Source organism: Lissotriton vulgaris, unplaced genomic scaffold (genome assembly GCF_964263255.1).
Source record: "Lissotriton vulgaris unplaced genomic scaffold, aLisVul1.2 SCAFFOLD_2237, whole genome shotgun sequence".
In the NCBI taxonomy this organism is placed as follows: domain Eukaryota; kingdom Metazoa; phylum Chordata; class Amphibia; order Caudata; family Salamandridae; genus Lissotriton; species Lissotriton vulgaris.
The window spans coordinates 161,515-415,149 of record NW_028247956.1 but is presented as its reverse complement, the minus strand read 5'-3'; the positions used below and the strand labels follow the sequence as shown (position 1 = coordinate 415,149).

General features: G+C 45.3%; 1 protein-coding gene and 1 long non-coding RNA gene across 2 annotated transcripts; both read left to right on the top strand.

The window, feature by feature from the left end:
• The first annotated feature begins 10,825 nt into the window (after nucleotides 1-10,825).
• LOC147664967 (uncharacterized) lies at nucleotides 10,826-113,797 on the top strand. Its single transcript, XR_015305075.1, has 3 exons — nucleotides 10,826-10,942; nucleotides 61,195-61,291; nucleotides 113,707-113,797. It is a non-coding gene; the product is annotated as an uncharacterized LOC147664967 (long non-coding RNA).
• Nucleotides 113,798-114,898: 1,101 nt separating this feature from the next.
• On the top strand, nucleotides 114,899-161,601 carry LOC147664966 (uncharacterized). Its single transcript, XM_086949854.1, has 2 exons — nucleotides 114,899-116,390; nucleotides 161,384-161,601. The coding sequence occupies exons 1-2, from the start codon at nucleotides 114,899-114,901 to the stop codon at nucleotides 161,599-161,601; spliced, it is 1,710 nt and encodes a 569-aa protein (XP_086805980.1).
• The last annotated feature ends 92,034 nt before the right edge of the window (nucleotides 161,602-253,635 follow it).

The following is a 253,635-nucleotide window of genomic DNA, read 5'->3' as shown; positions in this document are numbered from 1 at the left end:
ACCAGAGGCCATGGCCTGCAAGCACAAAGTGCAGGAATTAGAATTAGTGGTCCAAGAAGGCATCTAGTGCTCCAGGCTCAGATAGGGCTGCTGGCCTACAGGGGGATTTACGACAGATTCGGGTGCAAAGTACTTAGACTATTGAGAACAAGCAGCAGATGCCCAGCAGGGCAATAGCAGATGGTCGATGGCAGCAAGGCCCAGGCGAGACTGAAAGGGAGTGACACCTCTGGCCCTCACCATCATGCAACAGTGTATTGGAGCTCAGCGGGAGGACAAAACCCGATGACAGCCACCCACTGGGGCTGGGACCCCCACAACAAGGCAGGCCGGTCTGGTGATGTGGTAAGAGGTATAGCAGCCATGTCCTCAGAGAGAAGCAAGAAGGATCAGAATCTAAAAAATATGCTGACCAAGCTCCTGATGACCGGCAGAGGAGAAGGGAGGATCTCCCCAATGACACAAATTAGCCAAGATGCAGACACCTCTGAAGCCCCAGTTACCTGCACCTTTTTAGAGTAGCTATTTGGTGCATTACGAGGCGACTTGCAGATGCTGAAAAGGAACATAGCGGGGGAGATGAAGGAGATAACCGATGGAGGCCACACGTTACCAAACGGCATCAACGTCCCGCCTTATGATAAGACGGGACGTCGATGCCATTGGGGACCGCGTGGCCTCCATTGAGGATCAGGAGCAAGCCCGGGAAGAGGAGATGGAGCATCTACAGCAAGAGACACTCGGGCTCAAGGCTCAACATAGCGATCTCCAGGCACACACAGAAGACCTGAAGAATCTGTCTTGGCGAAACAACATCCGCGTTAAGGGAGTTCCCCCTAAAGAAGAAGGGCCAGACATCACACAATACCTCTAGGGTCTCTTCAGGAGCATACTGGGTGCCCCCACCGGATATGTTGGCTTACATTCCAGACTTTCAACTAAAAGAGTGAATACTACGTGTTGCCAGGGACAAGCAACACTAAGATATTAGGCCGACTCCATAGCTTTGTACCAGGACCTGGCTCTAATACCCCTTCAAAAGTGTTGGGTGTTCCGAGTGGCAACCACGCGTCTTCGAAATCAAGGAATACCGTATTCTTTGGGTCACCCTTTCCGGCTGATTTTCATATGGCAGGGCAAACTCCTCCAGCTCAGATCCATGCAGGACACTTGCCAGGTGCTGGGCATCGAGAATCCAATCCAGGAGGAGACAGAGGGCCCACAGACCAAAACTCTTCGAGAAAGATGGCATAAGCTCTACAGGAGGCGTAGCACAGAGCGAGCGATGAGACCGGACCCCAAGACCATGGCACAAGAAAGACTGGTAGTGCTGGAGACATTGTCGAAGGAGACATTCTCTCATGATGACACTGTGAACGACTGAGGGATAGATAAGTGACATTTGTAAGGCAGGGTGGGCGGCGAAGAAGTCTGCGGGGAGCGTAGAGACACGGGGAGTGTAGAGACACGGGGAACTGGCCACACACGTTCCCAACTATTCCGACTTCCAAGGACGCACACGCATGAAAGGCGGGCCCTGGACAATTTGAGGTTAATGGGTTTCTAAGTTGGGGTTAGGGAGGGGAGGGTGGAGAACGGGTATGCAGGTTAAAGGCATTGAAGAGAGGATCAAAGTGCAATGAAGGCCAGGCAGACGTTGGGAGCTCAGGGGGAAGAGGGATCACAGGGACCCAAATACTGGCCAAAGCTAGTGCACTCACTATGATACGCTATTTCCCAGCCCACATTGAAAATTCTCACTCTCAATGCTAGAGGTCTCAACAATCCCAATAAAAGGAGGTCCATCCTTTCCTACCTGGATAACATGGAGGCAGATGTGTGCCTCCTCCAGGAGACACAGCTCCTCTCCAAAGATTGGCACAGGAACTATCTTGCTGGTTCTGGGAATTGGCTGAACCACAAGAGTCAAAAAGAGGAACTATCTTGTGTAAAACAGAGACCATCTGCTCTCTGGCTTGCAGTCAAGGACAAGTGGATGAGAGCAGCAGATCAGCACAGGAGAAGAGAACAGGGAGTTAGAGAAGGAGTTGGGTGGAAGAGAGCAGCAGATCAGCACAGCAGAAGAGAACAGGTAATTAAAGGAGGAGGTGGGGTGGAAGAGAGCAGCAGATTAGCACAGGAGAAGAGAACAGGGGGTTAAAGAAGGAGGTGGGGTGGAAGAGAGCAGCAGAACAGCACAGGAGAAGAGAACAGGGAGGCAGAGAAGGAGGCGGGTTGAAGAGAGCAGCAGATCAGCTCTGGAGAAGAGAAGTGAACAGGGAGTTTGAGATGGAGGTGGGTGGAAGAGAGCAGCATAACAGCACAGCAGAAGAGAACATGTAGTTAAAGAAGGAGGCGGGTGGAAGAGAGCAGCAGATCAGCATAGGAGAAGAGAACAGGGAGTTAGAGAAAGAGGCAGTGGAAGAGAACAGCAGATTAGCGCAGGAGAAGAAAACAGGGAGTTAAAGAAGGAGGCGTGGTGGAAGAGAGCAGCAGATCAGCACAGGCGAAGAGAAGAGAACAGGGAGTTAGAGAAGGAGGCAGGGTGGAAGAGAGCAGCGGAGGGCATGAGGGTGGTAGAGTGGTAGAGTGAGGGCGGTAGAGTGAGGGTGGTAGAGTGAGGGCGGTAGAGTGTGGGCGGTAGAGTGGTAGAGAGGGCGTGAGGGCGGTAGAGTGGTAGAGTGAGGGCGGTAGAGTGGTAAAGTGAGGACGGTAGAGTGGTAAAGTGAGGGCGGTAGAGTGGTAGAGTGAGGGCAGTAGAGTGAGGGCGTGAGGGTGGTAGAGTGGTAGAGCGAGGGCGGTATAGTGAGGGCAGAGTGAAGGCCGTAGAGTGGTAGAGAGGGTGGTAGAGTGAGGGCGGTAGAGTGGTAGAGTGAGGGCGGTAGAGTGAGGGTGGTAGAGTGGTAGAGTGAGGGCGGTAGAGGGGTAGAGTGAGGGCGGTAGAGGGGTAGAGTGAGGGCAGTAGAGTGAGGGTGGTAGAGTGAGGTCAGTAGAGTGGTAGAGTGAGGGCAGTAGAGTGAGGGTGGAAGAGTGAGGGCGGTAGAGTGGTAGAGTGAGGGTGGTAGTGTGAGGGCGGTAGAGTGGTACAGTGAGGGTGGTAGTGTGAGGGCGGTAGAGGGGTAGAGTGAGGGCGGTAGAGGGGTAGAGTGAGGGCAGTAGAGTGAGGGTGGTAGAGTGAGGTCAGTAGAGTGGTAGAGTGAGGGCAGTAGAGTGAGGGTGGAAGAGTGAGGGCGGTAGAGTGGGAGAGTGAGGGTGGTAGTGTGAGGGCGGTAGAGTGGTAGAGTGAGGGCGGTAGAGTGAAGGCGGTAGAGTGAGAGTAGTAGAGTGGTAGAGTGAGGGCGGTAGAGTGGTAGAGTAACCGCGGTTGAGTGAGGGCGGTAGAGTGGTAGAGTGAGGGCGGTAGAGTGAGGGCGGTAGAGTGAGGGCAGTAGAGTGGTAGAGTGAGGGCAGTAGAGTGAAGGCGGTAGAGTGAGGGTAGTAGAGTGGTAGAGTGAGGGCGGTAGAGTGGTAGTGAGGGCGGTTGAGTGAGGGCGGTAGAGTGGTAGAGTGAGGGTGGTAGAGTGAAGGCGGTAGAGTGAGGGCAGTGGAGTGGTAGAGTGAGGGCGGTATAGTGGTAGAGTGAGGGCAGTAGAGTGGTATAGTGAGGGCAGTAGAGAGGTAGTGTGAGGGCGGTAGAGTGGTAGAGTGAGGGCGGTAGAGTGGTAGAGTGAGGGCAGTAGAGTGGTAGAGTGAGGGCGGTAGAGTGGTAGAGTGAGGGCAGTAGAGTGGTAGAGTGAGGGCGGTAGAGTGAGGGCAGAAGATTGGTAGAGTCAGAGGTGTTGGTAGGGGTACCTGTCAGACAGTGCTTTATGAGTTGAATATGCGCTGAGATGGTTTCTTGAGGTGGGAAAGCTGGTATGTGTAAAGCAGTGTCCCCAGAGGTGGTAATGGGGCACGTGCAAAGCAAAGCTTCCAGAGTGACATTTGTGATTAAGTTGTCCCCTTCTTCACATTACATAGTGCTTCGCTTAACATTTTTGTCTCTTGTGGTACAGGATGAATTCATGAAAAGAAATCGTGAATTGGAGCACCTCCATCGTAGCAAAATGTCAAAAATAAAACTCAGGAGATTAACAACATCCACGAAACCAACAGAGTCCTGAGAGGTTGGAGAAGTTTTTGAAAAGAAATGAAATGTGAATAAACAAGGAAGGGTTAGTAGTGTGTTGACGAAGGAGAAGAGAAGTGGGGGCAGAGCGTTGAGTAGGGCTAGCAGCAGTGCGAGGAGGAAGGGGAGCAGTAGCACATGGAGGAAAGGGGAAAAGCATTGCCACTAGGTGTTGGAGAGCAACAAAGGAGACGGTGGGGGGAACAATGGTTAGTCGGCAGGTGAGGGAGCAACCGAGGTGCTTGAGACTGACCAGCTGCACGAAGAGGAAGAAGGTATTCGCAGAACTTTAAAAACCGTAACATGTTCCTTGGAAAATGCATTTACAGTGAAGAAATTTGTGAACGTGTTTGGGTTAAGTTTTAAGTGAATTTTACGTTACCCTACAGTGAAGTTACTGACCTTGTAGAATATAAGAGAGCCAGACTGCAGAAAGAAATAAAACAAACAAGTGGGGGGCTGCTGGTGGACACTCATGGAGTGCTTAAACAACAAAAAAAAGTGCTTGGCTCGGCGCAGCCTGCAGTGGCCCGGAGAGGACAAGTAGTTCACGCAATCTGAACACATACAATATTAAATGTACAAAAGCAGCATGTGTCAGTGTTCATACAACAAAAAAAGTGCTTGGCGCGGCGCATCCTGCAGTGGCCTACAGTGGCCCGGAGAGGACAAGTAGTTAACGCAATCTGAACACATACAATATTAAATGTACAAAAGCAGCATGTGTCAGTGTTCATACAGCGTGCTCAGCTGGCTACTGCATGCAAATGAGATATGCGTCACTGTTTCCCTTAACAGATCAAGAACATCGCCGAAAGAAAAAACAAGAAAGGCCAGAGCTGCACAAAAAAGCGAGTCTAACAGAGGGCAGAAGGGCAGAAAAACGGGAAAAAACAAGTCTAATAGGGGCAGAAAGGCACAAAAAGCTAGACTAACAGGGGCAGAAAAACGCAAAATGAAAGCCTTTGATGCAGCAGGGGGCGGAGCGGATCCCTTTGAAGTGAAGCTGCTGGCGGCACCACGCTGGGGAAGCAACAGATGGCTGGCTTTGATGTGGTGATGCCAGGCAGGCAGGCAGGCGGATAGAAGCGCGTGCACTGGACGCATGCACTTCTGGAAAGCCGCATTTTTGAGAGCTTAGTTTAGCTCTTAGTTTAGCCCCAATAGTCTCTTCCTATTCATTCCTTGCGGAATGGAATAGGACGAGACCTAAAAAACATTTGTTTAAAAAAGCTTTACATTTAAAATGCGATTGTCTTAGAAGCATTCAGAGTAATTTTAAAAGCGATACATTCAATCGTTCAAAATACTCTGGCTTAAAAAGACTGTGCAAACAAGCAAGTTCTCAGTTAGTATTCTCTGGTACCGTGGGTCTGACCTGTGTCAGTTTCTCTGATTCTTCCTGTTTCTCTTGTTAAGCCATGGCAGCTTCTTGAGCTGTGCAGGGTGTGGGCATCTTGAAGGGCAGCCCCAGCTCTACCCCTCCCAATCCCCCCAATGAACGCGCTACGGCTTAGCAAGAGAAACAGGAAGAATCTGATCTGAGCCTCTTGTCACCATACATTAGGAATAAACAGACTTGCTGAATAAATGTTGAAAAAATTTAACAGACTCACTCAGTAACTCGAATGACTCAGCGAGTCTGTCTGCTCTGACACTTCTGGAAAGTTAGGGAAGGATTAGCAGAATGAGCAGCTTCTACTCCCATGGGACCACCGAGAGCAAAGGAGATACAGTGGCCCCGGCTCAACCCCGACCCCTTTTTGAAGAATATTGAAATACACATGTAGCTGGGGCGGTTGACAGGGAGGATCTAGATCAGTGATACTCAAAGAACGGCCGGGGGCCGCATAAGGCCCTCCCTGTCTTTACATGCGGCGCCTGGGCAGCACCAGCACTGGGCTGCCGTTTACTCGACTCAGCACTAACATGAAAAAAAAAACGTATGTATACAGCAAACACTTCTTTAAAGGTTAATTGCAGTTAGGAAAAGGAGGTAACTAGGCCTTTAACTTTAGGAACACCTTCATTCTGGCATCAGTGCGGGCCTCGGTCACACCATAGACCAAACTTTGAGGCCCCCGGGAAAATGTTTGTGAGTACCCGTGACCTAGATCATCAAAAGGCGGGAGTAGTTAGACAGGAGGACAAAACAGAAGCATGCATCTCTAAAAGGCACAAACAGGAACCAATGAAAACAAGCATTGTCATAGCCAATAGGTTGCACCTTTGGGACCTTATAATTGTTTAGCCATGCAACAGTTGATGTTGTTTCACCAAGGATATTGTGCTGGATAACTAAACACTTATAAGGTCCCAGAGGCGAGACCTACTGGCTATGCCAATGCTTGTTTACCTGATGGGCATTGGCTGACCGCTACCTGGTTACTGAGGCCCTAGTGAGGTTGAGGCATATTAGGGGGAGTTTTAGCCACATCAGATGATGCTGTGCAGGCCCAGGCCCAGGTACAATGAGGCGCAGTCGCTGCTGCCTGGAAGTGTGTTCTTTCACTTTCAATTGACGGGGCTGCCCCCCTTTACTCTGGTGAAAGCCAAAAACGGAATTCAAGTCGATCTTCTCCAGTCCTGTCAAGTATCACGCATCACATGTGACAATCACGCATTTCAGAGTGGTGTTCCGCAACACCGCACTGAAATCATTGTCACGCATTTACAGCTCGCCAGCTGTGTGCCACCGGCGGCGCCTGTGGACGCACCTGTGCGCCGGCTCTGCTTCTCTGAGGGAGGTGGTGCCAGCCAGCAGCTGCTTGCTGGGCTCTGAGTCAGAGTTCATAAATAGTTAAAGAAGATCCACTGACTGCTCTCAGCTCTGGGGCAGCTGCGAGCGCCACAATGTATCTGCCCAGGCAGCTTGTGCAGTCTCGTGCCTGGCTCCAGGCAGGCTGCATTGTAATTATCTCCTGCGGCGCCCCGCGGCTAAACTGACACACAGTGCGCTGCCAATTACCGGGGGCGGGGCCTACCCTCAGCAGTCGTTGCTCCTGGCTGTCAATCACACTGCGGCACTGTGGGGGGTGGCCGGGATAATTATCCAGATGTGACCGCCGTAGTCCCAGTGGTTGCTCCTGCTGTGGAATATCCAGATGTGACATGCTCTCTGCCTCGGCTCCCTCACGTCCTGGGACACAGGAGGAAGGAAGTGAGGTTGGTCAGAAGTGGCAGGGGACTCGAATCTGAGTGAATCCTGCAGTGTCTGCGCATATTTGTTTGCAATGGTAGGTGACCGTAGAGCCTGAGGAAGAATGGACTCGAATCTGAGTCGAGTGAATCCTGTAGGGTCTGCGCATATTTGTTTGCAATGGTAGGGGACCGTAGAGCCTGAGGAGGAATGGACTTGAATCTGAGGCGAGTGAATCCTGCAGGGTCTGCGCATCTTTGTTTGCAATGGTAGGTGACCGTACAGCCTGAGGAGGAATGGACTTGAATCTGAGTCGAGTGAATCCTGCAGCGTCTGTGCATATTTGTTTGCAATGGTAGGTGACCGTAGAGCCTGAGGAGGAATGGACTCGAATCTGAGGCGAGTTAATCCTGCAGGGTCTGCGCATATTTGTTTGCAATGGTAGGGGACCGTAGAGCCTGAGGAGGAATGGACTCGAATCTGAGTCGAGTGAATCCTGCAGCGTCTGGGCATATTTGTTTGCAATGGTAGGTGACCGTAGAGCCTGAGGAGGAATGGACTCAAATCTGAGTCGAGTGAATCCTTCAGTGTCTGCGCATATTTGTTTGCAATGGTAGGGGACCGTAGAGCCTGAGGAGGAATGGACTCGAATCTGAGGCGAGTGAATCCTGCAGGGTCTGCGCATTTTTGTTTGCAATGGTAGGGGACTGTAGAGCCTGAGGAGGAATGGACTCGAATCTGAGGCGAGTGAATCCTGCAGTGTCTGTGCATATTTGTTTGCAATGGTAGGTGACCGTAGAGCCTGAGGAGGAATGGACTCGAATCTGAGTCGAGTGAATCCTGCAGTGTCTGTGCATATTTGTTTGCAATGGTAGGTGACCGTAGAGCCTGAGGAGGAATAGACTCGAATCTGAGTCGAGTGAATCCTGCAGCGTCTGAGCATATTTGTTTGCAATGGTAGGGGACCGTAGAGCCTGAGGAGGAATGGACTTGAATCTGAGTCGAGTGAATCCTGCAGTGTCTGCGCATATTTGTTTGCAATGGTAGGTGACCGTAGAGCCTGAGGAGGAATGTACCGTTTTTTTTGGGCCGGTGGCTGTATTACATTCAAAATAAGGTTGACTTGTTCTAACAGCTTGTAAGTGAACGCAGTGCATGGTCTCGTACGTTTTTTGCAAACTGCATTAGGACTAAGCATGGCAGTTATTGTGTGTTTTTTTGCAGGTGTAGAAATTATTGTTGCTTTTTATATTTGTATGTTACGGCGTTGTGATCGGTTGCACGTTGTTGGTAGTGTCTCACAGAGAGCAGTTAATAAAAGCAGATTCGCTGCGTTTACCTAATAGGCTTTGACCATATTTAATTGCACTTACACGTCTATCAGTTAGCCTCAAAGATCCCCGTTTTTTTCGTTGCATTCTTTCTCTTCTCGGAACTAATGAGCATCACCGGGCTCTAGATGGGAGAGGGAGCTGATGTGGCTCATTTGCTGCCACATTCACAGTGGTAGTTGTTGACCCAAGCTCTGGCTTTGGTCAACCACCGCAGCTGTTCAATGTGGCTGCTTAGAAAATAAACACACTGCACCCAAATACCTTAACTGTAAAGTAGTGTTTAAGACGTTTTTCATCTGTGACGAACACTTGCTCTAATATATATGATTACGAATTCAGCTTTAAGAGTTTACCCACAGGTGTGTATGTATGATTGTGTGTATATCTATCTCCTACTGGCGGTCGCAAATAAGTTAACTGTGTAGCTTCGGTGAGCCGGACCATTACACTGTGGCTGCTCACTTTACTGGTGTGACATTTTAAAGTAATACTGCCTGCCGTGCTGTGATCGCTGTGTGTGTCGCAGCCTCTTCTGAGGCTTGCCCAGAAATCAGGCTTCCATGCCACTACTGACTGCGTCGGCCAGAGTCCTAAAGTCAGCTGACTAATTAATTTATGGTAGAGGCCCGACGCAGCTGAGCTCTGTGTTAAGGCCTCTCACATCCTGTTGTATAGTCCTGTGATTCGGCCGTCTAAACACAAGTCCTTGCTCTTGTTTGCTGGTAATTCTTAGCGGAGCCATGTGAGTCCTGCTTTCTAGATGTCCGCATTTTATTGTTTTCTAGTGGTGATGTCTGAGGCTGGTATTAGTAGTTACTTCACAAGCCTTACATTAATCCTGCTTACAGCATTCGCCTATGAATAAGGTTGCCCCTGCAGTGGCAGCCTTACTACCTCTGTTCTTCACCCCACTCCAAGTGACCTATCATGTACAACAAACACCACCCCATAAAAGTGTTTTGTTTTATACTCCTTGTTTCACCATGCTCCTTATCTTTTATTTTGGCATTTTTCAGCCTTTTTATCCTTATTCGCCTTATGTGCCATCCAAAATTCACAAGTTTATTATATGATCAGCATTGTACAAGAGAAGAATTAAATAGCAATACAATAAAACACATACTTCCTATCACTTTTATGAAATATGTAAGTAAAGAAGACTCGGTGTCAAGAACAGGAGAATGGTCACGGTCTTCAATGCTATGTCATGTGAAGTGATGCCCGCCCTCTTTCATAGCAGCCAATCTTATGTGTGACATTTTGATAATTTCATTATAATTATGAGTTACCCACGCAGGCCTTTCTTTCTCATTGCTCAAATAGGTCTAATTTCTGATATGTATACGTTTCCCTCGTCCTCATTGCTTGATTTTTTTGCTCGCAAGAAAGAGTCACTCATAGTTGTTGAAATGTCACTCATAATTATCCTGAAGTTATGAAAATGTCACACATAGCAGTCTGAAACATTGGCAGCTCTGCTCCTCATCACAGGCTTTTCAGGCGAAACAAATGTCAACGTTTGCTGAGGCCTTCAAAAGAGTGACCCAACTCCAGCAGTGAGGGCCAATAAGCATTGTTGATACAAAATAATCATCGATCGATGCAACAACAAAAACAGATGAACCCCGGAGAGCAGGCTCGAGACCCTCCAGCAGCAGACAATCTTTGTATCTCTTGACCTCACCTGGGGTTTCCTATGGGGCCTGTTGTGCTCCCTGTTGAGACTGAGGCCAGGACTGGACCATGAGCGCAGGGTTAAAAGGGGCCTGATCATGGACAACTGCGCATGCGCTGGGGATAGACACTGCTTCCCACCGTGCAGATTAAAGAGATTTTGGATTAACTGCGCATGCGCCGAGAACGGATAGCATGTAAGAAAGATTTCTTTCGTTCGTTCACAGCACAGTAAAGGGCGACAGCTCAGCGCCAGCTCAGGCCTGCGCGGGGGCACAATGAATGAGAGGCAACAACTGCCTCCGGCCACGGAGCACGAGGCGCCTCGCGCCACAGCACGCGCTGAGATGTATTTCTGTGCAAATCTCCTCGGTTCGGCTCCTCTATGTGGGGGGTAGTGTCTTTGCTCTGCGCAGGCGCAGTGAGACTGAGTATCCTCTGTCCAGGGCTGTTCACAGTCTGTTCCCCGTGCAAGGACCGAACTCGGCGCCCGGAGGTAGTGTCTTCGCTTCGCACATGCGCAGCTGTGACGCGCGGTCCTGGTGTGATGGATGTTTACTTCGCGCGTGCGATGGTGGCTCGTGGGGAATAACACACCGGGCCCCACACACTCCTCACAGGCATTCGGGCCCCCGGTGCCGGACTCAGGTAGGCTGCCCCCCTTCCCCAGGCCCTGCAGCCCCACGGAGCGGTGCTCAAGCAGAGGTGAGGGAGGCCTCTGACCCCGCGCGCTGCATGTCACATCCAATGTCCAGACGTTGAATGAAGAGCATCAATGCAGCTGCACCAGCAGGGGGAGCTGCACTGAGGGCGGTGGAAGCTGAAGGGGATCCCTGCATGGGGTCTGTGTGTGACCTCGAGGATGCATTGGAGATCAGGAGCATGGATTGAAGCGCTGTGAAGTCCTGGCCTCTGCAGCACTATGAGCATGCATGGCACTATTTCAAATAGTATCACACAGAGTGTAAGAGAGGCCACCATAAGAATGAGCACAAATAACCAGGGACTATAACAGCACCCTCCCTACCCACAGAGTGTAAGAGAGGCGACGATTGAAATGTGCACAAATAACCAGGGACTATAACAACACCCTCCCCACCCATAGAGTGTAAGAGAGGCGACCATAAGAATGAGCACAAATAACCAGGGACTATAACAGTACCTCCCCGACCACAGAGTGGAAGAGAGGCGACCCCCCACCCACAAAGTGGAAGAGAGGCGGCCACAGAAATGTGCACAAATAACCAGGGACTATTACAGCACCCTCCTACCCACAGCAGAGAGGCGACCATAAGAATGAGCACAAATAACCAGGGACTATTTAGGATTTGGCAAGGGTATAACAACACCCTCCCTACCAACAAAGTGGAATGGGCCCCTTGGGTCCCAGCCCTGAAAGTGCCACCGTAGCAAATGTATGCATGTGAGATGGTGTCTGCTGTGTAAATGTATGCATGTGGGATGGTGTCTGCTGTGTCAAATGTATGCATGTGGGATGTGTCTGCTGTGTTAAATGTATGCATGTGGGATGGTGTCTGCTGTGTAAATGTATGCATGTGGGATGGTGTCTGCTGTGTTAAATGTATGCATGTGGGATGATGTCTGCTGTGTTAAATGTATGCATGTGGGATGGTGTCTGCTGTGTAAATGTATGCATGTGGGATGTGTCTGCTGTGTTAAATGTATGCATGTGGGATGGTGTCTGCTGTGTAAATGTATGCATGTGGGATGATGTCTGCTGTGTTAAATGTATGCATGTGGGATGGTGTCTGCTGTGTCAAATGTATGCATGTGGGATGGTGTCTGCTGTTTAAATGTATGCATGTGGGATGGTGTCTGCTGTGTTAAATGTATGCATGTGGGATGGTGTCTGCTGTGTCAAATGTATGCAATGTATGCATGTGGGATGGTGTCTGCTGTGTTAAATGTATGCATGTGGGATGGTGTCTGCTGTGTCAAATGTATGCATGTGGGATGGTGTCTTCTGTGTTAAATGTATGCATGTGGGATGGTGTCTGCTGTGTCAAATATATGCATGTGGGATGGTGTCTGCTGTGTTAAATGTATGCATGTGGGATGGTGTCTGCTGTGTTAAATGTATGCATGTGGGATGGTGTCTGCTGTGTTAAATGTATGCATGTGGGATGGTGTCTGCTGTGTCAAATGTATGCATGTGGGATGGTGTCTGCTGTGTCAAATGTATGCATGTGGGATGGTGTCTGCTGTGTTAAATGTATGCATGTGGGATGGTATCTGCTGTGTTAAATGTTCAGCATGTTCTTTAGTCAGTCCTCGAACAGAAATGAAAAACAAAGTTAGTTTGACATTCAGTTTGGCCGGTCTCGGAGAGGCCTGATTTATGGTATAATCTCCAAATTGCACTTGCTATGCTATGAACTTTGTTTTTTAGGCTAGCGTGCTGTCATGAATAATCAAATCAGTTAGATCTTCTGATCAGCTGCAGTGCCGGCTTGCCTTATGTTACTGAGAGCTGCAGTCACGCAGTCTGTCTCTGGTTAGTGCCCTTCCATTTATGCTGCTTTGTAGTAGTTTACAGATCTTTTTAGAGGTTCCTATTACTCAAATGAGTGTCATTTCTGATTTTTATACGTTTCCCTCATCTTTATCGCATGATTTTGCTCATGGTAAAGTGTCACTCATAGATGTTCAAATGTCACTCATAATTACAATGAACTTACTACTTGTCCTGGTAGAGCCTAACTGCATGTCTGCATGTGTGTTATACCAGGGTCTCCACATTTTCAATAGTTAGAGCTACTTCTGATCGAAGAGAATCAGATCGAAGAGAATCATCCTAATCCACTGCCTATAATATGTGGCTTCGCTAAGGGTAGATAAATGCCAAGCAACTTAATTTCTGCCCTAGAGCGCCCAGTCCTGCTGCAGTAAGTACATAGCATTTGTAGGACAGGGTTAGGAAAGGTTTACCTGTAGGCCCCTAAGCCTTTGCAGCTCTGTTAGGAACCTGTGGGTTCCTCAGAAGTCACAAACAGGTGACATCTGGTTACACGTAACACTTTTTATAATAATAAGGGCGTAAACACAGCATAAACAAAGTGTAGATTAAACCGCAGGGTATAAATACACCTACACACACACACCCACCAAGTTTTAACCTGTACTAAACACACAATCCTCAATAACAGGTAGATAATACAAAGACTGATGGGCATAATTAAGCAGATCTAAAAATACATGCATAGCACGGACAAGATGAAGGTCTTGATTTAAAGTTTGGTGAGCAGGGTACTCCTTCACAAGCGTGGTGGAGTATCCTGTCCAACAAATGGATGGTCTACCTGACCTAGTGCAAGTCAGGTGGATTGTTTTACACCCAGCCTGACTTGAGTGCCGTCACTGTAAATACATCAGACGGCCCTTCCTCTCTAGATCAGGCTGCCTGTATTTTTCTCTTATTCAGGACCACCAGGGAAAACGTGGCGGTCATGAACAGAAAAACTCTAAAATGAACACCACTCCCTGGCAGAAAATGTCAGGGGTGGGAGGGTGAGTAGTTATTTGTTTTTAAAAACAAACACCCACTTTGAGAGCGTGTTTAAAAAAAATACCTGTGTACAATGGACAAGGAAGGAACAAGGAGACTCAGTTTGATTTTCATATGTGCTCAAGGCATCATTTTTATCAGCATTTCAAGACTTCCCAGCAAGATATTAGGCGCCCTTCTCTCAGTGGTTTTCGAAAAATGGAAAACATAAATTGAATTGTTTGTCAACCACTCTGCTTTTACTCACTGTATATAATTATTCACCAATACACTTTGCGCCGTCCACGCTGCTCTCACTGTCACTTGTGTCGCCGTAGTGCCACTCACTTTTTGCACTCGTGCACCTTGTACAACTTTGGGCTGTCACTTGTTATTTATAAATTGCAGTGCTGATACTAACTGTAATTATCTTTGCCCTACATTCCGTGAAATGCTGATAAAAATGATGCCTTGAGAACATATGAAAATCAAACTGAGTCTCCTTGTTCCTTCATGGATAATACTGTATAGATATCCTTTATATTTGTCTACAAATAATACCAGTTGGGATATTGTCCATTGTACACAATTGTTCACCCCAATCCCAACAAGGTTGATGGGTTTTTACTCCTGTTTCTTATCCACAATAAAAAAAATACCAGCGTTGGTGAGTGGCCACCTGAAACACGGCAGCCGCTCACCAATCTTTCCATGCCTTCAGAGAAACCACAGTGGCTCCTCTGAATGGACGGAGTGCCCCCAGGGCCAGCGGGAATCTCTACACAAGACAGGCGGCCCGTTGGACCTAAAATCAGGTCCAGAGTATTGATCACTGGCAAATAGAAGAGTAGAGAAAAGAAAAAGATAATAAGAAAGCTGTCTGTATGTGATTTACTGAATACGAATGAGTAAATGACAAGACACTGCTGTGTCTCTTGCCACAGCTTGACAAACCCAAGCAAGGGATTTTCTTTCCAGCCTCTATGTTCAGTCCAGTTCAGGTGGCACGGTGTAGGCAGGGGCTACTGGGTTGAGGTCATTTTCCTTTGATGTCCCGAGGCCTATCCCAGAATGACTGTGCAAACTGGGCTCAGTAAATCCTTTTTGTACTTGACTCTCAAGGTAGCGAGGGCGAGCAGTTACAGATTTCCCAGCTTGGTAATGTTGGCTGCTTGAACTCAGCGCTAAGCAATAAATCTAGAGTCTTAATAAAATGAATGACCGGCACACTGCTTATCTTGCCAAAAAAAAGTACTTTACTCTCTCAGTTGCACCCAATACTACATACTACATAATCAAAAACAAGCCAATATCTCTAGCCTCTAAGTTGGCAGGTGCTGCTGTCCCTCATGGCTATCCCTCTCCTCCCTAGAGGCATGAATATAGTACAGGTGCAGTTCATTCAACCTCATACAGAAGGGCTCTGTTAGACCTGGCGCCATTGGCATGGGTCTCCCTTCCATTTTTTGCTGTTGCCTCCTGTATTTTTGCTATGTTTTTGCTGGTCTAGATGCTTTGGGCACTTTGCCACTGCTATTCAGTGCCAAAGTGCAGGTGCTCCCTCTTGTAAATTGTTGCAATGGATTAGTGACTCCATGATTGGCTTCTTTGATTTACTTGTCAGACCCTAGTACAGTGCACCATGTGTGCCCAGGGCCTGTAAATCAAATGCTGCTGGTGGGCTTACAGCACTGGTTGTGCCACCCACAGAAGCAGCTTGTAAAGTGTGACTCAGGCCTACCATTGCAGAGCCTGTGTACAGCCTGGGGCTGCCATGTTGTCTCGGCAAGTGAACCCACTTGCCAGTCCCTAAACCTTCCCTTTTCTACAAATTAGTCACCCCTAAGGTAGGTCCAAGGTACCCCCATGGGCAGGGTGCATTGTATGTAAAAAGTAGGACATGCCCTAATATGTGTGGCATGTCCTGATAGTGAATTACAGCCAATATCGTTTTTCACTGTTGCAAGGCTACCTGCTCCCATAGGCCAGAATGGGTAGTTTGATTATAACATTTTAAAATCCGAACTGACCCAGGGAACTAGATAGAAATTCGAGTTTAGTATGCCTGAACTCAGAATGATAAAATACATCTTTTAGTGAAAGTGGTTTTAACATTCTTTGTTTGAAAGTACCACTTTTACAAAGTAGGTATTTTCTTGTCTAACCATCCAGCCTGCCTCTGCTAGTTTGTGTATTCTGTGAGAAGTTAGCCTGGCATATGATGTCCGCTAGTTCTAGTGGGCACCTTGCATCAGTCTAATCAACCCTTATTGATGATGGTTGTAAAGTCAACCTTATAGAAAGCTATCCTAGTGGTAGCATGGGCCAGCAGTCATCAGCCTAAGACTTCTGTAGGCGAGTTAAGCGAGTTGTTTTACCATTAATAATCTCTTGAGTACCAAATGAAAGTACATCACACAAGGTATATATCAAATATATATGTATTTATTCTAAACACAACCCCTCTGCACTCTTTATGAGGTCAGAGGTCAAAGTACATTACAAGAATCTCAATCAGCATACGATAAGTTGCACAAATACAGTTATGCCCTAGGGGCCTCACTAACCATATACTAAAATAGTGGTATAAGAACCCCGTTAGGATTAGAAAGCAGGCCTGAGGCCTTTGGAATCGCTGGGGCTACTCTAAACAACCAGAGGTTAGGAAGTAGGAGGCCCACGGGAGACACGTGCAGTGTCTAAACACAGACACGGGTTACCATTGACTTTCTATGGGAAACAAAGAAGTTAGAAATATACAATTTAAGGACACTTCCGGATGGACTTGGATGGAACCCTTTTAAACTAGGACTCTTCGAGAGTCAAGACCCACGGGAGCACCGGAGTACTCGTGTTACCTCACCCAGGGAAGTCAGGTGCATAGGTGCCTTGTCGTTGGGGTTTCGTCGTCGTTTTCTATGGAGACCTGTAAAGAAGTGCTGCAGGCAACCAAAGGAAAAGTGTCCGGGTGGATCCAAGGGTGTATCGAAGATCTGTAGAATCTGAAAGCAGAGGGGACAGAGTATGGGTCACTAGCCAGTGACCAGGAAGGTACCAGGAAGGAACCAGGCGATGTCGGGTGCTTTCGAAGTGAAGAAGGTGAGCTTGTTTCTTCATCCACGTGGTCCAGGAGGCATTGACGATGACCAGTCGCTGGATTCGAGCTGTCCCATGAAGGATCTAGTTGACTGCGGTGTCGGTATCCAGATTGGACCCAACAAGCCTTGGTAACCGCAACCCATGCAGGAAGTTGAGATGAGCTCCGTTGCAGACCAGCAAGGTCTGAGGCGCTTCTCCTTAGTAGGGAAGCTGGAGCAAGCCTGGAGCGACCAGGAAAGCAAGTTAGTTGTTAAAGGAAGTCTTCCAGGGGCTCACTAGCCAACGGACTAGGAACCGGAAGGACGCATCGAGCAGAAATGCAAAGCGGGGCCCACGGGACACTCGTGGAGTGTGCGGGTTGAGCTTCGGTGCAAATGGCGTTCGGGGCTACGGCTTCAAGTACCGCAATGCACAACCTCGAGTTACCTCAGGAGTCGATGCAGTGAGCAAAATGCAGGATGTCCAGGAGTTCCGGTCCCACGTCTCTCGTGTCCACCACGGGTCTCAGCTTTGCTGGGATCGAAGGTCGGGGTCAGAGAAGTCTGGAAGTCTGTGTCCTGTGTCGCATTCTCTTTAGGATCCGTCGGGAGCCTTGAAACTGCAGACCGGCAAAGTTGCTTGTGGTGCCTGTTTGAACAGGCTGGTCACTCCTTGACCACAAGGGAGATGTCCTCAGTCTTCCAGTTAGAATGGAATGTCAAAGTTCCGGGATTTCAGCATCAAAGTGTCGTCCAGGTGAATCTAAAGTCCTAGGGACACAGCGCCTATACTTATACTGAGTTAGGGGGCTGGACTACCTGCTAGGTCCCTCCTATGGGTGGACCAGGGGAGGTGGTGGTTACACCCCCTTCCCTTTGTCCAGTTTCGCGCCAGAGCTGGGGCTATAGGCCCCAGCAACCAGTTTGAACTGGGCTATGCATGGAGCACCTTGTGTGCCCCAGGCAGTGTCTGGAAAAGCATTCCCTGAATGCAACCCTCCCTGCCCCAATACACTACAGGCTGTCTGGAGAGGTGCTGGTACCTCCCCTGATAGGAAACCTATTGTCCAGGCCTCCCCTGCCGGAGTTTCCTCCAGCAGCAGGAGGGCAGACTTGTGTCTGTGGCAGCAGCATCCATTTTGTGATGCCAGGGCTCTGTTTAACTTTAACCGGGTAAACCAGTAACTACATGTCTTCTCCCTGTAGAAGGGTGGAATGCTACCCCCGCCGCCAGGACTAGGGGGCGGGGGGGGGTAGTATTCCAAAGTGTTTGACACCTTACACCACATGTTTTGATAAAGCCAAACTAAGCAAGCAGCTAGTGTAAAAAAAAAAGATGTTATTCACAAAAGGAAATGCCTTGCCAGATCAGCTTATGCACGTAAAAAGGCCAAAATTGCGAGGTCCCAATTTTTTAATAACCGTCGACCTCTGGTCTTAAATGGGGCAGGAACTGATGTTCCTGAGGCTAATACTAGCACACTGGGCGAGGAAATTGGTACTAACTTAGACAGCGTTGTGTTAGATAAAACAATGGGGGATACCCTTTTAAACACTGCTGAGGGGGTAATTGAGGGACGGTTGAGTGAGTCAGAGAAACATCAGGGGGGTGATGAAGAATTCCTCAAAATTGTCTGGGTTACGTTAAAACAGCTTTTAACTCCCTTGGAAATTAGGCTCACTCGTATTGAAAACAGCCTACTAGAAATGGATAAGACTATCGTAACTTTAGCTAGTCTTAGCCTAAAACAAATGGAAGCTAACATCTCCAAGGGTGATGAGCGTACCTCTCAGGCCCCGGTGTTAGATGCATCGGCCCGCCTCCCCTAAATCCTAAACCTATACCCAAACCCCGCACAAAGGTCTGCACCCCTACAGTTACTATCCCACAAACTACTGTCCCAACCCATCGCCCCCCACAAGGCATAGTATTTATTTATTTATTTATTTTTAGCATTTGTTAAGCGCGAACAATTGCCCGCAGGCGTCTCGGCGCTGTACATTTGTTTGCTCTCCTGTGTGGTCTTATGAAATTTTAGAGGTTAAATAACCATGTTTTCAGTTTCTTCCTGAAGGACATAAGATTTGGGCTGGATCTTATGGATTGCGGGAGTGTGTTCCATAGTTTTGGGGCGGCAACCAGGAAACGTCTGTCTCCCCAGTTAACCAACTTAGTCCGTGGTACTACCAAATCGTTCTGTTTTGCTGAACGGAGTGTCCGAGAGGGAATGTATGGAACAAGATGGTCTCTCAAAAATTGAGGTGCTTGATGATGTAGCGATTTGTAAACAATGCACAATGTTTTAAAGTTAATTCTGTTCCTAACAGGGAGCCAATGAAAACTTCTTAAGGTCTCAGCTATGGGCTTAAATTTGGGAGTATCTGAAAGAAGTCTGGCTGCTGCATTTTGGATTGTCTGCATTTTCCGAATAACCCTGACTTGTGCATTGGCAAACAAGCCATTGCAGTAGTCCAATGCTGATAGGACAAGAGCGCTGAACAATGTCTTGCCTACATTTTTGGGAAGAAAAGGAAGAATCTTCCTGACCAGGCGTAGTTTGTAGAACGCTGTGGTGGCCGTCTGATTGGCATGAGCCATGAAATTTAAATTGTCATCAAAGATGACGCCCAGATTTCTCACCTTTGTGGCAGGTTTGGGCAAGGCTCCGAAGGATGATGGCCACCATATTGGGGACCAGTTAGGACTGAGATGGCCAAAAGTGACCACCTCAGTTTTATCGGAGTTTAGTTTCAAACAGTTTGCTGACATCCATTGTCCGATGGCCAGCATGCCTGCTTTGAAACTCTCCACTACTGTTTCCCCATCATTTCTGACGGCCAGAATCAGCTGGGTATCGTCTGCATATGAGGTAAGGTTCATCCCATGCGCTTTGATGGTTTTTGCGAGGTCCGACACATAGATATTAAAAAGTGTCGGACTAAGGGATGAACCTTGAGGTACCCCACATGGCAGTGATAGCTCTGTAGATTCGAATTGACCCAGGATAACTGCCTGGGATCTCTCCGTCAGAAAAGATGCCAGTAGATTTTTTGCTAGGCCTTGCACGCCCATCTTTTCGACACGGTCGACTAAGATCTTATGGTCAACCGTGTCGAAGGCGGCCGATAGATCTAGAAGCACCAATAGTGCAGCGCCACCTTGGTCTCTGATTAGTCGGATGTCATCCGCCGCTTTAATGAGCGCTGTTTCAGTTCCATGAAACTTGCGGAATCCAAATTGTGTTTCATCGAGCAGATGGTATTGCTCGACGAATTCCGCAAGTTGGATGTTCATGGCTTTCTCAACTATTTTGGCAAGAAACGGTAGGTTAGCTATGGGCCTGTAATTTTTCAGTTCAGTTTTATCTAGGCCGGGTTTTTTCAAAAGAGGTTTTAGTAAGGTCTTTTTTAAGTGGTTAGGAAAGATGCCTGTACGAAACATTAGGTTGCATATTTGAGTTATGACTGGAATCACAGTGTCCATTAATGAGCGGAGGGTGTTCAGGGGACAGGGGTCTAAAGCCGATCCAGATTTAATGGTTTTAATAATGTCCTGAATTTGGTTTTCTGTGACTTCTGCAAAGAAAGACAGATTGTTGCTTATGAATGGAGTAGTTATCTTTTCAGTGCTTTGATTATCAAGGTTGAATGCTGAGAAAATATCATTCACTTTGGTGAAAAAGAAGGATGCCAATGAGTCACAAAAACTTTGCGAGCAGGGGGATTCAGGTCTGGGACACATCCCGCCAGCTGTTTGGTTATTTCGTAGAGCTTTTTATTTGAGTTTTTAGCACTTTCGATTTGCTCAGTGTAGTACTTTTTTTTAGTCTCTGTGATCAAGAGTTTATATTAGGTTAAAAATTCTTTATACGTCTTTCTATTTTCACTATCATAATTTTTCCTCCAATGTCTTTCTTTATTTCTGCATTGCTGTTTGAGTTTTTTAAGCTCCTCGGTATACCATGGTGCTGAGGGGGAACTTCTATTCCTAGACATCCTTTTTACTGGTACTAATTTATTGGCAGCCTGGTCCAACCATGCTTGGTATTGCTCAGTAGCAGTTTCTGGGTCATTAGACAGAGTGGGTTTTGAGATATCTAATGCGTCCTTAAGGTTGGGAATATTAATGTCTTTCCATACCTTAAACGATTCTCGTTTGGGGAATGGAGTTGTTGCGATAGCTGTATTGCTAATTTGTATCGTGGCCTGTACCAGGTGGTGGTCGGTCCAAGTCATTGGCAGGACGTCGGTCACTAGCAGATTCTCAAGATTGGTGAATATTCCGTCTAGGGTGTGTCCTGCATTATGGGTAGGTCCTTTCACCAATTGTGATAGACCGAAAACCTCCATTTCTAAACAGAGGTCTCAGGTTATAGTCCAACAACCTAATAAGCCTGTGAACATGCGTACATATCCCCAGCGACCTAGTCGACCTAATTTTCGTGGGGGATTCATAGATTTACCACCAGATGCCAGGCCATATGTCATAGTGTTAGCTGGTGTGCCTGTCCTGGAGCCACAATCTCAAGAGAATCATTGGTCACTAAAAAACAAGGTTATATACTGGCTTAATGTAAATAGACAGCTGCCAAACCATCAAAGAAGTAACATACTAATGGTACGTAGAGTACCTTGGGTAGGTCCCACGCCTAAGTCCATTGCTGGTGACTGTATAGTGGTTTCCTTTGCAGATCCCTGTACGGCTCAACATCTATGTTCATGGCCTGTACGAGGCGACAATTCAACCATCGTTGTCAGACCTCTTACCTTCTTTTACCCCCCACGGCTGAACGTCAATCAAGGGGGGAACTGGTTAACAGTTAAAAATACCATGCGGAGTGGGCGAAGGGATGGTTGGCAAGGTCAAAATGGTTGGTGGGAAGGGGCTCCTACTTCCAATATGTTTGGTTGTTTGGACGAGGTCGATTGACTTGGGGGGGTTGACGTTTCAGTTCATAACATCGAACCTACTCCCACCCAGGGGTTTCTTCCCCCTACCCCCCTAGAAGCATGTGTAGACTGTCTTGCTCCCTCTGAAGGTTCGTGTCCAGTCCCTAGTCATGTAACTAGACATACTGAGATCAGGGTGGAAGATTTAAGCTTACCAGAGGTAATTCCGACTAGTAACCCAGTGAGATCACTCAAGGTGGTTTCCTGGAACATAGCAGGGCTAAGGGGTTGTTTGGACAACGATGATTGGGTCGACTTTATCGACACTGATGTTATTGTCGTTTTCCAGGAAACCTGGGCAACCGGTCCCTTATTTAGAGCAGGTTACCTGAACCATTATAAGCCCGCCGTTCAGGGCCCAAAGGGTAGGGCCTTCGGAGGCCTGGTGGTATGGATCAGAGATTCCCTGGGATTCCAATCTAAGGAAATCATGGTAGATAATGCTGACCTTCTATGCATCAACCTTAGTAAGGGTAATAATGAGGGCTTTGTACTAATTAACATCTATGCCCGAGGAAGCCAGGGCGGCCATAAACAATCGGTTTTGAACGACCTAGATTGCCTCCTGAAGAAGTTTAGCGGCGATCGTCTTATCCTAGTGGCAGGAGATTTGAACTGTTCATTTGAACCTATTCTTAGTCTGGCTGAAGATGTGGGAACTGACGAGGACACTGCTTGGAACATCCCCCCCCTAACTATTGGTAAGGGTGTTAAGGGAACTGAGGCGGCCCTACACTGGTTGGGATTTTGTCTGGAGTGGGGGCTACGGGCAGTGAACGGCCGCACTTTGTCCGATAAATTCGGCAAACCAACCTTTGATAATGGGACCAGTGTGAGTCGTATCGACTACATACTGGTCAAAGTAGATTTCTGGCCATCCGTGATAGATATGGAGGTAGAGACTAGGCCAGAGAGTGACCACAATCCTCTCTCCTTGGGTCTTAGGGTCCCCGGATTGGGTGTTGGATCCTTGGTAACAACATGCCCAACGTCTGACATAATTTTGTGTAACAGCAGAAGACGGGTTAAATGGCCTAGGGTCATAGCTGATCCTGAGCTCATTAAAGAAATAGAGGAGGTGGTTTTAGGAACAAGGGGTAAGATGATGGACCTATCCCCCTCTAGTGGGGTCGACTCTCTAATTATCAACCTGCATGAGAAGTGTTTCACGGAACTCAAAAGTCTGCTCACTAAGCCATCGAACAATAAGGCTGTTAAAGCCCGCAAAAGATGGTACAACAAGAGTTGTAGGGAAGCACATAGCAAATTAATAGCAGCAGTTAAATCGAGGATCTCCAATGATATCAAGAATGCTAGGCTAATCTATAAACAGGTCTTATGGACAGCCAAGAGGGAATGGGACGATTCATATTGGTCGGAACTACTCTTGGCGTGTAAATCGTCTAACCAAGTGAAGTTCTGGGAGACTGTTAGGTGGGGCAGGGACCCGGATTCTCAAACGCCGGTCAATTTTGTCTCTGCTTTGGATTGGGTGGGTTTTTTCACCGCCCAATTTAAAGATCTGAGTGCCGTGCCCGATTTAGTAATCAAGCCCATACTGGGAGTACCGCTCATTAATTCTGGGGCTTCACTCACTTTCTCCTCCTCAGACACGGTGCATGCCCTTGGTTCTGTTCAGTCAGGAAAAGCTCCTGGACTAGATGCTATCCCTGCAGACCTTTTTAAATCGAACCCTGATGTATGGGTCCCGTACATTACTATGTTGGCCAATGCCATTGCAGCAGGGGCCAGGATTCCGCAATCCTGGAAAGGGGCAGAGATCTTGCCAATATTTAAAAAAGGGGATCGATCATTGCCAAACAACTATCACCCCATAAGCCTGATCGATTCACTCCAAAAAATAGTTTCAAGAATGGTTCTTGTAAGAATTCAGGGATGGATAGAGCAGAATAATATACTTTCCCCTGTTAGACCTGGCACCTTGGCGTGAGTCTCCCTTCCACTTTTTGCTGATGTGCCTCCGATGTTTTGCTGGTTTACCGATACTCAGGGCACTGCGCCACAGCTGATCCGTGCCGCAGTGCAAGTGCTCCCTACTGTAAAACTGTATATGCGATTGGTATCCATGATTGGTGCATTGGATCTACTGTCAGTCCCTAGTAAAGCGCACGAGAGAGTGCCGGGGCTTGTAGATGCCAATACTGCTGGTGGGCCTGCAGCGCTGGTTGCGCCACCCACCGAAGCAGCCGTAAAGATGTGTCTGGGAACTGCGACCGCAGAACCCGCGTGCAGTCCTGTACTGTCACGCCAGCTGGGCAGGTGCCCCCACTTGCCAGCACCGACCCTTCCCTTGACTACATGCTAGCCACCCCTATGGTAGGCCTACGGGCAGGGTGCATTATAGGTGCAAGGTAGGACAGGCCCTGATGTGTGTGGCATATCCTAGTAGTGACTTACAACCGAGACCGTATTTCACTATTGAAGGCTACCTGCTCCATTAGGCCAGACTGAGCGGCTGGAATTATTACACCATATAATTCCCGCAGGCTCAAGGAGCATGGTAGCGAGTCATGTTTAGTATGCCTGAGCTCAGGATGATGAGATATTTCTTGTAGTCAAGTTTATTTTAGTATCCTGGGTTTGCAAATGCTACTTTTAGAAAGTTAGCATTTGCTTGCTTAACCATCTCAGCCCGCCTCTGCTGGTATGTGTATCTGACTGTCTGGGATGTGTGAGTGACAGGGCTGGAGGGATGACAGGTGGTGAATGCGCAGATTACACCTTAGTGGGAGGTAGGAGTGCCTCTTGACTCAAACTGTCACTGTGCTCGGCCACCACAATGCTGGCTCCACCCTCCTGGGGAGCGGCGGATGACTCTGCCGGCACCTGGCCCAGGAAGGGCGAAGCCCCCATCAACAAGGTACTCTGGCCGCCCCTGTCCGCACAATGCTGGCTCCACCCCCTGTGGGGCGTCTGATGCGCCTGCCCCTCACACTGAAAGCAGAAGCCGGAGTACACCCGCCGGGGTACTCCAGAACTGAGAGTGGCTATGCAAAGGCCCCCCTGGCCTGCGAGAACAAAAGAATTGGCCTATAAAAGAAGGAGCCCTGCTCCTTGAGAATTAGATCCGGTTTGGGCCACAGAAGGACTCTGCCCGACGAGAAGGACCGTGAGAGACAAGGAAGGGTGCTGACTCTTGCCTGTGTCTGGTGCCTTGCTGCTGAAGGAGAGATAAGAGAAAAGACTACGAGAAGACTTTTGCTTTACTTTGTGCCAAACTCTGCTGAAGAGATCTCCAAGGGCTTGCAACTGAACTTGCCCCCTGACCAGCGTCCCAGGACCAGTGGACGCTACCCCCTTGGAAGAAAGCGACTGCGGGTGCTGACCATCGCCGCAGTATCGACAGAGGAATCTCCTCTAAGGCATCAACATCCTCCCGACCACCGTGACCGGGGCCCAAAGCAACAGCGAGAACAAAGTAAGGACCAGCCGCCGCTGGCCCGAACACCGTGACCGCAACTGCACCGGGAGCCCGAGAGCAAAGTGAAGGAGGACCCGTCCGGTCCGAGCTCTCGAGGTGACTGCATAGCGAGCAGTCCCTCACCTGCAAAGACGGGCAGTTGCCCTACGAGAATCCGCAAGGTCGGTAGCCTGCCCGACAGCCCAGCTGTGAGCCCACAGCTGCACCGACATTTGGCTGGGTACGTCCTGCACTTGGGGACCGTACTGCCACTTGTCACCGCCGCACAGCCGCCGTCTCCAGGGTCGGAGCGGACGACGAGGAGAGGACCCTGCCGCCACAGAACACCGCTGCCCCGGATGACCAGTGACCTGCTCGGCTGAAGAGCCACAACGATCAGCGATCACGGGAAGGCAACGCGACGTGGGACAGATCCCCTGGAAGCCGCCGGCTCCACAAAGAACTTTGGTTAACACCGGCCTACGGGCCTCAAGAGAACTGCATAAGAACTGTGGTAACCCGAATTAAGTAATCTGCAACCGTTTCATAAAGTGTATTGACTGTATTCACAAGCCTGCTTAAAATCTATATAAAGATATATATTTTTACAGAATACAGTCTGGTCTCGTTGTGTGGTGGGTTGGTTGTAAAGGTGTACTATTGCAAGTGTTTAACCTATATGCCCCAAAGATTAGCCTGCGACTGCTTAAGCCACACTACCTAGAGGGTAAGCAGAGGTTGTCTGGAAGGTAACCCTCAGCCCTGACGAGGAAAAGGAGAGTCCCTGCTTGTCGCTAGTGTTGCACTGCGCCAACTAGAGACTCCCCCTTCCTACATTGGACGCAGCGGTGAGGATTTTCGAATTTACACTTGCGATATCTATACCTGAGCTTCCGACCACTACACAAGGATTACGGTCCAGTTACTAGCCACAGACTTCACTTTGTGAACTTTGCTGAAAGAAGATTCCGAGTGCAGAAGCCATGCCGGGCACAAAGAGCCTGGATGGAGCGGAGTCCACGACCTCCGAGGTGTTGGAGGTGGAGTGGGACGCCGCAAAGCTGGACAAATACTCAAAGACGGAGCTGAAGTTTTTCTGTAGGAAACTCAAAGTTCCGCACGCTGGCTGCAAAAACAAGCCGGAGCTCTACAAGGCCCTGAAAGCCTGGGTGGAGTCCAGAAAGACCCCGGAGGAGCAAGACGTCCTCGCCGAGCAGAATGCAACGGAGGAGCAGAATGCGCTTGGGGATCTGATCGATCTCGAGAGGCAAGACAGCGAGCACAGCTTTGGTAAAGGCCTGTCGCCAGAGGAGCTGGCGGACAGGAAGGAAACCCGGAATCACGAAAGAAAGTTGGCAGAATTGAAAATCCAGCTGGAGCTTGAAACGAAAAGAATGGCGCTGGAAGAGCGAAAGCACCAGATGGATTATGAGGTGAAAATGAGGGAGATAAGTCTCAAGGAGAGAGGCTTGGATCGTCCTCCCTCTGGTGGCAGCACATCGCCAGTGCAGGTAGAGTCAAGAGTGCACATCCCAAAGGACGTAGTTAAGGAGTTCTTTAAGGGGGATGACATAGGACAGTGGTTTAGGGCATACGAGGTAGCCATGTCCTCCCACCGGGTCCCTGACAAGGATTGGGGAGCGGGGTTGTAGGGAAGGTTCCTTAGCGAAGGGAGAGATACCTTGCTAGATTTGCCCGTTGAGAATCAGAGATCCTATGCCCACATGAAAGAAGCTTTAATGAACAGGTACGGGCTTACCCGTGAAATGTATAGACAGAAGTTTAGGGGATGTACTAAGCGGCCTGGGAATACGTATGTGGAGTATGTGACTTACTTTTGCAGAGCACTGGATGGTTGGGTGAAAGGTAACAAAGTTAATGATTTTCAAGGTCTCTTTGATTTAATTGCATGGGAGCACTTGTCTGATCACTGTTTTCCTGAGTTACGCCAACACCTGATCGATAGCAAGCTGTCCAACCCGAGGAAGCTTGCTGAGGAGGCGGACCGCTGGCTCAGCACCAGGGTCCACAAGGGTCCCGTGGGAGACTCCGCCAAAAGTGGGCAGGGTCCCCAGCAGAAAAGTGGGCAGGGTCCCCAGCAGAAGAGTGGGGGGGACAAGGGGGGAAAACAGAAAGGGTTCCAAAAAGGCCCCCAAAGTAGTTCCCAAGGGAATCCGCAGCAGGGTTCTCAGCCTCCCCCACCCCCGAAGCAGAATGGGGCCCCCGACAGGTAAACCTGTTCCAAAGGGGCCCTTCAATTGTTTCAAATGTGGCGAGCCTGGGCACATATCCAGTGACCCCAAGTGTCGCCTATTTGGAAAACCCGCACCCACTGGTGCTCCGCCCCGACAGGTGACTAGCGTTCACCTGGGAGAAGAAATGATGGTCCCAGGGGGTGGAGATCCCGTTCACATGACCCTGGTCTCGTTAGGAGACAGCGAGATGATCCCTACGAACTACCTGCCCTCTAACACTAAAAAATATGGGCAGGTGGTGATCATCAATGGTAAGGAAGCCGAGGCTCTTAGAGACACAGGAGCCAGTGTGACTGCAGTGAGGCAGCACCTGGTGTCTCAGGAGCAGGTTGTACCCCATGCCTACTGTAGGGTTATCAACGCTGATAATTCTGAGAGTCAGTGTCCGATGGCTCAAGTTCCCTTTGAGTGGGGGGGGGGTCTCTGGTACTCTGCAGGTCTGTGTGAGAAAAACCATGCCTGTTGACTGTTTGCTAGGGAACGACTTGGAGCACTCCCCTTGGGAAAAGGTGGAGAAGACGACTCACCTGCGGATGGTGGGTCTGCCTGACTGGGCATGCGTGACCACCCGGTCGATGGCAGCCAGTAGGGGTGATCGAGAGGTCCTGGGGCCTGATGGAGAGGCCCAGGAACCGGCCTTAGGGAGAAGGCGCGGGAAACCGGCCCCTGAAGTTCCTACGGTCCAGGAGGAGGCAGACCTTGAGGGGGATGCCCTGGAGCCTACAGGGGAACAGATCGCCGAACTGGGGGACCTGCCTGAGCTGACCCATTGGCAGCAAGAAGGAGGACCCTCCAGGGAGGAATTCTGCAAGGAGCAGAAAGAATGCCCTTCTCTCGTGGGTATGCGGCAGCAGGCTGCAGACCAGGCCAATGGTGTTCAGGCCAAAACACATTACGTGTACTGGGAGAACGACCTCCTGTATTCGGAGCCTAAGGCTGCTGAACCTGGGTCAGCCCGTGTGCTGGTGGTACCCCAGAAGTTCAGAGCCTTCCTACTGGGTCTGGCTCATGATGTGCCTTTAGCAGGACATTTGGGGATGGACAAGACCTATGACAGGCTTGTCACCCACTTTTACTGGCCCCAAATGCATAAGAGTTCAGATGCTTATTGCAGAACCTGTCCAACTTGCCAGGCAGGTGGGAAGACGGGAGGGAAGAACAAGGCTCCCCTCCAACCCTTCCCTGTGGTCGGTACGCCATTCCAGCGAGTGGGTATTGACATCGTTGGGCCTCTGGACCCCAAGACAGCCATGGGCAACAGGTTCATCCTGGTCTTGGTGGACCATGCCACCCGGTACCCTGAAGCCATCCCGCTGAGGACAGTGACGGCTCCCGTGGTGGGGCGTGCACTGATGGGAATTTTCTCACGAGTAGGATTCCCTCTAGAGGTGGTGAGCGACAGGGGGACCAATTTCATATCGAAATATATGAAGTCCCTTTGGCAGGAGTGTGGCGTAACGTACAAGTTCACCACACCCTACCATCCCCAAGGTAACGGGTTGGTTGAAAGATTCAACCGAACCCTCAAAGGCATGATCATGGGCCTGGAAGGTCCGATGAGGCGTAAGTGGGACGTCCTCTTGCCATGCCTGCTTTTTGCATATCGCGAGGTGCCACAGAAGTCCCTAGGGTTCAGCCCCTTTGAACTGCTGTACGGCCACCCCGTGAGAGGACCGCTGAGTTTGGTAAAGGAAGGCTGGGAGCAATCTCCCAGGAAACCTCCCCAGAATGTATATAGCTACATGCTGGCCTTCAGAAACCAGACCAGACGCTTCAGACAACTTGCCGAGGCAAATCTGGAAGCGAGCCAGGAGGAAATGAAGCGGTGGTACGATCAGAATGCCACTCTGGTCGAGCTTCATCCTGGACAGGAGGTGTATGTCTTGGCCCCAGTGGAGCCCTGTGCCCTTCAGGATAAGTGGACAGGACCATTTGAGGTTGTGGAGCGCAAGAGCCCCGTGACATACTTGGTGGACATGAAGACGCCCAGGAACCCTTTGCGGGTCCTACATGTCAACCGCCTCAAGCCCCACTTGCGAAGGTCCGAAGTGGGCATGCTGTTGGCAACCGATGACGGAATGGAGGAGGAGTCGGAGCCTCTTCCTGACCTCTTGGTGGCCTGTGAGAAGGACGGGTCAGTGGATGGAGTTAACCTCTCACCCACCCTGACCGCCGAACAACAGAGGACTGCCGCCAGTTGCTGGGGCAGTTTCCAGACCTGTTCTCCCTGGTTCCGAGTGTCACAGATTGGTGCGTCCATGATGTGGACACTGGAGACAGCTTACCTGTGAAGCATAAGGCTTACAGGGTAACTGACAGGGTGCGGGCCTGCATCAAGGAGGAGGTCTCCAAGATGCTTGCCCTCGGGGTGGTTGAGTCTTCCAGCAGTCCTTGGTCCAGCCCCGTGGTCTTGGTTCCGAAGGCTGCTGCGCCGGGAGCCACACCCGAACTCCGGTTCTGTGTGGACTACAGAGGACTCAATTCAGTCACGAAGACTGACGCGCACCCCATCCCCAGAGCTGACGAGCTCATTGATCGGCTAGGGGCTGCCCGGTTTCTCAGCACGTTTGATTTAACGTCTGGGTACTGGCAGATCGCCTTGACCGATGGGGCAAAGGAGAGGTCGGCATTCTCAACACCAGATGGGCATTTCCAGTTCCGGGTTATGCCATTTGGGATGAAGAATGCCCCTGCCACCTTTCAGAGATTGGTCAACCAGGTGTTGGCTGGACTGGACGGGTTCAGTGCCGCCTACCTGGATGACATCGCAGTGTTCAGCGGTACCTGGCCCGAACACCTGCGACACCTCTGGGAAGTGTTGATGGCCTTGCGCGGAGCAGGCCTCACAATCAAGGCAAGCAAGTGCCAGATTGGGCAGGGTTCCGTGGTGTACTTGGGACACCAGGTTGGGAGTGGCAAGGTAGCCCCCTTGCAGCCCAAAATCGAGACCATCCTGGCTTGGGAACCCCCCAAGACCCAGACTGCAGTGAGAGCCTTCCTGGGGCTCACTGGGTATTACAGGAGGTTTGTCAAGGGCTATGGCACGATCGTGACCCCCTTGACAGAGCTGACTTCGAAGAAGCAGCCCAGGAATGTGATTTGGACTGACGCCTGTCAGAAGGCTTTCGACACCCTGAAGACTGCCATGTGCACGGCGCCCGTGCTCCTGGCCCCCGATTTCTCCAAGGAGTTCATTGTGCAAACAGACGCTTCAGAGCATGGTGTAGGGGCTGTTCTTTCACAGATGACTGAGGAGGGCTTTGACCAACCCGTAGCCTTCATAAGTAGGAGGTTACTTCCACGGGAAAGTAGGTGGAGTGCAATAGAGCGTGAAGCATTTGCTGTGGTCTGGGCACTGAAGAAGCTAAGACCCTACTTGTTTGGGTCTCACTTCCGAGTTCAGACGGACCACAGGCTCCTCAGATGGTTGATGCAAATGAGGGGTGAGAACCCGAAACTGTTGAGGTGGTCCATTTCTCTACAGAGTATGGACTTTACGGTGGAACACCGCCCTGGCACCGATCACGCCAACGCTGACGGTCTGTCCAGATTTTTCCGCCTTAGTGATGTGGAACTCCCTGGAGAAGGGTAGTTCCCCCCACATTTCAGCTGGAGGGGACACATGTTAGACCTGGCACCTTGGCGTGAGTCTCCCTTCCACTTTTTGCTGATGTGCCTCCGATGTTTTGCTGGTTTTCCGATACTCAGGGCACTGCGCCACAGCTGATCCGTGCCGCAGTGCAAGTGCTCCCTACTGTAAAACTGTATATGCGATTGGTATCCATGATTGGTGCATTGGATCTACTGTCAGTCCCTAGTAAAGCGCACGAGAGAGTGCCGGGGCTTGTAGATGCCAATACTGCTGGTGGGCCTGCAGCGCTGGTTGCGCCACCCACCGAAGCAGCCGTAAAGATGTGTCTGGGAACTGCGACCGCAGAACCCGCGTGCAGTCCCGTACTGTCACGCCAGCTGGGCAGGTGCCCCCACTTGCCAGCACCGACCCTTCCCTTGACTACATGCTAGCCACCCCTATGGTAGGCCTACGGGCAGGGTGCATTGTAGGTGCAAGGTAGGACAGGCCCTGATGTGTGTGGCATGTCCTAGTAGTGACTTACAACCGAGACCGCATTTCACTATTGAAGGCTACCTGCTCCATTAGGCCAGACTGAGCGGCTGGAATTATTACACCATATAATTCCCGAGTCATGTTTAGTATGCCTGAACTCAGGATGATGAGATATTTCTTGTAGTCAAGTTTATTTTAGTATCCTGGGTTTGCAAATGCTACTTTTAGAAAGTTAGCATTTGCTTGCTTAACCATCTCAGCCCGCCTCTGCTGGTATGTGTATCTGACTGTCTGGGATGTGTGAGTGACAGGGCTGAAGGGATGACAGGTGGTGAATGCGCAGATTACACCTTAGTGGGAGGTAGGAGTGCCTCTTGACTCAAACTGTCACTGTGCTCGGCCACCACAATGCTGGCTCCACCCTCCTGGGGAGCGGCGGATGACTCTGCCGGCACCTGGCCCAGGAAGGGCGAAGCCCCCATCAACAAGGTACTCTGGCCGCCCCTGTCCGCACAATGCTGGCTCCACCCCCTGTGGGGCGTCTGATGCGCCTGCCCCTCACACTGAAAGCAGAAGCCGGAGTACACCCGCCGGGGTACTCCAGAACTGAGAGTGGCTATGCAAAGGCCCCCCTGGCCTGCGAGAACAAAAGAATTGGCCTATAAAAGAAGGAGCCCTGCTCCTTGAGAATTAGATCCGGTTTGGGCCACAGAAGGACTCTGCCCGACGAGAAGGACCGTGAGAGACAAGGAAGGGTGCTGACTCTTGCCTGTGTCTGGTGCCTTGCTGCTGAAGGAGAGATAAGAGAAAAGACTACGAGAAGACTTTTGCTTTACTTTGTGCCAAACTCTGCGGAAGAGATCTCCAAGGGCTTGCAACTGAACTTGCCCCCTGACCAGCGTCCCAGGACCAGTGGACGCTACCCCCTTGGAAGAAAGCGACTGCGGGTGCTGACCATCGCCGCAGTATCGACAGAGGAATCTCCTCTAAGGCATCAACATCCTCCCGACCACCGTGACCGGGGCCCAAAGCAACAGCGAGAACAAAGTAAGGACCAGCCGCCGCTGGCCCGAACACCGTGACCGCAACTGCACCGGGAGCCCGAGAGCAAAGTGAAGGAGGACCCGTCCGGTCCGAGCTCTCGAGGTGACTGCATAGCGAGCAGTCCCTCACCTGCAAAGACGGGCAGTTGCCCTACGAGAATCCGCAAGGTCGGTAGCCTGCCCGACAGCCCAGCTGTGAGCCCACAGCTGCACTGACATTTGGCTGGGTACGTCCTGCACTTGGGGACCGTACTGCCACTTGTCACCGCCGCACAGCCGCCGTCTCCAGGGTCGGAGCGGACGACGAGGAGAGGACCCTGCCGCCACAGAACACCGCTGCCCCGGATGACCAGTGACCTGCTCGGCTGAAGAGCCACAACGATCAGCGATCCCGGGAAGGCAACGCGACGTGGGACAGATCCCCTGGAAGCCGCCGGCTCCACAAAGAACTTTGGTTAACACCGGCCTACGGGCCTCAAGAGAACTGCATAAGAACTGTGGTAACCCGAATTAAGTAATCTGCAACTGTTTCATAAAGTATATTGACTGTATTCACAAGCCTGCTTAAAATCTATATAAAGATATATATTTTTACAGAATACAGTCTGGTCTCGTTGTGTGGTGGGTTGGTTGTAAAGGTGTACTATTGCAAGTGTTTAACCTATATGCCCCAAAGATTAGCCTGCGACTGCTTAAGCCACACTACCTAGAGGGTAAGCAGAGGTTGTCTGGAAGGTAACCCTCAGCCCTGACGAGGAAAAGGAGAGTCCCTGCTTGTCGCTAGTGTTGCACTGCGCCAACTAGAGACTCCCCCTTCCTACATCCCCCATGCAAGCCGGGTTTAGACTGGGCACCAGTACTATAGACCAGGTGTTCAGACTCACTATGCTTTATTGGAAGGTTTTTTTTTTTGGGTGGAGGGGTTATCTATGCCGCATTTGTGGACCTCAAGTCGGCCTTCGACTTGGTTCCAAAAGCGAAACTATGGGAAGCACTAAGATTCATGGGCCTTCCTGTCAAAATCTTGGAATTAGTCATGAGATTACATGTGGATAACTTTGCCCGAGTGAGGTGGGGCAAGCAGGGTCAGGTGACCAGCAGCTTCCCGATTCAACGTGGGGTGCGCCAGGGATGCGTGCTGGCCCCCACCCTGTTTCTCCTCTTCTTCAATCAGGTTGTCGAATTTTTTACTAATACTCAGACTGATGCACCATCACTGGGCGGGTCAAAATATCCGATGTTAATCTTTGCCGACGACACCCTGCTCCTTTCTAAAACCCGGAGCGGGTTGCAGATAGCCTTAAATAGGTTTGCTGAGTTCTGTAGGATAAATGATCTACAGATTAACGTAGATAAAACCAAATTTATGGTCTTTAGTAATAAAACTCCGATTAAAAGCTCTGTTAGTCTGAACGGTGTTTCGATCGAACAGGTGAAAGCTATGACTTATTTGGGTGTGACCCTCGATTACCAACTCATTTGGAAACCCCAGATCGAGGCACTAAATCTTAAATTTGTTCGCCTTACGGGTTGTTTGTTGCAGGAACAGAAGAAATCCCTGACTAAACGTATTACCCCAGTTCTAAAAATATATGAAGCTAAGATCAATGCAGCTACCCTGTATGGGGCTGACATATGGGGCTACAAGGATTTGTCTGTTCTGACTACAGCCCAGAACAGGTTCTTGCGGAATCTGGTAGGGCTACCCCAGTCCACACCCACCAAGCCACTGCTGTTAGACCTAGGCTGTAAACCCCTAGATGAGATGGCTCAGTTTTGTTTGGTGGCACTTTGGCGACGGCTTTGGACGACCTCAGAGCTTAGCCTCTTTGCCCATGAGTTGGAGGAGGTTAAATCATTGTGGGGTGCCCATAGAATCCCCTGGCTCAGGGAAGTCAAACATGTTTTGTATGCAATGGGCCTTCCCGAGCTGTGGATAAATCCGGGGTGTTCCATCTTCCCTTTAAAACAAGATTTTAAAGACCAATTTTGGGCATCGGTTAAATCTACTGCAGTTACTCATTCTTCAGACACTAACCTAACAGGGCATTTCTTAACACATAAATTATCACCTTCCCTCGAGCCTTACTGGGACTTGATTTGTAAAACCTTGGATCGGAAACTGTATCATCAGTTTCGAGTAGGGACACTCCCCAATAATACCTTTACTGTAAAGTGGGCGGGGAATTTATCAAATAAGTTTCCCTGGTGTCCGGATCATGTGGAAAGTATTGGCCATTTGTTTTTCGCCTGCCCTGCTTATCAAGCCCCACGATCTAAATGGCTGAAACCTTTATGTTGTAGATTGGATTGTGGGGGCCACCTTGAAGCCCTGCGGAAGTTCCATAATATTAGATCTGAGTTTGTTGTGGTTTCTGTGGCCAAGTTTTTGGGAAGGGCGTGGTTGATTCGTGTTAAGAAACTGAACATTTATTCAACTTGAATGACAAAGTATGAAGTCCCTGCTGTATGTTCACAACTTTTTAAATATTACGGGTTATGACCGTTGTTTTTATCACATTTTATGTATTGTATGTTGTCTTTTATGAATCTTATTTCGAAATAAAGACAAAATGAACTGAACTGATAAAGCCAAACCAAAGTTAGCATTAACCGCGAGGATTATAATGCACTTAAGAGTATATGGTATGGCTATATCATAGAACAGCTATCAGGAGATGGTTCCGAAAGCTGCAGAGGGGCTCAGCTCATGCTAGAGCACCCTCTCACATAAAACCAAGCACTCTGCCTCCAGGATTGTCGAGGCCTGCCATAGGAGTGACTTATAGGAGCATATGTGTCTATATGTAAAGGTGGGTATAGGTATACTATATCCCTGTAAGGGATGATTACACCACCTTACCCAGGCTGAGTGAACTGACCTGTGGTGTCAGTTTGGTGGGCCGGCCAGGGGTGGCACAATACATGTTGCAGCCCCTGGTAGGCCTTGGATGCACCTATGCCCTGGGTACCTATGGTACACTATACAGGGGCTCACAAAGGTGACCCAATACCCAATCTGGTATGTACCTAAAGTACATGGTAACAATTTAAAGAGAGTACAGCTAGGCTGTGGTCCTGATTAGCAGGGCCACAGGCAGTCTAGAGTCGAAAAACCAGTGAAGCACAGCAAAAAGTGGGGGTAACCATAGTAAGCAGACCGTTCTCTCCTACATATGCCATGTCTGGTTTGTGAGTGACAGGGGCTGGGGTGGCTCCAGGAGGCAGGGTGAGTCAGCACTAGGCTGAATAGACCTATCTGCGTTTGGAGTGGTGGGAAGAGTAGCACCTGGGCCTGAATAGGGCTGTGCCTGCCTTCCACAATGCTGGCTCCACCTCCTGTGGTGCCTCTGATGACCCTGGCCCACACTGCCAAAGGAAGAAGTTGTGCACTGGCAGAGTGCACCCAGAACTGGTTTTGGCTGGACACAGGAACCCTCTGCCTTCAGAGGACAAAGGATTTTGCAGTATAAATATTAGGGCCCAGACCCCAGAACTTTGGATCACTTCTGGGAATCAAGACGAACCTTTGCCAAGGAGAAGAACCAAGGAAGCTGATGGAGAAGTGTTGTTGGGGTTGGCCTGCAGTGGTTACTTTATTGCAAAGGAAAGGAGACTCAAAGACTTCGCCACCAGCTCCCCTTGAATTTCCTTGCTGGGAATTCTACTTGCCGAGAGGTACCTACTGTTGTTTGGGCCCTCTGAGAAGACTGTGTGTCGCTTGAAGCTGGAAGCGCGACGCAACAAGTAGAATCGTGTCGCCCCCACAGCAGTTGCCGTCGCATCGCCGAAGAAAAATGCGTCCACCGCAGCTGTTCGCCGTCACATCACAGACGAAGCTTGTCGCATCACCGGAGAAGCGTTTTGTCACCATCGAATCACCGGAGAAGCGTGTTACAGGGCCTGTCGCTGGTCAGAAGTTACTGAGTTCGCCGTCGGGCGTGCACGCATCGCATCCAACGTTGTCGCATCACATGAAGGATGCCATTTTATTGCACCGGATTGTCGCGTCGCATCGTCACCGGGCTGCAGTAAGAAACGACGCATCAACTCCCCACATAGTGAGGAAGCGAACTCCCCTGCTCAGTAGTAAGGAACCAACGCATCCACCCCCCTGAGTGTAAGGAACGGTGCATTATCTTCCCTACGATCCTTTTGCTTGTTTTGCGTGACGCATCTAAGGTACTTCGAGAGTAAAGTGTTGCAGTTACCATCTACATTGAATTAAGCTATTTCTACCATTTTAAAGTCTATTTTTTATTACAGTATTGTGGATTTTTGTTGTTTGGTCTTTAAATCTAATAAGTCTATTAAAGGTTACTTATTTTTCCTTACTGGTGTGGTGTCCATTTGTTGTGTTTTCACTGTATATCCTGTATGTGTTTACACATGCTTTACACACTGCCTCTGAGATAAGCCTGTCTGCTCGTGCCAAGCTACCAAGGGGTTTAGCAGAGGTAATGTTAGAAGTGTAGCCCCTTACCCTGACTAGAAACAAGGGTCCCTATTTGGTCAAAGGTACCTACCTCTGCCAACTAGAGATCCCCATTTCTAACATTGGTGGTCAGCGCTGAGGATTTGGACTTGCATTTGTGACCCATATACAGTGATTGATGTACACTACTAGTGAGTGCAGACCATGACACAACCACATACTTTTTGGTAGAATTTTCCTTGGAACTTCTTTTTGAGAACTACCAACTGTTTTTCACCATGAGCACAGCAGCATCCATTGCATCTTTTGACATTGATTTTGAAGACATGCCTTACCTCAAAGCTGCTTGCTGGAAATTTAAAGTCTCTATGAAAGGCCTCACCAAGAAAGAGGTATACCAGAAGGCGCTGAAGGCCTGGGTAAAATGTAGGAATGCCACAGAGACTCCTGAAGAGCCTAGGGAGGAGGTAGAGAATTTATATGGGCAGCTAGAGGGCCCAGTGGGCCTGGATGGGAGGAAAGTGCCTCCTAGAGCAGGCAGCAGTGTTTCTTCAAAGGACCTGTCTCCAAGAGAGTTGGAGGACAAGGAGAGAGATAGAGTGCATAAGATGGGTGGAGAAGTGTGGCTCAGGGGTTAGAGGCGGCAGACCCGGAAGCTGAGATCGGTCCTGGACCAGGGTTCAATTCCCCGCCTCGGCGGGTCTTGGGATCAAAAATTCCACAGACTCGATAATTCTCGTTTCGGTGCCTACTCGACTCACGGGTTCACACTCTGCGACTCTGGGCAATAGCTTGCTTAATCTCCACCACGGCCCCTCGCGGCGGGATGCCTGGCTTTCACCTTGTGGATACCCTGCTGGGGTTATCTCACAGGGGAATACCAGGACGGGTTCCCAAGGCAAGCGCCTTGATGCCTTCGGGTGATATGTGCGCTATATAAATCGCAATACATGGAGGTGGACAAGCTCAAAATAGACAGGCAGATGGAGTTGGAGAATAAGAAATTGGCCTTGGAGGAGGAACAAAGAATGCATTTGGAGCATGCGAGAATGTTGAGGGAATTGGAATTGAAAGCTAAGACTTTAGAAATTTCTCCCTTTGGTGGCAGCGCACCGTCCATGCCTGTAGAAACGAGTGTTTATTCCCAAGGACGTCATTAAGGAGTTTCATAAGAATGAAGAAATTGGGCAATGGTTTAAGGCCTATGAGGTAGCTATGACATCCTGAGAAGGATTGGGGAGCGTTGTTGTGGGGGCGGTTTCTCAGTGATGGGCGGGATACCTTATTGGATTTGCCTTCTGAAGATCAGACTTCTTATGTGAACATAAAAGAAGCCTTAATATCCAGGTATGGTTTGACCCCGGAGCTTTATAGACAAAGGTTTAGGAATTGTAAGAAACTGGAGTTTAGCACTTGGGTAGAATATGTTTCTTTCTTTGGCAGAGCATTGGATTGTTTGGTGAAGGGTAGCAAAGTGAATGTTTTTTAAGCGCTCTATAATTTGATTGCATGGGAGCACGTGTCCAATAATTGTTTTTCAGAGCTACGCCAGCACCTTATTGATAGCAAGCTGACTAACCCTCGGAAGCTTGCTAAGGAAGCGGATTGCTGGTTGAATACCCGGGTTATGTGGGAGATTTCGCCAAAGGTGGGCAGGGTCCCCAGCAGAATCAATCAATCAATCAATCAATCATTTGTAAAGCGCACTACATACCCGTGAGGGTCTCAAGGCGCTGGAGGGGGCTGCTACTGATCGAACAGCCAGGCCTTGAGTATCCTCCTGAAGGTCAGCAGGTCTTGGGTCTGTCGTAGGCTCAGTGGGAGGGTGTTCCATGTCTTGGCAGTGAGGTGGGAGAAGGATCTCCCACCGGTGGTTGTTCTTCAGATTCGCGGGACATTGGCGAGTGAGAGGTCGGCAGAGCATAGCTGGCGGTTGGGGATGTAGAAGGAGAGCCGTCTGTTGAGGTAGGCTGGGCTGGTCTTGTGCAGTGCCTTATGTGCGTGGGTAAGGAGCTTGAAGGATATCCTCTTGTTGACGGGGAGCCAGTGCAGGTTTCTCAGGTGGAGGGTGATGTGGCCGTGGCATGGTACGTCGAGGATCAGTCATGCGGAGGCATTTTGGATGCATTGTAGTCGTTTGATGAGCTTGGTTGGGGCTCCCGCGTAGAGGACGTTTCCGTAGTCGAGTCTGCTGCTGACGAGGGCCTGGGTGACAGTCTTTCTTGTACTCGTCGGGATCCATCAGTAGATCTTGCGAAGCATGCGGAGGGTGTTGAAGCAGGAGGAGGAGACGGCGTTGACTTGCTTAGTCATGAGAGCTTGAGTCGAGAATGATCCCCAGGTTGCGTGCGTGGTCGGTGGGTGTCGGGGCAGCCCCCAGTGCCGTCGGCCACCAGGAGTCGTCCCGCACTGAAGGGTTGGAGCCCGAGGACGAGGACCTCCGTCTTGTCCGAGTTCAGCTTCAGGCGGCTTTTCTTCATCCACTCGACGACGGCCTTCATTCCTTCTTGGAGGTTGGCATTGGCGGTGGCGGGGTCCTTGGTGAGGGAGAGGATCAGATAAGTGTTGTCGGTGTAGGAGATTATGTTGCGGTCAGGCTACGTAAATGTTGAACAGCATCGGGCTGAGGGAGGATCCCTGGGGTACGCCGCACATGATCTAGGAGGCTTTGGAACGGAATGGGGGGAGGCGGACGCTCTGGGTTCTACCGGAGAGGAAGGAGGTGGTCCAATCCAGAGCCTTGTCTCGGATCCCTGGGGCGTGGAGGCGTTCGTGTAGTGTGCAGTGACAGATGGTGTCAGAAGAGTGTGGGGGACAAGGGTAAACTGAGGAAGTTCCAGAAAGGGCCCCAAAGTAATACCCAAGAGAACCAAGGGATGGGTGCTCAGCCTCCCCCTGAGAAGAAGTCAGGGGCCTGACAGGTAAACATGTTCATAGGGGACCCCTTAAATGTATTAAGTGTGGTGAAGAGGGCCACCGTTTCTATGATCCCCAGTGCCCACAGAGAGATAAGAAAGCGCCCACTGGTGCACCGCCCCTGCAGATGGCTAGTGTAGCCCTGGGTGAAGAGATGGGGGCCCAAGGTGGGTGGGGTGCCGCAGAGATGTTCCCAGTCTCTTTAGGAGACTGTGAGGTGGTCCCCAGGACCCAGTTGCCTGATAACACAGGCAGTGGTTGACCATCAATGGCCATAGAGTGGAGGCTCTTAGAGACACCGGAGCCAGTGTGACAGCTGTCAGTTGTCGGCTGGCTTCAGGGGACCTGCTTGAGCTGATCCATTGGCAGCAGGAAGGGGGACCCTCCAGGGAAGAGTTCTGTGAGGAGCATAAAAAGTGCCCTTCTCTTGCAGGTTTGCGGCAAGAAGCTGCAAACCAGGCAGTGTCGCGTTCTAATCTAGGACCCTGATCGATACTGTGACCTTATGCCCCTATACGGCTATAAATCCATTTATTCCCTATATTGGCATAACCGATCAAATGCAATATTCAGAAACTCGTCTCTGGCCTCACACGAACAGAGCCACATTTCAGAATCGCTTCCTCTGCAACTTCCTTTGCAGCTCATTAGTGCAAATGACACAGCAGAAGCCACTATCTAAGATTCCTAGATTACACTCCGAGTTCTTCAACAAGATAAAACTCAGCAACCTGGGAAATCCCCGCTTGCTATGTTTTGATTAGTAATAGAACTCTAATGAGCACTGAGATACGATCACTTCCTAGTGACATCTTTATTGACGTCTTATGTCCAAAAACGTACGTCAAACCAGGCACCTTACAGGTATAAATATTACCAACGTTGCCTTAAGCAAACGCTGATACCATTGCTGATGATACCATCGCTGATGCAGCTGATGCTACCGCTGCCTCAATGCTCTCGCTGCTGATACATCACTGAAGCTGATGATACTATTATCGCTGCTACTATCGCTGTGAATGAGCGAACGATGGTGCGGTGAACACAGGAGCTGAACAGCCGTCCCCTGCAAGAGCCCAGCAGATGCAAGCTGCCCGCGGACGCTGCCCCTCCTCCTCTTCCTCGACGCGCTGAGAGAGACGCTGTCTTTTCTCCTGCAGAGAAATCCAGCTCTGGCGTTTCCAGCCTACTCTTGCGAGTGACTGGGATATCGAGTCCCCTGAAGGAGATACCAGACATCCAACATTCTATTCCAGAGGTATGGTGTTGACTAAACCCTTAGAGAGAATTCTTGAAGCAAACCTTGGCAAAACCAACTTAACTAAAACTGCTACTTCCTTACTCCCTCCCAAGTATTAGGCTTAGGTCAGGTACACTGGGGTAGGCGTAGTTAGAAGCACCAGTTGAGTACGTTAGCTAATGTATATATGAATGTATATATGTTTTATTCATTTTAAACCATTGTATGGCTAAGAAACCATATCAATGCTTTTACAGTATTATTTCGCAATACTCATTTTACTGTACGTACTTTTTATAATAACAAGTCTTGCAATTGTGGCAATTCATTTCTCTTGTATGAGAAGAAAGACTGTTCAATAAATAACACTTTTATTGGAAACGCCCGTCTCTCTATTCTCTACATATTGTGAAAGTAATCTGCACAACAACTGACTGAATAAAATAACTGTCTATTGTTTCACACGACTCTAGAGATTGACTCTTATCTGAGGAGCAAAGTCGTCATGTTTGCACGGTTGTTGGAAAACTGAATCCCTTCTTGTCTGTACCAGGGAAGCTGATCACTTCCTATTCAGTCAAGAAAGTTTCCAGTGACCTCTGAGCTAGTTGGTAACAAACCCAATTAAGTTTAGCATAGTCAGTAGAGACCTGGAAGATCCGCACTTCTACGTCGATACTACTGTTTATGTTATTCCATTGCGCAGGGCCTATTGGGAAAATAGGAACTACACTACATGGCGCCCAAACGTTTGGTAAGGTGATAAACTAACGCAAGACGTTAGAGTAACTCTGTTGTGCATTTTTCACACAGACCCCTTTCTCCCGTAAATACTCCAATAGACGTCTGGAGTGGGTAAAAGGTTAAAATCCGCCCGACCTTAGTAGGAAGAGATTCCTATGTAGAGCTCTGATTTATTCAACGTTGAAGGATACAGTGTTCCAAAATATTGTGCACCTAATCTTTGTCTCCTTGGAGATCTGCTCTGCAAAAACTTTCTGACAATAAAATGTCAGATTTAGAAAACAACGGAACCGCTGCACCCGCAGTAAATGCGACTCAGCAGGTTCCCGATAATACTACTGAACCGGGTGCGACAATCATCCCGGCACATTTAAGAAAATCTATAACGTCAAAACGGACTGACCACACAAGGTGGCATAGTCGTCTTCGTGATAGAGGCACATGAATATCGGCAGACAGAGGTATTCTATTCAAGGATAAAATTTCCAGCGGCAAACGCTGCAACACACGAGTTCCACTACTACGTAGTAGGAGTTCCACCGGATGAATACGCTCCTTTCGAGGAGATTGAAATCCCATTAAAATTCCAAGAGCACCTGCTCTGGTTTAAAGGCGCCCTAAAACATAATGATCACATTACCAGGCTCGGTCCACTAGGTAGACCAGGAGCAACGTGGCCGGTTCTAGCCAGCTACACACCACATCCGGACATTGATAAAATGTCAAGTGAAAAACTCTTAGTTAAAATAAGAGAATTAACAAAGGCATATAGAGAGTTAGTAAAATGATTTATTAAAAATAATTCAAACACTCCTAAAAAGAGCTGGGATGGAAATAAACAATCCACTCCCAAGGAAAAAGTTTTCCAGTCCAGAGGAAGGTCTCCTCGGCGGAGGTAAAGAACTCCGTCTCGAGAACACCAGTCTCCCCAGAGGGAGCCCTCTGAGAAAAGATATAACCTTAGAAATAGGGATAATTTGAAGAAGCCTGATAGATATCAAAGTATTGATGCACGTCCCTCTCGAACTTTTTCATAGAAATAGGAAAGAAGAGGACGGTCAGACCCAGGAGAGCACACCAAGTCCAAAGACAAGGAACCTGCTCAAAGTAAAAAGTTACAATTTCCAAAAAAGAAGGTAGCCAGTATTAGAGTAATCGAACATACCGAGAATACCGAGGACACAATTGAAAAACGGGGAGTGGGCACAGACAATGTTAGACAGTGCAGCAGAAATCAGTATAGCCCGCAAGATCTTGATGAGTCATCTGGAGACAGTGGACACGAATGAATACATTCAGGTTGAAACTGCCGACACCAGAGTTAGCGAGCCCCATAAGATATACGAAATAACATTGCGTAAAGAGGGTGATAAGACTAGGAAAATAAGGGGTCTATTTTGGGATAAACTCTCAAAAGGCTATGATATCCTGTTAACTGAAAAATATTGGCCCCCAGAGTTTGTCAGGGAGTGTTCTTGTGGCGAAGAAATGATTATGCCTGCCTTCTCGAATCACATTCCGATTCACAAAAAATATACTTATGCAAGGAAATGGGCAGTAGCCCAGGCACCGGCATTATATAAAAATCATGTTGGATGGGATGAGGACTCTCCTCCTCACAAAATCCAATTAAAAAGTCAACTGACTGCACAAAGGCAGTATCCCATTAAGCAAGAAGCTAAAAAACAAGTCAGGGAGATTTTAGATCAACTTGAATACCAGGGGGTGATTGAAACATGCACCTCTCAAATGAACAATCCTTTGTTTCCTGTCTCCAAACCAGACAATTCATATCGTCTAGTTTTGGACTACAGACACCTTAATGCATGTTGCAAAACTTTTGCAGTACAAAATTCGCATAGTGCTGCACTAATGAATAACATAGTTAGGAAAAAATATAAAACGACAGTAGGCATATCTAATGGTTTCTTTTGTCAAAACATTGCACCAGAAAGCAGATACTTGACCGCTTTCTCAGTAATGGAGTCTCAGAAAAATTTCTGTAGGCTCCCACAGGGGTTCAAGAACAGCCCAGGACTATTCTCAGCTAGAGTAACAGAGTTACTACAAATATATGATGATGAGGCATTATCTTACGTAGATGATATCTATCTCACAGACGACGACTTGGAGACTCACTTGAAAAGAGTGAACACCATTATACTTGGGTTCGCAGCAGAGGGTTACAAATTCAACTTTAAAAAATCTCGAATTGCCCATCTGACAGTATTATTTTTAGGATACGAATTATCAAGTGAAGGGAAAAGCCTAGCGGACAACTTCTTAGAGAAGTGCGCTGTACTCCAAGCACCGAAAACGCTGAAGAACTTACAATCGATTCTAGGCTTTCTGAATTTCGGTAGAACATACATTCTAAATTATGCGGAGAGGGTTAAACCTCTCTACGAACTAATTAAACCTGATTTTAAACCAATCACCTGGACTCAAAAACACACAGAAATTTTGAGATCATTGCAAACAGACATGTTAGCAAAAACAAAATTAGATACACGTGACAACACACGCAATCTTGTAATCCGAGTCATCCCAGGAAGATGCGGATTCACGTACCTGACCTCTAATGAGGGAGAAAAGGTACCAATTTCAATTAAATCTCACTTGTACACACAAGCAGAAAAAACATTCAGTCTCACAGAAAATACTGTGAAAGCAATAGAAATTGCATTAGTGAATGAACGAGAACTAGCACACGGCAAAAGGATTAATATCCTCACAGCGGAATCCGCCTTCGAGGCGCTATTCAGCCCAGTAAACCTGCCTACAGTGTCACTGGATCCGAAATGGATACAGTGTGTAAATTCTCTTGGAGCGGAAGATGTGAAATACTATTTCGCCCCGCAATTCGAAAAACTGAATGATTTGACTTATGAAGAAGAATATCCTCTGCCAATCGAACTTCTGCCTCTCCCACAGTACGCCTGTACAATCTATACAGATAGATTTGTACAGCATTTCAACGTAGAGAGCAAATCCTACGATGCAGCCTACGCGATTGTTAAAGGTCGCTGGCTGAGCGGTAAATTCAGACCGAAAATGACAAAAACTGAATCAGTGAAGTACTGTTCGGCTCAGAGAGCTGAAATCAGATCTCTAAAGATGGCGCTCGAAAATGCAGAACGTGAATTCCCGACACTAATCGTGTGTGATTCTCATTTATGCGTCAACTCTTACAATAATAAGTTGCAGAGCTGGATTGAAAACGATTACAAAGATGACACAGGTGCCACAATAAAGCATAAATTGCTTTGGACACAGGTAGCTCTTTTACAGAAAGAACTACAAAAGACTCACGTGATACACACTCTGAGTCAACAACGTGATGGCGTTCAAGTTGCAGGGAATTCATTGGCTAATACAGCCACAGCGGAAGCAACTAAACCGGCTTCCGTAGCCACAAAAAAGCGTGCAGAAAAATACATAGACAGGGAAACAATGTTGGCAGTCAAAACGTCCGTAAAAGGCGACTGTGCAGCACTACCTGTGAACTATCCACTCAATTATGCATACGTAATCGATGCAAACTCGGTTCCTTTTGCTCGAATCCCTGGAGTGGGGGATAGGATAATTCCAAACATGAACCGGAGAAAGTTATTAATAGCAGACGCACACATGGGTGAAGGTCCAAGACACAATCAGATGAAGGAATCTCTGACTGAATTACAATCAGTGTACTGGTGGCCAGGAATGAGCCTATACCACTACAAATATGTAAAGAACTGCCCGGACTGCGACAGAGATCGCAGCAATGAGTCAAGCGCATTAATGCCGTGGTAGGCATAATGCTGTCTACCTGCCATCCAGCGTCCTATTAATCATTAAGGCTAAACACACTTAAAAAATGTGGCCCCAGCGCTCGGCTGACGCCAGAACGGTTATAAAAGATCTGCGAGTCTTTATCGGCACATACGCAATTGCTATGTTCCATTCTGACCAGGGTCCTGCTTTCAGCTCTCGAGCTTATAAGGAGGCCATGGCCAGCATGTGATTTGGGTTGCGGTATTCTTGTCCGTCACACCCCGAAGGGAAGAGTGTGGTAGAAAGAAAAAAACGGGACATAAAGCAATCTATAACAGCGAAGGTATTAGGTTCAGGCGCTGGGTGGGTCAAACATTTAATAAGTGTCCAGATCAGTCTTAATAATTTGCCAAGAAATTCTCTAAAAGGTTTCAGCCCATACGAACTATTGTTCGGAACTAGAATGCGAATTCAGGACTTAGATAGTCAGGTATCAGTGGTACAAGATAAAAAAACAGACTTTGACATCAAAGAACGTTTGGCTGTTTTACAGGACTTGAATGAAACAAGAAAATCCTTAAGCAACATAAAGTTAAAGCAACAGCCACCTACCACTGACGAGGCACCACCAGCCCCAGCAAGGCCTGTCTGGATTCCAAAGATTGGGGATCTAGTCAGAGAAAAAATAGCGGTGAAGAAGGAATTTTGGCCTTCTTACAGAAAAGCAGTACCTGTCTTAGCAGTCAGTCAGTCAGTCAGTCAGAATATCTTTATTCGACTTATTACAAGTCATACAAAGAACAAAAATAAGAAAAACAATTACTTTACAATACAATGCATACTGTACATCTATTTACATTTCCCAAAAAGAAGATCCAGTAAAACAAAGAAGGAATTTTTTTTAAACATGGCTGAAATAATTCTATACAAATCTAGCACAAAAACAACCTAAAACGACTAGAAATTTTAAGATAAAATTTGGCTGACAGATTTCGCCCGCATTGCAGCTACCAAAAAGTTTGCCATGCAGAAAGTAATATGTGTGTTAGGTAGAAGTTGTAGAAAGAGCAAGGCTGGTCTTACTTGGACAAAACCAGCTTTTTTCAAAATAGGCAACAAATATTTCTTTCTCTGCTCGTGGTATATACTACAAAACATAACAAAGTGCAGAGTATCCTGCACCGAAAAATTATCACAGCAGCACGGTGGGGCCTGCTCCGGCTTCTGCCAACTCTTAAAAGAACCTAAATAGAAATGTATCAAATTAAATCGAAACTTTGTTAATAAAAACCTGTGATATGGGAATGTGACAAAGTTCAAGTAGGGGGCGAGTGAGGATGTACAAACCAGAAGGTTATGGGCCCTTACCACAGGTTTCAGCAATTCGAGTTCCTCCCTCCGTGCTTCCTGCCTATCCCTAAATAACTTTTTGATGATTACTATATCCTGTCTCCTAATATTTTGCGGAGATGAAAAAAGTTCTGGGCGACCCAGATCTGCAAAGGTTTTCGCTACGTAAGCCAGCCATCTGATGCTGGTGTGTTTATCCAAGGATAAGACATCGTGCAAAATCTTGTGGTTCAGAGGTAGATCATCATTTGTCCACATTTTCAGCCACAAAGTTAGCGGTGCAAGGCTCAGGGTATCAGACAGATAAGGCAAACCCACCTCTTTATGGATAGAATACGTTGGGGTGGATTGCGGAACTGAGAGCAGAGATCTAATGAATCTATTTTCTGCTCTCTGAATTGGATCAAGATTTACATATCCCCACAGCTGGGAACCATAAGCCGCTATGGCCACTGGTTTACTCTTGTAGATTTTCAGGAGAGCTTGCATAGGCCTAGCCCCTAGCTTCCCAGCAAAGCCCAATACCGCTGAGGAAGATCTTATTACAGCCAATCTTTTTGCTCTTATCTGAGGGCCCCAAGTTCCTTTCTGGTCAAACATTACCCCCAGATATGGAAATGTGGATACGTTGGAGACAGGGACTCCCCTACAAAAAAATGTTTTATGTCTTTTTTTGTTACACTCACGCCCCATTACCATCGTGTGTGATTTAGAGGCGTTGACCTTTAGGTCCAGAGTCTCCATAAAACTACCAAAAGCGTCCAGGAGATGCTGTAGGCCTACCCCAGTACGGGCTATCAACACTGCATCGTCCGCATACAGGAGTGCTGGGATTTTGACGCCTCCTGCATGTGGAACGTCGGCTGCCTGTCCCCGCAGGTTACTGCCCAACCCATTAATGTAAATGGTGAATAATACAGGGGCTAGAATGCAGCCTTGCCGCACCCCCTTTAGGGATTTAAACAGGGGGGTGCGTCTACCATCGTTTGTAACTCGGACAGCTGCAAAAAGCTCCTGGTGCAGTTTAGCCATAAACACAACCAAAGACTCATCGATGCCCATCTCCAACAGTAACTGCCACAATTTCGTCCTATTCACCAGATCAAAGGCAGAGGAGAGGTCCATAAATGCAAGAAACATGGAACTCCCCTTTGCCACTGTATATTTAGAGATTAATAGATGTAAATTTATACATTGTTCGATTGTCCCCTTTCTTTCTCTGAATCCAGATTGTAATTCAGACAGCCCTCCACGGCTCTCAACGTTGTCATTAAGTCTAGCTAGAAGGACTCTGCCTAGTATTTTTACGGTTGAGTCCAAAAGAGATATGGGCCTATAGGAGGCGGGATCATCTCGCTGGCCTTTATTTTTATAAATAGGAACTATGGTGGATGTGGACCAGGAACTAGGTGCATGATTATTGGCTGCATTAAACACTTTCGACAAAACCTCCGCCCACAATTTAGGAGAGTACATAAAGAAGTCAGCGGGAACGCCGTCAGGGCCAGGAGCTTTATGTCTTGTTGTGGCCATCAAGGCTTTTTCCACTTCTTCGGGGTTAAAAACCATAGGATGTGCCGCTATAGCAGGCACTGAGGCATCTACAGTTCCTTTGGCCCCACCCTCATAGACATTTTTGAAGTGGTTTAGCCATTTATCGTCAGTGATCACACAGTCCATAGGAGCATTATTGTCATCAGAAAATAAAGGTTGTCTAATGATCTCCCAAAATCTCCTACTGTCCTTCAGTACTGCAGCTGAGAGGAGATTTTCCCACGATTCGCGTTTAATGGATTGTTTGCGATTCTTAATGGCAACCTTGTAGCATTTCCTTAGTCTGACAATGTCATCCCCAACCCTGGGAGAGGTTTTTAACGCTGTCAACAATGCTCTGTGGGCTTTTGAACAAGCAGAATCAAACCAACGTTTTGTTCCGGAAAGTCCTTTTTTTGGTTTGGCTAAAAGGTCCTTGGCCACCTGGCCACAAATTTCCTCGAAGGCCTCTATTATTTCTTTACCTTGCGCACCCGATTTTTGACAGATGTCCACTTTGTCTTTTATTTTTGGAAATTTTTTTTCATAGAAATTATCCGGGATCACTTTAGCCCATTTCAATCGTCTGTCTTGGTCGCAAGGTTTCAAGATGTGTGCTGGTTTAAGTGCTCTTGGCGGTGCTCCCATCTGGCCACCCCAGGCCACTTCAAGTAATACAGGGTTGTGGTCGCTGTAGGGTGTTATAACTGTGCAATAAACCATGGACCGATTTAGGATACCTTGTGAGACAAAGATATAGTCTATCACTGAGCCATGATGACTGCCAGTGAAGGTTGGCGCCCTAACGCCCTTATCGGGTTCATACAAGTCATGGTTTGCTAATAGTTCTTCTAACTCGAGCCCCTCTGTAGAGTGTTCAAAGTGGGGACCCGAGGGGCCTCCTCACCCTCCTCAGATACATTGTCACCTCTTCCCATACAGACCAAGTTACATAGGTGAATGTTAAAATCTCCTAATAGGATAAACTCATAAACTAAATAGATATTCTGAGACACTTTATTTAAAATGCTATCTAGGTTGGCGACATTACTCCCACTGTATTCGCTGTTCCCAGAGTTATAAAAGTTGATATAAATCGTCCTGCAATTGTTACTAGTCATCCTTTCAACCATTAGGATGTTTACGGAATCGGTATTTATCTGCCTATAACTGCCCTTCAGGTCTAGGGAAAACATAATGCCCAAACCTCCTTTGGCTCTGCCCATACGGCTAGGGACGGCAGGAATAGTAAAGCAAGTGAATCCATCCCACCAAAAGTTAGCCGATGTGTCCCACGTTTCTTGCAGGGCAATTATATGGTGCTTGGAAATAAAGCTCAAACAGGCTTTGTCCTGTCGTTTTGCATTTGAACCAGCAATGTTCCAGCTTATGATTTTACAGGAGTTAGTAGGTAACCTCAACTCTTTATCCCCCAACAAACACCCCTCAGCTAAGCTTGAGGATATGATCACCTCATTCTGATCTACCTCGGGGGCGCTCTGTGTTAGGACGGTATTCAGGGTTGGCAATACGCAACCCACTCCCTGGTATGATAACCCAGGGTTATCTAACGGCACATATCTCTCAGGTGTTTCAAAAAATGCGGGCAAGCCGAGATCTTCATCAGGGTAACATTGGCTACAGTTTATTAGGGGTATAAATATGGGCTCACTTGCTCGGACATTATCAGGTTTAAGTCAATCACAGTTATTTAAATCCGATAAGGGGGCATACCTATTCCCCATTCCGCCCCCCCAATCAAAAGGGGTAGCTACCTGACCTTGACCCATAGCTGCGATGTTCCACATAGGTAAAGGGGTATTTGGGCGTATCGGAAACTGATCGTTTCTCAACCGTGGTATAAACCTGTTGATTCGCCCAGTGGGTTCTTGGCCCAGCCAACCCGGGCCCCACCCATTGGCAGCCGGGTCTGATGGCATGGGAGGCCAGAAATTTGACTCATGCGCATGGTTAGGTCTTCCGTACTCAAAGTTAAATATGGGCCCAGGGCGTTCGTTGGGGTATCTATGTCTAAAGCCCCCTTCCCAATTTGGGGCATTATACGCTCTCCTAACTCTAGGGGAGTTAGAAAAAGTAGGGATCTTAGCCTCACTATAGAAGAATTTTAAAGTAAGCGGGATTATAGAGCCACTCCGCCTTTGGGGTGGGAAGATGTTGTTCAGAATTTTTGGGAGGACTTCCGCGTTGGCAAAATTTATAATCACACAGTCCCCCTTGAATTTTTTAGGTTTAGACCCAATCCAAGGTACCCTCCTGGTCATAACAATGTCCCTTGCTAAGCTATCCATCCCTTGGGGGGCCATGGTCATATTAATGGTAAGCCAATGAAGTGCTTTATCTTTCAAGTCCTGTTTAGATTCTGTTTTATTTTGTACTAAAACTGGGACATTTGCTAATACTAGCACAACTGGGGAGGCTTCCAAAATGAATTGGGCTGATACGTCCTCATGTGTTGCACCACTTATGTCACCTGATGTTGCTGACGACGCGGCTCCGCCTGCTAAATCCTGACTAGGAGCCGTTAGTGAAGTTGATGGTAATGCTAGGGGCCTCTCTGATAGAGTGGGCTGTGGAGCGCTCTCATTAGGTAAAGCCTCTGCGGCTCCCGACGCCAGTTTTGTAACAAGGGCGGCTAAATTCGCCACCTCTACCACCAGATTGTTTTGTGCTCCCCCCGCCTTCTTAACCTCCGATGTTAATTTGTCCAGTTTCCCAATCAAGGGCTTGATGATTGTCCTGATTTTTATATCAATCATATCTTGAATCCGGTTGAAAAGTTCATCATCTATGATGCGTCTGGACTCTGCTTCAACATCGAGGTCCATTTGTTGCCCTTCACGTCTTAGGGGTGGTGTAGCCACCTTTCTCCTGCCTTGTTGTTTCCCCCCTCTCTTTGTATGAGATTTTCTACAAGTTCTCACTGGCCGTGGTACGGGCTGCCCCGGTGATGGTACTTCCTCGATGGTAAATGACTGGTGATTTTGCTCCGAGGCATTACCATTATTGGCAGACGAGTTAACCAAAACATGGGGATCTTCTTCATCGCTGCCCAAGTCTTGTGAGATGTGAACTAAGCTATTTGACTGGGGAAACTCTGGCGGTGTGGCCAGAAACTCTGAGGCTGGTGCCCTTGAGGGCGGACTTTCTGACGGTAAGACTGGAGATTGACTCAAGCCTAGCGATTGCCTCCTCTCATTGTTGATCTTACTAACTTTTTGTACCACATATGAAAACATTGTATTAAGGGGCTCCGTCGCGGCAGGTGCGGGCTTTTTCCTTACCATATTGCCTACCACTTATTAATCCCAAACGATAAACCTCAGGGGGGTGGCCTCGCCTTGCCTTCTCGTGCCTCTGAGGGCCACAGAGGGCCCGCCCTTTGCCCGGGCTTAGCCCCGGGCACTCCCGCGCGCTCCCGCGCAGCGAGGGTCGTCACTTCTTATAGGCGTTGGTTGAGAGGATCATGCGGGGCGGTCAGGGAGAGCGGGCCAGGTGACTTTGCCTCGGGATCGCCGGGGCTCCTGGGAGAGTGAGTCCCGGTTCAAAACGCTCGCAGCCCTGTCACTCGCGCACTCACCCCGCAGGTGTCAACACTCGAATGGGCAACCTTGACGATGCGGGACCCGCGAAGCGGGTACCGCGAGGTGTAGATAGGTCCTTCCTTCTGCAGCAGCGATTCCTCCTTCCAAGTAACAGTACAGCAGTCTGTAACACGTCCCGAGTTCCTGCTTGGGCGGGCTCCTTTTCTGCTGCTTTGCGGGGCGGGGCGGTCAGAGAGAGCGGGCCAGGTGACTTGGCCTCGGGATCGCCGGGGCTCCTGGGAGAGTGAGTCCCGGTTCCCAACGCTCGCAGCCCTGTCACTCGCACACTCACCCCGCAGGTGTCAACACTCGAATGGGCAACCTTGACGATGCGGGACCCGCGAAGCGGTTACCGCGAGGTGTAGATAGGTCCTTCCTTCTGCAGCAGCGATTCCTCCTTCCAAGTAACAGTACAGCAGTCTGTAACACGTCCCGAGTTCCTGCTTGGGCGGGCTCCTTTTCTGCTGCTTTGCGGGGCGGGGCGGTCAGGGAGAGCGGGCCAGGTGACTTGGCCGCGGGATCGCCGGGGCTCCTGGGAGAGTGAGTCCCGGTTCCCAACGCTCGCAGCCCTGTCACTCGCGCACTCACCCCGCAGGTGTCAACACTCGAATGGGCAACCTTGACGATGCGGGACCCGAGAAGCGGGTACCGTGAGGTGTAGATAGGTCCTTCCTTCTGCAGCAGCGATTCCTCCTTCCAAGTAACAGTACAGCAGTCTGTAACACGTCCCGAGTTCCTGCTTGGGCGGGCTCCTTTTCTGCTGCTTTGCGGGGCGGGGCGGTCAGGGAGAGCGGGCCAGGTGACTTGGCCTCGGGATCGCCGGGGCTCCTGGGAGAGTGAGTCCCGGTTCCCAACGCTCGCAGCCCTGTCACTCGCGCACTCACCCCGCAGGTGTCAACACTCGAATGGGCAACCTTGACGATGCGGGACCCGCGAAGCGGGTACCACGAGGTGTAGATAGGTCCTTCCTTCTGCAGCAGCGATTCCTCCTTCCAAGTAACAGTACAGCAGTCTGTAACACGTCCCGAGTTCCTGCTTGGGCGGGCTCCTTTTCTGCTGCTTTGCGGGGCGGGGCGGTCAGGGAGAGCGGGCCAGGTGACTTGGCCTCGGGATCGCCGGGGCTCCTGGGAGAGGGAGTCCCGGTTCCCAACGCTCGCAGCCCTGTCACTCGCGCACTCACCCCGCAGGTGTCAACACTCGAATGGGCAACCTTGATGATGCGGGACCCGCGAAGCGGGTACCGCGAGGTGTAGATAGGTCCTTCCTTCTGCAGCAGCGATTCCTCCTTCCAAGTAACAGTACAGCAGTCTGTAACACGTCTTAGCAGTCAACGGAACAAGATCAGTAGTACTACCGCCCCTTGCTGGTAAAAAGGAGAACAGAGTTGTATCAATCGACCTGGTAAAACCACAAGCATGTGGCCTATAATCAACAGTAGGCCCAGTGGACTCCCGAGAAACAACAGAATACCCAAACTTGCAACAATCCAAGAGGCTCAAACTGAAAGACTAATCACATTCGATCAGCCTGCAGTGCACAGAGAGGGACTATGCAATAATGCCATGGAACTCGTGCCTCTTGAAACACAGATTGAAACGGTTCGTAAAGAAACACCAGTCTACAATGATGTGGCATCTGAATGTGCTACCGAAAGACAAATTGAAAGAACAATTCCAACAATTGACAGAACTGCCTCTGGTTATTTCATCAACTTCGACAACTTCTCTGAAGATCAAAGCAACCCCGAAGTGATGCCAAAAATAAAAAAGACTTTTAAAGAAAAAGCAACAGAACTCTTTCATCAACTCAAGGGAATTTACCTTATTTCCCCATGGTTAGAGTTCTGGTTCGGTCTGGGTGTATTTTTCCTCCTGCTTTGGCTCATCATGGTACTTTGTTTGGGAAAATTCATTGAGGGAAAATATAGCACAATGGACACAGCAAGTCAGAACATCAACTTAGTCCTCAAACCACACAGATCATCCCACGTGAAGAAAAGAGAACTGTCAACAGTAAATGTCACGGCCATTCCAATACCTGGTGGGGTAGTATGGGAGAAAACTGACTATGAAATCTATGGTCCGGTCGAGATCCTGAAGTATCCTCATCAATTCAAGGTTTCCTTAAGTGACTTTGTAAAACCTAGTACATTCTCTGATGATTGGGACTTTGAAAGTATTAACAATATGATGTCTGATTTGGTAATGTCAGCTAGATTCACAGATCATGATTATTTACAAGGTTCGTCTAGTTATGAACAGATGTTCTGCTTCACACATTATGGTGATCATTACTTGCATAAGTCTGCACAGCCTAGAAATGTTTTTAAGTATAATCAATGGGAACATTGTGCTACACCACTTAAAAGCAGTTCTAGAACATTCTATGAGAAATTCAAGTACTTCTCAGGGTTTAACACCAGTGATGCAGAAACGTTTTATTATAAACTGTTAGATAAAACAGGATTGAAAACTATGCTGACAAATACTAAATTGATATATTCAGAAGCATTTTATGAAAAAATGATGACATTTGGTTTTGGTTATTGGAAGAATAACATTGAAACAAAAACCATCTGGGGTACAAAAGAGTGGCAGGTACAAGGCCTAGAAGCACTTTTTCGAGCCTGCATGATCCCAGAGCAAATAATGTTTTTAAATGAAACAATTCACCAAACATCCTGTCTTGGCCTAGCTAAGATTAAAGAACTTAACAAACCGTCTATTCCAAAGCCAATACCTGAGAATGCAACAACAGATATTGAGATAGACGTAGCCAAAATTTTACATTTAAACAGAACACATCCTGATTGGAAAAAGTGGTTAATCTGGCCTACTGACACAAACAACTGTCAAGATAGATTCCTGAACAAAACACAGGGGTTAAAAATGACCAGACAAGACCCTAGATACTCCCAGAGACAACATCCAGGGATAGTAACAACATACAGTGTAGGGAAACTCTGCCTTGAATGGCTAGGATCATCCACACTGGCTAAAATTAAGCAACACTTGTCTTTACTTAAAGATGGTGCTGATTTGCGTGATTTCATTCTGGGACCACGCAAACAGCGTCAAAAACGTTGCATAGCGACCAGTATATATGCTGCATACAACGAGGCTTGGAAAGTCACACAAATTGAAACAGCTGAAAAAATACGAGAAATTGATCGTATTAATTTGGAAAAATCACTTTCTGTAGTGGACAATGGGTTAATGACTCTGTCCTCCAGAATATACTCACTGGACAATATTGTATCCTCTGCCTTTGATATAATAGACAGAGACTTGCTAATGTTACAGCATGGCCAGTCACAATTATGTTCTATTGTACAATTAGGCTGGACGCTGCAAAATCTTCGTTCAGGCTATGTGCCTTGGCGTTTAATCAACACAACGTCGTTGTTTTCCATCTTTAACCTTACTGATAAACAAATCAGCTTGGCACAGAAAGGAGCAGACTATACAATCCTGAGCATCGAAAAACTTGAGAGATTACCATTGACAATGTCAGAAAGTCCTGTCATTGAGTGGATAATACACAGGATTATCACAATTCCGATAACAACTTTCCGATTTAAAAATTGCCTTGAATACATACCTACTGGCCAGTATGAACGATTGGGTAAAGGGTACATTAAATCAGCATGGAAATTACCATACACACATACATGCTACAGTGACAGCAACAAAAATGTATTTCTTAGTGGTGAAAATTGTAAACATTCACTAAGCGGTATACTTTTGTGCCAGGGTATTAATTTACACGGAGCCTGTGAAGGCAATTCTAACAACCTTTCATGCCACCAGCTTGTCACACCTGCAACGCAGATAGAGCCTTTCTTTATGCAACTCGCAAATGGGAGTTACATTCTAATAACGGATCACAGCTGTTGTGGCCTTTTGCCAGGAAAAGCCTATCTCGTAAGCGTAACTTCCATGGTCAAATGCTGTATGCAAGCATTGTTCCCGAGCGGCCCTGGAGACATAGAGACTCCCATTTGGCCATGTTTGAATTTCTCTTCTATACGAATTAATACTTTAAGCAAAATGAAGTCTGTGCTTTTGCAGACAACAGTGCCCATCACGTCATCAAAAGAGACGTATGATGTCCTAGTTGCAAGGACAGCTACGGAGGTTCATAACCTTTTATCAACAAATTGCCCCGTGCATTTCGTAGAAATGCTGAGCCAACTTCTTAACATGTCTAGTGCCATAGGCATCCCAGGCATATTTAAGACGATTTTTACGGGACTGCTAACACCATTCAGAGCAATTCTGGGAATCGTTCCCAATTTTGTCCATTCAGTCTTTGGCGGCATACCCCTATTTTTGGGACTTGTAGCAGGGATTTTATTTTTGACCCTCCTGCTCCGATATGGCAAGCCAAAGCTCAGACATGACTCCGGCAGGAATGGAAGAAACAATCCTAGCAGTGCGCTACCGGGACAGAATAACTAGAGTCCTTGGATTGGCCAGGCTGAGAGATCTAAACTTGACCTGGTTCCTTTCATTCAGACCTATATGGCAATCCTGCATCTTACCTGTACTACGATGTATGCTATGCGGAGATGAATGCGTGTTGGACATCTGTCTTGCACTTCCATCAGCAGTACCAATGGATGTCGATACTTTGCTCAGTCCGATAAAGGCTCACGCATTGTGTTGTCCCCAGCGGCTACCAATCCTGATGACGGCATTCGTTGAGACTCCTGTACTACGACTAGGTGGTAACAGTGGAGCGAGTGACAAAAGCAACATCACCCAGGTACGACCTTCTGTGAGCATTGCTGATCCAGACTTTGATGACAGCAATCATTCTCACACCTGCCAAGTTACAGCACTATCGAACTTGGTTGAACTGTCACCTGATTTTGTAGACCAATTCTTTGAGAGCCTGTCTGATTTGATGTTCTCTCCCGAACAGAAACAATAACTTTAGAGAAGCATTCCGACACACAGCGTTCCCATGAACTCTGAATTCGGCCTTCAGTTTTGATCAACAAAAACTGCTAAAAAGCGTTGGAACTCTATTCCCCCGTTCACAAGAAAATATTTTTGGATTGAACTATTTTTCATAATATTTTCCCCTTTTTTTTCTGGCACGAAAATTCTTTGCTTAAAGTAGACCTATTCATAAAGAACAGAAGCTTCTACTTCTATTTAGGTAAATCTAGAGACATAATAATAATTTTCAACAAGCCTCTAGCACATTTTACTGCAATGCATTTATATGTGATGAAATTATCTCGCCCTTCTTTTCTGTATTCAGAGATATTTCATGTGTAATTCTTTTTGCAAAATCGTTCATTGATTGCATATGCTATCATTTGAATGGTTTCTATGCTTCAAAGACGTACAGTACCTATATTTTCACGTATTACAAATACGCCTATTTCAAATGCATATATGTATTTTGGGGTGGGCAATGTTACACTTGCATCTTATTGCTCTAGTTTTAGTAATTTGATGGACATAAATTCGTGGAGTGGGTGTCGCGTTCTAATCTAGGGCCCTGATCGATACTGTGACCTTATGCCCCTATACGGCTATAAATCCATTTATTCCCTATATTGGCATAACCGATCAAATGCAATATTCAGAAACTCGTCTCTGGCCTCACACGAACAGAGCCACATTTCAGAATCGCTTCCTCTGCAACTTCCTTTGCAGCTCATTAGTGCAAATGACACAGCAGAAGCCACTATCTAAGATTCCTAGATTACACTCCGAGTTCTTCAACAAGATAAAACTCAGCAACCTGGGAAATCCCTGCTTGCTATGTTTTGATTAGTAATAGAACTCTAATGAGCACTGAGATACGATCACTTCCTAGTGACATCTTTATTGACGTCTTATGTCCAAAAACTTACGTCAAATCAGGCACCTTTAAGGTATAAATATTACCAGCGTTGCCTTAAGCAAACGCTGATACCATTGCTGATGATACCATCGCTGATGCAGCTGATGCTACCGCTGCCTCAATGCCATCGCTGCTGATACATCACTGAAGCAGATGATACTATTATCGCTGCTACTATCGCTGCGAATGAGCGAACGATGGTGTGGTGAACACAGGAGCTGAACAGCCGTCCCCTGCAAGAGCCCAGCAGATGCAAGCTGCCCGCGGACGCTGCCCCTCCTCCTCTTCCTCGACGCGCTGAGAGAGACGCTGTCTTTTCTCCTGCAGAGAAATCCAGCTCCGGCGTTTCCAGCCTACTCTTGCGAGTGACTGGGATATCGAGTCCCCTGAAGGAGATACCAGACCTCCAACATTCTATTCCAGAGGTTGGTGTTGACTAAACCCTTAGAGAGAATTCTTGAAGCAAACCTTGGCAAAACCAACTTAACTAAAACTGCTACTTCCTTACTCCCTCCCAAGTATTAGGCTTAGGTCAGGTACACTGGGGTAGGCGTAGTTAGAAGCACCAGTTGAGTACGTTAGCTAATGTATATATGAATGTATATATGTTTTATTCATTTTAAACCATTGTATGGCTAAGAATCCATATCAATGCTTTTACATTATTATTTCGCAATACTCATTTTACTGTACGTACTTATTATAATAACAAGTCTTGCAATTGTGGCAATTCATTTCTCTTGTATGAGAAGAAAGACTGTTCAATAAATAACACTTTTATTGAAAACGCCCGTCTCTCTATTCTCTACATATAGTGAAAGTAATCTGCACAACAACTGACTGAGTAAAATAACTGTCTATTGTTTCACACGACTCTAGAGATTGACTCTTATCTGAGGAGCAAAGTTGTCATGTTTGCACGGTTGTTGGAAAACTGAATCCCTTCTCGTCTGTACCAGGGAAGCTGATCACTTCCTATTCAGTCAAGAAAGTTTCCAGTGACCTCTGAGCTAGTTGGTAACAAACCCAATTAAGTTTAGCATAGTCAGTAGAGACCTGGAAGATCCGCACTTCTACGTCGATACTACTGTTTATGTTATTCCAATGCGCAGGGCCTATTAGGAAAATAGGAACTACACTACAGCAGCAGGTTATCAGTCTGGATCACATTGGATCTACTGGGAGAAAGGTTTCCTGTATAGTGAGCCTAAGGTTGCAGAGCCTGGGTCAGCCTGTGTGCTGATCGTACCCGTGCGCTTCAGAGCCTTCCTACTGGGTTTGCCAATGCCCCCACCCTAATTAAAATTTGCCCAAAAAATCCCTGGCGTCTACTGGGCTTTTTGCCCCCCGTGGGGGGGGGGGGCAGATTTGGGGCTACTGTACCATCTGCCCCCCCCGGGGGGTCAGGAAGGCTGTATTTTTTGCGGGGGAGGGAGTGGGGGCATGGGCCTGCCCGCTTTGGAAGCCCTCACCCTAATTCAAATTTGCCCTAAAAAAATCCATGGCATCTAGTGGGCTTAAAAGACTAAATGACACCCGAAACATTTGGGGGAGCAAAAACCCTTGCCCAAGGGGCCCAGCCCTGGTGTCTAGTGGGTAGATCCCTGCTTGGGGATCACCTTCCTGGGGCGCTCCCCAAGCAGGGAACCACTGGGTACCATTGGAAAGGGGAGAATCTCCCCTTTCCAATGATACATCTCCCGTCTTTCTACGTGCCCAGGGGGCTGAGATAGCCCCCTGACCACATAGAAAGTGAAACTGTAATGAGCCTAAAGGCTCATTTCACTTTCGGTTTCTGTGCAATAACGACAGCGCGACATGCATGCTGATCGTCATGGCACAGAAACCAGGGAGGGGGCCTCAGGAGCTGGGGAAGCTCTACCCCAGCTCCCAAGGTCACAGGGGAATAATCGAAATCCCTCTGCTGTCTGCAGCAGAGGGATTTCGTGCCCCTGGCCTCATGACGAAATGGTTCCGTCATGAGCATAGGGATACCGATGCTCATGACTGAACCATTCCGTCATGAGCATCGAAGGGGTTAAGTAGTAGGCAGAAAAGAAGCAATGCACCACCAACGAGCAAGAGCACATGGGGAAACCCACCAAAGTCACTAGAAAAAATAGAATGAATAAAAGCAGGTATAACACCAAATATATTCTGAAATGATGACACCAGGCTGGATCCCACAAGTTTGAAAAAACGAGCCAGTCCTTCGGTGTCAAACGCATTAGATATTTGGTGTATTAACTCCCCAAAATGGAGCAGTAGATTTGTATTCAGCAGTGACTTAATCTCACTTGAAGTTCTAGTTTCTAGCCACCTGCAATTCGAAGGTCTCTTTCTTGTTGAAACAATTGTGCTTTGAGTCTGCTTAACTTGTTGAAGTCTTTCTTCAAAGTTGGAATTGAGGGCCACAGCGAGGTATCAGCAATTCCCCTGTGTGGGTGGAAAGAGAACATTGCTGCAACATGTAACACATTGGGAAATGCTTACTATATATAGGATGGCTGCCTGTAAGCCGCAACAATTATGGTTATTCAGGATAAGATAACTACCATTAGAAAGTAAAGTTAGCGTGGGAATTATCGTAGGGACTGGAGTCCCTTTTAAAAAACATGCCAAATTAGGAGCTAACACGTTGCAAGCGCCATGCAATTTGACTTGTTTACAGACTAAGGAATTTCCTACGGTAGAATCACAGTCCTCCCTTGTAAGGTAATGATATAACCCCTTGTATTAACCAGACCGAAGATTCGGTCTCAGCTATAGTGAAAGGTAACGGATCCAACTTTTCAATGTGTAGCATAGTGTATGTTGCGTTTTTCATAGACACAAGTTTCTGTTTATCTGTCAGATTAAATGGTAAAAATAAGGCAGAATCATTCAAATATTCCCATTGAACTTTTCCATTCTTCAACATTTGCAATTTCCAACCAAACTGCATTACAGACCGTAATTAACTTTGACCATGGTATAGCACAGATACATCATTTTGAACGATGTCAATCACAGATGAAACAATTTTATCCAGTGTGTTAATCCAAAAAGACAAAGTGTTAATGCTATAATCAAACACATCAAGAAATTTGCATAAATTATCCTGATCACATTTTTTTCTTCTCTTTTTTGTCCTCGGTGCAAAAAGTGAGATAGAGGAAGACAGCTATCCCTCTTTTCGGAACTTTACCAGCTAGGGAATTTTCTCGCCTCATCTGGTAGGTGGCAGGGCTTCTCATCTTGAGGTAAGCTTGTGTCTTACGATCTACAAATTACCGGTAAAGTCCACGATGGTATCAATCCCAGAATTTGTTTATTGTATTATGTGTAATCCTTGGACATCCCTTCCTACCCTACCTCTACTCTCCATCTTGGAGTTTGTTCCTGTCCCATATCTCCCAGAATTTCATTTGGTTACTTCCTTTTCTGCTTAAGTCCAGTTTCTTAATCTTACACACTGAGGTCAGCCAGTCCTTTAATGTTGGGGGGGGGTTGCAAGTATCTACTTTATACATATCTCCCGTCTAGCGAGAAGAATTAGTACAAACAATAGTTTATTTTGCTTTTCGTTTAAACAAGGTACAGCCCGCTATCACTCATAGTTCCAAAAATAGTTATATCTGTGCTTACCTTAATGTCTTGTCCCAAGACGTCACTTATAACATTACCCACGTTGGACCAGAATAGATGGAGTTGAGGGCACTGCCGAAACATATGGATGTCATTTGCAGTTATTTCTCCACACTTTGGTCATCTTTTCACCACTTACTTGTTTATCTTTGTCAGCCTTGCTGGCGACCAGTATGCCCTTTGTAGTGTAAAAATATGTTTTTTCCTAAGAGGTGCAGATTTTATTACACGCCATAATGTAGAAAAGGATACTTGCCTAGATGTTGTAAGTCCTGTGATGGCAGGTCTTTCGTCCATAACTCTAGTGGTAGAGTAAGATCTCCTGCTTGGATCATAAGTCGATACCATTTTGATACTTCCTTTCGCACTGGATCACTTTGTAGTTCTTCCTCGAGCTCCATATTCTCATCCTGATATTTCGCCATTCCTTTTGCCCAGCTTGTCAGTTGGTAATACTTGAATCTTTGAAGTTCCCACCCGTACTCGTTAGTAGAGACTCCCAGCTTGTCAAAGCTCCTGCTTGTATTAGCTGTCCCCACTTTGCTATACCTGCGTTCTTTATGGGGACTGCCAGAACGTCTTTCAGACATTCTGGGGTACCTGGGGATTCCCAGATAGGTGCAAAGGTACTATAGTATGGAATTTTTAGTACTTGCTTAACCTGGTACCAGAGTTAAAGGCTGCACCTAAAACTTCCAGCTTGATTATTTTTTAAGTACTTTGGGTGGCCAAATTTGTATAGACAGAAGTCCCCTTCCACTATCACTTTGTAATACGGGGCATAGAGAGAATGTTCCTTGAGTGGTACCCTGATATTCTTGAACTGGAAAACCCTGTAGTAATATAGAAGGTCAGGCTAGCAATACCTCCTTGATCTTCTCTCCTACGTAGTTTTTTCAGGCGATTCTTACTCTTTTCTAGGCTCATATGAAACGTTTAGTTCACCTTGTATCTTTTTGATCCACTGCAGTTTAAATTCCAGAGGAATAGTATTAAAAATAAAAGAGAATTTGGGTAGGATAGCTATCTTAATTGCGTTGGATCTCCCCATGAAAGACAATGGTAAACCACTCCAGGTTCTTAGCAGCTTACTTGTCTCTTTCACTTTAATCTCGAAGTTTACTTGCGCAATTTTGTCAATGTTTTTTAGTATCTCTATTCCCAGATACTTAATTCTATTCTTTACTAAGGGAGATGGTATAGGGGTATTCCAGTCCATGATTTCCGTTTTTTGGTGGTAGACTTGGTACCCCGAAACCTCTCCAAATTCATTTTGCAGTTTTGTAATATTAGGTAAGGATAAGTAAGGAAAGGGGACCCCCTCTAGGAATTGCTTTCAGGTCAGGGAGTAGAGGGGAAGGCAATAACAAGAACAAGAAAAGAACTCCCTCTTGACCTATAACTACTTAAACTATAGGAGTAACCTCTCAAACATAGGGCATATACCAACAATGTCTACACAAGATGAAAAGTTTTTTTCATTTTATTTCATTTTAGCAGTTTAAAAAGTCATTTTTTTCCTCCTCTTTTTTTTATTACTCCTTTTTTATATCATATTTTTCAAAATTCATCAGTTATAAAAAATATATACATTTTACACAATAGCTACAAAAAAACATTTTACAACACAATCAAATTGTCCTTATTTCTTCAAATTTATACAAAACATGAAATCAATTAAATAAGCACACCAGGTAAAGAGCCACGCACACACCACAGACATCCTCCTAAACATCCATTCCATCACAAAGACAGCAAAAAAGGAGATTTCCTATAACATTGAGACTGTAGTCCAGTAAATGACCAAAGTCATTTAGATTTCAACAGGAGAAGAAAGGTCGACGCGTTTCGGTGGAAATGCCGCATAAGGGACCACCTTCATCAGGACCAAACAGACAGTATGGTATAGGATCTCTCAACCTGGGGTGCAGATCTTTCTAGGACACGTACAGGCATTTAGGGGTGTTTCTACTCGTTTCCAAACACTTAAGCCCGATCTGGAGATACGTAGATGTTCACCAGGCCAGATTTATATTCCTTTTTTATTAATGGATAAGGCAGCTGTTTTTTTAGGAACCTGAACTGTATACAAGGGGACAGAACCCGGCAGAGGAGGGCTTATAACCGTCTCTAAGGTCGACTTATTTTTCGTTGGTGGTGTGGAGGGGACGCCACATTTTTAAATAATTTTCCTAGTTGTATAATCCTCATAAAATGGTATGTCTTTAATCATGTAGATACATTTTGCAAGATCCAAAGATCCTGGTCCCCAATGCAAGCCGCCTCTGCCGTCGTCCGTAGTTTACTCCGCTACTACGGACGACGGCAGAGGCGGCTTGCATTGGGGACCAGGATCTTTGGATCTTGCAAAATGTATCTACATGATTAAAGACATACCATTTTATGAGGATTATACAACTAGGAAAATTATTTAAAAATGTGGCGTCCCCTCCACACCACCAACGAAAAATAAGTCGACCTTAGAGACGGTTATAAGCCCTCCTCTGCCGGGTTCTGTCCCCTTGTATACAGTTCAGGTTCCTAAAAAAACAGCTGCCTTATCCATTAATAAAAAAGGAATATAAATCTGGCCTGGTGAACATCTACGTATCTCCAGATCGGGCTTAAGTGTTTGGAAACGAGTAGAAACACCCCTAAATGCCTGTACGTGTCCTAGAAAGATCTGCACCCCAGGTTGAGAGATCCTATACCATACTGTCTGTTTGGTCCTGATGAAGGTGGTCCCTTATGCGGCATTTCCACCGAAACGCGTCGACCTTTCTTCTCCTGTTGAAATCTAAATGACTTTGGTCATTTACTGGACTACAGTCTCAATGTTATAGGAAATCTCCTTTTTTGCTGTCTTTGTGATGGAATGGATGTTTAGGAGGATGTCTGTGGTGTGTGCGTGGCTCTTTACCTGGTGTGCTTATTTAATTGATTTCATGTTTTGTATAAATTTGAAGAAATAAGGACAATTTGATTGTGTTGTAAAATGTTTTTTTGTAGCTATTGTGTAAAATGTATATATTTTTTATAACTGATGAATTTTGAAAAATATGATATAAAAAAGGAGTAATAAAAAAAAGAGGAGGAAAAAAATGACTTTTTAAACTGCTAAAATGAAATAAAATGAAAAAAACTTTTCATCTTGTGTAGACATTGTTGGTATATGCCCTATGTTTGAGAGGTTACTCCTATAGTTTAAGTAGTTATAGGTCAAGAGGGAGTTCTTTTCTTGTTCATATTAGGTAAGGATACCTTCAGGTCACAAGTAAACACCATTAAGTCATCTTCATATAATGCCACTTTCTTTTCCCATCCTTGAAAGTTAAACAGGGTTATTCCTTGTGAAGATCTTATGGCGTTAGCCAAGGGCTCAATATATAGGTTGATTAAAAAAGGCGAAAGTGGACAACCTTGGTTAGTGCCTCTTCTGATTTTTATTTCTTTAGTAAGGCTGCCATTTATCAGAATTTTTGCCACTGGGGATGTGTGTATGTTTATTACTGCTTTAAAAAAATTCTCTCCTAAGCCAAATTGTGTTATTACTTTGCAAAGAAACATCCAGTTTACTCGGGCAAAGGCCTTCGCGGCGTCAAAAGTAAGAATTGTGAGAGGAATATTCTCTTGAGTGGCAATGTCAATAGTGTCAATCAATTTGTGTGTATTGCCATGCAGCTGTCTCCCCTTAATGAATCCTTTCTGGTCTCCATGGCTCAAATTGCTTGTAGTATGACCTAATATTGTTGCCAAGATCTGCGTGCAAATTTTATAATCCTTGTGTATGAGGGATATAGGTCTGTTTGATTCACACTTCAAAGGGTCTTCAAAGGGTCTTTTCCTGGCTTTGGGATATATAGTAATAGTGGCATCATTCCAGGAATTTGAAAGAGTAAACCCTTTGAGAAAGATCTTGTTTATCAGAATAACCAATATGGGGCCCAGTATTTCTTTTAACCCCTTGGCGCGCGGCGCTAATTCCATGGCGGTGCTGGAGGGTGAGAGCACGACGCCATGCTCGTGACGGAACCAGGCCGTCATGAGTCACGGGCGAGCTGTGCTCATGACGGCGTGGTTCCATCACGACTCCACCCACTTACTAATTCACCCATACAGGTGGGGATTCAGTGACACGTGGGCGAAGCGGCCGCAGCATGGAAGAACCACGCCGTCATGAGCACACGCCGCCCGTGCCTCATGATGGTGTGGTTCCATCATAAGCAGGGAAGGGGTTTAGACCATATGTAACTCGTTTGGTAGTGGATCTGGGCCCGCTGCCTTCCCTCTTTTTAGTTTTTTCAACACCTCAAACACTTCTTCTGTGGTTATTTTTGAGTTGAGTGTTTCCCTATCTTCTGCTTCTAAAGTAGGGACACCCGACTTGCTCAGGTAGGAGTCAACTTGTTTGTTAGACTCCTGCAGAATCTCATTATATAGAGATAGAAAAAAATCAGTGCACACCTTCTCGATCCCTGAGTCATCTACTTCCTGTTTACCCAGATTATCTTATCTGTATTTTCCATGCTAGGAGTTTCCCACTGCCTTCCGCATATTCGTAGGTCAATAGCTTACCATTGTTTGCTGATTGTTTCATCTAGTATATTAGTCAAATCATTTTTTTTCCTCATGTAAATCTTCTATTTTTTCCTGATCTTGTATAGACAGCGCTACCTCAAGTTTTCTTTGTTGGTCTAGAATTCTGGCTTTTAGTTGGCAAATTTTGTGTCTAACCATCTTATTCCTTAAAGCAGCCAAACCAATTAAAGCCTCCCTAATCACTGCTTTATAGGCATCCCAGACTTTTGTTTAGGGGTTTGGCTGTTAATATTGATTTTAAAGTATTCTTCGGTTATTGATTTCATCTTGCCTATGATCTGCTGATCTAGAAAAAGGGTGCATCTACGGTCCATCTGGATGTTACCTGGGATTTCCCTGTTTTTATTGCCATGTAGACCAGGGAGTGGTCAGATAAATGTAAGGGTATATGTTCAACCTTTTTAACATTATTATTTAAGATTTTATCTATTAGGAAAAAGTAAATCCTCGATGCATGACCTTACTCTTTAGGTCGGGCATGCGCTGCTCGCCTTGGCGAGAGCTATAGTTGTTGTTTTTCTGTCTGTGTTCTTTGGAAGCTGGGTTTGTGTCCACCCTGTCTCCTTTAGGCCCTGCCCACCCTGACTGGAGATTCTGCTCACGCACGGCATCAATGCAACACAGGACCTTCAGGCAGTCTCCTAACACAGTCCGCCCTCACTCCCGCAGCCTGCCCATTCACCGCGGTGTCCCACATGTGCAGCCAAGTCCTCCGGCAGTGCAACAGGTCTGCTGCCGAAGCCCTGGAGCAGCGCTTCCGACGCGTCTTTTTCGGCGTGCCTGCCCAGACATGGCATGTGCACGCGCCTGGACTCCTCTTTGCTGTCTCTTCTTTGCCCTGTCTGCATGTGCCTGGACAGGGCATGTGCATGCGCCTGGACTCCTCTTTGCCGTCTCCTCTTTGCCGTGCCTGCAAGCGCCCGGACAGGGCATGCGCACGCGCCTGGACTCCTCTTTGTCTCCTCATGTTTGCTTTGCGGGCTCGGCACGCTTTCACTTTTTCTTCTCAGGAGGCATTAGCCCAAACACAGTGGCTTAAAAGGCGGCAGCGCAAGAGGCCATCCTTTTTGTTCTATTTTGAAAAGTTGTTTTCCATGCAGCAAATCCGCCTGTTTGGAACCTTGCCACTGCATGCCACTTAAAACCACCATCAGCCAAATGATAGCACAACATAAACCGCATTAATCCCGGAAATCGACTTCAGCTGCGGCGCCAGGAAGACATTTAAACCTGGACAAAACCATTACAAACACCTATATAGTTCCTGTAGTGGCCAAGTTGGTGGAGCTGCAGGTCCTGAGCTGTGACAAAGTAAGTAGGGAAACGGGGGACACCGCTGCCAATCCCAAACCTGCGGGACTTGCACTGGTGACTACCACACGGTCACATCCCTCTCTCCACCCCCCCTTTTAATCATAACTAGAGTGAGACTGTAAGTCGGACCCACCCCAGGGGCTCATGGAGTCAGACTATTTGAACATAAGAGAAGGCCTTTTTGTTTTCCATGTTTCATGAGCACTAAAGTCACCAATTGACCACATTGACATTTTCAAAGTGATAGCACGGTACCCCATAATTCCAAAATGGCAACTCAGTATCACATGCCTACACGTACTGCATTATTCCGACTAAAGGCACGACGATACTAAGTCACCTTGAAATTTACAGTGCCATATCGTCTTTCTTACTCTTGATGTATGTGTGTCTTTCTATGTTTGTCCATTTTTAACCTTTGCAGGTAAAACTCTAGAGGAAACCATCCTCTTACACTTCTCGCACCTTAGCGTGTGCGTCACATAGCAGCCTGTACACACTCTGTAGACTCCTGTTTTAATTCACAAACTGAAATAATGGTCCTGATGAAAGCCAGTTTTACCACAAGGCCTGCCTGAAACTAGTTGACCACACTGCATGTGGGAGCCTATGATTACCTCCAAATCACATCCATAGCATTGCTTTTAAATACTGCCAAGAGCCCACAAGTTAAACCCCCCTGTGGACCGTGGGACCATTTGGACAGTTTTTTATTCCACACTCCCAACACCATCACTGCACACTCACCTAACACAGTCCGCTCCGCTGTAAACACGTCCCAGCACACCCGAGGCACATTCGGTGCCCTTGGTATGGCCCGATGATGAAGCATGCCACCAACTAGGTTGGTGGGTGAAGGCCTTCATATAAAACAAAATGTAATTTTCCCAGCCACTTGTGAGCCCCCTGTAAGTTATCTTAGCAGCGGCTCTCCATGACCAGTGCAGCTCTTTAGCTGCTGCCCACACGCCGCCTCTGTGTGCGCGCATTCCCACAATTTCTCCCCGAGTCTCCCGGTCTGTCCTTCTGATGGTGGCCAATACATGTTGTTTCCTCGCCTAGAGACGGACAGCACACACAACCGGACTGCTCAACTGGCTACCATGTACTCCGCCTCTAAAATTATCGATCACAATCCTAGCCTGATCAAGTTGTCGTAAGCGGAAAGCAGCTTTCCTTTGGGACAATTTACTAAATTCATTATATGCAACATACATAAATTGTTTCTTACGAGAGGATTTTGGCCCTAAAAGGAAGTCGGGAAAATCTGTGTCCCCATTTAATAGAGACAAATATTGTTTGACAGATGACAATGTGGAGTTTCCCAACCACTGCAGGCATAATTTACCTACTGATATGTGACCGAGGGAAGCTAGGGTCAGGTATACTGAGCGTAAACCCGGTGGAAGCATTAGAAAAGCGTAATTGACACGCATTGGTACTTATTGGCTACATCCACTAGCCAAATTGATCACTGTCTGAGGAGTTAATAGTACCATTTAGAACCATGTCCTATAGGGAGGCCGTAGAATAATTTTTGTAATGTGGCCATGCGCCTTACGCAGCCAATTGCGGAAGTGAGAGAGCATTCACATTTTTAGTAGTAGCTAAACCAAGACATGTAGTCTGTTGCACCATGTCATTCAAAAATATAAACTGTGATGGAATTAAAGAAGCACGATGTAATGGCTCAGTACCCACGATGTAATGGCTCAGTACCCTGGACCTGCCAAACTTTGGTACCACATATTGATTTCCAGTAATTATACCGTAACATAAATTTCGAACGTGTCTGTGTATTCAGTTTGTAATAAAACGATGTCGGGTTTGAAAGATTATATCCCGAAAAATGTACAAACTTATTTTTCTGTGTCAGTGAACTCCCTCTATACTTTGTTGGACACTGTTCCCATTTTGTATAATTCACCACAGGTCTGACAGTATTTGTTTTGTGTAAATAATGATGACGATAATGTTGGAAACAGAATAAATCCGCACAGTTTGCACAATTTAAATACAAATCTTCAGTCTCAAAAGCTGTGTAATATTTCAAATCTGAAACAGAGAACGCACTGTGTTGACATCCCAGTCGTCTGAATGTATTCCTGGTGTGATGACATCACCTAGAGAAATTCGAAACACGTATGGAATTTGAATTATCTCAGTCGGACTATATATTTTGAATGGAATTTCTTTCCAAACAAACCCATTGCTAACTGGAAATGCTGAAATATTGACAAATGTTTGATTCCGTTTCCTTTTATGAGAAGAAGTGTGTGGGGCCAAAACGCCATCTACCATATGGGCTGCAGAGCGTTCAGGTAAGTCATGCCCATTTATTAGAAGGAAAAAGACTGTCACAAAACCAATCCACATAAAGAGAGACACCATCATTAGCACCATCCAGATGTACGTCCAAGGAGGAGCCAGATAAGTTCTACGAAGCCAGGAGAGGAAAATGCAAATCCGAGTTGGGGGCTCTTGTTCAGTGGAAGATGAAGTAGAAGTTGAGGAAAAGATATGTCTGCAGTCCTCGTTGGGAATCAGCCGATCCCAAACGGATGGAATAGTTGCAAATGGAACTTGATCAGGAGATAAGTGATATTAATATTGTGAAGGAAAACCTTGTGGGAACTCCATTCCGTTCTTCGTCGCAGCAATAGCCGCAAGAATATCACTATCCATTATAGTCATGGACCTCGTAACTGCTGCTACTGAACATGTGTTAACTGCCGATTTGGTTGCCTCATCAGCCAAAGAATTACCAACAGCATGTGCTCCCACACGCTGATGGCCAAGTGTAAGTGACAGATGTTCCTTAAGTTCGGCCACTCAAACCCAAAGCGTTTAATGCTTTATTGCTCTACCTTTAGAGTCTCAATAATCATTCTGAGACAAAAAGAATAAAATGTCTTTGGAAGCCTGCACACAGTTGAAGGAATCGCACACAACAAGAGTGGGTACATCAGGATCAGTGAATTCGAGAGTTAGTGACTGTGTGTTCACAATGGAAGATTTAAACTCACCATCAACAATTGAGCCTGCCACTATAGCGCAGGCCGCTGAATAAGCATGCTCAGACCCAATGGCTGGCTGAGCAGAACCGTCAGTATAGATGATACATATGTACTGTTCAAGAGGAAGCAAAGGCAATGGAGGAGGATGAACATGTTCATATTGTAAAAACTCCTGTGTCTGCAAAGAGGGATCAAAGATAAATGTGACATCAGCCGATGTCAAGGAACTTGCCCATTGTATCCAATAGGGGATGTAAAGCTTTAGACTTTGGAACACTCGCCTTTGTCACTGCTTCCAAAGCAGGTACTGGCGAGACCATAAGAATGTGTTTTCCCTGCACCAGAGAACGTTCTTTCAGAATCGCCATCTGCACAGCCGTCAAAAGTTTTTTAACTCTGGAAAAGCGCATTTCTGCTGATGTGTAGATTTGCAAACTATTGGTACTGTGTCACCCTCACTGAACGTTAAATAAGTGAAACCTACAGTTCCTGCCACAATTCTTATGACCAAGTTTGTAGAATTGTCACATGTTAACAAGAAGTTAGTCGCAAGCAGATCAGACTGCAAAGACCGAAGTATTTCAGTGTGTTTCGAATGCCAGCTGGAAGACGAGAAAGTGGGTTGTATCAACGTGTAAAGCAGTTTTATATGCTGGGCATAATCAGGACTGTATGTCCTCCCAAAGTTTAAAAATCCCAGCAAGGATTGCAGTTTTTTCAAAGTAGATGGAGGTTGCAATTGTGGATAGTTCTCCAGAAAGTGGAGGGCCAACCCCCTACCTTCATTATTCAGTTGGTATCCCAGGAAAAGTACCGACAAGCAGGCGATATGGAATTTTGCAAAGTTGAATTTGTAACCCAAGTCGGCAATACTCAGTATGATACGATCTACGTGCACAAGATGCGGTAATAATTCATCATCCATCAACTAGATGTCATTGACTTAACCGATTCTAATTATATGAGCCATTTTTGTGCTTCTGGACATTTGTTAAAAAGATTTCAATTATGTTAGCCACTTTGGTTCTTTTGGACATGTGTCAGAAACTTGAAATGGTTTATGTCATCCTGATTTGATTCCAACTATGTTAGCCATTCAGGTTCTTTTGGACATTTACAAAAAAATTGAGTATGTCATTCATGACCACCAGAATGGTATACATTGTGTATCAAATCTTTTATTTATTATATTTTTGTCTGTAGCTTTGTATGCACGTTATTGTCTTTTTATGAGCAATAATACTATAAAATATAAATATTATATATATATATATATATATATATATATATATATATATATATATATATATATATATATATATATTCACTGAAAAAACCATAGGTTTAACACCAGTTATAGTTAGCTGGAAATTTTACTTGCATAAAACCATTGAAATTCCCACGTTATAGTTAGTTGGACTCACTATAACTTGCGCGTGCAATGCACTGCTGATGACGTCACATATTACATCACTCATGACATGGTCAGTGACATCACTCATGACATCACTGATGACAACATCCAGTGAATGTGTGTCTTTCTGAAAAATAAATATGTTTTATATATGTATATGTAACGGTCGATGGAAGAATAAATGTTTAAATAAATGTCTAAATGGATGTTTTAAAAAAAAATTGATTGGTTAACTGGCTTATTAAGTGTATCTCAGTGAATACATATATTAGCGAGTAATGTTTAAATATTTAAATATATGTATTAGTGTTTCACTTTGTGTATAAGTGGCTGCATGGGTTGGTGAGTAGCTACATGTGTGTGTATATGGGTTATTAGATGTTGTTTTTAGTATCAGTATGAGTGTCTGTATGGTTTGGTGGGGGTATGACTTAGCACATAGATGCATCAATGACTGACTCACTGTTTGTATGTGTTTTGAAGATAGCATATGTGCAGGACTGTATGGGTGGATGAGTGTGTATATGTGTGTGTTATTAAGTGAATGACTGTCTCTCTAGTGTCTTTATCAGTAACTACATATGTTTTAATCTAGTATATGTGAATATTGATGTATATAAGTGAGTATATGTGAGAGTAAGAGATTGTAAGAGTTCCTGTTTAAATAAGTATGTGTTTCTATAAGTGATTGTTTAAGAGAGTAAGTATGTGTAAGTTTCCTTAGAAGTAAGGTGGTAGTGTGTGTATAGCTGTATATGCAAATAAATGGATGTTCAAAAGTTTATTTGCATGTGTGAGTATGTGTGTGAGTAACTTTTGGATGACTGTCGGTGTGTAACAGGATGTATAGGTGTATTACTACATATGATGAGTGAGTATATGTATGAGTGACTTTATAGAACAGTTGGTGAATGAGTGGATGTGTATATAGATGGTGGAATTACTGAATTGGTTGTTGTAACTGGTATGGGTATCTCCATTTTTTTGAAAATGTTATTTTCTATTTTTGAATATGTGTTTCAAGGGTTACATTACACTGAAAGGAGGTCTGTCACTCTGTCACAAGGATGGTGTCATCAGTGATGTCATGAGTGATGTCACTGACCATGTCATGAGTGATGTAATATATGACGTCATCAGCAGTGCATTGCAGGCGCGCAAGTTATAGTGAGTCCAACTAACTATAATGTGGGAATTTCAATGGTTTTATGAGAGTAAAATTTCCAGCTAACTATAACTGGTGTTAAACCTATGGTTTTTTCAGTGAATTTAATAGGTTTTTTAAATGCTAATTCCTAACTATAACTGGTGTGAAACCTATGGTTTTTTCAGTGAAAATATATATATATATATATATTCATTGAAAAAACCATAGGTTTCACACATGTTATAGTTAGCTGCACATTTCACTCATACAAAACCATTGAAATTCCCCCGTACTGTAAGTATGGTTAGAATTACTTTTCAGGATCAGTAGTGGGCTGAAAGATGTAGCACTGAGGTCTCTCCTGATAACAGGTGAGTAAATCGGAATTCGTAGTTCAGCTGATTTTAGAGGAATATTTGTATGTTTCAAAAATAGACACTTAGAAACTTTTCTGGTGAAAAACACACAATAGATTCCTATGGAAGGAAATACAAGTTACTGGTAAGTACGCTTAGATTTACTTTTCAGGGTCCGTATTGGGCTCGAAGATGCAACACTGACGTCTCTCCTGATAACAGGTGAGTAAATCGGAATTCGTAGTTCGGCTGATTTTAGAGGAATATTTTGCTCAATAGTGAAGGAAGGGGGCGCACTTGAGGTGACGTGTGCAAACACGCCCTGTGGCGCGTTTTAAGTTGGTGAATTAATTCCTCTTCAATCCTGAGGTCCCCTGTGGGCTAACTAGCCCACCAGGTACCTCCAGTATGCGCCAGGGAGCCGCGTTGCAGAGAGGTGTTCAGAGGCCATGCCCCCTTTTTACAACACTCTGCAATGCATCTCCGTGGCACTTACTGGAGGTACCTGTTGGGCTACTTGGCCCCTAGAAGACCTCTGGATTGAAGAGGAATGAATTCCCCAACTTAAAACGCGCCACAGGGCATATTTGCACACATATCACCTCAAGCCCCGCCTCCTACCTTCACCACAGTGCAAACGTGCCCGTAGCGCGTTCTAAGTTGGGGGATTAAGTCCCCTTGCATACTGGGGGTGCCTGGGGGCCAACTAGCCCACCAGGAACCTCCAGCATGTGCCAGGGGGCTGAGTTGCAGAGAGGTGTAAAAAGGGGCGTGGCCTCATTACACCTCTCTGCAATGCAGCCCCCTGGCGCGTTTCCAGAAGGGGAACTAAATCCCCTTGTATACTGAGGGTCCCTGGGGGCCAACTAGCCCACCAGGAACCTCCAGTATGCGCCAGGGGGCTGCTTTGCAGAGAGGTGTAATGAAGCCATGCCCCTTTTTACACCTCTCTGCAACGCAGCCCCCTGGCGCATACTGGAGGTTCCTGGTGGGCCGTCTTTCTGCATCCTGCGGAAACCGGCAAGGCTTTGCTGCTTGGGGAGCAGCTAACATGCTGCTCCCCATTCAGAAAAGCAATCCGCTTTGATTTTTGAAAGAGAGAACAGGTTTCCTTTCAAAAACCAAAGTAGTTTGCAATGGCAGGGTGGGAGCCGCGAGGCCCTGCCTTGCAACAGCAGTGTCCCAGGGTTGAGCACCCCTGGACACTGCAGGAGCCGGCCCTGGGGGGTGGTGGTCTCCAGGGCCTCTACAGGGCTCTAAATGGCTCCAAGAGGGGGGCTGCGCAGCCCCCTCCAACATTTGTAAAAAGCCCCAGGGGTGGTGATCCCCGGAACTGGGGGGCCTGAGAGCCCCCCACCCATTTTGAAATAGCCCGGGGGATGCGGTCCCCAGGGCTGGGGGGGCCTCAGAGCACCCCCACCCTATTAAAATAAGCCCCGGGGTGGCAGTCCCCGGGGCTGGGGGACCTCAGAGCCCCCCACCCTATTAAAATAAGCCCTCAGAGCCCCCGCCCATAATTTAGTAAAGCCCTGGGGGGTGGTGGTCCACGGGGTTGGGGGCCCCTCTGGACCCCCCTTTACAAGGAGTCCATTGCCCCCGGGATTTGGCCCCCCGGGGGCGACCGCCAGTAGGTTATGTATATATATATATATATATATTACCTACTGGCGGTCGCCAGTAGGTATATATAGTTAGGATTTTTTTGAATAGGGATTTCTGAAAATTCTATGTTGAATAACTTTGGCGTTGATGGACAGAATTGGATGAAATTGTCAGGAAAATGGCACATCTTGTTTCTGAGCGTCCCCTGAAAGTTTGGGGGGGTTTCGACAAGCGGGGGCCGAGAAAAAAGGGGGGTCCCAAAACGTGTTTTTAACATTGAGTTTTCTATAGGGCGGTTGGACTCACTTTTAGCTCGAACGGCTGAATGGATTTCCACAAAACTTAGCAAAATTGTAGGGACTGGTAGCCCGATCTGCCTTTGCTATGTCTCAAGATATATGCTCCAGTGGTTTTTACGAAAATTAACTTTGAAAAATATATATTGGGCTACATTGGGCTATATATATGTTAGAGCCCAAATGTAGCCCAATGTAGCCCAATGTAGCCTAATGTAGCCCAAAGATGGCCACCAGAGACAAAAAAAAACAAATGTAGCCCAAATATCAGCCAGATGTAGCCCAACTATAGCCCAGTGACCGAATGTCCCAGAGTGTTCTAAAGAACAACTAGAGTGCTAGCAGTCTTACTTATGACAAAAGTATGGCACACCTGAAGTCATCTTGATTGGAATAAAGTGTTAACACTTAAAACATTTAATTTGCAAAGGAACAAAATGAGGGGTTTCATTTTGCCATAGAAATGTTATATATTACCTACTGGCGGTCGCCAGTAGGTATATATAGTTAGGATTTTTTTGAATAGGGATTTCTGAAAATTCTATGTTGAATAACTTTGGCGTTGATGGACGGAATTGGCTGAAATTTTCAGGAAAATGGCACATTTTGTTTCTGAGCGTCCCCTGAAAGTTTGGGGGGGTTTCGTCAAGCGGGGGCCGAGAAAAAAGGGGGGTCCCAAAACGTGTTTTTAACATTGAGTTTTTCATAGGGCGGTTGGACTCACTTTTAGCTCGAACTGCTGAATGGATTTCCACAAAACTTGGCAAAATTGTAGGGACTGGTAGCCCGATGTGCCTTTGCTATGTCTCAAGATATATGCTCCAGTGGTTTTTACGAAAATTAACTTTGAAAAATATATATTGGGCTACATTGGGCTATATATATGTTAGAGCCCATATGTAGCCCAATGTAGCCCAATGTAGCCCAAAGATGGCCACCAGAGACAAAAAAAACAAATGTAGTCCAAATATCAGCCAGATGTAGCCCAACTATAGCCCAGTGACAGAATGTCCAAGAGTGTTCTTAAGAACAACTAGAGATCTAACAGTCTTACTTATGACAAAAGTATGGCACACCTGAAGTCATCTAGATTGGAATAAAGTGTTAACACTTAAAACATTTAATTTGCAAAGGAACAAAATGAGGGGTTTCATTTTGCCATAGAAATGTTATATATATATATATATATATATATATATATCACCTACTGGCGGTCGCCAGTAGGTATATATAGTTAGGATTTTTTTGAATAGGGATTTCTGAAAATTCTATGTTGAATAACTTTGGCGTTGATGGACGGAATTGGCTGAAATTTTCAGGAAAATGGCACATTTTGTTTCTGAGCGTCCCCTGAAAGTTTGGGGGGGGTTTCGTCAAGCGGGGGCCGAGAAAAAAGGGGGGTCCCAAAACGTGTTTTTAACATTGAGTTTTCTATAGGGCGGTTGGACTCACTTTTAGCTCGAACGGCTGAATGGATTTCTATGAAACTTGGCAAAATTGTAGAGACTGTTTGCCCGATGTGCCTTTGCTAGGTCTCAAGATATGTGCTCCAGTGGATTTTGAGAAATTAACGTTCAAAAAAATATATATATCTGTGACAGCGTCCCGGTTAGCGCCCCGGTTCGCGTACCAGACGCGTAACGGAACTTCGCGAGGAGAAGCGGATTGGCTCTCCGGTGACTCTCAACATTCTAAACAGTCCGGAGCGGCCGCCATCTTGTCTCTCGGTAGGATCGAGAGACAAGAGGTGGAAATAAACGAAGGGGGAAATGAATGAAAGGGGCAAGGTAGACCCCTCCTGACCCCCTAGGATTGATGTGGGGGCTATTAAAGGGCCCCGCGGGGCAAAAAAATAAAATACATTTTTTTTCGATTTTTCGCGGTGGAAGCGCTACGCGGTACGCGAACCGGGTAGCTCACTGGTAGCGTAACGGGAGTCCGCCATCTTGTGTTTCGGACGAATTTAGTCACAAGATGGAAGATAAACAATGTTGGGAATGGGTATAAGGGGGCACGGGAGACATATCCTGACCCCCTAGGTTTTCTGAGGGTGGCTGAAGAGGCCCATATATGTAAATTAAAAACAACCTTTTTTTTTCAAATTTTCGCATGGTTAGCGCCCGGTCCGCGCACCGGGTAGCGTTCGGGAAAGCGTAACAAGGGGAAAACCAAGGGAAATAGTAAAATAATATTTTAGAGTGCTTTGAGGTAGGGTAGCTCTGAATAGAGCTGTTGTGTTGTGTGGGTGATGTAAGTACCAACATGTAGGTACCAATGAAGAGTCTAAAATTCAATGTACACCGTCTCCTCTGTAGATATTTTGTATGTTCTAATATGGGTTATTTAAATGTAAATGTGTGAAAAAGCACTTCATGCTTTAAAGCAATTGTATTTTTGAACTGATTGTTCTTTCCTCTTAGTCCTCCTCTTTGTTTTTTTTCCCCACACTCTTCTTCAGCATGATAGTTGATAAATTCGTTCCCTTACAAAATTTATATACATAAAAAAATTATATTAAATACATATAAAATATATTTTTCCTTTAAAAGAAGAATACATTTTACAGCTTTTGATATTTGCTATTAAAAAACCATTGAAATTCACTGGAAAAAACCATAGGTTATAGACCATATATAGTTAGGAATTAGCATTTACAAAACCTTGAAAATTCACTGAAAAAACCATAGGTTATAGACCATATATAGTTAGGAATTAGCATTTACAAAACCTTATTTTACTCACACAAAACCATTGAAATTCGCATATATAGTTAGTTGCACTAACTATATATCGCGCACCCGCAATCCTCTGCTGATCATGTCACATATTACATCATTCATGACATGGTCAGTGACATCACTGATGACATCACTGATGACATCTCAAATGACCTCACTGATGACATCACTGATGACAATATCCAGTGACTGTATGTTTCTGTAAAGTTACAATATATCTTACATATTGAAGAATGAGTGGAGTGGATGTATAAGTGTCTGGGTGAAGGATTTAGTAGGTGCATGACTGACTGTATGAGTGAGTGATTAAATGTGTCTCACTGAGTGCATGGGTTAGTGACTAAACTGTCTTAATTTGTGCATCATTATGTCTGTTGTTTTGTAAACTGCTGCATGTGTTGATCAGTAGCTATATGAGTAACTATATGGGTTATTGATTGGTTGCCCAAGTATTTGTATGGGAGACTGAGTGTGTGTGTGGGTGGCTGGGAGGTGTATGACTCTGTGCATAGATGTGTGAGCAGTTGATTCACTAGATGTATGGGTTCAAAAGTGCATGTGGAAACAGCTGTATAGGTGGTTGACTGTGTGCATGAGTGTATTGGTGAGTGAATGGATATCTCAGTGCTACATGTCAAAGTAAGTACATATGTAAAACACAGTACATGTGAGAGTTGACATATATAATAACTGTGCATAAGAGCCAGTGAATGTGTGAGTGGCTGTATGGATCATTGTGAACTTGTATCAGGGATTGTATAAAAGAGTAAATATGTGTTAGTATATGTTTGAATAAGTAAGGTGTGTATAACTGTATAGTTGAGGAAATGGAGGTGTGATTGATTCTTTGCATGACTGACTAGGTGTGTGCGTAACTTCATGGATGAGTGACAGTCTGTGAGTGTCTGTTTACACTGAGTGTATCTAAGGTTATATTACAGTCTGAAGATGTTCATCGTATTATCACATGAATGATGTCATCAGTGATGTGATCAGTAATGTCAAATGAGATGTCATCAGTGATGTCATTTTAGATGTCATCAGTGATGTCATCAGTGATGTCATCAGTGATGTCATCAGTGATGTCACTGACCATGTCATGAATGATGTAATATGTGACATGATCAGCAGTGGATTGCGGGTGCGCGATATATAGTTAGTGCAACTAACTATATATGCGAATTTCAATGGTTTTGTGTGAGTAAAATAAGGTTTTGTAAATGCTAATTCCTAACTATATATGGTCTATAACCTATGGTTTTTTCAGTGAATATATATATATATATATATATATATATTTTTGCTCCAAAGTTCCCGCGGTATCCCCCGCAAAGAAGACAAGCACTCAGGGTGGCGAGCTCAAAGATTTATTTTCAGAGCTCACGGTGTCCAGACGCGTTTCGGCATTCGCCTTCGTCGACCACCGACGAAGGCGAATGCCGAAACGCGTCTGGACACCGTGAGGGAGATACCGCAGGAACTTTGGAGCAAAAATATTGCGGAGAGCACCATCCGCTGGGGAGCACCCGCCCGAGAGTGCAAGGACTCGGTGCAAATCTGGAGCAGCAATATATATAATATATATATATATATATATATATATATATATATATTCACTGAAAAACCCATAGGTTTCACACCAGTTATAGTTAGCTGGAAGTTTTACTCGCATAAAAGCATTGAAATTCCCACGTTATAGTTAGTTGGACTCACTATAACTCATGACATCACTGATTACACCATCCAGTGAATGTGTGTCTTTCTGAAAAATAAATAAGTTTTATATATTTATAGGTAAAGGTCGATGGAAGAATAAATGTTTAAATACATGTTTTAATGAATGTTTAAAAAAAAAATGATTGGTTAACTGGCTTATTAGATGTTTTTTTAGTATCAGTATGAGTGTCTGTATGGTTTGATGGGGGTATTACTTAGCACATAGATGCATCAATGACTGACTCACTGTTTGTATGTGTTTTGAAGACAGCATATGTGCAGGACTATATGGGTGGATGAGTGTGTATATGTGTGTGTTAGTGAGTGAATGACTGTCTCACTAGTAGTCTTTATCAGTAACTACATATGTTTTAATCTAATATATGTGAATATTGATGTATATAAGTGAGTATATGTGAGATTGTAAGAGTTCCTGTTTAAATAAGTATGTGTTTCTATAAGTGATTGTTTAAGAGAGTAAATATGTGTAAGTTTCCTTAGAAGTAAGGTGGTAGGGTGTGTATAGCTGTATATGCAAATAAATGGAGGTTCAATAGTTTATTTGCATGTATGTGTATGTGTGTGAGTAACTTTTGGATGACTTGTTGTGTAACAGGATATATAGATGTATCACTACATATGATGAGTGAGTATATGTATGAGTGACTATATAGAACTGTTGGTGAATGAGTGGATGTGTATATAGATGGTGGAATTACTGAATTGTTTGTTGTAACTGGCATGAGTATCTCCATTTTTTTGAACATTTTAGTTTCTATTTTTGAATATGTGTTTCAAGGGTTACATTACAGTGAAAGGAGGTCTGTCACTCTGTCACAAGGATGGTGTCATCAGTGATGTCATGAATGATGTCACTGACCATGTCATGAGTGATGTAATATGTGACGTCATCAGCAGTGCATTGCACGCGCAAGTTATAGTGAGTCCAACTAACTATAACGTGGGAATTTCAATGGTTTTATGCGAGTAAAACTTCCAGCTAACTATAACTGGTGTGAAACCTATGGTTTTGTCAGTGAATTTAATCGTTTTTTTAAATGCTAATTCCTAACTAAAACTGGTGTGAAACCTATGGTTTTTTCAGTGAATTTCAATGGTTTTTTAATAGCAAATCTTTTTAGGTATAAAAAATAATAAATTTGAAAGCGAATTTTATATTTTATAATTATGTCATTTTTAATTTCTTTTTTTTAACCCCGGGGCGCTCCCGGGGCGCAGACCGGTGAACGTACCGATAAGCGCAATATTGCGCCGCGCCCTGTGGCGCGTACCGGGGAGCGTCCCGTTAGCGCTATTCTCGCGAACGAAAACAACATCCTGACGTTTTGCGTAGATGCGTGATGCATCATATGACGCACAGCGTAAGCGCACCCGGAAGCACGTGTGCGCATACGATCGCGCAACGTCTCGACGCGCTTACGCCGCGCCCCGGGGCGCGTAGCGTAAGCACGTCGGGTCATGTGACCTGAAACTAACACTTTATATTGGTGCAGAACAGTTTTGGTTTCCAAATGAGTTAAGCCCGGGTCATATGACCTAAAAATAACACTTCTCATTGGTTCAGGACAGTTTTGTTTTTCCAAATGATGAAAGACCCCACCTTTTTTCCTTATTCTGACTTTGTCCTTTGACTGAGGAAGACCTGTTTCACTAATAGAGAGAGAACTATTTTGTACTTTATAATGGCTACTGTAGCTGCAACAGCTGGAGCATCTGCACCACCACCACCACAACCACCAAGAGGACCACCACAACAGTACCTTGGTGGTCAAGAAGAGGAGGAGGAGGAAGAGGAAGAGGAGGATGGGAGAAGATGGCTGCCTGAACAAAATACCCCATACAAGCCCAAGTCACACATTGTATGGGAGTTTTTTTCACTCCCAGAGGGGAAGAAAAAAGTGAATGCGGCCAAGGTAACTTGCCTAATCTGTAACGAACAACTCTCAAGGGGCAACCCAAACAAAAAGTATTCCTTTGGTAACAATACCATGATTGGACATATGATCCGTAAGCACCCTAACAACTATTCTCGTGCAGAGCTCAGGGAACTGGCCAGTAACCTCCCCCAGTCTTCAAGGACCACCTCCCAAAGAAACGAACCCACTTCATCGGGCCCAGAAACATCAGAGATGATGCCTTGTATTCAGCAACGATTTGCAGATTTTAAAATCACTAGTACTGAATGTGGCAAGCTTATCGCCTATGGTGAAAATAGCGTAAAGCTCATCGTCCTTGCAGGTGACAATCACAAGTGCCCCAAAAAGAAGTAATTTTTTCCGTTTTTTGGACCGGGGCGCCGCGAGGCCATTTTGAGGAAATTTTCAGGCAGATTCGTCAACCGGCGCCAAGTTATTCCAAATAGAATTTTGAGATTTAACATTGAAAAAAATCCTAACTATAACTACCTACTGGCGACCGCCAGTAGGTAATATATATATATATATATATATATATATATATATATCAATGTTATTTGGAATAACTTTGGCGCCGGTTGACGAATCTGCTTGAAAATTTCCTCAAAATGGCCTCGCGGCGCTCCGCTCCTTCCCTGAAAAGGTGGGGGGGATTCGTGAAGCGGGGGCCGAGATAAAAGGGGGGTCCCAAAACGTGTTTTCCCCATGTTAATTTCCATAGGGCGGTCAACCTCACTTTTAGCCCGAACGGCTGAATGGATTTCCACCAAACTTGGCAAAATTGTAGGGACTGGTAGCCCGATGTGCCTTTGCTATGTCTCAAGATATGTGCTCCAGTGGATTCTGAGTAATTTAGGTTCAAAAAAATATATATATCTATGGCAGCGCCCCGGTACACGCTCCGGGGAGCGCTCCTGGCGCGCTACGCGACTTGCGCACAGAAAGCTGATTGGCTCTCGGGTGTCTGTAAACATTCCAAATAGTCCGGAGCGGCCGCCATCTTGTGTCTCGGTAGGATCGAGACACAAGAGGTGGCAAAAACAAAGGGGGAAATTACCATAAGGGGGCAGGGGTAGACCCCCCTGACCCCCTAGGTTTGATGTAGGGGTCATAAAAGGTCCCCGCGGGGCATAAAATTATTAATTTTTTTTCAATTTTCGCGGGGGGAGCTCCCGGTACGCGCACCGGGGAGCGGACCGGGGAGCGTACCATGGGGGAAAAAAGAAAGACAGTTTTTAAAAAATGAAGCATTTTCATATAAATTGGAGGTAGTTCTGAAAAGAACTGTTTTTTTTTTCTTTTTGTTGTTTTATATTTTTTTTGTTTTTTGGAACTTTTTTTTTTTGGATTTTCAGAACAATTTTATATTTTTTTTGTAGTTTTTCTGGGGTGAAACAAAAGACAGGGAATTGCAAACAGCTCAACTGGAGCAAAAAAATAGAAAAAATTAAAGTTGCTTGCTGCAGTGATGGTTGTCTGCAGCTCGATTAAGTAAAGTGATGCTCTGCTCACCATATGATATTGTTTTGTTGCAATATATGCAAACAAATTTAAATTTTGAAAACTTGGTTTGGACATTAGGGACCATCTCCCTAGCCTCTGCACCCGATGGAGTGGGTTGGTTGGAGGTGCTTGAAGTAGAAGGATGGGGTGGGTTCTTGGTCAGTTCCCTGACTTCTGCTCTTGAATAATTGTTTGGGTGCTTCCTCTGCATATGCCTTATCATAGTGTGGTTCCCAAATGAATATTTCTTGTTTGGGTTCCCTCTTGACAGTTCTTGGTCACAGATGAGGCAAGTCACCTTTGCTGCATTTACTTTTTTGGCACCCCTTGGCATCTTGAAAAACTCCCAAATAAAATGTTCCTTTGGTCTGTATGGGGGATTGTCCTCAGGCAGAAATCGCCTCTCCTCCTGCTCCTCTTCGTCCTCCTCTTCTTCATGACCTCCAATGTAGTCTTGTGGTGGTCCTTGTGGTGGTGGTGGAGGTGGAGGTGGTGTAGATGCACCTGCAGCTGCTACTACTGAAGCCATTTCTCACAGAATGCAGGTCTTCTTCACTCAAACAACAAAGTGAAAATGAGGAAAAAAGGTGGGGTCTTTCATCATTTGGAAAACAAAACTGTTGTGAACAAATCAAAAGTGTTATTTTCAGGTCACATGACCCGACGTGCTTACGCGACGCGCCCCGGGGCGCGCCCAGGGGCGCGTCGCGTAAGCGCGTCGAATGCTTCCGGGTGCGTTTACGCCGTGCGTATCATGCGGACGCGGCTACGCGATACGTCACGATCATGTTTTGGTTCGCGACATTGGCGCTAACGGGACTCTTCCCGGTTCGCGCACCGGGGCGCTTCAAACAAGTACGCTCTCCGGGGCGCTCACCAAGGCGCGCACCGGGAGCGCTCCGAGGCAAAAAAATAAATAAATAAATAAATTTTAAAAAAATGGGAAAAATTGTAGGGACTGGTAACCCGATGTGCCTTTGCTATACTCAAGTGTTTTTTACGAAAATTTACTTTGAAAAAAATATATATTGTGCTACATTGGGCTATATATATGTTAGAGCCCAAATGTAGCCCAAATGTAGCCCAATGTAGCCCAATGTAGCCCAAAGATGGCCACCCGAGACAAAAACAACAAATGTAGCCCAAATGTTAAAAGCCAGATGTAGCCCAACTATAGCCCAATGATAGAATGTACCAGAGTGTTCTAAAAAACAACTAGAGCGTTAACAGTCTTACTTATAAAGTGAGACTTATAGTTAGGAATTAGCATTTAAAAAAACCTATGAAATTCACTGAAAAAACCATAGGTTTCACACCAGTTATAGTTAGGAATTAGCATTTTAAAAACCTATGAAATTCACTGAAAAAACCATAGGTTTCACACCAGTTAGAGTTAGGAATTAGCATTTAAAAAACCTATTAAATTCACTGAAAAAACCATATGTTTCACACCAGTTATAGTTACCTGGAAATTTTACTGACATAAAACCATTGAAATTCCCACATTATAGTTAGTTGGACTCACTATAACTTGCGCGCCTGCAATGCACTGCTGATGACATCACATATTACATCACTCATGACATGGTCAGTGACATCACTCATGACATCACTGATGACACCATCCTGTGACAGAGTAACTGACCTCCTTTTACTGTAAAGTAACCCTTGAAACACATATTCAAAAATAGAAACTAACATTTACAAAAAAGTGGAGATACCTATACCAGTTACAACAACCAATTCAGTAATTCCACCATTTATATACACATCCACTCATTCACCAACAGTTCTATATAGTCATTCATACATATACTCACTTATCATATGTAGTGAGACACCTTTACATCCGTTAACACACCGACAGTCTTCCAAAAGTTACTCACACATGCAAATAAACTATTGAACATCCATTTTTTTGCATATACAGCTATACACACACTACCACCTTACTTCTAAGGAAACTTACACATACTCACACTCTTAAACAATCACTTATAGAAACACATACTTATTAAAACAAGAACTCTTTCAATCTCTCACTCTCACATATACTCACTTATATACATCAATACTCACATATACTAGATTAAAACATATGTAGTTACTGATAAAGACACAAGTGAGACAGTCATTCACTTACTAACACATACATCACACTCATTCACCCATACAGTCCGGCACACATGCTGTCTTCAAAACACATACAAACAGTGAGTCAGTCATTGATGCATCTATGTGCTAAGTAACACCCCCACCAAATCAAACAGACAATTATAAAGATACTAAAAAACATCTAATAACCCATATACACACACATGTAGCTACTCACCAACCCATGCAGCCACTTATACACAAAGTGAAACACTGATATATATATTTAAATATTTAAACATTACTCGCTAATATATGTATTCACTAAGATACACTTAATAAGCTAGTTAACCAATCATTTTTTTTTAAAAAAACATCCATTTAGACACTTATTTAAACATTTATTCTTCCATCGACCTTTACATATACATATATAAAACATATTTATTTTTCAGAAACACACACATTCACTGGATGGTGTCATCAGTGATGTCATGAGTAATGTCACTGACCATGTCATGAGTGATGTAATATGTGATGTCATCAGCAGTGCAAGTTATAGTGAGTCCAACTAACTATAACGTGGGAATTTCAATGGTTTTATGTCAGTAAAATTTCCAGGTAACTATAACTGGTGTGAAACCTATGGTTTTTTCAGTGAATATATATATATATATATATATATATATATATATTACCTACTGGCGGTCGCCAGTAGGTAGTTATAGTTAGGATTTTTTTCAATGCAAAATCTAAAAATTCTATTTGGAATAACTTGGCGCCGGTTGACGAATCTGCCTGAAAATTTCCTCAAAATGGCCTCGCGGCGCCCCGGTCTTTCCCTGAAAGTTTGGGGGGGATTTGTCAAGCGGGGGCCGAGATAAAAGGGGGGTCCCAAAACGTGTTTTCCCCATGTTAATTTCCATAGGGCGGTCGACCTCACTTTTAGCCCGAACGGCTGAATGGATTTCCACCAAACTTGGCAAAATTGTAGGGACTGGTACCCCGATGTGCCTTTGCTATGTGTCAAGATATGTGCTCCAGTGGATTTTGAGTAATTTAGGTTAAAAAAAATATATATATCTATGGCAGCGCCCCGGTACGTTCGAAACAGTCCGGAGCGGCCGCCATCTTGTGTCTCGGTAGGAACGCGCACCCGGGAGCGCACCGGGGAGGGTACCATGAGGAAAAAAGAATGACAGACTTTTCAAAAAATTTAGCCTTTTTTTATAAACCGGATGTAGTAGGAAGTAGAAATATAAAAAAGTGTATGTGAAGAAGCCTAATATAATTATAATATAACAGAGAAGCCTAATTTAATCTATAACTATAACAGAGAAGCCTATCTGAATCTGTCATTATAACAGAGGGACATTAAATAACTGTCAGAAAACGTTTTTACAAATGAACTTAATGTGCCCCTTCACAAATTTATAACTTACCTTATATAAAGGTGATGAAGATAAATGAGGAAATGTTTTAAAAGATGTATCTCAGGTAGTTCCCTCTCATTTTTAATTTATATTCATGTACATAACAAATCAAATTTCATGAAAAAAAGTAGGATATGAAAGTAACATTTTAATTGGTTGAAAATTCTAACACTTTCATATGTGTTTTTGTCACGTAATTTACCTCAGGATATTTAGACAGGGCTACAGCCCAAATGGCTCAATGGAATACCATAAAATGTGGGATAATGGTAGGGACTGGTATGTAGTAGGGTCTATTCTTTAATTGGTGAAAGTCTGTCCAGTGGTTTTTATTTAATTTTATTTACCACATTTTTTTGGGGAGCGCTTACCGGTAAAAAAAAAAAAAAATCACGGGGTGCGCGCACGGTACGCGTACAGGTCCGCGTACATACCGTACATGCACCCAGCAATTTCATTAAAAAATAATTTTTTTTCTTTTTTTTTTTTTTGGCCTTGGGAGTCCTTCTGGGACAACCTGAGAAGGGCTAGGGGGTAAGGGGGTCTCTACCCTGCCCCCTTTTTGCGTTTTCCACTCTTGTTTTGTGCTCTCTTGTGCCTCAGTTCTACTGAGAAATGAGATGGCTGCTCAGGTGGTACCAGAAGGATATTAACATATAAAAACGTTATTCGCTAATAGAATTTGCATTTACAAAACCTAGATAGAGACTTGTATAGAACATCCCTCTAGCTGTATTTCTTTTATCATTACTCTCTCTGTGTCCTTCCCTTATGCTCACTCCTTTTTTTTTTGGTTGCGCTCTAGGTGCGCGCCCCGGTACGCGTACCGGGGAGCGCACCGAAGAGAAAAGAGAATGGCAGAGTTTAAAAATGTAAGTCATTTTATATAAAAGGGAAATAGTTCTGAAAAGATCTTTTTTTTAAATTGTTTTTGTTGTTTTATATATATTTTTTTTGTGAACATTTTTGACTTTTTTTGGTTTTTCAAAACAATTTTATATATTTTTTTGTTTTTTTAGTACTTCGAAAAAAACAGAAGGATTTGAAAATGGCTCAACAGGAGCAAAAAAAAATAAATAAAGATTCATTGCTTTCGTTTGTGAGAGCACTTGTGGTTTTCTTCTGCTCTGTTAATTAAGGTGATACTTTTTTCACCATAAGCAATAGTAGCCCCACAATAAATACAAACTATTTTGAAGTGTGAGAATTTGCTTTGGAGGTTGGGCACCATTTGACCGATCCGATGCCCTTACGCTACGCGCTCCGGGTCGCGCTCCGGAGCGCGCTTTGGGTCGCGCTCCAGGGCGCTTACGTGTGTCACGCGGCTACGCGATTCGTCTCGCTTACGCGTCACGTCACGATGTTGTTTTCGATCGCGACATTGGCGCTAACGGGACGCTTCCCGGTTCGCGCACCGGGGCGCTTCAAAATACTACGCTTTCCGGGGCGCGCACCGGGAGCGCTCCAGGGCAAAAAAAAAGAAAAAAAATATTGAAAAACTGTAAGGACTGGTAGCCCGATGTGCGTTTGCAATGTCTCAAGATATATGCTCCAGTTGTTTTTAAGAAAATTAACTTTTAAAAAATATATATTGGGCTGCATTGGGCTATATATATGTTAGAGCCCAAATGTAGCCCGAATGTAGCCCATTGTAGCCCAATGTAGCCCAAAGATGGCCACCAGACACAAAAAAATACAAATGGTGCCCAAATATCAGCCAGATGTAGCGCAACTATAGCCCAATGATAGTATGTACCAGAATGTTCTAAAGAACAACTAGAGCGCTAACAGTCTTACTTATAAAGTGAGACTTTTAGTTAGTAATTAGCATTAAAAAAATCTTTGAAATTCACTGAAAAAACCATAGGTTTCACACCAGTTATAGTTAGGAATTAGCATTTAAAAAACCTATTAAATTCACTGAAAAAACCATAGGTTTCACACCAGTTATAGTTACCTGGAAATTTTACTGACATAAAACCATTGAAATTCCCACGTTATAGTTAGTTGGACTCACTATAACTTGCGCGTGTAATGCACTGCTGATGACATCACATATTACATCACTCATGACATGGTCAGTGACATCACTCATGACACCATCCTTGTGACAGAGTGACTGACCTCCTTTCACTGTAAAGTAACCCTTGAAACACATATTCAAAAATAGAAACGAACATTTACAAAAAAGTGGAGATACCTATACCAGTTACAACAACCAATTCAGTAATTCCACCATTTATATACACATCCACTCATTCACCAACAGTTCTATATAGTCATTCATACATATACTCACTTATCATATGTAGTGAGACACCTTTACATCCGTTAACACACCGACAGTCTTCCAAAAGTTGCTCACACACATACTCACACATGTAAATAAACTATTGAACATCCATTTTCTTGCATATACAGCTATACACACATCCACGCACCGCGGTGCACTGCTCTGGCACTTAATACCTGGCTCCCGTTCCGCTCCCGGTCTCTAGAGGAACCTACAATACAGCTGCCTGGGAACTGAGATCTTCCCCCCGTCCACCCTGCACGACTGCGGACGTCATAGCCCGCAAGGCCCCCAGCGGTACACCGACCCACCCTGCAGCGATACCACAGTGGGCGAGTCGACATTGCCCCCGCCGCCACTGGGATCTGCACTGTGACTACCTTCCTCCAGCACAACCCAGACTCGCCGCGACCACTGCCCGGCACCCTGAGTAGACACTTGAAAGGGTTGTGGCAGACGGCTGCAACTACTACAGCGCCACCCTGCTCACGAGATCAATGGGCAAACATAGGGGCAAACCGCAGGACCAGGGTGCCCCCACGGACATGCAGTCCACGGGCTCCGAGGACCCACTAGCCTCTTCAAACGCGGATATCATCCCGCCGACTGGTAAGGGATCCCAGGACGCCAAGTTGGACCTTATCCTCAATGAAATACGCGCGAAGCACTGGAATCGCGCATGGACAGTATGGCAACTGGCCTGTCCCTACTGCGGGCTGACCATAACAAATCTGCGGAGCGGGTCTCAGAACAGAAGATAGCGCTGAGTGACCTCATCCCACAACAGACGGAACATTCCACAAAGCTGGAGAATGTGGAAAAACAGCTCAGACAACTGTGGGACAGGGTGGACGACGCGGAAGGACGTGCCCGCCGCAATAACGTCCGCATCCTAGGTATTCCGGAGAGAAGCGAGGGGAGGAACCCCACCCAGTTCGTGCAGGATTGGCTGCGGAAACTGGTGGGCCAGGAAGGTCTCACGGCCCTATACAGTGTGGCACACAGGATACCGTCGCGACCCCCACAGCCAGGGGCGCCTCCTCGTCCCTTGATTGCACGCCTCCTCCACTACCGAGATCTGGACACTGTTCTACGAGCGGCTAGAGAGAAGTCGCCGATACGCTTCGAGGATAAGAACATATCGTATACCCTGATTTCACGCCCACAGTGCAAAGAGCCAGGTCCACCTTTATGGGCGTGAAGCGCAAGCTGAGAGACAGAAATATGAAATATGCGCTTCTGTTCCCTGCAAGACTATACTGCATGACAACAAATCTCACTTCTTCGACTCTCCGGAGGAGGCGGAAGAATGGATGGAAATCGCACTGACCCCACCGACCTCGCAGGACCCTTTCGCAGATCACCGCAGCGATGGTCACGGGAACCCACCAGACCGACGGGACAACACTTCCAACCCAGGACGCCGCCCTTCACAAGGCACACCGACGAGTCCACAACCTACCGGGGATCGGACAGCAGGCCGTTCGTCACCGCAGATACGGCTAACGGAGGAGGCACTGGCCGCTCACGACGCAGGAGCAACCGGAGACAGACTCACCGTTACCACAGACACTCATACCGAGGTATCCGGATCAGTAGACAGCCTACAATTGTTTCCAAAGATCACGGCCCAGATGGCGGCGGAGTTCTGAGTGGCACCACGTCTGATCCCCTCTGGGTGGTAACGTATGACTGATCCCCTTCTTCATGTATGGTGGGTTGCATAAGGGCCCACCCTATCGAGGGCTACCATGCCCGTGCAGGCCGCTCAGTGACTGTCACTATAGGCCTACTACCCCCAGTATGCACACGAACCTAACTGACTTGTACCCACGTTGGGCACTTTGGTTTGGCTCCCGAGCCCGTTGGCTTGGGGACCTTATTGTTGAGGGGTTACATGTTCGCAAGACACTCTCATCCTGTAGCAACACAAATCTGGCATGGTCACCCAGGTGTTTTACTCTACCGTTTCACACAAAAGGTCATGGGGCCTCTTAATGTTTACCAATTGGGCACCTGGAATGTACGGGGCATGGGATCGGTACACAAACGCCATAGAATTTTGGCCCAACTCCACCGTAGGGGGACACAGATTGCTTGCCTACAAGGGACACATTTGAACAATGCTGAAAACATAAAGCTACTTAAGAAGTGGAGAGGGCAGCTTTTCGCTACCTCCTATTCCGCGTTCTCCAGGGGGGTGGCGATTTGGCTCCGCAACTCTGTCCCTTTCAAAATGTTGTAGCAAAGAATTGATCAGGAAGGTCGTTATGTATTTGTGCGGGGATTGTTGGATGGGGGATGCCATTGTATTTGGTTGTGTGTACTCACCAAACACTGGTCAAACAGAGTTTTTATTCACTATAAACAGGATACTAACAGATTGGGCCGATCACCGCTGGATCATTGGGGGAGATTTCAACGCTGTACTCGATATTACACTGGATAGGTCACCCCCCCCTTGCAGGCCACTGAGAGTAGGAAACAGGCAGACGCACTAGCACGGTGGGCCGAGGGATGGGATCTGGCAGACGCATGGCGCAGCGCACACTCGCAGGAGAGGGAATATACCTTTTTCTCCCCACCACACCAGCTCCACACCAGGGTTGACCATGTCTTCTGCTCCCGCTCCCTCACCGACTCAATTGTTCGAACCCAACACATGGGGAAAACTCTATCCGACCACAACCCCGTTGAGCTTGCTTGGCAGTGGGGCAGGCGACTGGCCCCCATCCCGACCTGGAGACTGCCTCCAGATCTCCTTGAAGACTCGGTCTTCCGGTCATCCCTATCCGACACTATAGACACCTACTTCTCCACAAATGTGAACAGAGCCAGCACCCGTCGGATAGAATGGGACGCTTTTAAAGTCTGTCTCAGAGGTGCAGCAATGGCCGCTCGAGTGGGCAGGAAGCGGGAGGTAATCAGTGAATTGAAGGAAGTAGAGGGCTCGCTGGCGACCCTAGAAAATGAGGCAGCGGGCACAAATGCGCCTTTCACACCACTACAGGAGGCTCACATCAGACACGCAGAGCTGCTGGAAGACCTAAGGCTCCTAGACCATAAAGAATACACGAATAGACAGCATACACAGGCAGACAGAGCAGGTCCCCTCCTAGCCCGCCTCCTGCGTGATTCCCCAGCCTACCATCCGATACTAGAAATTCTAGACCAGGCAGGCAACCCGACCACCACCCAAGTAGGGATTAATACGGCGTTTAAAGACTATTATACCACGCTGTACAGCCCCCCCCAGCCCCTATCAGAGAATGCGTTCGAGGCCTTCATGGGGGACCTAAACCTCCCCCAACTTACCGACAAGCAATGCAAAGACCTGAAGCGCAACATTTCGGTGGCAGAAATTAGGCAAGCAATACGAGCTCTCCCGAAGAACAAGGCCCCCGGCACGGATGGCCTACCGGCCGAATTCTATGCAACATTCCTAGATGTCCTGGCCCCATGGTTACTTTCTGTTTATTTGGAAGCCTCACGGTCGGCTTCCCTGCCACAATCATCCATGCAGGCATTAATCAAATCCCTCTTAAAGCCTGGCAAGGACGGGCAACAACTGGCCGATTACAGACCCCTGTCCCTTCTCAATACTGACTCCAAGATCCTGAGCAAAGTGCTGGCGTCGAGGCTCGTGCAGTACATACCACAGTTGATCCATCCGGACCAATGTGGCTTTGTACCGGGCCGTAGTACGGCCATGAATCTCAGGCGATTAGCCCAGCTTATGCTCGGCAACCAAACGGGCACGACCTCGGAGGGCTGCATCTCTTTGGACCTGAAGCAAGCGTTCGATTCCCTTAGATGGGACTATATGTTCGCCGCACTGTTAAAATTCGGGATACCACCTGAATTCCTTGCCTGGGTCAGATTACTGTATACCCTCCCCACGGCTAGAGTGCGCACCTCCAGCCACATCTCAGGACCCATAGCTATAGCGAGCGGCACCCAACAGGGCTGCCCGCTCTCCCCTCTCCTATTTATCCTCGCCCTCGAGCCAATGCTCTGTAGGCTTAGGACAATAGCCCCCCGCTGTGGTATACAGAGGCACGGGACGGCGCACATTGTGTCCGCTTACGCGGATGATATCATATTATATCTTCGGGACTTGCGGGGCGATCTGAGCCCTATACCCCAAATATTTGAAGACTTCAGGGCAATCTCTGGCCTCACCATAAGCGAATCTAAGTCCTATGGATTCACCTTTGTGACCACGGGCTTAACTTTCCCCCTACCCTTCGCCCCTCACGAATTCCAGATGGCGGACACCACCTTCCGATATCTCGGGATGCATATCTACAGGGAGGCCGACATGATGGTAGACGGCAACCTTGGAAGGTCCATTAGAGCACTGAAATCACAAATTCAATTCTGGCTAACGCTGCCCCTCTCAATAGCAGGCAGAGTGGCGATCTCTAAGATGGTGATGCTCCCCCGCCTCATCTACCACTTCACCAATCTGCCGTTCCTGATCCCAGCTGCGATATTTAAGACTCTTGACACACTACTCACGGAACTTGTGTGGGGGCACGGGCGCAGACGCATAGGCCTTGCTAAACTACAACTCCCCTCTGACTCCGGTGGTATGGGCCTACCAGACTTTAGGGCCTATAACTATGCGTGCCAACTGCAATGGCTGGCCTATTGGGTAGCAGGTCGCAATCTACAAGAGATCAATGTATCAGAGGATGAACATGTACAAGGGAGAGTACACACGTTACTCTTGCCCAGAACTGACCTACCGAGAGACGCCCCACCTCTCCTCAGGCTGGCGGTAACATACTGGCGGAAGGCATTAAAGTACACGTCCCCCAAGACGTCTTACGCCCCCACGATCCCGCTCTTGAGTATCCCACTGGGCTCAGGAATACTCACGACGAACAAACTGGTGTCCTGGCACGACGCAGGTGTGTCGCAAGTGGGTGACCTGTTTCAGGAGGGGCACCTGTTATCCTTCGAAGACTTTAGAGCAGCTCATGGCGTTCCCAGGGGCTCATTCCCCTTACATGCAAGCCTTCGCCACTACATAACACTCAAGTGGTCACGTGAGGGACAAGAGCCTGTTACAAACCCCCTCGTAACAATGCACTACCTCATGGGCACAGGCGACCACCTGACCAAATGGCTCACTTCTAGCATCAAAGCGGGGAGGGCGATCACACTGTCACCGCTCCGGGCGGCATGGGAGGGAGATATTGGTAGGCCTTTAAGAGACAAAGAGTGGGAGCGTATCCTTCAGTTCCCCAAAAAGGTAGCTAGAAACCCCAAGTTTAAGTTTATCCAACTGATGTTACTGCACAGAGCCTACCTGACCCCACACCGCATACAAATGATGTTCCCTGATGCGGACGGCAACTGCTCCCGATGTGACACTGACGATGCATCACTAATGCACATGCTATGGCAATGCCCTAAGTTAGGATACTACTGGGCCACGATCCATGACGCACTTGAGAGGGCTGGCACCCTGTCCCAACCACCTACACTGGTATATACACTATTAGGGCTAGGACCACCATCACGTACTAGAACCGTGGCGACACGTTTCACAGACATGGCCCTACTAATATCGAAGCGAGCAATCACGATGAGGTGGAAATCCTCCAAACCACCCAACCCTGAATTGTGGAAAGCAGAGGTAATACGGTGGGGCAAGGCGAAGCACTGCAACGTGAGGAACGCAGAGGCCTCCGGAAAACACAGATTTCACTAGATTGGTTTGCCACAGTGGGGACGTTTGAAATGGGGATGACGAAGATGATGAGGAGGCGGATGGCTTGCCACATATAGGATGAGCGTGTTAGGATCTAGTCCCCCGTGCACCGACACGGACTATGGTGCACTGTGATGGGGTGCTGGGAATCCCGTACCATCGAACATTTTACCCCAGCCTACCTGTGTGTGTAAATAAAGTTACACGTCAATGTGTCATGGGTGACCCAGTTGTAAATACTACGGTTATGCGCATACTGAGAGAGTGTCGGGTGAGATTCACGAGGGTGGTGGGTGGGATCGGGAACTACTTTGGACTGTTCAGTTAACTTGGTTTGGGACAACAAAACAGAAAATCAATGATACTATGTAACTATATGTTTTGAGGAAGCACATACATGTACCACCCTGATTGCATTCACGCTTGATTATATGTGTAACTGCTCTACCTACTATGCTAATAAACAGATTTTCAAAAAAAAAATACAGCTATACACACACTACCACCTTACTTCTAAGGAAACTTACACATACTTACTCTCTTAAACAATCACTTATAGAAACACATACTTATTAAAACAAGAACTCTTTCAATCTCTCACTCTCACATATACTCACTTATATACATCAATACTCACATATACTAGATTAAAACATATGTAGTTACTGATAAAGACAGTAATGAGACAGTCATTCACTTACTAACACATACATATACACACTCATTCACCCATACAGTCCGGCACATATGCTGTCTTCAAAACACATACAAACAGTGAGTCAGTCATTGATGCATCTATGTGCTAAGTAACACCCCCACCAAATCAAACAGACAATTATAAAGATACTAAAAAAAACATCTAATAACCCATATACACACACATGTAGCTACTCACCAACCCGTGCAGCCACTTATACACAAAGTGAAACACTGATACATATATTTAAATATTTAAACATTACTCGCTAATATATGTATTCACTAAGATACACTTAATAAGCTAGTTAACCAATCATTTTTTTTTAAAAAAAACATCCATTTAGACACTTATTTAAACATTTATTCTTCCATTGACCTTTACATATACATATATAAAACATATTTATTTTTCAGAAAGGCACACATTCACTGGATGGTGTCATCAGTGATGTCACTGACCATGTCATGAGTGATGTAATATGTGATGTCATCATCAGTGCATTACACACGCAAGTTATAGTGAGTCCAACTAACTATAACGTGGGAATTTCAATGGTTTTATGTCAGTAAAATTCCCAGGTAACTATAACTGGTGTGAAACCTATGGTTTTTTCAGTGAATTTAATAGGTTTTTTTAAATGCTAATTCCTAACTATAACTGGTGTGAAACCTATGGTTTTTTCAGTGAATATATATATATATATATATATATATATGATCAATAAAAGATTACATACTGGAATAATTAAAATTCTTCTGGTCACATGTTGTTATTGTATAGTATAGGTCCACTCTTTCATTCATTTCCTAGATGTCTATTTACAAATATTGATGTAACCGAATGCATCACGATCAATATCATGCAAAAGGGACACATGCTGCAAAAGCACCAGGACTATTCTTATAGCCCATAGGCAAACGTGTTAATCTTTTTTTTGGGGGGGAAATCTTTTTATTAACCTCATCACTGCAGCGCGAATTCCGCCACAGTGCTGAACATTCCTATCGTGGGCGTGGGTATGACGCTCCCGGCCGTCATCAGCACACGCCCACCGTGGCTCATGACGGCCGGGAGCTGTCATGAGCATGGAAGAGGTTAACATTGCCCGTGTTCTCATTCATTATACAGCTGTGTTCAAAAGGCATGAAGGATAACAACATTACATTGTACAATTACAGGCAAACTTGACAGTACAATAGTTATAAACTCCATCCCCCTTCCCACCCTGTGTGGCTCGATACCTCCACCAAGGCCCCCATATCTTCTTCCATTTCTTTACGCAGCCCTGCACTTGTATATCGTTTCCTCTGCCCTCTGACACCAGTCCAGATCTCGTAGCCATTTGTCCCATTGCGGGGGCGCCTGCGACCCCCAGCAACTGGCAATATTAAATTTCGCCACCCCGGCTGCCATGGCCAACCAAATCTCATTATACCTGGACCAGTCTGTGGGTCCTTTAATCATAAGTAAAAGTCACCCAGGCTCCACCAGGACCGGAGATCCCACCACTGTTGCCATTGTATGTGCAACCTTAGTCCAGAAGGGCACAATGTTCGGGCATTCCCAGAGAATATGGTAGAATGTCCCCTCTCCCTGATATCCCCTCACACACAGCGGGGACAGGTGTGTTCGCGGGTAATAAACCCGATGCAAAAATTTTCATTGTACGAGGCGGAACCTGGTCCGGATTTCAATTTCACAGGGGCTTTGCAAGGCATCCTGCCAATCCTCTTCCTCCAGGTCTAAAGTGTCCCCCTCTCATCTCTCACACAGAGACACCAATGGGTTAGGCATGTTATTTATGAGCTTACGGTAGATAGTGGATAGTTTTCGAGAATGGGATCAAGGAGGAGCCTGTCTTCCATGGGAGAGTATTCTGGGATCGAAGTGTCCGAGTGTATATGAGAGCGCAGGGCGTGTGTGAGGCGCAGATGTTGGGAGTCGTGTAGTTGGTATTCTTGTTTGAGGTAATCAAAGGATCAAGGGGCATTCCCGTTAGCTGATCTCCGAGCCATAGTGGGGTCCTGCCTGTTAAGATGCCTGCCCACCCCAGAAATGTATTGGCCTCCCGCCAGCATTGGAACACGACCCCGTGTGTGAGGGTAGAACCCCGCGCAACCTTTGAGAGTATAGAAGCGGCTCGCAGTTTCCTCATGGCATAACATATCTATTGATTCTGTAAGCTGGGTCAGAATCTGGCGCGTAAACCCAATCGTTGACCACTTGCAGCTGGGAAGCCCAGTAGTAAAATTGGACGTCCGGGAGGGCAACCTCCCATCGTACACCCCTCTTGTGAGCTTTCACATCGCTATCTTCTGGTTCCCCCCTCCCGTAGCAGCGTTCGCACGGCCAGTGATATATGCCTGAACACCCCACCTGGAACCGGATATGGCGCATTTTGTAGGATATATAGGATTCGCGGCAATGCCAACATCTTAAATAGCGCGGCACATCCCATTAGGGAGAGAGGCAAGGACCTTCAGTGGGTCACGTCCGATGCCAGCCGCGCCACGTGGGGCTCAAGCTTTTTGGTGAAAAACACCGGCCTGTCCCTGGTGACATACACCCCCAGGTATTTGAATCCATCTACTGCTATCGAGGCCGAGCGGTGGCACAGATCCTTGTAAAAGGCGATCGCTCTCTTTGTCGGTACAAGTTCCTTTCAAACGTGCATCGCTGAAGGGAATGAAGCGGGTATGATTTCAGTTTCAGAGTCAGCAATTCCTTTTTGGACCCACCGGTCATATGGAAGGGGCAACGGGACCCGTTTACAATGGGCGCCGTGCACCCAGTGCTTCTTTCCGTGGACACGTACTGCAGAGCGGGTCGATAGTAAGACCTGGAAAGGTCCGGTCCAGCAAGGCTCCTCGTTCTTGGTTCTCCGGAAGTTACGAATTAAGATCCACGAGCCAGGTTCGATGGCGTGGCCTGGATCATCAGATGCCGGTGGAGAGGAGCTGTGGACATGTTGATGTAAAGTATGCAGTTTAGTTGTCAATTCGTGCAAATAGTCAAACAATACAGGGTATTCGATCTCACTGAGTTTTCTCTGCCTCGGTACTCCCCATATATTTGCTGGGCGCCCGAACACGATCTCGTGTGGGCTGAGTCCCAGTCTAGAATGGACAATAATCCTGGTAGACAGGAGTGCTAAAGGCAGAGCGTCTGGCCACTTGAGACCTGTGCTAGCTTGGATTTTGGCGAGTTTCAATTTTAACGTGCCATTATAGCACTCTACCAAGCCTGCCGATTGGGGGTGGTTTGCAGCTTGGAACTTCTGGTGGATGCCTAGACACTCGCACACTCTCTTCATCACACGTCCCAGGAATTCAATTCTGTTATCACTCCAGACAATCCTAGGCATGCCAAATCTAGGGAAGAATTCTTTGACAAGGACTTTGGCAGTTGACAATGCAGTGTTGTCCTTAAGGGGGTACGCTTCTACCCATCGGGAGAAAGCGCAAACAACAACAAGGACATACTTCAGGTTATTGCACCTCTCCATGTGGATGAAGTCAAGCTGTAGGACCTCGAACGGGTACGTTGGAGGTGCAAAATGACCAGCTGGAGTTGGGGTTCCCCTACCGGGATTGTGCTTCAAACACACCATACAATTTCTGACCAAATTCTCGGCACATTTTGGGATACCACTATTCTGCCATACTGGGGCCAATAACTTGCATATTCCTTTCACACTGACGTGTGCCATTCCATGGGCCATCGTCACTACTGCGAGCACATAAGCGTCAGGTAACAACCATCGCTGATGTTCTGACAGTTCGACCCAACAACCATTCCTACCCTTGCTTTCTCTCCATTCATTCACCTCTTTCTCGGTCGCGTCAGCTTGTATACATTTCACACTTTCGATAGTGTCCTCACACATACCCACATCGGGGGTCCATCTAGCAGGACCTACAACATACATCTGACTCATTGTGTTCCTTGCAGTCTCTTTCGCGATCTCGTCTGCAAATGCATTCCCTTGACCAACATCATCTTGAATCTTTCTGTGTGCACTGCATTTCACGATCGCAACTTGTAGGGGCAAGGTCAGTGACTCGAGAAGGTTGTGTACTAGTTGGCCATGTTGGATCTTTGCACCATGTGACGTCAGGAACCCACGTTCACGCCACAATCTTCCAAAACTGTGGGCTACGCCAAAGGCGTACTGACTATCAGTGTACACATTCACTCATTTTCCTTTCGCCAACACGCACGCTCTTGTGAGTGCAACTAACTCTGCTGCTTGCGCAGACTTGTGGGGGATGCGAGCTGTCTCTACAATTGTGTGTAGTGTTGTCACGGCATATGCTGCAGTCGTATCACCATTTGGCAACTTGAAACATGAACCATCGACCCATAGATTATCATTACATTCAGGGAGGGGAGTGTCCTGCAAATCTACTCTCCCTTTAGTCTCTTCCTCTGTCCTGAAGCAGCAATCATGTTTTTCGACCTCATTTGTCTCTGCTGGAATGGGTAATAATGTAGCGGGGTTGAGTGTATCACACCTCTTTATGTGAATGTGACTCGCTAACAGTGTCAATTCATAGCTGGACAGTCGAGCACTAGTTAGGTGTTGTGTTTTCGTTCTGTTTAGTAAAATATCTACTGCGTGTGGGACCATAACGGTTAGGGTATTGTTCATAACTAACCCAGCAGACTGTCGAATACAGACGGCTGCTGCAGCGGTGGCCCTCAAGCAACTTGGTAATGCCTTGGCTACAGAATCTAGAGTCGCAGAGAAATACGCACATGGGCGTTGTTTGTCCCCAAAGTATTGTGTCAGGACTGATAACGCACAACCTTCTTTCTCGTGGACATATAATGTAAAAGGCTTGCTGTAGTCGGGATTGCCCAACACAGGAGCCGAACATAATGCCTCACGCAACTCATGGAAACTCGTCTGACAATCTTCAGACCAAGGCAAAGGATTGGGTGTGTCTTTACGCATTAATGCCAGCAGAAGTTTGGCCAACAGTGAGAAGTTCGGTATCCATTGTCTACAGTACGATGTGATGCCCAAGAAGGCACGCACTTCTCTTTGTGTCCTTGGGACACTCAGTTCTGCAATTGCCTGTATTCTTTCTGGGGTCAGTCTCCTTCCCTCCTTCGATAAGATGTGACCTAAGTAGGTTACTTCTTGTCGACAGAATTGTAATTTGGAAAGCGAGACTTTGTGCTTCATGTCACATAAATGACGTAACAATGACAATGTGGCTTTCCTGCAAATCTCTTCAGTATCTGCAGCGATCAGTAGATCGTCTACATACTGGATCAGGGTCGCGCCACCAGGTAGAATAATTGTATCGAGTTGTATTTTCAGAGCCTGACTGAATATTGATGGACTCTCGCAGTAGCCCTGAGGAGCGCGTTTAAAGCGGAAGCTTCGTCCTCCTAAATTGAAGCCGAAGATATCCCTGCTCTCCTCGGCAAGCGGGATGCTGAAGAAAGTGTTCTTCAGACCAATCACCGAAAACCAATTGGCTGAAGCTGGAATCATTGTCAATAAGGCAGTAATGTCGGGGACGACAGGAAACTGCGGTACAACGATCTTATTCACTTCCCTTAGATCGATCACAAATCGGTACACAGGGGGCTGTGAAGGATCGGTACGCTTTAAGACAGGCAAAACAGGACTGTTACAAATGTTGCCTGTTGTTTCTTCAATTACATCTTTCGCAATCAGATCATGGATGATCGCTAACAAAGCCTTTTCACATTCGCTAGATATTTTATATTGGGGAATGCGTGGTAACCTAACATTAGCTTTCAATGTTATGACATATGGTGCTATCTCTAAATGACCCACATCGTTTGAACCATTCGCCCAAAGTTCATCAGGAAGGGATGACAACTCAGTCGGGATTCTGTCTTTGGATAAATACATTCGTGAAATCACTCTCTTACCAAGCGTAAGTTGTACTCCCGAAGGAGAACAGTACAAAGTTGCATATAGTCTCTTCAGCAAATCTAAGCCTAACAAATTTTCGCCACAACCTGTTGTAAGAATGAGGGGTGCTTCTAATTCGCATGGGCCAACAGAAAGGGGCATAGGATTGGAGATCGGGTTTCTAACAGGGGCGCCAGAGAAACCTACTGAGACGTTCATTTCGCCAGACAGAGGTGCGCCAGGAAGTTTTGAGTGCATATTCGAACTTTTCGTAGCACCAGTATCCAGCAGAAATGGCTCTGACACTCCTGATGTGATCACCTCGACATAAGGTCCATTCTGATCTACTGGAACTGAAACAACTCCTTCTCTCTGTCCATGGCCGTCCTAGCGATTACCACCCTCATTCTCGTTTTCGGCGTAATAGTCATCTGCATAGTACTTAGCTGATCGTGAACACGCGTTATTCTGTTGGTCGAAGCTGTTCATGGAGTTTTGAGGCGGGAAAGAAGTGGTGTTCTGGGAGAAATTTCCACGGCCCCTACCTCTAGGAGCCTGTTGAACACCTCTACCTCTTGTGCCGGAAACACCATTTAAGCATCGCGCAAGAGCTGCACAAGTGCTTTTGAAATGACCCTCCTCTTTGCAATAGGCACATTGATTCGGGCCATACGGAGAACGCTGATGGGAAAACTCGTTCCCTTGCGAATTCCTCGAATACTGCTGTGGCTGTTGATAATCGGGCTGACTAGCAGTGCGAGGCGGATACGCTTGCTGGAGAAGGGCTTTAGTCTTTAAGTCTTTAGTCTTTTTGTCTGCTTTTATCTAGCTCGTCCTTGCGCCTATTTTCATAGTACTGGGCTGTGGCTAGAATCTGTGCTGACGTGGAAACAGCCCAAGCACTCTCTGAATCTTTCAGTTTATTGCACAGTTCAGGAAGCAAGTTATGTACAAATTTATCTACGAACAACCTTTGACCACCTTCGGTAGCCATGTCTTGACCACTATGGTCGGTGAAAGTCTCCTCGAATCTTGAGAAGAAGTCAGACACATTCTTGTCTTTCTTCTGCTTGCATGCGGACAGTTTGTCCCAATTTACGCGCAATTCAGGCATTAACGTCTTCATGTACGTAATAATCCTACTGGAAAGTTCTGCTGTTAAAGGTTCGGGTTTAGCACCACCAACTTGTCTAGCATCTGTAGCAGTAATATTAGCCCAAGAGTCACCTAGTTCTTGGTCGTGATCTACATGACGAATTTTACTCCATAAAGGATGCGGAACAACGTTCCCAAATAACATGTCTATATCGGCCAAATTCATTATACATGAGCTGGCAGTCTGTGATAATTCCTTGTAATATCCGGGTGGATTTTTACGTGGATCAGGTAGTGTCTGTTTTAGTGCTAACACCTCAGATCTTTTCCAGGGGACATGTACCCATACACGCTGGAAATGCGGCGGAACGGGTGGTTGTGCATTCGCATCACCTTCCCTCCATACCGGAGGAACCTCTCTCATTGGGTATTGTCGTACCCTTTTCCTATCTGCCACATCTTCTTCGTACAATGATCCAGAGACGTTTCCCTTACTCCTATAGGATAACAATAGATCTATGGCTTTTTCAACATCGGAACCTACAATCATACCCTTATAAAACATATTACGCATTCGGAACAACTCATTCATTTTGCGTTTGGGATCGTTCGTCTCTAAATCTTCGCAAAGGTATACACACATTTCTTCAAATACATATCTTTGAGTCGGTGCATCCCATTGACTGAAAACGTCCATAACGGACTGAATATCATATTTAACAGTGTCAGTAATCCATTTGCGTGCTAACTCATTCAGCCTTACTCTTTCCTCGTAATAGGGCAGTTGACTACGCAACTGTCTACGTTCTGTTTTAGGGGTCGTTTTAGGCGACCCAAAGAAAGGTGAAAACAGACCAGTGACAGTACTTGTCACTCTCTGTCGAACGGAAGGAGAAGCTTGTGGAGAGGCAGATGCGCCAGAAAAGACAGGCTGATGTAAAGAAGAAGTCGAGGCAATAGCAGAGGAAGTTGATGCAGTAGCAGACGTAGTATCATAGTGAACAGTTGGAGCAGTAGGCAAAGTCATAGAAGTAGATGGAGTATGTAGCAAAGGCGGCGGCCCTTGGAAAGGCTGCGCCGGAGAAGTAGGAACCAGCTGAAGAGGAGCTGGCGTTTGTGTGGGAGCTGTATTGCGTGCACCAGGGCGTGGTATAACAAAGGGCCTCGGCGGACCAACAATACTTGATGTATATGGGGGTGGTGAGTTCAATAAATGGGACATTAATGGATCTTTATCGGATGTTCCCTTTGGACCTTGTCCCTCATGTGGTAACATCGGGTAGCATTTATCTACTGCTAGTTTCTTGCTCCTAAACATTTGTTCACTCTCTTGCTCTATCTCATTATCCCTGTATGCAATTGCGGCTTGTATCATTGATATACCTTTTTTATTTTTCTTTGCTAATTTTATTTCTTTCTGTTTGGCTTCTTTGCGCCATAAGCAAAAAGAGTCAAACATCGCCGGCCGGGCTTTCTTCTTGAACAATTTGACCTCGAGGTTGTCTAATATTTCTGAGTCAAAACTACCATATTGGGGCCATTTTAAAACACCATCCTTTCGGGTGTATTTTATCCATACTTTATTATACGTGATAGGACCTACTCCGTGCTTTATATATAACTCATATGTTGGAGTTCCAATCGGAGGAACCAGACACAAATCCTCTAATCGGGAGTCCTTACTACAACTAAGACAAAACAAGTTTCCAAGTCTGCTAAGACCAGGCATTTTTGCTCACTAGTCTAGCTTCAAACTTCAAAGGATTATCGAATACGATATTTCTCGTGAATACACGAGTCCTTCGGCTTTGGGGCTTGCAAGTACCAAATCAAGGCGTATCTCAAGGATACCAAAAACTAAGAACAAAACTAAGGACTGGGAGACGCTCCACTTATACTTAACTGAGTATTGAAGATCGGTGACGTCACTAGAAGACTTGTCTATCATTCCGCTCTACCAAGGATCACTGGGTCCAAAACAGGGCGATAGTCAGGGCAGCAGTCCTTCGTAGCCGTCGGGACGCGGGGAACCTCGCAGCAAAGACCTTCGGAACCACGTCGACATGCAGGGGTCGCTGAAGTGGCTGGCCGTCCTCCGGAATTTTCACACGAAGCTCCTCACGAACATCTGGCTTGACCGTCGCCGCTTGATATCGCCTCGAGTTGGGCGCCAACTGAGGTGCCAGGTTTTTAGGACCCGGTGGTGCCAGGGGGTACAACACCCGAAGACCTCTAGGTTCTCCCTGTTCTGGACTACAGAAACACAGAGTCTTCTAGTTGAAGTCAAAGATCAAGGTTTATTGGTTGCAACCAAGTAACATGAGTCCTAGAAGTACGACAGCACGGGCCGTAAGTTCTCAGGAGACTGTTCGTTTTTACAGAACCAGCCTTCTCCTTATATACACAATTTACAGCTTTAGGCAAGAATACCTTAGTTTATGGTATGGTCATACACATATTTTCTAAACAATACAAAGAGCGAAGTCATGCTGGTCAGCGCATATTTTTAGATGTCCAGTTTGTGATGGATTACCCAGTCGGGCTCAGAACTCCCATCAGATATCGATGAAACACCAATAAAGTCGGGCACCTCCTAGTCATAAAACTGGCTATAAACAAGAAACGTGGACAGGTGTATGTGTACGGAAAACATGTTCTGTAGGTGGTGAATGGTTTATGACATGTTGTGCCTTGATGCTATCTTACTCGGCCACTGGGTGAGGAGCTGCCCCAACATGTCTGGCTGGAGGCAGTGGAGTCAGCTTTGGCCAGGTCACGGGGAAGTCAGCTAAGGTGGACATGTCCTTCCAGATTAAACACGTCTTTAATCAATTGACTTATATGAGGGCAAACCCTAAGATGGATGCCGCTCACAAAATGGCGTCCGAGGGTTCGGACGGAAACCATAATTTAAGGGTGTCAGCATCACTTGATCGTGGCGCAAATGCATAGGAATGATGTCCTAATCATTACCGGTTCGCCGATACCAAATTCGTCATGGTACGAGGACATTTTATGACACGAGTATGGGATCTCGGTACCGGGGGGTAGCAGGTTCCGGAATTACAGTACCACAAGGCCTATCTCATAAAGCCTATCAGGGGGTGAAACTCGTGTGTCTGCCGTTTCCACTGTTATTCACGTGCCAGTTGCTTTCACCTCCAGACGTTGGTGGAGTGCCTCCCCCACCATGGTAACTTCCGCCGCTCTGTCTAGGAGTGTTACCACCCATGCCCAATCGAGAAGCAGGGTTCTCACCGTCTGAGACAATGGGGCTCGATACGGAAGTTGTCCCTCTTGTTTGGTTTTTATGTCAAAGTGGCACTGCGGATCACGTTGCTGTGGCATGGTGTAGCCTTGTCTGTGATCTTGTCGCTCTCCGCCACCAAATTGTGGATCCGATGTTTCCTGAAAGGAACGAGGAGAACCAGGATCAGAAACCTGAAACCTCTCAGGTGGTTTAATAGTAGAGCGGTCACGCAAATCATATCCACGCTCAGAAGTTGTAGGCAGCTAGGAACCCACACTTGACGTGAACCAACACGTGATCCTTGCTTCTGTTGTATGTTGCCACTGATTTTTATTCCAAGCCTTTTTGGGAAAGACCGGACGGCCCTCCTTCTCAGAGGAGGCTTATTTTGAAGAGGCTGTGTATAAGGTCGAACTCCCAAACTATTGTGGGCCAATAATTTATACACATCCACAATAATAGGCGCCAACTTCTGTTGCTTGTTTACGTTAGCCATTGTCAGGATCTAACAAGGCGCCTACCTAAAGTCTAAGAACTTCAAATCCCACAATGCCTATACAGGGGGCGGGGTCCTATAAAAGTCAGGTGGACCCATTGCTTCCTGTTAGTAATTTTGTAATCTACGGTGCTTGTGTGGCTATCCAGACTTTAGTTTCCTGGCTTCTCTTGGGACTGTGTTTGAGAAGCTTTGTTCGAGTATTTTGCTGGCTCCAGCGCGAGTGCTTTCGGAACGCGCTAATTGCCGAGGGTTCCGTGGTCTGCCAGTTTCGGCGGGGAAGGAGTTTCCCGTATCTTTGTTTTGAGCACACGCTGGTTGATCTGGCCGCTCGTCAGCGGACTGGGAGCCTTCTCTCAGAAGACGCGCGGCAAGGAAAGAAGAAGCGCCTTGGGTACAGTAAGTAATCTCGCAGCGCGTGATGTTAAACGCGCTGCGGTGATGTAAACAGTGACGCTCCTGAAAGGAAAACCGAGTGTCACAGAACTGACATTGTTGATTTATATCCTGTGAGTGTTCTCGCCGGAGAGCGGAGTGCAGTGGGGAACCCTCCGCGCATTGCCGCTACGAAGTACGGCACTAGTGTCTTAGGCGTTCATTTAACCAAGCGGAAGACAGTGGGAAGGCCTACATCTTGCCGTGTTGGGGAGAACGGTGATATTTATTTGAAGACATTTGTTGATAATTGGAAGGAAGCGGAGGACAGTAGTAGGAGGCTACGTCTTGCCGTGTTCCTAAAAGAGAACCTTGCATTTATGGGCGACACTAAAATACTATTTGGAAGAGCATAACTTTGTTTTGGTTTTGAATACACGTATTTGGTGGAGGATACACGTTTCTTTAAAGACTCTTTCTAAACAAGGAGGGGAAACCTGTGCAGACAAACTCATCATTGTACAGGGAGGAGGCTATTCACAACCAGGATATACAGGGCGGTGGAAGAGAGCATTGGTTCTAGAAAGGTGAACCCTTTTCAAATAGTACTAAAAGAAGCAGAGAGACAGGGATTTGAAGTAACAGTACTAACCTGTGCATTGTTTTGTCTTCTTGTCTTTCAGCTATCCCTTCCCAGCAGCCCCCTTCCTTTCCCTTCCTTGGTCTCCTGTTTTTTCCCTCGCCCTATCGCTCGAACCCACTGTGTTTTTTAGCCAGTGTGTTGGTGAGATCGGGAGGTGGAGTTTTATGTGCATCAGCCGGATCCTGCAGTGTGGAGTCTGACAGCCATAGCCGACAGGCGTTGACGTACTTGTAAGCTAACTGCCTCACTTTTGAATTTGGCAAGAATCATATCAGAGACTACAGGGAACATACCCCCTAATCTCATCCCTAATTCCAGGGCTGACCCAGTCCATGCTCATCTTGAACCTTCTTTAGAACGGTCGGTAAAACTGTCGTGGAGGGGGTGCCAAAGTACAGCGAATAAACTGCAGCAAACATTGTCCCCCAGGTGGTGCAATCCATTAAATCTGGAGCTATACCTTTCAGTAAACTTATAGTCAAGATCCTGTGTTTCTCAACAGGAGTAGTGTGTGGAAAAACAGCCTCAAGTTGCTCAAATTGTTTCCGCTAACCAAAACAGTAAATCATCCCTAGTCTGAGGACACTTGCCAATCACAGAATTAACCATGACGGGCAAATGACTATAATACCACCATGCCCTAGTGGTTCTGGAGCAGCTCCTGCCGGGGCCACTTATAAATCACGAGACATATATTGTATAACATATCTGTGTATATGAATCAGAGATAAGTGTAATTGCCTGAGCTCTGCATGTGTAACACCAAGGTGATTTGGATGTGGTGTAAAGCCCACCAAACGGGCAAAGCGGCCCTGTCTACCGATAAAGGGCCTAAACGGACCACAGTAACAGGGTGAGGAAGGGTGCCATTAAACCATATGGCAATGGAACTACAAGTAAGTGATAAGGGCGGTACTATTGCGGAATCGCAGCTCGTGTATATTCATGTAATAAATAAATTATCATCTTCTACTGCCGGAATGTCACCCAAGAGTAAAAAAACTTCAAAACGGTATGCCGCATTCGCCTCAGCAACAAATATAAAATCCCCTGCAGTAGGGACTCCCCTGGAGTAGGGACTCCATGCTGAGTCAAATGTGCTGTGACCGGCACCTGGTTATGTTCTGCAATAGCTACTGCCATTACTAAAACAGTATAGAAGCAACCAGATAAACGGTAGCGCAAAACTGGGTTCCGATGAGGACGACAAAACCTTTTAAACTTCAAGCTTGAAAAACCTATTATAGGAGGTGAAACCCGCACACCACGGACGTCTTCGTAAACGGTGAGAGGGTATTATGGACAAGCACAAGCGCTATTCGGGTGCCTTGTGAATAAGAACCAGACCAAACGTTGGAGGCGCCATTTTGATGGGATTCTGCACATACACAGAACTATGCGCAGGATTATGGGACCTCGGTGTGTGGGGGTTAAGCCCTCTCACCACCTTAGTGCCCACGGGCCCAGGACCGACTAGCTATAGTGTCTCACTTGCTCTCCTACACAGTCACAGAGAAGCAAATGATTAGACACCCCAGGAAACAACACACCTGACTCTCAGGAATAGTGGTAACGAGACAAAACCCTTTCCCTCGCACTCTTGTTTTTGTCCATATTAAAGTCTGACAGAGACACGAAATAATTTAGAATATTGATTTTAACTATTGTGCTCTATAATGCAGTATATGTACCACAACAAGCAGAAAAATGCATAATACAAATATTATCAGCATAGCATCAAGGCCATATATCATGAATGGAGATGTCATAATGAAAAGACAATAGAGAGAAGACAGTTCAGCCTAACCTCCCTCCCCTTGCTAGGAATTGGTATTATTATATAACAGAAGATCTCTGGCCTTTGTTAGTAGACCCCATACCTTAGTGCCTAGATGGTAGATCTACATCATAGGAACAGCATTGCTCTTCTCCCTGGAAAGTTCCCGCTCCAAGTTTGTGTTTCCCATGTGTGCTTCCCGTAATATCAAAATTCTAGTCTCCCACCAGCTGCATTGGTATGCTGTGTCTAAGTGCTAGGGCCTGGCCAACACAGAACATAAAGGGGCATTGTTTATCGACCGTGCTCACAATGTTCGAACTAAACTCCAGGAACAGTCTGAGAACAAAAACAGCGAACAGTTCCCAAAGTGAAAGGCACGGACAGAGTTGTTGCAAAATAAAAGCATCTAGTAACGTGTGCAAAGCTGAATCATGGCTGAAGGGCTCATGCTAACTTAGTGATGTTGATAATGTCCCCACCGGCCACGTGACAGTCCTGCTGGATAGATTTCCAGGAGTTGGCTTCCTCTGGCCCCCTACAGCTGCTATGCATGCGCAAGACCTTGCTTCATCCAGGATAGCCTCGACCTCCTGTTGGATAGTCAAAATCTCTTCTCTTACCTGACAGGCAGGCAGGCAGGCTTCTAGGCTCTACAGGGCCGGTACCGGCAATTAATTCAGCCTGCAGGTGATGTCACTTCAACATGGATAGACTGTCAAGCAGGCACCAGCCCTGGTGGCAAGCAAGCACATGAGTGCTTTGCAGAACACTTTATTCCTTGGTAACAGAGAATTTTTAACTGGGGCATAAAAGAGGGATCGATGGTTCCACTTGTATACACAACTGGCAGACAGGAGAGGTAGTTTACTCTGGCACACTCTCACATTCTGTGTATGCACCACACAGGCTACACACACCAACATGCTTAACACGCACTTGAGATGTTAGCGCAAAACCTGGACAGGGACATAGAAACAGAGCTTTACATGAGTGGGTCAGTATGACACCATCCAATTATCTTGATGAAATTATCTCATCAGACTATTGATCCTTACAACAGGGTGCATTGCCACCACCGCTCTATCCGTTAAACCCATGCCAGTTCTCTGTCTTAGATATAGGCACACTTGGTGTGACCCTCCAGGTCACAGAACTGGTCCAAGACCTCTTATGGAGGCCACGCGGTGGTGAAGGAGCGACCTCTGTCCCTGCTCGCAGGCAGGTTGCTCCCCACGCCACTACACGGCTGCCAGCTGTTCCATTGCCTGATTCTGCTGCCTGCCTTCTCTCGACGTTTTCCCTGATTCTGCTGCCCTATCTCGCCGTTTTCCCGCAGTTCCCACTCCTCCCGCCGCTGTGTCCCTGTGGCCCCGCCCCCCTGCCTCCCTATTGGCCACCCCGCTCCTACCTCCCAGCTGCTCCTCCCTCCCTCTCCCCCTTTTATGGAGGCCGCGCAGCGGGTCCTGCAGCGGGTGTGTGCAGCGGGCGCACCGCTGACACGCCGAAGGCAAGCACGTCTGTGCCCGTCCATGCCTGGACCGCGCCCAGCGCCAGAACCCCTGGACCCCATGAACGCCACAACACCAGACTCCACTACGACGCCAGCACCCTTCATGCACTCAACGCCGGCCAAAACCACACCTGCTTCCAGGCCACCCCGAAAATGACTCACTGACCTTTCTCCTGCGTCAGAGCCACCAAACCTCCAAGGATTGGACCCAACCACCTCCGCTGCATACTCCTCAACACCCGCTCCGCACGCAAAGAGATCCTCCTTCAAAGACCGCCTGGATAACAACGCACACAACAGCAAAGAGCTCTTCAGCATCGTAAAGGAACTCTCCAACCCCAGTGCCAACGACATACCGCCCTCACAAGAACTGTGTGGCTCACTAGCTATCTTCTTCCACCGCAAGATCGCTGACATCCATGACCGCTTCAACACCACGACCGCCCCAACTACACCAGACCCCACCTCACCGGTGAACACCACCTGCGCCAACCGCCTGACCTCCTGGTCCAATGTCAACGACAACGAGACACGCAAGATCATGAACTCCATCCACTCAGGATCTCCGTCAGACCCGTGCCCCCACCATGTATTCAACAAAGCAGACACTGCCAACGCACCCCAACTACAGAAGATCATCAACATCTCCTTAGAAACAGCGACATTCCCGGAAAGCTGGAAGCACGCGGAAATCAACGCCCTACTCAAGAAGCCCAAGGCGGACCCCAAGGACCTCAAGAACTTCCAGCCCATCTCCCTGCTCCCGTTCCCGGCGAAGGTCATCGAGAAAATCGTCAACATGCAACTGGCCCGCCACCTGGAAGACAACAACATCTTGGACCCGTCCCAGTCCGGGTTCAGACGAAACCCCAGCACTGAGACAGCCCTCATCGCCGCCACTGACGACATCAGGCGCCAACTCGACAACGGCGAAACATCAGCCCTCATCCTCCTGGTCCTGTCAGCCGCCTTCGACATGGTCTGCCATCGCACTCTAAAGACATGCCTCCTAGAAGCTGGAATCCAAGAGAAGGCCCTTGACTGGACCACGTCCTTCCTCTCCGGCAGAACCCAGAGCGTACGCCTCCCGCCCTTCTGATCCGAAGCCACCGACATCATCTGCGGCATCCCCCAGGGCTCATCCCTCAGCCTGACGCTGTTCAACGTCTGCATGGCCCCCCTTGCACAAGTGGCCCGCCAACACGACCTCAACATCATCTCATACGCCGATGACACCCAGCTCATCCTCTCGCTCACCAAGGACCCGCACACCGCCAAAACCAACCTCCACGAGGGAATGAAGGCCATCGCCGACTGGATGAGGAACAGCCGTCTGAAGCTAAACTCGGACAAGATTGAGGTACTCGTCCTCTGACCCACCCCCTCAGCCTGTGACGACTCCTGGTGGCGACCACACTGGGGACAGCACCAACACCCACCCACCATGCACGCAACCTAGGATTCATCCTCAAATCCTCCCTTTCCATGTCTAAACAGGTCAACGCCATCTCCTCCTCCTGCTACAACACCCTCTGCATGCTTCGCAGGATCTACAAGTGTATCCCGAATGAAACAAGAAGAACGGTGACACAGGCCCTCCTCAGCAGCAGACTGGACTACGGCAATGCACTCTACGCAGGAATCCCAGCCAAACACCTTCGATGACTAGATCGCATCCAAAACGCCCCCCCGCCGCAACCATATCACCCCCACCTAAGAGCCCTACACTGGCTCCCCCTCGACAAGAGGATCACCTTCAAGCTCCTCACCCACGTACACAAAGCACTCCACAACACCGGACCAGCCTACCTGAACAACAGACTCAGCTTGCACACCCCCACCCGTCAGCTCTGCTCCGCCAGCCTTGCCCTCGCCGCTGTCCCCCGCATCCAACGAACGACCTCCGGTGGCAGATCCTTCTCCTACCTCTCCGCCAAGACCTGGAACACCCTCCCTGCCCACCTACGGCAGACCCAAGACCTACTCTCCTTCAGAAAACTCCTCAAGACCTGGCTCTTCGAGCAGTAGCGACACCCCCCCACCCCCAGCGCCTTGAGACCCTCACGGGTAAGTAGCGTGCTTTACAAGTATTGATTGATTGATAGTCCCTTGTTACAAGTTGCACAGTACTGGGGTGGCAGAAAAATCGCATGTAATTATTTTCTGTTACTTCGTGATAGATTTGCCCAGTAACGTACAGTTGCAAGGTTGATGGCATGGAATGGGGAACTGCCGCGAGGAGCAGATTTTTCTGGTCGTCAAACCACATGCAATTCGCCATTTCATGGGGTTTTCCCCTGCTATTATTATCCACCTGTTTCATCAGGTGGCAGATATAGAAATGTGTTTGGTTGGAGGGCGGTGGCAGCAGATGTAGGGGAGGGAAGGGGAAACATTTTCTAACAGGGCAAAGCATTGTGTGTTCTCCCAGTTAGTAAAAAAACAGCATAAGTCTTGGCAGCTACTGTTGCAGACAAAGTTTTATGCAGCTTTTCCTTCAAATATTTCCATCTGGAAAAATAGTGTCATGGTTTTCTACACCTGGTAAAATCCAGGTGCAGAAAAAGCTAACAACTGATAATCAGCTGGAATGAAATTAATACATGAAAGTACCCTTTCATTTCTTTGCACTTGACTTAGTTGAGGGATAGGTCAAGGCATCGGGCTCGCAACACACAAGAGATTAGCATGAAGCAGAGGCCAAAAATGTAGGATACCAGATAAATGCAGTTGGCAACTCTGCAGGGGAAAATGCCTGTTGTCAATGGAGGGGACATTTTCATCCCAGAAGTCTACATTACAAATGAATGAATAGTTATTTTTTTTAAATAGATCAGTTTTGTGCCAGCCGATATGACTTAAATATCTGCCTCTGGGATTCTCATTACAACTCGATAGGGTACATGTTAGTTATGTGAGCCTATTAAAATTTTGAAAATTCTACAAATTCTCACTCTTTCATCCGAGAGCTCTCAGGTTACAGTTCTTTCATTCTGCTGTGTCAGAAATACATCTCAACATTTTCAAAATTCTGCATTGATTTGACTGGTAAATCATGTTTTTGGAAATTTACATCTATTAACTGTTGAATTTTAAATCTACAGGTGATTGAAACTAAGAGAGCAAGGTTTAGCGATACGCAACCAAATGTCAGTGCCAAAAGGAGTATTATTTTGAAAAACTGACGGACATCCAGTATTCTAAGTTTAAACAATTTCCAAAATCTAGGCGTGGTGTTGACGTGGGAGCTGAGGAAAGCACTATACCTGTAAGTTAAGTCTCTAATTTTGCATTTCATTAACCCAGAGCAAAACCATATCTGTGCACACAGCATCAGAAATAATGTCATAAAGACTAGTCACTTCATCATCCTCATCTGAAATATTATCTGAAAGACAAATTGCCTCAGCATGACAGAATAAACGTTAATCTAAAACCTCATCTAATTCCAAAGAGGAAGCACACACTGCATAAAAGCAAGTTATTGCAAAAGGTTTCTTCTCCATACCATCAAAGAAAAGACTTTGAAAGAAGACTTCGACGCCGACACATTCGACAGCCAAAGGCCCAGAGATTAAAAATCACTCTTGCTCAACAACCGTTTTTAACCAGTGACAACTTAGAGACTATCTGCCTCTGGGTACAACACCTCAAACCACTCGCTTCACTTTTGCAATACCCTTAAAGATACACCACTTCGTTATGTCCATGACCATCTCAAATAAATGTTTCCTTTTTATTGTTAACTGTTCTCTGATGCATTCTGCGTAATTCACCCCAACATTATCTGTTAAGCAGCTGTATATGTAAAACTGTTAAATATAAAAACGGATTAATGGAACACCGGGGCACTATATCTAAGGTGAATCCCTGTCATCAAAACTACAAACTTTGCTCCATGTATAAGAAGTTTAAAAGGAACTGATGTTCTGCAACTGGTGATCCACAATAGTACTGTGCACGTACTAACGTCTTTAGTTACTCCCATTACGTCAGTGCAAAAAGGAACTTAACATTTAATATTTAAATATCCAACTAACACCTTATCACTGCTTTGCTAAGAACCTATATAAATGAATATGAGAAAAATTTCAGTAACAAAATAAGTTGCTGCCGGAGAGGCCATAACGTGAAGACCATTATCTGCGAGAAACCTTTCAACAGGTGTTAGAGGGCAGCTTCCAGATATATTTTGCTCAATTCAAGTTTTAAGAAGATTGCTCATGATTTCTTTTAGAGATTAATGCTGACCATTATCTAAACAAGTCAGACTGTAGAATTGTCTTCACTCTTAATATGGCATATAAGCAAAAGAAAAACAAACTTGGTGACATTAGCTCTAGAAATAAATCTTATAAAAACACGGACTATGAGAACAAATTCAGTGTTCAAACCAGCCTTACACAATGCAAAATAACCCAAGCTGGGGAAAAAAGATTCAGCCATAAATCTCATGTCACTGAACATGTGAGATTGCACACTGGGGATAAACTCTATCAGTGTTCTGAATGCCAAAAAAGTTTCTGCCGTAAATCACATCTCACTGAACATGTGAGAATCCACACCGGGGAAAAACCTTATCAGTGTTCTGAATGCCAGCAAAGATTTTGTAACAAATCAAGTCTTTCTCGACATGCAATAACCCACTCTGTGGAAAAACCTTATGAGTGCTCTGAATACCAGAAATATTTCATAGACAAAAGCAGTCTCACTCAGCATACAAGAACCCACTCTAAGAAAAAACGTTATCAGTGCTCTGAATGCCAGAAATATTTCAGTGGCCAAAGCACTCTCACTAGGCATACAAGAACCCACTCTGGGGAAAAACCTTATCAGTGCACGGAATGCCAGAAAGGTTTCATTGACAAAAACAGTCTAACTCGGCATACAAGAACCCACACTGGAGAAAAACCTTTTCAGTGCTCTGAATGCCAGAAATGTTTCGGTTACAAAAGCAGACTCACTGAACATACAAGAACCCACACTGGGGAAAAACCTTATCAGTGCTCTGAATGCCCAAAAAGTTTCAACCGTAAAGCAGTTCTAACTGAACATGTGAGATTCCACACTGGGGAAAAACCTTATCAGTGCTCTGAATGCCAGCAACCTTTTCGTAACAAACCAAGTCTTTCTCTACATGCAATAACCCACTTTTTGGAAAAACCTAATCAGTGCTCTGAATGCCAGAAATGTTTCAATGTTAAAAGCAGTCTCACTCGGCATTTAAGAATCCACACTGGGGAAAAACCTTATCAGTGCTCTGAATGCCAGAAATGTTTCAGTGAAAAAAACAGTCTCACTCAGCATTTAACAATCCACAGTGGGGAAAAACCCTTTGAGTGCTCTGAATGCCAGCAAAGGTTTTCTAACAAAAATAATCTTTCCCATCATACAATTATCCACTCTGTGGAAAAACCTTATCAGTGCTCTGAATGTCAGAAATATTTCAGAGACAAAGGCACTCTCGCTCAGCATACAAGAGCACACACTGGGGAAAAACCTTATCAGTGCCCTGAATGCCAAAAAAGATTTTCTAATAGTCAGAGTCTTTCTCGACATGCAACAATCCACTCTGTAGCAAAACCTTATCTGTGCTCTGAATGCCAGAAATGTTTCAGTGACAAAAGAAGACTTACTATACATACAAGAACCCACACTGGGGAAAACCGTTATCAGTGCTCTGAATGCCCAAAAAGTTTCAGCCGTAAATCTTATCTCACTGAACATTTAAGAATCCACACTGAGGAAAAACCTTATCAGTGCTCTGTATGCCAGAAACGTTTCAGAGGTAGAGAGTGTTACACCAGCAGGCCATCAAAACATCAGCCACCTGCTTTGTCATTCTGAAGTGGCTAAAGAAAATCTGCTGGATGCTACCAGATCACACCAAAAGAACTGTCATTAATGCCCTCATAACATCCAGATTGGATTATGCCAATATACTATATTTGGGAGCCAAAAAAGCCACTGTCCGCAAACTACAAACCGTACAAAATGCTGCGGCTAGATTGCTAGGTAAAATTCCCATCCATGCACCTACTACCAAACTCATACGAGAATTACACTGGTTGAAAATTGAGAACAGAATCAAATTTAAATCACTATGCTTTATGCATAAAATCTCAGCAAATAAAGCCCCTAAATACCTGTTAAATCTGGTACAACACTACCGCCCATCCAGGACGCTGAGATCCGCAACAGCAAACAAATTTGCTGTGCCTCAAATAAGACTATCACGTATGGGAGGTAGATCCTTTGCCTACCTTGGCCCCTCCCTGTGGAACTCTATGCCACAGGCTTTGCGCTCAGAGGTCAATCATATCAGTTTCAGAAAAGCCATTAAAACTTGGCTGTTTAACATCTAGTCAGTTGTCCAAACTTCCTCCTCTGAATCACAAGCGCCGGGAAACCCTTTGTTGGGTAGCTGTTTGCGCTATACAAACTAAATAAACTAAACTAAATAAACTAAACATGCGCCATAAGCAAACGCATACCGTCCAAAATAATTTTCAGTGCTCTAAATGCCATAAAAGTTTCAATTTCAAACGGAGTCTCACACTACATGAGCAAACACACACAGGAAAAAAACTTTACCAGTGCACTGAATGCCAGAAATGTCTCTTTGATAGGCATAGCCTCGCTAACCATGAGAGACTCCACACTGGGAAATAAACCATATGAGTGCTCTGAATGCCAGAAAACCTTCAGAGAAAAACTCTCTCACTCGACATGAGAAACTCCACACTGGAGAAACTCCTTATGCCAGAAAAGCTTTTATCTGAAAGACAGTGTTACATGTCATGAGAGATCCAATACTGGGGAAACACTTTATGAGTGCTTGTAATGCAAGCAAATCTTTGGTTACAAAGTGCTTTTCATTCGACATGAGTGTACTCACACGGGGGAAAAGCCTTAGGGTGTTGAATGTCAAAAAAGGTTTAGTCACAAATACAATCCAATTCGACATGAGAGAACCCACACTGTACTAACGCCTTATAAGTGCTCTGAATGCAAGAAAAGGTTTAGTCATAAAAGAAAGTCAGTCTCGCTAAACATGAAAAATGCATCCACAACAGGTGAAGAGGAACCCAAATTCTGAGATGCAGAAACCCTTCTAATGCAACCTGACTTTACATGAAAGAGCAAAAATTGGAGTTGCAATAGGATTTATCAATAAAATCTTGCAGTATAACTTAGGCTGCTGACCTCCAAAGAAATTTGTGGGATTGAAAATAGTCAACAAATTGGCAAAAATCAGCAGTTTTAGTATCTGAAAGTTACAAAACTCTCAAGGTCACTACTCGACTCAGAGAAAATCAACTAATTGCCACAAAATTCACAATATGAATGTCTAAAATGTACTAGACCTGAAAGGTTTCTTCTCACCCTTGTTAGCATGTGACTGAAATATATATTTTGGGTGCAGTGTTTTGTACACTTTGTGAACATTATTGAATACAGAATTTTCTTGATAAGATACAGCTGCAGTAAAACGTAATAAACAAGTTACTTACCTTTGGTAACACAGTTTCTGGTGGATACTCCTTTATCTGCTAGTTCCTCACCTAGGGAATATTCCCCAGGCTCCAGACTGGATTCTGAAACTTTAAAGCAGTATTGCTGCACGTCGGTAGTAGACATCGCGCAGATCAGTGTCAACGTCTTTCTGCTCCAGAGTGAGGAGCAGAGCTGCATATGAGCTCTAACCATTCTTATTGTGAACAAACTCAGGGGTTTGTGGGTTCATTATCTCTCAGGAATTTATCACATAGGCAGGCCTTGTATAGAGGTTAATTTGCCTTTTTTAAATGAATAGAAATTCAGATGAGTCCTTTTCCATTTCTAAAAATTCAAATTGTATTCTCACCAACAAATGTATATATACATTTCTGAGTGATGTCAGCACAGTGCTCAAGCTGAAAGTGTTAGGATGATGAACCAATCAGATCCACATATTATACACAGAAACAGGACTGTGAATTAATTTTGTACAATACAAGTTAAGCAAAGCTGATTCTCAGGAGACATAGTTCATGTGAAACAGTCCCTGAATAGTCGATGTTTTGGCTGTTTTAGTTAATTAAATGGTCTAATCAGGACAGTACATCGCTGCCTCGCCCGTATACTTATCACACTGTATCCTGTGCACCTTAGCAAGGAATCTTCTGTTTCACAGGCCAGCGTACTCAGTAGGAAGTCAAATTCAACTAGGCAGTTCCAGCGCCGGTTCGCCTGACCAAACACCTGCAGCCAGTGAATGCTCTGCTCGCTGTCAAACAAGTTCAAGTCCTGATGAGGCCCTCATAATTGACTGTGTTGTCCGTGAGAAGCTGCACCAGCCCTCCTCTGTTGGTTGGCAAGAAGGCCTTCAGCACCAGTCAAAATGCTTGTAACTCCAACAGATAGATATAGAGTCTCGCCTCTGACTGTGACGAGGGTTCCCTAATATCCTTCTCTCCCATATGGCCTCCCCAACCCAGAAGGGATACATTTGTCTCCACTGTTAAGTCTGGGTAGATTAAGGAGAGGGGTCTGCCACTGACACAATCTCTGTTGCTGTAGGAAATGTTGGATCCTGGCCACAACAGGGTTACTTGGTGTCAGAATGTACACAAGAAAGATGCATTGCAGCTGCGTCAGCTGTAGCAGAAGGTGACTCAGTGGCATGTTGTCCCCAGTGTCTTTGTGTGCCATGGCCATGAAAGAACTGGAAGACATCTTGGGTTTGCAGCGGGGTCTGGCGTTGGCAGTATTGAAAAATCCTTCCCTATCCAGAGAGGGGACAACATTTGTTATGAAGTTGTCTAGTAGAAGCGGACGGACCGAAGGAATGTGCTATGGCTCTGCTTTCTGTCTGGGTCGAGTCTTTTTTGATTGCTAATGAGGGGAGAGCCATCCCATGGCATGTCCATTAACAGTGCTTGGATATCTGTAGAGAAGTCCATAGACTTAATCCAGGCGCTGCACCGAAGTGCCACAGTTGTGCCTATCGACTGACCCAAGCAGTCTACAGTGTCGAGCCACAACGAATCCCAAACTTTGCAGCAACACATCCATCCTGAATAGCTTTTGTTACATACACCGGCAGAGTTTAGGCCACTGTATCCCACAGGGCATGATTATATTGGAGAGCATACCATTCAGATCCTCTAGGGTTTACTGATATGGAAAAATACATCATTAAATCACCAGTTTTGTTAGAAGCCTGCGCTTTTTACAAAAATGCCAGTGAATGTGATCTCCTTGTTGTATTGGTTCAGCGCTCGCAACTAAAAGGAGGGGTCTGCGCAGCAGGCAGGTGAGGGGTTCTTTGTATATTTACTCCTCACCTTCCTGGCTGCAGCACAGACTCTTCTACAGCCAGAGGAGAGAACCGACTGCACATCAAAAACCAAGGCACTGAAAGATCAGGTCGGTTATCCTGGCCTGTTGCTGCATTGTGCATCGGTCTTTTCCAGTCCTACAGCTTGCCTGTGCTTCCAGTACCTCGCCTAGGGTGGCATAAAATGGTTACATTGGGCCCACAGGGTATATGGTGGCCCCTGGAGGGCCAGTATATTAATGCAGGGGTCCGCCTCCCACAGAGGGACCAGGAGCAAGGCAAGATTTTAATGCGGGCACACGCTGTCCATGGGCAGGCCCAAGGGGGCCACAGGGCACGTGGCGGTCCCAGAGGGGCAATATTTTACCTCAGGTCTGTAAAATATTTTACTTTAGGTCGGCCCACAAAAAAACACCAGTGCCCCGTCCACTGCTTAAAAAACACAGGTTGAGCCCGCTGGCACCAGGCCCTTTGGTGGCTCCCACTCTCCCCTTTTCATGCAGCTGCTCCTCACCAGTGGTTTGGGGGTCAAGATACAGTAGTGAGGGTAGAGGTTGGTGTTTGGCACTAGGGACAGTGATAACGTGGGGGTCAGTTTGTTGGGGGTGTGTAGCAGGATAGAGGGCAGTGTTATGGCAGAAGCAGACAGGGTAGCTGTGCGTTGTTTTGAGGGTAGGTAGCAATGTGGGGGTAGTTTTAGGGCAAGTGGAAAGGGCCAGTGTTTTGTGGGAACTTAGGACAGCAGTGTTTTGGGGAAAGGTGCTATGGTTTTTAGGGTTGGTGTGGTGGGTGGGGTAGGTGGCAGTGCTCCAGGTTAGGGTGGCATGGAAAAGGGCTCGTCTGTTCTAACTCCTTTTTGTTCTTGTGTAGAGTCTTGGAGGGTAGATTCCGCTGGTTCTAGAGCTCTTGAACTGTCTGGTAACTACAGTGTACGCTTGATGCTTTAAGGCACCGGTCAGTCTGGGGCTCAGTACACTTCTGAGGAGATAGTACATATGATAAAACTCAGAACCTTTTGGGCTGGATCCATATATTTGAAGTCCCACTTGCAAAGAGTGGAGGTAACATGGTGCCCCTCCCAGTTTGCATCATGCCTATCCTATCTATCTAAGGCAGTCCTTGCAAGAGTAACAAGCATTGGCATAGCCAATAGGTCTCGCCTTTGGGACCTTTTAAGTATTTAGCCATGCAGCATATTATCTTGGGTGCTATACCATCTCATGTTACTTCATGTGTCACTGGTGACTGGCCATGCTGTGGCTAGAAGCACTGCATCTCTCGCAATGGCAGCCTAATCAGTGCTAAATATTACTATTAGCCGGAACAAGAAAGTAATCAACATAATGTAATATTCTACTGTTTTTACATTGTTTACTCTTTGTTTATCTATAGTTGTCGCACTACTTACTTGATATCAAAGGTGAAATGTTTGCATATATTCTGAAGTAGATCGGGTTTAAATAAAGTCCTGTGATATACTGGTCCAGATTTCTCTGCGTTTTATGAAAAAAGGTGCAGAGACACCACTTAAATACATGTGTCTCTGGTAATGTTCATTGACGAGTATTTCCGGCTCCCACTGGTGGGTTAGGTGTCATCTACTGCTGACGCATTATTACCAAGCCCAGAGCCCAATAGCCTAGGGTAGTCCTAATTTACCCAAAACAGATAACAGCTCTCCAATCAATGGTGAAGAATTTGCAAAGTTCACGAAATACTAAGGTGTTACTCGCTGGGAAATTACTCTAATGGCCGGGTGGAAAGATTTAGGCCCACTTTAGAGGGCCCTTTGGTTAACTAAGCTCTTTATCTGGTGCGAGGATTATGGAATTACAAAACATAGTGCTAGGAAACTTTGGCAGGCAGAGCTGGAGTCTGGGCATACATTACTAACTCACCTTCCTCCAGTGCCACTCTACCCACCACAGGGTAATATGAGGGCAGCCTGAAGGTCTTTACATCACGTGGTGCCAAACAGCAAATTCCTCAAGGCTAGGAGCCAAATGAAGATGGAATAGCACAAAAACCTGTTGTTCCATGCAAAGTGCCATCAATTTAAGAAGCGTGACTGGGCTCCATGTAGAGTATAAGGCCCAATCGGCTCTCTCTTTCTCCTTTCGCTCTTCGACTCCTCTTTTTGTCTTCTCCATGAAAGTGGGGAGGTGTTAAGTGCTCTTGGGAAGCCCCGGGCAGGGCAGTAAGTTGGGATCGGGACTCTGGGAGCTACTGAGGGGCGATGGGGGAAGGAACGATCACGAGGGAGGGAGGTCAGCGGCAGAGAAAAGGAGGAAGGAGAGAAAGGGCTGCAAAATGAGGGAACGTCCTTCTAATGACTGCTCTATGCGAATTCCGCGCTGAAGAAAGTCAAAGCGACAAATTTTCGAATTATGTGCAAAAAAAAGTCAGCATGGGGGCTTCAACCTGCTTTGTTGCTCGCACCCAAAGCCAGAATCACTGAAGCCGAAGGCCAGACACACCACAGCAGGATTGACACATTATATCAGTTTTGATTGGCATGTCTGATCCATTGACAGGACCATGAAAGGGCCCGTGTAAACACTGTAGCTAATGAGCCAATGAGAGCACTCCCCAAGGTGACCCGAGCTCTTGTCCCCAAGATAACATTAGTGGTAATGCCAGCCATAAAGAGTCTAGCGCCTAGAGTCCAGGTGCCATAAAAGTTTTTGGGGTCATATTTCGGTACCTGAGAGTGCTAGGACCTTCAGGTGTGTGTGTGTGTGTGTGTGTGTGTGTGCATGTGCGTGTGTGTGTGGTTGTGGTTTTATGTGTGGTTTCATGGAGGGAGGACAGGAGGTTTTGTGGTGGTTTATGTTTTTTTACACAGTTGGAAATAAAAGGGGAAATGGGGGAGAGAACAAAGTATTATATGTGGAAAAGATTGCAGATAATAAAAGTATTCTATTGATTCCTTCAAATTAGCAAATGTTTGATTACAAATGTATATGTTTTTTGTGTTGTCTGTCCTGTTATAATATATTTGTGATATCATGTGCAATCGTTTTCATGACCAGGTTTTAATCTGTTTTTAATTAGATGAACGTTATGAAATTGTGCACATTGATATTTATGGTTTGATATTAAAAATTGGCGATCAAGAATTGCCTTGTGGGTCCTTTTAGAGATGGGTTTAGGGGTGCGTATGATATGGAGAAAGTGAAGTACGCAAGTAGTGAATGTATTGAGTTCTCCAAGAGAACTTACTGGTGACAACCAGCTGTATTCAACATTGACCTCAACGCCCTAGGGAAGATGCTCTTCGATCCCACCCAGGATGTACCCAAGTTGGGGAATGATCAAATTGCAATCCTTGTGTTCGCTGATGATGTGGTCTTCCCAGCACTCACAGAACTGTCTGTGCACTGCCTACTGGAAGGTTTTGAACTTTTCTGTAAATCTAGGAAACGAACAATCAATGTGCAGGAAACAAAGTTCATGGTAATGAAATCAAGGGCCACGTTGAAATCAACCAGCAGGATCAATGGTAATTAAATCGAGCGGTTTAAACATTTGACTACTTGGGTATCCGGATTGATGATAAGCTTCACTGGGGCAGCCAAGTAACCAAGTCTGAAGGGGTCCTCTCCCAACAATCCAGAACAGTCCGGAGATTGGGAGTAAGTGTAAGAACCGACAGATAAAGACAGCTTTGACTGGCTAAAAAACTAAAGCAATAGCCACAAGCAACTATGGCACTGAAATTTGCGGACATGCAAAAGTGCAAACCCGACAAAAAGTGGAAACCGCCTTCCTGAGGTGACTGCTACAGCTAGGCCCAGGGACACTAATGGTGGTGCTCACAGACGAATTGGGAATAACTTCTAATGACTTCTGGGGCAGGTGACATCGCTTTCCACCCAGTAAATTACTGGATTTGTCTCTGGACTACACCGGCTCTTGCAGAGTAACAAAAATACTTGATAGACATTCTGAGATGACAGAATTGCAAATACGTGCTGTGGTTCAGAAAATATAAATAAAGATACTCTACCATTGGCGAATAAGAAATTCTGGGATTTCATATGGCAAAAGCATGAAGATACAAACAGTGCATTTCTAACCAGATAGCTGAACATAAAAGCCGAACCTGGCTGGGAACCTTACCTTGACTCATGTTTGCTACCCAAGAAAAGGACCCTTTTTCTCAAGTTCAGGCTAGGCATGCTATAGGTTAATTCCTATCCCCAATCCCGGCCAAAGGGTTACGGACGGAGAGATGGGACGTGTGACTATTCTCTTGGTGGCCAAGAAACTTTGAAGCATTTTATGTTACTCTGTGTCAAGTCTTTAGCCCCTCGAAGGTGCTACCTCAGCCCCTGTTATTAAAATACTGTATGAGGAGCTGTAAGGATACCCTTCCATTGTGGTATAGAACTGATCAGTCAGTGATCTATCAGGCGGTAGCTTCTTATATATATATATACATTTTCTGGAAAGGAAGATGATTGGTTACACCACAGGAAAGGAGAGCAGCAATCCTTAGGATAGTGATCCAATGGAGCTCATTATTACATGTTATTTATGTCCGGAGCACTAGTTTGATGTTTGGTGCTAAATTGCTGTTATCTGTCGCTATTGACCCAAACTGCATTAGCCCTTTTTCTGATGGGAAGGTCTGGGGCCCTGATTTGAGCCTACAGGTGCTACCTCATAAGTGCGCAGCAGGAGAGGTCTCATTGTGGCCCTATAAGACGGCTTAAGGTGGTAAAGGTTTTTTCTGGTGTTGATAGACTTTCTTCTCTAAAAGGATCTGCCTTGTATTGATGCATCTTAGTTGTCCTGCATAAACACTTTTAACACTCTAGAATTGGCCATATCAGAAAATAACTACACCTAGTATAAACATTTGGGGCATGAACAGTATAATGATTACATAGGTCGGTTTTTTGTCCTGTGAATTTTATGGTTTTATAATTTTTATTTATTTATTTTGAAGGTTTTATATAGCGCGGACAAGACCCTTGTGGGTATCAGAGCGCTTTACAACAAATAAAGGAAAAGAGGGCCATTTGTCTCCCGCTCAACGAGCGCAGAGGGTATGTGACAGGGTTGGGAAGCGCCAGAATGGTTTACGCCGGGAACCCCGGGATCGTTGTATTGAAGAAAACCATTTCTCAAAGGGCGTAAGGGGGCACTCGGCATAGGGTTAGATAGACAGTTGCATCACCCAGTGTTGTATTTGTAAGCACTGGATGCGGTCTGCCTCCACCAGGCCATAATCCATGAAATGGGATTATCCCCTGGGTGTCTAACAAACAACCTATGCGCTTACAGCCTCCCTCCCGCCATCGCCAAAACCTCTCCTAGTGCATCCCGGGCATAGAGTCGGGGTTAGCCAACATAGGAGTCATAGGAGAGTGAAAGGAGGTCAGCACAGCCCAGATCACCACGGTGTCTCAAACTCTGAAGGTGGAGCCGGTCACTGGGGATGACTAGAGACCCCACGCTCTGTCTGTGGAACCGGTCACGGCCTTTAGAAATATATTTTAAAAGGTGATTGCACGATCTACTGGAACCTTGTGTAAAATGCAGGATTATTCTGGAAGTTAATACAAATATTTTTCAGTGATCCGCCCACTGGGTAAACTTTCTTCAAAGTACAGTGGATCATACAGTGATTCACACACTACGGTAGCACGTGTTTTCCGGAACAGTACTTAATTCAAGCCACTTTTATTGATCCACACACTATCCTAATCGTTTCAATCCACCTTTCTGTGTCTTCATCTGATTACTGTGGAGCACACGGCAAGGAACATAAGTCACACACTATAGATCTAGTGACTCAAGAGTGGACACCTTGATTAGGAACTGTAAAGTACTTACAAATGTGCTTATTGTCACCTGTAACAACCTGGGGGCATTTGTATCAAGCCCTTTTCCCGTTCGCAAACGGGCCGATTCTCAGAATTGGCCCATTTGCGGACGGGAAAAGGCCTTTTGGGATGTATCACCCCAAAAGGCCATCGCAAATTAGTGAATCGCAAAATTTGCGATTCTCTATTTTGCAATTGCATTTAAGGAATCGCAAATTGCGATTCCTTAAATGAAATGTATGAAGCACAGAAAAAGTGCAATTTGGCCTTAAGAAATCGCAAATTACCACCAACTTGTAGTTGGTGGTAATTTGCGATTTCTTTCAAAAATACAGTTTTCAAAGTGCCATGTGGCGCACATACATACCCTTAGGGCATGCATGTGCGCCACATGTGTACACATACATATTTCAGGGGTGCAACAGGCTGTCATTTTGACACCCTGGCACCCTTGAAATTGCATTCTCAATTTGCGAATCTCTAATTGCAAACTGCAAATTGAGAATGTCTTCCTATTTATTCCTATGGGCCTCCTAGCCCATAGGAATGAATGGGAAGGTATTACTTAATTGCGATTCTCAATTTGCTAATTGCAATTAAGGAATATTAAGGAATCGCAATTATTATTGCGATTCCTACATACATAGCATTTTGCGATTCCTTAATAGCAATTCGCTAAAAATCGCTATTAAGGAATCGCAAAAGGTCTGGTTCATACATATGCCCCCTAATGTACGAACCCATACATTACTTCCTGAGGCTCTTTACTTGTTTATCATTATTCACAATGCAAACCATCACACCACCTCCATTCTCTATCAACATTCCCGGCAAACCCCCAATATTATGGAGTAAATGGAAAACTGTGTTTGAACATTATTTCAGTGTATCTCATTATCTCAGTGTGTGGTCCAAATGTAATTATTGACAGGAATATATCATTATTACCACACTGCCTTGGAGCGGAGGGGCAGGAGTGTAGGAGAGTAGGGTCTGCTATCCTATGGTCACCCCAATTTTTGCTTTTTGCTTCAGCATTGCTTGTCCCGACTGCTCCCAGCGATTCCCTAGGCCCTAGGCCTAACCACTGTTCGATTGGTATCTCTTATACCACTTTCTTAATATATGGTTTGAGTGGCCACCCGCCCTCATCCATAATTGTGCAACTTTGTATGTTATACTGTGCTTTTGATTTAACGCTTGTGCCCCTTTGCTCATAAAGAGTACTGGGGATTATTTTTAGAAATAAACACATATATTTTTATAATATATACTTGTATGGTGTCCTTTCATTTGATATTACAGGACTGTGATTGGTAAAACAGCTCGCTTAACACGACCTCTTGAGTTAAGCCTTTAAGGCTGCTTAGTCCATGCTACCCCTAGGATAGCTTGTCTAATATGGTTGACTTACCGTCCGGATCTGATCCGAAGCGGCCGCTCCCCCCACGCTCCCTCACTGGCCATTGACTCGACCACGCTGGTGTCTGATATCGTGTGCATTTCAGCTTGTTTAGCGCTCCTCACCAGATTATAGCGCCGAGCATCGTGCTGCAGTCATCCTTAATAGCGCGACTTTGCTGTCTGCAATTGTAGCCTGTTGCTGTCTGTAATTGTTGCATTCAGCTTTTTTACATTGTGCGCTGGGTTCGCTGAATGCTTAATTTGTAAGCTATCTGAATTACTTTGGTAATATTTCCCTGCTGTTGCTCGGACCCTCAATCCTCCTGCCCCCCCGTTTTTGACTTTCGATCCCGCCCTCCCATTTCCCTGTTGTTCATTCCCCTGGCCCACCTACCCTCCTCGCTATCGCCTCCCAGCTGCCCCTCCCACCCACAAACAGAGAGATCACCTCCTCCTCTCTGCAGCTGTGACCGTCCGGATCTGATCCGAAGCGGCCGCTCCCCCCACGCTCCCTCACTGGCCATTGACTCGACCACGCTGGTGTCTGATATCGTGTGCATTTCAGCTTGTTTAGCGCTCCTCACCAGATTATAGCGCCGAGCATCGCGCTGCAGTCATCCTTAATAGCGCGACTTTGCTGTCTGCAATTGTAGCCTGTTGCTGTCTATAATTGTTGCATTTAGCTTTTTTACATTGTGCGCTGGGTTCGCTGAATGCTTAATTTGTAAGCTATCTGAATTACTTTGGTAATATTTCCCTGCTGTTGATCGGACCCTCAATCCTCCTGCCCCCCCGTTTTTGACTTTCTATCCCGCCCTCCATTTCCCTGTTGTTCATTCCCCTGGCCCACCTACCCTCCTCGCTACCGCCTCCCAGCTGCCCCTCCCACACTCCGCCCCCCCCTCTCTCCATTTATGACCAATGACCCAACGCGCAGCGTCCACGCGCTGCGGCCGCGCAGAAGGTGCGCCAAAGGTAAGCCCGTCTACGCCCGTCCGCGCCTGGACCGCACCCAGCGCCATACCTCCTGGCCCCTGTACCACCCACCCCACCCGCATTACATACGACTCCTCCACCCTCTTAGCCCTAAACACCGGCCGACTCCCCAACTGCGCCCAAGCCGCTCCTGGACACACCCATGGACCCTTCTCTTGCAACTCCTGTAAGTATGGCGGCACCAAGACCAACTCCTCATCCACGAACACCAAACAGAGATCTGACACCAACCACCTAAAATGCATCCTGCTCAACACCCGCTCGGTCCACAGACACGCCATCGACCTTTGGAATCTACTAGACACCATCTCTCCGGACGTCGCCTTCCTAACAGAAACATGGTTGAACGCCTCATCAGCCCCAGACATCGCCATTGCCATCCTGGACGGCTACAAGATCATCCGTAAGGACCGCACCAAACAAACAGGAGGAGGCATCGCTATCATCCATAAGAATTCCATCCGCATCTCAACCAGCTCAGACGTCAACCTCGCTAGCGCCGAACACCTTCACTTCCAGATCCACACCGACCCCAAGACCACACTCAGAGGCACCCTCCTCTACAGGCCTCCAGGACCCCGTGCACAATTTAGTGAAGACATCACTGACTTCATCACCCCACACGCCCTCCCCTCCGAGGACTACATTCTATTGGGAGACCTCAATTTTCACCTGGAAAAGAGCAACGACAGCAACGCCACCACCCTTCTGGACAATCTGGCCAACCTCGGACTCAAACAACTTGTTAATACCCCCACTCACTACGCAGGCCACACACTCGACCCCATCTTCACCTCCAGCGAACATATCTCCTTCAGTCACACCACAGTTTTCCATTGGACGGACCACAGATGCGTTCACTTTTTCTACAAAAAGACCACAACGCACAACCATCCTCAACCTACTCTGCGAAGAAACTGGAACAAAATCACCATTGACCAAATCTCCTCATCGCTTCTTCAAAACCCCCCTGCCCACTCTTTGAACCTCAACCAAGCAGCCATTAACCTCACCCAATGGCTAACTAACAGCCCGACAACCTAGCACCTTTGAAAAAATATCAAATCAAACTAGGCAATAAAAACGCTCCCTGGTTCAACGATGATCTTAAGAAATCCAAGAAACTCTGTCGCTCCCTTGAGAAGGCCTGGAAAAAAGACCCAAACACCAGCACCAAGGACGCCTTCAAAAACGCCACCCGCATACACCACCAACTGATCCGGACTGCCAAGAAAGCCGCATTCAAAGACCGACTAGACAACAACGCCCACAACAGCAAGGAATTATTCAACATCGTCAAAGAATTTACCAACCCCTCAGCCAACTCCAACGACATCACTCCCTCTCAAACCCTTTGCGACTCCCTAGCTTCGTTCTTCCACAACAAAATCGCAGACATCCACAACAGCTTCAACAACCAACCCGAGACCAACCCACCCAACCTTCTGCCGTACCTTCACCCCCCTTATTTATTTATTTATTTATTTATTTTTGTAATTTGTTGAGCGCGGCGAATACCCGTGGGCGTCTCGGCGCTAATTGATTCCATTAAATTCCCTCATCGCTCATGGCAGGCTGTGTTGGACTACTGATTGAATAGCCAGGTTTTCAATAACTTTCGAAATTGCATAAGTGAAGGAGAGGACTTGATGCAGAGAGGCAAGGAATTCCAAAGCTTTGAAGCCGCAACTAGGAAGCGACGGTCTCCCCAAGATACTGTCTTGGATCGAGGAACCACTAGATGATTCAGAGTGGTGGATCGAAGCATTCTGGTTGGTTTATAGGGTGTCAGATTTGCCTTAAAGAATTGGGGAGCTTGGTCATGTAATGCTTTATACACTATGCATAAAGATTTAAATTTTATGCGGTTGCGGATCGTTAGCCAGTGATAGTTTTTGAGGGTGTTAGATACTGAGGAAAATTTAGGTGTTCCTGACAGGAGCCGTGCTGCAGCATTCTGTAATGACTGAAGTTTGTTTATAATCCTGGTTTGGGCATTTAGAAATAGCCCATTGCAGTAGTCAAGAGAAGTTAGCACTAGCGAACTAACTAGTGTTTTTGCAGCAGTAGCTGGGAGAAAAGGAAGGACCTTCCTAATCAACCTCAGTTTATGGTGGGCAGTTGCCGCTACCTTGTTTGCATGTGCCATGAAATTTAGGTCCACATCGAAGGTTACTCCTAAGTTCCTAACTTTGAGTGTTGGTTTCGGAGGCTCACCCATTTCCGATGGCCACCAAGTTGATGACCAGTCGGGTCTGAGGGGTCCGAAAATTAGCACTTCCGTCTTATCGGAATTTAGCTTGAGACAGTTGCAAGCCATCCACTCACTGATTGCGAGCATTCCGCGCCGAAATCGGTCAGCCACCTCAGGCCCATTATCTTTAATACCCAGAACCAGCTGGGTATCGTCTGCATAGGAGGTTACGCTCATCCCATATGCCTTGATGACATTGGCAAGGTCCGACACATAGATGTTAAAAAGTGTCGGACTTAGGGATGAGCCTTGAGGAACCCCACATGGTAATGACAGATTAATGGATTGGTGAGGGCCGATGGTGACAGCTTGTGATCTGTCAGCTAGGAATGAGGCAATCAGTTTGCTCGCCGATTGGTGAATGCCCATCTTTTCGACACGGTCGATTAGAGTGTTGTGGTCGACCGTGTCGAACGCCGCCGACAGGTCCAACATGACTAGGACTGCTGTTCCACCGAGATCTCGGATGGTCCTAATGTCGTCCGCAGCCTTGATTAAGGCGGTTTCGGTGCCATGGTGTCTTCGAAAGCCAAATTGTGAGTCATCCAGTAGATGGTGTGTCTCGATGTACTCAACCAGCTGTTGATTCATGGCCTTTTCGACCACTTTGGCTAAGAATGGTAGGCTTGCTATTGGTCTGTAGTTCTTTGGGTCTGTCTTGTCCAAGCTGGCTTTCTTTAACAGAGGCTTCACAATTGTATTTTTAAGGGATTCGGGAAAGATTCCAGAGCCTAATATTGTGTTACAGACTGAAGTGATCATCGGGATGAGAGTATTCATCACTGGAGGGAGGACCGAGAATGGACACGGATCCAGTATGGATCCTGTCTTAATGGAGGAGACTATGTTTGTGGTTTGTTCCATGGTCAGAAGTTTAAAACTCGTGAATTCATAGTCCGGTACTGGCATAGGGGGAGACGAGTTTGAGGGGTTAGACGAGAAAGCCTGATAGATGTCATTGACTTTGGAATAAAAGAAATTAGCCAATTCATCACAAAAGGATTGAGAGGCAGGCGGGGTAAGATCTGGTGCGTTGCCCGATAGTGTTCTGGTAATATCGTATAGTTGTCTAGATGAATTTTTAGCTTTATCGATTTCTTCTGAAAAGAAAGTTTTCTTTGCTTCCGTAATCATGTCTTTATACAATGATAGTGACTCTTTATATTTCACTTTCTCATCGGGATCATAATTTTTTCGCCATTTCCTTTCCCTGGTTCTGTTGAGCTGTTTTTGTCTCCTAAGCTCGTCAGTATACCATGGTGCAGATGGGGTCGTTCTGTTCGTGGAGACTTTTTTTGTTGGAACTAAGATGTTAGTGGCATTTCTTAGCCAATCATGAAATTGTTGTGTGGCAATGGATGGATCGGTGGAAAGTAATGGACAGGAGCTGTCCAATAGATTGATTAATTCGGAATGGTTAATATTTTTCCAGATTTTAAAAGTGGCTGGGTTCGGCGGCAAAGCTTTTCTCTTTGAGGTATCTGTTAGCGTCAGCTTATTGAATATGACATAGTGATCTGTCCAAGGCAATGGCAGGATGTTAAGTATATGTAGGGTCTCAACATTAGAAAAAATACCGTCAAGAGTGTGTCCAGCTTGGTGGGTCGGAGACGTGATCAAATGTTTGAGTCCTACCATGTCCAGATCCATAATCAGGGTCTGGGTATCCTTGTCCTCTTTCATGTCCAGGTGAAAGTTCATGTCGCCCAGAATTGTAAATGATTCCTCCATGACAAGTGATTCCATGATTGTACTAAGAGTGTTTATAAAAGGCTTTCTGTTTCCAGGGGGACGATATAAGAGTAGTCCTTTAAAAGTGTATATGGCTGTGAAACGAATGCTAAATTGAAGTACCTCACATGTGGTTACCGAAATGGGAGTTATTTTGATTGGAAAATCTTCTCTGGCAATAATTGCCAGTCCCCCCCCTCGTTGTAATTTCCTATCCAGGCGGTAAATGGTGTAACCCTGAGGCACAGCAATAACCAAGTCTGGTCCGGATGCTTCATCCAGCCAAGTCTCAGTCACAAAAAGGACATCTAAATTGTTGTCTATGATGAGGTCGGCTATTTCTTGTCTATGTTTGCCCACTGATCTCGCATTAATCAGGGCCATGAGAAAATCAGTTTCTTTCGCAGCTGATATTCCTTTAGATGGAATTTTTTGGTTATTTATAAAGATCGTGGTGTTACAATTAGTACAGTTAATAGCCGTGTTGCGTGTAAGGCTGCTAGGGTCATGAACCAAACATCGAGAGTTGGAAAGGGTGCGTAGATCTAATAAGGAGGCTCGTGAATGGGTTATCCTACTATCTGATGAGATTTGGCCAGGGGTCGGGGCCCTGGGCCCGGTCCCGGCGCGGACGGGCGCAGACGGGCCCGCCTTTGAACATCCTTAATGACTGGAACCCAATCTCCACTGAGGACACCATCCGCCTGATGAACTCCATCCACTCAGGATCCCCCACAGACCCATGCCCTCACCACATCTTCAACAAAGCAGACTCCATCATAGCACCACACCTCCGAGACGTCATCAACTGCTCCCTCAACTCCGCCACCTTCCCGGAAAGCTGGAAACACGCCGAACTCAGCGCCCTTCTGAAAAAACCCACAGCTGACCCCACCAAACTCAAAAACTACCGCCCCATCTCGCTCCTTCCATTCCCGGCCAAAGTCATCGAGAAAGCTGTCAACAACCAGCTCGCCGCCTTCCTCGAAACAAACAAATCCCTTGACTCCTCACAGTCCGGATTCCGAGCAAAACACAGCACAGAGACCGCACTCATCGCGGCAACAGACGACATTCGAACTCTACTGGGCAATGGAGACACAGTCGCCCTCATCCTCCTTGACCCATCCGCAGCCTTCGACACAGTCTGTCATAGCACCCTGCTACAACGCCTCAGCAACATCGGAATCCAAGGAAAAGCACTGGAATGGATCACCTCGTTCCTTACCGGAAGAACTCAGAAAGTCCGCCTTCCACCATTCAAGTCAGAGGCCACTGAAGTCATTTGCGGCGTGCCACAAGGATCCTCACTCAGCCCCACCCTCTTCAACGTATACATGAGCCCCCTCGCAACCATCGGAAGCCAACACAACCTCAACATCATCTCTTACGCTGATGACACTCAACTGATCCTCTCACTCACCAAAGACCCGAACACCGCCAAAACCAACCTGCATGAAGGAATGAAAGAAGTAGCCGAGTGGATGAAGCACAGCCGTCTGAAACTGAACTCAGACAAAACAGAAGTCCTTATCTTAGGTACCTCCCCCACCGCCTGGGATGACTCTTGGTGGCGAGAGGCCCTTGGAAAAGCACCCATCCCGACGGACCACGCACGGAACCTGGGCATCATCATGGACTCCTCACTCTCGATGAACAGACAAGTCAACGCCGTTTCATCATCTTGCTTCAACATTCTTCGCATGCTCAAAAAAACATTTCGCTGGATCCCCACCGAAACTAGAAAAACGGTCACCCACGCACTGGTCACGAGCCGCCTGGACTACGGAAACACCCTATACGCCGGTACCACCGCAAAACTTCAGAAAAAACTCCAACGCATCCAGAACGCATCAGCCAGACTCATACTAGACATCCCGCGTAAAGACCACATTTCTAGTCACCTGAAAAACCTCCACTGGCTCCCCGTTAATAAGAGGATAACATTCCGCCTCCTAACCCACGCTCACAAAGCACTTTACGAACTCGGACCCGAATGCCTCAACACACGACTTTCCTTCTACACCCCCTCCCGCCAGCTACGCTCCTCCAACCAAGCCCTTGCTGCCGTACCTCACATCAACAAAACCACCATGGGTGGAAGATCCTTCTCCTACCTGGCAGCTAAAACCTGGAACTCACTTCCCACTCACCTTCGCCTCACTCAGAACCACCTAGCATTCAGAAAGCAACTTAAAACTTGGATATTCGACCAGTAATTCCCCACCCTTCTTCAAGCGCCTTGAGACCCTCTGGGTATGTAACGCGCTATATAAATTTCTTGACTTGACTTACTTGACTTGACTTGACAACCAGACACCATAAGGGTTGTTTGGACTGATACAAGGTGGTTCCAGAATTGGAAACATCATATATCAGGCCAACTTCTCACAAGGAGGTTCTAGGAATACCTATCAGATCTGCGCATGAGGCAGAAGTTTAATACGTTTTTGTTGAATTGTAACATAGCTAGGATACACGTAGAATTACGGCTCAAGGATGACCCCCCCGCCTTTCATGGAGTGTTAATTGTTTCAAAGCAAGTAGAATACATGTTGTCCAGTGTAAAAGCAAAAGTTGAGAACAAAAGCAGTTCACTTGAAAATAAGAGGGAGGTAAATGTTGTGAAGAGAAGGAAATAAATAAAACGAATGACCAGAGCTTCAAAGGGCAGTGCTTCAGGTGTGGTATAAGAGGCCATTTGGCTAACTGGAGAGAATGCCCAGAATGGAAGGCTGTGTCTGAGGGTTGTAGCAAGAAGGGGCATTTTGTTCCATGTTGAACGTACCAGAAAAACGAGAAAAGGTATAAAAGCCCCAAAGTATCTGAAATATGTGATGAAATAGTCTTGCAAATGAATGAGTCAGGTGAAGGTAGTCCCAAGGATATTGTAGATGCAATGTTTGATTCTTGCTCCAGACTAACCATTATTTCTGACCAGTATTCAGATACAAGTCCAAAGATAGAGCCCAGTTGAATAACATGGACATACAACCTGGTGGGTGTGGGGGCCAACACATCATGAAAGGCTACTGTTTGGGGAACATTCAGGACTGTGGAAAGAAAACCCTAAGCAAAGTGTACTTGTCCGAGAAAGGTGACAACATTTTAGGATGGCCAGTCCAGAAAATCTTAGGTGTAGTTCTTGACCCTAATTCCTCACTACAAATCCAAGTTCAAGCGATCAAGGAAAACTGTTTTGTACATGTGTCCAGAAGTATTTAGCAGAAAATTAGGATGCCTCAAATCATACATCCACAAACGTAAGTTAAAACCTAATGCAACCCCTGTTGTATTCAAGGTCTGTAGACTACCAGTGAACATAAAATGATGTGGTGAGACCCAAATTGGAGAGATTATGTGAACAGAATGTCATTGAGCCAGTCGAAGCCACAAAGTGGTTAGCTCCCACTGTGGGAGCACGAAAGCTGACAGCAAGGTGAGATTGTGTGTACATTTAAGAGCACTGAACAAGGAAGTAGTGTATGAAAGATTTCCCCTACCCACGATTTATGAAATGTTTACAGCCTTAATGGGAGCAAACATTTTGTCATCAGCCAATTACCAAATAAGATTGCACCCTGAGTCACAAGACCTCACTGCCTTAATCACACCCATAGGCGCTTACAGGTTCAAACGTATGCCTTTTGGGCTGGTATCTGCAGCATCAGTGTTCCAGAGAGCAATGTCATCAATGCTCAAAGACATTACAGGAGTATCTATTACGAGGAAGATGTATTGGTACGTGGGGCAACCAAAACAGAACAAGATGGGAGGGCTGTGAAAATACTAGAGAAATTTGAAAGTTTTGGACTCATAGTTAAAGCAGCCAAGTGGAAATTTGCATGTGAATAAATAACTCATATAGGGCACAAGATCTCCAGGAAAGGCACTGAACCATAGGATGACCTGGATGAACTCTAGCATAAACCTAGCCGTTCCAACCAACAAAGATGAACTACGGTCAATCATTGGCATGGTAGAGTTTTCCAATAAATTCATAAGAAATTTCACAAACAGAACATTCCAAATGAGGTAGCTAATTAAATCAAATCACCTTGCCCAACAATTACCAAATCCATCCTGTCGCTCTCATGTTTACAGTGTTTATTATGGATTTCAGTGGCGTTTCTCATGGTTTTCCAAAACTATGTTTTTCCAGTGTTTACAAAACATGTTTTTGTCGTGATTGCTATAAAGTAACTATTTGATTTAAAGGAAAAATAATGCAGGGCATGTAGAGTCTTTCCATTTTGCAGTATATTCAATGGATCTATGAAAGACCCTTAAGGATAGAAAGTCTGTGTATTGCACGGTTACTCACAGGCACATCTCATTACCTTCTCACATCTCAATACCTCTCACACTCACTCAGGGCCTGAATAGGATCTTGGCAGACATTAAGGATATCCGTGCACCAAAATACAATTCCATTATATCCTATGGAATTGTAATTTGGCGGACTGGGTAGTAATAAGGCCCTCAGTCTGGTTTATAGGACTGGTTATGGATTAAGAAAGAAAGAGTGCTATATTCAAATGATAAACAACATCCAACGTCATGGACACAGTTAGGGGGACACTCATCTACTCCTTACTATTATGACACTTCAGAAGTGGAACAACGTTGGCACAGAACTGCACGGTACCACCCACAGGCAGGCAGGGGTACTGCTAAAGATTTTCCAGATCTACTCTGATGCTGGGGAATATTCAAAAGGTTAGAAACCTGCAGCTAAAAGGGCCAGAATTTCAACCTTTGAGGGTTCACTAATAGATTCTCCGAAATTACAACCTCCAGGAATTGCTTCCACAATGGCTCAATTAGGCCATGGATCCACAGCTTTTGAAGATTCACCCATGCCTTCTCAAAACTAACAGCATTCTATTCAAGAAGGTAGCTATAGTTCATCAGTTTCTTATGTAGTTCATTCATTAATTCACCTAAATACCTTTTTGTTCCGAAATACAACTTGATTCATGTAGGTCCAATAATGAGTGCAGGTGAACATTAACTCAAAGACAAGAAAAGTTTTTGTTCAACGCACATCTTGATCTCATATTTCAAGATGCTCTCATATATTATATTAAAGGAAAAGAAGGCACGGTGAAATAGAAGAATGGCAGAGGATCACATGATTTTGTCAAGTGGGGTAGCTTGTAATGAACCCAAGTTTGCTCGTTTGTCATTGTGCTAAACAGCCACTAAATGGGTATATATTTCTCTCTCGGTTTACATTGAACATTTCTTTGTCTTTCATTTTTAGTGAAAACGGTGTGACCCTAGGTGGCAGGCGGAAGACATACAAAAGCTTGGCTTGTTTTGAGCTCAAGGACACAAAAAACCATATGCTGAGCCAGAGCCATGCATACAATTCAAGCCTTCTGTGGCTTGTCCGCCTCTATCTCTATATGGCAATTAAATGGACAAAAACATAGAAAGCACATGGTTTGACTGTGATCAAGCAATGTGGTGAAGTAGGAGTCCTAACTCCACAGAACAAGTCTCCTTGTTTCTCAGTCAATAATATTCTCACAACATCATATTTCAGTGAGTGCACTCTGAGACGGGATGCCCCTTCCCCACGTGAAAAATTAATTGGATTGTTGGGTTACAGTCCTGTTTTTCCATCACATACTTACTTAAAGTGTTTAGTTGGATTTGTTATTCCAAATACTGTTAAACAAAGATGAGATAGATCTTGAGAAAACAATTTGCCACAAGGGGAGGCTGGGAATTATGAAAAACAAGTCTCCTGGTTTAATATATTCCATCTTGTTTGTTTCATACCTTAACACATCTGGTGGAATGAACAGACTTCTCTTCTGGAAAAACCTGGTATGAGGAGGTTTTAAATAGGATTATCTTTCCATTATTTTTAATGCATTTTCTTAGAACATAGTGTTTTCCCTACATCACAATATTATAAGCACTGTGCTGTGCTTAAACTACAAGGATGGGGTAAGAATTTAGGTGCCAAATGTATGTGCCTAGAATCTTACGATTCTAAAATAGCGATTTTTACCGAATCGCTATTTTACAATCGCATATTATTTCGCCATTCCTTATTAATACCTAATAGCGATTCGGTAAATAAATCACTAGTAGGTAATATGACTCCATTCATTCTAATGGTCCTACAGGCCCATAGGAATGAATGGTATTGCATTTTCTAACTTGCAATTATCAAATTGGTAACTGCAAATTAGCGAATGAAACTCCAAGGGTGCCCGGAGTCCTAAGGCCCCCCTGAATATATTAGTTTGGCAAAGTGAATGCAGAGATGCCGTAGTGCTGTCCCTATTAAGCCACCTTCTCTGTATTTTCAGCAAATCTTAGATAGTCATAAAAAGCAACCTACCTACCCCACCATTTAGCAGGTGCTTTTGCAACCTCCTGAAATATGAGCTCTTTGTATATAGGTCTCACTGAAAAGTGCTAACCTGTATGCAATCCAGCTAGTGTGCAACTTGCACATGCTGGTTTGAGAATGATTATTAATACATCAGACCCCTATTGGCTGCTTTTTCAATATTAATTTATGTTTATTTGTTTTATAAAGGGTAAAGAGTATTTATCAGCCCACTAGGCACAATGTCACTAACATATAACATAAACCAATGTGTAAGGCTGCTACTCAATTTCCAAATTAAATACGAGGAAAGAGCCAGGTCTAAAGTCGCTCCCTCAACCTCATTAGATTAGATTAATTGTGAGCGTGTCTGGGAGCATCTTCCAGTTTTGGGCAGCTATGACTGAGAAGGCCCTATTACCAATTGTCTAGCGTACAAATTTAGGGATTACATGTTTCAGGTAAAAAGCTGGCTTCAAAGTATGGGTAGGGTAAGACAACTTGAAAAGAGGCCTGAGAGGGGAATGTTAGCGAACCACTTTATGTACCAAGTACAATGATTTAAACACAATTCTCTCCTTAAATGGCAGCCAATGCAATCTGGACAAAACTGGGGAAATGGGAAAACTACATTGAATACCAGTTGCTAGCCTTGCAGCAGGAGTTTGGACGCGATGCAGATTGTTGATAAGTAGCACTGGTAATCCTCGGTAAATGAAATTACAATAATCCAGATGTGAAGAGATGAAGGCATTTAAGACTGTAATATTTTCTTATGGTGTAATTAGATAGCATGCTCGCTGAAGAGAGTGTAGTTGAAAGGCAAAGTGTAGATAGACCATCTGCCCAGACATGGTATTAGTCTTGTACTGAAGGATCTTGTCTTCTAACATAGGCACTGACGACTGCATACTGTTTTAACCGCTTGAACAAGTATGTGCTCATCTTTTCATAATTTTGAGATGTGTACTTTAAAATGACCTTCCATCAAACCTAATTTCCCTACTTGTCTGTGGTCATTGCTAAGAATTTCTTGGAGTTACTATGGACACCACTTCGACCAGACACGGGGCCAGCGCCAGTGCTGGGCACAACTTGTTCTTCTAAGTGGCTTCTCGCATGTAGAGTAAACTCTGTTTAAATCTAAATCTGCTGTGGAATTTAGAGTCCTGAATGCATAAAAACTCTATGAAACAAAGCCCCAATTGGAATCAAATGACGTTGAGCAAAGACAGTTTGAAAACAGCATGGCCAGTTGCAAAGAAAGAAAAATCTGAAACCTTCTCAAGCAAAGTTACATGGAGTTTAAAAACATACAGGAAGGTAGAAGAAGTTGAAGTAAAAACATTTATAAAGCACTCGTATACCAAGCGGTTTCTTGGCGCTGGGGGACGGACATACCGGAGAAAGCAGAGAGGAAGGCCATCTATTGAGAAAAAGCGCGTGAAAAGAGCTGGGTCTTGAGAGCCCTGCGAAAGATCGAATAGGAAGCAGCTGTTCTGATGCTCAAAGGAAGAGCATTCCAAAAGATCGGAGCCAGGGTAGAGAACCTCATACCACCATATTTGTTCTTCTTAAATCGGGGAACACACAAAAGGAGCTTGGAGGAGGACCGCAGGTCCTTATTCGGAACATAGACTGTGATTTTAGAAGCTAGAAATGCTTGCCCACTGCCTGCTAACTCCTGAAAGATCAAGCAATCCCATTTTAAAAAAAGAGCGTTCAGATAGAGGGAGCCAGTGTAGGGATTTTAGGAGAGGAGTGACATGATGATGTTTTGGCAGTTTAAAAATTAGACGAGTGGCTTGATTCTGAATCAGTTGGAGAGGTCTCAGCTCTTATGCGGGAGCCCCGGCATATAGCGCATTGCCGTAGTCTAGGCGCGAGACAATCATAGCAAGTAGAATGATTTTCAAAGCTGCAGTTGAGAAAAAGCAGGAAATCATTTGTATAATGCGGAGCTTGAGGAAACAGGATGACACCACAGCACTTATTTGAGAATGCATAGAGAGGTCAGCACTGACTCTTATCCAAAGCGTTTTAACAGAGGTAGAGGGAGGGGGAGAGGGGCCCAAAGAGGGGGGCTAGAATGTAGAGGACCAGGGACTGGAGATACCACCTGTGAGCACTAGCTCAGTCTTATCGGGGTTCAATTTAAGGTGATTGGAGTGCATCCAGTCCCTGATAAAAAATCATTTTAGATTGAAAGTTAAGAGCGGGAGAGGAGGAGAGATTGAAAATGAGTTGGAGGTCATCGGCGTAGTTAAACACCATGACATCCAAAGTCTGAAGGGCAGAGATAAGAGGAAAGATGTAAACATTAAAGAGTAGGGGAGAAAGAGACGATCCCTGGGGGACACCACAGGAGACCGAACGGGAGGGAGCAGAGAAACCCGCCAACTGACACGATCGAGCAGGTTGGTATGGTCGACCGTGTCGAAGGCAGCGGACAGATCCAGGAGAACCAGGGCCTGAGGGGAATTGATTTCAGCACCACCTCTAAGCTCGTCCAATAGAGAAAACAACAGACTCTGTAGAAGTCCTTTACAGTACGAAGGCACACTTGTTTGGTCCCTCTAGGCAAGTTTGTTTCGTCCTGTGTGGGGTGTGGTGCAGTCACTTGACTGGTGTGCAAATACATTTTCTGTTATTTGACATAGTCCAAAGAAGGGAAAAAAGCATCGCAATTGTTGCACAAAAACATTAGAAAATTAAGGGAAATGGCGATTTCAAAGTGCACTAATGTTTGCTCTTAAGAACTTGCAATTAAAGAAAATAACATGAAAACTCTTTGAAACGAAATGCAATGGAAAATGAAAGTCCTCAAATTGAGTTGAGCAAACACAGTGTAAAAACAGCACGTTCAGTTGCAAAAAGAAAACTTGAAATTTTTCCATGTGGAGTTGCGCACATGGAGTTAAATTTTTTTTTTATTTGGCTTTATTTAGCTCTTTAACATACATGTCCAAATCAAACTCATACTATTTGTTCAACAGAGTTTCACAATTGCAGACAGGTGTCTAGAAATATCTAGCAAAACTGTACTATCCTTTGTCCGATAATATATTTCTTTATTTTATCACAAGGTCACAATACAGAATTCTTTAAATTTGAGCTTACCAAACTATTTTTTAAACAAAGATAAAAGTGTCAGATATCAATATTTTTGAAAAACAAAACAAAAAGCTAAAAGAAATTAAGTTATTTCTTATTGGTGGCAAGTTGTTTATTATATAAACGCCAGTACGTTGAGTTTAGAAAGTGACATTAATCGTTCATTTTGGATTTTAGCTGGCAAATGACTGAAACAGTTATACTACCTGAGGTGCACCTGAGCACACTGTGGCAACTAGACCACAAAATGAATAGCATCAATTCTCTGTCTCAGCTGAGTTATTAACTCAATTAAAAACTCAAATTTGCTTACAATGGATGTAAACAGGTGTTATTGTGTAAATTATGTATTATAGAAACTCATGAGATTTCTGGAAGCATCAGTAAAAACAGTGCAAACAGCATATGAAAGGTACATAATGTTTAACAAGCAATGTAAAATGAGAACATTAAAAAAGCTGCAAGAACTTTTGCTTGAAATACAAATATTTGCTTGCACAGAGCACAACTGCAGGCCGTGTCCATTTACGCTTGAACATGAGAAGTTGACGGAAGTACATTTTTATTTTTATTGCTGGGGTACAATCTCTTTTTACAACCTCTTACCGCACTCCAAGAGCTTCCCACGGAGATTACAACAGAGGACACCATGACATTCACACAATATGAGGGCCGCCACAACAACCAGCAGCGCACTTCTTTCAAAATGCAAATTTGCTCGTCCCCTCCTGTAGTCAAAACCGTGTATATTAGGAAGACAAGTGTAATGAGCAACTACATTCTTAGTTATTTCTGTATCTCATTTCCCAAAAAAGTGCTGCTTTTTCTTAAAATAATATTTGCCATTGATTGGACGTTAATGATTTTTTTAACACTGCGGTGAAGCCAGAGATGACCATTTTCATTCTGTAAAACATGAGACACAAAACTTTCTCCCCCATGATGTATTATATAAAACTTAACATTTTTGTGATATAGCTGATGTACTAAAATAAAATTCCAAAGATGAACTGGTATAAGGTTTTACATTCCTTTATATTGCCCAGTAGCTGGCAGGCCCAGGAGCTGTTTTAAAAATCTATGCACCACCAATTTACACAATTTTTTCATAGCAGCCAGAAAATGAAGGTTAATTGTCGAGTTAAAATACATACAGGACGGCAGACTTCCACTGCAGTTAGATGCACACATGTTTTTTGATCCCTCAAAGCAAGTTTGAGTAGTCTGTGGGCGCAGAGGGGTAAGGGATGTATGAGGGTGTCACTGGACTATCTAGTAAATATATTCTTACTTCGCATACTCAAAGAAAGAATGCAATCAGAAAAAAACGACAACATAAAGAAATGTATGACAAAACCTATTTCAAAAAAAGCAACCAGGTCTGCTCTGAAATGAATGAAATCACAGTGGAAACTTTACATTTTTTCAAATGAATGTTGCATGAACGCTTAGAAAGGGAAAAAGGGCAAGATCAACCACCTACTAAGAAAGGGAAACCCGCATCCTTTTGAAGCAAATTAGGACAAGCCAAGCTTAAATACATTAGCAAACAAGTCCGTTGATAGTCAGGGAAAAAAACTGAATTAGATCAGGTGACAATGCCTCAGGGGAAGATGAATTTCAAATACAAAGTCCGGTAACTCAACGTGATTAGAAAAATGTCAGAGTAGAAGTGTCTAAAGAACTCTGACTTCATACCAAAATTATCCTCAACAAAAACAGGAAATAAATACTGAAACAAGCACTACGCAACTCTGGTGGCGCCAAAGAATGGAAAACATAGAACAGTTTGCAACAGATCCACAAATGCAGGGTTAAAACAGCTCAATGGAGAAGGGAAACCTCTTCAATTCAGGTTCTTGAAAAAGGTTTTTAAAAACACCAAAAAAAAGGATACAGTTTAAACAGGAATGCCGTGTGTGCATAACAACTCAAGATGTAAAAAGGATGAAGCATGAATGCAAGGGCCCAAAATCACAATCAACACTCCCCCGCCTTCAAAAAACATTATTATTTGGAATGGCTTTTGGAATACTGTTATAAATTGTACTCACTTAAATATCCCCAAAATTAAATATTTGGAAACACAATAAAACACAGAACTCCAATGCAAATTGGCAAGTTTCTGCTGGGCTACTACTGGAAAGGAGACCCATTTTTATACTTTGAAGTATTTTTTAAGATAGATAGGACAGACATATGACTGCAGCCCACAAGGTTCTGAGTTTTACCATATGCACTATCTCCCCAGAAGTGTACAGAAGTGACCGGAGCCTTGCAGCAGCATGTGTGTATTGTAGTTACCAGACAGCCAAGGAGCTCCTGAACCACCAGATTCTACCCTCCAACACTCTACAAAAAGGGGTGTGCGGGAGCCACCAAAGGGCCTCATGCCAGTGACTCAACCTGGCTTTTTTGAGGGGTGGTGGGAGCACCGAAACTTTGGGTAGGCCCAACCTTCAGTAAAATTTCGCCCCTCTGGGCCAGCCTCGTTCCCCATGAGCAGTTGGCTCATTAAAAAAATTATTAGCCCCCTGTGCCTGCCGTGAGCTCGTCGGAGGTAGGCCCTGCATTAATGTACTGCCCTATGGGCACAATTGTTTTTTTTTACCACCATAGGCCAGGTGGGCCCGATTTTTATCATATTTGCCCCCCTTGATTAGGCCCATGCTCCCTTCTATATGCTCCCTTCTATTTTCACACCCAGGTCACCTAAGGCCCGGACGAGGAAATAGAAGCACAGACAACTTGGACAACTTGTCAGCATGCCTCCAGGACATCTTTCAATGGATGTGCGAATCGCGTCTGAAAATAAACGGGGAGAAATCCGAGATCCTTCTTCTAGGAAACACACGCAGACTCCCCCCATCCCTTTCCTGGCCACCCTGCATGGGATCACCCCCCACCCCCAAGTCCGAAGTTAAAAGCCTAGGTATCTGGTTGGACCAAGACCTCAATTTTAAAGTCCAGGCCAGAAAAACCGCCGGCACATGCTTCGGCCTTATTAAGACAGCGCGAAAAATCCTTCACTTGATCCCCTTTCAATCCAAGAAACTGCTCATGCAGGGGCTCGTTAATTCCAGACTGGACTACTGAAATGCCCTTTATCTAGGGGCACCCGCATAGGTCATCAACAGACTGCAATGCGCCCAAAACGCCGCCACGAGACTGCTGACCGGGACCAAATCTAGATACTCTGCCAAACCAGCCCTCAGATCCCTACACTGGCTCCCGATTAGGAAAAGGATCACATTTAAGACCCTCTGCATCTCACACAAAATACTACAAGGCAGAGGCCCGCCTATTCTGAGATCTCTCGTCAAACCTCATCACTCGAACAGACAACTCAGATCAGACTCCCTCTCTCTGGCCAGCGTCCCCAGAATAAGAAAGGCCCGCTCTGGGGGGCGACTGTTTTCTTACAATGCTCCAAAGCTGTGGAACTCCCTCCCACTCTCCATCCGAAGTGAACACAACTTACTAGCCTTTCGCAGGCAACTAAAAACATGGCTCTTCCCATGGAGAAGTGTGGCTCAGGATGGAGAAGTGTGGCTCAGCGGTTAGAGGCAGCAGACCCGGACGCTGAGATCGGTCCTGGACCAGGGTTCAATTCCCCGCCTCGGCGGGTCTTGGGCTAAAAATTCCACGGACTCGATAATTCTCGCTCCGGTGCCTTCTCGACTCACGGGTTCACACTCTGCGACTCTGGGCAATAGCTTGCTTAATCTCCACAACGGCCCCTCGCGGCGGGATGCCTGACTTTCACCTTGTGGATACCCGCTGGGGCTATCACACAGGGGAATATCAGGACGGGTTCCCTAAGCAAGCGCCGGGAAACCTGTGGTAAATTTAAATTACCTATACTTAATTTATGCGGTAAAGTTCAATAAGAATAACTCAGAAAAAATAAGAGGCAGAATCCGTGGTATTTGAGGTTTTAAAAGGGGTTTTATTCCTTAAAAAGGAATTGGTTCGAACCAGGCAGATCGCAATCCGTCACCACGAAGGTTCGGGAAGGGATAGACAATACTTTATTGACAGGTTAACATATATATAGTCAATGCATTTTCGTGGTGATGGATTCAGAAGGCGTAACAGCTGAGAGGAGAGATAAGAACACACATACGTAATGAAAAAGGCATAACAGTAGGCGTGCACAAGGCGTATACTAGAAACGTCACATAATGGTGTCACAAGTAGGCGGATTCATAAGAGAATCCTGCAGTGTCAGCAGAAATATATGGCAGAGATGTGCGCGCAGCAGCATGACGTGTGATTGACGTGGAACTAGAGGGTGCAGGGGACTTGACATTTAGCCTCACATGAGGAGACAGAAGTCTGGGATGTCAGAACAACCTAATCCCAAATCGTATCTAATATCTTATGTTTGAGGAACTGTACTATCTGGAAGGAAAGGTCTCTCGGGCAGAGGCTATTCTATACTGACTGTTAGTGCGTGTATAAGAGTCTACGTGTCTACATGAGATGCGAGGGGGCATGGGCCTACCATGGTAATAGGAGCTATGAATTACTTGCACAGAGACAGTGAGGCCGGGCCCTTTGCTCTGCAGCTGGAAGGATGTTTACCTAGAATTACTAGACAAGAATGTATTTTCGAGGAGCGGAGCAGATAACTTGAAGGCTGAATACAGTTTTTGGCAGGCAAACAGGCCGAGCCAGGCACCGTTAGCCGCGCAGGGAGTAAGACAAAGTTCAGGGTTATGGATGCAGGTCCAGGCTGTAGCATCCAGAGGCAGAAGGCAGGAAAAGGCTCGATGGCAGAAATCAGGGCCTAGTATGCCAGGGCTGAAAAACGTGAAAAGTGCATCACATAAAGACGGTGGCAAGGCATACTTAGGAACGGAATATTCAACCCATTCATGGTGGATCTGAAAGAGGACATGTTAACGTTGGACGCAAATGTATTTGCGTCCTCATAGCTAGAAGTGGAGGGAACATACATGTACTTGTAGCACGTACATGGAGCCGTTGGGGTCTACGATAGGGGACACAATTGACTATAAAAATTCATATTTCCTCATTCCCTCCTTGTCCCCTACGGACCCTTCATGATATATCGATCCTCATTAATCTATCAATCTGTTCATGTAACATCATTTGCTCTTCTTTCTTTTTCCGGTATTTTGAATGTGTACTTGAATGAGGAATACATGATGTGGCGCACAGGCCGCAAATCGCTGGCCCACATTGTAAGCATAGGCAACAACTGAATAATATGAGAAGGGCAATACCTAGGAAGGATAGGACCTTCCATCCCCAGGCTGACAACACACTCCAGAACCAACCGGACCAAGTCCAGGTGCCTGGATTCTCGTGTTTCTGACTTGCAATCTTATGAAGACGGGTTATGGCTCTATATACTGATTGCGCGTTTTCTGGAATGAAAACACAGCAGCTCGATCCGATGACTCTACAGGCTCCGCCCCTATCGGCCAAGATGACGTCAAGGACAAGACGATTTTGGAGAACAACAATCCGCATCGCAGACTGCTCCTCCGTTAAGTTGCCTAGGGCAGAAGTAGTTTCATTCACTACTGCTTCGAGGGTTCTGGTTAATTTACGTATCAGTTTACTATTAGAGACAGTACCTAAGTAGGGAAAGAAACCTTTATTGAAGTCTGTGTATTGCTCCCATGCCGTTTCAGTGTAGTCGACAATCGGGAGATCTCTCTGGGGTCTATTGTGTACTAGATGGGTATTCCTATGGTAATCAGGAGGGGCTAGAAAAACAGGTGGCAGAAGGAATGCAATATAACAGGTGCCATCCCAATCTAGAGGTAAGCGTATATATGCGGTATGACCACAAACGAAATAGGAATGACGTGAAGCTCTAAATGTAGACTTGCCTTGATCACTGAATTCGATCACAGTAGTACATTTACTATGACCCAGGTGTACTGAACCATTCTTTCTGACACATAATTCACCTTTTACTGGTAATACTGACATAGCAAGCAAGGCTGGTGCGGCTTCAGATTCAACATTCAGAATCATAAGGTTAAGTGTAAAGTTACCTAATCCATATACTTCATTTTCTAGATCGGTCCCTGTCCTTTTTGGAAGTCCCTCCTTGTTAGGGTAGCAGGCTTTATGCAAAACTACGTTCAGGTTTCCCCATATCCAGTTGCCCTGGTAAACTACAGTGTCTGAATCTAAAGAATTGATCAAACTAAACCATGCACCGCAGGAACCATTATGTGTGAACGGGTACGGAAAGAGGGGCAGAACTCCCTTGTATTTCTGATAGGGAGGGAGTCGGCCACATATCCAACAATTTGTAGCGTTGCTGGTCTGATGGGAGTGATGTAACATACTAATGAATGTATTATTGCTCAGCGCAAGTCGGTAAGGTAATTCATGCGAGGGCAGTTCACTGAAAGAGTGTTCGGCAGTAACATTGAAGGTAGAATGTGCACGCTTGAAAATAGGGTAGTAGATGTGCAATAGTATACTTGCAGCAATAATCAGAAGACTTAGAAAAAACATAATCAATAATGTCACTATACAGCAGAGGTCTTCAAACTTTTTGATGCCGAGACCCCCTTGTCAAACCTTTTTAGGGGTAAGGACCCCCTTCCGACAAAAGTTTCTAGAAACTGGTACTCCTCATCATCATCTTTTGACAACCATAAATGCGCCTGTTAGACCTCATCACATCCATCCATCCATCATTCATCCACCCACACTTTCACACTTCCATCCATCCTTTCATCCTTCCATCCATCCATCCTTCATCCATCCACCCTTTCATCTTTCCATCCATACATCCATCCTTTACCCATCCACCCTTCCATCCATGTACCCATCATTCATCCACCCACCTTTTCACACATCCATCCATCATTCATCCATGCAACCTTTTATCCATTCATACATCCATCCACCCTTTCATCTTCCCATCCATACATCCATCCATCATTCATCCATCCACCCTTTCATCCATACATCCACCCACCCACCCTTTCATCCATCCATCCATCCATCCACCCATCATTCATCCCCCCACCTTTTCACACATCCATCCATGCATCATTCATCCATGCAACCTTTTATCCATCCATACATCCATCCTTCATCCATCCACCCTTTCATCCTCCCATCCATACATCCATCCTTCATCCATCCACCCTTTCATCCATACATCCACCCACCCACCCCTTCATCCATCCATCCACCCATCATTCATCCCCCCCACCTTTTCACACATCCATCCATGCATCATTCATCCATGCAACCTTTTATCCATCCATACATCCATCCTTCATCCATCCACCCTTTCATCCATCCATCCACCCTTTCATCCATCCATCCACCCCATCATTAATCCCCCCACCTTTTCACACATCCATCCATGCATCATTCATCCATCCATGCAACCGTTTATCCATCCATACATCCATCCTTCATCCATCCACCCTTTCATCCTTCCATCCATCCTTAATTCGTCCACCCTTTCATCCATCCATCCACCCATCATTCATCCCCCCACCTTTTCACACATCCATCATTCATCCATGCAACCTTTTATCCATCCATACATCCATCCACCTTTCCATCCATCCATCCATCCTTCATCAGTCCACCCTTTCATCCTTCCATCCATCCACTCTTTCATCCATTCATCCACCCTTTCATCCATTCATCCACCCTTTCATCCATTCATCCACCCTTTCATCCATCCATTCGTCCTTCATCCGTCGACTCTTTCATCCTTACATCCATCCATCCATCATTCATCCATGCAACCTTTTATCCATCCATACATCCTTCATCCATCTACCCTTTTATCCTTCCATCCATCCACCCTTTCATCCATTCATCCTTTCATCGATCCAACCACCCTTTCATCCATCCATTCATCATTCATCCACCCACCCACCTTTTCACACATCCATCCATCCATCCTTCATCCATCCATCCACCCATCATTCATCCACCCACCTTTTCTGTGCCTCTCTCATGGGGGGAGGGGGGGAGATCAGTATCTCTCTGCGTCTTCTTCCTTCTCTCCCGATCATGGGAGGGCATCTCTGTGCCTCCCTGCTGGGGGCGAGGGACGTGTCACGGGACCCACAGCTCCAGGCGCGCAATATCCATTGACCTCAAAGGGCTACACCAGTGGTTCCCAAACTGTTTGAGCCCATGGCTCCCTTGACCTATTACATAATGTTACTTTATTATATTGGTGGGGGAGGTGCAAGTTCGGCCTCAGGAGTACTTCCATTTTTCTCCCTGAAAATGATTGGGATGAAGCAGATGAAGGAATTATAATCATATACAGCCTGAAAGCATGGAAACACGCCCATTAACCTGGAATTGCGCCCACAAACCTAAGACCACGCCCACAGGGAAATAGCCTCTAGTCTTGTACAGGTCCAGCCCACAGGCCAAAGAAATAGAAGCCACCAGCGCCCCATTCCGTGGCTCGTCGCATAGCAATCCACCTAGGTCATGGAGTGTTCTAGATCTGTTTGTGTTGCCTGCATTTCTGTGACCAAGCAGTGTAATATATGCATGCAAGAAGTATTTGTCTGGGAGAACCTGTACATCTGGGATTGCTGCAAGGAGGTATACGTGTGCAGTTTAACATGCATAGATTGTACTGCAACCAAAGTAGCAATGGTAATTTTCTCTTTAGTCTGCAAAAACTCTGAATACATGTGTGCATATATTCAACATCTGGACTACTCTCCATGTCATGCTCATCACATTGTGAGGCTCATCAACGAAGCACTGGAAAAAATGTCTGCCTCTTCGATCACATCAGTTTTAGGAAACGCAAGCACCAAACATAAGTATTTATATCTTCTAAGAAAGCCAATGTTATGTGTATGGTACATTGAGTTTGCCTTTTGGGACTTTCTGTCCCCTGCTAATAAAGGCAAGTGTATTTATGATTACTATAATTGAATTCCTAATACATATATGACTGAAATTGGGAATTTTCGTGAAAATCCTTTTTTAAAGGCCCCTTGAGGCAGATTAACACACATTTGTTAGTTTTCTTTTCTTTTAAATGTTTTAATGTTTATTTTAAATGTTGAAACCGTTTCCATTGTTTCTGTCTGCCTTAGTGGTTGTTGTCTGTCGTCCCAGTAAATAGAGCAGGTAGCTTTTGTCCCCACTACAAGAAACGACAGATTTCTACAAAAATGCATTTTAATTCAAGTAGCGGATTCAATATTCATGTCTGCGGTACATAGTTGTCAGCTGCTTAGGCCCATCAATCTGGGAGAAGCCCAGCTGATCTGCTGCTCAATTAGCCAGAGCGTGAGCGGTATCTAGTCTGCGCGCATGACGTTTGATGGAGCCTGCCTTGCATGTACATCATTTGCTGCCTTTGGAAAACTTCACTGCAGAAGTTACACACAGGAGCTAGACAACTTGAGCAATGTGCAAATAGCGAGCAGCAAAAGATATCGCACCATCAACACGACTTTAACGTTTGCTTTGGGAAATCAGCCAAACAAACAGCACAGAACAAAATGCTCCATTTTCTTGCCTGTTTTCAAGAATGGCGATATTGTTCGTGAAGAATTTAAGGCTTCTTAGAAATTATCAGACAATAAACTGTTCCCAGTATTAGTGGCAACACTCTTTAAACACCGTAAAAAGCCACAATGTGTTATTATCATATGGTGGTTTCACAGTTCTCCAGCCTGGGTAAAAGGCTTAGCTGGCTAGCGATATTCTCAGATTTATCAGCTAACGCTGGTAACAGCTGTAGTGGGCCAGCGGAAAAGAGCCTAACAGTTTGCACCCTAATTAACTTCCAGTGATTCCCAAACTCTGTGCGTGGCGCCCCTGGCTAGTTTTGCCAGCGCACCTGGGTGCCGCGGCGCACAGATTGGTAACCACTGGGCTACACTACAGCCTGCTCCCCCAGCCACCCCCCCCCCCACTTCCCCTCCTCCCCCACTTCCCCTCCTCCCCCAGCTCGAAACGGCTTCAGGGACACACACACACACAGCCACACCAGAGTACTTGACAGGTCTTATAAAGACCTTTTACTTGTTAATGAGGCTTGGATGTTTTTCACACCTCGGTGTGAATTAGGCCTCCGCCGTGAGCACCCTCGATCAGCCCACCACCAGGAACTGCACTCTGACGGATTCTGCGACCCCCTTCCAAGGACTCCACGACCCCCCTGGGGGTCGCGCCCCACAGATTGAAGACCTCTGCTATACAGTGACTCTGAAGTGATTTACGATATGCACGTTTCTTGAGCTGTTTCTGTCTATCTCTCTCTCTATTTCGGTCTAGGGGATACATGTCAGAGACTAATTTAACCGATTCACCTAGGGGAGGACTTAAACAATTAAACTGTCTGACTTGCTAGACCTTAGTTTTAGTTTGTATTCTTGGGAAGCGGTTTTCTCAACCAGGGGGAGTTTTGAGTCAGTCTGTGGAGGAGGGCAGGGCTGAGAGTTCAAATCAGAAGGCAGTCCGTGAAATTTTTTGATGTGGCTCGAGTGCAGCCACCCCTTGCGGCCCTCAATCTTCACTGCTGTCCTCGTAGTCAGAAGCACTAATTTCGGTGTTTGCCAGCGGGGCTCCAGCGGGCTTCTTCGGTCGAAATTTCTTACAAATACGTAATCCCCAGGAACCACTTCATGGGGCTTCACCTCGGTGTTGTCGGGAAAGGCTGCAGCTACCTGTGAACGACAAGATTGTAGTGCAGACATCAAGGAGGCAAGGTAATCTGTCAGCATATTACAGTCAACATCAGTTATTTTACGAGGTATAGGCGTCCTCCACATATTTGGTGGCCTACCGAAGACCACCTCATACGGGGATAGCCCTGTTCGAGAATGCGCTATCATTCTCATGTAGAAGAGCGCAACTGGTAAGGCTACTATCCAGTCAACGCCTTTCTCTCTGCAGATTTTAGAAAGTCGGATTTTCAGAGTCTGATTATGGCGCTCCACGAGACCTGCTGCCTCGGGATGCCGGGCACAGTGGAATTTCCACTGATAACCTAACAGGAGTGTAATGTGTTTCACAAGCTCGGATGAGAACGGTTGACCGTTATCTGAGTACACGATACGGGGCAAACCATACCGTGGGAAGAATTCACGAACCAGCTGCTTGGCAGTGGTCGGAGCAGTGTAATCTGGGACTGGATATGCTTCTGTCCATCGGGAAAGTGCACATACGACTACAAGAACATATTTGAATCCTCGACAACGTTCCATCTGGATATAATCCATCTGGAGGACTTCAAAAGGGTGATCAGGAGGTTGAAATCCACCTTGCTCTACAGGAATGCTTTTACCTGGGTTGAACTGACAACAAATCATGCAAGTACGCACTTTCTGTTTCGCTGCTGCTCTTAAGTGTTTATTGAACCAGATGTTTTGAATACTGTCTAGCATAGCTTTTCCTCCTAGATGCGCTGGACTATGTATTGTGTTAATGATGACTTGAACCATAGAGTCGGGGAGAAACCATGTAGATTTTCCCTTCGTCATCCATCCCTGATCTGTTTGGATCCCTCCTAGTTCATTCCATTTCTTGATTTCAGCTGGTGTAGCATGTGTCTGTATGTCAATTACATCATGGGCGGGATCCCTAACTGTCATGCAGTGTGTCGATGTCGGACCTATTGTCTATGTCAAGTCAGTTGCATGAGTCCGATTCTGGGCAGTTTGCTTAGCTGTTCGGTCTGCCAGGTCGTTACCCTGGGAGATGATATCGGTGACTTTTGTATGTGCCTTACACTTCATGATAGATATCGCAGTAGGCAGATGTATTGCATCTAACAGAGCTTGAATGAGGGGACCGTGTTGGATGTTGGCACCGTGAGAAGTCAAGTAACCTCTCTCTCGCCAGAGGACTCCGAAGTCGTGTACAACTCCGAATGCATAACGTGAATCTGTGTATATGTTAACTCTCTTATTTTTGGCTTGAATACAGGCTTGTGTCAGAGCGATGAGCTCTGCTGCTTGAGCTGACAAGGTGTCAATACAATTTGTTTCTATAACTTCGGTGTCTGTCGTGACTGCGTAGGCGGCCACTAATTCTCCTGTACTTGTTCTCATACATGAACCATCCACATAAAGTGTCAGGTCTGGATCTGGTAATGGAGTGTCTGTTAAGTCTTGTCTGGGTTTCGTCGTAATAGTAATGACTTCAATACAATCATGTGCCAATGGGTCTGTTCCACTTAATGGCAAAAGTGTGGCAGGATTTAATGTACTACAGCGTCTGATTTCTATGTGTGGCTGAAACAATGTCAATTCATAACCTGTCAGTCGTGCTATAGTCAAGTGCTGGGTCTGTGTAAGGTTTAAAAGAACTTCCACGGAATGTGGAACTTGTACTGTCAATTGATGTCCTAGTACTATGGAATCACTTTGTCTGATTGCTAGAGCTGTCGCTGCAACTGATTTCAAGCACGCAGGCAGAGCCTGGGCTACTGGATCTAGTGTGCTAGAAAAGTAAGCACACGGTTTGTGTGAACCTGCTTGTTCCTGAGTGAGTACTGACAAGGCGGTACCTTCGCGTTCTGTGACAAAAAGTGTAAAAGGCTTATTATAACATGGTGTTGCTAAAACAGGTGCTTGACATAAGGCTTTCTTTAAGTCTTCAAAAGCTTGTGTATGTTCCTGAGTCCAAGGGAGGACAGTCGATGTCGCTACCTCCTGGGTTGTCAACTGAATGAGTGGTTTTGCTAAAAATGCGTATTGGGGAATCCATTGTCTGCAGTACGAAGTGAGGCCTATGAAGGCCCGCACCTCCTTTTGTGTCTTGGGTGGTGACATGTTTACAATTAACTGGATGCGATCAGGTGTGAGCTGTCTCCCCCCTTTGGACAGCAAGTGCCCAAGGTACACAACTTGCTGAACACAGAATTGCAGCTTCGAAGGGGACACCTTGTGCCCCTTGTCAGCCAGAAAATGTAAAACCGTCAGTGATGCTTTTTCACATTCAGGTTCGCTTCGGGCGGTGATCAGCAGATCATCGACATACTGAAGCAGGGCAGTGTTAACAGGCATGTGAATACTGTCAAGTTGTCTTTTCAATGCCTGGCTATAGATGCTGGGGCTTTCTGTGAATCCTTGAGGTGCGCGTGCAAATTTGAAGCTTCGTCCATTTAAACAGAATCCGAACAAATATTGGCTTTCCGGATCGATTGGGACGCTAAAGAAGGCGTTCTTGAGGTCAATTACAGTAAAGAACGTTGCTTCTGAATCAATAGCAGTCAATAATGAGGAGATATCTGGAACCACGGGATACTGTGGTACAATGCATTTGTTCAATTCGCGCAGATCAATAACTAATCGATAAACTGGTGGTGCATTTGGATCAGTACGTTTAAGAATTGGAATGATAGGAGAATTACATACATTGGAGTCGGTTTCCACGACCACTCCTTGTGCAATGAGCTCATCAATGATTTGCAGCAAAGCCACTACAGCATCTGGGGGTAACTTGTATTGTCGAATTCGTGGTGATACCACTCCTGCTTTGAGTGTGACTCGATATGGTGTAATGTGCATACAACCTACATCAGTGGGGCCTTGTGCCCATAAATGTGCAGGGACATTCTGTAACCGGTGATCCATGTCCCTCAATATATAGTGACCTTTAAAGTCTCGCAAAAACAGTCGTACTCCTTCCGGAGAACAGCATATTACAGCTCCTAGAGCTTTCAGTGTCTTTATACCTAACAAGTTTTCTGGACATGATTTTGTAAGCAATAAATCTGTAGTTCGTGTCAATGGACCAACTGCAAGAGGAAGAGGTTGCGATACTTCGTTAATAATAGGCTTTCCTGAAAATCCAAGGGAAACATTCTGTGAGCCTGAGAGGGGTGCCCCTGGAACCTCATCGTGACTTATAGTTGTTCTGCTTGCCCCTGTATCAATTAGAAACTTTCTGTCTTTCCCTAATACTTGACTATGTACATAAGGACCCTCTTGATCTACAGGAACCTCAATAAGAGGCAAGCCAACCTCCCTCTCTAGGCTGTTTCATGTGTATCGCTGATAATCGGGATAGTCATTTTGTGCATACTGGTACATTTGTTGTGTCGTGTTTTGTGTTGCGGCAATAGGCTGTGGCTGTGGTACTGCTACGGTCTGCTGTGAAGCTTGCATAGGCTGTATATTCTGTATATTCTGGGGTACTTGTTGTTGGGTCTGATCTTGTCTAGGTGGACGCGGTCTCTCCTTGGTTTTACCCGTAGAGATATTGTGTTTCAAAACGGCACAATCGTTTATATAATGACCTGGCTGTTTGCAATAGTTACATGTCCCTTTACCAGGAGCCGTCGAATTACTGAACTGTGTCGTACCCTTCTTATGACTGTCAGCTGGAACTGACTGAGCAACTAACATTTTCATTTTCGTGTCTTTCATACGTCTTTGTTCGTGTTCTTGTTCTTCTCTAACTCTGTTCTGGTGGTACTGTAACATTTGTAACATTTGTGAAGGGGTATTAGCTTGCCAAGTGCTCTCAACTTTCAATACTCTGTTCTTAACCTGAGGCAGGGAATTCTCGACTAATTTCGTTACAAAAAGATGTGGATATGAATCGCTACTTGCTTTCAAGCCACTATTAATACCGAAACATTTTTCAAATCGGGAATAGAAATCACTAGTATCTTCATCGGGTTTCTGTTTGCAGGCTGAGATTGCACCCCAGTCTTCCTTTTTCGTAGTTAATAAACGTGGCAATACTTGTACTAATAGTCCTGGTAATGCTTTAACTTTGTCCCCAAGCCCTAGGCCTGGAGTTCGGGTACTTTCTTTGTTTTCTAAGGCAGCCCAATCAATCTTTTGTTCTCCCACCTCCCATTCTTTTTCTTTGAGTTTCTCGTAAATACCGGCAGGCAATAGTACTTTCAATATTTTCATAATGTCAGGATAGGTATAATCACCCATGAGTAACATGTCTTTTATTTCGCGGTGAAAACCTGCTGGATCCTTGTCATGGCTGGGCACTAATTTCTTCATTTCCAATAGCTCCATTTTAGTAATGGGCGTGTACACAAACACGCGTCTAAAGGTGTTATCATCATTTTTAACTGGGGGTACTTCTCGTAAGGGATTCTGTCTGTCTATGTAATACATTTTTCTCTCCATGGAGGGAGCTGAATCAGGCTTAGGTTGTGGACACAGGAAGGCACTATATCTGTGCCGATGTTCTAGAATAATTTTAATTAGATCGGTACCTAGGCCCCTCCATTTATTCATGAGTAGTTCTATTAATATATCAGGCAGGGGACCAGGATCAGAGTGTTGGCTTTTATATAATATAAGGAGGTGTTGTATCATGTACATACCAGCTAAACGCTGTTCGTCTGGTGTAAGATTCAAAAACGTATGCGCTAACGCGTCATCACTGTATTTATCAGAACTGTCAGCCCATTGTACTGCTGACCTGGCTAATTCTTGTTCGTCCATAGAATCGAGTACATGGTACCCCATTCGTTCTTGAAGTATTTTATCAGTGGCCTGAAATAAGTGTTCAGGGGTCTTCGGGTTTGACATGGCTGCTTGAAAAATTCTCTTACTTTCTGTACGTACTGGACGCATTGAATTATTAAAAGGTCTTCCCTTACCTACATAAGCTATCATTTCCCTAGCTGGTAACTGCAATGTTCCTGATGTCATTTCTGGTTGATCCTCATCGCCTGAGGATTCTATCTTGTCTGAATCTATTTCTGTTTCCGGCGGTCTTCTTTCATGTATTTGTTCTACTGCTTTCCGGATTCTTCGGTACATGTTTTCTATACTACTCTGTTTATCATGTTTTCCGTCTGCTATATTCTGACCCCATTTGTTAAGTGCTTTCATTTCTGCCGGGTCTGCACCAGGCCTATCTTGGTTTCTTATTAGGCAATTTATAAAAAAGCGTAGTATCATCTTTTGAGTATCAACTTTCTGATATGCCATGGCGTTGCCAATACTTTCGGGACCTTCCCCTGTTTGGATGAAGTGGTATATTTTGTCTAGATGATCTATCATCTCTGGTAGTATCATTAAATAGTTTGCAACTCGTCTTAGTCGTACTGATGATAGCATCATTCTATCGTCTTTACCGGGTACTGGATCATATCTACAGTCTGTAAGAGGCTCCTTGAGTATGTCGTAATTCGCTGATTGGGGTGTACGTTGTTGCGCTAAATCCCTATAAGTCAATCGATGTGCTTGTGGTGGCGTTTGGAAACCTCCTGTCGCACCTCCTGAGGTGCCAGGTCCAAAAGGATTTGTTGGGTGTAAGGTAGGTAGAATAGGTGCAGGAAGGAGTGGAGGTACGGGCGGAAGGTTTGGAACGGGAGGAGGAGTATGTTGCTGCGGAGGTGGGGGCATATTATCTCGGGGTCGAGCGCCACCGGTAGGTGGTGTGCGTGGCGGTGGAACATTAACATATTCGGGGGCGGCATCGTCTAGATAGGAAGAAAGGAAAATGTCCTTTGCGGTCTTGTGATGCATTTTAGTCGGAAGCAATGGAGGTGGCAGATCTTTTGGTACTTCCGGGGTGGCCTTAGGTAAACCCTCGGCCAGAAGAGGATACATACCATTCATAAGAGTGTTTCGTTGTCTGTCTACTTGTTCTGTTTTTACTCGGATACCTTCCTCAACTAATACATTTTCTCGGGCTTTGTCTGAATCCTCTCTACTTTTCTCTTCTTTTCTGAGCGCTTTTTCTGTGCGTCTATGCGATTCTTTACGCCATAATTCAATGGCATCTTTCTGTGACTGTCTGGCTTTCTTTTTCCATAGTGCTTCTTCTACTCTCATGATGCAATCTGCATCCCATGTCCCAGCAGCGGGCCATCTCTGATTCTCTGCTAAATCCTTGGTGTAGTCCACCCATAAATCAAGATATAATATGGCATCTAGGCCATGTTTGTGGTACATAAAGTACCCTGGAGTGTCCCTAGGTGGAATGGGAACAGCTTCCTCGAGTATCCCTTTTCTGGTTTTTATCTGTCTTAATTTTGAGAATAACGGCATCTTAAAAATCTGGCTACTTGATTATTACTCGGACTTGAACACAATTAATACAATAAACACAGTAATAAAAATCGGACAATCACTCATACCACGACATTAAAAATACATTAAAACATTTTAAAACGAACCACAATAATTAGAATAAAACTAGCTAACTGCATAATACTGGATGCACTGCTAAACAGTACAGATACACCGCTAAAACGGTGCAGACCAGGTCTGTGTACCCAAACCCGTCTTGACCGGCACAACTTAATGCGCACGTCTAGATGCGTCCCCAGCAATGGTACTCACCGGGAAGCACGGAACGGAAGGCCTCGGAAACTCTGGACTGGACTGGACCGGACTGGACTCGACTCGTGACGTAGTTACTTCGGAACTTCGGAACCTGGTGGGCCTCTATATACCTCGGATCTTGCTCTCTCAGCTAGGCTCTGGTCGGGATCCTCTGCACTCCTCACCGCCTCGTCTGGGTGTTGATCGCAGCCTCAGTCACCTCCGTTGGCCTGAGGGAGGTACAGGAAATCCTGTGGGTACGCGTAGTTGTCCGTCCGGCTGTGGCAGGGGACCGGGCCTGCAACGCACCTCCGGCGCGTGGGGTGGGGGAGGGGTCCCTATTCGGGCGCCAATTCTGTGGTAAATTTAAATTACCTATACTTAATTTATGCGGTAAAGTTCAATAAGAATAACTCAGAAAAAATAAGAGGCAGAATCTGTGGTATTTGAGGTTTTAAAAGGGGTTTTATTCCTTAAAAAGGAATTGGTTCGAACCAGGCAGATCGCAATCCGTCACCACGAAGGTTCGGGAAGGGATAGACAATACTTTATTGACAGGTTAACATATATATAGTCAATGCATTTTCGTGGTGATGGATTCAGAAGGCGTAACAGCTGAGAGGAGAGATAAGAACACACATACGTAATGAAAAAGGCATAACAGTAGGCGTGCACAAGGCGTATACTAGAAACGTCACATAATGGTGTCACAAGTAGGCGGATCCATAAGAGAATCCTGCAGTGTCAGCAGAAATATATGGCAGAGATGCGCGCGCAGCAGCATGACGTGTGATTGACGTGGAACTAGAGGGTGCAGGGGACTTGACATTTAGCCTCACATGAGGAGACAGAAGTCTGGGATGTCAGAACAACCTAATCCCAAATCGTATCTAATATCTTATGTTTGAGGAACTGTACTATCTGGAAGGAAAGGTCTCTCGGGCAGAGGCTATTCTATACTGACTGTTAGTGCGTGTATAAGCGTCTACGTGTCTACATGAGATGCGAGGGGGCATGGGCCTACCATGGTAACAGGAGCTATGAATTACTTGCACAGAGACAGTGAGGCCGGGCCCTTTGCTCTGCAGCTGGAAGGATGTTTACCTAAAATTACTAGACAAGAATGTATTTTCGAGGAGCGGAGCAGATAACTTGAAGGCTGAATACAGTTTTTGGCAGGCAAACAGGCCGAGCCAGGCACCGTTAGCCGCGCAGGGAGTAAGACAAAGTTCAGGGTTATGGATGCAGGTCCAGGCTGTAGCATCCAGAGGCAGAAGGCAGGAAAAGGCTCGATGGCAGAAATCAGGGCCTAGTATGCCAGGGCTGAAAAACGTGAAAAGTGCATCACATAAAGACGGTGGCAAGGCATACTTAGGAACGGAATATTCGACCCATTCATGGTGGATCTGAAAGAGGACATGTTAACGTTGGACGCAAATGTATTTGCGTCCTCATAGCTAGAAGTGGAGGGAACATACATGTACTTGTAGCACATACATGGAGCCGTTGGGGTCTACGATAGGGGACACAATTGACGATAAAAATTCATATTTCCTCAAACCCACTGCGGGTAGCTGTGCGCTATATAAGCTCAACTACATTTACATTTACATTTATATAACTCCTCTCTATTACTTCCCCCTCTGAAAAGCTTCAGGTTGATTGTCAGCGCTGGGACGCCCCAGGGTAGCTATGCGCTTTACAAATCTGCATTCAAATTCAAAATTCAAGACAAGTTGCAGGATACAGATGCGCACTGCTGCATCAGGCTGGGAAAACCTAAGTAAACATCTTTTCGGTGCCCCGGTTTCAAACGTGCAGTGTTATCTCCCCTCCAGCTACAGAAGAGTCCAGGGTGCAGCCAGGAAGGTCCATCAGTCCAGCGGCAGGTGGTGGTGACTGCGGCCCTCCAAAAGAATACAAAACAGCAGGCAGGTGAGGAGTAAGTAAACACAGAACACCTCACCTGCCTGCTGCTGAGACCTCTCCTTTTTTAATTGGCCCATTGTTGAGCGCTTGACCAATACAAGCAGGAGGTTGCATTCACAGGGATTTTTGTGGAAAGCGCAGGCTTGTTAAAAAACTGGTAATTTAGAGATTTTTTTAAGTACATCACCGTATCCTAGAGGGTCTGAATGACTATGCTTCCCAATATAATCATGACCTGTGGCCTACATTGGCCCAAACTCTGCCGGTGACACTAATAAAAGCAATTCAAGATGGATGTGTTGCTGCAAAGTTTGTAATTCGTTGTGGCTTGGACATGGTTGACTGCTTGGGTAAGGCGATAGACACGAGTGTGGCACTTCAGTGCATTAACTGATATAGGTATATAGGATTCTCTGAAGACATCTAAGCATCTTTAATGGACCTGCCGTTCAATGGCTGTGTCTTTTAAACAAGAAAGAGGACTAAGCCCTAGACAGATATAAAGAAAGCAGAGCCACAGAACATTTCTTGGACCTGTTTGCCTCCGCCAAGCAATTTCATCAAAAATGTTCTCCCCTCAGTGGATACAGTAGGGTTTGTCAACTCTGCTAATGTCAGACCCCACTGCAAACCCAACAGGTATGCTAGTTCTTTCATGGACATGGCGCACAAAGACAATGTCCACGACATTAGGGAAAACACTCCACTGAGTAACCTGCTGCTACAGCGGGCGCAGCCGCAAAACCTCTTTATTGTGTCCTTCCTGACACAGAGACACCCTGTTGTATTAAGAATCTAACATTTTGTCCAGCAACTGAGATTGTGCCAGCGACAGACTCCTCTCCTTACTCCACCCAGATTTAACAGTGGTGGCAAATGCATCACTTCTGGGTTGGGAAGGCCATACAGGAGAGGTGCAGATTAGAAGACCCTCGTCACAGGCAGAAGCCTGACTCCACATCAATCTGTTGGGAGTTGCAAACATTTCGCTTTGTGCTCATGGCATTCCTGCACACCATCAGAGGAGGACTGGTGCAGCTTCTCCCGGACAACATAGCCAATTACGAGGATCTCATCAGGACGGATCAGACTCAAACTAGTTTGAAAGCAAGCAGAAGATTCAATGGCTTCTGGTGTTTGGCCAAGCGAATGGGGCGCTGGAACTGCTTCGTTGAATTTGACATCATCCTGGGAATGCTGGCCTGTGATACAGAAAATCCCGTACTGACGAGTATTGAATACAGTGTGAGCAGTATACGTGAGAGATACAAAGCTATGCTCTCGCAACTACAAGTGTGGTAACAAAACAGGGTGCAATGACCAAAAAGGAATTGAAGCACAGAAGCAGAATCTTTGGTGTATATTTTTCTTTGTCACAGCAAGTTGTAGGTTTATTTTCTCCAGACTTTGAGAAATGTTACATTCGCCGACACGTGTTTCGTCGTGTGCGGTTGAGTCAACACGACTCTTCAGGGCTGGTGATACAAAAATAACGTAAGCATGTTTTAATTAGCGTCATATCAGGTGACAAACTGCATATGGTGACAGAAGTGCATCCAACATGCAGTAGTGACGTGCGTGTTCATTCGCACAAAGTGAGTGTGACTGTTGAGGTCATAAATAGATTATAGGGTGGTGATTGCTGTGCTAGTGTGCACGTTGTGATGGAAAGTGATATCGTGAGGATGTGTCTGGTCTTTGTTAGCTCGCACACAGTGGTCCTGTGTTTCAAGGGTTTGAGAGGTGGTTCGGCTTTAACCAGAAAGTGTCTAAAACGAGTGTCTGGTGAGCACATTTGTGATAGAGGCAAGCCAGGGCGTCTATGTGACATGGCAACGTGAAAGAATTGAGGTGCCTATTGTGGGTTAAGATCCAGAAGAAACTCTCCATGCGTTTGTAGGTTTATACTATGTAATAGGTTCTAATACCTTGGTCTTCAATACCAAAGTATGGTTTGAAGTGAGTCTGGACCTCGTCGTTTGTGTTCTGCGTGAGTACCGTGGGGAAAAAAAAGGAAAGAGAAGAAACTCAAAAGGAGGCATCAAAAAAGGGAAAAATGGCAATGGACTCTACTGTCCACGGTCAGGTTTACTGGGCATTAAAGATCCTTATCTTACCGATATATTGTAGGTTAGAATTGGAGATATCAATGCTCTGGAAGCATTTAAACAGTGAGGTCTACCGTGTGGTAAGAGTTATTCTCTTGATTATAATCCCGCCTCACTGGTCGGTGAAGAGTCCCGAGTGTAGAGGCTCTATAAGAATAGGGAAATTTCAAAGTTTCAAGCGTCAATGCGAGTTATTAAACCAAAAAGTTATATCTGGCTTTATCAATACTAGTTCTGTAGCCCAGTCCTAGATTAAAAACACGGGGAAATACCTGAGTATGTCTTCATCTCAGGCGGAAGCCGGGAGGGGATTCTTCGGAAGTGCTTCCCGAAAGGAAACGGGTGCGTCTCCTCTTCGGCGGTACACTGGGAAAATAAGAGCAATTCTAATTAGACTCTTATCTCCGTCGGATATTTATGCGCCCGGAGCTCTAGGCATCAGACGTACCAGCGGGCATCAGTTCAGAATTAGGCGGGGGAGGCAAGTGCACTTACCCGTGGTAGGCAATCCCTCCTCTTGTGTTTCCCGGCTGTCGTCTCTTGTGTACGAACACGTGACCCCGGGCGAGGTGGGATTAAATGGTTTTAGTAGACATAGAAGATGTCCTCATTCTCATTGCGTACCTCTGGGCGCCATTGTTAAGAGGGGATATCCGGATAAATAATTATCCCATTCTGTCAATTAGATTCGTTTTGGTACCAAAGTGAAGTAATTTGCTATCAGTGTTGTGAGTTGGAGCTGATGTCTGACATCATACTGTATATAAGTTAGAGGAATTATAGTATTTAGACATGGAGTTTAGAATCTCTTCACTTGACTATTTGGAAATATTCAAAATATCGCGGTGTCGTGTATTGGCTGTTTGGATATCGATAGTTTCAAGCTTGATCAGTAGTATCTAGAGATGTGCGCGATAGTGACAGTGCACATGCAAGAAACTATAGTGTCTAGCCAGAAAATATGTGACGTGATACAGGGTAACGGCGGTGATCCTGATGCCACGGTTAGCCCAGGAGTCTGAGTGTGACATTATCTCCACTTCATCTTACGTTTTTCATAATGCAGAAGGTTAAAAACACACTCATGACATGTTATGAGAATTCATTGTATAACAAAACATACATTGTGGCGAAATCTGGGTGGATCACAATAGTACATTTCAGGTATTCATGTCGTACAATACAGAAGTCAGTCATAACATTCAGCTCCGAGGGGTTATAGGCCACTTTCAAGATGTTATATTTCCTAGTAATAAGTTTATGGTTTACTGTTGTTTACCAGGACATTAGTGTGTGCATGTGGTGAATCCCCCCGGTGATTCTTTAATCACCTAAGAAATATTGAAGCTCAGAATCGTAGTTCAGCCCATGTTCTACGCTTTGTAAGCGCATTATCCATGTGGCCTCCCTACGTCTGAGTGTCAATTCACGGTTGCCCCCTCTAATGTTGAGGGGAATCAAATCAATCCTAAAGACACGTACTTTGATATCGTCCTCCTGAGGTTGGCATTCTGCAATGTGAAGGGTTACCGGGTATCTAGGGTCTCTCTTCTGTATGGCTCTCATGTGTTCAGAGATCCTCTCTTTGAGAGCCCTGATAGTACTTCCTACATAGATCTTGCCACATTGGCATTCGATTACATACACTACAAACTTGCTGAGGCAAGTGATGTTGTGTTTGATCAGATAGATCTTGCCATCTGGGCCTTTGAAGCTCGTGGTGCCATGTTTCCCCCACATACACATTGAACAGAAACCACATTTATAGAATCCAAGGCTACGTGTGGATAGCCAGTCACGTGCTGTGGTGTTAGGGGGAACTGTGGGACTCAGTTTATTTTTCAGAGTAAAGCCCTTCCTATATGTGATGGATGGTCTGCTTGGGAGAAATTCTTTGAGTGTGGGGTCATCAGTTAGGAGTTTCCAGTGTCTGTTTATACTCTTTTTGGTAACGTAGTTAAGGGCATTGAATTCAGTTATAAGTCTGATGGGTTGTTCAGAGGACTCCATCTCTGTGCGTGTCTTTAGACAATCGGGTCTCGGGATGGTCCTAGTTTTCAATTCTGCTTTCTTGAGGGATGTCTTGGAATACCCTCTTTTGTGGAATCTGTCTTTCATATTGGCAATACAGTTATCAAATTCACCGGCTTCACTACAGTTACGTTTGGCTCTTAGGAATTCTCCATATGGGATGGAACGTAACTGATGTTCAGGATGAAAGCTAGAGGCATGTAGTACAGCGTTACAAGAAGTGGGTTTCCTAAACAGTTTCGAGTGTAGCTGATTGTTCTTCACCTAAAATTCTAGGTCTAGGAATTCAATGTTGGTCAGGCTATGTCGCATAGTAAACTTAATTTCCCATGTGTTGGTGTTGAGATGTTCGAAAAAAGAGAGAAGAAGTTCCTCAGATCCTGACCATAAGAGAAAACAGTCATCAATATATCGACCCCAAAAGACTATGTAGTCGATATATTGTGAGCCTCTGGTGCCCCAGATAAGATCAGCCTCCAAAGCCCCCATGAAGAGATTTGCGAAGGAGGGTGAAAATTTGGAGCCCATGGCTACTCCTTTTTTCTGCCGGTACCATTTCCGATCAAAAATAAAGAAATTATTCTCAAGAATAGTCTTCATCATGTGTATCAACATGTTGGTATGTGCCCATAGTGAAGCTGGTCTGTTGGATAGAAGTTTAGTGATAGCTGCAATTCCTAGTTCTAGATTGATGCTGGTATAAAGAGACACCACATCCATGGTTACTAATATGGTGTCTTTCTGCCAGTCTATGTCTGCCATGATGTTCAGTATATGTTTAGTATCTTGTATGTAGGATGGAAGGTTTCTCACTAAAGGTCCCAAGAAAAGATCCACATATTCTGCGATTCTTTCGGTGGGACCCCCAATTCACGATACTATTGGTCTGCCAGGTGGGAACGGTAGATCTTTGTGGACTTTGGGTAAGGTATACAGCCATGGGTACGTGGGTCTGTAGACTTTGAGATATAGATATTCATTGTCATCTAGAAGACCCGATTGTTTCCAGTGTAGTAATAGTCCATTAAGTAGTAGTGTTAATGGACCCATGGGGTTATGATTAAGTAACTCATAACATGAGTCGTCACTCAATTGGCCTAGGATCTCATTGTTGTAGTCAATCAGATCCATGACCACCACATTGCCCCCTTTGTCAGCCTCTCTGATGATGATGTTGGGGTTCTCGCTAAGAGTAGAAAGTGCTGATCGTTCTCCTTTGGTCAGGTTGTCCCTGTATTTGAACTTAGTGTTCAGGTTTCTAATGTTGGTTCTATTAAGATCCTCAAGAACGTGTCTGTGAAAGTTATCAACAGTGTTACCCCCTGATAGTGTGGGTATCCATTTAGATTTGCTTTTCAGGCCACTCGCCATGCTGTAATCAGTTTCCACATCAAGTTCCTCAAGTAGTTGTTCCATTTCTAGTGGACTGTCTTCCCTGTCTGTCAAAGAAAGAAGCAAGTGTGTGGTTTGTACATCTTTAATGGTCAAAGGTACATCGTCAAATACATTCGGAATATGTCTAGGCTGTCTCTGTGTTTGTAGTGATCCAGCAAAATGTTGCTTAAGTTTAAGCTTCCGTATAAACTTGAAAAGGTCAATTTTAGTTTGACATAAGTCGCCAGTAGCATAAGGATTGAAGTTTAAGCCTTTGCTAAGTAAGGAGATCATTTCAGGTGTTAATGGAAATGAGGAGAGATTGATGACTTGTACATTGTCTACTGATGCGGTTAGTTCCTCTGAGTCCCTGACCTCAGTTTCCTGCGATATTCCTTGCTTGTTCCCTCGTTTGCCCCTATGGGGTTTGGGTCTACAGCGACCTTTGGTGGCTGGGTTCTGTTGCCCTTCCTCACCCGTTCCATTTCTAAAAAAAAAGGTTGAACTATTCTGTTCCGCATTAGCTAAGATCTCGTTTTCAATGTCACTGAGTCCTGTAGAACTCAGAGAAGTAGTGCTAGAGTGCGCGGAATTGGCAGTGGTGGGTCTACCAGTTTGAGAGCCAGCCTTAGGTTTAGTAATCAGGGAATCATATTTGCGATCAAAGGTGTAGACTCTGCCATTCTTATAATCTGTCTCATCCCTCTTGATTTGACGTGCCTTTCTGTTTTTGATCTCTGTTTGGTGTTTAAGCAGAATTTCATCCAGTAGGGTGTAATTCTTTACAGTGGCCTCAGGTTTGTTCAGGTCTTTAATTTCTTGTTCAATAGTGGAGATCTCTGTCTGTAGTTTGGCGGTTTTGCGGTCAGCACTTTCAATGAGGATGTCCATCAGTGTGATGGAATTCTGATTAAGTGATTCTTCCCATTTGACCATGAGATCACGGTCTAGATCATCATAGGTCGGGAAGATGTGGGACCGTAAACCCCTAGGAACTATTTTCAGTTTCAGATAGTGTTTAAGGGTTGCTCCATCCCTCCAACGAGAGTTCTCTTGTTTTTTGAGTTTTTCTAATTTCAGGAATTTGTCTCTCAAACCCTCTATGCGTGCAGGACCTGCTGCGGCCGATGCCTGGTGTGTTGGCATGCCTTTGGCTAGGTTTTCAAAAAGATCTGCTGCTGCTTTGTCTCTGTCCATGATGTGACGGACAAATATGAGCTATATTTGCAATCTGGTGTTGAGGTGAGTAACGTGGAGGCACCCAATCCGATACAAAGAGATATGAACTGAAAAGGTTTTTTTTAGGATTCGGAATCCAAGGGCGCACTGCCTAGGTTAATACGTTACAATGTGTACAGATAAATACTTGTTGTTGTGTAGTGCGTGAAGAGCAGACGGCGAACACCCTTAACCGTCCAATAAGTCAAAAGACATAACAAACATACAAAGCTATGCTCTCGCAACTACAAGTGTGGTAACATAACAGGGTGCAATGACCAAAAAGGAATTGAAGCACAGAAGCAGAATCTTTGGTGTATATTTTTCTTTGTCACAGCAAGTTGTAGGTTTATTTTCTCCAGACTTTGAGAAATGTTACATTCGCCGACACGTGTTTCGTCGTGTGCGGTTGAGTCAACACGACTCTTCAGGGCTGGTGATACAAAAATAACGTAAGCATGTTTTAATTAGCGTCATATCAGGTGACAAACTGCATATGGTGACAGAAGTGCATCCAACATGCAGTAGTGACGTGCGTGTTCATTCGCACAAAGTGAGTGTGACTGTTGAGGTCATAAATAGATTATAGGGTGGTGATTGCTGTGCTAGTGTGCACGTTGTGATGGAAAGTGATATCGTGAGGATGTGTCTGGTCGTTGTTAGCTCGCACACAGTGGTCCTGTGTTTCAAGGGTTTGAGAGGTGGTTCGGCTTTAACCAGAAAGTGTCTAAAACGAGTGTCTGGTGAGCACATTTGTGATAGAGGCAAGCCAGGGCGTCTATGTGACATGGCATGTTGGATGCACTTTTCTCAAAGTCTGGAGAAAATAAACCTACAACTTGCTGTGACAAAGAAAAATATACACCAAAGATTCTGCTTCTGTGCTTCAATTCCTTTTTGGTCATTGCACCCTGTTTTGTTACCACACTTGTAGTTGCGAGAGCATAGCTTTGTATGTTTGTTATGTCTTTTGACTTATTGGACGGTTAAGGGTGTTCGCCGTCTGCTCTTCACGCACTACACAACAACAAGTATTTATCTGTACACATTGTAACGTATTAACCTAGGCAGTGCGCCCTTGGATTCCGAATCCTAAAAAAACCCTTTTCAGTTCATATCTCTTTGTATCGGATTGGGTGCCTCCACGTTACTCACCTCAACACCAGATTGCAAATATAGCTCATATTTGTCCGTCACATCATGGACAGAGACAAAGCAGCAGCAGATCTTTTTGAAAACCTAGCCAAAGGCATGCCAACACACCAGGCATCGGCCGCAGCAGGTCCTGCACGCATAGAGGGTTTGAGAGACAAATTCCTGAAATTAGAAAAACTCAAAAAACAAGAGAACTCTCGTTGGTGTGATGGAGCAACCCTTAAACACTATCTGAAACTGAAAATAGTTCCTAGGGGTTTACGGTCCCACATCTTCCCGACCTATGATGGTCTAGACCGTGATCTCATGGTCAAATGGGAAGACTCACTTAATCAGAATTCCATCACACTGATGGACATCCTCATTGAAAGTGCTGACCGCAAAACCGCCAAACTACAGACAGAGATCTCCACTATTGAACAAGAAATTAAAGACCTGAACAAACCTGAGGCCACTGTAAAGAATTACACCCTACTGGATGAAATTCTGCTTAAACACCAAACAGAGATCAAAAACAGAAAGGCACGTCAAATCAAGAGGGATGAGACAGATTATAAGAATGGCAGAGTCTACACCTTTGATCGCAAATATGATTCCCTGATTACTAAACCTAAGGCTGGCTCTCAAACTGGTGGACCCATCACTGCCAATTCCGCGCACTCTAGCACTACTTCTCTGAGTTCTACAGGACTCAGTGACATTGAAAACGAGATCTTAGCTAATGCGGAACAGAATAGTTCAACCTTTTTTTTTAGAAATGGAACGGGTGAGGAAGGGCAACAGAACCCAGCCACCAAAGGTCGCTGTAGACCCAAACCCCATAGGGGCAAACGCGGGAACAAGCGAGGAATATCGCAGGAAACTGAGGTCAGGGACTCAGAGGAACTAACCGCATCAGTAGACAATGTACAAGTCATCAATCTCTCCTCATTTCCATTAACACCTGAAATGATCTCCTTACTTAGCAAAGGCTTAAACTTCAATCCTTATGCTACTGGCGACTTATGTCAAACTAAAATTGACCTTTTCAAGTTTATACGGAAGCTTAAACTTAAGAAACATTTTGCTGGATCACTACAAACACAGAGACAGCCTAGACATATTCCGAATGTATTTGACGATGTACCTTTGACCATTAAAGATGTACAAACCACACACTTGCTTCTTTCTTTGACAGACAGGGAAGACAGTCCACTAGAAATGGAACAACTACTTGAGGAACTTGATGTGGAAACTGATTACAGCATGGCGAGTGGCCTGAAAAGCAAATCTAAACGGATACCCACACTATCAGGGGGTAACACTGTTGATAACTTTCACAGACACTTTCTTGAGGATCTTAATAGAACCAACATTAGAAACCTGAACACTAAGTTCAAATACAGGGACAACCTGACCAAAGGAGAACGATCAGCACTTTCTACTCTTAGCGAGAACCCCAACATCATCATCAGAGAGGCTGACAAAGGGGGCAATGTGGTGGTCATGGATCTGATTGACTACAACAATGAGATCCTAGGCCAATTGAGTGACGACTCATGTTATGAGTTACTTAATCATAACCCCATGGGTCCATTAACACTACTACTTAATGGACTATTACTACACTGGAAACAATCGGGTCTTCTAGATGACAATGAATATCTATATCTCAAAGTCTACAGACCCACGTACCCATGGCTGTATACCTTACCCAAAGTCCACAAAGATCTACCGTTCCCACCTGGCAGACCAATAGTATCGGGAATTGGGGGTCCCACCAAAAGAATCGCAGAATATGTGGATCTTTTCTTGGGACCTTTAGTGAGAAACCTTCCATCCTACATACAAGATACTAAACATATACTGAACATCATGGCAGACATAGACTGGCAGAAAGACACCATATTAGTAACCATGGATGTGGTGTCTCTTTATACCAGCATCAATCTAGAACTAGGAATTGCAGCTATCACTAAACTTCTATCCAACAGACCAGCTTCACTATGGGCACATACCAACATGTTGATACACATGATGAAGACTATTCTTGAGAATAATTTCTTTATTTTTGATCGGAAATGGTACCGGCAGAAAAAAGGAGTCATGGGCTCCAAATTTTCACCCTCCTTCGCAAATCTCTTCATGGGGGCTTTGGAGGCTGATCTTATCTGGGGCACCAAAGGCTCACAATATATCGACTACATAGCCTTTTGGGGTCGATATATTGATGACTGTTTTCTCTTATGGTCAGGATCTGAGGAACTTCTTCTCTCTTTTTTCGAACATCTCAACACCAACACATGGGAAATTAAGTTTACTATGCGACATAGCCTGACCAACATTGAATTCCTAGACCTAGAATTTTATGTGAAGAACAATCACCTAGAATTTTATGTGAAGAACAATCAGCTACACTCGAAACTGTTTAGGAAACCCACTTCTTGTAACACTGTACTACATGCCTCTAGCTTTCATCCTGAACATCAGTTACGTTCCATCCCATATGGAGAATTCCTAAGAGCCAAACGTAACTGTAGTGAAGCCGGTGAATTTGATAACTGTATTGCCAATATGAAAGACAGATTCCACAAAAGAGGGTATTCCAAGACATCCCTCAAGAAAGCAGAATTGAAAACTAGGACCATCCCGAGACCCGATTGTCTAAAGACACGCACAGAGATGGAGTCCTCTGAACAACCCATCAGACTTATAACTGAATTCAATGCCCTTAACTACGTTACCAAAAAGAGTATAAACAGACACTGGAAACTCCTAACTGATGACCCCACACTCAAAGAATTTCTCCCAAGCAGACCATCCATCACATATAGGAAGGGCTTTACTCTGAAAAATAAACTGAGTCCCACAGTTCCCCCTAACACCACAGCACGTGACTGGCTATCCACACGTAGCCTTGGATTCTATAAATGTGGTTTCTGTTCAATGTGTATGTGGGGGAAACATGGCACCACGAGCTTCAAAGGCCCAGATGGCAAGATCTATCTGATCAAACACAACATCACTTGCCTCAGCAAGTTTGTAGTGTATGTAATCGAATGCCAATGTGGCAAGATCTATGTAGGAAGTACTATCAGGGCTCTCAAAGAGAGGATCTCTGAACACATGAGAGCCATACAGAAGAGAGACCCTAGATACCCGGTAGCCCTTCACATTGCAGAATGCCAACCTCAGGAGGACGATATCAAAGTACGTGTCTTTGGGATTGATTTGATTCCCCTCAACATTAGAGGGGGCAACCGTGAATTGACACTCAGACGTAGGGAGGCCACATGGATAATGCGCTTACAAAGCGTAGAACATGGGCTGAACTACGATTCTGAGCTTCAATATTTCTTAGGTGATTAAAGAATCACCGGGGGGATTCACCACATGCACACACTAATGTCCTGGTAAACAACAGTAAACCATAAACTTATTACTAGGAAATATAACATCTTGAAAGTGGCCTATAACCCCTCGGAGCTGAATGTTATGACTGACTTCTGTATTGTACGACATGAATACCTGAAATGTACTATTGTGATCCACCCAGATTTCGCCACAATGTATGTTTTGTTATACAATGAATTCTCATAACATGTCATGAGTGTGTTTTTAACCTTCTGCATTATGAAAAACGTAAGATGAAGTGGAGATAATGTCACACTCAGACTCCTGGGCTAACCGTGGCATCAGGATCACTGCCGTTACCCTGTATCACGTCACATATTTTCTGGCTAGACATATTGTTTCTTGCATGTGCACTGTCACTATCGCGCACATCTCTAGATACTACTGATCAAGCTTGAAACTATCGATATCCAAACAGCCAATACACGACACCGCGATATTTTGAATATTTCCAAATAGTCAAGTGAAGAGATTCTAAACTCCATGTCTAAATACTATAATTCCTCTAACTTATATACAGTATGATGTCAGACATCAGCTCCAACTCACAACACTGATAGCAAATTACTTCACTTTGGTACCAAAACGAATCTAATTGACAGAATGGGATAATTATTTATCCGGATATCCCCTCTTAACAATGGCGCCCAGAGGTACGCAATGAGAATGAGGACATCTTCTATGTCTACTAAAACCATTTAATCCCACCTCGCCCGGGGTCACGTGTTCGTACACGAGAGACGACCGCCGGGAAACACAAGAGGAGGGATTGCCTACCACGGGTAAGTGCACTCGCCTCCCCCGCCAAATTCTGAACTGATGCCCGCTGGTACGTCTGATGCCTAGAGCTCCGGGCGCATAAATATCCGACGGAGATAAGAGTCTAATTAGAATTGCTCTTATTTTCCCAGTATACCGCCGAAGAGGAGACGCACCCGTTTCCTTTCGGGAAGCACTTCCGAAGAATCCCCTCCCGGCTTCCGCCTGAGATGAAGACATACTCAGGTATTTCCCCGTGTTTTTAATCTAGGACTGGGCTACAGAACTAGTATTGATAAAGCCAGATATAACTTTTTGGTTTAATAACTCGCATTGACGCTTGAAACTTTGAAATTTCCCTATTCTTATAGAGCCTCTACACTCGGGACTCTTCACCGACCAGTGAGGCGGGATTATAATCAACAGAATAACTCTTACCACACGGTAGACCTCACTGTTTAAATGCTTCCAGAGCATTGATATCTCCAATTCTAACCTACAATATATCGGTAAGATAAGGATCTTTAATGCCCAGTAAACCTGACCGTGGACAGTAGAGTCCATTGCCATTTTTCCCTTTTTTGATGCCTCCTTTTGAGTTTCTTCTCTTTCCTTTTTTTTTCCCCACGGTACTCACGCAGAACACAAACGACGAGGTCCAGACTCACTTCAAACCATACTTTGGTATTGAAGACCAAGGTATTAGAACCTATTACATAGTATAAACTTACAAACGCATGGAGAGTTTCTTCTGGATCTTAACCCACAATAGGCACCTCAATTCTTTCACGTTGCCATGTCACATAGACGCCCTGGCTTGCCTCTATCACAAATGTGCTCACCAGACACTCGTTTTAGACACTTTCTGGTTAAAGCCGAACCACCTCTCAAACCCTTGAAACACAGGACCACTGTATGCGAGCTAACAACGACCAGACACATCCTCACGATATCACTGTCCATCACAACGTGCACACTAGCACAGCAATCACCACCCTATAATCTATTTATGACCTCAACAGTCACACTCACTTTGTGCGAATGAACACGCACGTCACTACTGCATGTTGGATGCACTTCTGTCACCATATGCAGTTTGTCACCTGATATGACGCTAATTAAAACATGCTTACATTATTTTTGTATCACCAGCCCTGAAGAGTCGTGTTGACTCAACCGCACACGACGAAACACGTGTCGGCGAATGTAACATTTCTCAAAGTCTGGAGAAAATAAACCTACAACTTGCTGTGACAAAGAAAAATATACACCAAAGATTCTGCTTCTGTGCTTCAATTCCTTTTTGGTCATTGCACCCTGTTTTGTTACCACACTTGTAGTTGCGAGAGCATAGCTTTGTATGTTTGTTATGTCTTTTGACTTATTGGACGGTTAAGGGTGTTCGCCGTCTGCTCTTCACGCACTACACAACAACAAGTATTTATCTGTACACATTGTAACGTATTAACCTAGGCAGTGCGCCCTTGGATTCCGAATCCTAAAAAACCCCTTTTCAGTTCATACGTGAGAGATGGCAAGCTAATGTACTGATGAGACCATGATAATTAACTGATTAACTAGAATGGTTGAAACATCGACTATACAGGGACTGTTTCACATGAACTATGTCTTCTAAGAATCAGCTATGCTTAACTTGTATTGTAAAAAGTAATGTTCAGCCCTGTTTCTGTGTATATGTGGATCAGATTGATCTATCATATCACTTTCACCTTGAACACCACACCTGCATCACTCACAAATGTATATATACACTACCTGCTGAGAATACAATTTGAGTTATTAGAAAGGGAAAGGCCTCGTCAACTCATGATACAAATGGTGAATTAACATCTGCCTAGGGCCTGCATATGTGATACTGGCCAGTGAGATAATGAAACCCTCGGACCCCAGGGCTTATTCTCATGGGTACTGCTTATATGCGGCTCCGATCGTCACTTCTGGAGCAGAATGATGTTGACACTGAACTGCACAAAGTCATCTACGAAGGTGCAGCAATACTGCTCTCAACTTTCAGGATTCAGTCTGGCTCCTGGGGAATATTCACCAGGTGAAGAATCTGCAGGTAAAGGAGTATCCACGAGAAAGAGGGTTATCAAACGTAATTTGTTTGTTACGTTTTACTGCTGTTGTATCTTATGATGAAAATTCTATCTATACTACTATAATAAAGGAGAAAGTTTCAGGCTTTGAGGCGGGTAAACTCCGGAACAACTGCGCCAATCTACACACCCGATACACCGTAGAAATCGTCAGGGTGTGTAGATGGTTATAGGCTATATAAAGTTTAAAAATAAACCTTATTTAAAAAATAATATTTAAAAAAAAGTAGTCCCCCCCAAAGTAGCGCCGGCCGCGACGCGCGTGCTCACGTCGAGGAGCGGTGTCAGAGCGGCGTCAGAGAAGCTCCGGCCATGGCGCGAGGGAGGAGCGGTCACGTGAAGAGCAGCACGAAGAGGCGGACATGGTGCGGGGGAGGAGCGGCGGCGGACAAGCGGTGAGGAGCAGAGCAGCGAGGAGCTGTGAATTCAGGAGCGCCGGAAAAGGTAAGCAGGCGGGTGTCGGGCCAGGCAGGGAATGGCCAAAAGGCAATGTCGGGGCAGGCGGGGGTCGGGGAAGGCGGGGGGACGGGGATTGACTCAGGCCACACGAGGGTCGGGGCAGGCGGAGGACGGGCCTGGCGGGGGCACGGGCTGCTGGGCAATGTCGGGGCAGGCGGGGGTAGGGGGAAGCCTGAAAGCTCCCGGACAAGGTCGGGACGGGCTGCTAGTATTTAATAATGTTAACAAGTGTACAAAACATATGTTAACAAACAATGGTGAGTGGAAACCTTTGGGATTGAAAACATTTAATACATTCATATTGTGAATTGTGTGGCAATTTGTTGATTTTTTTCAAGCACTAACATTTCTGAGTCAAGTAGAGACCTTGAGAGTATTGTAACTTTCCGATACATAAATTACAGATTTTGTGGCAATAGTTGATTCTTTCAAACCCTGATATTTCTCCAGAGGTTGCATGTGGGCAGCATAAGTTATCTTGCAAGATTTTTTTGATTAAGCCCGACGCAGCTCGCTACAGCAAGTGCCGAAGGAAGCTGACCCTCCAGCAGACGCACTGAGAGAGACGCTGTCTTTTCTCAAGCCGAGAAATCCAGCTCCAGTGTTTTCAAGCTCTCCTTACGGGGTGTTGGGAAATCAAGTCCCGGGACAGAGAGATACCAGACCTCCTTCATTCTAAAACAAGGTACGGAGCTGATTAGACCGTAAGAGAAATCTTGGATAGATTCTTGGCAAAGAATACTAAACCTATGATACACCACACTTTCCTCGTACTTAACTTAGATTAGGTACATCGGGGTAGGCGTATTTTAGAAGCACCAGTTGAGTACTTTTAGTATTTATTTATTTATGTATGTATTTTTGGGCTTAGAAACCATACCATGCTTTTACAGTATTATTTTATAACTCTTCTTACTGTACGCATTGTACTTTGCAACCAGTATTACGATTGCAGCAGTTAATTTCTTCTGCATGAGAAAGAAGACTGTTCAATAAATAATTTTATTGAAAACGCCTGTTTCTCTATTTCTCTGCACCTCTGGTGAAACTAAGCATGCACGATTGACTAAGTGAAATATCTATCTATTGTTTCGGCGACTCTGGAGATACATTTCTTATTCTTGGAAAACAAAGTTGTTATGTTTATGTGGTTGTCAGAAACTAATACATTCTTGTTTATTCGAGAAAGTTTCTAGTGACCTCTGAGCTAGCTGGCACTCACTATTAAGTTTAATATATTCGATAGAGACCTAGTCGACCTAAGTCCTATGTCACATCTATAGGATATATTATTCCAATACGCAGAGCCTAATAGGAATATAGGAACTACACTACATTAGAAGATGTTTTTAATCTAGGACTGGGCTACAGAACTAGTATTGATAAAGCCAGATATAACTTTTTGGTTTAATAACTCGCATTGACGCTTGAAACTTTGAAATTTCCCTATTCTTATAGAGCCTCTACACTCGGGACTCTTCACCGACCAGTGAGGCGGGATTATAATCAACAGAATAACTCTTACCACACGGTAGACCTCACTGTTTAAATGCTTCCAGAGCATTGATATCTCCAATTCTAACCTACAATATATCGGTAAGATAAGGATCTTTAATGCCCAGTAAACCTGACCGTGGACAGTAGAGTCCATTGCCATTTTTCCCTTTTTTGATGCCTCCTTTTGAGTTTCTTCTCTTTCCTTTTTTTTTCCCCACGGTACTCACGCAGAACACAAACGACGAGGTCCAGACTCACTTCAAACCATACTTTGGTATTGAAGACCAAGGTATTAGAACCTATTACATAGTATAAACTTACAAACGCATGGAGAGTTTCTTCTGGATCTTAACCCACAATAGGCACCTCAATTCTTTCACGTTGCCATGTCACATAGATGCCCTGGCTTGCCTCTATCACAAATGTGCTCACCAGACACTCGTTTTAGACACTTTCTGGTTAAAGCCAAACCACCTCTCAAACCCTTGAAACACAGGACCACTGTGTGCGAGCTAACAACGACCAGACACATCCTCACAATATCACTTTCCATCACAACGTGCACACTAGCACAGCAATCACCACCCTATAATCTATTTATGACCTCAACAGTCACACTCACTTTGTGCGAATGAACACGCACGTCACTACTGCATGTTGGATGCACTTCTGTCACCATATGCAGTTTGTCACCTGATATGACGCTAATTAAAACATGCTTACATTATTTTTGTATCACCAGCCCTGAAGAGTCGTGTTGACTCAACCGCACACGACGAAACACGTGTCGGCGAATGTAACATTTCTCAAAGTCTGGAGAAAATAAACCTACAACTTGCTGTGACAAAGAAAAATATACACCAAAGATTCTGCTTCTGTGCTTCAATTCCTTTTTGGTCATTGCACCCTGTTTTGTTACCACACTTGTAGTTGCGAGAGCATAGCTTTGTATGTTTGTTATGTCTTTTGACTTATTGGACGGTTAAGGGTGTTCGCCGTCTGCTCTTCACGCACTACACAACAACAAGTATTTATCTGTACACATTGTAACGTATTAACCTAGGCAGTGCGCCCTTGGATTCCGAATCCTAAAAAACCCCTTTTCAGTTCATACGTGAGAGATGGCAAGCTAATGTACTGATGAGACCATGATAATTAACTGATTAACTAGAATGGTTGAAACATCGACTATACAGGGACTGTTTCACATGAACTATGTCTTCTAAGAATCAGCTATGCTTAACTTGTATTGTAAAAAGTAATGTTCAGCCCTGTTTTTGTGTATATGTGGATCAGATTGATCTATCATATCACTTTCACCTTGAACACCACACCTGCATCACTCACAAATGTATATATACACTACCTGCTGAGAATACAATTTGAGTTATTAGAAAGGAAAAGGCCTCGTCAACTCATGATACAAATGGTGAATTAACATCTGCCTAGGGCCTGCATATGTGATACTGGCCAGTGAGATAATGAAACCCTCGGACCCCAGGGCTTATTCTCATGGGTACTGCTTATATGCGGCTCCGATCGTCACTTCTGGAGCAGAATGATGTTGACACTGAACTGCACAAAGTCATCTACGAAGGTGCAGCAATACTGCTCTCAACTTTCAGGATTCAGTCTGGCTCCTGGGGAATATTCACCAGGTGAGGAATCTGCAGGTAAAGGAGTATCCACCAGAAAGAGGGTTATCAAACGTAATTTGTTTGTTACGTTTTACTGCTATTGTATCTTATGATGAAAATTCTATCTATACTACTATAATAAAGGAGAAAGTTTCAGGCTTTGAGGCGGGTAAACTCCGGAACAACTGCGCCAATCTACACACCCGATACACCGTAGAAATCGTCAGGGTGTGTAGATGGTTATAGGCTATATAAAGTTTAAAAATAAACCTTATTTAAAAAATAATATTTACAAAAAAGTAGTCCCCCCCAAAGTAGCGCCGGCCGCACGCACGTGCTCACGTCGAGGAGCGGTGTCAGAGCGGCGTCAGAGAAGCTCCGGCCATGGCGCGAGGGAGGAGCGGTCACGTGAAGAGCAGCACGAAGAGGCGGACATGGTGCGGGGGAGGAGCGGCGGCGGACAAGCGGTGAGGAGCAGAGCAGCGAGGAGCTGTGAATTCAGGAGCGCCGGAAAAGGTAAGCAGGCGGGTGTCGGGCCAGGTGGGGAATGGCCAAAAGGCAATGTCGGGGCAGGCGGGGGTCGGGGAAGGCGGGGGGACGGGGATTGACTCAGGCCACACGAGGGTCGGGGCAGGCGGAGGACGGGCCTGGCGGGGGCACGGGCTGCTGGGCAATGTCGGGGCAGGCGGGGGTAGGGGGAAGCCTGAAAGCTCCCGGACAAGGTCGGGACGGGCTGCTAGTATTTAATAATGTTAACAAGTGTACAAAACATATGTTAACAAACAATGGTGAGTGGAAACCTTTGGGATTGAAAACATTTAATACATTCATATTGTGAATTGTGTGGCAATTTGTTGATTTTTTTCAAGCACTAACATTTCTGAGTCAAGTAGAGACCTTGAGAGTATTGTAACTTTCCGATACATAAATTACAGATTTTGTGGCAATAGTTGATTCTTTCAAACCCTGATACTTCTCCAGAGGTTGCATGTGGGCAGCATAAGTTATCTTGCAAGATTTTTTTGATTAAGCCCGACGCAGCTCGCTACAGCAAGTGCCGAAGGAAGCTGACCCTCCAGCAGACGCACTGAGAGAGACGCTGTCTTTTCTCAAGCCGAGAAATCCAGCTCCAGTGTTTTCAAGCTCTCCTTACGGGGTGTTGGGAAATCAAGTCCCGGGACAGAGAGATACCAGACCTCCTTCATTCTAAAACAAGGTACGGAGCTGATTAGACCGTAAGAGAAATCTTGGATAGATTCTTGGCAAAGAATACTAAACCTATGATACACCACACTTTCCTCGTACTTAACTTAGATTAGGTACATCGGGGTAGGCGTATTTTAGAAGCACCAGTTGAGTACTTTTAGTATTTATTTATTTATGTATGTATTTTTGGGCTTAGAAACCATACCATGCTTTTACAGTATTATTTTATAACTCTTCTTACTGTACGCATTGTACTTTGCAACCAGTATTACGATTGCAGCAGTTAATTTCTTCTGCATGAGAAAGAAGACTGTTCAATAAATAATTTTATTGAAAACGCCTGTTTCTCTATTTCTCTGCACCTCTGGTGAAACTAAGCATGCACGATTGACTGGGTGAAATATCTATCTATTGTTTCTGCGACTCTGGAGATACATTTCTTATTCTTGGAAAACAAAGTTGTTATGTTTATGCGGTTGTCAGAAACTAATACATTCTTGTTTATTCGAGAAAGTTTCTAGTGACCTCTGAGCTAGCTGGCACTCACTATTAAGTTTAATATATTCGATAGAGACCTAGTCGACCTAAGTCCTATGTCACATCTATAGGATATATTATTCCAATACGCAGAGCCTAATAGGAATATAGGAACTACACTACATTAGAAGATGTTTTTAATCTAGGACTGGGCTACAGAACTAGTATTGATAAAGCCAGATATAACTTTTTGGTTTAATAACTCGCATTGACGCTTGAAACTTTGAAATTTCCCTATTCTTATAGAGCCTCTACACTCGGGACTCTTCACCGACCAGTGAGGCGGGATTATAATCAACAGAATAACTCTTACCACACGGTAGACCTCACTGTTTAAATGCTTCCAGAGCATTGATATCTCCAATTCTAACCTACAATATATCGGTAAGATAAGGATCTTTAATGCCCAGTAAACCTGACCGTGGACAGTAGAGTCCATTGCCATTTTTCCCTTTTTTGATGCCTCCTTTTGAGTTTCTTCTCTTTCCTTTTTTTTCCCCACGGTACTCACGCAGAACACAAACGACGAGGTCCAGACTCACTTCAAACCATACTTTGGTATTGAAGACCAAGGTATTAGAACCTATTACATAGTATAAACTTACAAACGCATGGAGAGTTTCTTCTGGATCTTAACCCACAATAGGCACCTCAATTCTTTCACGTTGCCATGTCACATAGATGCCCTGGCTTGCCTCTATCACAAATGTGCTCACCAGACACTCGTTTTAGACACTTTCTGGTTAAAGCCGAACCACCTCTCAAACCCTTGAAACACAGGACCACTGTGTGCGAGCTAACAACGACCAGACACATCCTCACAATATCACTTTCCATCACAACATGCACACTAGCACAGCAATCACCACCCTATAATCTATTTATGACCTCAACAGTCACACTCACTTTGTGCGAATGAACACGCACGTCACTACTGCATGTTGGATGCACTTCTGTCACCATATGCAGTTTGTCACCTGATATGACGCTAATTAAAACATGCTTACATTATTTTTGTATCACCAGCCCTGAAGAGTCGTGTTGACTCAACCGCACACGACGAAACACGTGTCGGCGAATGTAACATTTCTCAAAGTCTGGAGAAAATAAACCTACAACTTGCTGTGACAAAGAAAAATATACACCAAAGATTCTGCTTCTGTGCTTCAATTCCTTTTTGGTCATTGCACCCTGTTTTGTTACCACACTTGTAGTTGCGAGAGCATAGCTTTGTATGTTTGTTATGTCTTTTGACTTATTGGACGGTTAAGGGTGTTCGCCGTCTGCTCTTCACGCACTACACAACAACAAGTATTTATCTGTACACATTGTAACGTATTAACCTAGGCAGTGCGCCCTTGGATTCCGAATCCTAAAAAAACCCTTTTCAGTTCATACGTGAGAGATGGCAAGCTAATGTACTGATGAGACCATGATAATTAACTGATTAACTAGAATGGTTGAAACATCGACTATACAGGGACTGTTTCACATGAACTATGTCTTCTAAGAATCAGCTATGCTTAACTTGTATTGTAAAAAGTAATGTTCAGCCCTGTTTTTGTGTATATGTGGATCAGATTGATCTATCATATCACTTTCACCTTGAACACCACACCTGCATCACTCACAAATGTATATATACACTACCTGCTGAGAATACAATTTGAGTTATTAGAAAGGAAAAGGCCTCGTCAACTCATGATACAAATGGTGAATTAACGTCTGCCTAGGGCCTGCATATGTGATACTGGCCAGTGAGATAATGAAACCCTCGGACCCCAGGGCTTATTCTCATGGGTACTGCTTATATGCGGCTCCGATCGTCACTTCTGGAGCAGAATGATGTTGACACTGAACTGCACAAAGTCATCTACGAAGGTGCAGCAATACTGCTCTCAACTTTCAGGATTCAGTCTGGCTCCTGGGGAATATTCACCAGGTGAGGAATCTGCAGGTAAAGGAGTATCCACCAGAAAGAGGGTTATCAAACGTAATTTGTTTGTTACGTTTTACTGCTGTTGTATCTTATGATGAAAATTCTATCTATACTACTATAATAAAGGAGAAAGTTTCAGGCTTTGAGGCGGGTAAACTCCGGAACAACTGCGCCAATCTACACACCCGATACACCGTAGAAATCGTCAGGGTGTGTAGATGGTTATAGGCTATATAAAGTTTAAAAATAAACCTTATTTAAAAAATAATATTTACAAAAAAGTAGTCCCCCCCAAAGTAGCGCCGGCCGCACGCACGTGCTCACGTCGAGGAGCGGTGTCAGAGCGGCGTCAGAGAAGCTCCGGCCATGGCGCGAGGGAGGAGCGGTCACGTGAAGAGCAGCACGAAGAGGCGGACATGGTGCGGGGGAGGAGCGGCGGCGGACAAGCGGTGAGGAGCAGAGCAGCGAGGAGCTGTGAATTCAGGAGCGCCGGAAAAGGTAAGCAGGCGGGTGTCGGGCCAGGCGGGGAATGGCCAAAAGGCAATGTCGGGGCAGGCGGGGGTCGGGGAAGGCGGGGGGACGGGGATTGACTCAGGCCACACGAGGGTCGGGGCAGGCGGAGGACGGGCCTGGCGGGGGCACGGGCTGCTGGGCAATGTCGGGGCAGGCGGGGGTAGGGGGAAGCCTGAAAGCTCCCGGACAAGGTCGGGACGGGCTGCTAGTATTTAATAATGTTAACAAGTGTACAAAACATATGTTAACAAACAATGGTGAGTGGAAACCTTTGGGATTGAAAACATTTAATACATTCATATTGTGAATTGTGTGGCAATTTGTTGATTTTTTTCAAGCACTAACATTTCTGAGTCAAGTAGAGACCTTGAGAGTATTGTAACTTTCCGATACATAAATTACAGATTTTGTGGCAATAGTTGATTCTTTCAAACCCTGATATTTCTCCAGAGGTTGCATGTGGGCAGCATAAGTTATCTTGCAAGATTTTTTTGATTAAGCCTATTGCAACTACAATTTTCGCTCTTTATGTAAAGTGAGGTTGCATTCGTGTTATGTACCCTTATAGGACCCTAATGTAATTTTCCCAATTCATGCCCTTATATAGGTATAAATCACCATATCCTTATATAGGCATAGAAATCATAACCATATTAAGACATAGCCTGTGCAGTCCAAATACGGCATGGCTACTTCCACTAGTTCCGAATATCCACAACGATTTCTTTGAAAACTCGGCTTCAGCAGTTAGGGACTTCCCCTTGCTTGAATATTGATTTGTCCAAGAACTCATGGAGGTTTCAAAGAACTGAGACTCTTTGATGATGTTATTATGTCCAACCTTACGTCAAACTCGGCACCTTCAAGGTATAAATATGCCCACACTTGCCTTAGCAAACACACAGTGGTTTGGAGCAGTTAGACTATCTACTTGCCCGACGCAGCTCGCTACAGCAAGTGCCGAAGGAAGCTGACCCTCCAGCAGACGCACTGAGAGAGACGCTGTCTTTTCTCAAGCCGAGAAATCCAGCTCCAGTGTTTTCAAGCTCTCCTGGAAAGGGGCGACCACTCGGTCCCCCCGAACGTATGGCAGAGTACCACGATCCCCCCGGGAAGCCATCTTGGGCGGGAGGCGAGTCTCGGCTGGTATGCCCGAAGCGGCGCAGCCGGGGCGCGCCTTTTCCCGCCCTAGAGTGGGTTGGCCTAGACACTGACGCGGCTGGCCACGCCCTAGGGGCAGGCAGGGGCGGGTTTACGCCCGCCCTGAAGACGGATAAAAGGAGAAGCAAGATCCGAAGGCATCCTCTTGTTCCTGTGCTCTGAAGCTGCACCTCCTCGCTGCACGTGAGCTCGAGACGGAACGAAGAGCCAATTTTGACCCACCCACCAGCCCCTGATGACAGCAAGTGGTTTTGAATAAAGTTGATGGATAACTCTGATTTTCGTTTTCAGGTTGTGGTATTATCGTGATGATGTTGAGTATGTAATAAAGAATGTCGATTTGTGTTACGTTTTGCAAATAAAGAAATTCTGCTTTAGTGTTCATTGGTAAGCATGCTTTTAATGAAAGTATAGTTGCTACTGTATTTGTAGTTTAGTCATTTAGTTAGCATTGTCGTATTTATTTTGGTCGGGCGGTAAGGTCATGATCGGTGAGCACTAATTGGAAGATCCCTATGAGTGGGCGTCACCCAGCACGGATGGGAGCGCTCGGGGGAGGTGGCCATTGGCCCCTCAACGGGGAGGCGGTCCCTTCTAAGGATGGGTCGCCGAAAGAAGAGGAAAGGCGGTCAAGGCCCCTTCCTGGGTAGGAGGGGTTACAGCCCCCTCCTGGGGAATTTCCCGGGGCCAGGACGTCTGCGACGGCAGATATGGTAAGTTGTGTGGGGTTTGGGGGGGGTCTACGCGACCTTCTAGATACCTCACACGAGTCCTCGTACGACCTCTAAGTGGCGTCGAGTTTTATTGGGGCCCCCGTCAAGTCAAGGGAAATTGGTAATTGCACTTGAGGTACGCCTCTGGGCCGCCCCTCACAAGTGAGGGCGATATTTCTGGGTTAGGGATCTTGACACCGGTTACGACCTTGCCGTTGGCCCTTAAACGTTAGGATGTACAATTTCAAAATTTCAAGTAAATGTTTTGCAGGATGTTAGTTCGGCTAGGAGAACCTTTGTATTAGAGAATCTGTTAAGGTTAGCCAAACATCGCAATGTGGTAATGAAATTGTACATAATATGAAACTGTTTATTTAATGTTTTAATTTTTGTTTCATATTTTAATAAATACGGCCGGGGGGGTTACTCCCTCCCGTCTTCCAAAGACTTCAGAACTGTTTCCGGTTTCCCATCCTTGGGGATTGTGTTGAGAGGGGGTGGCGGGTATCTCAGCCATATTACGGGGTGTTGGGAAATCAAGTCCCGGGACAGAGAGATACCAGACCTCCTTCATTCTAAAGCAAGGTATGGAGCTGATTAGACCGTAAGAGAAATCTTGGATAGATTCTTGGCAAAGAATACTAAACCTATGATACACCACACTTTCCTCGTACTTAACTTAGATTAGGTACATCGGGGTAGGCGTATTTTAGAAGCACCAGTTGAGTACTTTTAGTATTTATTTATTTATGTATGTATTTTGGGCTTAGAAACCATACCATGCTTTTACAGTATTATTTTATAACTCTTCTTACCGTACGCATTGTACTTTGCAACCAGTATTACAATTGCAGCAGTTAATTTCTTCTGCATGAGAAAGAAGACTGTTCAATAAATAATTTTATTGAAAACGCCTGTTTCTCTATTTCTCTGCACCTCTGGTGAAACTAAGCATGCACAATTGACTAAGTGAAATATCTATCTATTGTTTCTGCGACTCTGGAGATACATTTCTTATTCTTGGAAAACAAAGTTGTTATGTTTATGCGGTTGTCAGAAACTAATACATTCTTGTTTATTCGAGAAAGTTTCTAGTGACCTCTGAGCTAGCTGACACTCACTATTAAGTTTAATATATTCGATAGAGACCTAGTCGACCTAAGTCCTATGTCACATCTATAGGATATATTATTCCAATACGCAGAGCCTAATAGGAATATAGGAACTACACTACATTACAAGATGTTCTGCAACTCAGGATCCGGGTTCCTATTCACCGGGTGTGGATGCATTTTTAGTGAGACTGACTTTCTGACTGAAACTTTTCTGGCATTCAGAGCATGTATAAGACTTTAGTCAGGAGTAAATTCTCTCACGTGAAATGAGACTGTATTCGAGACTAAACCTTATGTAACATTCAGAACATCCATCAGGCTTTTTCCCTGTGTGAATTTGTTCATGTGAAGTGAGAAGAAATTTGTAACCACAAGTTTACTTGCATTTTGGGAACTTATAAGGATTATCCCCAGTGTGGATTCTCTCATGTTACATAAGAATGGCTTTCAGATAGAAGCTTTTCTGGCATTCGGAGCAATGAAAACGTTTTTCGCCACTGTGGAGTCTCTGATAAAGAATGAGATACCTTTTCTGAATGAATCTTTTCTGGCAGTCCCCAGTGTGGAGTCTCTCGTGGTTAGAAAGGTATTTCTGTCATTCACTTTTCCCTGTGTCTGTTTGCTCATGTAGAGTGAGATTGTATTTAAAATTGAAGCTTTTCTGGCATTCAGAGCACTGATGATAATTTCGGATTGTGTGTGTTATGCTTATGGTGCTTGTAACAATCTCAACTCTCAATCTTGTCTGTCTTTCAGAGCAGTGATAAGGTTTTTCCCCAGTGTAGAGTCTCACATGTTCAGTAAGAGATTTATGGCTGAAACGTTTTTGGCATTAAGAGCACTGATAAGGTTTCTCCCCAGTGTGGGTTCTTGTATGTTTAGCGAGACCGCTTTGGTCATTGAATTATTTCTGGCATTCAGACCACTCATATGGTTTTTCCCCAGTGTTGGATCTTGTATGCTGAGTGAGACTGATTTTGTCATTGAAACATTTATGGCATTCAGAGCACTGATAAGGTTTTTTTCCCCAGTGTGGGGTCCTGTAGGCTGAGTGAGACTTCTTTGGACACGGAAACATTTCTGGCATTCAGAGCACTGATAGGGCTTTTTAACCAGTGTGGGTTATTGTATGTTGAGTGAAACTTTTTTTTCCATTGAAAAATTTCTGGCATTCAGAGCATTGATAAGGTTTTTTCCGAGCGTGGGTTCTTGTGTGCTGACCGAGACTGCTTTGGGGACTGAAATATTTTTGGCATTCAGAGCACTGATAAGGTTTTTCACCAGTGTGGGTTCTTATATGCTGAATAAGAGTGCCTTTTTCACTGAACATTTTTGGCATTCAGAGCACTGTTAAGGTTTCCCCCCGGTATGGATTCTTGTATGTTTAGTAAGTCTGGGTTTTTCCCCAGTGTAGATTCTCACATGTTCAGTAAGAGATCTATGGCTGAAATGTTTTTGGCATTAAGAGCACTGATAAGGTTTCTCCCCAGTGTGGGTTCTTGTATGTTTAGTGAGACCGCTTTGGTCATTGAAATATTTCTGGCATTCAGACCACTCATATGGTTTTTCCCCAGTGTTGGATCTTTCAGGCTGAGTGAGACTTCTTTGGACACGGAAACATTTCTGGCATTCAGAGCACTGAGAGGGCTTTTTAGCCAGTGTGGGTTATTGTATGTTGAGTGAAACGTTTTTTTTCCACTGAAACATTTCTAGCATTTAGAGCACTGAAAAGGTTTTTCCCTAGTGTGGGTACTTGTATGCTGAGTGAGGCCAATTTGGTCACGGAAAACCCTCTGGCATTCAGAGCAATGATAAGTTTTTTCCCCAGTGTGGGTTCTTGAATGCAGGGTGAGACTTCTTTTTTCACTAACACATTTCTGGCATTCAGAGCATTTATTTATGGATTTTGAGGGTTCACCCATGTATTCCTAAAACTAACAGTGTTCTATTCAAGAAGATGGATGTAGTTCATCAGTTTCTTATGTAGTTCATTCATTAATTCACCTAAATACCTTGTTTGTTCCGAAATACAACTTGATTCATGTAGGTCCAATAATGAGTGCAGGTGAACATTAACTCAAAGACAAGAACAGTTTTTGTTCAACGCACATCTTGATCTCATATTTCAAGATGCTCTCATATATTATAATAAAGGAAAAGAAGGCAAGGTGAAATAGAAGAATGGCAGAAGATCACATAATTTTGTCAAGTGGGGTAGCTTACAATGAACCCACGTTTTCTCATTTGACATTGTGCTAATCAGCCACTAAATGGGTATCTATTTCTCCCCATTTTACATCAAACATTTCTTTGTCTTTAATTCTTTGTGAACAAGGTGTGACCCCAAGTGGTAGGCAGAAGACATACAAAAGCTTGGCTTGTTTTGTGCTCAAGGATACAAAAACCCTTATGGTGAGCCAGAGCCACGCATACAATTCAAGCCTTCTGTGGCTTGTCCGCCTCTATCACATTTAGGCAATTCAATGGACAAAAACATAAAAAGCACATGGTTTGACCATGATCAAGCAATGTGGTGAAGTAGGAGTCCTAACTCCACAGCACAAGTCTCCTTGTTTCTCAGTCAATAATATTCTCAATACATCATATTTCAGTGAGTGCACTCTGAGACAGGATGTCCTTTCACCACGTGTAAAATTAATTGGATTGTTGGGTTACAGTCCTGTTTTTCCATCACATACTTACTTAAAGTGTTTAGTTTGATTTGTTATTCCAAATACTGTTAAACAAAGACGAGATAGATCTTGAGAAAACAATTTGTCACAAGGGGAGGCTGGGAATTATGAAAAACAAGTCTCCTGGTTTAATATATTCCATCTTGTTTGTTTCATACCTTAACACATCTGGTGGAATGAACAGACTTCTCTTCTGGAAAAACCCGGTATGATAAGGTTTTAAATAGGATTATCAACTTTCCATTATTTTTAATGCATTTTCTTAGAACATAGTGTTTTCCCTACATCATAATATTATAAGCAGTGTGCTGTGCTTAAACTACAAGGATGGGGTAAGAATTTAGGTGCCAAATGTATGTGCCTAGAATCTTACGATTCTAAAATAGCGATTTTTACCGAATCGCTATTTTACAATCGCATATTATTTCGCCATTCCTTATTAATACCTAATAGCGATTCGGTAAATAAATCACTAGTAGGTAATATGACTCCATTCATTCTAATGGTCCTACAGGCCCATAGGAATGAATGGTATTGCATTTTCTAATTTGCAATTATCAAATTGGTAACTGCAAATTAGCGAATGAAACTCCAAGGGTGCCCGGAGTCCTAAGGCCCCCCTGAATATATTAGTTTGGCAAAGTGAATGCAGAGATGCCGTAGTGCTGTCCCTATTAAGCCACCTTCTCTGTATTTTCAGCAAATCTTAGATAGTCATAAAAAGCAACCTACCTACCCCACCATTTAGCAGGTGCTTTTGCAACCTCCTGAAATATGAGCTCTTTGTATATAGGTCTCACTGAAAAGTGCTAACCTGTATGCAATCCAGCTAGTGTGCAACTTGCACATGCTGGTTTGAAAATGATTATTAATACATCAGACCCCTATTGGCTGCTTTTTCAATATTAATTTATGTTTATTTGTTTTATAAAGGGTAAAGAGTATTTATCAGCCCACTAGGCACAATGTCACTAACATATAACATAAACCAATGTGTAAGGCTGCTACTCAATTTCCAAATTAAATACGAGGAAAGAGCCAGGTCTAAAGTCGCTCCCTCAACCTCATTAGATTAGATTAATTGTGAGCATGTCTGGGAGCATCTTCCAGTTTTGGGCAGCTATGACTGAGAAGGCCCTATTACCAATTGTCTAGCGTACAAATTTAGGGATTACATGTTTCAGGTAAAAAGCTGGCTTCAAAGTATGGGTAAGGTAAGACAACTTGAAAAGAGGCCTGAGAGGGGAATGTTAGCGAACCACTTTATGTACCAAGTAGAATGATTTAAACACAATTCTCTCCTTAAATGGCAGCCAATGCAATCTGGACAAAACTGGGGAAATGGGAAAACTACATTGAATACCAGTTGCTAGCCTTGCAGCAGGAGTTTGGACGCGATGCAGATTGTTGATAGTAGCACTGGTAATCCTCGGTAAATGAAATTACAATAATCCAGATGTGAAGAGATGAAGGCATTTAAGACTGTAATATTTTCTAATGGTGTAATTAGATAGCATGCTCGCTGAAGGGAGTGTAGTTGAAAGGCACAGTGTAGATAGACCATCTGCCCAGACATGGTATTAGACTTGTACTGAAGGATCTTGTCTTCTAATATAGGCACTGACGACTGCATACTGTTTTAACCGCTTGAACAAGTATGTGCTCATCTTTTCATAATTTTGAGATGTGTACTTAAAAATGACCTTCCATCAAACCTAATTTCCCTACTTGTCTGTGGTCATTGCTAAGAATTTCTTGGAGTTACTATGGACACCACTTCGACCAGACACGGGGCCAGCGCCAGTGCTGGGAACAACTTGTTCTGCTAAGTGGCTTCTCGCATGTAGAGTAAACTCTGTTTAAATCTAAATCTGCTGTGGAATTTAGAGTCCTGAATGCATAAAAACTCTATGAAACAAAGCCCCAATTGGAATCAAAAATCTTCAAATGACGTTGAGCAAAGACAGTTTGAAAACAGCATGGCCAGTTGCAAAGAAAGAAAAATCTGAAACCTTCTCAAGCAAAGTTACATGGAGTTTAAAAACATACAGGAAGGTAGAAGAAGTTGAAGTTAAAACATTTATAAAGCACTCGTATACCAAGCGGTTTCTTGGCACTGGGGGACGGACATACCGGAGAAAGCAGAGAGGAAGGCCATCTATTGAGAAAAAGCGCGTGAAAAGAGCTGGGTCTTGAGAGCCCTGCGAAAGATTGAATAGGAAGCAGCTGTTCTGATGCTCAAAGGAAGAGCATTCCAAAAGATCGGAGCCAGGGTAGAGAACCTCATACCACCATATTTGTTCTTCTTAAATCGGGGAACACACAAAAGGAGCTTGGAGGAGGACCGCAGGTCCTTATTCGGAACATAGACTGTGATTTTAGAAGCTAGAAATGCTTGCCCACTGCCTGCTAACTCCTGAAAGATCAAGCAATCCCATTTTAAAAAAAGAGCGTTCAGATAGAGGGAGCCAGTGTAGGGATTTTAGGAGAGGAGTGACATGATGATGTTTTGGCAGTTTAAAAATTAGACGAGTGGCTTGATTCTGAATCAGTTGGAGAGGTCTCAGCTCTTATGCGGGAGCCCCGGCATATAGCGCATTGCCGTAGTCTAGGCGCGAGACAATCATAGCAAGTAGAATGATTTTCAAAGCTGCAGTTGAGAAAAAGCAGGAAATCATTTGTATAATGCGGAGCTTGAGGAAACAGGATGACACCACAGCACTTATTTGAGAATGCATAGAGAGGTCAGCACTGACTCTTATCCAAAGCGTTTTAACAGAGGTAGAGGGAGGGGGAGAGGGGCCCAAAGAGGGGGGCTAGAATGTAGAGGACCAGGGACTGGAGATACCACCTGTGAGCACTAGCTCAGTCTTATCGGGGTTCAATTTAAGGTGATTGGAGTGCATCCAGTCCCTGATAAAAAATCATTTTAGATTGAAAGTTAAGAGCGGGAGAGGAGGAGAGATTGAAAATGAGTTGGAGGTCATCGGCGTAGTTAAACACCATGACATCCAAAGTCTGAAGGGCAGAGATAAGAGGAAAGATGTAAACATTAAAGAGTAGGGGAGAAAGAGACGATCCCTGGGGGACACCACAGGAGACCGAACGGGAGGGAGCAGAGAAACCCGCCAACTGACACGATCGAGCAGGTTGGTATGGTCGACCGTGTCGAAGGCAGCGGACAGATCCAGGAGAACCAGGACCTGAGGGGAATTGATTTCAGCACCACCTCTAAGCTCGTCCAATAGAGAAAACAACAGACTCTGTAGAAGTCCTTTACAGTACGAAGGCACACTTGTTTGGTCCCTCTAGGCAAGTTTGTTTCGTCCTGTGTGGGGTGTGGTGCAGTCACTTGACTCGTGTGCAAATACATTTTCTGTTATTTGACATAGTCCAAAGAAGGGAAAAAAGCATCGCAATTGTTGCACAAAAACATTAGAAAATTAAGGGAAATGGCGATTTCAAAGTGCACTAATGTTTGCTCTTAAGAACTTGCAATTAAAGAAAATAACATGAAAACTCTTTGAAACGAAATGCAATGGAAAATGAAAGTCCTCAAATTGAGTTGAGCAAACACAGTGTAAAAACAGCACGTTCAGTTGCAAAAAGAAAACTTGAAATTTTTCCATGTGGAGTTGCGCACATGGAGTTAAATTTTTTTTTTATTTGGCTTTATTTAGCTCTTTAACATACATGTCCAAATCAAACTCATACTATTTGTTCAACAGAGTTTCACAATTGCAGACAGGTGTCTAGAAATATCTAGCAAAACTGTACTATCCTTTGACCGTTAATATGTTTCTTTCTTTTATCACAAGGTCACAATACAGAATTCTTTAAATTTGAGCTTACCAAACTATTTTTTAAACAAAGATAAAAGTGTCAGATATCAATATTTTTGAAAAACAAAACAAAAGCTAAAAGAAATTAAGTTATTTCTTATTGGTGGCAAGTTGTTTATTATATAAACGCCAGTACGTTGAGTTTAGAAAGTGACATTAATCGTTCATTTTTTATTTTAGCTGGCAAATGACTGAAACAGTTATACTACCTGAGGTGCACCTGAGCACTCTGTGGCAACTAGACCACAAAATGAATAGCATCAATTCTCTGTCTCAGCTGTTATTAACTCAATTAAAAACTCAAATATGCTTACAATGGATGTAAACAGGTGTTATTGTGTATATTATGCATTATGGAAACTCATGAGATTTCTGGAAGCATCAGTAAAAACAGTGCAAACAGCATATGAAAGGTACATAATGTTTAACAAGCAATGTAAAATGAGAACATTGAAAAAGCTGCAAGAACTTTTGCATGAAATGCAAATATTTGCTTGCACAGAGCACAACTGCAGGCCGTGTCCATTTACGTTTGAACATGAGAAGTTGACGGAAGTACATTTTTATTTTTATTGCTGGGGTACAATCTCTTTTTACAACCTCTTACCGCACTCCAAGAGCTTCCCACGGAGATTACAACAGAGGACACCATGACATTCACACAATATGAGGGCCACCACAACAACCAGCAGCGCACTTCTTTCAAAATGCAAATTTGCTCGTCCCCTCCTGTAGTCAAAACCGTGTATATTAGGAAGACAAGTGTAATGAGCAACTACATTCTTAGTTATTTCTGTATCTCATTTCCCAAAAAAGTGCTGCTTTTTCTTAAAATAATATTTGCCATTGATTGGACGTTAATGATTTTTTTAACACTGCGGTGAAGCCAGAGATGACCATTTTCATTCTGTAAAACATGAGACACAAAACTTTCTCCCCCATGATGTATTATATAAAACTTAACATTTTTGTGATATAGCTGATGTACTAAAATAAAATTCCAAAGATGAACTGGTATAAGGTTTTACATTCCTTTATATTGCCCAGTAGCTGGCAGGCCCAGGAGCTGTTTTAAAAATCTATGCACCACCAATTTACACAATTTTTTCATAGCAGCCAGAAAATGAAGGTTAATTGTCGAGTTAAAATACATACAGGACGGCAGACTTCCACTGCAGTTAGATGCACACATGTTTTTTGATCCCTCAAAGCAAGTTTGAGTAGTCTGTGGGCGCAGAGGGGTAAGGGATGTATGAGGGTGTCACTGGACTATCTAGTAAATATATTCTTACTTCGCATACTCAAAGAAAGAATGCAATCAGAAAAAAACGACAACATAAAGAAATGTATGACAAAACCTATTTCAAAAAAAGCAACCAGGTCTGCTCTGAAATGAATGAAATCACAGTGGAAACTTTACATTTTTTCAAATGAATGTTGCATGAACGCTTAGAAAGGGAAAAAGGGCAAGATCAACCACCTACTAAGAAAGGGAAACCCGCATCCTTTTGAAGCAAATTAGGACAAGCCAAGCTTAAATACATTAGCAAACAAGTCCGTTGATAGTCAGGGAAAAAAACTGAATTAGATCAGGTGACAATGCCTCAGGGGAAGATGAATTTCAAATACAAAGTCCGGTAACTCAACGTGATTAGAAAAATGTCAGAGTAGAAGTGTCTAAAGAACTCTGACTTCATACCAAAATTATCCTCAACAAAAACAGGAAATAAATACTGAAACAAGCACTATGCAACTCTGGTGGCGCCAAAGAATGGAAAACATAGAACAGTTTGCAACAGATCCACAAATGCAGGGTTAAAACAGCTCAATGGAGAAGGGAAACCTCTTCAATTCAGGTTCTTGAAAAAGGTTTTTAAAAACACCAAAAAAAAGGATACAGTTTAAACAGGAATGCCGTGTGTGCATAACAACTCAAGATGTAAAAAGGATGAAGCATGAATGCAAGGGCCCAAAATCACAATCAACACTCCCCCGCCTTCAAAAAACATTATTATTTGGAATGGCTTTTGGAATACTGTTATAAATTGTACTCACTTAAATATCCCCAAAATTAAATATTTGGAAACACAATAAAACACAGAACTCCAATGCAAATTGGCAAGTTTCTGCTGGGCTACTACTGGAAAGGAGACCCATTTTTATACTTTGAAGTATTTTTTAAGATAGATAGGACAGACATATGACTGCAGCCCACAAGGTTCTGAGTTTTACCATATGCACTATCTCCCCAGAAGTGTACAGAAGTGACCGGAGCCTTGCAGCAGCATGTGTGTATTGTAGTTACCAGACAGCCAAGGAGCTCCTGAACCACCAGATTCTACCCTCCAACACTCTACAAAAAGGGGTGTGCGGGAGCCACCAAAGGGCCTCATGCCAGTGACTCAACCTGGCTTTTTTGAGGGGTGGTGGGAGCACCGAAACTTTGGGTAGGCCCAACCTTCAGTAAAATTTCGCCCCTCTGGGCCAGCCTCGTTCCCCATGAGCAGTTGGCTCATTAAAAAAATTATTAGCCCCCTGTGCCTGCCGTGAGCTCGTCGGAGGTAGGCCCTGCATTAATGTACTGCCCTATGGGCACAATTGTTTTTTTTTACCACCATAGGCCAGGTGGGCCCGATTTTTATCATATTTGCCCCCCTTGATTAGGCCCATGCTCCCTTCTATATGCTCCCTTCTATTTTCACACCCAGGTCACCTAAGGCCCCGGACGAGGAAATAGAAGCACAGACAACTTGGACAACTTGTCAGCATGCCTCCAGGACATCTTTCAATGGATGTGCGAATCGCGCCTGAAAATAAACGGGGAGAAATCCGAGATCCTTCTTCTAGGAAACACACGCAGACTCCCCCCATCCCTTTCCTGGCCACCCTGCATGGGATCACCCCCCACCCCCAAGTCCGAAGTTAAAAGCCTAGGTATCTGGTTGGACCAAGACCTCAATTTTAAAGTCCAGGCCAGAAAAACCGCCGGCACATGCTTCGGCCTTATTAAGACAGCGCGAAAAATCCTTCACTTGATCCCCTTTCAATCCAAGAAACTGCTCATGCAGGGGCTCGTTAATTCCAGACTGGACTACTGAAATGCCCTTTATCTAGGGGCACCCGCATAGGTCATCAACAGACTGCAATGCGCCCAAAACGCCGCCACGAGACTGCTGACCGGGACCAAATCTAGATACTCTGCCAAACCAGCCCTCAGATCCCTACACTGGCTCCCGATTAGGAAAAGGATCACATTTAAGACCCTCTGCATCTCACACAAAATACTACAAGGCAGAGGCCCGCCTATTCTGAGATCTCTCGTCAAACCTCATCACTCGAACAGACAACTCAGATCAGACTCCCTCTCTCTGGCCAGCGTCCCCAGAATAAGAAAGGCCCGCTCTGGGGGGCGACTGTTTTCTTACAATGCTCCAAAGCTGTGGAACTCCCTCCCACTCTCCATCCGAAGTGAACACAACTTACTAGCCTTTCGCAGGCAACTAAAAACATGGCTCTTCCCATGGAGAAGTGTGGCTCAGGATGGAGAAGTGTGGCTCAGCGGTTAGAGGCAGCAGACCCGGACGCTGAGATCGGTCCTGGACCAGGGTTCAATTCCCCGCCTCGGCGGGTCTTGGGCTAAAAATTCCACGGACTCGATAATTCTCGCTCCGGTGCCTTCTCGACTCACGGGTTCACACTCTGCGACTCTGGGCAATAGCTTGCTTAATCTCCACAACGGCCCCTCGCGGCGGGATGCCTGACTTTCACCTTGTGGATACCCGCTGGGGCTATCACACAGGGGAATATCAGGACGGGTTCCCTAAGCAAGCGCCGGGAAACCTGTGGTAAATTTAAATTACCTATACTTAATTTATGCGGTAAAGTTCAATAAGAATAACTCAGAAAAAATAAGAGGCAGAATCCGTGGTATTTGAGGTTTTAAAAGGGGTTTTATTCCTTAAAAAGGAATTGGTTCGAACCAGGCAGATCGCAATCCGTCACCACGAAGGTTCGGGAAGGGATAGACAATACTTTATTGACAGGTTAACATATATATAGTCAATGCATTTTCGTGGTGATGGATTCAGAAGGCGTAACAGCTGAGAGGAGAGATAAGAACACACATACGTAATGAAAAAGGCATAACAGTAGGCGTGCACAAGGCGTATACTAGAAACGTCACATAATGGTGTCACAAGTAGGCGGATCCATAAGAGAATCCTGCAGTGTCAGCAGAAATATATGGCAGAGATGTGCGCGCAGCAGCATGACGTGTGATTGACGTGGAACTAGAGGGTGCAGGGGACTTGACATTTAGCCTCACATGAGGAGACAGAAGTCTGGGATGTCAGAACAACCTAATCCCAAATCGTATCTAATATCTTATGTTTGAGGAACTGTACTATCTGGAAGGAAAGGTCTCTCGGGCAGAGGCTATTCTATACTGACTGTTAGTGCGTGTATAAGAGTCTACGTGTCTACATGAGATGCGAGGGGGCATGGGCCTACCATGGTAATAGGAGCTATGAATTACTTGCACAGAGACAGTGAGGCCGGGCCCTTTGCTCTGCAGCTGGAAGGATGTTTACCTAGAATTACTAGACAAGAATGTATTTTCGAGGAGCGGAGCAGATAACTTGAAGGCTGAATACAGTTTTTGGCAGGCAAACAGGCCGAGCCAGGCACCGTTAGCCGCGCAGGGAGTAAGACAAAGTTCAGGGTTATGGATGCAGGTCCAGGCTGTAGCATCCAGAGGCAGAAGGCAGGAAAAGGCTCGATGGCAGAAATCATGGCCTAGTATGCCAGGGCTGAAAAACGTGAAAAGTGCATCACATAAAGACGGTGGCAAGGCATACTTAGGAACGGAATATTCAACCCATTCATGGTGGATCTGAAAGAGGACATGTTAACGTTGGACGCAAATGTATTTGCGTCCTCATAGCTAGAAGTGGAGGGAACATACATGTACTTGTAGCACGTACATGGAGCCGTTGGGGTCTACGATAGGGGACACAATTGACTATAAAAATTCATATTTCCTCATTCCCTCCTTGTCCCCTACGGACCCTTCATGATATATCGATCCTCATTAATCTATCAATCTGTTCATGTAACATCATTTGCTCTTCTTTCTTTTTCCGGTATTTTGAATGTGTACTTGAATGAGGAATACATGATGTGGCGCACAGGCCGCAAATCGCTGGCCCACATTGTAAGCATAGGCAACAACTGAATAATATGAGAAGGGCAATACCTAGGAAGGATAGGACCTTCCATCCCCAGGCTGACAACACACTCCAGAACCAACCGGACCAAGTCCAGGTGCCTGGATTCTCGTGTTTCTGACTTGCAATCTTATGAAGACGGGTTATGGCTCTATATACTGATTGCGCGTTTTCTGGAATGAAAACACAGCAGCTCGATCCGATGACTCTACAGGCTCCGCCCCTATCGGCCAAGATGACGTCAAGGACAAGACGATTTTGGAAAACAACAATCCGCATCGCAGACTGCTCCTCCGTTAAGTTGCCTAGGGCAGAAGTAGTTTCATTCACTACTGCTTCGAGGGTTCTGGTTAATTTACGTATCAGTTTACTATTAGAGACAGTACCTAAGTAGGGAAAGAAACCTTTATTGAAGTCTGTGTATTGCTCCCATGCCGTTTCAGTGTAGTCGACAATCGGGAGATCTCTCTGGGGTCTATTGTGTACTAGATGGGTATTCCTATGGTAATCAGGAGGGGCTAGAAAAACAGGTGGCAGAAGGAATGCAATATAACAGGTGCCATCCCAATCTAGAGGTAAGCGTATATATGCGGTATGACCACAAACGAAATAGGAATGACGTGAAGCTCTAAATGTAGACTTGCCTTGATCACTGAATTCGATCACAGTAGTACATTTACTATGACCCAGGTGTACTGAACCATTCTTTCTGACACATAATTCACCTTTTACTGGTAATACTGACATAGCAAGCAAGGCTGGCGCGGCTTCAGATTCAACATTCAGAATCATAAGGTTAAGTGTAAAGTTACCTAATCCATATACTTCATTTTCTAGATCGGTCCCTGTCCTTTTTGGAAGTCCCTCCTTGTTAGGGTAGCAGGCTTTATGCAAAACTACGTTCAGGTTTCCCCATATCCAGTTGCCCTGGTAAACTACAGTGTCTGAATCTAAAGAATTGATCAAACTAAACCATGCACCGCAGGAACCATTATGTGTGAACGGGTACGGAAAGAGGGGCAGAACTCCCTTGTATTTCTGATAGGGAGGGAGTCGGCCACATATCCAACAATTTGTAGCGTTGCTGGTCTGATGGGAGTGATGTAACATACTAATGAATGTATTATTGCTCAGCGCAAGTCGGTAAGGTAATTCATGCGAGGGCAGTTCACTGAAAGAGTGTTCGGCAGTAACATTGAAGGTAGAATGTGCACGCTTGAAAATAGGGTAGTAGATGTGCAATAGTATACTTGCAGCAATAATCAGAAGACTTAGAAAAAACATAATCAATAATGTCACTATACAGCAGAGGTCTTCAAACTTTTTGATGCCGAGACCCCCTTGTCAAACCTTTTTAGGGGTAAGGACCCCCTTCCGACAAAAGTTTCTAGAAACTGGTACTCCTCATCATCATCTTTTGACAACCATAAATGCGCCTGTTAGACCTCATCACATCCATCCATCCATCATTCATCCACCCACACTTTCACACTTCCATCCATCCTTTCATCCTTCCATCCATCCATCCTTCATCCATCCACCCTTTCATCTTTCCATCCATACATCCATCCTTTACCCATCCACCCTTCCATCCATGTACCCATCATTCATCCACCCACCTTTTCACACATCCATCCATCATTCATCCATGCAACCTTTTATCCATTCATACATCCATCCACCCTTTCATCTTCCCATCCATACATCCATCCATCATTCATCCATCCACCCTTTCATCCATACATCCACCCACCCACCCTTTCATCCATCCATCCATCCATCCACCCATCATTCATCCCCCCACCTTTTCACACATCCATCCATGCATCATTCATCCATGCAACCTTTTATCCATCCATACATCCATCCTTCATCCATCCACCCTTTCATCCTCCCATCCATACATCCATCCTTCATCCATCCACCCTTTCATCCATACATCCACCCACCCACCCCTTCATCCATCCATCCACCCATCATTCATCCCCCCCACCTTTTCACACATCCATCCATGCATCATTCATCCATGCAACCTTTTATCCATCCATACATCCATCCTTCATCCATCCACCCTTTCATCCATCCATCCACCCTTTCATCCATCCATCCACCCCATCATTAATCCCCCCACCTTTTCACACATCCATCCATGCATCATTCATCCATCCATGCAACCGTTTATCCATCCATACATCCATCCTTCATCCATCCACCCTTTCATCCTTCCATCCATCCTTAATTCGTCCACCCTTTCATCCATCCATCCACCCATCATTCATCCCCCCACCTTTTCACACATCCATCATTCATCCATGCAACCTTTTATCCATCCATACATCCATCCACCTTTCCATCCATCCATCCATCCTTCATCAGTCCACCCTTTCATCCTTCCATCCATCCACTCTTTCATCCATTCATCCACCCTTTCATCCATTCATCCACCCTTTCATCCATTCATCCACCCTTTCATCCATCCATTCGTCCTTCATCCGTCGACTCTTTCATCCTTACATCCATCCATCCATCATTCATCCATGCAACCTTTTATCCATCCATACATCCTTCATCCATCTACCCTTTTATCCTTCCATCCATCCACCCTTTCATCCATTCATCCTTTCATCGATCCAACCACCCTTTCATCCATCCATTCATCATTCATCCACCCACCCACCTTTTCACACATCCATCCATCCTTCATCCATCCATCCACCCATCATTCATCCACCCACCTTTTCTGTGCCTCTCTCATGGGGGGAGGGGGGGAGATCAGTATCTCTCTGCGTCTTCTTCCTTCTCTCCCGATCATGGGAGGGCATCTCTGTGCCTCCCTGCTGGGGGCGAGGGACGTGTCACGGGACCCACAGCTCCAGGCGCGCAATATCCATTGACCTCAAAGGGCTACACCAGTGGTTCCCAAACTGTTTGAGCCCATGGCTCCCTTGACCTATTAGTCATTGGCCGTGGCTCTTCATTATGTTACTTTATTATATTGGTGGGGGAGGTGCAAGTTCGGCCTCAGGAGTACTTCCATTTTTCTCCCTGAAAATGATTGGGATGAAGCAGATGAAGGAATTATAATCATATACAGCCTGAAAGCATGGAAACACGCCCATTAACCTGGAATTGCGCCCACAAACCTAAGACCACGCCCACAGGGAAATAGCCTCTAGTCTTGTACAGGTCCAGCCCACAGGCCAAAGAAATAGAAGCCACCAGCGCCCCATTCCGTGGCTCGTCGCATAGCAATCCACCTAGGTCATGGAGTGTTCTAGATCTGTTTGTGTTGCCTGCATTTCTGTGACCAAGCAGTGTAATATATGCATGCAAGAAGTATTTGTCTGGGAGAACCTGTACATCTGGGATTGCTGCAAGGAGGTATACGTGTGCAGTTTAACATGCATAGATTGTACTGCAACCAAAGTAGCAATGGTAATTTTCTCTTTAGTCTGCAAAAACTCTGAATACATGTGTGCATATATTCAACATCTGGACTACTCTCCATGTCATGCTCATCACATTGTGAGGCTCATCAACGAAGCACTGGAAAAAATGTCTGCCTCTTCGATCACATCAGTTTTAGGAAACGCAAGCACCAAACATAAGTATTTATATCTTCTAAGAAAGCCAATGTTATGTGTATGGTACATTGAGTTTGCCTTTTGGGACTTTCTGTCCCCTGCTAATAAAGGCAAGTGTATTTATGATTACTATAATTGAATTCCTAATACATATATGACTGAAATTGGGAATTTTCGTGAAAATCCTTTTTTAAAGGCCCCTTGAGGCAGATTAACACACATTTGTTAGTTTTCTTTTCTTTTAAATGTTTTAATGTTTATTTTAAATGTTGAAACCGTTTCCATTGTTGCTGTCTGCCTTAGTGGTTGTTGTCTGTCGTCCCAGTAAATAGAGCAGGTAGCTTTTGTCCCCACTACAAGAAACGACAGATTTCTACAAAAATGCATTTTAATTCAAGTAGCGGATTCAATATTCATGTCTGCGGTACATAGTTGTCAGCTGCTTAGGCCCATCAATCTGGGAGAAGCCCAGCTGATCTGCTGCTCAATTAGCCAGAGCGTGAGCGGTATCTAGTCTGCGCGCATGACGTTTGATGGAGCCTGCCTTGCATGTACATCATTTGCTGCCTTTGGAAAACTTCACTGCAGAAGTTACACACAGGAGCTAGACAACTTGAGCAATGTGCAAATAGCGAGCAGCAAAAGATATCGCACCATCAACACGACTTTAACGTTTGCTTTGGGAAATCAGCCAAACAAACAGCACAGAACAAAATGCTCCATTTTCTTGCCTGTTTTCAAGAATGGCGATATTGTTCGTGAAGAATTTAAGGCTTCTTAGAAATTATCAGACAATAAACTGTTCCCAGTATTAGTGGCAACACTCTTTAAACACCGTAAAAAGCCACAATGTGTTATTATCATATGGTGGTTTCACAGTTCTCCAGCCTGGGTAAAAGGCTTAGCTGGCTAGCGATATTCTCAGATTTATCAGCTAACGCTGGTAACAGCTGTAGTGGGCCAGCGGAAAAGAGCCTAACAGTTTGCACCCTAATTAACTTCCAGTGATTCCCAAACTCTGTGCGTGGCGCCCCTGGCTAGTTTTGCCAGCGCACCTGGGTGCCGCGGCGCACAGATTGGTAACCACTGGGCTACACTACAGCCTGCTCCCCCAGCCACCCCCCCCCCCACTTCCCCTCCTCCCCCACTTCCCCTCCTCCCCCAGCTCGAAATGGCTTCAGGGACACACACACACACAGCCACACCAGAGTACTTGACAGGTCTTATAAAGACCTTTTACTTGTTAATGAGGCTTGGATGTTTTTCACACCTCGGTGTGAATTAGGCCTCCGCCGTGAGCACCCTCGATCAGCCCACCACCAGGAACTGCACTCTGACGGATTCTGCGACCCCCTTCCAAGGACTCCACGACCCCCCTGGGGGTCGCGCCCCACAGATTGAAGACCTCTGCTATACAGTGACTCTGAAGTGATTTACGATATGCACGTTTCTTGAGCTGTTTCTGTCTATCTCTCTCTCTATTTCGGTCTAGGGGATACATGTCAGAGACTAATTTAACCGATTCACCTAGGGGAGGACTTAAACAATTAAACTGTCTGACTTGCTAGACCTTAGTTTCAGTTTGTATTCTTGGGAAGCGGTTTTCTCAACCAGGGGGAGTTTTGAGTCAGTCTGTGGAGGAGGGCAGGGCTGAGAGTTCAAATCAGAAGGCAGTCCGTGAAATTTTTTGATGTGGCTCGAGTGCAGCCACCCCTTGCGGCCCTCAATCTTCACTGCTGTCCTCGTAGTCAGAAGCACTAATTTCGGTGTTTGCCAGCGGGGCTCCAGCGGGCTTCTTCGGTCGAAATTTCTTACAAATACGTAATCCCCAGGAACCACTTCATGGGGCTTCACCTCGGTGTTGTCGGGAAAGGCTGCAGCTACCTGTGAACGACAAGATTGTAGTGCAGACATCAAGGAGGCAAGGTAATCTGTCAGCATATTACAGTCAACATCAGTTATTTTACGAGGTATAGGCGTCCTCCACATATTTGGTGGCCTACCGAAGACCACCTCGTGTGCGGATGGGAGGTCGCTCCTTCCAACACGTAACAGCTTGCCTGTGGAACGCACTCCCTCTCCCCCTCCGGAAAGCAAATAATCTCTTGACCTTCAGGAAGGAGCTGAAGACTCTGCTCTTCACTTAGTCACCTGCGTTTTCTGCTGTATGCGTACCTTTTGGTTTTTCTGTTTCTAGGGGCCTCTTTGCTAAAGCGCCGGGACACCCTTCGGGGTAGCCGTGCGCTCTAAAAGTGTGGCTAACATAACATAACATAACCTCATACGGGGATAGCCCTGTTCGAGAATGCGCTATCATTCTCATGTAGAAGAGCGCAACTGGTAAGGCTACTATCCAGTCAACGCCTTTCTCTCTGCAGATTTTAGAAAGTCGGATTTTCAGAGTCTGATTATGGCGCTCCACGAGACCTGCTGCCTCGGGATGCCGGGCACAGTGGAATTTCCACTGATAACCTAACAGGAGTGTAATGTGTTTCACAAGCTCGGATGAGAACGGTTGACCGTTATCTGAGTACACGATACGGGGCAAACCATACCGTGGGAAGAATTCACGAACCAGCTGCTTGGCAGTGGTCGGAGCAGTGTAATCTGGGACTGGATATGCTTCTGTCCATCGGGAAAGTGCACATACGACTACAAGAACATATTTGAATCCTCGACAACGTTCCATCTGGATATAATCCATCTGGAGGACTTCAAAAGGGTGATCAGGAGGTTGAAATCCACCTTGCTCTACAGGAATGCTTTTACCTGGGTTGAACTGACAACAAATCATGCAAGTACGCACTTTCTGTTTCGCTGCTGCTCGTAAGTGTTTATTGAACCAGATGTTTTGAATACTGTCTAGCATAGCTTTTCCTCCTAGATGCGCTGGACTATGTATTGTGTTAATGATGACTTGAACCATAGAGTCGGGGAGAAACCATGTAGATTTTCCCTTCGTCATCCATCCCTGATCTGTTTGGATCCCTCCTAGTTCATTCCATTTCTTGATTTCAGCTGGTGTAGCATGTGTCTGTATGTCAATTACATCATGGGCGGGATCCCTAACTGTCATGCAGTGTGTCGATGTCGGACCTATTGTCTATGTCAAGTCAGTTGCATGAGTCCGATTCTGGGCAGTTTGCTTAGCTGTTCGGTCTGCCAGGTCGTTACCCTGGGAGATGATATCGGTGACTTTTGTATGTGCCTTACACTTCATGATAGATATCGCAGTAGGCAGATGTATTGCATCTAACAGAGCTTGAATGAGGGGACCGTGTTGGATGTTGGCACCGTGAGAAGTCAAGTAACCTCTCTCTCGCCAGAGGACTCCGAAGTCGTGCACACACCTCCGAATGCATAACGTGAATCTGTGTATATGTTAACTCTCTTATTTTTGGCTTGAATACAGGCTTGTGTCAGAGCGATGAGCTCTGCTGCTTGAGCTGACAAGGTGTCAATACAATTTGTTTCTATAACTTCGGTGTCTGTCGTGACTGCGTAGGCGGCCACTAATTCTCCTGTACTTGTTCTCATACATGAACCATCCACATAAAGTGTCAGGTCTGGATCTGGTAATGGAGTGTCTGTTAAGTCTTGTCTGGGTTTCGTCGTAATAGTAATGACTTCAATACAATCATGTGCCAATGGGTCTGTTCCACTTAATGGCAAAAGTGTGGCAGGATTTAATGTACTACAGCGTCTGATTTCTATGTGTGGCTGAAACAATGTCAATTCATAACCTGTCAGTCGTGCTATAGTCAAGTGCTGGGTCTGTGTAAGGTTTAAAAGAACTTCCACGGAATGTGGAACTTGTACTGTCAATTGATGTCCTAGTACTATGGAATCACTTTGTCTGATTGCTAGAGCTGTCACTGCAACTGATTTCAAGCACGCAGGCAGAGCCTGGGCTACTGGATCTAGTGTGCTAGAAAAGTAAGCACACGGTTTGTGTGAACCTGCTTGTTCCTGAGTGAGTACTGACAAGGCGGTACCTTCGCGTTCTGTGACAAAAAGTGTAAAAGGCTTATTATAACATGGTGTTGCTAAAACAGGTGCTTGACATAAGGCTTTCTTTAAGTCTTCAAAAGCTTGTGTATGTTCCTGAGTCCAAGGGAGGACAGTCGATGTCGCTACCTCCTGGGTTGTCAACTGAATGAGTGGTTTTGCTAAAAATGCGTATTGGGGAATCCATTGTCTGCAGTACGAAGTGAGGCCTATGAAGGCCCGCACCTCCTTTTGTGTCTTGGGTGGTGACATGTTTACAATTAACTGGATGCGATCAGGTGTGAGCTGTCTCCCCCCTTTGGACAGCAAGTGCCCAAGGTACACAACTTGCTGAACACAGAATTGCAGCTTCGAAGGGGACACCTTGTGCCCCTTGTCAGCCAGAAAATGTAAAACCGTCAGTGATGCTTTTTCACATTCAGGTTCGCTTCGGGCGGTGATCAGCAGATCATCGACATACTGAAGCAGGGCAGTGTTAACAGGCATGTGAATACTGTCAAGTTGTCTTTTCAATGCCTGGCTATAGATGCTGGGGCTTTCTGTGAATCCTTGAGGTGCGCGTGCAAATTTGAAGCTTCGTCCATTTAAACAGAATCCGAACAAATATTGGCTTTCCGGATCGATTGGGACGCTAAAGAAGGCGTTCTTGAGGTCAATTACAGTAAAGAACGTTGCTTCTGAATCAATAGCAGTCAATAATGAGGAGATATCTGGAACCACGGGATACTGTGGTACAATGCATTTGTTCAATTCGCGCAGATCAATAACTAATCGATAAACTGGTGGTGCATTTGGATCAGTACGTTTAAGAATTGGAATGATAGGAGAATTACATACATTGGAGTCGGTTTCCACGACCACTCCTTGTGCAATGAGCTCATCAATGATTTGCAGCAAAGCCACTACAGCATCTGGGGGTAACTTGTATTGTCGAATTCGTGGTGATACCACTCCTGCTTTGAGTGTGACTCGATATGGTGTAATGTGCATACAACCTACATCAGTGGGGCCTTGTGCCCATAAATGTGCAGGGACATTCTGTAACCGGTGATCCATGTCCCTCAATATATAGTGACCTTTAAAGTCTCGCAAAAACAGTCGTACTCCTTCCGGAGAACAGCATATTACAGCTCCTAGAGCTTTCAGTGTCTTTATACCTAACAAGTTTTCTGGACATGATTTTGTAAGCAATAAATCTGTAGTTCGTGTCAATGGACCAACTGCAAGAGGAAGAGGTTGCGATACTTCGTTAATAATAGGCTTTCCTGAAAATCCAAGGGAAACATTCTGTGAGCCTGAGAGGGGTGCCCCTGGAACCTCATCGTGACTTATAGTTGTTCTGCTTGCCCCTGTATCAATTAGAAACTTTCTGTCTTTCCCTAATACTTGACTATGTACATAAGGACCCTCTTGATCTACAGGAACCTCAATAAGAGGCAAGCCAACCTCCCTCTCTAGGCTGTTTCATGTGTATCGCTGATAATCGGGATAGTCATTTTGTGCATACTGGTACATTTGTTGTGTCGTGTTTTGTGTTGCGGCAATAGGCTGTGGCTGTGGTACTGCTACGGTCTGCTGTGAAGCTTGCATAGGCTGTATATTCTGTATATTCTGGGGTACTTGTTGTTGGGTCTGATCTTGTCTAGGTGGACGCGGTCTCTCCTTGGTTTTACCCGTAGAGATATTGTGTTTCAAAACGGCACAATCGTTTATATAATGACCTGGCTGTTTGCAATAGTTACATGTCCCTTTACCAGGAGCCGTCGAATTACTGAACTGTGTCGTACCCTTCTTATGACTGTCAGCTGGAACTGACTGAGCAACTAACATTTTCATTTTCGTGTCTTTCATACGTCTTTGTTCGTGTTCTTGTTCTTCTCTAACTCTGTTCTGGTGGTACTGTAACATTTGTAACATTTGTGAAGGGGTATTAGCTTGCCAAGTGCTCTCAACTTTCAATACTCTGTTCTTAACCTGAGGCAGGGAATTCTCGACTAATTTCGTTACAAAAAGATGTGGATATGAATCGCTACTTGCTTTCAAGCCACTATTAATACCGAAACATTTTTCAAATCGGGAATAGAAATCACTAGTATCTTCATCGGGTTTCTGTTTGCAGGCTGAGATTGCACCCCAGTCTTCCTTTTTCGTAGTTAATAAACGTGGCAATACTTGTACTAATAGTCCTGGTAATGCTTTAACTTTGTCCCCAAGCCCTAGGCCTGGAGTTCGGGTACTTTCTTTGTTTTCTAAGGCAGCCCAATCAATCTTTTGTTCTCCCACCTCCCATTCTTTTTCTTTGAGTTTCTCGTAAATACCGGCAGGCAATAGTACTTTCAATATTTTCATAATGTCAGGATAGGTATAATCACCCATGAGTAACATGTCTTTTATTTCGCGGTGAAAACCTGCTGGATCCTTGTCATGGCTGGGCACTAATTTCTTCATTTCCAATAGCTCCATTTTAGTAATGGGCGTGTACACAAACACGCGTCTAAAGGTGTTATCATCATTTTTAACTGGGGGTACTTCTCGTAAGGGATTCTGTCTGTCTATGTAATACATTTTTCTCTCCATGGAGGGAGCTGAATCAGGCTTAGGTTGTGGACACAGGAAGGCACTATATCTGTGCCGATGTTCTAGAATAATTTTAATTAGATCGGTACCTAGGCCCCTCCATTTATTCATGAGTAGTTCTATTAATATATCAGGCAGGGGACCAGGATCAGAGTGTTGGCTTTTATATAATATAAGGAGGTGTTGTATCATGTACATACCAGCTAAACGCTGTTCGTCTGGTGTAAGATTCAAAAACGTATGCGCTAACGCGTCATCACTGTATTTATCAGAACTGTCAGCCCATTGTACTGCTGACCTGGCTAATTCTTGTTCGTCCATAGAATCGAGTACATGGTACCCCATTCGTTCTTGAAGTATTTTATCAGTGGCCTGAAATAAGTGTTCAGGGGTCTTCGGGTTTGACATGGCTGCTTGAAAAATTCTCTTACTTTCTGTACGTACTGGACGCATTGAATTATTAAAAGGTCTTCCCTTACCTACATAAGCTATCATTTCCCTAGCTGGTAACTGCAATGTTCCTGATGTCATTTCTGGTTGATCCTCATCGCCTGAGGATTCTATCTTGTCTGAATCTATTTCTGTTTCCGGCGGTCTTCTTTCATGTATTTGTTCTACTGCTTTCCGGATTCTTCGGTACATGTTTTCTATACTACTCTGTTTATCATGTTTTCCGTCTGCTATATTCTGACCCCATTTGTTAAGTGCTTTCATTTCTGCCGGGTCTGCACCAGGCCTATCTTGGTTTCTTATTAGGCAATTTATAAAAAAGCGTAGTATCATCTTTTGAGTATCAACTTTCTGATATGCCATGGCGTTGCCAATACTTTCGGGACCTTCCCCTGTTTGGATGAAGTGGTATATTTTGTCTAGATGATCTATCATCTCTGGTAGTATCATTAAATAGTTTGCAACTCGTCTTAGTCGTACTGATGATAGCATCATTCTATCGTCTTTACCGGGTACTGGATCATATCTACAGTCTGTAAGAGGCTCCTTGAGTATGTCGTAATTCGCTGATTGGGGTGTACGTTGTTGCGCTAAATCCCTATAAGTCAATCGATGTGCTTGTGGTGGCGTTTGGAAACCTCCTGTCGCACCTCCTGAGGTGCCAGGTCCAAAAGGATTTGTTGGGTGTAAGGTAGGTAGAATAGGTGCAGGAAGGAGTGGAGGAACGGGCGGAAGGTTTGGAACGGGAGGAGGAGTATGTTGCTGCGGAGGTGGGGGCATATTATCTCGGGGTCGAGCGCCACCGGTAGGTGGTGTGCGTGGCGGTGGAACATTAACATATTCGGGGGCGGCATCGTCTAGATAGGAAGAAAGGAAAATGTCCTTTGCGGTCTTGTGATGCATTTTAGTCGGAAGCAATGGAGGTGGCAGATCTTTTGGTACTTCCGGGGTGGCCTTAGGTAAACCCTCGGCCAGAAGAGGATACATACCATTCATAAGAGTGTTTCGTTGTCTGTCTACTTGTTCTGTTTTTACTCGGATACCTTCCTCAACTAATACATTTTCTCGGGCTTTGTCTGAATCCTCTCTACTTTTCTCTTCTTTTCTGAGCGCTTTTTCTGTGCGTCTATGCGATTCTTTACGCCATAATTCAATGGCATCTTTCTGTGACTGTCTGGCTTTCTTTTTCCATAGTGCTTCTTCTACTCTCATGATGCAATCTGCATCCCATGTCCCAGCAGCGGGCCATCTCTGATTCTCTGCTAAATCCTTGGTGTAGTCCACCCATAAATCAAGATATAATATGGCATCTAGGCCATGTTTGTGGTACATAAAGTACCCTGGAGTGTCCCTAGGTGGAATGGGAACAGCTTCCTCGAGTATCCCTTTTCTGGTTTTTATCTGTCTTAATTTTGAGAATAACGGCATCTTAAAAATCTGGCTACTTGATTATTACTCGGACTTGAACACAATTAATACAATAAACACAGTAATAAAAATCGGACAATCACTCATACCACGACATTAAAAATACATTAAAACATTTTAAAACGAACCACAATAATTAGAATAAAACTAGCTAACTGCATAATACTGGATGCACTGCTAAACAGTACAGATACACCGCTAAAACGGTGCAGACCAGGTCTGTGTACCCAAACCCGTCTTGACCGGCACAACTTAATGCGCACGTCTAGATGCGTCCCCAGCAATGGTACTCACCGGGAAGCACGGAACGGAAGGCCTCGGAAACTCTGGACTGGACTGGACCGGACTGGACTCGACTCGTGACGTAGTTACTTCGGAACTTCGGAACCTGGTGGGCCTCTATATACCTCGGATCTTGCTCTCTCAGCTAGGCTCTGGTCGGGATCCTCTGCACTCCTCACCGCCTCGTCTGGGTGTTGATCGCAGCCTCAGTCACCTCCGTTGGCCTGAGGGAGGTACAGGAAATCCTGTGGGTACGCGTAGTTGTCCGTCCGGCTGTGGCAGGGGACCGGGCCTGCAACGCACCTCCGGCGCGTGGGGTGGGGGAGGGGTCCCTATTCGGGCGCCAATTCTGTGGTAAATTTAAATTACCTATACTTAATTTATGCGGTAAAGTTCAATAAGAATAACTCAGAAAAAATAAGAGGCAGAATCTGTGGTATTTGAGGTTTTAAAAGGGGTTTTATTCCTTAAAAAGGAATTGGTTCGAACCAGGCAGATCGCAATCCGTCACCACGAAGGTTCGGGAAGGGATAGACAATACTTTATTGACAGGTTAACATATATATAGTCAATGCATTTTCGTGGTGATGGATTCAGAAGGCGTAACAGCTGAGAGGAGAGATAAGAACACACATACGTAATGAAAAAGGCATAACAGTAGGCGTGCACAAGGCGTATACTAGAAACGTCACATAATGGTGTCACAAGTAGGCGGATCCATAAGAGAATCCTGCAGTGTCAGCAGAAATATATGGCAGAGATGCGCGCGCAGCAGCATGACGTGTGATTGACGTGGAACTAGAGGGTGCAGGGGACTTGACATTTAGCCTCACATGAGGAGACAGAAGTCTGGGATGTCAGAACAACCTAATCCCAAATCGTATCTAATATCTTATGTTTGAGGAACTGTACTATCTGGAAGGAAAGGTCTCTCGGGCAGAGGCTATTCTATACTGACTGTTAGTGCGTGTATAAGCGTCTACGTGTCTACATGAGATGCGAGGGGGCATGGGCCTACCATGGTAACAGGAGCTATGAATTACTTGCACAGAGACAGTGAGGCCGGGCCCTTTGCTCTGCAGCTGGAAGGATGTTTACCTAAAATTACTAGACAAGAATGTATTTTCGAGGAGCGGAGCAGATAACTTGAAGGCTGAATACAGTTTTTGGCAGGCAAACAGGCCGAGCCAGGCACCGTTAGCCGCGCAGGGAGTAAGACAAAGTTCAGGGTTATGGATGCAGGTCCAGGCTGTAGCATCCAGAGGCAGAAGGCAGGAAAAGGCTCGATGGCAGAAATCAGGGCCTAGTATGCCAGGGCTGAAAAACGTGAAAAGTGCATCACATAAAGACGGTGGCAAGGCATACTTAGGAACGGAATATTCGACCCATTCATGGTGGATCTGAAAGAGGACATGTTAACGTTGGACGCAAATGTATTTGCGTCCTCATAGCTAGAAGTGGAGGGAACATACATGTACTTGTAGCACATACATGGAGCCGTTGGGGTCTACGATAGGGGACACAATTGACGATAAAAATTCATATTTCCTCAAACCCACTGCGGGTAGCTGTGCGCTATATAAGCTCAACTACATTTACATTTACATTTATATAACTCCTCTCTATTACTTCCCCCTCTCAAAAGCTTCAGGTTGATTGTCAGCGCTGGGACGCCCCAGGGTAGCTATGCGCTTTACAAATCTGCATTCAAATTCAAAATTCAAGACAAGTTGCAGGATACAGATGCGCACTGCTGCATCAGGCTGGGAAAACCTAAGTAAACATCTTTTCGGTGCCCCGGTTTCAAACGTGCAGTGTTATCTCCCCTCCAGCTACAGAAGAGTCCAGGGTGCAGCCAGGAAGGTCCATCAGTCCAGCGGCAGGTGGTGGTGACTGCGGCCCTCCAAAAGAATACAAAACAGCAGGCAGGTGAGGAGTAAGTAAACACAGAACACCTCACCTGCCTGCTGCTGAGACCTCTCCTTTTTTAATTGGCCCATTGTTGAGCGCTTGACCAATACAAGCAGGAGGTTGCATTCACAGGGATTTTTGTGGAAAGCGCAGGCTTGTTAAAAAACTGGTAATTTAGAGATTTTTTTAAGTACATCACCGTATCCTAGAGGGTCTGAATGACTATGCTTCCCAATATAATCATGACCTGTGGCCTACATTGGCCCAAACTCTGCCGGTGACACTAATAAAAGCAATTCAAGATGGATGTGTTGCTGCAAAGTTTGTAATTCGTTGTGGCTTGGACATGGTTGACTGCTTGGGTAAGGCGATAGACACGAGTGTGGCACTTCAGTGCATTAACTGATATAGGTATATAGGATTCTCTGAAGACATCTAAGCATCTTTAATGGACCTGCCGTTCAATGGCTGTGTCTTTTAAACAAGAAAGAGGACTAAGCCCTAGACAGATATAAAGAAAGCAGAGCCACAGAACATTTCTTGGACCTGTTTGCCTCCGCCAAGCAATTTCATCAAAAATGTTCTCCCCTCAGTGGATACAGTAGGGTTTGTCAACTCTGCTAATGTCAGACCCCACTGCAAACCCAACAGGTATGCTAGTTCTTTCATGGACATGGCGCACAAAGACAATGTCCACGACATTAGGGAAAACACTCCACTGAGTAACCTGCTGCTACAGCGGGCGCAGCCGCAAAACCTCTTTATTGTGTCCTTCCTGACACAGAGACACCCTGTTGTATTAAGAATCTAACATTTTGTCCAGCAACTGAGATTGTGCCAGCGACAGACTCCTCTCCTTACTCCACCCAGATTTAACAGTGGTGGCAAATGCATCACTTCTGGGTTGGGAAGGCCATACAGGAGAGGTGCAGATTAGAAGACCCTCGTCACAGGCAGAAGCCTGACTCCACATCAATCTGTTGGGAGTTGCAAACATTTCGCTTTGTGCTCATGGCATTCCTGCACACCATCAGAGGAGGACTGGTGCAGCTTCTCCCGGACAACATAGCCAATTACGAGGATCTCATCAGGACGGATCAGACTCAAACTAGTTTGAAAGCAAGCAGAAGATTCAATGGCTTCTGGTGTTTGGCCAAGCGAATGGGGCGCTGGAACTGCTTCGTTGAATTTGACATCATCCTGGGAATGCTGGCCTGTGATACAGAAAATCCCGTACTGACGAGTATTGAATACAGTGTGAGCAGTATACGTGAGAGATACAAAGCTATGCTCTCGCAACTACAAGTGTGGTAACAAAACAGGGTGCAATGACCAAAAAGGAATTGAAGCACAGAAGCAGAATCTTTGGTGTATATTTTTCTTTGTCACAGCAAGTTGTAGGTTTATTTTCTCCAGACTTTGAGAAATGTTACATTCGCCGACACGTGTTTCGTCGTGTGCGGTTGAGTCAACACGACTCTTCAGGGCTGGTGATACAAAAATAACGTAAGCATGTTTTAATTAGCGTCATATCAGGTGACAAACTGCATATGGTGACAGAAGTGCATCCAACATGCAGTAGTGACGTGCGTGTTCATTCGCACAAAGTGAGTGTGACTGTTGAGGTCATAAATAGATTATAGGGTGGTGATTGCTGTGCTAGTGTGCACGTTGTGATGGAAAGTGATATCGTGAGGATGTGTCTGGTCTTTGTTAGCTCGCACACAGTGGTCCTGTGTTTCAAGGGTTTGAGAGGTGGTTCGGCTTTAACCAGAAAGTGTCTAAAACGAGTGTCTGGTGAGCACATTTGTGATAGAGGCAAGCCAGGGCGTCTATGTGACATGGCAACGTGAAAGAATTGAGGTGCCTATTGTGGGTTAAGATCCAGAAGAAACTCTCCATGCGTTTGTAAGTTTATACTATGTAATAGGTTCTAATACCTTGGTCTTCAATACCAAAGTATGGTTTGAAGTGAGTCTGGACCTCGTCGTTTGTGTTCTGCGTGAGTACCGTGGGGAAAAAAAAAGGAAAGAGAAGAAACTCAAAAGGAGGCATCAAAAAAGGGAAAAATGGCAATGGACTCTACTGTCCACGGTCAGGTTTACTGGGCATTAAAGATCCTTATCTTACCGATATATTGTAGGTTAGAATTGGAGATATCAATGCTCTGGAAGCATTTAAACAGTGAGGTCTACCGTGTGGTAAGAGTTATTCTCTTGATTATAATCCCGCCTCACTGGTCGGTGAAGAGTCCCGAGTGTAGAGGCTCTATAAGAATAGGGAAATTTCAAAGTTTCAAGCGTCAATGCGAGTTATTAAACCAAAAAGTTATATCTGGCTTTATCAATACTAGTTCTGTAGCCCAGTCCTAGATTAAAAACACGGGGAAATACCTGAGTATGTCTTCATCTCAGGCGGAAGCCGGGAGGGGATTCTTCGGAAGTGCTTCCCGAAAGGAAACGGGTGCGTCTCCTCTTCGGCGGTACACTGGGAAAATAAGAGCAATTCTAATTAGACTCTTATCTCCGTCGGATATTTATGCGCCCGGAGCTCTAGGCATCAGACGTACCAGCGGGCATCAGTTCAGAATTAGGCGGGGGAGGCGAGTGCACTTACCCGTGGTAGGCAATCCCTCCTCTTGTGTTTCCCGGCTGTCGTCTCTTGTGTACGAACACGTGACCCCGGGCGAGGTGGGATTAAATGGTTTTAGTAGACATAGAAGATGTCCTCATTCTCATTGCGTACCTCTGGGCGCCATTGTTAAGAGGGGATATCCGGATAAATAATTATCCCATTCTGTCAATTAGATTCGTTTTGGTACCAAAGTGAAGTAATTTGCTATCAGTGTTGTGAGTTGGAGCTGATGTCTGACATCATACTGTATATAAGTTAGAGGAATTATAGTATTTAGACATGGAGTTTAGAATCTCTTCACTTGACTATTTGGAAATATTCAAAATATCGCGGTGTCGTGTATTGGCTGTTTGGATATCGATAGTTTCAAGCTTGATCAGTAGTATCTAGAGATGTGCGCGATAGTGACAGTGCACATGCAAGAAACTATAGTGTCTAGCCAGAAAATATGTGACGTGATACAGGGTAACGGCGGTGATCCTGATGCCACGGTTAGCCCAGGAGTCTGAGTGTGACATTATCTCCACTTCATCTTACGTTTTTCATAATGCAGAAGGTTAAAAACACACTCATGACATGTTATGAGAATTCATTGTATAACAAAACATACATTGTGGCGAAATCTGGGTGGATCACAATAGTACATTTCAGGTATTCATGTCGTACAATACAGAAGTCAGTCATAACATTCAGCTCCGAGGGGTTATAGGCCACTTTCAAGATGTTATATTTCCTAGTAATAAGTTTATGGTTTACTGTTGTTTACCAGGACATTAGTGTGTGCATGTGGTGAATCCCCCCGGTGATTCTTTAATCACCTAAGAAATATTGAAGCTCAGAATCGTAGTTCAGCCCATGTTCTACGCTTTGTAAGCGCATTATCCATGTGGCCTCCCTACGTCTGAGTGTCAATTCACGGTTGCCCCCTCTAATGTTGAGGGGAATCAAATCAATCCTAAAGACACGTACTTTGATATCGTCCTCCTGAGGTTGGCATTCTGCAATGTGAAGGGTTACCGGGTATCTAGGGTCTCTCTTCTGTATGGCTCTCATGTGTTCAGAGATCCTCTCTTTGAGAGCCCTGATAGTACTTCCTACATAGATCTTGCCACATTGGCATTCGATTACATACACTACAAACTTGCTGAGGCAAGTGATGTTGTGTTTGATCAGATAGATCTTGCCATCTGGGCCTTTGAAGCTCGTGGTGCCATGTTTCCCCCACATACACATTGAACAGAAACCACATTTATAGAATCCAAGGCTACGTGTGGATAGCCAGTCACGTGCTGTGGTGTTAGGGGGAACTGTGGGACTCAGTTTATTTTTCAGAGTAAAGCCCTTCCTATATGTGATGGATGGTCTGCTTGGGAGAAATTCTTTGAGTGTGGGGTCATCAGTTAGGAGTTTCCAGTGTCTGTTTATACTCTTTTTGGTAACGTAGTTAAGGGCATTGAATTCAGTTATAAGTCTGATGGGTTGTTCAGAGGACTCCATCTCTGTGCGTGTCTTTAGACAATCGGGTCTCGGGATGGTCCTAGTTTTCAATTCTGCTTTCTTGAGGGATGTCTTGGAATACCCTCTTTTGTGGAATCTGTCTTTCATATTGGCAATACAGTTATCAAATTCACCGGCTTCACTACAGTTACGTTTGGCTCTTAGGAATTCTCCATATGGGATGGAACGTAACTGATGTTCAGGATGAAAGCTAGAGGCATGTAGTACAGCGTTACAAGAAGTGGGTTTCCTAAACAGTTTCGAGTGTAGCTGATTGTTCTTCACCTAAAATTCTAGGTCTAGGAATTCAATGTTGGTCAGGCTATGTCGCATAGTAAACTTAATTTCCCATGTGTTGGTGTTGAGATGTTCGAAAAAAGAGAGAAGAAGTTCCTCAGATCCTGACCATAAGAGAAAACAGTCATCAATATATCGACCCCAAAAGACTATGTAGTCGATATATTGTGAGCCTCTGGTGCCCCAGATAAGATCAGCCTCCAAAGCCCCCATGAAGAGATTTGCGAAGGAGGGTGAAAATTTGGAGCCCATGGCTACTCCTTTTTTCTGCCGGTACCATTTCCGATCAAAAATAAAGAAATTATTCTCAAGAATAGTCTTCATCATGTGTATCAACATGTTGGTATGTGCCCATAGTGAAGCTGGTCTGTTGGATAGAAGTTTAGTGATAGCTGCAATTCCTAGTTCTAGATTGATGCTGGTATAAAGAGACACCACATCCATGGTTACTAATATGGTGTCTTTCTGCCAGTCTATGTCTGCCATGATGTTCAGTATATGTTTAGTATCTTGTATGTAGGATGGAAGGTTTCTCACTAAAGGTCCCAAGAAAAGATCCACATATTCTGCGATTCTTTCGGTGGGACCCCCAATTCACGATACTATTGGTCTGCCAGGTGGGAACGGTAGATCTTTGTGGACTTTGGGTAAGGTATACAGCCATGGGTACGTGGGTCTGTAGACTTTGAGATATAGATATTCATTGTCATCTAGAAGACCCGATTGTTTCCAGTGTAGTAATAGTCCATTAAGTAGTAGTGTTAATGGACCCATGGGGTTATGATTAAGTAACTCATAACATGAGTCGTCACTCAATTGGCCTAGGATCTCATTGTTGTAGTCAATCAGATCCATGACCACCACATTGCCCCCTTTGTCAGCCTCTCTGATGATGATGTTGGGGTTCTCGCTAAGAGTAGAAAGTGCTGATCGTTCTCCTTTGGTCAGGTTGTCCCTGTATTTGAACTTAGTGTTCAGGTTTCTAATGTTGGTTCTATTAAGATCCTCAAGAAAGTGTCTGTGAAAGTTATCAACAGTGTTACCCCCTGATAGTGTGGGTATCCATTTAGATTTGCTTTTCAGGCCACTCGCCATGCTGTAATCAGTTTCCACATCAAGTTCCTCAAGTAGTTGTTCCATTTCTAGTGGACTGTCTTCCCTGTCTGTCAAAGAAAGAAGCAAGTGTGTGGTTTGTACATCTTTAATGGTCAAAGGTACATCGTCAAATACATTCGGAATATGTCTAGGCTGTCTCTGTGTTTGTAGTGATCCAGCAAAATGTTTCTTAAGTTTAAGCTTCCGTATAAACTTGAAAAGGTCAATTTTAGTTTGACATAAGTCGCCAGTAGCATAAGGATTGAAGTTTAAGCCTTTGCTAAGTAAGGAGATCATTTCAGGTGTTAATGGAAATGAGGAGAGATTGATGACTTGTACATTGTCTACTGATGCGGTTAGTTCCTCTGAGTCCCTGACCTCAGTTTCCTGCGATATTCCTTGCTTGTTCCCTCGTTTGCCCCTATGGGGTTTGGGTCTACAGCGACCTTTGGTGGCTGGGTTCTGTTGCCCTTCCTCACCCGTTCCATTTCTAAAAAAAAAGGTTGAACTATTCTGTTCCGCATTAGCTAAGATCTCGTTTTCAATGTCACTGAGTCCTGTAGAACTCAGAGAAGTAGTGCTAGAGTGCGCGGAATTGGCAGTGGTGGGTCTACCAGTTTGAGAGCCAGCCTTAGGTTTAGTAATCAGGGAATCATATTTGCGATCAAAGGTGTAGACTCTGCCATTCTTATAATCTGTCTCATCCCTCTTGATTTGACGTGCCTTTCTGTTTTTGATCTCTGTTTGGTGTTTAAGCAGAATTTCATCCAGTAGGGTGTAATTCTTTACAGTGGCCTCAGGTTTGTTCAGGTCTTTAATTTCTTGTTCAATAGTGGAGATCTCTGTCTGTAGTTTGGCGGTTTTGCGGTCAGCACTTTCAATGAGGATGTCCATCAGTGTGATGGAATTCTGATTAAGTGATTCTTCCCATTTGACCATGAGATCACGGTCTAGATCATCATAGGTCGGGAAGATGTGGGACCGTAAACCCCTAGGAACTATTTTCAGTTTCAGATAGTGTTTAAGGGTTGCTCCATCCCACCAACGAGAGTTCTCTTGTTTTTTGAGTTTTTCTAATTTCAGGAATTTGTCTCTCAAACCCTCTATGCGTGCAGGACCTGCTGCGGCCGATGCCTGGTGTGTTGGCATGCCTTTGGCTAGGTTTTCAAAAAGATCTGCTGCTGCTTTGTCTCTGTCCATGATGTGACGGACAAATATGAGCTATATTTGCAATCTGGTGTTGAGGTGAGTAACGTGGAGGCACCCAATCCGATACAAAGAGATATGAACTGAAAAGGTTTTTTTTAGGATTCGGAATCCAAGGGCGCACTGCCTAGGTTAATACGTTACAATGTGTACAGATAAATACTTGTTGTTGTGTAGTGCGTGAAGAGCAGACGGCGAACACCCTTAACCGTCCAATAAGTCAAAAGACATAACAAACATACAAAGCTATGCTCTCGCAACTACAAGTGTGGTAACATAACAGGGTGCAATGACCAAAAAGGAATTGAAGCACAGAAGCAGAATCTTTGGTGTATATTTTTCTTTGTCACAGCAAGTTGTAGGTTTATTTTCTCCAGACTTTGAGAAATGTTACATTCGCCGACACGTGTTTCGTCGTGTGCGGTTGAGTCAACACGACTCTTCAGGGCTGGTGATACAAAAATAACGTAAGCATGTTTTAATTAGCGTCATATCAGGTGACAAACTGCATATGGTGACAGAAGTGCATCCAACATGCAGTAGTGACGTGCGTGTTCATTCGCACAAAGTGAGTGTGACTGTTGAGGTCATAAATAGATTATAGGGTGGTGATTGCTGTGCTAGTGTGCACGTTGTGATGGAAAGTGATATCGTGAGGATGTGTCTGGTCGTTGTTAGCTCGCACACAGTGGTCCTGTGTTTCAAGGGTTTGAGAGGTGGTTCGGCTTTAACCAGAAAGTGTCTAAAACGAGTGTCTGGTGAGCACATTTGTGATAGAGGCAAGCCAGGGCGTCTATGTGACATGGCATGTTGGATGCACTTTTCTCAAAGTCTGGAGAAAATAAACCTACAACTTGCTGTGACAAAGAAAAATATACACCAAAGATTCTGCTTCTGTGCTTCAATTCCTTTTTGGTCATTGCACCCTGTTTTGTTACCACACTTGTAGTTGCGAGAGCATAGCTTTGTATGTTTGTTATGTCTTTTGACTTATTGGACGGTTAAGGGTGTTCGCCGTCTGCTCTTCACGCACTACACAACAACAAGTATTTATCTGTACACATTGTAACGTATTAACCTAGGCAGTGCGCCCTTGGATTCCGAATCCTAAAAAACCCCTTTTCAGTTCATATCTCTTTGTATCGGATTGGGTGCCTCCACGTTACTCACCTCAACACCAGATTGCAAATATAGCTCATATTTGTCCGTCACATCATGGACAGAGACAAAGCAGCAGCAGATCTTTTTGAAAACCTAGCCAAAGGCATGCCAACACACCAGGCATCGGCCGCAGCAGGTCCTGCACGCATAGAGGGTTTGAGAGACAAATTCCTGAAATTAGAAAAACTCAAAAAACAAGAGAACTCTCGTTGGTGTGATGGAGCAACCCTTAAACACTATCTGAAACTGAAAATAGTTCCTAGGGGTTTACGGTCCCACATCTTCCCGACCTATGATGATCTAGACCGTGATCTCATGGTCAAATGGGAAGACTCACTTAATCAGAATTCCATCACACTGATGGACATCCTCATTGAAAGTGCTGACCGCAAAACCGCCAAACTACAGACAGAGATCTCCACTATTGAACAAGAAATTAAAGACCTGAACAAACCTGAGGCCACTGTAAAGAATTACACCCTACTGGATGAAATTCTGCTTAAACACCAAACAGAGATCAAAAACAGAAAGGCACGTCAAATCAAGAGGGATGAGACAGATTATAAGAATGGCAGAGTCTACACCTTTGATCGCAAATATGATTCCCTGATTACTAAACCTAAGGCTGGCTCTCAAACTGGTGGACCCACCACTGCCAATTCCGCGCACTCTAGCACTACTTCTCTGAGTTCTACAGGACTCAGTGACATTGAAAACGAGATCTTAGCTAATGCGGAACAGAATAGTTCAACCTTTTTTTTTAGAAATGGAACGGGTGAGGAAGGGCAACAGAACCCAGCCACCAAAGGTCGCTGTAGACCCAAACCCCATAGGGGCAAACGCGGGAACAAGCGAGGAATATCGCAGGAAACTGAGGTCAGGGACTCAGAGGAACTAACCGCATCAGTAGACAATGTACAAGTCATCAATCTCTCCTCATTTCCATTAACACCTGAAATGATCTCCTTACTTAGCAAAGGCTTAAACTTCAATCCTTATGCTACTGGCGACTTATGTCAAACTAAAATTGACCTTTTCAAGTTTATACGGAAGCTTAAACTTAAGAAACATTTTGCTGGATCACTACAAACACAGAGACAGCCTAGACATATTCCGAATGTATTTGACGATGTACCTTTGACCATTAAAGATGTACAAACCACACACTTGCTTCTTTCTTTGACAGACAGGGAAGACAGTCCACTAGAAATGGAACAACTACTTGAGGAACTTGATGTGGAAACTGATTACAGCATGGCGAGTGGCCTGAAAAGCAAATCTAAACGGATACCCACACTATCAGGGGGTAACACTGTTGATAACTTTCACAGACACTTTCTTGAGGATCTTAATAGAACCAACATTAGAAACCTGAACACTAAGTTCAAATACAGGGACAACCTGACCAAAGGAGAACGATCAGCACTTTCTACTCTTAGCGAGAACCCCAACATCATCATCAGAGAGGCTGACAAAGGGGGCAATGTGGTGGTCATGGATCTGATTGACTACAACAATGAGATCCTAGGCCAATTGAGTGACGACTCATGTTATGAGTTACTTAATCATAACCCCATGGGTCCATTAACACTACTACTTAATGGACTATTACTACACTGGAAACAATCGGGTCTTCTAGATGACAATGAATATCTATATCTCAAAGTCTACAGACCCACGTACCCATGGCTGTATACCTTACCCAAAGTCCACAAAGATCTACCGTTCCCACCTGGCAGACCAATAGTATCGGGAATTGGGGGTCCCACCAAAAGAATCGCAGAATATGTGGATCTTTTCTTGGGACCTTTAGTGAGAAACCTTCCATCCTACATACAAGATACTAAACATATACTGAACATCATGGCAGACATAGACTGGCAGAAAGACACCATATTAGTAACCATGGATGTGGTGTCTCTTTATACCAGCATCAATCTAGAACTAGGAATTGCAGCTATCACTAAACTTCTATCCAACAGACCAGCTTCACTATGGGCACATACCAACATGTTGATACACATGATGAAGACTATTCTTGAGAATAATTTCTTTATTTTTGATCGGAAATGGTACCGGCAGAAAAAAGGAGTAGCCATGGGCTCCAAATTTTCACCCTCCTTCGCAAATCTCTTCATGGGGGCTTTGGAGGCTGATCTTATCTGGGGCACCAAAGGCTCACAATATATCGACTACATAGCCTTTTGGGGTCGATATATTGATGACTGTTTTCTCTTATGGTCAGGATCTGAGGAACTTCTTCTCTCTTTTTTCGAACATCTCAACACCAACACATGGGAAATTAAGTTTACTATGCGACATAGCCTGACCAACATTGAATTCCTAGACCTAGAATTTTAGGTGAAGAACAATCAGCTACACTCGAAACTGTTTAGGAAACCCACTTCTTGTAACGCTGTACTACATGCCTCTAGCTTTCATCCTGAACATCAGTTACGTTCCATCCCATATGGAGAATTCCTAAGAGCCAAACGTAACTGTAGTGAAGCCGGTGAATTTGATAACTGTATTGCCAATATGAAAGACAGATTCCACAAAAGAGGGTATTCCAAGACATCCCTCAAGAAAGCAGAATTGAAAACTAGGACCATCCCGAGACCCGATTGTCTAAAGACACGCACAGAGATGGAGTCCTCTGAACAACCCATCAGACTTATAACTGAATTCAATGCCCTTAACTACGTTACCAAAAAGAGTATAAACAGACACTGGAAACTCCTAACTGATGACCCCACACTCAAAGAATTTCTCCCAAGCAGACCATCCATCACATATAGGAAGGGCTTTACTCTGAAAAATAAACTGAGTCCCACAGTTCCCCCTAACACCACAGCACGTGACTGGCTATCCACACGTAGCCTTGGATTCTATAAATGTGGTTTCTGTTCAATGTGTATGTGGGGGAAACATGGCACCACGAGCTTCAAAGGCCCAGATGGCAAGATCTGTCTGATCAAACACAACATCACTTGCCTCAGCAAGTTTGTAGTGTATGTAATCGAATGCCAATGTGGCCAGATCTATGTAGGAAGTACTATCAGGGCTCTCAAAGAGAGGATCTCTGAACACATGAGAGCCATACAGAAGAGAGACCCTAGATACCCGGTAGCCCTTCACATTGCAGAATGCCAACCTCAGGAGGACGATATCAAAGTACGTGTCTTTGGGATTGATTTGATTCCCCTCAACATTAGAGGGGGCAACCGTGAATTGACACTCAGACGTAGGGAGGCCACATGGATAATGCGCTTACAAAGCGTAGAACATGGGCTGAACTACGATTCTGAGCTTCAATATTTCTTAGGTGATTAAAGAATCACCGGGGGGATTCACCACATGCACACACTAATGTCCTGGTAAACAACAGTAAACCATAAACTTATTACTAGGAAATATAACATCTTGAAAGTGGCCTATAACCCCTCGGAGCTGAATGTTATGACTGACTTCTGTATTGTACGACATGAATACCTGAAATGTACTATTGTGATCCACCCAGATTTCGCCACAATGTATGTTTTGTTATACAATGAATTCTCATAACATGTCATGAGTGTGTTTTTAACCTTCTGCATTATGAAAAACGTAAGATGAAGTGGAGATAATGTCACACTCAGACTCCTGGGCTAACCGTGGCATCAGGATCACCGCCGTTACCCTGTATCACGTCACATATTTTCTGGCTAGACATATTGTTTCTTGCATGTGCACTGTCACTATCGCGCACATCTCTAGATACTACTGATCAAGCTTGAAACTATCGATATCCAAACAGCCAATACACGACACCGCGATATTTTGAATATTTCCAAATAGTCAAGTGAAGAGATTCTAAACTCCATGTCTAAATACTATAATTCCTCTAACTTATATACAGTATGATGTCAGACATCAGCTCCAACTCACAACACTGATAGCAAATTACTTCACTTTGGTACCAAAACGAATCTAATTGACAGAATGGGATAATTATTTATCCGGATATCCCCTCTTAACAATGGCGCCCAGAGGTACGCAATGAGAATGAGGACATCTTCTATGTCTACTAAAACCATTTAATCCCACCTCGCCCGGGGTCACGTGTTCGTACACGAGAGACGACCGCCGGGAAACACAAGAGGAGGGATTGCCTACCACGGGTAAGTGCACTCGCCTCCCCCGCCAAATTCTGAACTGATGCCCGCTGGTACGTCTGATGCCTAGAGCTCCGGGCGCATAAAAATCCGACGGAGATAAGAGTCTAATTAGAATTGCTCTTATTTTCCCAGTATACCGCCGAAGAGGAGACGCACCCGTTTCCTTTCGGGAAGCACTTCCGAAGAATCCCCTCCCGGCTTCCGCCTGAGATGAAGACATACTCAGGTATTTCCCCGTGTTTTTAATCTAGGACTGGGCTACAGAACTAGTATTGATAAAGCCAGATATAACTTTTTGGTTTAATAACTCGCATTGACGCTTGAAACTTTGAAATTTCCCTATTCTTATAGAGCCTCTACACTCGGGACTCTTCACCGACCAGTGAGGCGGGATTATAATCAACAGAATAACTCTTACCACACGGTAGACCTCACTGTTTAAATGCTTCCAGAGCATTGATATCTCCAATTCTAACCTACAATATATCGGTAAGATAAGGATCTTTAATGCCCAGTAAACCTGACCGTGGACAGTAGAGTCCATTGCCATTTTTCCCTTTTTTGATGCCTCCTTTTGAGTTTCTTCTCTTTCCTTTTTTTTTCCCCACGGTACTCACGCAGAACACAAACGACGAGGTCCAGACTCACTTCAAACCATACTTTGGTATTGAAGACCAAGGTATTAGAACCTATTACATAGTATAAACTTACAAACGCATGGAGAGTTTCTTCTGGATCTTAACCCACAATAGGCACCTCAATTCTTTCACGTTGCCATGTCACATAGACGCCCTGGCTTGCCTCTATCACAAATGTGCTCACCAGACACTCGTTTTAGACACTTTCTGGTTAAAGCCGAACCACCTCTCAAACCCTTGAAACACAGGACCACTGTATGCGAGCTAACAACGACCAGACACATCCTCACGATATCACTGTCCATCACAACGTGCACACTAGCACAGCAATCACCACCCTATAATCTATTTATGACCTCAACAGTCACACTCACTTTGTGCGAATGAACACGCACGTCACTACTGCATGTTGGATGCACTTCTGTCACCATATGCAGTTTGTCACCTGATATGACGCTAATTAAAACATGCTTACATTATTTTTGTATCACCAGCCCTGAAGAGTCGTGTTGACTCAACCGCACACGACGAAACACGTGTCGGCGAATGTAACATTTCTCAAAGTCTGGAGAAAATAAACCTACAACTTGCTGTCACAAAGAAAAATATACACCAAAGATTCTGCTTCTGTGCTTCAATTCCTTTTTGGTCATTGCACCCTGTTTTGTTACCACACTTGTAGTTGCGAGAGCATAGCTTTGTATGTTTGTTATGTCTTTTGACTTATTGGACGGTTAAGGGTGTTCGCCGTCTGCTCTTCACGCACTACACAACAACAAGTATTTATCTGTACACATTGTAACGTATTAACCTAGGCAGTGCGCCCTTGGATTCCGAATCCTAAAAAACCCCTTTTCAGTTCATACGTGAGAGATGGCAAGCTAATGTACTGATGAGACCATGATAATTAACTGATTAACTAGAATGGTTGAAACATCGACTATACAGGGACTGTTTCACATGAACTATGTCTTCTAAGAATCAGCTATGCTTAACTTGTATTGTAAAAAGTAATGTTCAGCCCTGTTTCTGTGTATATGTGGATCAGATTGATCTATCATATCACTTTCACCTTGAACACCACACCTGCATCACTCACAAATGTATATATACACTACCTGCTGAGAATACAATTTGAGTTATTAGAAAGGGAAAGGCCTCGTCAACTCATGATACAAATGGTGAATTAACATCTGCCTAGGGCCTGCATATGTGATACTGGCCAGTGAGATAATGAAACCCTCGGACCCCAGGGCTTATTCTCATGGGTACTGCTTATATGCGGCTCCGATCGTCACTTCTGGAGCAGAATGATGTTGACACTGAACTGCACAAAGTCATCTACGAAGGTGCAGCAATACTGCTCTCAACTTTCAGGATTCAGTCTGGCTCCTGGGGAATATTCACCAGGTGAAGAATCTGCAGGTAAAGGAGTATCCACGAGAAAGAGGGTTATCAAACGTAATTTGTTTGTTACGTTTTACTGCTGTTGTATCTTATGATGAAAATTCTATCTATACTACTATAATAAAGGAGAAAGTTTCAGGCTTTGAGGCGGGTAAACTCCGGAACAACTGCGCCAATCTACACACCCGATACACCGTAGAAATCGTCAGGGTGTGTAGATGGTTATAGGCTATATAAAGTTTAAAAATAAACCTTATTTAAAAAATAATATTTAAAAAAAAGTAGTCCCCCCCAAAGTAGCGCCGGCCGCGACGCGCGTGCTCACGTCGAGGAGCGGTGTCAGAGCGGCGTCAGAGAAGCTCCGGCCATGGCGCGAGGGAGGAGCGGTCACGTGAAGAGCAGCACGAAGAGGCGGACATGGTGCGGGGGAGGAGCGGCGGCGGACAAGCGGTGAGGAGCAGAGCAGCGAGGAGCTGTGAATTCAGGAGCGCCGGAAAAGGTAAGCAGGCGGGTGTCGGGCCAGGCAGGGAATGGCCAAAAGGCAATGTCGGGGCAGGCGGGGGTCGGGGAAGGCGGGGGGACGGGGATTGACTCAGGCCACACGAGGGTCGGGGCAGGCGGAGGACGGGCCTGGCGGGGGCACGGGCTGCTGGGCAATGTCGGGGCAGGCGGGGGTAGGGGGAAGCCTGAAAGCTCCCGGACAAGGTCGGGACGGGCTGCTAGTATTTAATAATGTTAACAAGTGTACAAAACATATGTTAACAAACAATGGTGAGTGGAAACCTTTGGGATTGAAAACATTTAATACATTCATATTGTGAATTGTGTGGCAATTTGTTGATTTTTTTCAAGCACTAACATTTCTGAGTCAAGTAGAGACCTTGAGAGTATTGTAACTTTCCGATACATAAATTACAGATTTTGTGGCAATAGTTGATTCTTTCAAACCCTGATATTTCTCCAGAGGTTGCATGTGGGCAGCATAAGTTATCTTGCAAGATTTTTTTGATTAAGCCCGACGCAGCTCGCTACAGCAAGTGCCGAAGGAAGCTGACCCTCCAGCAGACGCACTGAGAGAGACGCTGTCTTTTCTCAAGCCGAGAAATCCAGCTCCAGTGTTTTCAAGCTCTCCTTACGGGGTGTTGGGAAATCAAGTCCCGGGACAGAGAGATACCAGACCTCCTTCATTCTAAAACAAGGTACGGAGCTGATTAGACCGTAAGAGAAATCTTGGATAGATTCTTGGCAAAGAATACTAAACCTATGATACACCACACTTTCCTCGTACTTAACTTAGATTAGGTACATCGGGGTAGGCGTATTTTAGAAGCACCAGTTGAGTACTTTTAGTATTTATTTATTTATGTATGTATTTTTGGGCTTAGAAACCATACCATGCTTTTACAGTATTATTTTATAACTCTTCTTACTGTACGCATTGTACTTTGCAACCAGTATTACGATTGCAGCAGTTAATTTCTTCTGCATGAGAAAGAAGACTGTTCAATAAATAATTTTATTGAAAACGCCTGTTTCTCTATTTCTCTGCACCTCTGGTGAAACTAAGCATGCACGATTGACTAAGTGAAATATCTATCTATTGTTTCTGCGACTCTGGAGATACATTTCTTATTCTTGGAAAACAAAGTTGTTATGTTTATGCGGTTGTCAGAAACTAATACATTCTTGTTTATTCGAGAAAGTTTCTAGTGACCTCTGAGCTAGCTGGCACTCACTATTAAGTTTAATATATTCGATAGAGACCTAGTCGACCTAAGTCCTATGTCACATCTATAGGATATATTATTCCAATACGCAGAGCCTAATAGGAATATAGGAACTACACTACATTAGAAGATGTTTTTAATCTAGGACTGGGCTACAGAACTAGTATTGATAAAGCCAGATATAACTTTTTGGTTTAATAACTCGCATTGACGCTTGAAACTTTGAAATTTCCCTATTCTTATAGAGCCTCTACACTCGGGACTCTTCACCGACCAGTGAGGCGGGATTATAATCAACAGAATAACTCTTACCACACGGTAGACCTCACTGTTTAAATGCTTCCAGAGCATTGATATCTCCAATTCTAACCTACAATATATCGGTAAGATAAGGATCTTTAATGCCCAGTAAACCTGACCGTGGACAGTAGAGTCCATTGCCATTTTTCCCTTTTTTGATGCCTCCTTTTGAGTTTCTTCTCTTTCCTTTTTTTTTCCCCACGGTACTCACGCAGAACACAAACGACGAGGTCCAGACTCACTTCAAACCATACTTTGGTATTGAAGACCAAGGTATTAGAACCTATTACATAGTATAAACTTACAAACGCATGGAGAGTTTCTTCTGGATCTTAACCCACAATAGGCACCTCAATTCTTTCACGTTGCCATGTCACATAGATGCCCTGGCTTGCCTCTATCACAAATGTGCTCACCAGACACTCGTTTTAGACACTTTCTGGTTAAAGCCGAACCACCTCTCAAACCCTTGAAACACAGGACCACTGTGTGCGAGCTAACAACGACCAGACACATCCTCACAATATCACTTTCCATCACAACGTGCACACTAGCACAGCAATCACCACCCTATAATCTATTTATGACCTCAACAGTCACACTCACTTTGTGCGAATGAACACGCACGTCACTACTGCATGTTGGATGCACTTCTGTCACCATATGCAGTTTGTCACCTGATATGACGCTAATTAAAACATGCTTACATTATTTTTGTATCACCAGCCCTGAAGAGTCGTGTTGACTCAACCGCACACGACGAAACACGTGTCGGCGAATGTAACATTTCTCAAAGTCTGGAGAAAATAAACCTACAACTTGCTGTGACAAAGAAAAATATACACCAAAGATTCTGCTTCTGTGCTTCAATTCCTTTTTGGTCATTGCACCCTGTTTTGTTACCACACTTGTAGTTGCGAGAGCATAGCTTTGTATGTTTGTTATGTCTTTTGACTTATTGGACGGTTAAGGGTGTTCGCCGTCTGCTCTTCACGCACTACACAACAACAAGTATTTATCTGTACACATTGTAACGTATTAACCTAGGCAGTGCGCCCTTGGATTCCGAATCCTAAAAAACCCCTTTTCAGTTCATACGTGAGAGATGGCAAGCTAATGTACTGATGAGACCATGATAATTAACTGATTAACTAGAATGGTTGAAACATCGACTATACAGGGACTGTTTCACATGAACTATGTCTTCTAAGAATCAGCTATGCTTAACTTGTATTGTAAAAAGTAATGTTCAGCCCTGTTTTTGTGTATATGTGGATCAGATTGATCTATCATATCACTTTCACCTTGAACACCACACCTGCATCACTCACAAATGTATATATACACTACCTGCTGAGAATACAATTTGAGTTATTAGAAAGGAAAAGGCCTCGTCAACTCATGATACAAATGGTGAATTAACATCTGCCTAGGGCCTGCATATGTGATACTGGCCAGTGAGATAATGAAACCCTCGGACCCCAGGGCTTATTCTCATGGGTACTGCTTATATGCGGCTCCGATCGTCACTTCTGGAGCAGAATGATGTTGACACTGAACTGCACAAAGTCATCTACGAAGGTGCAGCAATACTGCTCTCAACTTTCAGGATTCAGTCTGGCTCCTGGGGAATATTCACCAGGTGAGGAATCTGCAGGTAAAGGAGTATCCACCAGAAAGAGGGTTATCAAACGTAATTTGTTTGTTACGTTTTACTGCTGTTGTATCTTATGATGAAAATTCTATCTATACTACTATAATAAAGGAGAAAGTTTCAGGCTTTGAGGCGGGTAAACTCCGGAACAACTGCGCCAATCTACACACCCGATACACCGTAGAAATCGTCAGGGTGTGTAGATGGTTATAGGCTATATAAAGTTTAAAAATAAACCTTATTTAAAAAATAATATTTACAAAAAAGTAGTCCCCCCCAAAGTAGCGCCGGCCGCACGCACGTGCTCACGTCGAGGAGCGGTGTCAGAGCGGCGTCACAGAAGCTCCGGCCATGGCGCGAGGGAGGAGCGGTCACGTGAAGAGCAGCACGAAGAGGCGGACATGGTGCGGGGGAGGAGCGGCGGCGGACAAGCGGTGAGGAGCAGAGCAGCGAGGAGCTGTGAATTCAGGAGCGCCGGAAAAGGTAAGCAGGCGGGTGTCGGGCCAGGTGGGGAATGGCCAAAAGGCAATGTCGGGGCAGGCGGGGGTCGGGGAAGGCGGGGGGACGGGGATTGACTCAGGCCACACGAGGGTCGGGGCAGGCGGAGGACGGGCCTGGCGGGGGCACGGGCTGCTGGGCAATGTCGGGGCAGGCGGGGGTAGGGGGAAGCCTGAAAGCTCCCGGACAAGGTCGGGACGGGCTGCTAGTATTTAATAATGTTAACAAGTGTACAAAACATATGTTAACAAACAATGGTGAGTGGAAACCTTTGGGATTGAAAACATTTAATACATTCATATTGTGAATTGTGTGGCAATTTGTTGATTTTTTTCAAGCACTAACATTTCTGAGTCAAGTAGAGACCTTGAGAGTATTGTAACTTTCCGATACATAAATTACAGATTTTGTGGCAATAGTTGATTCTTTCAAACCCTGATACTTCTCCAGCGGTTGCATGTGGGCAGCATAAGTTATCTTGCAAGATTTTTTTGATTAAGCCCGACGCAGCTCGCTACAGCAAGTGCCGAAGGAAGCTGACCCTCCAGCAGACGCACTGAGAGAGACGCTGTCTTTTCTCAAGCCGAGAAATCCAGCTCCAGTGTTTTCAAGCTCTCCTTACGGGGTGTTGGGAAATCAAGTCCCGGGACAGAGAGATACCAGACCTCCTTCATTCTAAAACAAGGTACGGAGCTGATTAGACCATAAGAGAAATCTTGGATAGATTCTTGGCAAAGAATACTAAACCTATGATACACCACACTTTCCTCGTACTTAACTTAGATTAGGTACATCGGGGTAGGCGTATTTTAGAAGCACCAGTTGAGTACTTTTAGTATTTATTTATTTATGTATGTATTTTTGGGCTTAGAAACCATACCATGCTTTTACAGTATTATTTTATAACTCTTCTTACTGTACGCATTGTACTTTGCAACCAGTATTACGATTGCAGCAGTTAATTTCTTCTGCATGAGAAAGAAGACTGTTCAATAAATAATTTTATTGAAAACGCCTGTTTCTCTATTTCTCTGCACCTCTGGTGAAACTAAGCATGCACGATTGACCGGGTGAAATATCTATCTATTGTTTCTGCGACTCTGGAGATACATTTCTTATTCTTGGAAAACAAAGTTGTTATGTTTATGCGGTTGTCAGAAACTAATACATTCTTGTTTATTCGAGAAAGTTTCTAGTGACCTCTGAGCTAGCTGGCACTCACTATTAAGTTTAATATATTCGATAGAGACCTAGTCGACCTAAGTCCTATGTCACATCTATAGGATATATTATTCCAATACGCAGAGCCTAATAGGAATATAGGAACTACACTACATTAGAAGATGTTTTTAATCTAGGACTGGGCTACAGAACTAGTATTGATAAAGCCAGATATAACTTTTTGGTTTAATAACTCGCATTGACGCTTGAAACTTTGAAATTTCCCTATTCTTATAGAGCCTCTACACTCGGGACTCTTCACCGACCAGTGAGGCGGGATTATAATCAACAGAATAACTCTTACCACACGGTAGACCTCACTGTTTAAATGCTTCCAGAGCATTGATATCTCCAATTCTAACCTACAATATATCGGTAAGATAAGGATCTTTAATGCCCAGTAAACCTGACCGTGGACAGTAGAGTCCATTGCCATTTTTCCCTTTTTTGATGCCTCCTTTTGAGTTTCTTCTCTTTCCTTTTTTTTCCCCACGGTACTCACGCAGAACACAAACGACGAGGTCCAGACTCACTTCAAACCATACTTTGGTATTGAAGACCAAGGTATTAGAACCTATTACATAGTATAAACTTACAAACGCATGGAGAGTTTCTTCTGGATCTTAACCCACAATAGGCACCTCAATTCTTTCACGTTGCCATGTCACATAGATGCCCTGGCTTGCCTCTATCACAAATGTGCTCACCAGACACTCGTTTTAGACACTTTCTGGTTAAAGCCGAACCACCTCTCAAACCCTTGAAACACAGGACCACTGTGTGCGAGCTAACAACGACCAGACACATCCTCACAATATCACTTTCCATCACAACGTGCACACTAGCACAGCAATCACCACCCTATAATCTATTTATGACCTCAACAGTCACACTCACTTTGTGCGAATGAACACGCACGTCACTACTGCATGTTGGATGCACTTCTGTCACCATATGCAGTTTGTCACCTGATATGACGCTAATTAAAACATGCTTACATTATTTTTGTATCACCAGCCCTGAAGAGTCGTGTTGACTCAACCGCACACGACGAAACACGTGTCGGCGAATGTAACATTTCTCAAAGTCTGGAGAAAATAAACCTACAACTTGCTGTGACAAAGAAAAATATACACCAAAGATTCTGCTTCTGTGCTTCAATTCCTTTTTGGTCATTGCACCCTGTTTTGTTACCACACTTGTAGTTGCGAGAGCATAGCTTTGTATGTTTGTTATGTCTTTTGACTTATTGGACGGTTAAGGGTGTTCGCCGTCTGCTCTTCACGCACTACACAACAACAAGTATTTATCTGTACACATTGTAACGTATTAACCTAGGCAGTGCGCCCTTGGATTCCGAATCCTAAAAAACCCCTTTTCAGTTCATACGTGAGAGATGGCAAGCTAATGTACTGATGAGACCATGATAATTAACTGATTAACTAGAATGGTTGAAACATCGACTATACAGGGACTGTTTCACATGAACTATGTCTTCTAAGAATCAGCTATGCTTAACTTGTATTGTAAAAAGTAATGTTCAGCCCTGTTTTTGTGTATATGTGGATCAGATTGATCTATCATATCACTTTCACCTTGAACACCACACCTGCATCACTCACAAATGTATATATACACTACCTGCTGAGAATACAATTTGAGTTATTAGAAAGGAAAAGGCCTCGTCAACTCATGATACAAATGGTGAATTAACGTCTGCCTAGGGCCTGCATATGTGATACTGGCCAGTGAGATAATGAAACCCTCGGACCCCAGGGCTTATTCTCATGGGTACTGCTTATATGCGGCTCCGATCGTCACTTCTGGAGCAGAATGATGTTGACACTGAACTGCACAAAGTCATCTACGAAGGTGCAGCAATACTGCTCTCAACTTTCAGGATTCAGTCTGGCTCCTGGGGAATATTCACCAGGTGAGGAATCTGCAGGTAAAGGAGTATCCACCAGAAAGAGGGTTATCAAACGTAATTTGTTTGTTACGTTTTACTGCTGTTGTATCTTATGATGAAAATTCTATCTATACTACTATAATAAAGGAGAAAGTTTCAGGCTTTGAGGCGGGTAAACTCCGGAACAACTGCGCCAATCTACACACCCGATACACCGTAGAAATCGTCAGGGTGTGTAGATGGTTATAGGCTATATAAAGTTTAAAAATAAACCTTATTTAAAAAATAATATTTACAAAAAAGTAGTCCCCCCCAAAGTAGCGCCGGCCGCACGCACGTGCTCACGTCGAGGAGCGGTGTCAGAGCGGCGTCAGAGAAGCTCCGGCCATGGCGCGAGGGAGGAGCGGTCACGTGAAGAGCAGCACGAAGAGGCGGACATGGTGCGGGGGAGGAGCGGCGGCGGACAAGCGGTGAGGAGCAGAGCAGCGAGGAGCTGTGAATTCAGGAGCGCCGGAAAAGGTAAGCAGGCGGGTGTCGGGCCAGGCGGGGAATGGCCAAAAGGCAATGTCGGGGCAGGCGGGGGTCGGGGAAGGCGGGGGGACGGGGATTGACTCAGGCCACACGAGGGTCGGGGCAGGCGGAGGACGGGCCTGGCGGGGGCACGGGCTGCTGGGCAATGTCGGGGCAGGCGGGGGTAGGGGGAAGCCTGAAAGCTCCCGGACAAGGTCGGGACGGGCTGCTAGTATTTAATAATGTTAACAAGTGTACAAAACATATGTTAACAAACAATGGTGAGTGGAAACCTTTGGGATTGAAAACATTTAATACATTCATATTGTGAATTGTGTGGCAATTTGTTGATTTTTTTCAAGCACTAACATTTCTGAGTCAAGTAGAGACCTTGAGAGTATTGTAACTTTCCGATACATAAATTACAGATTTTGTGGCAATAGTTGATTCTTTCAAACCCTGATATTTCTCCAGAGGTTGCATGTGGGCAGCATAAGTTATCTTGCAAGATTTTTTTGATTAAGCCTATTGCAACTACAATTTTCGCTCTTTATGTAAAGTGAGGTTGCATTCGTGTTATGTACCCTTATAGGACCCTAATGTAATTTTCCCAATTCATGCCCTTATATAGGTATAAATCACCATATCCTTATATAGGCATAGAAATCATAACCATATTAAGACATAGCCTGTGCAGTCCAAATACGGCATGGCTACTTCCACTAGTTCCGAATATCCACAACGATTTCTTTGAAAACTCGGCTTCAGCAGTTAGGGACTTCCCCTTGCTTGAATATTGATTTGTCCAAGAACTCATGGAGGTTTCAAAGAACTGAGACTCTTTGATGATGTTATTATGTCCAACCTTACGTCAAACTCGGCACCTTCAAGGTATAAATATGCCCACACTTGCCTTAGCAAACACACAGTGGTTTGGAGCAGTTAGACTATCTACTTGCCCGACGCAGCTCGCTACAGCAAGTGCCGAAGGAAGCTGACCCTCCAGCAGACGCACTGAGAGAGACGCTGTCTTTTCTCAAGCCGAGAAATCCAGCTCCAGTGTTTTCAAGCTCTCCTGGAAAGGGGCGACCACTCGGTCCCCCCGAACGTATGGCAGAGTACCACGATCCCCCCGGGAAGCCATCTTGGGCGGGAGGCGAGTCTCGGCTGGTATGCCCGAAGCGGCGTAGCCGGGGCGCGCCTTTTCCCGCCCTAGAGTGGGTTGGCCTAGACACTGACGCGGCTGGCCACGCCCTAGGGGCAGGCAGGGGCGGGTTTACGCCCGCCCTGAAGACGGATAAAAGGAGAAGCAAGATCCGAAGGCATCCTCTTGTTCCTGTGCTCTGAAGCTGCACCTCCTCGCTGCACGTGAGCTCGAGACGGAACGAAGAGCCAATTTTGACCCACCCACCAGCCCCTGATGACAGCAAGTGGTTTTGAATAAAGTTGATGGATAACTCTGATTTTCGTTTTCAGGTTGTGGTATTATCGTGATGATGTTGAGTATGTAATAAAGAATGTCGATTTGTGTTACGTTTTGCAAATAAAGAAATTCTGCTTTAGTGTTCATTGGTAAGCATGCTTTTAATGAAAGTATAGTTGCTACTGTATTTGTAGTTTAGTCATTTAGTTAGCATTGTCGTATTTATTTTGGTCGGGCGGTAAGGTCATGATCGGTGAGCACTAATTGGAAGATCCCTATGAGTGGGCGTCACCCAGCACGGATGGGAGCGCTCGGGGGAGGTGGCCATTGGCCCCTCAACGGGGAGGCGGTCCCTTCTAAGGATGGGTCGCCGAAAGAAGAGGAAAGGCGGTCAAGGCCCCTTCCTGGGTAGGAGGGGTTACAGCCCCCTCCTGGGGAATTTCCCGGGGCCAGGACGTCTGCGACGGCAGATATGGTAAGTTGTGTGGGGTTTGGGGGGGGTCTACGCGACCTTCTAGATACCTCACACGAGTCCTCGTACGACCTCTAAGTGGCGTCGAGTTTTATTGGGGCCCCCGTCAAGTCAAGGGAAATTGGTAATTGCACTTGAGGTACGCCTCTGGGCCGCCCCTCACAAGTGAGGGCGATATTTCTGGGTTAGGGATCTTGACACCGGTTACGACCTTGCCGTTGGCCCTTAAACGTTAGGATGTACAATTTCAAAATTTCAAGTAAATGTTTTGCAGGATGTTAGTTCGGCTAGGAGAACCTTTGTATTAGAGAATCTGTTAAGGTTAGCCAAACATCGCAATGTGGTAATGAAATTGTACATAATATGAAACTGTTTATTTAATGTTTTAATTTTTGTTTCATATTTTAATAAATACGGCCGGGGGGGTTACTCCCTCCCGTCTTCCAAAGACTTCAGAACTGTTTCCGGTTTCCCATCCTTGGGGATTGTGTTGAGAGGGGGTGGCGGGTATCTCAGCCATATTACGGGGTGTTGGGAAATCAAGTCCCGGGACAGAGAGATACCAGACCTCCTTCATTCTAAAGCAAGGTATGGAGCTGATTAGACCGTAAGAGAAATCTTGGATAGATTCTTGGCAAAGAATACTAAACCTATGATACACCACACTTTCCTCGTACTTAACTTAGATTAGGTACATCGGGGTAGGCGTATTTTAGAAGCACCAGTTGAGTACTTTTAGTATTTATTTATTTATGTATGTATTTTGGGCTTAGAAACCATACCATGCTTTTACAGTATTATTTTATAACTCTTCTTACCGTACGCATTGTACTTTGCAACCAGTATTACAATTGCAGCAGTTAATTTCTTCTGCATGAGAAAGAAGACTGTTCAATAAATAATTTTATTGAAAACGCCTGTTTCTCTATTTCTCTGCACCTCTGGTGAAACTAAGCATGCACAATTGACTAAGTGAAATATCTATCTATTGTTTCTGCGACTCTGGAGATACATTTCTTATTCTTGGAAAACAAAGTTGTTATGTTTATGCGGTTGTCAGAAACTAATACATTCTTGTTTATTCGAGAAAGTTTCTAGTGACCTCTGAGCTAGCTGACACTCACTATTAAGTTTAATATATTCGATAGAGACCTAGTCGACCTAAGTCCTATGTCACATCTATAGGATATATTATTCCAATACGCAGAGCCTAATAGGAATATAGGAACTACACTACATTACAAGATGTTCTGCAACTCAGGATCCGGGTTCCTATTCACCGGGTGTGGATGCATTTTTAGTGAGACTGACTTTCTGACTGAAACTTTTCTGGCATTCAGAGCATGTATAAGACTTTAGTCAGGAGTAAATTCTCTCACGTGAAATTTTTTTTTTTTTTTTTTTTTTTTTATTTTTTTTTTTTTTTTATTTTTTTTTTTTAAAGTCTTGTAAAGCGCACTGCTACCCGGAGGCCTCGTAGCGCTATAGACCGCTGGGGAACCCGTCCTGGCTTTCCCTGTGAGATAGTCCCTCCTGGGGGTCTCCAAGGTGAAACCAGGCATCCCCGGCGTTTGTGTGGGGCCGTTGTGGAGATGAGGCAAGCTAATGCCCAGAGTTGCCGAGTGTGATCCCTGGTCGGAGTAGGCACCGATGCGAGAATTATCAGTCCGCTGATCCTGGTCCAAGACCCTGCCACGTCGGGAATGCATAGAGAGGTCAGCACTGACTCTTATCCAAAGCGTTTTAACAGAGGTAGAGGGAGGGAGGGGGAGAGGGGCCCAAAGAGGGGGGCTAGAATGTAGAGGACCAGGTCCCTGATAAAAAATCATTTTAGATTGAAAGTTAAGAGCGGGAGAGGAGGAGAGATTGAAAATGAGTTGGAGGTCATCGGCGTAGTTAAACACCATGACATCCAAAGTCTGAAGGGCAGAGATAAGAGGAAAGATGTAAACATTAAAGAGTAGGGGAGAAAGAGACGATCCCTGGGGGACACCACAGGAGACCGAACGGGAGGGAGCAGAGAAACCCGCCAACTGACACGATCGAGCAGGTTGGTATGGTCGACCGTGTCGAAGGCAGCGGACAGATCCAGGAGAACCAGGACCTGAGGGGAATTGATTTCAGCACCACCTCTAAGCTCGTCCAATAGAGAAAACAACAGACTCTGTAGAAGTCCTTTACAGTACGAAGGCACACTTGTTTGGTCCCTCTAGGCAAGTTTGTTTCGTCCTGTGTGGGGTGTGGTGCAGTCACTTGACTGGTGTGCAAATACATTTTCTGTTATTTGACATAGTCCAAAGAAGGGAAAAAAGCATCGCAATTGTTGCACAAAAACATTAGAAAATTAAGGGAAATGGCGATTTCAAAGTGCACTAATGTTTGCTCTTAAGAACTTGCAATTAAAGAAAATAACATGAAAACTCTTTGAAACGAAATGCAATGGAAAATGAAAGTCCTCAAATTGAGTTGAGCAAACACAGTGTAAAAACAGCACGTTCAGTTGCAAAAAGAAAACTTTAAATTTTTCCATGTGGAGTTGCGCACATGGAGTTAAATTTTTTTTTTATTTGGCTTTATTTAGCTCTTTAACATACATGTCCAAATCAAACTCATACTATTTGTTCAACAGAGTTTCACAATTGCAGACAGGTGTCTAGAAATATCTAGCAAAACTGTACTATCCTTTGACCGTTAATATGTTTCTTTCTTTTATCACAAGGTCACAATACAGAATTCTTTAAATTTGAGCTTACCAAACTATTTTTTAAACAAAGATAAAAGTGTCAGATATCAATATTTTTGAAAAACAAAACAAAAGCTAAAAGAAATTAAGTTATTTCTTATTGGTGGCAAGTTGTTTATTATATAAACGCCAGTACGTTGACTTTAGAAAGTGACATTAATCGTTCATTTTGGATTTTAGCTGGCAAATGACTGAAACAGTTATACTACCTGAGGTGCACCTGAGCACACTGTGGCAACTAGACCACAAAATGAATAGCATCAATTCTCTGTCTCAGCTGTTATTAACTCAATTAAAAACTCAAATATGCTTACAATGGATGTAAACAGGTGTTATTGTGTATATTATGCATTATGGAAACTCATGAGATTTCTGGAAGCATCAGTAAAAACAGTGCAAACAGCATATGAAAGGTACATAATGTTTCACAAGCAATGTAAAATGAGAACATTGAAAAAGCTGCAAGAACTTTTGCTTGAAATACAAATATTTGCTTGCACAGAGCGCAACCGCAGGCCGTGTCCATTTACGTTTGAACATGAGAAGTTGATGCAAGTAAATTTTTATTTTTATTGCTGGGGTACAATCTCTTTTTACAACCTCTTACACCACTCCAAGAGCTTTCCACAGAGATTACAACAGAGGACACTATGACATTCACATAATATGAGGGCCACCAGAACAACCAGCAGCGCACTGATTTGAAAATGCAAATTTGCTCGTCTGACTGACTGACTGACTGACTGAATATTTATAAAGCGCTCGAATGCCGTGGCGTCTTGGCGCTGTAGTACAGAGAGAGCGAAGAGAGCAAGTTTAATACCGAGAGAAAAGCCAAGTTTTTAAAGCCTTTCTAAAGCACATTTTAGATTTTTGTGAGCGCAGTGCAGGGGGCAGAGAGTTCCATAATCTGGCGACTTGATGGGAAAAGGATTTTCCACCCCATCATGCTCTCTTTATTCTTGGTTGACATAGTAAGTCTTGGTTGGCCGATCTCAGAGTGCGAGCTGGCAAGTACCGAGGAAGAAGTTTAGTAAGGTCATCAGGTCCCTTGCCATACAAGGACTTGTGGACCAGGCAAAGGGCTTTGAACTGTATTCTCTGCCTAACTGGCAGCCAGTGAAGTTCACGAATCGCTTTAGAGGTTGGATGACAACGTGGTAAGTTAAGTAGGACCCTAGCTGCGGCATTTTGAATTGCCTGAAGTTTGGTCAGCTGGTTTTCTCCTGTGCCCAGGTAGATTGAATTGCAATAGTCCACTCGGGACATTACCAGGGCACCCATCATCGTCTTTTTTAGTGTTGACGGGATGTATGGTAGGACTTTCCTGAGAGTCTTGATGGTATAGAAACAGGAGGAGGTCACCTGATTAATTTGCGCTTTACAGGAAAGATCTTTATCTAGCATAAAGCCAAGATTCCTAACCTTATCTACAGGAACAGGGCATGAGCCCGCCTCAGGAGGCCACCAGAGGTTGCTCCAAACGGAAGGTTTTTGGCCGAACTCAATTATCTCGGTCTTGTCCGTGTTTAGTTTTAGAAAATTGCCACTCTTCCAATTTTTTACGCAAGTGAGGCATGTCTTAAAACGCTCTGCTGTTGCTTCAATAGATTGAGATACTGACACTACAATTTGAGTGTCGTCAGCGTACGACATTAATTGTAGGCCATGAGATTGGATTAGGGCGGCCAGCGGAGTGACATACAAGTTAAACAATGTAGGTGATAATGCTGAGCCCTGGGGGACCCCACCTGGGAGGGAGAATTCATCAGATTGGAGGCCTTCCCAGTGTACCTGCTGAGTACGGGAGTACAAGAAGGATATCAGAAGGGTCAGAGCTGTGCCTGCAAAACCTAAGGTTCTCAATCTGTTTAGTAGGGCCGGATGATTTACGGTATCGAACGCCACTGTGAGGTCCAATAAGATCAGGGCTGTTCTACCACCCTCATCCATTGTCCTTCGAATGTTTTCCGTTGCCATGATCAGAGCGGACTCAGTTGAATGACATGGTCGAAAACCATGTTGTGAGGGATCTGATAGTTTATTAGAGTCTATATATCTCATCATTTCTTTATTCATAGCTTTCTCCAGAATCTTGGCTGGTAGAGGCAAGCAGGATATGGGCCGATAATGTTTGAGTTCGGTAGGGTCCAGCGTGTCCTTCTTAAGGATGGGGCGGATAAATGCTTTCATCCAGCTGCTAGGGAAATCCCCTGAAATGATGACCTTGTTTAACAGGGGAGTTAGGATAGCTGAAATCGTCTCTGGGATCATGTGCAGTACATACGGTGGACAGGGATCTAGCGGGGATCCTGATTTCATCTGTGTGATAAGGTCCACCACCTGCTTCTTCTCTAACAGAGGGAAGCAGGAGAAACTGGGATGAGATAGTGTGGCAGTCGTACTGTTGTCAGTAAGTGGATCTACTGCTAAAGTACTCAGGTCATCGTATACTGCCTGAACCTTCTGTTGAAAGAAGGTGGCGATCCTTGTCACCATATTCTGGTTGGGACTAAAGACAGTATCGCGCGGTGACTTAGTCAGATGGGCGACGGTTTTAAATAGTTCTCTAGCAGTATTGGAAGCAGATTGAATTTTATTTCTAAAATAGGCTGATTTAGCCTGAACTATTGCTAATTTATATTCGTGCAGGGCTTTGGTGTATTCCAATTTGTTTTGATGACTATAGTCTGAACGCCACAACCGCTCTAGTCGCCGGCATTTCAGTTTTATTAGCTTTACATCTGCGGAATACCATTGCGCAGTGGCGAATCGTCTTCTGTTTTTTTTATTTCCACTGGAGCCAGCTCATCAACTGCATGACTGATCCAGTTATGGTATTTGAGTGCTCCATTATCAGTGTTGCCATACTCAAATACCGGGGGATCCTTAGCAAGTATGTTAGCCATAACAGTGGGTTCGAGTATGAAACCTCTCCGTCGGTTGACCAAGGTATTTAGTTGTAGATTAAAAAAAATAGCATTATGGTCGGACCAAGGAACTGGTTGGGATGAAGTAACTTTAATATGATTATTGTTTGTAAAGATGCTGTCCAGGGTATGCCCTGCAATGTGAGTGGGGTTTGAGATTAATTGAGTCATACCAAAACTAAGAAAGTTATCCGTTAGTGTAGTTGTTTCAGAGTCGTTATTTGCTTCTAAGTGTTGAAGTCACCCAAGATCGTATAAGTGATAGAGTCCGAGGTAGTTTCTAAGTAGGTATGGATTGCTCTGATAAACGGGGCTCTTGGGCCGGGGGGATGGTAGATAAGCAGACCCGCAAAAATCAGACAGTTATTATCTTTAATTTTGAAGCTCATGGCTTCGGCTTTCAAGTCCTTTTGGGGGAGTGGGAATAATTTTAAGTGGGATTTATAGATTATCCCTATTCCACCACCCACTGCTCCTCCTCTGTTAACATATTCTACAGAGTAACCTGCAGGAACAGCCACATTCCAATCCGGGCCAGAAGCATCAGATGCCCATGTTTCTGTCAGAAACATTAAGTCAGCATCATGGTCTGAGATCAGTGCTTCGATTTCATATTTGTGTTTGGCCATAGATCTAGTGTTCAATAAAATACATTTTAGGAACCCTTTCCTGCTAACCGGAGATCCTGACCCAGCCTGCTGGTTATTGTCTGCCACGGGAGGATCATTAAGCATCTGCAGGCCACAGGACACACACCTAAACGTAGGGGAGAGATCTCCCGGGTTTACTCCTTGCCAATGTTTGCAGGGGTATTTATTCATCCTAAGCAGCTGTGCTCTTGAGTAGTGTAATTTTTGGGCATCGTTTCCTGCACTAGGCGCGGGTCCGGCGCGGACGGGCGCAGACGGGCTTGCCGCCGGCGCGCCCGCTGCGCTCCCTAGATGAGGTGGCCATTTTATATCCCTCAAGGACGTGATGGGCCGAGCACTAGACCGCTCGTCTGGACCTCGTCCAAGATGTCGGCGTCTAAGGCAGTCCCCCGGCAGCACCTTAATCGGCTGCGGTATGACTGGGAGCGAGCTCAAGAGGGCACACAGCGCTCTGATACTCGAGTGCAATTAGCTGTAATTGAATGGCCAGTGACAGCAGTAAGATGCACGGCGCGGTGAGTTTTAAAATAGACTTAGCTTTCTATCTGCAGCAAACACTCTTTTGCCCCGGCTTCCGCCTCAGGACACAAACGCTCTCGCAGTCAGAAGCGCGTTAGTGATGTGGAGATATTTATGTACTTGAGTGGCAGCAGTAAGATACACGGCGTGGTGGGTTTTAAAAACACAAATCACTTTCTATCTGCAACAAACACTCTCTTGCCCCGGCTTCCGCCTCAGGACACAAACGCTCTCGCAGTCAGAAGCGCGTGGGTGATGTGGAGATATTTATATATTTGAGTGACAGCAGTCAGATACACGACGCGGTAGGTTTTAAAAACACAAATTACTTTCTATCTGCAGCAAACACTCTCTTGCCCCGGCTTCCGCCTCAGGACACAACCCTCTCGCAATCAGAGTCCCCACCTGTAGTCAAAAACGTGTATATTAGGAAGACAAGTGAAATGATCGACTACATTCTTAGTTATTTCTGTATCTCATTTCCCAAAAAACTGCAGCTTTTGCTTAAAATAATATTTGCCATTGATCGAACGTTAAGGATTTTTTTAACACTGTTTTAAAGCCAGAGATGACCATTTTCATTCTGTAAATCATGAGACACAAAGCTCTCTCCCCCATGATGTATTATATAAAACATTTTTTTGATATAGCTGATGTACTAAAATAAAACTCCAAGGATGAACTGGTGTAGGGCTTTACATTCCTTTATATTGCCTAGTAGCTGGCAGGCCCAAAAGCTGTTTTTAAAATCTAAGCACCACCAATTTACAACATTTTTTCATAGCAGACAGAAAATGCAGGTTAATTGTCAAGTTAAAATACATACAGGACGGGGGCGTGGCTAGCAGCCGGCAAGATGGCTGCTCACTGAGAAGGCTCCGGAGGACAGGTGACCTTTTAAGTCAATCTGCATACTTATCCGGCATACTTATGGACGGCAGAGGCTCATGCTGAGGCTGGAGACCGAGCGGCGTCGGCAGAAGTGGCTCCAGTTGAAATCCGACACCGGGAACCGAGGTCCATTGAAGACGCGCAGAGACGGCCTACTCCACGTACAGGAGCCGGGGCCTCAATTTTGGCTCACACCCAGGGCAGAGTCCGGAGTAGCGTTAAGGCCGACACGGCGGTGTAAACGCCAACTATCTATCCAGCCACAGCCGAGGGGGGCCCGACAACATACGGAGGCGGCAGCGGAGCCACAGCAACGGACGCGGTGATCCGAGGTCCGGGGGACTGCACCGGGGGAGCGCGGCCTGCGTGCTGGGGAGGAGCCGGGGCCTAGATTTCTTGGGTTCTCCGGGCCGTCTCTGCATCGGGACTGCAAGAGGAGATTTCCCCTACGCACTAAAACGATTGCTGAACTCGGCAATAGGGACCTGAGGGGCGCTTCAGACAGTGAGGTCTGCTGGCTGTCGGAGAACAAGGGCCTGAACTTTCGGCCGGCACTGGACCCCCCCATGGGCGCTGGCAGCGGAGTACACCTAGTGAGGGGCATCCAGAACACAGCCCCCCCCCGGCACCGGTATGGGGGCTCGATAACCCTTCAGTCACACCCCATCTACGCTGACAGGGGAGACCTTAATTGACAGCTGACCACTAGGACGGACAATACCTGGGCAGCACGAACGACAGCCAGGACATACAGCGGACTGCCAATTCACCTCCCCCCCCTGTTGCCGCTTCTACCGGGGAGCCCTGCGGGGAGTGCACCATAGCAAACGGAGGGCCATCATTCTCCAGAAAGCCACAAACCACAAAAGACTCCGCACCAGGGGGCGGCGTCCCACGGCGGACCCCATCGACAACCCAGTGCACCGCCATGACGGGCAGAGACCCCAGGAATCAAAACACGCAAGCCAGGCTGGATAAATATGCCTATGGGAAGGACTTTCTGCCACTGCCGGAGGGGAAGGACTCCTGAGGGAGGACCACAGGAGAAGACACTTCCAAAAAAGTGACTCTGGAGGACATAATGGCGGCGCTCACCAGCGTCCAAACCACGGTGGGTTCCATCTCCACTGATGCGTCACTACTGCGGGCGGACTTTCAAAAAATCACAACTAGAGTCGCAGAGGTTGAGCAGGTCACAAAAACATTGACTGTGGACACGGCTGCATTGCAGAAAACAGTCTTGCAACTCGAAACGGAGAATAAAATACTGGCCGAGAAGCTGGACGACCAAGAAGGGCGCTCGTGCAGAAATAATGTACGGGTTCTAGGAATTCCAGAGAGTGAAGGCATCCAGGCGATGGATTTATATGTGGAGGACCTAATAAAGACCAGGTTGCAGCCAAAGGGGCTCTCCACCTTCTTTTCAGTGGAACAGGCACATAGAGTGCCGGGTGGAAGGCCTAAGCCAGGGCCACCCCCCAGACCAGTGCTCGCCCGCCTGTTCAACTTTCGAGACAGAGATGTCATCCTACAGACGGCGAGAATATCCCCGCAAATCCGTCTGCATAACTCCTCGATCTCCTTCTTCCCAGACTATACTGCGGCGGTCTCACGGCGCCGTCGTAGTTTCCTGGAGGTCAAAAAGGCACTGAGAGCCAGAGAAGTACCTTACTCGATGTTATTTCCAGCAAAACTGAGAGTCGTGGCAGATGGGAAGACGTGGTTTTTCGAGACACCAGAGGAGGCCTATGACTGGCTTGAGGGATGGCGGAGAGTGGAGGGACCCCGTTGCGGAAACAGAGGTCAACACCGTCGGACCAACAACGAAGAAGCAAACAGCCAAGAATATCACCAATCCGAAGAGGACAATTCACAGAGGGTGGATGCAGACGACCTCGGCAATGGATGAACCGTGCCTGCGGAACGAGAACTGTAAATTGGACACCTGTGTGTAAATAACATTGCAGACAAGCCGACTCTGGACACCGGGCTGATGCAGGCCCTGCCAGATAGGGAAGGTTACGCTCTCCTCGGACTTCTTACCCCCTTCACTCAAGTACACTGTTTTGTGTTGGGATGAAGCACTCTGCTATGTTGGGGTGGCGGGCAGTTCGAAGTCCGTCGGGCAGGGAGGCAGGGAGGAGGGTTGGACTTTGTGGCTGGGTAGTTAAGGTTTTTTTGTTTCTTTGTTTTAGTTTACATCGGAAAGAACACTATAGCATGGTATGTACAGACTGGCGGATCCTTGCAGGGCATGACTGGCTTACAGCACACAACGTTTCCCACCACTCCAATGGTGACAAACACCCCACTAGCTGACGCCCGGGATGTGGCCCCTGAGGTTCCAGTAGCCCCTCTCGCACTGCCCACTTGGAATGTACATGGATTAGGGGCCAAAATTAAAAGATGGCTGGTACTACGGCCCCTGAAACGTCAAGCTCCCACGTTAGCACTCCTGCAGGAAACCCAGCTCACAGGCACGGCATGTAAGGCATTGGATAGGTGGGGGTTCAAGATGGTGGTGCACTCCGAATTTTCATCAGGATCTAGGGGAACGGGTATCTTGCTGCGAAAAAAACTCACCCTTTATTGTAATGCAAGCAAGGAGAGACGATCAGGGGAGGTTTGCTGCACTCCAGGGTCAGTGGGAGGTTAGGCTCATTAATGTGGTGTCAGTATACATCCCCCTGGCTCTACACACAGAGGCATTCCCAGACCTCAGTGAATTGTTGCTGTCTTTGCCGGAAGGTGATCTTATCGGGGGGGATTTCAATGCCACGATGGATGCCAGTGTAGAACGGCACCCAGTGAGGACCTTGACGCTGAGGGTCTCCCGCTTACAGAGCTTCACAGAAGCGTTGAGACTGGTGGATGTGTGGAGGCGTACCCATCCAGTAGCAAGACAATACACATTTCACTCCACAGTGCATAACAGTTTGTCTAGGATAGATTATTTTGTGACCTCTAAGACCAGTTTACAGCATATAGAAAACATCGATATTGGGCCCAGGGGTGTATCAGACCATTCACCAGTAGTGTTAGTCTACTCTTCCCATCACACTTCCCGCAAGCGACTTTACCCTATTTATCCAGGGTACCTACAGGTCCCGCAGGTACATAAGGAACTCCGCAGGGCCACCAAATATTTCTTTACTGAAAACGTGGCATCAGTTGGCTCCCCGTCTGTTCTGTGGGAGGCCTACAAGGCAGTTCTCAGGGGACAGGCGATAACTTCCATCACGGGCCACAAGCGCGAGAAGCAGCAAGACCTTGCAGCCTTAGAACGGGAGTTAAAAGCAGCTGACACTGAGCATATGACTGACCCTACGCCCGCCTCGGCACACACCCTACACTTAAAACAACAACAGTACAGGGAACACCTCAGGCAGGAAACGACGATGGCCCTTACGGCGACCAGACATAACATTTATGATGTAGGGGATAAAACAGGGAAGTTGTTGGCCTGGCTGGATAGGCAGGAGCGTGGCACCAGGACTATAGAGCAATTGTGATCTGCAGAGGGCCTTCTCACGTCTGACCCGAGGGCCATAGTGCCCGGGCGCACCGGGCGGTATACACATCGTCCTCGAATGCATCAGAGGCTGAGGCAGCTGCCTTTCTAAAAGATATAGCAATGCCTGGACTCCCACAGAAAGCTTCCTTGGAGCTTGAGGCAGATCTCACGACAGAGGAGTTACACACGGCTATCAGATCACTGCAGTCGGGTAAACCACTGGGACCCAACGGGATCACGATAGAACTTTACAAACTTATGGCAGACACTATCTGCCTACACCTGCTTAATATGGTCAATGACAGTCTGGGGAGAGGGCAACTGCCTTTGGACCAGAGAATGGCCACAATCGTGGCTATCCCAAAGCCCGAGAAACCGCCATCTGAGTGTCTCTCCTATCGCCCAATCTCGCTGCTAAATGCGGAAGCAAAAGTACTGGCCAAAGTGCTTTCAAATAGATTACTAGCGCACCTTCCGCACTTAATTCATCCGGATCAATCAGGCTTCATGCCAAATAGAAATACAGTTCTCAACCTCAGGCAAGTACATGGAGCATTAGCTTGGACACATGACCTATCCGAACCGTCAGCAGTTCTATCGCTGGACGCAAGAATGGCCTTTGACATGGTGGAGCGGAACTACCTTTTTGCGGCGTTACCGCGCTTGGGCTTTGGCCCAAAGTTTTGTGCATGGATCCGGCTCCTCTACGCCTAGCCGATGGCAAGTGTGGCGGTGAATGGGCACCTGTCAGACTCTGTACCGCTAGCAAGGGGGACACGACAAGGATGCCCTTTATCGCGCTTCTTTTTGCGCTTGTATTGGAGCCCCTGACAGCGTGGATTAGGGAGACCCCTCTGTTGCGGGTGTTCGATGGGCGAAGGGATGGGAAGACCGAATTTCCGTCTACCCTGATGACATTCTGGTGTACCTTACGGATCCAGAAGGCACTATACCAGTACTTCTTGAGATTTGCGACACTTTTGGGAAAATCTCCGGATATACTATAAATCGGTCTAAATCAGTTTGTACATACTGAAGGGACCTGTACCGCGACTCCCCCCAGACTGTCCGCTGGCGATGTCCCAGGACTCTTTTAAATACTTGGGTATTCACATAACGGCGGACCCCGCGGCCTTTTTCGCCAAAAATCTGGTGCCCCCCCTGGAGCGCTTGCGAAGAGATGTGACGCATTGGGAGTCACTCCCCCAGACACTGTTGTGGAAAGCAGCGTTATTTAAAATGATGGCCCTGCCCCGATTTTTATACGCGCTAGAAAACACGCCATTCTCGGTACCCCTAAAATACTTTAAACAAATAGCAGCACTGGTGTCCACGCTCCTATGGGGCAACAGGCCGGCGCGTATAGTACAAGCAAAATTGCACCGCAGTTGGTATGAAGGTGGCATTGCGCTCCCCAACGTGCACTTGTATTACTGGGCTGCACACCTCAAAATCATCAACCAATGGATACAGGCAGATCCAGCATATATGGCGGATAGGGCACAACTGGGCACGGGAAATATGCTGGCGGCCCTATATAATAAAAGACAAGCAATGAAGCTAGAAGGACCGACAAAGCACACAGCCATGCTGTGGTACACGGTTGGGATGGAAGGCAACCATCACCAAACTTACCCCTCTTTGGGACACAAAGCAGTTAGGGACACTTAGGAACAGCAATGGCTTTGAGCAGTGGGACAACATAGGTATCTCCACAGTGGGCGACCTATGGGACAAGGGGGCGGTCATCCCATTTGACCAGCTCAGACAACAATACGAACTTGCACCTACCGAGACATTCCACTACATACAAATTCGCCAGGCACTCTTAGAAGTACTACCGCAAGACGCAGACATACCTTAGGCCTCCCCCCTAGAAGACAGACTACTCACAGACTTCATGCCAAAGTGGGACACATCATTCACCTACCGCAAATTGGTTAATAACCTACCAGATCCCACTGTGACATTAAAAGATAGGTGGGTAGTTGACATTGGAGACATGGACGAGGCAGAATGGCAGGAAGCCCTAGCTTCACCCAAGGAAGTGGGTATCCCGGCAAGGCTCAGGCTTATTCAACTCAAGATTTTACCCCGCTCCTATCTCACCAGGAGCACGCTTCACAAAATAGGCAGGACACAACATCCATACTGCCTTAGGGGATGTGGAGATGAGGGCTCTTTCTTTTATACAGTATAGGATTGCCCACTGATAACTGACTACTGGCGGAAGATCCTGCGAACAATATCCCAAACTGTGAGTGTCTCATTGCTGCCTGAACCGCGTCGATGCCTTCTTAACATATGGGAACCTAATGACTTATCGCGACACAGACTTACTTGGGTGATATTGGGCCTCATGGTAGGTAAACGGAACATAGCGCAGAAATGGGGGGCTGCTGATTTGCCATCGTTGGAGGCATGGTGTAGGGACATGGATGTCAATATGCTAACTGAGAGGACTGTTTACATAAACCGGAGGTGCCCCCGGAAGTGGACCAAAACATGGGCAGCCTGGAATACCTATCGGGGGGATATTTGCAAACCAATGCCTGACTTTGATGTGGATAGTTATGAAGAGGAATCAGGAGAGGACTAGGGAGGTTGGGTTGAGAGGGCAAAAGTTGGCTTATAAAATGAACAGCTGGGGAAGGATGGTGGAAGATGAGGATCTGTATCAAGAACTATTCAAACTTACTGTAACAGATGATAATGTACAAGCTGATTGTCTCACCGATGTTATGAGTAAAAATAATAAAAACATTTTTTTTAAAATACATACAGGATGGCAGACTTCCACTGCAGTTAGATACACACATGTTTTTTGATCCCTCTAGGCAAGTTTGAGTAGTCTTTGGGTGCAGAGGGGTAAGGGATGTATGAGGGTATCACTGGACTATCTATTAAATATATTCTTAATTCGCATACTCAAAAAAAGAAAGAATGGAATCAGAAAAAAACGACAACATGAAATGTATGACAAAACTTATTTCAAAAAAAGCAACCAGGTCTGCTCTAAATTATGTGCAACAAAATAACAAAACTTAATAAGCAACAGAAATGAAATCACAATGGAAAACTTTACATTTTTTCAAATGAATCTTGCATGAACGCTTAGAAAGGGTAAAAAGGGCAAGATCAACCACCTACAAAGAAAGGGAAACCCAAAACCTTTTTGAAGCAAATTAGGACAAGCCAAGCTTAAATACATTAGCATACAAGTCCGTTGATAGTCAGGGAAAAAAACTGAATAAGATCAGGTGACAATGCCTCAGGGGAAGATGAATTTCAAATACAAAGTCTGTTATATGGTAGCTCAACATGATTAGAAAAATGTAGAAGTGTCTAAAGAACTCCGACTTCGTACCAAAATTACCCTCAACAAAAACGGGAAATAAATACTGAAACATAAGCACTATGCAACTCTGGTGGCGCGAAAGAATGGAAAACATAGAACAGTTTGCAACAGATCCACAAATGCAGGGTTAAAACAGCTCAATGGAGAAGGGAAACCTCGTCAATTCAGGTTCTTGAAAAAGGTTTTTAAAAACACAGTTTAAACAGGAATGCAGTGTGTGCATAAGACTTACTCAAGATGTAAAAAGGATGAAGCATGAATGCAAGGGCTCAAAACCACAATCAACTCCCCCCCCCGCCTTCAAAAAACGTTATTATTTGGATGGCTTTTGGAAAACTGTTATAAATTGTACTCACTTAAATACCCACAAAATTATATATTTGGAAACACAATAAAATACAGAACTCCAATGCAAATTGGCAAGTTTCTGCTGGGCTACTACTGGAAAGGAGACCCATTTCTATACTTTGAAGAATTGTTTAAGATAGATAGGACAGACATGATACCAACTGTGGGGCGGGGGGAGGCAACCCACATTACTTCCTCCCTTCGCAAGTCGGACTTCAAAAATATGACTGCAGCCCACAAGGTTCTGAGTTTTAACATAAGCACTATCTCCCCAGAAGTGTACAGAAGTGACCGGAGCCTTGCAGAAGCATGTGTGTATTGTAGTTACCAGACAGCCCAGGAGCTCCTCAACCACCAGCTTCTACCCTCCAACACTCTACAAAAAGGTGTGAGCGTGAGCCACCAAAGGGCCTCGTGCCAGTGACTCAACCTGGCTTTTTTGAGGGGTGGTCGGAGCACTGAAACTTTGGGTAGGCTCAACCTTCAGTAAAATATCACCCCTCTGGGCCAGCCTCGTTCCCCATGAGCAGTTGGCTCATTAAAAAAATTATTAGCCCCCTGTGCCTGCCGTGTGCTCGTCGGAGGCAGGCCCCTGCATTATTTACTGGCCCTGAGAGCTGCCCTCTGGGCACAATTGTTTTTTTACCACCATAGGCCAGGTGGGCCCGATTTTGATTATATTTGCCCCCTTGATTAGGCCCATGCTCCCTTCTATTTTGACACCCAGGTCACCTTAGGCCCCGGATGAGGAAATGGAAGCACAGCTATGTTGCAGGATACAGATGCGCATTGCTGCATCTGGCCGGGAAAATCTAAGTGAAGATCTTTTCGGTGACCCGGTTTCAGACGTGCAGTCTTTTCTCCCCTCCAGCTACAGAAGAGTCCAGGGTGCAGTCAGGAAGGCCCACCAGTCTGGCAGCAGGTGGTGGTGTCTGCGGCCCTCCAAAAGAATAAAAAACAGCAGGCAGCCAGGCGAGGACACCTCACCTGCCTGCTGCTGGGACCCCTATTGGCCCAGTGTTGAGCCCTTGACCAATACCAGGAGGAGGTTGCATTCACAGAAATTTTTGTAGAAAGTGCAGGCTTTATAAAAAAAACTGGTAATTTAGAGATTTCTTAAGTAAGTCACCAAATCCTAGAGGGTCTGAATGACTATGCTTCCTAATATAATCATGCCTTGTGGGCTACATTGGCCCAAACTCTGCCTGTGACCCTAATAAAAGCTATTCGAGATGGACGTGTTGCTGCAAAGTTTGTAATTCGTTGTGGCTTGGACATGGTTGACTGCTTGGGTAAGGCGATAGGCACGAGTGTGGCACTTCAATGCATCAACTGGATTAGGTATATAGGATTCTCTGAAGACATCCAAGCATCTTTAATGGACCTGCCGTTCAATGGCTGTGTCTTTTAAACAAGAAAGAGGACTAAACCCTAGACAGATTTAAAGAAAGCAGAGCCACAGTACATTTCTTTGACCTGTTTGCCTCCGCCAAGCAATTTCATCAAAAATTTTGTCACCTCAGTGGATACAGTAGGGTTTTTCAACTCTGCCAATGCCAGACCCCACTGCAAGCCCAACAGGCATCCTAGTTCTTTCATGGACATGGCGCATAAAGACAATGCCCACGACATTAGGGAAAACACTCCACTGAGTCACCTGCTGCTACAGCGGCGCAGCCGCAAAACCTCTTTATTGTGTCCTTCCTGACACAGAGACACCCTGTTGGATTCAGAATGTAACATTTTGTCCAGCAACTGAGATTGTGCCAGCGACAGACTCCTCTCCTTACTCCACCCAGATTTAACAGTGGTGGCGGATGCATCACTTCTGGGTTGGGAAGGCCATACAGGAGAGGTGCAGATTAGAAGACCCTCGTCACAGGCAGAAGCCTGACTCCACATCAATCTGTAGGGAGATGCAAACATTTCGCTTGGCATTCCTGCATACCATCAGAGGAGGGCTGGTGCAGCTTCTCCCGGACAACATAGTCAATCACGAGGATCTCATCAGGACGTATCAGACTCGAACTTGTTTAACAGCAAGCAGAAGATTCAATGGCTTCAGGTGTTTGGTCAAGCTAACGGGGCGCTGGAACCGCTTCGTTGAGTTTGACTTCCTCCTGGGAATGCTGGCCTGTGATACAGAATATCCTGTACTGAGGAGTAATGAATACAGTGTGAGCAGTATACGGGAGAGGTGGCAATCTACTGTACTGATGAGACCATGATAATTAACTGATTAACTGGAATGGTTGAAACATCAACTATACAGGGACTGTTTCACATGAACTATGACTTCTAAGAATCAGCTTTGCTTAACTTGTGTTGTACATAAGTAATGTTCAGTCCTGTTTCCGTGTATATGTGGATCAGATTGTTCTATCATATCATTTTCACCTTGAGCACCACACCTGCATCACTCACAAATGTATATATAAACTTGCTGCTGAGAATACAATTTGAGTTATTAGAAAGGAAAAGGCCTCGTCTGAATTCTACTCATGATACAAATGGTGAATTAACATTTGCCCAGGGCCTGCATATGTGATACAGGCCAGTGAGATAATGAACCCCTTTGACCCCAGTGTTTATTCTCATGGGTAGTGCTTATATGTGGCTCCAATCGTCACTTCTGGAGCAGAAGGACGTCGGCACTGAGCTGCACAGAGTCATCTACTAAGGTGTAGAAATACTGCTTTCAACTTTCAGGATTCAGTCTGGCTCCTGGCGAATATTCATCAGGTGAGGAATCTGCAGGTAAAGGAGTATCCACCAGAAAGAGCGTTATCAAACGTAATTTGTTTGAATCACCATTGTCTACAGAAGTACCCTCAGAGTCTCGACGTGCACCCCAGACACCTCCGGCTCCGCCGAACACCTACACTTTCAGATCCACACAGACCCCAACACCACCCTCAGAGGAACACTCATCTACAGACCCAGGGCCACAGTTCATCGACGCCATCTCCAACATAGTCAGCACGCACGCCCTCGAGTCCGCAGACTACATCCTCCTCGGTGACCTGAACTTCCACCTCGAGAACGCCGACGACAGCAACTCCTCCGCTCTGCTTGAGAACCTCGCCAACCTCAGTCTCAAACAGCTCATCATGACCCCTACCCACACCCCCGGTCACAC

Coding starts and splice junctions, on each gene's coding strand:
- LOC147664966 (XM_086949854.1), top strand. CDS start 114,899: ATGGCATATAAGCAAAAGAAAAACAAACTTGGTGACATTAGCTCTAGA. Junction 116,391..161,383: donor ATGCCAGAAACGTTTCAGAG/GTAGAGAGTGTT, acceptor TTCTCCCCTCAG/TGGATACAGTAGGGTTTGTC.